Source organism: Nematostella vectensis, chromosome 12, assembly GCF_932526225.1.
Source record: "Nematostella vectensis chromosome 12, jaNemVect1.1, whole genome shotgun sequence".
NCBI lineage: Eukaryota > Metazoa > Cnidaria > Anthozoa > Actiniaria > Edwardsiidae > Nematostella > Nematostella vectensis.
The window spans coordinates 11,628,400-11,911,056 of NC_064045.1; the positions used below are offsets into that span (position 1 = coordinate 11,628,400).

Genomic DNA, 282,657 nt, shown 5'->3' on the forward strand with positions numbered 1-282,657 from the left:
TAGAAAGGATAGAATTGAGCATGGTGGTGGGGGTGTGAACCTATGTTGACTCCGGCTTGCCCTGAAAAGGGTTATTGCTTACGAAACCCCAGCTCCTCAGTTACTGGTAGCTAATGTACTATCTCTCCTTCCAAAAATGGACGAGCTGTGTTCTCTTACATTAAATGTAAAGCCTGAAATAATCTATATCACAGAAACTTGGCTTAATAATCATATCTTGTACTCATACACCGACTTCCTGGGGTTGTGTGTTTAGAAAGGATAGAATTGAGCATGGTGGTGGGGGTGTGAACCTATGTTGACTCCGGCTTGCCCTGAAAAGGGTTATTGCTTACGAAACCCCTGAGATTGAGTCCTTATAGATCTCAGTTAGGACATTTAGACTCCCAAGGAGCATCTCAGAGATCTTGATTGCAGTGGTGAACCACCCCCCACATGATAATAGCGAAATGAATCACTGTCTTGTGGATAATAATAAGAATAAAAAAAAATATTGGAACACTTCCTCAGAAATTATCCCGACGGTTAATCCTTGTGATTTTTGTATGGGCTAATCGAGGATTTCTCTCTAATTGAACCACCAACTAATGAATGCCAAGACCCTGTCTCAAGCGATCTGGTGAACTTGTATCCACTAGAAAAGCATTCCAAGCTCTAAGGGGCAGATCAAGAAGTCCCCTGGTCCAGCCTGTTATAGGCGATCTGTATATCTCCAGTCTGCAGGGGGGATATGTTCCTGAGAGGATCAAGGAGTTTATTGTGCACCCATTGCACAGCTGCAACCCCCCGAAGGTTGTGAACAAAAACTTTAGACCAATTACCCTCACCTCCCAGTTAGCCAAAGTCCTGGAAGGCTTTGCACTAGACTCCTTGGTAGTACAGGTAATTTACAAACTTGATCTAAAGCAGTGTTCTGTGAGTGGATAATCGACCACCCAGGCTTTTGGATACTTTATTCATAGTATTTTGGAATCGCTAGATAGAGGAGAGAACTTTGCTCGATTTTTCTTTGCAGACTTCTTAGAAGGTTTCGATTTAGTTGACCACACTGTGTTAATAAGAGAGCTAAACATCCTAGGTGTAGATAGCCATCTTATGCAATGGATATGGGCCTTTTTAACAGCTAGACCTCAAAGTTGATATTTGTGATACAGTATCTTCTAGAGTGTTTTCAAATGGAGGTATTTCTCAGAGCACAAGGCTGGCACCTTTGCTTTTTGCAATCTTAGTCAATCGACTTGTGGCTGGCCGGCCCTGCAGGGTAAAATACGCGGATGATACCAGACAGTGTATGAAATCATACTGCGTTGCTTTCCTAGTTACTTACAGTATGTCAGTGATGACATTGCCCACTTGCTTCGGAGAGGGGTATGCGGCTATCCCCCCTCCCCCCCCAAAAAAAATCATGGAGCTTGTAACCAACTTTTTGCAAAATCTGACGTCCCCTATTGGCAACCTTTATTGGTCACCGCTATTGAGACGGTTATGGGTGTTGATGTCAATCAGGACCTAAGCTGGAACACGTACATTGAATATATTTAGAGGGCCTACTAAGCATCTCTAATCCCTCAGACTCCTTAGAAAGGCAGGAGTCATACATGGAGATCTCTTCTGTATATACTGTGCCATTATTAGATCCATATTGAAGTATGCGTCGACTGTGTGGTCATGACCTGCCTAATACCTGTCAGAAACTGTAGAGCCTGTACAGAAGAGCCTTGCGCATTATCCTGGCGGACCTTAGCTATCGGTAAGCACTGCGTGCTGCAGATCTCAAGCTTCTGTCTGACCGCGAGTGGACGCATGCGTATGTCGCTCCTATCAGTTACCTTATAAAGAGCGACATTGTGCAGTATGGCTACAATTTAATGTAAGTATGCATAGATCACTGCTCAATTTACCAATGTACTAAATTACCATATTATTGTTAACTATTGTCATGTATGTAAATTGTAATATTAGTGTTCTGACTCTCGCTATAATATTTTACTGTATACTACAAGGACGAGAAAAAAAAACTTATTATTATTGTTGTCATTATTAGTTTTGGGTTTTGTTGGAGCCGACTCGTCAATGGCGATCTTCGGAATCCCATAATCATTCGTACCTGGCGGCTTTCACGACGAGCACATTGATAGATGGGATCTTATAACCCCCGAATAGATAAAATATTTGCACGCTTATTATAGTTTTGGGTTTTAAGATTGGGGAGTGTTAGTTTTGGGTTGTTAGTTACGGGTAGGGTGTTTGGGGGTATATAGTTTGGGGGCAGGACCCAAAGGAGGTGTATCCCAGGACTTACATTTACCCATAACTCATCATAGTCCGTAAGCAGGAGAGCAGTTGGGATAGAATACTACTATCATCATAACAATCTACAACAACCATTACTACTATCATCATAACAATCTACAACAACCATTATAACAATCATCATAACAATCTACAACCATTATTACGATCATCATAACCATCTCCAACAACCATTACTACTATAATTATAACTACTCAAACAACCATTACTTATCATAATTATCTATTATTCACAGCCATCACTACCATCATAACTACCTCCAACAACATTAACATCAACAATTCTCATCATCATCATCATCAGCAGCAGCAGCATCATCATCATCATCAACCAACATTATCACTTTCACATCGCCATCATCATCAACAACCAACACTATCACTTTCACATCGCCATCTTTATTATCAACCAACGCTATAACCTTCACATCATCATCGTCGTCGTCGTCGAAAGCTATCACTTTCACACCGTCATCATCATCTACGCACCGTGTTGAGAAGGAAGACGACAGCCACAGTCGGTCATGGTGGCATTGTTGATGCACTGCGTGTAACAAGCGTCCTTAGTGTACTTCCCATACCCCGGTAGGAATCTGTCTGAGCAGTTTGTTCTGTACGGCGCTGGTAGTCGCTCAAACTGACACAGCATGTATGGATTAAACGAAACGAAAAAGAAAATAAATATAAATTTTCGAAATGAAATACAAGATTCGCGGCGGGCTAAAAGAGGAGCTCCCAACGATGTCGTGTTCACCACAAAAAGAGGCAGCGCTGTTTCTAAAGTGCCTGGAACAGGACAAAACTCTGAGATGCAAGACCTTACCCAAAACTGGAATTCGACTCGAATAAGACTTCTTCAGGGTAAACTGAAGAAGGTAAATCGTTACAAGCTTATTTTCATCAGAATAGTGGCGCGAGACGCAAAAACATAACAACAATAATGACTTTATTCCAATAAATGCCAGTACAGGTATATTAGGATAAGTAGGTTGGCTTATATGACAAAAACGCGCATATTCTAGAATAGCGCGCGCCTATGGACAAAAATAATTTTAGGTTCCTACTACAAAAAAAAATCGTCATTATTAAGACCCCGCGGGTAGAGATAGACTTAAGCCGATAAGCCCACTGCCCTACCCTTTCCCTAAGCTAAGCCTCAGAGTTACAGTTATCTATAAGTTGTAACCTTACATTACTAATACCTAAATGATTGTCATCTCTAACTCTTTCACTAACCGGTACTCTAGGGTGCTTATTTAACCTACTTATGTGATTATTAAAACGCTTCCTAAAACTATTGATAGTAGAACCTACGTATTGCTTGCTACACATAGAGCAAGTAATGAGATAAACAACAAAATCTGAATTACAGTCCAAGTCAAAATTAATGACATATTTCTTACTGGCTGGCAGAGTCGAATTCCATTTTTTGGTGTATTGTATTCATTCTTCTGGTTCACGAACACGTCTATTTGGACTTTTTGTAATTATTCTTATCCTACCTTAATATAGGTTCAGATTTTCTTGACTAAACATGGATACATCAGGCGCGTCCCCTCCACCCCCCTTGGTGGCCAAAAAGTGTGTGATTTCTTATGAAAGAATCTTCAAATACTATGCTTTTTCCATAGGATATGAAAATATTGGGGCACAGCCACGCCCCTACTGGTCATTTCCATATAATTTTTGAAAATATGAGGGGAGGTGGGACATGCCCCCAGTGCCCCACCCCCTGCTACGGCCCTCCTAGTAGACCTCACCTTCTTAGGTGTAACTGCGACGAGTGCATGTGAACCCGGAAACACGTTGAATCCACGTGCCCGGTTGATGTATGTACCACGTGCTGAGAGAATCACGCGGAACCCCGTGGAGAAATCCCCAAAAGTGTGCTCCGAAATCTGAGCATCAAGGATTATACTCAACCCACCCTCTCCCCCCAAGAAATACACTTTACGCTGATTTGCTTTAGAGAAAGTATAGCACATCCCGCCCGGGGTGATGTGAGGAGACCAGTCATTGATATCGCAGTTTTCATTGACGGAGAATGCACAATATCCCATGAGCATTGGAGCGAAGTCATGACCATAACGAGTCATGAACTCCTCAGTGTCGAAAGGCCGATTAGACGAGTTTACCGCGGCGATGACACGCGACCTTATGACGTCATCACAGCCATCGACCACACTCGACCCAAACGTTTCATACGCGCACAGCAGCGCCTGTCCGCATGTAAGATTACCGCTGACTCCCCGTATTATCCCGCAGACGGACATGTTAAGGTTTCTTGTAAAGAATGCTTCATCTTCGTAACCGGTGTCTATTTTTGACTTGACGAAGTAGTTCAAGTTACATATGGTCACCACGGGAAAGTCGAGGCCGTCCTTAGGGAACTCGTGGGATACCTCGGTACGGATCGGCCTATCAATGTATGTACCGAAACTGATTATCACCATATATAGGTATGACGCGGCGCACGCCAGCAAGCAAAGTATCCATAGCGACCGGCGTCGGATGTCACACACTCCAACAGCGTAACGCAATCCATGTAGAGTCGTATTAGATGCAAACTCTCGCCAGGTTTCTTTCATAGCGCTGATCATGCAAAGTGTAACGCAACTTGTCACGAGTGGTTAAAGCGTGACGCAATGTCACAGTATTCAGTCACGAATAATCCACCAATGTGCCACCTGGCAGAAGAAAGATGTCACAAAATAGGAATGTCACACAACTTTCAGGAGGGCTCGCACATAGGATACTCTGTTGCATCTGTATAGACCGCTGACCTGCACAGTCAAAACAAAAATACAGTATATCGTACACTCGAGTATTTTAATCACTGGCATGTCTCGCCCAAAAAAGCTACTGACTGCTTTATCTGTTCTATCTATTCTATACAAAGTTTGTATAGAATCATTTTACTTAATGAAATAGGTGAAACCTTTCGATATATTCCTCGTAAATTGTAGCAGTGAAATATTTAAGTCAGGACAAAGTTGCCAAAGATGAAACATACCTAAAATGTACTTAAAGTATAAAATTAAAGGAGGTATGAGGAATGTACTGAATTATAAGTGCATTTGCATTCAGCTCTGGGCCGCCTTAGCGCATTTGCTAGAATAACTCGCTATTATATCTCCTGAATCTAATAATAAACTCACACTTGGCCAAAATAGTCTTATTACTTGACAATAAAATACCTGAAAAGTGTCATACCTGATGTGAGATGTATTTTACTGTTTTTTTTTTTCCATCAACGACGTATTTTCTGATAGCAACAACACAAAGCTGGTCGTAGAAACGGTCGTAATGTTTGTTGATAAGGTGATAAATAATAGAATAGTTCCGCTCGAAGGCTTAACGTAATGAAAGGATAATGCCGTTAGCCGTTTTGCTGGATAAAGCAGGCCAGATAATAAAGGAATCTGACAATATCACTACGGGAATAAAAAGAAAGGCAGATAAGACAAACTAGGATAACTAAAAACTTTTCAGGGGTTGAAAAGAAAACAAAAAATTAATAGTTAGTGTCGTAACACACTAGGGAATAATAATGCACCCTGTTGTTTTCATGAATAATCAGGGAATCGATTTAGCCCAGATGCATTAAATTTGTTTTCTTTGAAGTATAGCTCGCCAAACGAAACTGTCCGGCGCAAAGTCACCTAGGCGAGGGCTGTGGAAGGGGGAGGGGTGTTTTAAGTTCAGTAAATTCACACAAACTTTATACAGGACTGTTAACGGGGGAGGGGGCGGGGGGGGGGGGGGGGGAAGGCACCCAGCACCTTTGAGCTGTAATAGTTTTTGAACTAGTAGGGCTAGAGCATTGAAATTTGATGACTTCTCCTTAAATTTATCTGGGATCAGTTTGGTGTAAACAAAATTTTGATATGTGTACCCTGGTAACCATAGCAACCAAGTTTTGAGACATGGGTTTAATGAAAATTAGGCAAAACGCTTTAAGGTAATTCCCTTGAATCGCACTGCGCACCCCTTCTGGCGCGCGCTGTTTGTTCGAATTTTCCGGTATTAAGTGCGTGCGCGCGCCACAGTTGTACAAGAAAACACAGCAAAAGGCGCGCGTGTTTTACTTAAAATCGCTTTGACAGAAAAACGAAGTCGGTTACCCCCATTTTTTATTTGCTCAAATAGTTAAATATATACGGAAAAATGATATACTGAAAGAAGAAAAAAAGTTGGGTTGTAGAAGTTTTGTTATTTCTCTTAAAAGCCGTAAAATAGTGGCGAAAACAATATCTTTTAGTGCGATCTCTTAAAATGAGATTTGTTTTTAACATAGCTACTACAGGTTATTGTTTAGGAGATCGGATTTTGGCAACTCGACAAACAGAACTCAATTTTCTAAAGACTATAGGCACTCTTTTTGAAAACTAACAGCTGGGATTTTTCCTTGCGCGATCAGTTAAAACGCGTCAACTCTACGCCCCTCTGTTGTGAAAACGAGGTCGGTACCCCCATTTTTTATTACATTTTTTAACTTCAATATTGTTTATGCCAAGTTTAAAAAAATTCTGGGTTGTAGAACTATTTTAAGGGAATAAGAAGTTAGGATAAACTATTAATACGACGTGCTCAACGTAAATCCATGTCATATAAACTTTTTATGCTAAGTTTTGAAAAACAACAATAAAAATTTACATCTCTATTTTAGGGGGGAGGGGTGGTGTTTTTTGTCAATTTTTTACATTCTCGAAAAAGTGCTTGTAAAAATAGGAAAAAAACATTCATATCCAGCTGAAATCATTAATATAACTTGAAATATCGCTCTAAACTCGTAAAATTGAGCTTCTAGGGACAAAACACAACAGACAGATACATTTACAGCAAAACTAAATTTAGTTCATGAATTGGAGAATGAAGATATAACTTATAGATGTTTATTTGCGTGAATTCGTATGTCCTTAGAAATCCTTCACTGAAGCGGGTGGCAATATCATTTACGGCGTTTTATCTTTATTTTATATCACAGTTTGAGACCGGAGAGAAAAAACAAGATACTATACATTGATATTCATTCCTATATGTTTGCGAATACAGTAAATTCCCAAGGTAATAAACTGGAAAATACACAGACGCATTTAGTACTCAGAGAGATTCTAAACCCGACAAAGTTGTTTACATGCGATTTTCTTAATTAAACTTTTTAGAAATTAAAACACGAGTGAAAAATGAATTGTCCAACAATAATATCAAGAGGAAATTTTTTTATGGAAGGTGGATAATTTTTATAATTGCGACACAAAATCATTAAAAGTCATAAATTTAACCAGAGTACAGCTTTCCCCTTACATCTTAAGATTTGCGACGGATAAAATAGGTTATGGCTTTCGCCTGAAAGGTTCAACATCAAAACATTCACGAAAGAACAAAAATAGTGAAAATGGACATTTCATAGAAAAAAAATCTTAATCTTCACATTTAGTGTCACACCAAATATTAATGAATTGATTTGAAAATGGTGGTAGACCTATTATAATTAGCTTTTATTAACAGATACCTTGTTGATAAATCTCCTTTAAATTGACGCCTGGATATATCATTAGAAAAATATCACACAGAGGAAAAATATTCCAAAAAGGGCATTTTCTTCGGCGCCCACATATTTTTGCTGTATTTGCATTTTCTGTAATACTCGTGGATAATCAATAAAAATCGTTCTCTTTTATTGATCTTTGTTTCATAAAACATTCCAGTGAAACGAAATGCCTAGTAATCGCATTTGAAATCGTAATAAGTTTAGCGAAAAAAGATAGGCCATACTATAAACCTGTACTTTACGACACAGAAAAAAACAAAGGGAGCACTATTTTTATAGCTCAATCTTTACTTTAAGTGGCTACGCGTAGTGTAACAGCCATTGATAATTCCATAAAATTTCGCCCTTGATTGAGGGCGATTTTATTACTCAAAACACTTTAAATCAAAGCCTTTCACCCTAGAAACGTAAAGTAATATCCCGCAAATGACAAAAAAAAGGAAATAAATCCCAAAACTGAAAATAAAAATAAACAAAAAATTCCCGTTTTTTCTCATAGATATCCATGTCTCAAAACAGCATGACTTTTTCTGAATTATGATTATTCGATTAAAATCGGATTTTAGGAAACGAGAAAGAACAGTTTAGAGAGAAGCCGAAACGTATTTACTCCTTGAAACCCTACCTGTGGGAGCGTTTTGTTTTTTTTTCTTTCATTTTTTTCCTCAGGCCGATGAAACCACAGACTTAAGAAAAACGCTTGCCGCTCAGACTAGAGAAGTCCTGACAATATTTAAAAACGTGAAACGTAGTTCTAAATACATTCAAAAATCGATTACTATTAACGGCACAACTTACCTTCAAAAGTTCCAAACTAGTTGAAATTAGTCTAATTTAGTGGAATAATAAAAGACAAAATCGTGCGCTATCCAAAGATAAAAAATTGATTCACGTCAGACTGCACTGACTTTCAGACGTCTACCCTTACTAATCAAACATACAACAAATTCAATACTCATCAATTATTTATGTACGAGTCGAATCACTTTCCAGGAGAGAAATAGATCAATCTTCAGGGTCTTTATTATCTTATTGTCTTCGGTTGTCCACTTCCGACGCACCGACTGATAATGACTTTTTGACAATTTCTTTCTCCGCGTGAAAGAAAAGTGCCATTCACTAAAGTAATAGGTGAAACGTAATTGAACCAACTCAATTACGTGCTTTTATGATCATTTTTTAATCAATCTTGATTTTTTCAAATTTGATAAGATGAAGTCACGTTATTATCTCTTGCTGTTTATAAAAAAAAAACAACTCCGGCCTAAAAAGAAAAACAACTTCGCAAAAAGAGTTCCCAAAAATTTGGCTCGAGCCAGACAATTCTAAGATTGATTGGAGTAAATAAGGCCCAGTTTAAACGCCGTACTTTCCATGAGCCGTATCAAATGCAAATTACTGCAAATGAGCCAGGTGCATTGTTTTGTCTTCATTTGCATGTATTTGCATTGAATACGGCTCATGAAAAGTACGACGTTTGTTCAGGGCCAAAGATTAGAAATCGAATGATGTTTTTCTTTTTAGTGTTTTCTTTTTCTGTTGTAATTTTTATGCTTTTTTAACGTCTCAACATTTATTTTTCACCACAGTAAGCTATATCAAAATTAGCATCGACAAAAAATGGCAGGAGGCAACCATGTGAGTTCTAGTCTAATTTACTCGAATCAAAATGTTACACAACACATGTTGAAAAATGTTAGAAAAACACATTAAAAAACACATTGCTAACAGAGCTGGGATGTCATACATGAATTCCTCCAACTCTGCCAAAGAGTTGTACTTAGATAGTCATGACAGAAAAACCTGGAAAATGCGCAATTCAAGATAGAGAGAGAAGACACAATTTGTTACTATGAATATAGGTTCCTTGTATTACGGACTGATTTTCAAAACACAAATAACGTGAGGCCGAAGTGCGCATAACTAGATTTTGGCTTTTAACGATAATTTTTCCTTGATCATCATTGCTCTGTGTATCAGTTCAGAGACGAAAAGTTCAAATTTCAATGACACTTTACAAAAAGTCGCATCAATTTAAAAAAAAAGTCGCACTTGATATTTTGTTTGCTATAAGTTACTAAGTACTCAGAGAAATTCTCCGCTTTATTCGATGTGAAATGGGCTTATTTGAATCGTCACGTCATGTTTTTCCGTCATGTCACTTAGATAGGGATTCTTACCGAGTCACAAAGAATGATGCAACTAAGAACGACTTACTAAAAAGGATGATGACAGACGAAGGAGAAGGGCTGTCAAAAGAAATTAAGTTTAGAGATGCTCCCTAATACGATTTCTAAATACCTATAGTAAGTGGTTAAGCCATTCGACTGGTCAACATGTGAAAGGAAGCCTTTTATTACAATTAACAATGGATGAAATCAAAGAATGACTATACTATACATTACAATACATAGTCCGGAGAAAACACCCTTCGCACTACCCCTCCCCCCACTTTTCCCCCAAAGATTATAAGGAATAACCAGTAGAGGCGTGCCTCTGCCCCTCAATTTTCTCAACGTCTCGGGCGTGGCATCTTCAGTATTTCGAGGCCACCTACGGCCCTACCAGAGCAGACAAAGATCTCGTATTCTTCAAATTCCATGCAAGAATGCACGAATGAAACATAAAATACATGTACCTTATTATATCTCTCTAATTAAAGAAATATGATAATCAGTAGTGACTTGGTGATTTGTTGAAAATGCTGGCAGATATAAACTACCTTTGATCTATCTTTAACTCTTTAATAATTTTTAATGGCTGACAGACACTAGCACTTTACGGTCCTCTTCTAATATCGCCAGATGATAAGAGCTCAAATTGTGGAAAATGGAAACCTTCGACACTATCTTTTTTGTAGAAATATCAGATATTGGCTATATTTTTCAAACAGTATATGTAAGAATGTGGTTCTATAAATTAATCTTGACGGTTATTCACAACATGCTAGTAAACATTTATTAAAATCAAAGCTGACACCTTTCATACATTTTATAAGAGACGTCAACTTGTAGACAATCCTGCGGCAGTAGGCAAAATATTTATTTTTGTTTCGCCAAGTCTATTAATTTATTTAGATTTATTGTCATTGAGTCTACAATATTTTTTTTTTTCATTTTGAATGTCATTCTATTTTAATATTCCCTATTTGTTTCTTTTATGCAATATTCCATTTTCGTTTCTGTTATGTACAGAAAATAAACATATTTTCGACTATGTCTCTTTTCGTTACAAGTATTCGCACGACGTTTGCCAATGGGATTACGTGACTTATCTTGATTGAAAGGGCAACCAGAAGATAACCGGCCGTCAAACATATTTGGGCTGCTCACGTTTCCAAACGATAACAGTCCCCTGCAACACAAGTAGAGAATGGAATTAAATCATAGGTAGAAAAGGCCACCGGTTTAAGCGGGGAATATGTAACTAAAATAAAACAAACTAACAAAGCAAGCAAAAAAGCAAAAATTGAACAAACAAACAAGCAACAGGCGAACGAACGAATAATAGATTTTTGAAGGCAGTAAGATAGAAAGAGAGGGAAAGAATGAGATTGGAAAGGTCGACAGGTAGGAAAATAGAGAAAGTAATGATGAAGTAAAGAAACAAGCATAGATAGTAGCATTGGAGAAATCAAGCAAGCAAGAAAGAAAGCAGGTAAGAATAAAAGTAAGCGAGCAAGGAAGCAATTCAGAAAGCAAAAAAGCAATTTTTAAAGCTACCACGAAAGCAAGTTGGCAAGCAAGCTATGGGTTCATCAAGGAAGCAACAAGGAAAGCAAAGGAGAAAGAAAGCTACCAAGCAAAATATCAATGAAGAAAGCAAGCAGTTGTTTAAGTAATCAAGCAAACATGAAAGAAAGCAGGCAAGAAAAAAAAAAAAAACGACGGAAAATTGGTGGGTTCAGATTACCTCAGTATCACAAGAAGCCAACAAGCTCTCGTCATAATTCCAGCACACGTCGAGGACTGGTGCCGAGTGACCAAGAAGCTTATTAACGCAAGGCTTCTCTGAGCGCTCCACATCGAAAAAGTACACAGCCATGTCCTCACTTCCGGTCACTTAAAACAAGAAGACAATATATTACTTCCGGTCGCATGGAGCAAAGATCCACTTACGGTCTTTAAATGGAAAGATTAAAGAAAAGAGATCAGCCATTCTATGTTATTGTTTACAATTAAAAATACTACGGTGTATTTGCAAGAACACTACAAATCAACCATCAACGATTGGGAATTGAAGTCCGATACTTTATTAAAGACATTTATTTAAATGTTTCTTAGCTACTCGCTTGACAGATGGAAACGTATGCTTTGTGTGACCTGGTATCATACGGGAGTGTAAAATGGCGAATAACTCTAGTCCTACAATAGCAGCAGCAATAGCATGTGAATAATTTAGATAGAAGATAAATGCCCAACGCGAAGAAAAAAAATATTGTAAAAAAATTGATTTCGTAAACGCAGCACAATAACTTCAAACAAATCATGCACACGTTTTATTCGCTGTTGCTTAAGGAATGTCTATTAATCACTCCTTTGTTATTGTTTATCATTGAAAATACAAGGGTTTATTCGCAAGGAACCTTCAAAATAACAATCTGCGAATTAAGTCTGGTACGCTATTTACGATATTTGATTGAGAATATATTAACTTCTCGCTTGAATAAGCCGATGAAAATGCATGCCTTGAGTGACTGCATTCAGCGGGAGCATAAAATGGCGGCTGGATTGGCCTACTTTAATGAAGGACTAATGTCATTTAAAACAAAGCGTGTTTGACGTCACTTCCGGGCGACAAACTGTTGGCGTCAATACTCACCTACGCATGCTCCCTGCCTAAAACTCATCAGCGGACAGAAACAGCTCCTGATGTTATGCGTGCGATGGGCTATGGGAAACGACAGTTTAAGCTTCAATCCACCCATATCGTCGGTCACCCTGTGGCAAGATCGGAAGATAACATTAGTACACAGTCCCGTGCTTTACTAGGCGCCATTTTAGATGTATGATTTTTCAATGTCACTGTGTCGAATATAGCGCAGCTATAATGCATGCCTCGTTTGGTATGCACGTATATAGCTCAAAATTCCCCAACACTTTTTTAATAATTCACATTATTCTGTTATCCAGAGACACGTTGCTCAATATTTCCTCATAATTCAAATTGATGATGCTTGTTTATTTATAAAATTGCTCGCATTCACCATCAGCGATTGACCATTAGCGCTGCTCAACCAATCGATAAACTGCGTTTGTTCATAAAATTGCTAGCATTGCCCATTGCCGATTACCAATTGATAACGCGCGTTTTTGCATTTGCGTTAATTGTATTTTGATTGATGACGCACGTCCGTTGATCATTTGCGCACATTGCTCATTTTCAAGATAGGCAACTTGCAATCATAAGCACCCCTAGACCATCAAATCACCAACGAAAATGATAACAATAATGATTGTTTTCCCATAATTCTAAACAGTTCTAATTAGTGCTGTTTATAATTTGCGCGCATTGCCTATCGTTTCCTCACAATTCCAACTGATGACGCGCTGTTTATCATTTGCGCGTATCACTCATTGTTTTCTCACAATTGCAACTGACGAGGCGCGTTCGTTTATCATTTATGCGTATTGCTCATTGTTTTCTCACAGTTCCAATTGATGACACGCGTTCGTTTATCATTTGCGCGCATCACTCATTGTTTTCTCACAATTCCAATTGATGACGCGTGTTCGTTTATCATTTGCGCGCATCACTCATTGTTTCTCACAATTTATTTATGACACGCGTTCGTTTATCATTTGCGCGCATCACTCATTGTTTTCTCACAGTTCCAATTGATGACGCGTTTTCGTTTATCATTTGCGCGCATCTCTTATTGTTTTCTCACAGTTCCAATTGATGACACGCGTTCGTTTATCATTTGCGCGCATCACTCATTGTTTCCTCACAATTCCAATTGATGATGCGCGTTCGTTTATCATTTGTGTGCATCACTCATTATTTTCTCACAGTTCCAATTGATGACACGCGTTCGTTTATCATTTGCACGCATCACTCAATGTCTCCTCAAAATTCCAATTGATGACGCGTTTGTTTATAATTTGCGCGCATCGCTCATTGTTTTTTTTCATACTTCCAATTAATGACGCGCGTTCGTTTATCCTTTGAGCGCATTTCTAATTGTCTTAATTCTTAATCACGCGCGAATTCTCGCTATAAACGTGACTTGGCCGGAAAACTGAGAAATCTCGATTAAATCCCAGAATGCGCATGCGCAGTACCTGTAAAGCTGAAGGCAGTCCGCTGACACATTGACGAGCAGCATAGGGTCGCGGGCCTCACGACTGATCCAGCTACGGTAACCAAGTGACGTCACAGGGCAACCCTCCGACACAGCGATCCTATAAGGAGACGGAACTTTGGTAAGTTCAATCGAGGTGGGAAACGCAACAGAAATTAAATTGCCAGTGTGTGCCGCGCTTTATAATCACCGAAAAATATTAGAAAAAGCGAAAACACCAGGTTTATGTGGAAAAAATCCAATCAACTTTAAATTTTGCCAGTGTTTTTAAATGCGATCTTCGATCTCCAAGCATTCAAAATTATATTTTACACCCCTTATTCAATTCAATGCTGTGTTTCAATGGCCCTTAGGCCTAGTTTAGACACCGTTCTATTTATGTCCGGTCCCAAATACAAAAGCATGCAAATGAAGAAACTTGATTGTTCTATGTTCATTTGCATTTGGAACAGTATATGAAAAGAACGGCGTTTGTCCTAGGCCTTAGACATCACCGACGGCTGACCATCCTAGGGAACCCAGCGCTTGGCCGCGGTGCACTGGGTCACCGAGGATGATTATTAACACGTTCCTCAAAGCGGAATTGTCACCAGTTTACTTCCGGTGGGCCGACGGAAATCTCAACCGACAAGAGACAAAAGAATCTATTATAATCCGGGCTATTCCACAGGCTATCCGCTCTAAATTATCAGTCACATCTCCAAAGAAACTTCCTATAAACACACTGCTTTTACAGTTTTGAAATATTTTTCGCGTATTCCTTTAAAAATCTTCGGAGATTGTTACGTAATAGGCCGGAAGAAAATTGTTGACAATGCCGTATTTGTGTGCAGGCTAAAGCATATGAAGAAAACGTTGTCGTTTTGGGGGTCTGGTACCGAGGAATCTTAGTTTGTTTTTAGATACTTTCTCTATAGAGTAAAGATGGTCCAGTCACTGTTTTTCTCTTCTGATTACAAGTCATAAAGTTTACGAAGCCCCTGCGATACGACAACCTTAAAAATGACAAGAATCATGCAGCTTGTCCAAATAAGGAATATATTACTTTCCTTATATGGAAATGACCGCGTTTGGCAAAAACGACAATTTTTGGCTGAATTTTCTTGATATGGAACGCATTTCTGTGGGTTCTCAGCGGAAATAGTGAGCGAGCAAAAAGTATGACCACACAAATAATTGGGATGAAGGATGGTGGAGGCTTCTCTGCCCCTCTCCTCATTCTTCGCGTGGTCATACTCTTTGCTTGCTTTCTAATTCAGCTGAAATAGAAAGCGTTTTGTGGGGACAAAACGCTTGCTAGGGCAGGCTGCGCAGACCAACCAACGTTCCTAGAGGGTAAACGTGTTCACCTTTTTGACTTGTGAAGTCTTCCAGTGGCGATGTCGAAACAAAATGAATAGATTGATCCCTATAAATATAAGCATGATTGTTATTAAAAACCTTGATCAAACAATGAGTTCCATGAGATGACCCCATGACATCACTCGTCTAACCTCTACAAATGACATCTAAATAATAGCACTTGCCTTTTCATCTCCAACCCACAGCACCATCCCTGAAGAGTCAAACTCCATACTGCAGACCCCTGAGGCTACTTTACCGGTACCACCCTAGCCAAAAATATGTGGAATTAATTATTCAACCAATAGTCTCCACCAGGGGGCATGCCCCTGCAGTCCTACAAAACACTTTGATATTATAAATAGTTTAGACAATACAAATTTTCTAATTCCCCAGTTTACCATAGTTTGATCAGGCTTCTCTACCCTGGAAACAAGAGGCGAGATTTTTCGAGCGAAGCGAGAATTGCGACGAATGAAGTGAGGAGCTGACGCCGCCAGCCCATTTGAACCCCCGCCCCCTAGCATACTAAGAAAAGCGGATATTCAGCCTCTGGAAGCCCCAGGGTAAGGCTTTTCGGAACAAAAAAAAAAATCATCTTGTTTCCATTGTTGAATACTCTGCCCCCACCCCTGACATCATCCAATGCACAAAACCTACCTCAACTTCTTCTCTAGCTAGACACTGCAATATAACCTCACACCCACATTTCTCCCCCCCCCCCCCCCCCCCCCGCTCCCACACACAAATACATCATCCCTTTTGCAGAGCTTCATGGCATGCATGGTACAAAACGAACCTTCATCCCTTCAGGATGATATCTGATAAACACCCGTCCCTCCCTCCTTTGAAATGGATTCATCTGTCCAAAAATAATACCAAAACCTACCTTCACCCCTTTCCCAGTAGATGTGTTGAACACACTGATATGGCCTTTTTGGTTCCCTGTCTGATGGACAACAAAATATAACTGGTCAGAAAGGCAAATCTAGGTTTCTACAGGATACAAAAAAAAGAAAACAATGGGGATTTTTTTTGTACAGCTGCATCTGCATATAAAATGCCAAAAACGAAAAAGCGAAGCCAGCACCAATGAAAGTACCAGGTTTTTGTCTTTAAACATAGAAGTTTAAGCAAATATAAACAGCAACATTTTCATCGGGATATTCGTTGAAAATTAAACTGTTTATTTGCAAGTAAAATTCAAAGTAACTATCCACGATTGTAGTCTGATACTTTATCAAAAATACTTGATTCAGAAGTTACCAGTTACTTGCTTGAATAAGCCAAATGGAAATGGATTCTTTGTTTGACTCTGCATTGAGCGGGAGCATAACATTACAGTGTGATTGGTCTTCTTTAAAAACGGTTTTAAACTCAAATACCCTGGGTTTTTTCTCATTTCATACCATAAACATATTATTGTTGCTTGGCTGGAAGCGGCATGCCACCATTCCGCAGGAGTGGTTATCGTTGACTGTACTGAGGCAGGCGCCAGATGTTGGGTTCCACACACAAGCAGAGCCATCCAGTGAGGCGGAGAGGATGAAGTCATTGGTAACTGACCAATCAAAGTCTGGCAGACAAGTAATATATAGGTCAGACGTTTTTTGCTAGGGGTGGGCACAGAGTTATTTGCAGCCCCCTCAACTGCTAATGAAAGCAGCCCATTTCTTTTTAAGAATCACCAAATCTAAGACCTTTTGCACAGGATATACATCCATTGACTGGAAAAAGTTGGAAAATCCTGTGGCTGTTGTTTTCATCTTCTTGTTTAGGTATCTCACTTGGCAGTGGCGGATACACATTTAATTAAACTGCTTATTATTTACAATAATCTATAAACAAGGGCAAGGAAAACAAAACCTTTTATGTTTAGTCTTTAATATCTACAGTAATAATTAATGAGTCACATGATTATTTCAAAGTTAAGTTATTAGGAAAAAGCTGAATAACTATCTATAATTTAAAGTATTATATATGAAGAAATTAGTAACTTCCACATAATGGTTCCGTTTATTTCTTTTTTCTCATTGCCACTTATTCGAAGATGGCACTTATTTCATACTTTGCGCCTTGGGGGAGGCACTAAATCAAACACAAGCATAACAGTAAATAAATGTTGTCTACCCGAAACAGTGGCTGTGTGTCCCCGGAGTGTACAAATGACTGATGGTGGAGACGGCATCAAGCGACACACTGAGAGGGTACAGTCGGAAGAGCTGCAGGCCAGTCGATACTTGTCGTCATTTGCAAACTTGATAGCCGTCACTGGATTACAAATGGTGAAAAAGGAGCTCTTAAAATGAGAACTACGAAAAACAGAGGGTATAAAATCTAAGCGTCATTACAAAAAAAAAGTGACCACCTGCACTGAGATGCTGATCAAAAATGTGGTACATCCCAGCAAATGCGTAATTTTCTCCCAAAGTTGTGTTCCCAGCCATTTTCCTGCAAATAATAAAAATATGATGTATCAATGCAGGCCCATAGCCTTGGGGATTCAGGGGGTGGATTTTTTATTTTTGTCAATTTTTTACCCCAAAAGGGGGGTGGATATACTTCCAATCCACCCCCCTTTTTGAGTAAACAAATTGACAAAAATAAAAAATATGTCTGAGGGACGGGAGTTACTGTCCATGTGCCTTCGCCTGTTTGACTTTGCTGACGCGACAAATACAATTCAACATGAAGTATTGTTGGATCTATGTGACCTACCAAGAACCACTAGATCAGTTATAAGCCGTCTATCTGGCCATTACCCACCCCCTAATTTGAAATCCTGGATCCACCCCTGGGATTCAGGTGTTTTGAAAGAGCCATCCAACTAAACTTGAAGGTATCAAATAAAAAGACAGAAAAAAAAATGAGAACAAACCTATGAATGAGTGATACAGAAGAAATAATTAGTCTGTCCCTCCCAGTCACCTCAAAACCCTGGCAAATATAAAAATGCCTCTACATTTAGTACATGGACATTTCAAGTTGTCATTATGGTTTCCAACATAAGGCTGGTCTGCTTAGCAGTTGCGCAGTTGCGTGTTATGCAAAGGTGTGTGTAACACCAAGGGTGGTTGATAAGCACACAAATTTGAAGCCTTGAAAATTGCAAACTACTTAATTTCTGAGGAGAAAAAAATATTTTAATGTTTTTACCAGAACAAGTCAAACTAAACAAAAATGTCACCTCAGTTTTTGTTTTCTAATCTCAAAATAACCATCTAAAAACGTTTTATTCTTCATTAACCAAAAATGCATTATTTCCCGAATAAGCCAATGGAAACACATCTCCCACTTGGTATCTTGCCATGATGGCAAAATGGCGGTGAAAGAGACTCTGCCACCCACCTGCTTGCCTCAGCCTTTTTTGTAGGTACCACCCCTCTAGGGGGTGACTCTACTTTGTCAGGGGGAGGGAGAAACTTGAAGGAGCCACTACTGTGGTAACGACGGTGACTCGGCCTGTTAGGGGAGTGGCCATGGCTTGTATCGGTGGGGTCAATGTGCAGCGAGTCAAAACTTGTCTGGAAACCGAAAAGAGACTGATTACTTCTCTGTTTTAAACTATGTATAATACTTTTCCTGCTCCAAATTAACCAAAAATACTGGCAGCAATTTTATTTATGAAAAGGGGAAACATCAGTTACCATAAGCCTGAAACATTGCTGTTTATGATAAAAAAACTAAAAAACCTAAAAAACTTTTGATATTGGGCTTGGTCAAAGAAAATCAAATATACTAAGTATATGCTTTTTTACTACCAGGAGGTCATACCATTACAGGTTTTATACATTGGTCGGTGCAACCATTCACATTCAATTATGGATCTTCCTGAATTTGAAACTTCTTACCTCAAATGAGCTTACTCTACTGTATGTGCTAGGACTCCTGCTTCTGGCAAACATGATGGCGATTAGAAAAACAATAAACAAAACAAAAACAAATAAAAAAGTATATAGATAAACAGCCGTCATTGATGCAAATAATCAATCCAGCTAATTCTTGAAGTGGCTTTATGAATGTAGCTTTTTACACAATTCACACATGTATATTAGGGATAGGAATATGGTAACAAGAACAGCTACAGGTAGAAAACTATGGATTCAATTGATTCGGGAATTCAAAAGAAGCATGTGAAAATGTGTAGTATGATAGATTTCCAACCACGAAATTCAGAGTTCGAGCAAGGACAGGAGTAATGGGAATATAAACTTATCTTTCTATGTTCACTAATTGTAGAAATAAAGTTCTGGATTACTTTGTCTCTGTTTTTGAAAATAAACAGTAAAGTCTAGGTATTATTTTTGAAGCTAATTTGGAATTTATTGTGATTTCCTTGGTGATGCCATCCTAGCTGCCTCCACTGAAGCATTTTTAAGTCCCAATTAAGCAATTTATAGACTTAAACCATAACTAACACTGCTTCAAATTTTACCTTGAAAGCTGTGACGATTCAGATGGACTGTAGCGCTTTGATAACAGTTGCTTGCGAATGTACAAATACTGCCTTCGACAAGTAGGGTCAACTTTCTGAAACAGAAAAAAATATTTTATCATTATTGTATGTCCTTCCCTCTTTCTCTTTCAAGGTATTCTTCATAATACAACCTGTATTAAAGCTGCATTGTCACCAGTTTACCTCTGGTCGATTACAAAACAATCTCCCATGATTTTTAATGGAAAACGCAAAAAAATATTTCAAAATGTTGAAAGCAGTGTGTCTATTTGAAGTTCTTAAGGTTGTGATTGATAATTTAGAGCAGATAGCCTGTTAAATTTATCAGATTCTATAGATTCTTTTGCCTTTTAATGGTTTACTTTTCTGTAGGACCTCAGGAAGTAAACTGGTGGCAATTACCCAGAAATGAAAGATTTATGTATGTAGGACACTTTGAAGCTTGCAAACAGAACTAAGCACTTAAAGCTGTAATGCTATGTCATATATCAAACAGTAAACAGAAGGATCAAATTACTAAATCCATGTGGGGTTGTCAAGCTGTGTAATTAAAGATTTTGAGATCTCAAAATTCCCCAAATGCGGCTTTAAAAACCACACAACCGTGACAGCACTTTTGAAATTTGAATTTAGGAAAAAAGTACACAAAAAAGGGACTTTACTTAATACACCAAGCTCTCTCTGTAGGGCTCTAGCAGGGTTTGAAATATTGGGGGGATAGGTGGGGCACAGTACAGAGAATAACTAGAAAAGACCAATCATGTCACCATTTTAATACTTCCCCTCAATGCTGAGTTACATAAAGTACCCATTTTCATTGCTAATTCAAGCAAGTACCAATATATTTTAAATCAAATATCGCCAATATATTAATTCGTAGATTTTTATTAGAAGTTTCCTAGCGAATAAACTGTTGCCTTTTCAATTTTCAATAAAAAAGGGTGGTTGATTCACATTTTTAAAGAAAATATTTGCACAGCCACGCCCCTACTGGTTGTTTCTTTGTTACTTTCTAAAACATTTGGGGGGAAGGAATGTGCCCCCAGTGCCCCACCCCCTTTCCATCCACTGCCCTGCTAAGGACCGATTGATTGACAGATTGCAAATTTTGCAACAACTCCTGATCTTTGCCAAAAAAATATTCCATTAGGTATTTTAATGAATCATAGGTGGTATTAAATATTCAATAATTATAAATGTGTACTTCTTTTTTGGCATTTTCTCTTAGTAGCTGACTCCTTCTTCTGATATAGAGAGTTCCTGGAAACAAGTTAAAAGAAAAATAAAATAATAAAGTATTGAACGTCTAATGGGAAGTTAAGAGTTTATGTATGAAAAAAAGATGAATGGTCTAAAAAGCTGCCTGAAGATTTTAGATTTATGTACACAGGCCCATACCCAGGATTTTTCTTGGGGGAGTGCAAAATCTGAAAAAATGGACCAAATTTTTCAGGGGGGGGGGAGGATGGGGGGAGTGAGTTCTCTGATAAAAATCTGACCACCCCTAAAAAAATAAAAAAGAATAAAGTTTTTCTTATGCCTTTGCAGTATCTCCACAGGAAATTTATTGTCGGATTTGGCTACAAAAAAGTCTGACTTATAGATTAATGCGCCAAACCAGAGTGATCTAGCTTATGCTTTATAGTTTTGTCTACAAATAGCACGTCTATTGAGAACCGAAAGTGGACTTTTGGTCGTTGTGTGGGGTGCGTTCGCACCCCCTGCACCCCCCTGGGTATGGGCCTGCACCCCCCTGGGTACGGGCCTGGTAGAGTATTGTAGAGGACCCGAAATGATCCCAGGACCCGAAACGATCCCAGGACCTGAAATGATCCCCAAAAGTACCCAAACTGATCCTCAGACCCGAAACGATACCGAGGAGTCCCCAAAATCAACCCCAAGGTATTGCGGTAATGGACAAAGGGAAAGCAGAAGAAATACTTGCAATTCTTGAAGCAAGGGTTAACAGCGACTCGATTTCTAAACAACGTGACTTAAAAATATTAAATTCCAACACAATACTTCTATTTATTACATTGCCCGGCGTTAAACCCATAAACAGAGTCCAAAACAAATACACAACTTTAAATTGCTACTGAAAGGAATATAGCATAAACATAGCACAGCTTTGCTCAGATCAACCAAACTTTTAACCTTCCATCACACTCTTAACATTTTGCGGTTCCGACACATGACTCCGACACTATAAATCTCATTTCTGGTAAACATCACCCCTAAAAATTAATAATCATCTGACAACCAAACATGTATTTCACCACGAAATCCTTGTTCACACGAGCAAATATTTACCGACACATTTTAGGCAGCCGGTTTGGCCGAGAAGATGGAATGACAAAAGCACACTGAGTAATACACTCGAACAACCCTTCTACTACCGATGCAAAATATTAAGAGGATGTGAAAGCAATATTATGTGAGTTTTGAATTTTCTCATGTAGTCCTGTGTACACCCCGGCATGATCTCATGATATGATAGGTCTTTCATTCACCGAAAACAAACATGCCAAAAAATAACTTTAAAACATTTCACTTCCTATGTAAAGCAGCATGTCCCATCTGTAAAGACTTTCTTTTATGGCTTGTTATGTAAAAATGATTTATAAACGCTGGGCTCCTCAAATTAATATCACAGGAATTGTTAGTTGACCCCAATTTCTGACAGCTGACTCAACCACTGTATTTCCCCCGCAGTCGTATATAAAAATCTTAATACTATAGTTTTAGTTAATGTAAATTTCCTTTTAATAACACAAACAAAGCTAAATGTTTCATATGTTTTCAAAACTGAAAGCCAATCCTTACACATTCCTTTAGTTGTCCATTACTGTAATTCCTTGGGGTTTATTTCGGGACTCTTGGGGATCGTTTCGGGTCCCGGGATCAGTTGGGGTACTTTTGGGGATCGTTTCGGGTCCTGGGATCGTTTCGGGTCCTGGGATCATTTCGGGTCCTGTACCATTCGTTTCCAAGAAATTATCGCCAAAATTCCAAGGGGATAGAGTAAAAACTCACAAAGTTCTTAACTTACTAAATTGAGGGTTGTTCGGAGCACGATAAGCATTGTATCTCGCATCCAAAGCCAGTATTTGCTGTGAAATATTCATTGTTATGTTGTTATGCTTTTAGACCTTTCCTTTTCGCCGCCATCTTGAAAAGCGAAGACGCACACGGCACAGGAAGACCAAGTATCTCTATTTGTGAAACGACAGGAAGCCCAACAACACCGTGATCTTTCCTTGCTTGCTTTCGCAAAAAAAAATTGTTGCAGGTCGCACGCGCATTTTTTTGCGTGTGACACTCCCTTTGAAACTTGTTTTGCATTTCTCAAAGTCGCACGAAAAGTAGAACGGTCCTCTACTTTTTGCAATATATTGTTTCAAGCCGCAGGAAAAAACTTCACAAGATAAGAGAGGGACACTTTGGTATTACCATTACCCGCGCGCCATGTCGATTCCGAATCTGGCTATTTTTAGTAACCACCACCCCACCACTGCGCGTGAGGATTTGCTCCTTTTATTTTGTCCTACTCCCCCGCGGGTTGCGTGTTGTCGTTTTGACAACTAGATAGGAAAGAAGGAGATCATGTAAAATAACTCGGAAGCTCGGAGGAAAAAAACAAGGCTAACTTAAGTAAGCAAGATTGGAAAATATACTCACAGAAAGCTAAATCCCTGAATAGTTTGACTGTTTTTTTTTTTTTTTGGGCGGCGAAGTCAAGTGAAGAAGAAAGAAAAAAAAAACCGGCGAGCGATAAAATGGCTGTGATACCGCGTTTGATTCAAATCCCGACTCCAGCTTGTAGAATAACAACATAATAATTTAACATATAATAATAACAACATCAAAGAGGTACAGTAATATCTCCCTCTTTATTTTCTCACTATTACAAAAGCTCAGATACTTCAGCTTGCTGGCTTTTTAAAGAATTTAAAACATTCCCAGAAATAAGAGACAACATGGCCGCCACGCATGCGTAATAGTGCACAAACAATGTCAAAATGGCTGCCATTTATTATAAGGAAATGTGGGGAGACATCACAATTTATCAAATTTTCTCGTTTCAGAGATTTTGGGCTCACGATGCAGGACTCGAAAAAAAAAAAAACCCTTGCCATTCGAGTGATACACTTTCCGTTCAAACGATGCCAGAGAAAGCCCTATAATTGTTCCTTGGACATTGCACTTTTGTTCGCTTGAGAGTATACAATCCTCCATACATTCTCTGTAATTTAATTGAAATCGGGCATAAAAGTAGTCGTTTAAAAGATAGAATTGTTCGCTGCATCACAGGTGCAGGACTCGAAATTGGTAAATCGACTATCCTTCCATCAAATTGGCCAATAAAATAGGCAGTAGCGCCTCCCAATCTTGTTCCCGAAGAAATAACATTTGATTTCGTTATGCCTAGTTCAGGAACCATTATTGTTGTCTTTAAGATACAGACTGAAGCAAGGAAAAAGGTGCGCTCCGCAAGAATAACTTCTCTCCGTCTGTTCGTTCTCCATTTTGTTTTTAAACGGCCCCACGGCTTTCTGGGATAGACACAGGGGAACCATAAAGCCTATCTAGAATACATTTTTTTTTATTTGCGCATATGTTTTCCAACCTCAGCAAGACTGCCGCAATTCCATTATCATTGGACGTATCAAATCAGAGATGCCCCTTGCACGTTTAAATACCGCTTATACTACTTTTATTAGGAATTTTAGTCAACGTGATTAAAAACTTCTAGTGTACCACCAAAGGGAAGCCCCTGTGCTGGCCGGAATCTCGTTTTTATTTGTGATACCGCTGTTATTCCTCGCGGGCCTAGCAAAATGTGAGCCCAGAAAAACCGCTGGCTAATGTCCCTTATTTCTGGGAATGAATTCTTTATTTCGTCCAGTCATAAACACTGAAAATTGTCGAAGAAATAATTGGAACATAATAAATTGAATACCCTAAACACCTCCTACAAACCATCCCCGATCTTTTTGTGGTAATAAAAGAAACATATCTATAATATAAATGAATTTATTTTAATTTTTGCGCGCGAAAAAATGCCGGCGTGTTGCAAGTTTTTGACAATGCCTCAGTCACCTTGACCTAAACAATGCGCACAATTTATGCGCAGTGAGATTTGAAATCAAAATTTGCTGAACGAATACTTGCTCTTATTTTCTAGCTCGTCTTTTTTGTTTTCTTCCCGCTTTTTTGAGCCAAAAACCTATCAAACTGAATTTATTTTTTGACGAAGTACTCTGGTAAACAATAACAGCAGATCTTGTGTCAAAATTGTAAAGAAAAAAGATTGCAGAGTTTGATTTTAGAGTCGTTCGTTGGTTATGGAATCCATCAAAGTCCACTGAATCAAGAAACTGTAGAGAAACTGTTAAAATCTGATATTTATGAACTTATCTTCGCATGGTGATGAAGAATAGGGTTCACCCGGGAAAGCAAATGGCGCTTCATTGACTTCTCCAAGACCTGTACACTTGATATCTAGCTTGAATGGGAAGGAAAAGGGGATTAAAAAGGCAAAGAAGTAAGTCATACCAAGAGATCATAAGATAAGAGAGAGACACTTTGGTATTACCCGCGCGCTATGTCGATTTAGTAACCACCACCCCACCACTGCGCGTGAGCATTTTTACTCACCCAGCCCCCGCGCTTTGGCATTTTAAGTACATCTGTTGTTTGCCGATGTTTTGTGACTTGAAAAAAAAAACAAAAAAACCATCCTATTTGCACTATTAACATCGACAATTTTATTCTAGCATCATGGATACAGTCAGATGGGGTTTATTAAGGGGATAGTACTTCGAGAATTGCAAGATTCCAAAAACGTGTAAAAAAAAAAAAGACTTCAGAGCGGAAAACCTCGTGCTTCAAACACCGCTTCCGCTCTACTTGCTGCTCTTTGTGGTTTCTCAAACATTTATTATCTTCCTGGTGGTCAAACAAAATCTGTAAGTTAGATATGATATTGATTTTTGTGAATATTCCGGTTAGTTCAGAAGGAATCCAAGAAAAATATATTTCATAAAACCATCCTTGTAGCGAAGGAATGCATTTTTGTGATGATCAAAGCCAACAAGCTGAAGTATCTGAGCTTCTCTAATAGTGGGAAAATAAAGAGGGAGTCATTACTGTACTTCTTCGATGTTGTTTCTAGACATTTCTATAACTATTAAGTATATTATACAAGCTGGAGTGATTTGGAGGATTTGAATCAAACGCGGTATCACAGCCAATTTTTCGCTCGTCGCTATTTTCTTTCTCCTTGACTTAGTTATTTTTAAAGTTTATTTGCCAATCTTGCTTGTTAGACTTGTTTTTTCTTTTTTTTTTCCGAGTTATTGTTCATGATCTCTTTTCATTACTATCGAGTTGGCAAAACAACAACACGCAACCCAAAGGGGAGTATGGTCTCTTGGTAGGACAAAGTAAAAGGAGGAAATCCTCACGCGCAGTGGTAGGGTGGTGGTTACTAAAAATAGCCAGATTCGGAATCGACATGGCTCGCGGGTAATACCAAAGTGTCCCTCTCTTATCTTATGCTCTCTTGGCCATAGAAAACTCGAACTCGTAGTCTAATTAATATGTAAATTATTCAATCAATCAATGGTAAACCTTTACCTACTTTTCTTATGTCACGGGCGAGAGGCTTTTAAAATTTAATTTTACAACAGCAAATAGTCGGAGCAGCTAAGGATTATCAGATCGTTCACACTTTTCCCCCACTAACTCCCGCGTTTTATCAATGCATTCATCTTTGATTGCATTCTCGTTCCCAGAGCCTCCTCCGTTATCTCGTGTTTGTTTGTTTCAGCCAGCATGACTGAGTGGCTCGAGGAACGGAACGCTTTGAACGTTGACCTGTGACCGCTAATACAGCAGACACAGATACTCAGGTTTCCTAAGCCAAAGGAAGCTATACTTTTGAAGATGTTTAAGTACTGCTTTTCTCAATGTGATCCAGGAACACGCCCGTACCCAGGGGTAGGGAGGGGGGGGGGGGGGGGAGTGGCAAGGTTGCGTTCGCTACGCCCCTCTCCCACCTGCCCACACCTACGAGGGCAAAAAGTCCACTTTCTGAGCCTTGGTAAAAACTACCAAAACAGGCATAAGAATACTATGTCAGCAGGCGCGTACACAGGGGGATGCACCACGCCTCCTTAGCGGCCAAAAAGTGGGTCATTTTATATTAGGGAATCTTCAAGCACTATGTTTTTTTCCATATGATACCTTTGACTGCGCACCCCTCCCTCAGCCAATCCTGAGTACACTCTTTGTTTTTGTTTTTGCTGGGAGGCCACAAGGCCGACCAGCACACTAATCTTTCGATCCCGGGCTTTGAGTCAGCGGAGTGTCATTCTGCGCATTGCCGTATGCGCCGCAGTTTTATATGCAAGGACAAAAAGTGTCCATGGATGGCTCCTGTCCTGTAGATCAGACTTGTTTTCGTATAACTACCTAAAAGGACGTTTGGGATTCCTTTGGAATTTGTGCCGCTCAGTACTGGAAACGATAGAAGAATGTGCTTCGACTGGCTGGCTTGACGACGTCCATGTTGATTGCCCCGTTCGGACTGCTACATTTTCTCCTTTTCTAGGTAGTAATACCACTGTCAATGCACAATTACAAGAATGCTGTTCAAATTGACTGCTATGACTATACTCTCTATGGATATCTTGGAATTATTAGAAATGCACAGAGGCCTCTGCTAGCAGGGAACACAATAGCAAGAATGCTTTGCAAATTGACTGCTTTGACTATACTGTCTATGGATATTTTGGAATTATTAGAAATGCACAATAACAAAAATTCTGTGCAAATTGACTGCTATGACTATACTGTCTTTGGATATCCGTGAACCAGAAGAAGGAATACAATACACCAAAAGCTGGAATTCGACTTAGCCAAATTTTCGTCTTTTATAAGTCGAATTCCAGTTTTTGGTGTATTGGAATTATTAGAAATGTGCAATAACAAGAATAATGTTCAAAAACAGTGGTATCACTACATTATGAATATCTTGGAATTATTAGAATACTCCAAAAACTGGAAATCGACTCTGCCAAATTTTCGTCTTTAATAAGACTTCTTCAGGGCAGACTGAAGAAGGTGAATCGTTACAAGCTTATTTACATCAGAATAGTGGCGCGAGACGCAAAAACATTACAACTGACAAAAACGCGCATTTTCTAGAATAGCGCGCGCTATGGATAAAAAGAATTTACACATCTCTACGTGGGTTCCTACTACAAAAAAAAGTCATCACTATTAAGACCCCGCGGGTAGATAGACTTAAGCCGATAAGCCCACTGGCCTTCCCTTTCCCTAAGCTGAGCCTCAGAGTTACACTTATCTATAAGTTGTACCATAACATTATTAAGACCTAAATGATTGTCGCAATGAAAATGTTGATAGATAAGTTCATCCTTAACTTTTTCACTAACCGGTAAACTAGGGGGCTAAAAATGATTGACACTCAAAAATGATTTAAGAATGATTTAAAGTTGAAAAGGAAATCATAGACTCTTCTCCAGTTAAGCCTTATTTATGGCGTAGGTATATCGATGACATTTTCATGATCTGGACTGAAGGTGAGGACACTCTGAGAGAGTTTATGGCTCACATGAACTCTATACATAGAACTATAAAATTTACGTTTGAGTGGTCCACTAGTCAGGTAATTTTTTTGGATGTTTCACTTACTCTTAGGGATGGGTTAATATCTACAGATCTTTAAATAGTAAGCCTACTGATAAGCATCAATATCTTTTCATACGTCCTGTCATTCGTCTGCTGGTAAGAAAGGCATTCCTTTTGGGCAGGCACTACGTATCCGTAGGATATGTTCGGAAGACTCTTCTTTCGAAAAGAGGGTATTAGAGTTACAAGGTTATTTAGTTGATAGGGGTTATGACAGCAGGTTTGTGGGGAGGGAAGTTGACCGGGTTAGACGTATTCCTAGGGTCGACACATTGAAAGACAGGCGTAAAGGTAGGAATTATCGTGTACCTTTTGTAGTCACTTTTCATCCAGCTTTAGCTAATTTACCTGGTATTCTTCGTAATTTACAGCCAGTTCTAGAATCTTCTAGTAGATGTAGGGGTGCTATTGGTAGGGTACCTATGGTGGCTTATAGGAAACCTAGGAGTTTAAAGGATATGTTGGTGCACTCCTCTCTTAAAGAGGATGGTACTCAGGTTAGAGGTTGTGGTAAGTGTGGCGGTAAAAGGTGTAGGGTGTGTAACTTTCTTAAGACAGGGCGGGAGTTTCGCAGTACAGTTACTAATAAGAAATATGTCATTAATTTTGACTTACTGTAACTCAGATTTTGTTGTTTATCTAATTACTTGCTCTATGTGTAGCAAGCAATACGTAGGGTCTACTATCAATAGTTTTAGGAAGCGTTTTAATAATCATAAAAGTAGGTTAAATAAGCACCCTAGTTTACCGGTTAGTGAAAAAGTTAAGGATGAACTTATCTATCAACATTTTCATTGCGACAATCATTTAGGTCTTAATAATTGTTATGGTACAACTTATAGATAAGTGTAACTCTGAGGCTCAGCTTAGGGAAAGGAAAGGCCAGTGGGCTTATCGGCTTAAGTCTATCTACCCGCGGGGTCTTAATAGTGATGACTTTTTTTGTAGTAGGAACCCACGTAGAGATGTGTAAATTCTTTTTATCCATAGCGCGCGCTATTCTAGAAAATGCGCGTTTTTGTCAGTTGTAATGTTTTTGCGTCTCGCGCCACTATTCTGATGTAAATAAGCTTGTAACGATTCACCTTCTTCAGTCTGCCCTGAAGAAGTCTTATTAAAGACGAAAATTTGGCAGAGTCGATTTCCAGTTTTTGGAGTATTGTATTCATTGTTCTGGTACGAGATCGCGACAGTTTGGGCTTTTTGATTCTATTGGAATTATTAGAAATGCACAATAACAAGAATGCTGTGCAAATAAATTCGCCATTACTACACCATGGATATCTTGGAATTAGAAATGTAAGAAATCTAAAGAAAACTAAACCATGGAGGAGAAGACAAAGTGATAATCCCCTTAAAACCACCAAATAGGATTTTAGTTTGTACTACTACTTTTGCTAACGCGACCTCGAGTTTTCAAACGTAATTTGATATGTCACTCTCGCGAAGTCTAGACGAAAAGACATCAGATTGGCTCCTTTCGAAAGCGCAGTATTATCATTTTTGAAAGCCTTTTTTGCAGGTCAAACAGTTCGCCACCTATATTAAAAAAACTTTTTGGTTATGATTTATTTAAAGCTATAAGATTAAGAGTTTTAAGATAAAATAAAGTAGAAATATTTCCTATTACCAATTTTAATGCAAAAATACTTTATTTTTCGCGTTTATACTAGAAAAGTGGGAATAAATTATATATTCATAGAGGGACGTGCTGGTATTCTTGATCTGCTCGATCCTCATGTTGTTTTGCGCATGTGTGAGTCTCACATCACTTGCGCTGTTATGGCAGCTTTGGCTTGTGTCAATTTATGGTCAAACATGGCCGAGCCCATTAGTTGCCTTAAACGAAAAATATCAGGCGAAGAAACCGGTACCTTCGATCCCCAAAATGTTCAAAATGCGAACAATACCAACGACAAGAGCGTGACATTTGCTGACGTTCTTGGAAAACAGCTAGTGTCGGTGAAACATATCACACCAACTTCGAGCTACGAAGATGTAAACAAGGCGTTCATTCGCAGTAAAATTTGTAGTCGGAAAATTTATGAAGTTACAGACGAAAATAATTACATCATCCCTGGCAGATATCCTGGGGCAAATGGACTATCAAAAACGTATCTAAAGTGCTGCTTTCCACAACCAGCCTCAAGCCCAGATTTCCTGGAACGAATGCGAACGCAGATGGTTTGCTTGGAAAATGCATATATGGGCGATAGCTCGAACTTAGAGCTTATTGGTCTTATCAGAGTGCGAAATATTTCGTATGAAAAGGAAGTCTTCGCGCGATATTCTATCGACCACTGGATCCATTTTCAAGACTGCATGGCGGCTCATTTGCTGCAAACAAATAGAGGGGAATTTGACAAGTTCATTTTTAAGCTGGTCCTTCCAAAAGGCTTTTATGTCGGAGGTACGGTTGAATTTGCAGTTTGCTTTAAGAAGAATGGGCAAGAATACTGGGATAACAATAGAGGCAATAATTTTACTGTGAAGTGTTGCGAATGAAAGACGGCTTGTTTCTTTCTTTGAGTTTAGAGTTTTCATTGAAATGAGTTGGCTACCGTAGACAGGACAAGTTTAGTCATTTGTCTCCAAAGATGCAATGCATAGTCGAGTCTTCAAAACAACGCCAGCCATCACTAGACGGACAAAGCCAAGTGAAGAGTAGGAACAAATAACAATTTGTAGTGAGACCAAATGTCTAAGTTAATTCAAGCAGATATTTTGTTTTACATTAGACAAGTCGTTCTATTTAGATGCTATGAGTGGAAACGATTTATGCAGAAGATTTATTCATGTACATCTAAGTTTGAAAACCTGAAGAGAAAACGAACTATTAGAGTAGCAATAGTTGAAAAACTGTTATCAGATTATAAGATATACGACGCAGTTTGAATAAAACTATGAGGAACAAGTAAAACAATCGATGTTTTTTTAAAAGGTATTGTATAGCATATCATTGCAATCATTATTTGAAAAAGAACATTTATTGATACCGGTAATGGGAAGGAAAGAGTCGAAATCATTGGTGATCTAGCGGAAAAAAATAAATCCATCTAGATAGTACCCAACTGGCATTAACCTGTTTAACCAAAGGTTTCGCGACCAGACTAAAAAAACGTACTACTCAAAATTGCACTTGAAAAGTGACGCCCCCTTTTAGAAAGGGTGACTAATATCTAAGTTAAAAATAAATCCTTTAAAATATTCATCATGTCATTGAGCATGCATGTAGAATTAAAAAAAAATTTAACCACTATTCGTCAAATGGGCATATTTCCCATTTTCATAAATGGAACCTGTTTTACATCGTCTCTACTTTCCTTTGTAAAGATAAGGATTTTGCGCAGTAGTGATTTACTATATACTTTCTCTATTCAACACACATTTGTGATAATGCTAAAATAAGGTAACAGTATGCCATGTTTTTCACTTAAATTTCTGGTTGTTTGCGTAAATACTGAATATATATTTAAAAAAAAAGAGAAGTCGCTTTACTTCTTGCCCTGGGGCGATTTACCCTTAACAAGAATTATCTTGTTTTACAGAATAAATATGTCAAACTGTGGCCCTCGGGACGATTTAGCGTCCATGTTTTGAAGTTTTCTGATTTGTTCAAATCATATCTCTATCTGGATGTCTGTATAAATGCCATTGAGGACCAAACATTTGTTGTCTCACGAGTCGGTAACGAAAATCCTCTCGAAAAAATTTGACAAGTAAAATTCTAAAAATATTTAAACTATCCTTGGATAAATTTTCCAGAGAAGACGAGAAAGGCCGACTGGCCAAAAGATGTCATGCAGGAAAAAAAATGTGTTTCTTCCCGTCCGATAACAATTGATTAGTTCTGTGACAAGGTAAGGAGGTGGCGTTTTACTGTTTAGCCTGAGTGATAACTGTTAGAGATCGGTTAAATACATTGTGTTTGTTCGAGGATGAAAAAGGAGAATACTAGGCTCGGTTTCCAGCCGTGACTACGTCGCGCTCCGCTAATGGGAGAGGATCGCGTACGCACCGAAACCACTACGGCAGGAAACAGAGCCTAGGAGAATACTCAAGTCCTTGGCAGCTGGGACCCCTGTGTCAACTACCAGTATTTTTGGGATACCTGTGGAACATGAAAAAAGCCTCCCTTTCTTCCAAAATGGCGGACAAAATGATATACAAAAGATCCTCCAAACACAAAGACATTGAATCGGCTCAAAGAGACACAAGTAGAAAAAATCAAAAAGACCAACAACATAGCAGATACTTCAAATCAATACCAAATCTGGCTCAGCCGATTTTAGGAACAAAAAAAACTACCAGGCTTCAAAAAAGGGGAAATGGTGGAGTTGAGGTTCACATCGCATCAAAGTGTTTAAAACTGGACGTCACTCAACATACTGGAAGACTAGGGAGATTATTTTATGATATTCCTACTATAGACCTTGCAAAGGATTTGCTCGGCAAGCTTTTATACCGTGTGTTGACAGGGGGTGAAGTCGTGATCGGTCGTATTGTGGAGACAGAGGCCTATCTTGGTAGAACCGACAAGGCTTGTCATTCGTTTGGCGGTAAGCGAACGGCGAAAAACGAAGCGATGTTCATGGAACCAGGCACGGCTTATGTATACTTCATCTACGGGATGTATTATTGTCTGAATATCTCGGGTCGCGAGGAAGGCGCTTGTGTGCTGATCAGAGCTCTGGAACCAGTCAAGGGTTAGTATGAATATCTGAATTCATGATATACATAGTATCTTTAAAAAAAATAATGTTCAATATTACTTTACACTCTATAAATAATATCATTTGAATAAATGTTGTATAAATGAAGCTAGGATTACCCTCCTTGAAATATTGTATTCAGATGAGTTGCCAGGGTTTACTTAGGGGATGGGCAGACATAGGTCACATGTTTATAATTTGGCAATCCCTTATTTGGTCTGCTTAGCAGCTGCTCTCAGTGTCACGCAAGCCTTCCCTACAAGCAGCTGCTGTAAACCAAACCACATTCTTTTCCCCTCATCGACCAATCAGAATCCTGTTTCAGAATCATGAAACAGTTCGGACGCTATGCTTATTGCCTTAGCCTGAATAAGCAGAGCAGTGAGAATACCCAGAAAGTGTCGCATCTAAATTCAAGATTTTTTCATTGGACAAACAATACAATGCAATTGCTGTAGGCAAGAAAAGTAGACGGGGCTGATTGTCACATATTTTAGGATATAAAATTTCAATAAGCTCCCATCCCTTAGGGGGTGTTGAAGGATTTTTCCAATTTTGCCATTTCTTAGGGTATAAAATTAGACCAACTGCTATTCCTAAGAGGATGTTTAGAATTTTTTTCGATTCTGTTATCTCTTAGGGTATAAAGTGCGACCAATTGCTATTCTTAAGGGGATGTTTAACGGTTTTTCTCGATTGTGCCACACTTTAGGGTTAAAAATTCCTTCAACCACACCCAATTTGCTATCTCTTAGGGGTAAAGTTTCTGTTGACCACGCCCCAAGTGCCCTCCCTTAGGATTAAAATCGATTTTGCCGATGATCACCCCCTCTGTTTTTATCTGTCCCCCCCTGGGGATGAATGCCAACAAGAGCCATTTGATAGTGTGTGATATATGCACATTACTTGTAATAAACCTTTCCTTAGTCGCCTCCTTCTTCGTTTAGGTCTTAAGAAATTTTGCAAATCTAGTAAGGAGCTTGTAGCATTCAACATGGCAAATAAATTTGCGAAACTTCTTACATAAACTTTGAGCGCGGAAAGGTTCAATCGACAACTTCACCTCAAAATATATTGCTTGTTGCATCCTGTTATGTGATTACTTGTGTATGTCATAAACAGTTATCGCACTCTATGTTTCTTCAGGGTTTTCATCTCATGATTATTCCATTAATTAACGAATAGATTCAACACATACAAAGTTATTTCAAAGTTGTGCTCCAAATATGCTGTTTTCCTGCCAACTCTGACATATTGACCTCATATTGACGCTCATCTAATTCCGTCTTCTAATTGGTCTGTTATCTTTACAAAGGAAAGTAGAGACGATGTAAAACTATTCCTCATTAGACAAGCTATTCCTCATAGGCAGACTATTTCTCATTAGACAGGCTATTCCTCATTAGGCAGACTATTTCTCATTAGACAGGCTATTCCTCATTAGGGAGACTATTTCTCATTAGACAGGCTATTCCTCATTAGGCAGGCTATTCCTCATTAGACAGGCTACTTCAAGCAAGGCACAACGAGAATCACCTGTCCCATTTATGTATCCTTGAGTAACTGGATATGGATTAGTTTAGTTGGGGGTACTTTTCTTAGGGCGTATTGGGTCGTGTAGCAGCTCTCAGAAGGTTTCTCCTGATTGGATAGATGCACCACAGACAAAACAATTAAAAAGAAAAAGGTAGAATGGCAATTCAATAGAACAATGAGGTAATTCAGCCAGTTATGTTTAAGCCTTTTGAGCGGGCTGCTACATATCTGGACGTATTTGTGCTTAGAAATTACATAAATGCTAGGAACTGCACTAAGATGATTTTTTTTGCCTGGCCCTTGCTTTTCAAACAACAGGCTGCAAATATATTAACAATTATCTCTTTTATCTCAGGACTTGATACAATGAGAAAATTCCGAGGAGCTAAACACAAGGACAAGGGAGCAGGTCTAAAGAAAATCCAGCTATGTAATGGACCCTCTAAGCTCTGCCAAGCATTAGACATCAACAAGACAAACCTAAATAAAAAAGATCTGGTAACATCTAACCGATTTTGGATTGAGGAAGATGATAGTGGTGGAAGGTTTAAGGTGGTGACATCTCATAGAATAGGGATTGATTCGTATGGTGCCGAAGCCTCATCACAGCCTTTGAGATTTTATGTTTATGGATGTAGAAGTGTCAGTGTTAGAGATAAGAAGGCTGAGGCTGAATTAAATTAATAAATCTTTTGGTGAACTAGTCACTGGGAGCACATTTGAACGCCAGGATGACCTACATACAGTAATAAGCATTATTTAGGTAAGTAACAGTAGGCTTAATTTCCAGCTTGTTCATGTGAGCACGGGATTAGAACGGGGGCTCAAACGTCACCTGCACACCGAGCCTAAAATTGTCAGTGGAAATACAAAGGAGTGAGGAAAGAGCACCCTTTGCTCGCTCCCTTCCATTTCCACTGACGCTACGCAGAAATTCTTGCATCACAGACTTTTAAAACTATTAAACCTTTCACTCCTGGGTGCTTTTGAGCAAAATTGTAAGAAAAAAAGACTGAAAACAGAAACTCCCCCCCCCTATCTCATATCCAACACTACCAGTTAAATTAAGCTACCGCTGACTGAAGACGGTATGCCTTGAAGTTTTCAACAATGCACTGCAGTGTCTTTTTCAATCTAGGAACGGCATTGCTACAGCCTTTTGCTACAACAGAGTTTGCTTGTAATTTGCTTAAAAATTACAGCTTTTTCACATCTGGAGAGTGCCTTAGGACATCTTGAAGCCTATTTGGGCACAAATAATGCTGTTCTTATGGATATTTGCACGCTGAGGTTGATTCAATGGGATAATTCCTTGTTTGGGTTTCACCGAGTGAGAAAGGAATTTTCTAGTGAATGGCCTGCTCATACTGTCCAATGTGGTACATCTTTGCTATCCAACCTTATTCAAAAATTGTTTTCCGGCTTATTTTGGGTTCCTTGGACCTGGAAATGTTTTGTTTGGGGAAAAAACTGTTATTATTATGGTGGAGGAGTTTGCCCGCCTCTCTGTGAAGGTTTTTCCAAGACTCCCATGATGCAGTGCAGGCATGCAAAATAGGCTAACAATGGTGACTCGCTTCTAATGGAGGTTCTAGCATTGATTATTGTGACTGATTGCTGTAAAATGGGACCTGACGGAGCGCAATAACGGTATCTATTTGTGACTTGATCTGTGTTTGCTTGTCTCTATTTGTAATTCGGAATTTCGTGTCTTTTTTGTATGAAATGTTTGTCAATTCTATTACATTTCTTAAATGCGCTTTTGAAGGCCGTCTATGCCTTGGATAAATCCATGAGTAATCCGGGTCTGGTGATGTTTAGTTTGCATTTCTGACGTTTAAGAGTTGGGCCTATATTTTACGGGTGTCTGAGGACGTTATAGTAATGAAAGACTTAACCAAGGGGAAACCTTCACGGCCAAGGTAAGAACCTTGGGAACCAAGGGAAACCTTCACGGCCAAGGTAAGAACCAACTAAGTCAACACACAACAGAACAGGCAATTGAGCCTTGAACTCAGTCGACAGGTCGACACAATTTGTCAGTGTTGATTTGTCAGTGCTCTGTGCGGTGGTTATACGCCGTTAAACGCGTTTGTCGGATTTGTCAGTCGACAGGTCGACAAAATTTGTCAGTGCTGATTTGTCAGTCTTCTATGCGGTGCTTATAAGCCTTTAAACGCGTTTGTCGATTTGTCAGTCGACAGGTCGACAAAATTTGTCAGTGGCGATTTGTCAGTGCTCTGTGCGGCGGTTATATGCCTTTAAACGCGTTTGTCGATTTGTCAGTCGACAGGTCGACAAAATTTGTCAGTGTTGATTTGTCAGTGCCTGTGCGGTGGTTATGTGCCGTGAAACGCGTTTGTCGATTTGTCAGTCCACATGTCGACAAAATTTGTCAGTGGCAATTTGTCAGTCCTCTGTGCGATGGTTATGTGCCTTCAAACGCGTTTGTCGATTTGTCAATACCGACAAAGCTGACAAAACAAGACTCCATGTTTGTGCAATCTGGCGACAAACGGCGAGAGTAGTGATTTGTGTGGTGCTTTGAGAATTTGTCTGAGAACACCGATTTGGTGCTTTAGCTAGAGGTGATGAACGCCATCTTGGTGCTCTGTAACACCGAAAAAACTACCGGTTTAATACCCTTGTTTTGTTTCCCCAGGACTTGGACACACATTTCGTTGGATGTGTTGTAGTATGTTTAGCTAGGGAGGAGGAAGTGTCATGTACTGACCGGGATGCCTGTGTTGGTGAGTGGACCGCTGTAAGTGTTGTGGGCTCGGATGGCTCACGTGTTCCATAGCCGATCGGCCTTGCAAAGTTGTTTGTGAATTAAAAGGATAAAAATCAAGATTTTACAAATATCATCATCACCATCTCATTATCACAATCTTATCACTATCTCATTATCATAATACAATACACCAAAAACTGGTATTCGACCCTGCCAAATTTTCGTCTTTAATACGACTTCTTCATCACGACTATTTGGACCTTTTGTATTGATTCATTATCATAATTTTATACTCACCATCATCATCATATCATCTCAACATCATATTTACAATCTTATCATTGCATACTCCTAATAATCGACATCAACATGCAACTAGCAATCCCCTCCCATCGTTATCTCATTATCATCATCTCATACTCGTTATCATTATCATATAATCATTATCATCGTCGTCGTCGTCATCATACGCCATCATCATCATCATTATTACCATATGACCCCACACCTATACGTGCAGCAATCCCTTACCTGATCCGTCTAAAGACTCCTCCCACAGTTCTAGTTATATTCATCAATGTCAGCCCCACAGAAACTCTTGTGCCTTGAATACTGTCTGGACATTAAAGCACAACATTCAAAGTGACATAAAAAAAGCGATATATGCCACAAAAATATTAGTTTAGAAACTTAATTTACTTCCAAACTACGGAAAAATAAAGTCCAACGAATATGATGAAATTTAAAACTAATGAAAGACACTTAAATCTCCTAAAGATTTTAAGTTTTCGATAAAGGCAAAGAAAGTTACTTAAAGTCAACACTACATTTACGTTAATATCTAGTTGCTACTGACTATAAGAGTCCCACTTAAATGTAACTTAATTTTTTTATTTCGTCTAGATTAAATCTCTTGATAACTTTAAGTAATCAATAAAGAGCAAGAAAGTTGTTTAAAGTTACGAATGTCTTTAAGACAACTTACCTTAAAGTTATTTGTACATTTAAGAATCCTTAAATAAACACTTGAATCCAATTAAAGTTACTACTGACCTTTAAATGGAACTTATAGACAGTAGTACATTTCGGGTATGTCTTAACGATACCGTAGACCCAAATGGCTTCATTTCGGGTGAAATATTTTTATGCCATTCGATGACAACAGGCACACTCTAGATGTTAGCAAAAAAATACCACCAAAATCTTAAATACTCCGCCAGATATTCAAGAAAAACCGAATTCGAACGAGTGTAGCGTTATTCTCAAAGGCGTCAATAATTCCATAATCCTGTTTACTTAGCTCAAAGTTCCGCGATCAACATCCGGGGAACTTAGTTTTACGGCTTTTCCCTCTTACATCCCCTGCATACAAGCGCGTCGGTATCATTATCGACGTTTTATCCGAGATTTATCCGTATTTATATCAACTTTATAAGCGTTTACTCTAAATTTTGCATAGTTGTAAACTACGCCAAGATTAAGTAAGAATCCTTGGCTTCCTTCCAAGAAGGCTAAGCGAGGAAGAAAGCCCAAAACATTGAGTTGTCTCCGTTCGCGGTCTTTTTAAGTTTTCCGCGCTCATCTTTTCTTCGGTGCAAGCTCGCTTCGGTCTAGGCATCTTCCTTCGCTTGCACGACTAGCGCTATGACATTTGAGCGCCTAAGAGTTTTCCCGCTGCGTAGAGCGTGCAATGTGATTGGTTGCCATACGCGGCTCTATTTGCTCTTCGTCTGTCATTACTGTCACGCTGCCTCTAATGTTTACACAACTCCAATCCCCGATATCTCGCAATCAAATTTCACCCCATCTTACTTTAAATATGTGCATTAAAGGTACACTTCTAACCGCCCGATTCCTGCGCAACTTGGCAAGCGTCTAGTATAGATATTGTTCTGTCACACCGTGCCGCGGATAATCAATAGCTTTTTTTGCTACGGTCTTAATTAGCGCGCTGTAGCCAAAGAAGCAAACTTATTCCACGCCTAACTTTGACCCATGATTATTAATCAACGAAGCTGTGTGACGTCAAATGTAGACATGGTTTGCCAGTTCAGTACATGACGAAAGATATAAAGCAGATCCCGGGAGGTTACGCGCTTTTGGTGTGTATAAATAATTCGCATGTTTAAAAGTGGTAGATTTCGCACTTCGGACCAGGCAAAAGCACTCAAAATTAAGCGCGTATAAAAATGATTATTTCAGGAGGAAAGTACAATCACTAAGCTTTAAATTGATATATGGTTTGTTGGCATTTGCCTTAATCCGACGCGAGCGCGAGCGATTTTGCCGGGACGATCGGGGTAATTACCGCTTTGGGTCTACGGTATCCTTAAATGCACTTAAATTCTTTATTTTGTCCAGTCATAAACACTGAAAATTGTAGAAGAAATAATAGGAACATAATTAATTGAATACCCTAAACACCTCCTACAAACTATCCCCGGTCTTTTTGTGGTAATAAAAGAAACATATCTATAATATAAATGAATTTATTTTGAATTTTTGCGCGCGAAAAAATGCCGGCGTGTTGCAAGTTTTTGACAATGCCTCATTAACCTTGACCTAAACAATGCGCACAATTTATGCGCAGTGAGATTTGAAATCGAAATTTGCTGAACGAAGACTTGCTCTTACTTTCTAGCTCGTCTTTTTTTTGTTTTCGTCCCGCTTTTTTTGAGCCAAAAACCTATCAAAGTGAATTTATTCGTTTTACCAGTGCTCTGGTAAACAATAACAGCAGCTCTTGTGTCAAAATGTAAAGAAAAGAGATTGCAGAGTTTGATTTTAGGGTCGTTCGTTGGTTATGGAATCCATCAAAGTCCACTGAATCAAGAAACTGTAGAGAAACTGTTAAAATCCGATATTTATGAACTTATCTTCGCATGGTGGTGATAAAGAATAGGGTTCACCCGGGAAAGCAAATGACGCTTTATTGACTTCTCCAAGACCTGTGCAATTGATGTCTAGCTTGAATGGAAGAAAAGGGGATTAAAAAGGCAAAGAAATAATTCATACCAAGAGATCATAAGATAAGAGAGAGACACTTTGGTATTACCCGCGCGCCATGCCGATTCCGAATCTGGCTATTTTTAGTAACCACCACCCCACCACTGCGCGTTAGCATTTTTACTCACCCAGCCCCCGCGCTTTGGCAATTTAAGTACATCTTGTTGTTTGCCGATGTTTTGTGACTTGAAAAAAACAACAACATCCTATTTGCACTATTAACATCGACAATTTTATTCTAGCATCAAGGATACAGTCAGTTGCGGTTTATTAAGGGGATGTAGTACTTCGAGAATTGCAAGATTCCAAAAACGTGTAAAAAAAAAGACTTCAGGGATTTCATTCAAATTCAAGAGAGGAAAACCTCGTGCTTCAAACACCGCTTCCGCTCTACTTGCTGCTTTTTGTGGTTTCTCAAACATTTATTATCTTCCTGATGGTCAAACAAAATCTGTAGATTAGATATGATATTGATTTTTGTGAATATTCCGGTTAGTTGAGAAGGAATCCAAGAAAAAATATATTTCATAAAACCATCCTTGTAGCGAAGGAATGCATTTTTGTGATTATCAGAGCCAGCAACCTGAAGTATCTGAGCTTCTCTAATAGTGAGAAAATAAAGAGGGAGTTATTACTGTACTTCTTCGATGTTGTCTTAGACATTTCTATTATTAAACCCGCATTGTCACCAGTTCACTTCCGGGGTTCCGACGGAAACCTCACCCGTTAAAGACAAAAGAATCTATTAGAATCCGAGATATTTAACATGCCATCCGCTCTAAATTATCAAACACATCCTCGAAGCAACTTGCAATATACACACTGCTTTTAATATTTTGAAATATTTTTCGCGTTTTCCGTTAAAATCATTGGAGATTGTAACATAATCGTCCGGAAGTAAACTGGTGACAATGCGGCTAAGTATATTATGCAAGCTGGAGTGATTTGGAGGATTTGTATCAAACGCGGTATCACAGCCATTTTTTCGCTCGTCGATATTTTCTTTCTCCTTGACTTAACTTTATTTAAGTTTATTTGCCAATCTCGCTTGTTAGACTTGTTTTTTCTTTTTTTTTTCCGAGTTATTGTTCATGATCTCTTTTTATTACTATCGAGTTGGCAAAACAACAACACGCAACCCACGGGGGAGTAGGTCCAAGAGACCACTAATATATTATGGTCTCTTTGTAGGACAAAGTAAAAGGAGGAAATCCTCACGCGCAGTGGTGGGTTGGTGGTTACTAAAAATAGCCAGATTCGGAATCGACATGGCTCGCGGGTAATACTAAAGTGTCCCTCTCTTATCTTATGCTCTCTTGGTCATAGAAAACTCGAACTCGTAGTCTAATTAATATGTAAATTATTCAATCAATCAATGGTAAACCTTTACCTACTTTTCTTATGTCAAGAGATGATAGAGAGCGTCTTTCACATACCGGAGACGTTTTGGTTAGCACGCTAAAAGTTATTTACATCCCTCCTCCAACTATTGGCCAAAATCCCCGACATTACGTCACACTGTCGCTAAATTGATCTACTTTTGTACGCGTTTTTTTTAAAGCATGGTCTAATGTATTGTTTTAGAGGAAGGATATAAAATATCACTTAAGCGTTCATTTGTGTCAGATTTTAAGCAGATGTCTTGGCAGAGAAAATTGGCCGTCAAATGAAAAAGATTGGCTTGAAGACGGGCGAGAGGCTTTTAAAATTTAATTTTACAACTGCATATAGTCGGAGCAACCAAGGATTATCAGAGTCAGACTTTTCCCCCACTAACTCCCGCGTTTTATCCATGCATTCATCTTTGATTGCATTCTCGTTCCCAGAGCCTCCTCCGTTATCTCGTGTTTGTTTCAGTCAGCATGACTAAGTGGCTCGAGGAACGTAACGCTTTGAACGTTGACCTGTGACCGCTTATACAGCAGACACAGATACTCAGGTTTCCTAAGCCAAAGGAAGCTATACTTTTAAGATGTTTAAGTACGGCTTTTCTCAATGTCATCCTTGATGCTAGAATGTATCCTTGATGCTAGAATGAAATTGTCGGTGTTAATAGTGCAAATAGGATGTTTTTTTTTTTTATTATTTAAAGTCACAAAACAGCGGCAAACAACAAGATGTAAATGCCAAAGCGCGGGGGTTGGGTGAGTAAAAATGCTCACGCGCAGCACGTGTAGCATGTATAGGTACATCCAAACGAAAAGCAGCAGATTTCTTCATATAAAATGCAGAATTAAATTGAGTTTTCAAACGTAATTTGATGTGTCACTCTCGCGAAGTCTAGACGAAAAGACATCAGATTGGCTCCTTTCGAAAGCGCCGTGGCATTTTTGAAAGCCCTTTTTGCAGGTAAATAACCTGATAACAGTTCGCCACAAATATTAAAAAAAAACTTTATAGTTATGATTTATTTAAAGCTCTAAGATTAAGAGTTTATATATCAAATAAAGTATAAATATTTCCTATTACCAATTTTAATGCAAAAAGACTTTATTTTTCGCGTTTATACTAGAAAAGTGGGATTAAATTATATATTCATAGAGGGACGTGCTGGTATTCTTGATCTGCGTGATCCAAATGTTGTTTTGCGCATGCGTGAGTCTCACATCGCTTGCGCTGTTATGGCAGCTTTGGCTTGTGTCAATTTATGGTCAAACATGGCCGAGCCCATTAGTTGCCTTAAACGAAAAATATCAGGCGAAGAAACCGGTACCTTCGATTCCCAAAATGTTCAAAATGCGAACAATACCAACGACAAGAGCGTGACATTTGCTGACGTTCTCGGAAAACAGCTAGTGTCGGTGAAACATATCACACCAACTTCGAGCTACGAAGATGTAAACAAGGCGTTCATTCGCAGGAAAATAAATAGTCGGAAAATTTATGAAGTTAAAGACGAAAATAATAACATCATCCCTGGCAGATATCCTGGGGCAAATGGACTATCCAAGACGTATCTAAAGTGCTGCTTTCCACAACCAGCCTCAAGCCCAGATTTCCTGGAACGAATGCGAACGCAGATGGTTTGCTTGGAAAATGCATACATGGGCGGTAGCTCGAACTTAGAGCTTATTGGTCTTATCAGGGTGCGAAATATTTCGTATGAAAAGGAAGTCTTCGCGCGGTATTCTATCGACCACTGGATCCATTTTCAAGACTGCATGGCGGCTCATTTGCTGCAAACAAATGAAGGGAAATTTGACAAGTTCATTTTTAAGCTGGTCCTTCCGAAATGCTTTTATGTCGGAGGTACGGTTGAATTTGCAGTTTGCTTTAAGAAGAATAGGCAAGAATACTGGGATAACAACAGAGGCAACAATTTTACTGTGAAGTGTTGCGAATGAAAGACGGCTCGTTTCTTTGAGTTGAGAGTTTTCATTTAAATTAGTTGGCGACCGTAGACAGAAGTTTAGTCATTTGTTTCCAAAGAAATGCATAGTCGAGTCTTCATAACAACGCCAGCCATCACTAGACGGACAAAGCCAAGTGAAGTCTAGCAATAAATAACAATTTGTAGTGAGACCAACGTCTAAGTTAATTCAAGCAGATATTTTGTTTTACATTAGACAAGTCGTGCTATTAATGATGCTGTCTTAGATGCTATGAGTGGAAACGATTTATGCAGAAGATTTATTCATGTACATCGAAGTTTGAAAAACTGAAGAGAAAGAGAACTATTAGAATAATAATAGTTGGAAAACTGTTATCAGATTATAAGTTATACGACGCAGTTTGAATAAAACTATGAGAAACTTGTGAAACAATCGATGCTTTTATATGGCTCACAATATGAATAAGCTAATTTCGCAAAAAAACGTTTTCAAAGAGATAACCAGAGGTTTCGCGACCAGACTAAAAAAACGTACTACTCAAAATTGTAAACACTTGAAAAGTGACGCCCCCTTTTAGAAAGGGTAATTTGATATCTAGGCTAAAAAGAAATCCTTGACAAATTTGCATCATGTCATTGAGCAAGCATGGAGAATTAAAAAAGAAAAACTTTAACCACTATTCGTCAAATGGGCATATTTCCCATTTTTATTTCCCTGTTTTACATCGTCTCTACCTTCCTTTGTAAAGATAAGGATTTTGCGCAGTAGTGATTTACTATATACTGTCTATTCAACACACATTTGTGATTATGCTAAAATAAGGTAACAATTTGCCATGTTTTTCACTTAAATCTCTGGTTGTTTGCGTAATTACTGAATATATATTTAAAAGAAGAAGTCACATTACTCCTTGCCCTGGGGCGATTTACCCTTAACAAGAATTATCTTGTTTTACAGAATAGATATGTCAAACTGTGGCCCTCGGGACGATTTAGCATGCATGTTTTCAAGTTTTCTGACTTGTTGAAATCATATCTTCTGGATGTCTGTATAAATGCCATTGAGGACCAAACATTTGTTGTCTGACGAGTCAGTAACGAAAATCCTCTCGAAAAAAATTTGACAAGTAAAATTCTAAAAATACTATCCTTGGATAAATTTTCCAGAGAAGACGAGAAAGGCCGACTGGCCAAAAGATGTCATGCAGGAAAAAAAATGTGTTTCTTCCCGTCCGATAACAAATGATTAGTTCTGTGACAAGGTAAGGAGGTGCCGTTGACTGTTTAGCCTGAGTGATAACTCTTAGAGATCGGTTAAATACATTGTGTTTGTTCGAGGATGAAAAAGGAGAATACTAGGCTCGGTTTCCAGCCGTGACTACGTCGCGCTCCGCTAATGGGAGAGGATCGCGTACGCACCGAAACCACTACGGCAGGAAACAGAGCCTAGGAGAATACTCAAGTCCTTGGCAGCTGGGACCCCTGTGTCAACTATCAGTATTTTTGGGATACCTGTGGAAAATGAAAAAAAAGCCTCCCTTTCTTCCAAAATGGCGGACAAAATGATATACAAAAGATCCTCCAAACACAAAGACATTGAATCGGCTCAAAGAGACACCAGTAGAAAAAATCAAAAAGACCAACAACATAGCAGATACTTCAAATCAATGCCAAATCTGGCTCAGCCGATTTTAGGAGCAAAAAAAACTACCAGGCTTCAAAAAAGAGGTTCACATCGCATCAAAGTGTTTAAAACTGGACGTCACTCAACATACTGGAAGACTAGGGAGATTATTTTATGATATTTCTACTATAGACCTTGCAAAGGATTTGCTCGGCAAGCTTTTATACCGTGTGTTGACAGGGGGTAAAGTCGTGATCGGTCGTATCGTGGAGACAGAGGCCTATCTTGGTAGAACCGACAAGGCTTGTCATTCGTTTGGCGGTAAGCGAACGGCGAGAAACGAAGCGATGTTCATGGCACCAGGAACGGCTTACGTATACTTCATCTACGGGATGTATTATTGTCTGAATATCTCGAGTCGCGAGGAAGGCGCTTGTGTGCTGGTCAGAGCTCTGGAACCAGTCAAGGGTTAGTATGAATATCTGAATTCATGATATACATAGTATCTTTAAACAAATAATGTCAATAGTAATTTACACTCTATAAATATCTTTAAAAAAATAATGTTCAATAGTACTTTACACCCTATAAAAAATATTAGTTGAATAAATGTTGAATAAATGAAGCTAGTATTACCCTCCTTGAAATATTGTATTCAGATGAGTTGCCAGGGTTTACTTAGGGGATGGGCAGACATAGGTCACATGTTTATAATTTGGCAATCCCTTATTTGGTCTGCTTAGCAGCTGCTCTCAGTGTCACGCAAGCCTTCCCTACAAGCAGCTGCTGTAAACCAAACCACATTCTTTTCCCCTCATCGACCAATCAGAATCCTGTTTCAGAATCCTGAAACACTTCGGGCGCTATGCTTATTGCCTTAGCCTGAATAAGCAGAGCAGTGAGAACACCCAGAAAGTGTCGCATCTAAATTCAAGATTTTTTTCATTGGACAAACAATACAATCCAATTGCTGTAGGCAAGAAAAGTAGACAGGGCTGATCGTCACATCTTTTAGGATATAAAATTTCAACAAGCTCCCATCCCTTAGGGGGTGTTGAAGGATTTTTCCAATTTTGCCATTTCTTAGGGTATAAAATTAGACCAACTGCTATTCCTAAGGGGATGTTTAGAATTTTTTTCGATTCTGTTATCTCTTAGGGTATAAAGTGCGACCAATTGCTATTCTTAAGGGGATGTTTAACGGTTTTTCTCGATTGTGCCACACTTTAGGGTTAAAAATTCCTTCAACCACACCCAATTTGCTATCTCTTAGGGGTAAAGTTTCTGTTGACCACGCCCCAAGTGCCCTCCCTTAGGATTAAAATCGATTTTGCCGACGATCACCCCCTCTGTTTTTATCTGTCCCCCCCTGGGGATGAATGCCAACAAGAGCCATTTGATAGTGTGTGATATATGCACATTACTTGTAATAAACCTTTCCTTAGTCGCCTCCTCCTTCGTTTAGGTCTTAAGAAATTTTGCAAATCTAGTAAGGAGCTTGTAGCATTCAACATGGCAAATAAATTTGCGAAACTTCTTACATAAACTTTGAGCACGGAAAGGTTCAATCGACAACTTCACCTCAAAATATATTGCTTGTTGCGTCCTGTTATGTGATTACTTGTGTATGTCATAAACAGTTATCGCAATCTATGTTTCCTCAGGGTTTTCATCTCATGATTATTCCATTAATTAACGAATAGATTCAACACATACAAAGTTATTTCAAAGTTGTGCTCCAAATATGCTGTTTTCCTGCCAACTCTGACATATTGACCTCATATTGACGCTCATCTAATTCCGTCGTCTAATTGGTCTGTTATCTTTATAAAGGAAAGTAGAGACGATGTAAAACTATTCCTCATTAGACAAGCTATTCCTCATAGGCAGACTATTTCTCACTAGACAGGCTATTCCTCATTAGGCAGACTATTTCTCATTAGACAGGCTATTCCTCATTAGGGAGACTATTTCTCATTAGACAGGCTATTCCTCATTAGGCAGGCTATTCCTCATTAGACAGGCTACTTCAAGCAAGGCACAACGAGAATCACCTGTCCCATTTATGTATCCTTGAGTAACTGGATATGGATTAGTTTAGTTTGGGGGTACTTTTCTTAGGGCGTATTGGGTCGTGTAGCAGCTCTCAGAAGATTTCTCCTGATTGGATAGATGCACCACAGACAAAACAATTGAAAAGAAAAAGGTAGAATGGCAATTCAATAGAACAATGAGGTAATTCAGCCAGTTATGTTTAAGCCTTTTGAGCGGGCTGCTACATATCTGGACGTATTTGTGCTTAGAAATTGCATAAATGCTAGGAACTGCACTAAGATGATTTTCTTTGCCTGGCCCTTGCTTTTCAAACAACAGGCTGCAAATATATTATAAACAATTATCTCTTTTATCTCAGGACTTGATACAATGAGGAAATTCCGAGGAGCTAAACACAAGGACAAGGGAGCAGGTCTAAAGGAAATCCAGCTATGTAATGGACCCTCTAAGCTCTGCCAAGCATTAGACATCAACAAGACAAACCTAAATAAAAAAGATCTGGTAACATCTAACCGATTTTGGATTGAGGAAGATGATAGTGGTGGAAGGTTTAAGGTGGTGACATCTCATAGAATAGGGATTGATTCGTATGGTGCCGAAGCCTCATCACAGCCTATGAGATTTTATGTTTATGGATGTAGAAGTGTCAGTGTTAGAGATAAGAAGGCTGAGGCTGAATTAAATTAATAAATCTTTTGGTGAACTAGTCACTGGGAGCACATTTGAATGCCAGGATGACCTACATACAGTAATAAGCATTATTGAGGTAAGTAACAGTAGGCTTAATTTCCAGCTTGTTCATGTGAGCACGCGATCAGAACGGGGGCTCAAACATCACCTGCACACCGAGCCTAAAATTTTCAGTGGAAATACAAAGGAGTGAGGAAAGAGCACCCTTTGCTCGCTCCCTTCCATTTCCACAGACGCTACGCAGAAATTCTTGCATCACAGACTTAGGCCAGGACTAAGTTAGGGGGTAGAGAGCCGGTGATATAATACCTTGGATGGAAAACACAGTGGACATCTGAACAACATCATTGATTGGAAGGCAAAGAAGGTGCCCCAAGCAGTCGCCATGCAACTCATGTCATGGAACACAGGTTACATAGAAATTGTTGTTGTTTTTTAAGAGGGAAAAATACTATTAACCCTTTCACTCCTGGGTGCTTTTGAGCAAAATTGTAAGAAAAAAAGACTGAAAACAGAAACTCCCCCCCTATCTCATATTCAACACTACCAGTTAAATTAAGCTACCGCTGACACAAGATGGTATGCCTTGAAGTTTTCAACAATGCACTGCAGTGTCTTTTTCAATCTAGAGACGGCATTGCTTCAGCCTTTTGCTACAACAGTTTTGCTTGTAATTTGCTTAAAAATTACAGCTTTTTCACATCTGGAGAGTGCCTTAGGACATCTTGAAGCCTATTTCGGCACAAATAATGCTGTTCTTATGGATATTTGCACGCTGAGGTTGATTCAATGGGATAATTCCTTGTTTGGGTTTCACCGAGTGAGAAAAGAATTTTCTAGTGAATGGCCTGCTCATACTGTCCAATGTGGTACGTCTTTGCTATCCAACCTTATTCAAAAATTGTTTTTCGGCTTATTCTGTAAGCTAATTATGTAAGTTTTCACTCGATGACATTTTCTTGGCAAGCCTACATCTAAAGGTTTTGATGTTGCCTGTTACCTAACTCTCTTTTTGTGCCTCGTGGCACACGAGGCCTCCACCAAATGCTTCCAGTGTGTTCTGTTGGCAGCAACAGCTCTTGCCTCATCCCATGTCCTCCATCCCGCACTGTTCCTTTATCTCTCTACTGTTTTTCGCCAACTGGTCTTAGGGCTTTCTCTCTTCCATTTTTCTTCAGGTTTTCACGACACGTCGGTCTTTATCTTTCTGTTTGTCCTAGCGAACATGTCCCATCACGAACCACCTTCTCTCTTAATCTCTTCGCTGAACAATTTCGTCTCCGTCCTCTCGAGTAGCCGTCTCTTGGTAACGTGATCTTTTCATTTTACTTTGAGAATTCTCCTCAGACACAGGTTGTAAAATACGTCTATTTGTTGGCCATCTCCTACATTTATCTTCCATGTTTAACATCCGTAAAGTAGCACTCCTCGACTTCATCTCGTGTCCATCTATTGTAACTCCCGACTCCAACTATTGCTCCCACCAAAGTTTATCAGTTTGGTCTTGTCCTTCCTGATTTTCAATTGTGAAACACTAAACATCAAGGCAAGTACCTCACTTGCTGGCTACGGCCCTGCAACATCTGCAAAGTCTAGATCGTCGAGTTTAGATGTATAATTCCACCTGATTGCATGTCAATTTTTTTTTCTACAGTCCTTATAATAAATAGGGGGCTAAAAGATCACCGGACTGTTTGGGTGGCAAACTAGCGCCCTCTTAGTCTTTAAGCGGCAAAATAACAGCAAGGAAAAGCAAATTATTCAGCGTTAACGAAAAAATACCATTTTTTTTTTCAGAAAGGGTTTAGTTTCATTATTTTGTTTTTTCGTCGTCCTCTGGTGAGACGGGCGCAGTCATTTCTAATTTTTCGGTTGATTATTTTGTTTAGAATTTGCCAACCAGAAAGATTAGGTGATCTCTTAGCACAAGTCCCCTATTCTACTGCTATCAAACCCAAGCATATTGCATCTTGTTTTACACTAATAACTTATGCGCATGCGCGTGTTTTTGTCGACGTAAAGACTTAAAGTTTAAAGACTGGGACTGTCCTACCGCCCGTTATTCAAAAACACACAAATTCCTCTTGCAATGGTAGAATTTATATTTCATATAATAATCGTATCATAACATTACAAATGTCAGATCCTCTTATAATACAACATTTTAAAAGTATGAATGTAGTCTAAGTGATTTGTAAAATAAGAGTCTATTTTTTGTCAAAAATTTTTGAAATGCTATTTACAAATAATTATTATTTATCCATCCTCTTCAAATAACAGAAATAAGATAGATAAAACAAAGAAATGCTCAGGCTAGCAAACATAAATTTGTTTGAGTGTACAGAAGGGCAGATACACAGCATCATGCACAGTTCACTCATCAACAAGGTTAAATTCAAGAACTCCCTAAAGTACCCTTGTCAGCCACACCTTTGTTATTGTTTTTATTTAATATTGGAAGTCACATAATGTACTATAAAATCTCGAAATAACTATCTAAAAATAAAGTCTGAAACCTTGTTTACCAACTTCAATCGGAAATATCGCACTGGCTTCCCCAAATCCACCGATGGAAATGGATGCTTTTTCCACTTTGTACTTTGCTAGGATGACAAAATGGCGGCTGGCAGAGGCTGTTTAAGGGTACTGACCACCCTGAATGAACCTGCACTTCTAACCTTCGGCAAACTCTGTGATTTTCAAGTGACAAACGGCAGTTGAAAATTGTTGCAAGAGTCTGTTTTATATCGAAAATTGCAGAAGTTCGAGTTTAGGGTTTCATTTGTAAAAATTACTTAATTCATTTTAAAATTTACAAAACGTACCATTTAAATTATAAAACTTAAGGCATCTCATCACATATCTAGAATAGTTTTCGAGCCGGCACGAGTTTCTCCCTTTACTCGAATGACAAACTTCATGTTTATCTGAAAGTGAAAATACGAGTGTGTTAAAATGCGTGGCACAATATCAGGTGAATCATGAATATAAGCTAGCAAAGAAAAGCCAACACGTATACAATAACAGTCTGAATCGTATCATTCATTCATTACTCCGAAAACTGAGTAAATCATAAATAGAAATAGAGTATTTTTTTTAAATTTGATGCTGTAGTTAGTAGTCGCCAGTTTCCCTAACAAAATTTCAATCTGATTTAAATATTATCAAAACTTCCTGCTAGATGGGTAACATACCCAGGCCATCGTCAAGCCCATGCGGCAACATAAAAGCTGGCCACATAATGGACGTTAAAAATTAGTATAAAATTGAAAATACTGTACAGTTTACGATAAAAAGCACTGCAAATGTGTAAGTCACATTGTTTGCTTGTATGCTCCATTTACGTTTCCCTTTCTCAAACTTCTGTCGCTTACATCGATAACCAGTCACTTTTATAATACTTTTATTCACCAACTGGTCCTTACTGTCTGCTAATAGAGGTAATAAAAGCAAAAAAAATAATAATACATTTAAACTTGGATGAAAGGTAGCCACGGCTGCTTGATGGAGGGTGGTCAAAATGATTAAGCGACCCATCCCAGGAAATTGGAAAGTGTTTCCTTAATAGAAGGTAGCGGGTAAACAGGCGACCGCATAATAGAGGTCCCTTTATAGCTATGTGATACCATGTAAACTCACTTTGTATTTTCCCCAGACTCCCATTGCTGCTCCTAATGTTGTATCTTGTGGGAGAAGATGATGAACTGTAACAAGAAGTTAATACCTATAAGTCACACTTAACACAGATCACTAACATCCATCCTCATCATCATTATAATCATACTCATCATCATATCATCTCAATATTGTCATGTTCTGACCGGGATACCCGTGTTGGTAGGTGGACCGCTGTAAGTGTTGTGGGCTCGGATTGCTCACGTGTTCCAGAGCCGATCGGCCTTGTAAAGTTGTTGTTGAATTGAGATAAAATTCAAGATTTTACACGTGGCGACGAGGGAAAAAAAAAAAGACAAGTCAAGAAGGAGGCGCTAGTGGTAAATTGGGACCGCAAAAACTCAACGAAAGACCGAAAATCCGGTGAGTTTGTTCCACAAATGGCGACCGCAGCGTTGTATGGCAACCTCTTTGCTTTTGGTGAGACCGAACACAATTGGACGGAGTTTATAGAGACACACGAACGTTATCTTGCTGCGAACAAAACAAGAGTGAGCATTTTGTTCGCCAACGTAGGGCCAAAAGCGTACAACATAATCAAAAGTTTGTGTTTACCGGAGAAACCGGCGGACAAAACATTTGAGTTTATCACCAAGGCAGTGAAACATCACTTTAAACCGAAGTTTTCCGAAGCATGCGCGAGTCTTTTCTCGAGAATCAGGAGAAGTAATGAAAGTGTCATGATGTATGTTGCGGAACTCAGAAGATTATCAGTTCCATGTTATTTCGGAGAATTTCTAAACCGAGCCTTGAAGAATGGATTAATGGCCGGAATAAATTATGCAAAAATCCAACAGAAAAATTTATTCACACCAGATGAAAACCTAACATTTGATAAGGCTTTCCATATCGCAGAGGCATATGAATCTGCATGCCGCAATGTTAGAGAAATGCAGGGAGGTCCCACTAGACAGAGGGGTAACTATGAAAATAAACGGAGGCATGTTTCCATGTCCCATAAGACACCTACGTCAAGGGGGACAATTTTACAGATGTGGAAATTCCCATGACCCATGATCATGCTGTTTCAAAGATCAAATTTGCCACAATTGCGGGAAGAAAGGCCATGCGAAAAGAGCATGCAGGTCCGGAGCTAGCATTATCCATGTTGAAGAAGAAGTTTTCACTGAAGATGAAGATAGTGAGGGGGGCCCCGAGGAAATGTATCATATAAGAAATCCAGGAAATAAAGTTCCACCAATTAATATACACCTAGAAGTAGACGGGAGGCAAACTGGGTTTGAAAAGGGTCACCCTATACCTTGATTTTGGAAGAAACCGCCAAAACTCTGCCAAGTTTCCACAAAATGAAGTCATCTGAGTTAGACCTTACTTCGTTTACAGGACACAGATTGAAAGTCCTGGGAACTATTGAGACTGTTGTCAATTACCATGGTGGCAACTCATGAACCATTCCAGTTGTCGTTACAAATCACAAGGGAGTTAAACTTGCTGGGATGTAGTAGAGCAGCTTAGCGTGATAAGTGTTAACCATTTGAAGGAAACCCTGACCCTAGAGATTGTGCTTGAAATGCACCAAGATTCTTTTTAGAGATGAATTGGGGGAAATGAAAGGCGCGCACGCTAATATTGTTGTTGACCATAGTGCAAAACCACTTTTCTACAAACCGCGCCCACTCCCATTTGATATGAAGAGCAAGGTCATTGCAGAGATTGACCGACTCGTGGAACAGGATGTGATAGAGACAATCAGACTGGGCAGCGCCGGTGCTGAAACCTAACGGTGAGATTAGACTGTGGAGAATATAAGGTGACTGTTAACAAGGTTTCCAAGGTGGAGCAGTACCCAATGACCACCTTGGAGGAACTGACTACCCAGAGAGCAGGAGGGACTATGTATCATAAGCTTGATCTCTCTCATGCATATTCCCAGGTAGAGCTTGACCCAGATAGCAGGAAGTTTACAACCATCAACACTGTGAAGGGTATGTTCCAGTATAACGTCTGCCATATGGAATCGCCTCCAGCGGCCTTCCAACGTGCGATAGAAGGACTGTTGCATGGAATACCTCAGGTAGGTGTATATCTAGACGATATCCTCGTGTCAGGTAAAAGCACTGCTGAGTCGCTTGAGATTTAGAGAAAGTCCTAGGAAGGCCGAGACTTAAGAAAGAGAAGTGTGTGTTTATGCAAGACAAGGTTGTATACCTGGGGCATCAGATTGACAAGACGGGCATATCTCCAGTCAAGCACAAGGTTGAGGCACTAGTTAAGGCCAAAACACCGGAGAATGTCACGAAACTGAAGGCATACCTAGGCCTATTGAATTACTGCGGTAGATTCTTGAAGGGACTGTCCCGGGTCTTTCACCCTCTGCACAAGCTCCTAGAGTATGGGGTGAAGTGGCACTGGGGACCAGAACTGCAGGCACGTTTTGAACTAACTGAGAAGATGATTCTCTCAGCAGGACTTTTGGTACACTATGATACCCAAAGAGCACTAGCACTCCATTGTGATGCTACTCATTATGGCCTAGGCGCAGTACTATCCCATATCATGGAGGATGGCTCCGAAAGACCTGTGGGGTTTGCAAGCCGGACGCTAAGCGATGCTGAGAAGAACTACAGCCAACTAGACAAGGAGGGAGCCGCCGTAATCTTCGGGCTAAAGAAGTTCCACAAGTATGTGTTTGGTCGAGATTTTGATATAGTCACGGACCACAAGCTATTGTTGTCATTGCTCCAGGAGGCAAAGCAGACGCCGGTCATGGCATTGCACAGAATTCAGCGATGGTCCATATTGATAAAGCCATACCAGTACCACATGAATAACAGAGCAGGAAATCAGCATGCCAACGCGGACTGTATGTCCCGACTGCCATTACCTGTAAAAGCACGTACCGAACCAGAAGACAGGGTATCGAAGAGTTAGAAGACTGCTCTATCTTGGCTTCAGAGCAGATCAGCCATTGGACAAGAAAAGATCCTGTACTCGCCCATGTGCATGAGTACCTGTTACGCGGATGACCAACGGATGACAGATCCAGCCCTTATACCTTATCGTAAGAGGAGAGACGAGTTAAGCGTCCAAGCAGGTTGTATCTTATGGGGTGCGAGAGTAATAATTCCACCCAATGGTAAAGACCAAGTCGAGCGAGAACTCCACTCTGCACATCCAGGTATCAATCGGATAAAGGCCTTGGCCAGGAGTTACGTGTAGTGGCCTGGAATGGATGAAGAACTAGAAGAGTTAGTGAAGAGACGTGATGTTCGCCAGGACCGGAGAAGAAACCCGCCATCAGCTTCATTACATCCACGGGAATACCCAGATGGCCCCTGGAAGCGTATCCACCTAGACTACGGTGGGTTGGTGGAAGGTCATGTTACTGATTATAACTGATGCGTATTCCAAGTGGATTGAGACATGCCTGATGAAGTCAATAACATCTCAAGCAACCATCGACAAGCTGCGAGAATGCTTTGCACGGAACGGTATTCCAGATGTTGCCGGATCGGACAAGGGTCCTAACCTTATCTCTGATGGACTGTCAGCATTCTTCAGTAAGAACGGCATCCAGCACATACGACAGAGCAAAAAAAAATGGCAAGTTTTCCCAAAATAAGGTCTGGTTATCTTCGGTAAGCTTGAATTTTTGCATAGAGGTTCCTTATGTTATGTAAAACAACATATCAAAAAGTATTTTTTTTATGAATTCGTCTTCGAGATATGAGGCTTGAAGTGCAATTTTCAAATGTTCAAAGTATGAATTCTCCTCGGTTTTTAGGGAGAAATCGGGCTCTGATCAGAAATTAAGCCAACTTTGCTCGCAAATATCTAAATTTCATATCTTCTAAGTTTCTTTAAAATTTGGGATTAAGCTTTTGGTCAGAGAAACTCCTTGTATGCGGAATCTATTGGAAGATTTCATGCCATTTTTTCCCTCTGTCAGCACATACCGGTTGCAACAGTACACCTATCCAGCAATGGGCAGGAAGAGCGAACCGTGCAGACCGTAAAGGAAGGGATAAAGACAGCGCTTAGAAAGAATTTTACCAAGAAGCTGCAAAGGTTCCTTTTCCAATATCGTGTTACGCCTCACACGACAACCGGTCGTAGCCCAGCAGAATTGTTAAACGGCCGTAAGTTGAAGCCAAGGTTTGACTTGTTACACCCTGCTCTCCGACGTCGAGTCAGGAACAACCAGAGTAATATGAAGAGATATCACGATGGCAAGATACCCCTTAGGGCATTTACAACAGGAGACTTTGTAGGAGCCAACAACTTTGAAAATGGAGTCAGGTGGTTTAAAGGTAAAATCTCCGAGGTAACTGGCCCTCTTTCATATGCAGTTGAGCTCCTAGACGGTCGACTTGTACCCAGACACATTGACCATTTGCTGAAGCTAGAGGCAGACACAGACGTCAACGAGAAGGCTAGGGGGAAATTTAATGTCCCCTTAGATCCACTGGTGCTGGCCGGTGTGCGAGCCGGTTGCAGAGACTTTAACAACACCAGAGGATATCCAGTCAGCGGCTATGCCTACTATAGAGAGCCGCTATCTTACGAGAGCTCGACAAACCCCAAGTTATTTAAATAACTATGTTTGTAAATAAGGTTTAATATCCTTGTTGTGTTTCACCAGGACTTGGACACACATATCGTTGGATGTGTTGTAGTATGTTTAGCTAGGGAGGAAGTGTCATGTACTGACCGGGATGCCTGTGTTGGTGGGTGTAAGTGTTGTGGGCTCGGATGGCTCACGTGTTCCAGAGCCGATCGGCCTTGTAAAGTTGTTGTTGAATTAAAAGGATAAAAATCAAAATTTTACAAATATCATCATCACCATCTCATCATCACAATCTTATCACTATCTCATTATCATGATACAATACACCAATTTCTTTAGGTCTACCTTGAAAAAGTCTTATTAAAGACGAAAATTTGGCAGAGTCCAATACCAGTTTTTGGTGTATTATTTATTCTTCTGGTTCACGATCACGACTATTTGGACCTTTTGTATTGATTCATTATCATAATTCTATACTCATCATCATCATCATATCATCTCAACATCATAATTACTATCTTATCATTGCATACTCCTAATAATCGACATCAACATGTAACTAGCAATCCCCTCCCATCGTCTCTCATTATCATCATCTCATACTCGTTATCATTATCATATCATCGTCATCGTCATCGTCCTAGTCCTCGTCCTCGTCATCATCATCATCATCATCATCATCATCATCATCATCATCATCATCATAATCATTATAACCATATAACCCCACACCCATACGTGCAGCAATCCCTTACCTGATCCGTCTAAAGACTCCTCCCACAGTTCTAAGTTATCTACATCAATGTCAGCCCCACAGAAACTCTTGTGCCTTGAATATTGTCTAGACATTAAAGCACAACATTCAATGTGACGTATGTGTCCATCTCAAAAGTAAGTTATGCGTAACTGTCGAAAGTTGTTTTTTTACTGGAAGGGGGAAGAACTATGGATTAAGGTACTTATGACACAAATAAAACGTTAGCATACCTTAAAACATCCTTGATCTGGTAATCGCTTTCTACTTTACACGTCTGAAAAGCCAAAGAGTAATTGTAACATGTTTTCTATAAAAATTACCAGCATAGGAAAAATAGCCTCCCCCAAACCCTTCCCCTACACCTTCCCCCAATCCTCCCCCACCCCTTCCCAATCGCTGAAGATGGCTCAATGGTCCCAGCGTCACCAGCACTTCTTTTAGGTCTTCCTGTACATTCTCAGTCCCAAATGTAGATAGTCTATCGCCAGCTAGAAACAATCCAAACCTTTTATAACCCTGAGTCTTTCTGGTTTGAACATCACTAAGCAGCACTATGCTGTTAAAGTCTGTGAGTCCGACTTGCGTGACACTGTTGTTTTGTTTTTGTTTTGAATGTTTAGAACTCCTATCATTTTTAAAAATATAACTTACCCAGCATTGTTTGATATTGTAGAAATATAATCGAGTCGATTTTATTGTAGGATGGATTAAATTTCAGCATTATTCAAACGGATTTCATTCACATGCTTGGGATTTTCATAGCCTACCAAACCACGCATCACGCAAATCACGCTATGTCAACGTACCTTGAACGTTTTGTCCGGCCGATAAATCTTGACAACTTTAACGTCGTCAACTGCCGACGGGTGGCTCCCAGTCTATAAACATTAAAAAGAACTGATCTTTAAAATCATTTGTTTCGTTTTGCTCTATAAAGCCGACTTCTCGCTAGCGAAAGGGACGGGGAAGAAAACGGACAAGTAAAAATCTCACCACGCGCATATGTTATTCAGAAATAAAAAGTAAGTGGAGGAAGGTAGAAGGGAACCTATCCGTTCCTTCCTTCTTCTCCTCATCCCCTCCCTGATCCACAAACACGGGGTAAGAATATTACGTCTGCTGTCTCGACTTCCATTGATTACGAGGTACAGAGGAGGACGTCACACCATTTCATGGACAACAGTCAAGAAACTTGTCTTGCGTCTCGTTGCGTACTTTAATGTTCATGGTACGCTCCGACCATCTGTGCGTATATGTAAGCACTGAAGCACTGTCGCAATTTAGCACTGTTTTTGCCATCACTTCCTATGCGCACGTTTCGTTAACACGCTGTACGAAGTGTCTTTATTCTTCAAAATATTACAAAACTACATCATATATTGTTTGGCTAATGAAAAGCAATTCGATAGGAAACAACCTAGTCAATAAACTTTCGGCCCCAATCGATATAGTGTCGTACGAGATCGATTCATAATCGTGAGCTGTGACTCACCCACATCCTCATTGTGTTCTGGATCTGGTTCAAGGCAACAGCCGTTGGTATCGGGTGAATCTATAATAATATGACACAACATTACATTAAATGTTGTTGATCCGACGCACGCTTTTGAAGATTTAATGAGATGATAATACATCAAAAGAAAACAAAGTGGGTGCTGTTTGGAATGCATCAATGAGGATGGGACAGCGATCTTTGACCCAAGTGTCCTCATATATTAAAGTGCCATTGTCTGCCACACCTTTGTTATTGTTTTGATTTAATATTGGAAGTCACATAATGTACTATAAAATCTCGAAATAACTATCTAAAAATAAAGTTTAATACTTAATTTACCAAATTCAATAAAAAAAAATAATGCATTGGCTTCCCCCGATGGAATTGGATTCTTTTTCGCAGTTGGTACTCTGCTAGGATGACAAAATGGCGGCTGCCAGAGGTTGTTTAAGTATTTCTGTGAGCTGCCTTCAATGTTGGAAGATCACACCAACAGCTTGGCGTAGCAGGTAATGAATTTGCACAACGCATCGGCACCCTCTAAAGAAAAATGACTACCTTAACATCTTAGGCAGCAAACTCGATGTTCCGAGCATTTTGAGTGTTATTTTGGGATAATCGAAAACAGGGAAATATTGGCGTGGAAACTCCCGCTTAGTGAAAACCTTTAACTTGCCAAACAATGCTTCTTATACTTCATGATAATGTTGGCTTGTTTGCACGGAGCTTTTATATTATTATTGGGAAAATATTGGCGGAGATTAGCAGGGTCAGTCCCCAGTGGTCTTAGTGTGATGATAGGGCCTTACAGGCCCGTACCCAGGGGGGGAGGGGGGGGGGGGAAACGTGCTATTTGTAGACAAAACTCAAAAACATAAGCAAGATCACTCTTGTATTGAGCCAATTCGACAATAAACGTCCCGTAGAGACACTGCAGGCATAAAGGCATAAAAAAAATCCCTTTTTGTTCTTTCGGAGGTGGTTAGATTTTTATCAGAGAACTCCCTCCCTCCCCCCTCCTCCCCCCCAGGAACAATTAGGTCCACTTTTTCGGATTTCGCACCCCGCCAAGAAAAATCCTGGGTACGGGCCTGCCTTACATCATCATCTGTGGGCGACAGAGTCCACGTCTCGGGTCCTGCGACACACTGTGCTGGAAACGGTAAAAAAGAGCCTAAGTATAAACACAGAAGGGATGGAAGGTGTTTCATTGTGATGGCGGTGCATGAGGTCGATGGTGATGCTGGTGATAATGATGAAGGTGGTGATAATGGTTGTAAATGTGATGATGGGCGATGCTGCTACTGATGATGACGACGAAGATGATGATAATGATTATGGTGATGATCATGATTATGATAAAGGAGATGAAGATGTCGGTAAATGTGAACACGGGTGAAGATGCCGTTTGATGATGACGATAGTGATGTTGATGATTATCATTTTGATGATGTTGTTAATGACGACAAGATGGTAATGATAAAAATTACCTGGAAACCAGCCAAATTTCCCTTTCTGTATACCTGGCCACCTAAAAAAGTAAAAACTAGGTTACCATCAACAAAATTTGGTATTAAAAGCAAAAGTTGGACGCTTTTCACATTTCCCTCTTTTGGACACTTCAACTTGCCATTCTAGTGATAAATCAAAAAACCCATCAGGGTAAAGTCCCTACAAAAGAAAAAAAAGAAAAACAATTAATCAAAGAAAAAAAAGACTTGAAAAAACCCGTAATTGAAACTAGAAAGTTTATCTTAATTTGTTCCTTTTGTGAATGATTGACATAACCATGGTAACCTACCGGCTGCCAACTTCTCCAGGGTCCCTCCTCCGGTTTGAATCCCACGACGAGTACTTCCTCGCCTTGTCTGAGGTTTAGCTCTATAAACAGAATACATTAACTGTGCTTATCCCATAAGCTAAAAACTGTGATTCTTAAGTATTATGCGGTTGATTAGACAGAAAGTGTTGAACCACCTTTTATTATTCCGTTACTCCGGGATACACCTATTCCAAATTTGGTTGCACTCGGGAATCCATGTATCGTAACCCTGGGTATCTTACAAATGGCTGAATCCTGGTCTTGTAATGTTTACAGGCTCATTAAGTAAAAAAAAGCCTTGCAAACCTGAGTTTGTTTGTTTACGCTCATTTGTTTATTTAAATGATACCCATAAGCCACTGCGGGCTACATAAATTCTTCCAGTGCAACCTATAAATGGGCGACTCTGTCACTCTAACACTGGTTGCTTGGGGTAAGTGCTATTTGCATCAAAACAGCGGGAACAAACGTTTCAGAAAATAAATTAAGGCTTCCATAACCATCGAGGATAGTCAGGAATCACTAAAGAATCACGCACATCAAGTTACTATGTCGTTTATTAATGATTGAGGTAAACTTCTCACCTACATCCACCGTTTTGTTGTAGTCGATTTTAGCTTCGAGTGTGACAGCAGTAAACCGCTGGTTGGGCAGTGGTAATGCCTGAAAGGCGCGCACCAACTGTTCCTTTTCCTTGTCAATAGCTTTCTTAAGCTCTCGTTCCCAGGTCTCTTTTTCTCGTACGGATGCGGCCAGGAATTTGTAGACATGAAGCGGAGTGCCGAACAGAAACACTATGCAGGAAAAAAACGATTTCTCATAATGCGACAGTTTGGGCAAGCATGTTGAACATTCAGTGGCAGAGGCGGCCCCCAGGAATGGTTCTTAGGGGGAAAGACGGCTTTAATAGTCTCTTTAAAAGAGGCATAAGATGATAGAAGTCAAAAGGATATTTCGCCGAAAAAATATGGTATCTAAAATACCAAAGTCAGTTGCAAATTGATTTTTTTTTTACTAGTGTACTCACTGTCACGGGCTTTGCCTCTCAAGCAAAAGGTCCAGGAACCCAGTCTGTTAAAAGTGTCCGTTATAAAGAGGCAATACTACATAGCGGACCCTTTCGTGGTTAAAAAATGTCTGTTTTATAGAGGTCATAAGGTACTTTTATTGAGTGCATGAATCAGTACCAAATACTTGTCTATAAAATGTATCCGTTATAAAGAGGTTATACTACATAGCGGACTCTCTCGTGGTTCAAAAATGTCTGTTTTATAGAGGTCACACGGTATAAGGAATGAGTACCAAGTACTTCCTCGTCTCTAAAGGGTGGTATCCGTTATAAATAGGTTATACTACACGAGAAACTCTTTCGTGGCTCAAAATGTCTGTTTTATAGAGGTAACACGGCACAAGGAATGAGTACCAAATACTCGTCTCTAAAGGGTGGTGTCCGTTATAAAGAGGTTATACTACACGAGGGACCCTATCGTGACTCAAAATGTCTGTCTTATAGAGGTCACACGGTACAAGGAATGAGTACCAAATACGTACTCGTCCCTAGTGGTGTCCGTTATAAAGGGGTTATACTACACTAGGGACCCTATCGTGGTCCAAAAATGTCTGTTTTATAGAGGTCACACAGTACAAGGAATGAGTACCAAATACTTACTCGTCTCTAAAGGGTGGTGTCCGTTATAAAGAGGTTATACTACACGAGGTGCTCTTTCGTGGCTCAAAATGTCTGTTTTAAAGAGGTCACACGGTACAAGGAATGAGTACCAAATACGTACTCGTCCCTAAGGGTGTCCGTTATAAAGAGGTTATACTACACGAGGGACCCTATCGTGACTCAAAATGTCTGTTTTATAGAGGTCACACGGTACAAGGAATGAGTACCAAATACTTACTCGTCTCTAGTGGTGTCCGTTATAAAGGGGTTATACTACACGGGGGACCCTATCGTGGCTCAAAATGTCTGTTTTATAGAGGTCACACAGTACAAGGAATGAGTACCAAATACTTACTCGTCCCTAGTGGTGTCCGTTATAAAGGGGTTATACTACACGAGGGACCCTATCGTGGCTCAAAATGTCTGTTTTATAGAGGTCACACGGTACAAGGAATGAGTACCAAATACTTACTCGTCTCTAGTGGTGTCCGTTATAAAGGGGTTATACTACACGAGGGACCCTATCGTGGCTCAAAATGTCTGTTTTATAGAGGTCACACGGTACAAGGAATGAGTACAAAATACTTACTCGTCCCTAGTGGTGTCCGTTATAAAGGGGTTATACTACACGGGGGACCCTATCGTGGCTCAAAATGTCTGTTTTAAAGAGGTCACACGGTACAAGGAATGAGTACCAAATACGTACTCGTCTCTAGTGGTGTCCGTTATAAAGGGGTTATACTACACGGGGGACCCTATCGTGGCTCAAAATGTCTGTTTTAAAGAGGTCACACTTACTTGTTTCAGGAGGGTTGGTGTAGTACGCCAAGGGACTTGCCACCCATGACTGGTTGAGGGGGTGGTCGTTCTTGAGTTTAAAGGTGCGCTTGCCGGTTAATACGTTATCTGAAGCCTGTAGGATATATAGGGAATCCCGATAAAAAGGAAAACATACATACTTATGTCTTTGGGGTAGAATTTTCACCTCAAAATAGCTTCCAAAATAAGCTAAATCCACCCCCTTAAAAACAAGATTCGAAAATAATCCAACCACTTCAAAGAGGGAAGGGTGAACTTCATTCTAATCAAGGAATAAAGTGAATGAACGATTTTCCGATATTTTTCCCGAATTTCGTTTATTTTGCTGTTTTTCACGACTCAGATGTAGATAAAAAGCGCGTGCGCACTTTGTGCGGATCCCCATGTGACCATTCATGCGTATAGGGTGGACTACCCTGCTAGCAGAGCTTTTTCCAGTTTGTTTCTATCAGTTCACCATCCTCGGGGACCCAGGGCGTCGCGGATATCGCGCGCTCCCTGTGTGCCGGATCTCCGCGACGCCCTGGGTCCCCGAGGACGTCAGTTCACTAATCCGTGTCGCGACTCTGTTCTTTCGCGTTTTCGTTTGTTTGGAAAACGCGAAAGAACAGAGACGCGTCACGGCTAAGTGAACTGATAGAAACAAACAGGAAAAGCCTCTGTTAGCAGGGTAAAGGTGGACAGCCTCTGGTTCGAACTAAAACCAAACAACATATAAAATAATAAAAAGCATAAGAGCGATGTCTACCTCTAGCGATAAGGATACAAGTAACATGTTTATTATTTTTAAAATAGTACAAGAAGAAGTTACGGCTCAACCCAAAAGCAACCCCCCCCCCCCCCCGGCATAGGCTGAGTATATAATACGACAAGATAGAAATTACGTACCGCAGAGACGAGAAGAACGTTGTCGAACAGAAACAAATATCTGCAACGAAACATTTTTGTTGTTATTACGTAAGTTTTACACTTGATAAGAAAACATTAACAGAGCTTATCCCTCTTTGAAGCTGGAATGCTTAGTCACGAAGGCGCAGATACGTGGTCGAGCCGAAGGAATATGGAGGGGCCTCTGGCAGTCGCCATTAAACTCATGTTTGACACGGAACACAGCTTATATCATATTTAGCAGGGAAGAACGTGGAAAAATAAACTATCGGAGCAAAGCCGAGTGCTAACAGACTCAGCTCCCCCTTGGAAAAGCGGGAAGCAAATCAGGAACGCAGCGCGCAGCCGTTTTGGACTCGTCAAGCTTAAGCCGCAGTTACTGGAGCTCATGCGCCGCCTAGCGTGACGAGTCGACAACAGCTGCGAGGGAGACTAACCGCACTATACTGCGCCGCTCTGCCCACTGGTCACCTTTTTATTCCCGGCGATAGGGGGATGGGGGTCGGTTGCTGGGGTTATAAATGGTAATCCAATGAAATGTCTAATGCCCGCTGACCTTTCCACTGTCTCGTGCACCATGCCGCCCTCACTGCTTCCTGTGGCTTTACGAGTCACGCGCTCGACTGCTCCCTCGTATAGGAATACGCTACAATGATACATTATAAGCTATCAGTATGTCACGCGCCCGACTGCTCCCTCGTACAGGAATACGCTACAATGATACATCATATACTATCAGTATGTCACGCGTGTCACGCGATCGACTATATGTCACGCTATCAGTATGCCACGCGCTCGACTGCTCCCTATACGCTACAATGATACATCATAAATTATCAGTATGTCACGCGTGTCACGCGATCGACTATATGTCACGTGCTCGACTGCTCCCTCGTACAGGAATACACTACAATGATACATCAAAAGCTATCAGCATGTTACGTGTGTCACGCGCTCGAAACCTTGTATACAGCGTGTAAACTATGCGATACACGTGAAATACTGAGCCATGAAAAGCAATTGATCCTGATGAGGATTTGCGCTATACAAATATTAAACATTTCATTCCATTTAGTTGATGGGATGACAAAATGGTGGGTGTTAGTATGTGCATGACGTCACAAAGCTACCAAGATGGCATTACAGACGTCAAATCATTCATCACAGAAAAGTCACCAATCAGTTTTTGATCAAGTTCGACAATTAAGGCCTGGTTGTTTGGCCTCAATTTTTTTGCCCTTTAGTTTGCAGTTTAATGCCCGCCTATGACGTCTACAACAAAGGTTGCACTAAAAATGGCGAATGACATTTCTACGACAGAAAGCTTCTAATGGGTTCTAAATATTCGTACGAATAAAGATGACAATGATTTCAGATGATTGCAGAACCATACAGTGTTGACCTTAAATCTTTATCATCAAGTATTTGATTCTGCATTTGGTAAAGATATATTGAGATCCTTGGTTCATTTAGATCATGAGAACTTCCATTTGCCAATCGCCATTTGCTGTTTGAGCTGACAAAGTTTCTTGAAATAGATGTATACACATATCAAGCCTGCGTACCAAGCGGTGAAGGAAAAAGGTACTGGAGACAGACAGTTGAGGGAAACGACTTTAAACCGACTGGCAAATTACGAAAAAACAACACAGCACGCACCCCAGATGTTACAAGGACAAATGAACTTGGAAAAGAGAACAAAACAACGAAATAAAATAACGCAACGACGAAAAGACAATGGAGTAGAAAAAATTGGTTGGGGCGAAACCACAAAAAAAAAAATTACATTACAAATTACAAAAGCGCTGAAAAAAACTCAAAATTAATGTTCGGTCTTTTTAAAGATTCATTAGGATTTAGTCCATTATTCGTTTATTATAAATCAATAATTAATAAATCAATTAATTAATAAATTAATAGTAGGTAAAATCTGTTATTGGTTTTGTTATCGCATTTTTAGACGAATTGTTCACATTTAAACAACAGTTATCATTAGTAGCAACGGTTAGATTTAGCAGTAAAATGATTGCGTACATAGACATCGAGTTATTAGTCGGTACTAGTGAAACACCGACATGTTCGTCAGCTATACTTGGTACTTTTTTAAAAGACATTATTAAAAGAACAAAAAAAATCGAGTGCTATTTTCACCGAGTTGTAATCTCATACCTTGTGCTAAATGTATCCCCGGTGGATCCCGGGGATTCGGAGTCACTATCGCTATCACTGTTGTCTCGTTCTCTAACCCCAGGTATCGGGGATGCCGTAGCCGATCGGGGCAAGTGAGGCGACGTCTCAATTGAACTCGCTAGAGGAAGTGACATTCTATAAAGGTAGAATAGAATCATAGTCCACCCGGACATCAGGGATGTCACTATACCGGGTATACGGGATTTAATTTCCCGGGTATCGGGGATACGGTAGCCAATCGGGACAAGTGGGGCGACGTCTCAAATGAACTCGCTAGAGGAAGTGACATTCTATAAAGGTAGAATAGAAACAATGTCCACCTGGGCATCGGGGACATTAATATGCCGGGAATACGGGATGTGGTTATCCCGGGTATCGGCAAGTGGGGCGACTTCTAAACTGCTTTTTTTAACACGGTTTACAATAATGCCATTTCTGTGCAATAGATAAATTAGACGTATCCAAAAGACCGTGAACCGTGATTTATCATTCCTCATTCTTCGGTGACTTTCTTGTGTGACTCGTTTTTGGCCAAATCACAGTATGCTTTGACAATCTATTAGAAAACACGGTTATATAATCTTCGGGTGTATTTATATATTTATTTTTAATTTAAAAAGTGTTCAATGTAATTTTAACTTTAAAACCATTTTTTAATGATAAATTGAAAATTGATATTAAAAAGAAAATATCCTTGATTCACGAAAAAAGCAACACGTTAGCCAAGAACCATGCGAGTCTCGGTCAATCTCGTTCCTAGAGCCCACGTGCCTTTGTGCCAGAGGCACGTTGCCGTTTGCACAAATGTACTTGGGCTCTGGAAACGAGATTGAGTCGAGAATGAGTGGAAGCGCATGCGTATTACTGCTATCAAATCGCGCATGCACAGTGAATGAAAATGTGAATGAAAGAAATTCGGTCAAAGTGACATTTTTAGGTTATTGAGAATTTGCATTGACAACTTGATTTACATCATTTGGCAGTAAACAACGAAACCATGACAGGAGACATCAAGCAACGAAAAACAACATGGAAGCAGCGATAAACCAAAATGCCTGAAAAGTTGCCATCATGGACAAAATATACGTACAAAAATCAACATGGTTTGAGTTGCAACGCTGCCAAAAGCTGGCGTCCTTACGTTTTAGGCGTTACGACTCATATTCTGCATTTTTAAATACTTTTTTCCTAATCGAATATTCAAAGGTAAATAATATCCAAGCGACCTTACCGTTTAATTTTTCTGGACAGCGTGGCCATCTGCTGTCGTTCCTGTTTCCTGTATCAAACACAATTTATAAGTATTTATAAAATACAATCAGACATAATCAGAATCACAATCAGACTGAAATAATTATAACCAATTTCCAAACTCACTTTATTCTTGCGGTCCCTGTTGTTCTTACTGCAAAAAAAGAAGACATAATCAGAAAGAAGGGCAGAAAGCAAGACTGAAATCAGAGATTTTATGGGACAGTGTCATGACTATAGCTATCAAATTTTGTCTGAGAGAGGGAGGGAGGAAGTATTTTTTTTAGAAATTTCACGAAACATGGAGTTAAATAAGCGATTTTTACGAATCACGGAAATATGTTTCAAATAACCCCGCAACAAATGGGTAAACAGCTGCATTGTATTTGCGAGCTACAGCCATGGGAAGGGTAAAGAAAAAGGGGTAGGGAGGTAGGGGCAATCAAACAGATAGGGTTGCTTACCGTGTGTATTTGCAGCATGAATCAAGTTCTGGAAAAAAGAAGACAACGTTGTTTGTAAGACCTGGAACCCCTGCGACCTTGAAGTATACTGGGCTAAGGAGGCTAAAGATTCAAATGCATGCCGGGATGCGTGCTTCAAAGGCACCAGTTCGAGGTTAAGGATTCAAGTGCATGCTGGGGTGGGTGCTAAAGGACGCGAGGTCGAGGCTGGGTCCCCATTGCATGCTGGGATGCATGTTACAAGGTACGAGCTCGCGGCTGCACTCACCAGTTCATCATTGGGGAAACTTTTCATCACCTCGATAATTTTAGACTCGTTCTCGATTCTGCGAATATGTTCATTGAGCTCTGCTGCTGCCTGATGACAAAGAAAACCTTCAATCAGATTCAGTGGGGAGAGGAGTGAATTTAAATCTGAATTGACACTAGGACATCATACACAGTGTATCAGTTTATCATACGTATCTCAAACGACTTCTTACTTGACTGGAAGTGTTTCGACCATTTTTGGTTTTTGGTCAGTCATTTAGTGACCGAACATTGGATATCCCATAGCTGGGTAACATATTTTTTTCCTGACAGACTTTTTTAGCTGCCAGTTTGGCTCGCTCGATTATTTTTCCACTCGGGGACATCACAGAACTTATTAGCCTTAAAACGCTTGTTCGGGTTTTCTTTTCTTTTCTTTTTTCGCGTGTTCGTTTTTTTTTTTTTTTTTTTTTGAGAGATTTTGGCTCAAAATTTAATTTTTGGTCAGTCCGTTTTTAATTCTGTATTCACACTTACATCAAAACAAGCTAACAATGTCTTTTAAGAAACTTCAGAACACATTACTCGTTTAGAGGAACTAGGAGAGTGCTCTTGTTGTTCATCATTTGCTAAGACTAATCTAAGTTTAGATATCAATACGCAGACCCTTCATTTATCCAAGCTGAGCCTAGATTCAATTCTCAGAGTAAACACGTATAGCCCCGTACAATCAGAACCAGAACCAACATCATTACCACTGTTACGCTAGGTGTGCAAACAGCGCCAGCTTTGCTAGACCACTAGCTGGCTGGTTTGACCATAAATGCTGGCGCTGAGGCTTATTTTCGGTGCTAGTATGAAAGCAGAAAATTGAGTTAATTGGGTAGTAAAGCTTATGCCAATCAGAAAGTTTTTTTTTTTGCATCCTCATTGCTTTTTCACAAAACTGTCAAGGTGGCCACGGTAGCGTGCGTCGCACGGTGATACCGTCAAAGCGGCCACAGTAGCGCAACTCGACCGGTCAAATTGTCAAGGTGGCCACGGTAGCGTGCGTCGCACGGTGATACCGTCAAAGCGGCCACAGTAGCGCAACTCGACCGGTCAAATTGCCAAGGTGGCCACGGTAGCGTGCGTCGCACGGTGAAACCGTCAAAGCGGCCACAGTAGCGCAACTCGACCGGTCAAATTGTCAAGGTGGTCACGGTAGCCCGCGTCGCAGGGTAAAATTGTCAAGGTTGCCACGGTAGCGCCCGTCGTACTATAACTTACCTTTTGTGCTTTTGCCTGAGCTTCTTTGAGGTTCCCATAATCTGGATGGCTCTGCGGATTACAATAGAAGTGTGATGTGAGGTACCAAGGGGGACGCGTACGAACGAGAGACCACTCCAATGAGTCTATTGAGCAACCTTTCGTATAATGACTGTATAAGGCCTAGTGCACACTAGCGACATATCGACATAACGACATGGGCGCGCGCACTCTTATCTCCGACATAACGACATAGACATAACGACATAAGAGAAAAAAACGTGCTTTTTCTTTTATGTCATGATGTCCATGTCGTTATGTCGGGCTAAACATAGTGCGCGCGCCCATGTCGTTATGTTGTTATGTTGCTAGTGTGCACTAGGCATAAGCGAGATGTTGGCAAAAAGATCAACATTGGCAAAAACGGCTTAGATTATTACCTCATCTGTACGCTTGACAAGTTCCTTCAATAGAAGTTCGTATCGAGGTATTCTCTGAAAAAAAAATAATTAGTTAAAAAAGAAAAAATAATTATTGAGGAAGCTGGCCGCGAGAACGAGCATTTAAAATACTTCACTATAACAAGCGATACCACAACGAGAAACAAGCATCACCAGAAGTAAACAGAAACAATATATGTGAAACCTCATATCATTGCCAGCCTCGTTGCGATGCCCTGTACCTGAATTGGCATAAGAAGGAGCGAGTTCAAAGTTTGTCCGTTTATTGTCTGAAAAAATAATAAAACATAAAACAAATAACAAACAGAGAATACCTTAGTAGCACTATAACCTCTTTCAAGGAAATTAAGAATAGCAGGTAGGCACGTGGCCAGGGGAGGTTCGGGGGGTAAGAACGCTCCCCCCCCCCCCCCCACCCCAGTGAACTGGAAGGTCCGCTCTAATGGAAACATTGAGAGCTAGGACGCGCAAGGGTAAACGAGCCCCAACCCCCCCCCCCCTCCCCCTCAAAATCCTGGCTAAGGAATTCATACGGTTTTCACCGTAAAAATATCTTAATATTTAATATAAAGCTTGACTGGTTAATTTCAAAACATATCACGGGCTGATATTATTCTTTACAAGGCTCATTGTGCACCCGTTTAAAGCGTAGATCTTACCCGTGTTGATATTAATCGGAATTTCTCGTTGTTCTTCTCCAGCTTGGCTTTGACCTAGAAACACAAAATCCTATCAGTTTCTTGCAAAGATTCTCCTAAACAAGCTATAGCTGGAAAAAAAACATATACCTCGTTTCCTTTGTTTCTAGAGTTGAAGTAAGGCTCAAAAAGCTTGAGATAGGAAAACTGCAAAATAGAAATGATATATCTAAAAAAAATTCAACAAGAGCGGTTAAGGCCAGTACAAGTGCAAATGGGTTAGATTATCAAAATCTGAGTTGGGCTGTTCGGATTGCACCATTTGACTGGATTTAATAGAAAGAAAAATGGGGGATGGGCGTTAAAAGCCGGTATAGGAGCGAATGGATTAATCAGTTTACACCATGACGTCTCATGACTGACTTAGAGCTTTTGCATTATTCGCCCTCATAGCCGATAATGGAAACTCAATTTCGGTATATTCTACTGGACGAAAAAAGTGCTTAGTTAGAGAACATCGTCAATCTAAAAAATGATAGCAGTGAGAAGTCTAAAAGCCAATGGGTCTGGGTACATTGAGTGTCTCGGTATTGTGTGGGACCGTAAAATGTAGCAGAGGCAAACGCACCATTTCTAGGAGGACGTCACCGATAATTGTCGTGTTGACGTCCCATTTGGCCAGTCGCGACTGAAGCTTGCTAACCATCTCTTTACTGATGAACGCTAAAGACTTTAAATAAAGAACAAAGAAAAACTTGCTGGCATGTCAAGTACAATACAACCTACTTGTGAACGGCTAAATGTTACAGATTCTTCCCACAACTCTTTGCGACGCGCGCTAAAACCGTGGTCATGGGACGAACTTCGCCATCTTGTTAACAATTTTGCCCCGTGACCTCGGTTTCAAGCGCACTTCGCAAAGAGTTGTGGGTATACGTGGGGAAGGTTTATACAAAACATATTCGTTAACGTATAAAAACTAACTAATTTATTATTGATTTATAGCCGATTTCGATGTATCGCGAATCAAATCGACACAAATTTTGGGGGTTTTCTGTTCCGTCAGTAAAACCATTCTGGGCCAATCAGAGTCTCGTTTTGGGCACTTCCCTGGCTTCCTTCTGGACCAAAACCAGACGGTGTAGCGACAAAAAGCGCACTAAGTGCACTAGGCGAGAGATGGCAAGAATCTGATTGGCTTAGAATAATTTGACTGGCGGAACAGAAAATTCCAAAAGCCAAAAACAAATCGATGTTTTGAAAATGCGGCGTCGCGATACATCGAAATCGGCTATAAGGGATAAAAATTTCGTTCAATAACCCCAATATTTTCACGATGTCTTTTTATTTTCATCGAAATCGCAAAACAAAACAAGCGACGTACGGGGGTGGGGCAAGTAAAATGCTGTTGTTACTAAAATAGAATAGATGGGATTGACATCAAAGGATTAACACCAAAGTTTCCCAACCTTATTAGCCTTCTAGCCGGCTTTCATTCGTAGGTACTTGGAAATGTTTTGTTTTCGAATATTGGGAATTCTGTGGCGCGCGAGAGAGTGTGCTGGGGCGAGAGTGAGAAGAAATGACTTCCTTCGCACCCTCACCCCAGCGCACTTCGGCCACAGAATCCCCAGTATTCGAAAACAAAACATTTCCGAATAACCTTGAATAAGAGCCGGCTAGCAAGCTACGCCTTTATTTGTGCCCTTGTTTTTACCAAAGAGAATGACATTTCATCAACCTACCTCTACATTGGAAAATATTCTTTTAATGTCGTCATCTGATATAATATGGCTCTCCCTCAATGGACTAAGGTAATTCTACAACAAGGTAGTGTTACAAAGTTATAGTGCTGAAACGCCTACAAGGGAAAAAATCAACTAATGATATTTTACATCGGTAACCGCACCAGTTAACTTTCGGTCAATCAAGTAAAAGCAGTGTGTATATAGGAAGTTTCATTGAGGTCGTGACTGATAATTTGCTGCGGATAGCCTGTTAAATGGGGTGGATTCTAATAGATCCTTTTGACGGTTGTGGTTTTTGTTGTTCCGCTGGTAGTAAACTGGTACGATTGCTCTAATGGGAACACCACACATGATTACTGGCATGTGTTCGTTAAACCATTGTTGCAGACTTTAAAAATTCAAGGCACAAGTTTTGTGTTGCCCATTGATGGGTATTGCTTCCCATATTCAGTTGGTTGTCATTTTTTTTGTGTGTGTGTATTTGGGGGGAGGGGGTTAGGGCGAATTTGCCAACGTAGTTGCTATCCTAGGTTCATTTATAGGGGTAGAGATCTGTAATTACCCAAAGTACATACCGAAATCAGCATATTGAGGCCGCTAAAATATGACATCTCTGAAGTCAACAATTCCTGGAAAGAAATAAAGGTCATAAGAAAGGTTTTATATTACTTTTAGTGAACCCCTTCCTCCTATAGCGAGATATCCTATATAGCGAGATATCCTATATAGCGAGATATCCTATATAGCGAGATATCCTATATAGCGAGATATCCTTGTAAACCTCACCTCTGCTGCTCTGGTTCTTCTCTTCTCAGCTGTATCTGTGAACAATAGAGCATATAACGTTACAAAACCACAATACATTGATTTAACTGTAAGCAGCTTATCTTTTCTTGTTTCATACAAAGCGTTCAGTGGACAGTTGGAATTAATGCTTGGAAGAGATGACGACTTTAAGAGTAAAGCTTGGTTCTCACTAGGATGCAATGTACATGAAATTTTCCAATTCCAACTGGAACGCAAGGAGAAGAGCAAGCGCAAGCTAGATAACACAACTGCTTGATTACCTTGCTCTTGAGCATTTAGTGGGGAATCAGCCTTTGCAGGTGCACAGGTGGCCCAGTGTAATAGGATTTTAAATGTGAAGCACTTAGAAACTTTTTATACGGTATAAGCGCTACATAAATGCTACATTTTTTTATAACCACCCACCTTCTGAGCTGTCTTTGCTTTGTAACAATTGTAATCCCATAAACGACGATGCCCCTACTGTGCTATTCCTGTGCTCGTCATTCCTCTTAATCCCCTTCCCAAAATTCATGAATTCGGCCTTCTCAATAGACTCCTGACTGGTCGAAGCACACTGCTCGTCTAATTTACTATTCGGCGAATTATGGTCATAACTCTGTGATTCCTCGTTCCTTATTCCATTCTCATTTTCCAGCTCAATGCTGCTATTGTGGTTTAGGTCTGATTGGAAGCTAGTTGACCACCGATCCCTGTGTTTCGCTGGGAGCTCAGGCGGAAGACCTCCCTCTACAGGAGATAGTGGACATGGCTTGGCCACCTGGGGTTTATCATCAAGATCTATAAGTCGAGCTGTGCGCACTTGCTTTCCGGGGAGTGGTGGTGGAGTTTCGAATGAAAACGGAGATCTAAAAAACAAATATAAAGTACAATTCAAGTGGTAACGATGGGTAAATCCGAGACTTGCCGAGGCGCCGAGACCAACGTTTCAGAATCCAAGCCCGAGACTTTTGTCAAATTTCGTATTCCGAGCCCGAGCTTTTCAGGTCTCTCGATAAAACAAGCACGAGACTCAATGATGGAAATGAAGATAAAGATCAGCACGGCCACTCAAGAGAACCCTTTAATTTTTTTTAAAAAAATGAGGCTTGCGTTAAAAAAAGGCCAAGATTCAGAGACTTTTCGAATTAATTCTGTTTTTGATAGGGTCCCCTGTGGCTAGTAAGAGTTGTGACGTCACAGAAAACTGGTCCCAGACCCCAAGCTGCCTCACAGCTCATATCTCCAAGAACAGGGAGCCCATTTAGAATGCAGGCTGATTACTATTATTTCTCTGCTTCAAGAACCAAAAGTGTGGACAGTGTGGGCATGTATTTGTGCGAAAAATAAATCTTGTTATAAATCTTCATTAGAAATTTTTAATAGATGCTTCATACATGGGGATTAAACCCTCTGAATTTTTATCGAGCTTCGAAATGTAAATTTGATTAAAAAATGCGGGAATTTTAGCAAAAACACTAGTTTACTAGTTGTTTCGTGCATACCTATTGCATTCACCAGGCGATGCATCTATGGCTACAAAGTTACCAGGAAAGCAGCCAACCTTTTAAAAAAATAAATACAAAAATTTGATTTAGCTGCTTTAAGCCTAACAAAAGGAAAATCCCAGACAAAGCCTGGTAGTCTCATCACCAAACACCCATAACACAAAACATAACAAACACCCATAACACTTAACACACCACATAACATAACACCCCCAACCAACTACGGATACCTGGTAGACATGACATCCCTAACCCACTAGGGGTACCTAGTAGACATGTCACCCCTAACCCACTACGGATACCTGGTAGACATGACACCCCTAACCCACTAGGGGTACCTGGTAGACATGGCACATAACACCCCTAACCCACTACGGATACCTGGTAGACATGACATCCCTAACCCACTAGGGGTACCTGGTAGACATGACACCCCTAACCTACTACGGATACCTGGTAGACATGACACCCCTAACCCACTAGGGGTACCTGGTAGACATGGCACATAACACCCCTAACCCACTAGGGGTACCTGGTAGACATGACATATAGCATCCCTAGCCCACTAGGGGTACCTGGTAGACATGGCACATAACACCCCTAACCCACTAGGGGTACCTGGTAGACATGACACCCCCAACCAACTAGGGGTACCTGGTAGACATGACACCCCCAACCAACTAGGGGTACCTGGTAGACATGGCACATAACACCCCTAACCCACTAGGGGTACCTGGTAGACATGACACCCCCAACCAACTAGGGGTACCAGGTAGACATTACATCCCTAACCCACTAGGGGTACCTGGTAGACATGACATCCCTAACCCACTAGGGGTACCTAGTAGACATGACACCCCTAACCCACTAGGGGTACCTGGTAGACATGTCACCCCTAACCCACTAGGGGTACCTGTAGACATGGCACCCTAACCCACTAGGGGTACCTGTAGACATGTCACCCCTAACCCACTAGGGCTACCTGGTATACATGACACATAACACCCCTAACCCACTAGGGGTACCTGTAGACATGACACCCCAACCAACTAGGGGTACCTGGTAGACATGTCACCCCTAACCCACTAGGGGTACCTGGTAGACATGTCACCCCTAACCCACTAGGGCTACCTGGTATACATGACACATAACACCCCTAACCCACTAGGGGTATCTGGTAGACATGACACCCCTAACCAAATAGGGGTACCTGTAGACATGACACATAACACCCCTAACCCACTAGGGGTACCTGGTAGACATGACGCCCCTAACCCACTAGGGGTACCTGGTAGACATGACACTCCTAACCCACTAGGGGTACCTGGTAGACATGACACATGACACCCCTAACCCACTAGGGGTACCTGGTATACATGACACATGACAACCCTAACCCACTAGGGGTACCTGGTAGACATGACACATAGCACCCCTAGCCCACTAGGGTACCTGGTAGACATGACATATAGCACCCCTAGCCCACTAGGGTACCTGGTAGACATGACACATAGCACCCCTAGCCCACTAGGGTACCTGGTAGACATGACACATAGCACCCCTAGCCCACTAGGGTACCTGGTAGACATGACACATAGCACCCCTAGCCCACTAGGGTACCTGGTAGACATGACATATAGCATCCCTAACCCACTAAGGTTACCTGGTAGCCTCGGCATCTAACGCCCCTGAACCAGCCATCTTGATACTTTTTCACCACCAGAACAACGTCACCCTAAGATATAAGAGAACACTAGCATACCCATGCTGTCTCGCTGGTAGAGGAGGGGCAAGGGAGTACTACATACTACAGAACAACGTCACGTTAAGATATAAGAGAACACTAGCATACCCATGCTGTCTCGCTGGTAGAGGAGGGGCAAGGGAGCACTACATACTACAGAACAACGTCACCCTAAGATATAAGAGAACACTAGCATACCCATGCTGTCTCGCTGGTAGAGGAGGGGCAAGGGAGCACTACATACTACAGAACAACGTCACCCTAAGATATAAGAGAACACTAGCATACCCATGCTGTCTCGCTGGTAGAGGAGGGGCAAGGGAGCAGTACATACTACAGAACAACGTCACCCTAAGATATAAGAGAACACTAGCATACCCATGCTGTCTCGCTGGTAGAGGAGGGGCAAGGGAGCAGTACATACTACAATACAACGTCACGTTAAGATATAAGAGAACACTAGCATACCCATGCTGTCTCGCTGGTAGAGGAGGGGCAAGGGAGCAGTACATACTACAGAACAACGTCAAGTTAAGATATAAGAGAACACTAGCATACCCATGCTGTCTCGCTCGTAGAGGAGGGGCAAGGGAGCAGTACATACTACAGAACAACGTCACGTTAAGATATAAGAGAACACTAGCATACCCATGCTGTCTCGCTGGTAGAGGAGGGGCAAGGGAGCAGTACATACTACAGAACAACGTCACGTTAAGATATAAGAGAACACTAGCATACCCATGCTGTCTCGCTGGTAGAGGAGGGGCAAGGAAGCACTACATACTACAGAACAACGTCACCCTAAGATATAAGAGAACAGTAGCATACTCATGCTGTCTCGCTGGTAGAGGAGGGGCAAGGGAGCACTACATACTACAGAACAACGTCACGTTAAGATATAAGAGAACACTAGCATACCCATGCTGTCTCGCTGGTAGAGGAGGGGCAAGGGAGCAGTATATACTACAGAACAACGTCACGTTAAGATATAAGAGAACACTAGCATACCCATGCTGTCTCGCTGGTAGAGGAGGGGCAAGGGAGCACTACATACTACAGAACAACGTCACCCTAAGATATAAGAGAACACTAGCATACCCATGCTGTCTCGCTGGTAGAGGAGGGGCAAGGGAGCACTACATACTACAGAACAACGTCACGTTAAGATATAAGAGAACACTAGCATACCCATGCTGTCTCGCTGGTAGAGGAGGGGCAAGGGAGCAGTGCATACTACAGAACAACGTCACCCTAAGATATAAGAGAACACTAGCATACCCATGCTGTCTCGCTGGTAGAGGAGGGGCAAGGGAGCACTACATACTACAGAACAACGTCACCCTAAGATATAAGAGAACACTAGCATACCCATGCTGTCTCGCTCGTAGAGGAGGGGCAAGGGAACAGTACATACTACAGAACAATGTCACCCTAAGATATAAGAGAACACTAGCATACCCATGCTGTCTCGCTGGTAGAGGAGGGGCAAGGGAGCAGTACATACTACAATACAACGTCACGTTAAGATATAAGAGAACACTAGCATACCCATGCTGTCTCGCTGGTAGAGGAGGGGCAAGGGAGCAGTACATACTACAGAACAACGTCACGTTAAGATATAAGAGAACACTAGCATACCCATGCTGTCTCGCTGGTAGAGGAGGGGCAAGGGAGCAGTACATACTACAGAACAACGTCACGTTAAGATATAAGAGAACACTAGCATACCCATGCTGTCTCGCTGGTAGAGGAGGGGCAAGGGAGCAGTACATACTACAGAACAACGTCACCCTAAGATATAAGAGAACACTAGCATACCCATGCTGTCTCGCTGGTAGAGGAGGGGCAAGGGAGCAGTACATACTACAGAACAACGTCACCCTAAGATATAACAGAACACTAGCATACCCATGCTGTCTCGCTGGTAGAGGAGGGGCAAGGGAGCAGTACATACTACAGAACAACGTCACGTTAAGATATAAGAGAACACTAGCATACCCATGCTGTCTCGCTGGTAGAGGAGGGGCAAGGGAGCACTACATACTACAATACAACGTCACCCTAAGATATAACAGAACACTAGCATACCCATGCTGTCTCGCTGGTAGAGGAGGGGCAAGGGAGCAGTACATACTACAGAACAACGTCACGTTAAGATATAAGAGAACACTAGCATACCCATGCTGTCTCGCTCATAGAGGAGGGGCAAGGGAGCAGTACATACTACAGAACAATGTCATCCTAAGATATAAGAGAACACTAGCATACCCATGCTGTCTCGCTGGTAGAGGAGGGGCAAGGGAGCAGTACATACTACAGAACAACGTCACCCTAAGATATAAGAGAACACTAGCATACCCATGCTGTCTCGCTGGTAGAGGAGGGGCAAGGGAGCAGTACATACTACAGAACAACGTCACCCTAAGATATAACAGAACACTAGCATACCCACGCTGTATTGCTGGTAGAGGAGGGGCAAGGGAGCAGTACATACTACAGAACAACGTCACGTTAAGATATAAGAGAACACTAGCATACCCATGCTGTCTCGCTGGTAGAGGAGGGGCAAGGGAGCACTACATACTACAGAACAACGTCACGTTAAGATATAAGAGAACACTAGCATACCCATGCTGTCTCGCTGGTAGAGGAGGGGCAAGGGAGCACTACATACTACAGAACAACGTCACGTTAAGATATAAGAGAACACTAGCATACCCATGCTGTCTCGCTGGTAGAGGAGGGGCAAGGGAGCACTACATACTACAGAACAACGTCACCCTAAGATATAAGAGAACACTAGCATACCCATGCTGTCTCGCTGGTAGAGGAGGGGCAAGGGAGCACTACATACTACAGAACAACGTCACGTTAAGATATAAGAGAACACTAGCATACCCATGCTGTCTCGCTGGTATAGGAGGGGCAAGGGAGCACTACATACTACAGAACAACGTCACGTTAAGATATAAGAGAACACTAGCATACCCATGCTGTCTCGCTGGTAGAGGAGGGGCAAGGGAGCAGTACATACTACAGAACAACGTCACCCTAAGATATAAGAGAACACTAGCATACCCATGCTGTCTCGCTGGTAGAGGAGGGGCAAGGGAGCAGTACATACTACAGAACAACGTCACGTTAAGATATAAGAGAACACTAGCATACCCATGCTGTCTCGCTGGTAGAGGAGGGGCAAGGGAGCACTACATACTACAGAATAACGTCATGTTAAGATATAAGAGAACACTAGCATACCCATGCTGTCTCGCTGGTAGAGGAGGGGCAAGGGAGCACTACATACTACAATAGAACTGCAAACCATAATTTCACCTCCCAAAAATAAGTCCCTTCCCTAAATAGGCACATTGCCTTAGACGCAATGTGCATCTAAGGCAATGTGCCTAGCGTCTTCCCCAAATAGGTGCCCCCTTAAACATGTTGCACTCAATAGACTTTGTAACAAGGAGAACTTAAAGGTCCTGTAAACACCTCGTGGGTCATTTTTGCGATAAAATAGAAAATCTGGCGTAGAATACCAATATCAGGTCTCTTTGCCCGTTTCGGCCTAAAGTTGATGTTTTGGCCATTGCAATTTTACTTCCAGTTGAACATACGCCGGAAGTAAAATTGCAATCGCCCAAATGTCAACTTTTAGGCCGAAATGTGCAAAAAGACCTTGATATTTGTTATCTACACCAGAAATTCTATTAAATATCGACAAAATAGTTTGTTTGATACTAGGGGTTTAACGGTACATTAATGTTGAAACAGAGTAACAAAAAACTGACAGTTTATGCACATACAGTACCACAACATTTTATCATTGAAAGCTTGTTTTGTTATGATTATGGGAGGATTTAGCTCCTTGAAAAACAAAATAAGCCCTGGGTCACTTATTTGACCATTGTTTGTATGTATGTAAGCAAATTGTGTTTAACACTATAATATCTTAGCAAATGAATGGTAGTTTTGCTCTGATCATTATTTTTGGCTTTTATATTTGTCCATGCGTTCAACAAACAATAATCATTCTCTAGCTATTTTACAATAATGTTAATTGTAATTCAAAACGCAAGCTTCAAGCAGTGAATTCCTAGACATACCCTCAACACTTTGGCAGAATAGACTAACAATTAAATTAATACAGCATTATTATGGAATTTAATCCTTTGTTGTATCAGGGGTAATTCAATGAGTTTAAAAATCAACAAACTTTCTCACCTTTTTTTACAATCATAGGTAATAAATAAAATGTATAAATTGCCAATTTCCAATATTGGTGTAGAGCTAAATAGCTGAAGAAATCACACAATTTGCATATTAAGAAAATCTACACATACATCATCACTACACAGGAAGTGGCCCTTCACATGGTATCAGAGAAAAAGTTTCGTTTTCTGTTTTGTTTAGAATTATATAGGAGAAATGGCTCAACGATGAATGAACCTAGATTATATTGCTTAAAATCTGCCAGGTTTATAACAACATAGTAAGCCTGCTTTCTTATTAACTGGGTGAAGGTAATAAAGAGTAATATTTACCAAAAAGTAAGTCCTGATTTATCTATTATAAACAACTAAACTATTCAAATTTCTGATGACCTTAATCCAGAATCCAAAATGTGTATCACCATAACAAACAACCATTAAACTGGATTTCATTAGTTTAAAAATATCATTAGTCCAATTTTGGTAAGAATAATATCACATCATGTTTTTATTGCATGACCATGAGTGTGTTAAAAGTGTGAAATTTCATAGAGAGCAAATACAGAAGGCAGAACAAAAATCTAAGGTCTCTGTTTTATTCACAATGAATAATTCATCCAAAAAATAGTAAAGTCTCGTAAATACTTTACCTTTTGTAGATCTATTTCATCATCTCTTGTTGTCTGAAACTCATGGATTGCAATGTAGCGTTCAGGACTTCTCAAGCTGAAACACAAGTTCAATGGTCAAGAGATATCTAGTATTGCAAATTAATTAGTGAAACCAAGGTCTAAAGATATAAAATCAATGTCACAAAATAACAAAGTAAATATACCTATTAAATATCTTATAACCTTGGCTTGTATACTCTTGTGAAAGGTATAGTAGTTGTACTATTTCATTCTTACTGAATATTTTCAAGCTTTCAATAAATTTGACAGCAGGCTGCCACTTGTAATTTTGTCTGTGGGCTTTGTAACTATTATTTGGGTTCGCTGACAATTGCAGAAACATTAAGCATTTATTTTTAATGGCTTTAAGACAAATATAATTGACTGACATGGGAAAACAAAACAGGAGGATTCACAAATGATTTTAAAAAAACCTATTTATAGTGTAAACAAATTTCCTCATGTTGTACCATCAGTTCCATTGGGTAATAAACACAAATGACAATTTACATTTTATCAAACTGTAAATCATAATTTGAAGTATTTGAACATTACAAAAATTATTTTTTGAGACTTGTGATGCATCATATGTAATTGCACACAATTTGGAACAAATAAAATTAAATTGTCTACAATATTTTATACTGTATGGTTTTATTTGTAGCTGATAATGTTGACATGTCTTCCATTTTTTCAGTCATTACATAGGAAAATAATGCTCATGGGTTTCTCTATACTAAACAAAAATATTCAACTGGAGGACATTACTCAAGAAGAGTATATATATATATATATATATATATATATATATATATATATATATATATATATATATATATATATATATAGTATGGAAATAGGAAAAATTGAAGGCCACTCTTGAGAGAGGAAAAATGCAAAGAAATTAAGGTTATCATGCAGATAACCTGATGAGGGGGAGGGGCTGGGGGGCAGCCCCACCTCTTTTTGCACTAAAAAGAAAAAAAATAATTAAAAAAAGGAAGACTTTAAAGAAGTTTTTCCATATTTTTATCCATATTTTCCATATTTTTATTTAATTTGTCAGCCCCCCCTCCTCTCCACTTTTCAACATGCTCCATGGTACCTGGTTCTATAATATTCATATTTAACTGAATCATATTGGCTGTGAGGGGCAGTAGGCATATTTAGGAACAGAGCATTTGATATTTGACAGGGGTAGTGGCTGATCTCCAAATAACAAATTGACCAAGGCTCAGGACCTTAAAAAAAGCAGCAAGCAAAGACTGGCAGGAAAAATCCATGGGGGAAAAATTGGATGGTAAAACGTCAGGGGAAAAAGTATAAAAAAAGTATCAAATGGTCCACCCCTTACCAGGGAGGGAACCGCCGCCTCCCCCTCCCCCCCTCTCCCGCCCCCCCCCCCCCCATTGAGACGCCTTGACCAAATAAGCAAATGTCCCTGATAAAAAAAATTATAACAATCTAGGAGATATGCGAAAGAGGGCTAATGGGCATATACCTGTCAACTCTCCCAGTTTTCGCAGGAGAGTCTTTTTTAGCCTTCACCTTTTTATAGCCTTCATCTCCATATAATAAAATATAAACTTCCTATACATTTACTGTAAACTCCCAGGAAAACTCAACGATAATTTCTTATACAGTTCTTGTATTTGAAGTACAATCTCCCGGGTTTTTAGCTTTCAAGGTTGGCAAGTATGAATGAAGCTATGTTTGACAGATTAGGCAGAGGGAGAAGGGGGCGGAACACAAAAGAGAAGGGAAGTGTGCAGAGGGAGTTATCACCTAAATAGAAATAGTACATTGTATTGCATTGAGTATGATTTTCATTTGTTATTTTATTTAGGCAGTGAAGACAATCATAGATGGAAAGAGGGGAATTCATTATGGTTTGGATTTGTCTTAACAGTATTACAGTTACTTGAATTGCTTTAATAATTTTAGTCGTTCTATAGACGTTTTATCTAAAAAATAATCCTATAAATAGCAATGGTAATGAATGATTTCGAACTAGATACTTAATGGATATAATAAAAGCAAGGTGGATAAAAGGGAATCGCTTATGTTATTGGTTGAGTATTTGACTCACAATTACTCAAACAATAAACTAATATAAACATTTATAACGTGGTTTTAAGCTTACCCAGTTGGAGAAAGTACGAATTCGGAGTTCATCTCAAATCTACGGATATGTTGTAGGTCAAACAAGATAACTGGTGCAAGATTCCAGATCGTCTTATCTCCCCGATGCTTCAATTTTCCTCACAGACGCCATCAAATCTCGCACACTGAGAACAATCACGTCGCCACAACTGCGCTTTTTCCGTCTACAAACCACAAAATGAACGCACTAATTTTAAAATGTACAATGTCCCTTCCTTGCCGACTTAATTTGTGGTTGAATTTGCGGGATATGTGGACAGAATGGAGGAAATAATGTCGAGTATCATGACGAGCTAGAGCAAAACATACCGTGACACAACAAATTGAGGTTGAATAGCTCATAACAATTAGATCTTTAGAATCAATGCATACCGATACATACCGTTACGGAAAGGAAGTGACGAGGTTCTAGAAGCAGGCATATGTCGAGGAAATCGGTAAGTTCGATAATTGTTTAGGTACTCTTTTCGCAAAGAACAATCGAAATCCCTCTTGATGGTCGAAGTTTTGGAAATTTGAGATCGAAAAATTTTGCATTTTTGTGGGGGGGGGGAGAGGGGGTGAGCAGCTTTGTAAGTCACGAGACTTCAATTCATAGTTCATTGAAAATGATTTTTAACAATTCTATACCATAGCAGTAGACATGTGTGGTCAGGATATCCCAACGGTGGAAAAAAAAACAACTTTTCGGACATTTAAGATGCAAAATTATATTTTAAGAGGGGTGGGGAGGTCTTGCATTATGCCAAGAGACAAAATATAAACAATACTAGAAGCAAAATTTATCAATTTATCTTCTTTTAATTTACTTATGATTATAAATTCTATTTATATATTTCTATTGATGAATCTGAAAATATGCCAAATATAACGTTTATGATTTTGATGGTTCCCTAACCATAATGCTAATGCAATATTTTATAGTTGGATGAAATCAAATATTAAAGGAAATTGAAATGAATTGAGTTCAATTATGATTCTGTTTAACAACTACAATTTATCTTCTCTCCCAGCCTAGTCCCAGGCACTCTAACCGGGTTTCCTGTGCTCCAAGTGTGCTCCTGTGTGATGTCACAACTCTTACCATCCACAGTAAACTCAACCACAAGAAACCTGATAAGAACTCCAGGACTAGGCTGTTTCTCTCCCCCATCTACCTTTGGTGCTAAGACTTTTTTTTGTATTATCATAACAAATTAATAGTATGCAGGGACAAGCCCCCCCCCCCCCCCCCCCCAGTTGTCCCGAACTTTTGATCGCAACTTTCTGAACCATTGATTCTTAAATAATCCAGAGCTGGAAATCTTAAATGTTGAGCGCAAAGAGAGTCCAAGGTCTGGATTAATTTTTAAAGTGCTTGCTATTCGAAATATATTATTAAAAAGCTAAAAATGGTTGGCATGCTTGCCAAGGACCATTCAGTGGCCCTGAAAGCCTATCTTTAGCCTGTACCACTACCCCACATTCATAAAAAAAGTTGTCCTTTTGGGAACATCACAGGGGTAGACTGGAGGGTATAATTTTAGGCAGAAGGTTGGAATGGAAGCAGTCCCCTGTAAGCGTGGTGGGGTGGGGGTTTAGGGGTTTTAAACCCCCCTTGGGCTGCCTTTTTTATTGTCTTCATTGTATCTATTCATTCCAAAATCGTTACGAAGGTAAAATGCTGACGACAAACTTTGGTCAACCCCCCCCCCCCTTTGGCAAAAAGCTAGATCTGCCCCTGCTCCCCCAAATTTGCATCACAGAGCACATATAGATACTATGCACTTATCACTATAGCTGTCTCAGCTACCTATGACATTGTACATAATACTTCATGGATTCAATTCTAAGAATTTATTTCTGCTCAATTTATAATAGCAGAGGCCTCAGTGCATCAAATATGATCTCCGCCATCCTGTCATAGCCTTGAGGGGTTAAATGTAATCCGTCATCCCAGAATTTATTCAATTCCTCTTCACACAGTCGTTCCCTTGGAAACTCTTCAGCAAAATCACAGAGAACAACCCTGCCTGCGGATTCATCAGAATAGGCCTTCAACATTTCGTTGACATTTTTCCTTTTCTCTCTTACCCAAGTGACAGATAGTTCATAGCCCGTTTCCGGTAATGTCAAAGCCACTGTTTTCGTATTTTTATTGTGCTTTAGAAACAATTCGTGTAAATATTTTATCCTTCCAAATAGTGGTTTTCCCTCTTCGGGTTCTTTGACGCCTAGATCGTTTGTACCTGCGAGAATTATACCAATATCAAATGATTTTTTTCTAAGTTCCTTTCTCAGGTGAGTTTCCAAATCTGTTGTCGTTTTGCCACTCCAGCCGCTAGTGATGATCTCATAGTTTGAAGCGGGAAGACTTTGAAGTAAGCCTTGGAGTTTGATCGAGTAGGGATGGAAGCCGAAGCCCATACGATAGTATCCCTCGGTTAAACTATCCCCAAACGCTAGAATCTGCCGAGTTGGTGCAGCCATTTTGGACTCAACACGGTATATCCCGAACAAGAAGAGACGAGACTTTTGACTGTAAGAGGAAGCTCGACGTTTTTTTTGCTTTCGAGAATATAGGATACTACGAACTAGAGGATGTGATATGGCTCCGAGGAGAAAGGATGCTGAGACGGAAGAAAAAAATTCAGGAGTCTGGATTTCGACTTCCGCTTTTGCCACAGGGGTTCCAAGAAGGACCACTTTTCGGCCTATACTTTTCAAGTATAGGCCCAGAAGTGGTTTGGTAACAGTCCTTTACTTTGCCACCGCCAAATTTAATGACTGCAAAAGGGCTACAAAAGGAAACTAGGGGTACGGTATTGGCCCGTATAGCCAAGGGTCTAGAGACTTTCGGCATTGCTCGCGATTCCATTTTTTAGGGAATTTACGTAAGGGAGCGGTCATTAATTACTGGGGGCGGCAATTTTACAAAACCCTGGGCTCAATAAATTTTGCCTCCCCTCAAATCCTTGCCAAAAAATCGTGACCCTACCCCCCCCCCCTAGACCGGACGCTCAAAAATTTTCAACCCCCCCCCACCACCACCACCACCACCACCACACCTTGAACTTTTTATTTATTAATAATAATTATGTATCTTTAAAACCACAGAGACTTGATATACATACCGTGTGTAGCTGAATAAGTCGATGTGGTCCATCAATCCCGTAACCATGACAACGGTTACCGTGGTAACATAAAAAAATCTATATTTCGCTAAAATTAATAGCTGGACCAGGTGCAAAGGCTATTTCATATCTGTGTAATGTCAATAAACAAATATATGCCTTAAGATTTCTAAATTGTTTTGCCTAAATGTTCCCCTTTTTTACTTGAAAGATTCTAGCTAATTAAAATTCAAATATATGCAAGCAAACGCGTTTCCATGGCAACAACAATTTCAACTGTTGTAAGTTACCACGATCTATCACTATGCCAAGCTTTATTGGCATACCATGTATACTTGAGATATTAATAAAAGAAAATCATTTTGTTCCGCATATAAGCCTACGACTCCACTACGTCGTCGACGACGTTAACATTTGAGTCTAGGTTTTGCAACATTTTAGTAAGTAAGTATTCGTTTTTTCAACTGATTTGAACGGGCAGAATTGTCTGTCAACCATGAGAGGAATTCTCAAAATTTATTTATATTAAGACAAGATTGGTACCTGTACAATATGGAACTAGATATACATTACAATAGTAGGAAACATGTGAACTGAATAAAATTCGTTTGAACAATGACTCTCTTGCTCAGTATTATGTTAAAACCAGACTTAAATTCGACGCCCAAAAAATGTGACCCCCCTTGAATGACAGCCCAAAAAAATATGCCCCCCCCCCGAAAAAAAAACTAATTAAAAAAACAAATAAATAAATAAAAATATAAATCCCAAAAATTATATCAGACTCCTTGTGATGTTGATACAAATACTTTATTAATTTTTCAAGGCAGAAGTAAAGAAAGTACATCGCTTACCTGAAATCATATGCAAAAAGTAAATAATACAACCATGGACTCCAACAACAGTCCCCCAACTGATGGCATGTAAAGACATAACTTACTTTGCAACCTCCTTTGCTATTTTCTTTGGAGGGTTAAATATAAGAGAGAAAATTGCCTCCGTATTTTTAAGCGAATAGTCGACTCCGAAGGATGTGTAGCCTACCTGCAGGCTTTAGTGTATTGGTCAGAAAAATACTCGAAAACCCGAAACCGTAGCTCGTGGCCGCCATCTTGGATTCGAGTGACAAAAGATGACAGATGGGGGGGGGGGGAGGGTGTCTTCTCCCCACCCTATAAAAACAGCATCTAAAGCCGAAAACAGCATTAAGCCGAAAACAGCATCTAAAGCAGAAAACAGCATTTAAAGCCGAAAACAGCATCTAATGCCGAAAACAGCATCTAATGCCGAAAACAGCATCTAATGCCGAAAACAGCATCTAATGCCGAAAACAGCATCTAATGCCGAAAACAGCATTTAATGCCGAAAACAGCATCTAATGCCGAAAACAGAATCTAATGCCGAAAACAGCATCTAATGCCGAAAACAGCATCTAAAGCAGAAAACAGCATTAAGCCGAAAACAGCATCTAATGCCGAAAACAGAATCTAATGCCGAAAACAGCATCTAATGCCGAAAACAGCATCTAAAGCAGAAAACAGCATTAAGCCGAAAACAGCATCTAAAGCAGAAAACAGCATTTAAAGCCGAAAACAGCATCTAATGCCGAAAACAGCATCTAATGCCGAAAACAGCATTTAATGCCGAAAACAGCATCTAATGCCGAAAACAGCATCTAATGCCGAAAACAGCATCTAAAGCAGAAAACAGCATTAAGCCGAAAACAGCATCTAAAGCAGAAAACAGCATTAAGCCGAAAACAGCATCTAAAGCAGAAAACAGCATTAAGCCGAAAACAGCATCTAAAGCAGAAAACAGCATTAAGCCGAAAACAGCATCTAAAGCAGAAAACAGCATTTAAAGCCGAAAACAGCATCTAATGCCGAAAACAGCATCTAATGCCGAAAACAGCATCTAATGCCGAAAACAGCATCTAATGCCGAAAACAGCATCTAAAGCAGAAAACAGCATTAAGCCGAAAACAGCATCTAAAGCAGAAAACAGCATTTAAAGCCGAAAACAGCATCTAATGCCGAAAACAGCATCTAATGCCGAAAACAGCATCTAATGCCGAAAACAGCATCTAATGCCGAAAACAGCATCTAATGCCGAAAACAGCATTTAAAGCCGAAAACAGCATCTAATGCCGAAAACAGCATCTAATGCCGAAAACAGCATCTAAAGCCGAAAACAGCATCTAATGCCGAAAACAGCATCTAATGCAGAAAACAGAATCTAATGCCGAAAACAGCATCTAATGCCGAAAACAGCATCTAAAGCAGAAAACAGAATCTAATGCCGAAAACAGCATCTAAAGTCGAAAACAGCATCTAATGCCGAAAACAGCATCTAAAGACGAAAACAGCATCTAATGCCGAAAACAGCATCTAATGCCGAAAACAGCATCTAATGCCGAAAACAGCATTTAAAGTCGAAAACAGCATCTAAAGTCGAAAACAGCATCTAATGCCGAAAACAGCATCTAATGCCGAAAACAGCATCTAATGCCGAAAACAGCATCTAAAGCAGAAAACAGCATTTAAAGCCGAAAACAGCATCTAATGCCGAAAACAGCATCTAAAGCAGAAAACAGAATCTAATGCCGAAAACAGCATCTAATGCCGAAAACAGCATCTAATGCCGAAAACAGAATCTAATGCCGAAAACAGCATCTAATGCCGAAAACAGCATCTAAAGCAGAAAACAGCATTTAAAGCCGAAAACAGCATCTAATGCCGAAAACAGCATCTAAAGCAGAAAACAGAATCTAATGCCGAAAACAGCATCTAATGCCGAAAACAGCATCTAAAGCAGAAAACAGCATTAAGCCGAAAACAGCATCTAAAGCAGAAAACAGCATTTAAAGCCGAAAACAGCATCTAATGCCGAAAACAGCATCTAATGCCGAAAACAGCATCTAAAGTCGAAAACAGCATCTAATGCCGAAAACAGCATCTAATGCCGAAAACAGCATCTAAAGTCGAAAACAGCATCTAATGCCGAAAACAGCATCTAATGCCGAAAACAGCATCTAAAGCCGAAAACAGCATCTAAAGTCGAAAACAGCATCTAAAGTCGAAAACAGCATCTAATGCCGAAAACAGCATTTAAAGCCGAAAACAGCATCTAATGCCGAAAACAGCATCTAATGCCGAAAACAGCATCTAATGCCGAAAACAGAATCTAATGCCGAAAACAGCATCTAAAGCAGAAAACAGCATTTAAAGCCGAAAACAGCATCTAATGCCGAAAACAGCATCTAAAGCAGAAAACAGCATTTAAAGCCGAAAACAGCATCTAATGCCGAAAACAGCATCTAAAGACGAAAACAGCATCTAAAGACGAAAACAGCATCTAAAGTCGGAAACAGCATCTAAAGTCGAAAACAGCATCTAAAGCCGAAAACAGCATTTAATGCCGAAAACAGCATTTAAAGACGAAAACAGCATCTAAAGCAGAAAACAGCATTAAGCCGAAAACAGCATCTAAAGCAGAAAACAGCATTTAAAGCCGAAAACAGCATCTAATGCCGAAAACAGCATCTAATGCCGAAAACAGCATCTAATGCCGAAAACAGCATCTAATGCCGAAAACAGCATCTAAAGCAGAAAACAGCATTAAGCCGAAAACAGCATCTAAAGCAGAAAACAGCATTTAAAGCCGAAAACAGCATCTAATGCCGAAAACAGCATCTAATGCCGAAAACAGCATCTAATGCCGAAAACAGCATCTAATGCCGAAAACAGCATCTAATGCCGAAAACAGCATTTAAAGCCGAAAACAGCATCTAATGCCGAAAACAGCATCTAATGCCGAAAACAGCATCTAAAGCCGAAAACAGCATCTAATGCCGAAAACAGCATCTAATGCAGAAAACAGAATCTAATGCCGAAAACAGCATCTAATGCCGAAAACAGCATCTAAAGCAGAAAACAGAATCTAATGCCGAAAACAGCATCTAAAGTCGAAAACAGCATCTAATGCCGAAAACAGCATCTAAAGACGAAAACAGCATCTAATGCCGAAAACAGCATCTAATGCCGAAAACAGCATCTAATGCCGAAAACAGCATTTAAAGTCGAAAACAGCATCTAAAGTCGAAAACAGCATCTAATGCCGAAAACAGCATCTAATGCCGAAAACAGCATCTAATGCCGAAAACAGCATCTAAAGCAGAAAACAGCATTTAAAGCCGAAAACAGCATCTAATGCCGAAAACAGCATCTAAAGCAGAAAACAGAATCTAATGCCGAAAACAGCATCTAATGCCGAAAACAGCATCTAATGCCGAAAACAGAATCTAATGCCGAAAACAGCATCTAATGCCGAAAACAGCATCTAAAGCAGAAAACAGCATTTAAAGCCGAAAACAGCATCTAATGCCGAAAACAGCATCTAAAGCAGAAAACAGAATCTAATGCCGAAAACAGCATCTAATGCCGAAAACAGCATCTAAAGCAGAAAACAGCATTAAGCCGAAAACAGCATCTAAAGCAGAAAACAGCATTTAAAGCCGAAAACAGCATCTAATGCCGAAAACAGCATCTAATGCCGAAAACAGCATCTAAAGTCGAAAACAGCATCTAATGCCGAAAACAGCATCTAATGCCGAAAACAGCATCTAAAGTCGAAAACAGCATCTAATGCCGAAAACAGCATCTAATGCCGAAAACAGCATCTAAAGCCGAAAACAGCATCTAAAGTCGAAAACAGCATCTAAAGTCGAAAACAGCATCTAATGCCGAAAACAGCATTTAAAGCCGAAAACAGCATCTAATGCCGAAAACAGCATCTAATGCCGAAAACAGCATCTAATGCCGAAAACAGAATCTAATGCCGAAAACAGCATCTAAAGCAGAAAACAGCATTTAAAGCCGAAAACAGCATCTAATGCCGAAAACAGCATCTAAAGCAGAAAACAGCATTTAAAGCCGAAAACAGCATCTAATGCCGAAAACAGCATCTAAAGACGAAAACAGCATCTAAAGACGAAAACAGCATCTAAAGTCGGAAACAGCATCTAAAGTCGAAAACAGCATCTAAAGCCGAAAACAGCATTTAATGCCGAAAACAGCATTTAAAGACGAAAACAGCATCTAAAGTCGAAAACAGCATCTAAAGTCGAAAACAGCATCTAAAGTCGAAAACAGCATCTAAAGTCGAAAACAGCATTTAAAGCCGAAAACAGCATCTAATGCCGAAAACAGCATCTAAAGACGAAAACAGCATTTAAAGCCGAAAACAGCATCTAATGCCGAAAACAGCATCTAAAGCAGAAAACAGCATTTAAAGCCGAAAACAGCATCTAATGCCGAAAACAGCATCTAAAGACGAAAACAGCATCTAAAGACGAAAACAGCATCTAAAGTCGGAAACAGCATCTAAAGTCGAAAACAGCATCTAAAGCCGAAAACAGCATTTAATGCCGAAAACAGCATCTGAAGTCGTAAACAGCATCTAAAGCCGAAAACAGCATCTAATGCCGAAAACAGCATTTAAAGTCGAAAACAGCATCTAAAGTCGAAAACAGCATCTAATGCTGAAAACAGCATTTAAAGTCGGAAACAGCATCTAAAGTCGAAAACAGCATCTAATGCCGAAAACAGCATTTAAAGCCGAAAACAGCATCTAAAGCAGAAAACAGCATCTAAAGGCCTACAGGCAGGCTAAAGGATCTGCTAAGAGTTTCCGCAAAGCACAACATATCAAAGATGAGCTCTACCTCTACAGTGGGACATAATTTGATGTCCTTTCATGAACTTGTTTATGAGGTGATATTCCCTTCTCTGTTTCGAGATTGCTAATGCGCTATTTAGTGTGGAAACTGGGGTGATTTTGGTTCGGGATCTCAAGACTACTCTCTTATGCGATAGATATATAATATTTTAATATCCCACTCTTAGTCAGTCTAGTCTAATTGTTCACTTTACGAACAGGACACCTTCTCTCTTTAAGTAGATGCCAGGCGTGGTGTGGCCATACAGGGAGCGCGAACCTAAAAATAATAATAAAGAGATACGTTTAGGCCCTCGCAGGTAATTGTTTTCAATGATTGTTCAAATTGAAACCCATTTATAGCCCTTTCAAAGCGAGCGGTCGATCTGATCTGTGACGAACGAAGTAACCAATACTTCTAGTTTGTGAATTCTGAAATGTATATTAGATATTATTAATCGGGGAGGCGCGATGCACGTACAAATGAAGCCTCATTTAAGGGATTTTAGTAGAAAATCTAAAAAAATACTGCAGTTTCAAACCACTACATTTTACGTATATGAGGCCATTCCAACTCAATGTCTATAACAAGCGGATTGAATTGATACCTTTGATACCAGAGGCGTGTCTAGAGAAAAGCTCAGCCCCAGCCAGCCACCCCCCTTTCCCCCAGCCTCAGGCCCCGGATGAAAATCAGGCTACTCACTCACTACGTTAGACGGAAGCTAAGGGAGCTTCATATCCAAATAAACCCAATATATATGCCTGAATTGCATTTTTTTTGTGATGTGTTTATTTATTCTTTCAAAAATATTTGAATTTACCGTACCAGGAAATGTATATTTAGAAGAATACTATTTAGAGCCACATTCAGCATTGTCGCGACCATCGAAAACTAGAAAAATGAAAAATAAAGTGATTAGGTTGAGCGTCAGGGGATTTTATTCTTCTTAATTGGAGAGAGGAAACATAAAACTACGCCTGACGCCAGGCGCCCCTTTTCAAGCCGCTGTCAAAATACAACGGCTCTCAGGCCCGAAATATTTGAAAAGCTACAGTCTAGCTGAAAGTAATGGGAGCCTCTCCAACCCTTCCTCAATGTTGGAGAATACATGATCCGCTCACTGCTCTACTTGCTCATTTTTAAGCCGAAAAAAAAAGCGTTTAAGAAATATCAAGGGGGTTGGGTGGGGATAAGTGTCCTACTTTCTTTTGATGAAGATCGTGGCTAAATATAGAATTGATTTTACGAAATAAATCCAAGAAAAGTTCAATTGGTTGCAAATATGAAAAGCTATTATCAAAAGGGACATTATTCAAGAAAAAAAGTTTTTGGACCAGAAAATTATCGGGATCGACATCGTAAAACATGACTTTATGTTCTTGGTCATGACTTTATGTCCTTGCTCCCCTCTAGAGCCCTGAAGTCATGTCCAATTACCTCTAAAGTCTTATACTAAGTGATGATATTTAATATTTGACTCACCTTTATGGTTGAGGCCAGCGAGTAAATATCCAACGTCGATTCCTTTGCAATTCGACTCCCACACATTAGGAAGCGAGTGGGAAATGATTATTCGTGGGCATCTAAGATTGAAATAGATGTAGTCAAGTTTTATAGACGACGAGGAAAAATAATCAATCATGGCGTCGCCCCATGACAGGTAATCCGGAATCCGGAATCCATGAAAAAATGAGATATGGGATCCGGAATCCATGAAAAAATGAGATATGGAATCCGGAATCGATGAAAAAATGAGATATGGAATCCGGAATCCATGAAAAAATGAGATATGGAATCCGGAATCCATGCTGCTGGAATCCGGAATCCACGAGAAAAAACCCACATGGAATCCGGAATCCAGAACCCTATTGGAGAACCTGTCATGGGGCGAATGGCGAATGTTTTCGCCATGTCGTTGATAGGTTGTCGTCGTCGACATTTATTGTTCATTATTGTTGTTGCTGTCCGCTTCAAGGAAACTGTTCCGTCTCTCTGCATTTGTTATTTCTAAATTGTTGTAGCGTCTGTTATAGCCGTTGCTTTAAATGCTGATTTTGCTGTTGGTTTTGATGCTGCAGGTGTGAAGACTATCAATACGTTATTATTATTATGGTTTTAGATGTATTTTCTTGCTATTGTTGTTCATATGTATGTGTTTTAATTTGCGTTTCACATACTCAGCGTCAACACAACCAGTTCCCGTGCAGTAGCCCCACTGCAGGAGGAGTTAAAGTTTTGAGCTCCAGAAGGAATCTATGTTACAAAAAAAGAAAACATGCGGATAAAAATCGAGGGGTTGAATGGGCATACTTATAAAGGAAATGTGGGACAAAAACTTATCACCATAAAAATCCGTTACCCTGCGAATTTTCTATACCTAGAACGCCAAAGAAAGAAACTTAACACCCCAAAATATAGATTTGTACGTCTATTTACAAAAGTTATACAGGCAAAGACTTATGCCAAACAGACTGAAGATCTTCTATGTAATATCCGCAGTCTCTCATCTCTCCCCTTGAAAAACAGGAGCTAGACCAGGTATTTTCTGAGAATATGAATTAGCAACACCTTTGCTATTGTCTAGGTGTAAAATGATCTTCTTACAAGAAAATTTTAAGTGACTAGATAACTGAAGTCCGCCTCTCTATTTTTTTCATATTTGGTTGAGACCATGTATTTCACTCATTTGAGTTTGCCGATGGTAGGGTAAAGTTCGGAGTGTATGGTCCGGAGTTCTGAGGGTAACGTGGCGGCGTGATTGGCATTGGACCACTTACCTGATAGAAAACTGAAATATTATTGGTCGCCGGCCCGTTAACAACATCAACACGAAAGGTTCCTATAGAAGACAAGAGGACTCCACTAAGAAAATCATATCGAAAAAAAGAAAAGAAAAAACTCTTCTCGCTTGATCTACACCTTCACCGTCACTCGCCAATACTCGGATGTCTTCATCTGAAAGCTTCTTGGCCGGGAAGGGAGATTCAGGAAATGGCACACACTTCAAAACGTCTTGGCAATCTATCTCGAAGCTTTGTAAATGGGCGTGGCTTGATTTACTGATCGACACCACCAGACTCCATCCACCACCTGGAAAATGTGTAACAACATTTAAGAAGACCGTTTTCGGTATTCCACCTGATTTATTTGTCTGACTGTCCGTTAATCTAGTCCTTTCTGTCCGTCACAGTTCTCTCTTTCGTCTGTTGTTTCTCCTTCTAGCTGTTACCCTGCCCCTTCGTATCCGCTCGTCTGTCCTCGTCTGTCTTTCCGTCTTGTAGTTAACTTACCAAAGTTGTCCATGTCACAGTACATATTCCTCTCTTTTCCATTGACTATGACGTCATAATAACCGTACTTCAAAAGAGGGAAGGATTTCTTTAGTTGGTTGCACGAAGACGCTTTCCGTTCCTTCTAGCAATGAGTAACAAAAACAAGTTTTAATATATTATTATGGAGTCCTACACGGCTGCTGATTTTCAAATTTGCATAATATTTTTTTTATTATTCACTAGCTTACGACATTAAATTCGATAATAAAAATAAGAATTAAACCAATTTTTACACTTTTAATCCCTTTTGGTCGAATTTTTTGCATAAAATGATTAAACAAATAAACCCCAAAATAAATTGATGAGCACACACACAGATATTTAAGGCCCATACCATATATATGAACGCGCAATAAATGTTCTTCAATATCTTCTCTATTCAACCGAGCCTCTTATAGCCAAATTCGTTGTTGCGCTACCTGCCAGAATCCAAAATTCCTTTCTTCGTTTGGGAATAGCGCGTAGTCAATCAAACCAAACAATCAAAACAAGACAAACCGCCCCCAAAGTTTGTGTCTCACTACGCGCTATTTCCAAACGAAACACGAATTTTGGAATCGCCGAGGTCGCGCAACAACAAATTTGGATGTAATCCTTTCTTTTCACCTTTTTGAGAATGCCGTGGATTGAGTGTGGTAGCTTCACCAACTGCCATCCCATTCCACTATCATTATTCAACTCGCATTCCTTGTCAAACAAGCTGAAGTTGATAGTTATACACTTCGGATCAGTGATACAGAGTTTCAAACACTCCAGAAGATTGGAGACTTTTTTCGCGTCGTATTTGTGGTTCTTCAAATAAAAGCCAGATTTGGTCAACTGTTGCTGATCACATTTATCAGCCTTAGCGATCACTGACAAGTGAAAAAATACCAGGTTTACCAGAAGTTTGTGCATCCTTGTTTTTATAAACCTATCCTCATCCCTAAACAGACTGGAATAAAAGCTTGTTTTTGCGATGACTTCTCATATCATTCCAATAGAAAGACAGATAGCTACAATAATGGCAAGTTCTCGCGCCCATTCATTGTATAACAGGATCATATTGTGTATTTTAATTAAAATAGATCCCTTTGTTTTCACACTCACTGTGATTGTCTGTTGGAGATTACACCAATGAGCCAGATGTGTCAATAACAATCAATGTCCAAAATACTTTCGCATTGCACTGTTGGTGTTTACCAAATCTTGCAGTGGACACAGAGAGATTAGATTATAAAGGGAGATTAACTCTGGCAACTGAAATATCCGCGAAAGCTTTTGCAAACAGCATATGTTAACTTTCAAAAAAGGTCGTTCTCGGAGAATTCATGTTTCACCCGCAGTGATATCATATCATATCATTTGATATCATGGATATCAAACAAATAGACATTAAATAAAAACAAACATGATTTCTTGCCTCGCAAGTTGAACTGATTAATCCCGATATATTAGCTTCTGCTAACAACTTTCACAGAAAGTATTTTTCAAGCCGTTTACAATATATTACATGCCCTTCCCCCAACCCCCAGAAAAATAGATACCGGCAAAAACTTCAACCCAAACAAAATTCTAATAAAAAATGATTAAAAAAGAATCAAATCCCAAAAATTACAACAGACTCCCTGTGGTGCTGATACAAATATTTTATTAACTTTACAAGGCAGAAGTAAGTACATTGCTTGTGTGAAACACGCAAAAAGTAAATAATACAACCATGGACTCCAACAACAGTCTCCCTTCCATTTTTAAGTCGTGGATAGCGAAGCTATTCAGGACTTTTTGCGGTTAGCGGGGTTGTGTCACTAATCACAAATCGTCGACTCAAGCGTAACCCATAGCCAATCATAACTCTTCTAACATCACATTTCTTGGCCAATCAAAACGGAGTTTTAGGGAAAAGCCCGCGAATTATTTTCAGCGGTTTTCCAAACTATGTCAAAAACAAACATGGCGACCGAAGTTGAATTCTTTGAAGGTGGTGATGGTTAAGACTATGATTTAACGTCATTCCTGCCTTTTTGGCTATAATAAATCGAGCCACATTCGATAAATAACTATCTGAATGAAAGGTTTCGCTTCAAAGTCCGTTCGTTTAAACTCTATGCCCATCTGATTGATTGCATGTGGACTACCAGTCAACCCAGATACCAATTATGGAAAAGGGGCCCTTTAGCCCTCCTTGGGTGATTTTGCTTATAGACATTTAAAAAACTGATTCCTCCTCTTGGCAGACGACGTTTAGGCTAGAAATTTTATTCATGGAGACATTGAAAACAATGCTACTCGTAGCGAACTGCGGATAAATTCCGAAACTTACATTATAAAAGCAAGAATGTGTGGGAGCTAATTCAGTAAGCATGCATGCAAGAAAAAAGTCAAATATTAAAGAGAAAATTTGCCTTCCATCTGCTAAGAGTTTCCTGCAGTGCATAAAAAAATAAAACTCTACCTCTACAGTGGGACAGAACTTGTCCTTTCATGAACTTGTTTATAAGGTGTGATACTTCAATCCTTCTCTGTTTCGAGACTGCTAAAGCGCTATTTAGTGGGGAACCTGGGGTAATTTTGTTTCGGGGTCTCAAGACTCTCTTATATGATATGTATATAATAATTATAATATTTTAGTACCCCACTCTTAGCCAGTCTAGTCTAATTGTTCACTTTACGAACAGGACACCTTCCCTCTTTAAGTAGATGCCAGGCGTGGTGTAGCCATAAAGGGCACGCACATCTGAAAAAATAATAATAAAGAGATAAGTTAAGGCCCTCGCGGGTAATTTTTTTCAATGATTGTTCAAATTGAAACCCATTTATAGCCCTTTCAAAGCGAGCGGTCGATCTGATCTGTGACGAACGAAATAACCAATACTTCTAGTTTGTGAATTCTGAAATGAATATTAGATATTATTAATCGGGGAGGCGCGATGCACGTTCAAATGAAGCCTCATTTAAGGGGTTTTGGTAGAAAATCTAAAAAAAATACTGCAGTTTCAAACCACTACATTTTGAGTATATAAGGTCATTCCAACTCGATGTCTAGAGGATTGAATTGATACCTTTGATACCAGAGGCGTGACTAGAGAAAAGCTCAGCCCCAGCCAACCCCCCCCCCCCCTTTCCCCCAGCCTCAGGCCCCGGATAAAAATCAGGCTACTCACTCACTACGTTAGACGGAAGCTAAGGGAGTTTCATATACAAATAAACCCAATATATACGCCTGAATTGCATTTTCTTGTGATGTGTTTTGATTATTCTTTCAAAAATATTTCAATTAACCGTACCAGAATGTGTATATTTAGAAGAATACCAGTGAGAGCCACATTCAGCATTGTCGCGACCATCAAAAACTAGAAAAATGAAAAAAAATGATTAGGTTGAGCGTCAGGCGATTTTATTTTTCTTAATTGGAGAGAGGAAACATAAAACTACGCCTGACATATTATTAGAAGCGATGCCTGGCGCCCCTTTTCAAGCCGATGTCAAAATACATCGGCTCTCATCAAAATTGCCCCGTTTCAACTACTTAGCCTTGTAGCACAATAAAAAGAACAAATAAAAGTGTAAACAGAATTTATGTAAAGCAAAACTACAATTATGTTATCCATGTAAGATGAAACGCGGTGGAGATAACTTATTAAAATTGATTTGAATAATGATTACAGTGTAAGGCAAAAGGCAGACCGGTGCCAAAAGTGGGAGAGGGCTGTAAAAATGCTGGTAAAAAAATATCCGCTCGGAAAAGTGAAGGGGACTAATCCCCCAATTCATAGCTGAGGCAGAACTTGAAATATTTGGGGGGGGGGGGACAATGCAGAAATACAGATGGCTACAATAATGGCAAGTTCTCGCGCCCATTCCTTATACAACAGGGTCATATTGTGTATTAATAGATCCCTTTGTTCTCACACTCACTTTGATTGGCTGTTGGAGATTACACCAATGAGAAAGATATGTCAATAACAATCAATGTCCAAAATACTTTCACATTGCACTGTTGGTGTTTACGAACTCTTGCAGTGGACACAGAGAGATTAGATTATAAAGGGGGAGTAACTCTGGCAACTGAAATATCCGCGAAAGCTTTTGCAAACAGCATATGTTAACTTTCAAATAAGGTCGCTCTCGGAGAATTCATGTTTCACCCGCAGTGATATCATATCATATCATTTGATATCAAGGATATCAAACAAATAGACATTAAATAAAAACAAACATGATTTCTTGCCTCGCAAGTTGAACTGATTAATCCCGATATATTAGCTTCTGCTAAAAACTTTCACAGAAAGTATTTTTGAAGCCGTTTACAATATATTACATGCCCCCCCCCCCCCCCCCCCAACCCCCAGAAAAATAGATACCGGCAAAAACTTCAACCAAACAAAACTCTAATAAAAAAATGATAGAAAAAATCAAATCCTAAAAAATACACCAGACTCCCTGTGGTGCTGATACAAATACTTTATTAACTTTACAAGGCAGAAATAAGTACATTGCTTGTATGAAACACGCAAAAAGTAAATAATACAACCATGGACTCCAACAACAGTCTCCCTTCCATTTTTAAGTCGTGGATAGCGAAAGTATTCAGGACTTTTTGCGGTCGAGCTTGGTTGTGTCACTAATCACAAATCGTCGGCTCAAGCGTGACTCATAGCCAATCATAACTCTTCTAATATCACAACTCTTGGCCAATCAAAACGGCGTTTAAGGGAAAAAGTCCGCGAATTATTGTCAGCGGTTTTCTAAACCATGTCAAAAACAAACATGGCGGCCGTAGTCGAATTTTTTGATGACTGTGATTCAACGTCATTCCTGCCTTATTGGCAATAATAATTCGAGCCACATTCGATAAATAGCTATCTGAATGAAAGGTTTCGCTTCAAAGTTCGTTCGTTTAAACTCTATGCCCATTTGATTCATTCCCTAAGGACTACCAGTCGAATTTGTCCTTTCATAAACTTGTTTATAAGGTGTGATACTTCAATCCTTCTCTGTTTCGTGATTGCTAACAGGCTAATGCGCTATTTAGTGTGGAACCTGGGGTGATTTTGTTTCGGGATCTCAAGACTCTCTTATATGATATGTATAATAATTTTAGTACCCCACTCTTAGCTAGTCTAGTCTAATTGTGTTCCTTCACTTTACGAACAGGACAGCTTCTCTCTCATTGTAGATGCGCTCGGAAAAGTGAAGGGGACTTATTCCCAAATTCAGAGTGAAGCAGACCTCGAAATATATATTTTTTTTTTTTTGGGGGGGGGGGGGACAATGCAGAAACACAAAATATAGGGGCGCAAGCTAACCCCTACTGGCCATTTCCCTATAATGTTTGTTAATATTGGGGGAGGGGGCATGCCCCCAGTGCACCAGCTCCTAATGTACGCAGCTTTTGCTACAGCCACGTTAAACCAATGAACACTTCCCAGTGACTCCATATTCAGGTGGTTGTTTATCAATACACCTGAGAATTCTCAGGCCCGAAATATTTGAAAAGCTACAGTCTAGGCTGAAAGTAACGAGACCCTCTCCAACCCTTCCTCAATGTTGGAGAATACATGATCTGCTCACTGCTCTACTTGCTCATTTTTAAGCCAAAAAAAAAAAGCGTTTAAGAAATATCAGGGGGTGGGGTGGGGGTAAGTGTCCCACTTTCTTTTGATGAAGATCGTGGCTAAATATAGAATTGATTTTACGAAATAAATCCAAGAAAAGTTCAAATGGTTGCAAATATGAAAAGCTATTATCAAAAGGGAAATTATTCAAGAAAAAAAATAGTTTTTGGACCTGAAAATTATCGGGATCGATATCGTAAAACATGACTTTATGTTCTTGGTCATGACTTTATGTCCTTGCTCCCCTCTAGGGCTTCAGGGCCCTAGAGGGGACCAAGGACATAAAGTCCTGTCCGATCACCCCTAAAGTCTTATACTTAGTAATGAGATTTCATATTTGACTCACCTTTATGCTGGAGGCCAGCGAGTAAATATCCAACGTCGATTCCTCTGCAATTTGACTCCCACACATAAGGATGCGAGTGGGAAATGATTACTCGTGGGCATCTAAGATTGAAATAGATGTAGTCAAGTTTTATAGACGACGAGGAAAAATAATCAATCATGAAACAATCAATCATGGCGAATCTTTTCGCCATGTCGTTGATAGGTCGTTGTCGTCGTCGATATTTGTTGTTTATTATTGTTGTTGCTGTCCGTTTCAAGGAAACTGTTCCGTCTGCATTTGTTATTTCTAAATTGTTTTGGCGTTTGTTATAGCCGTTGTTTTAAATATTGATTTTGCTGTTGGTTTTGATGCTGCAGATGTGTAGACTATCAATACTTTATTATTATTATGGTTTTAGATGTATTTTCTTGCTATTGTTGTTCATATGTATGTGTTTTAATTTGCGTTTCACATACTCAGCGTCAACACAACCAGTTCCCGTGCATGTAGCCCCACTGCAGGCGGAGTTAAAGTTTTGAGCTCCATAAGGAATCTATGTTACAAAAAAAAAAAAACATGAGGATAAAAATCCAGGGGTTGAATGGGCATACTTATAGAGAAAATGTGGGACAAAAACTTATCACCATAAAAATCCTTTATCCTGTAAATTTCTATACCCAGAACGCCAAGAATAGAAACTTAACAACCCAAAATATATATTTGTACATCTATTTACAAAGGTTATACAGGCAAAGACTAATGCCAAACAGACTAAAGATCCTCTATGTAATATCCGCAGTCCCTCATCTCTCCCCTTGAAAAACAGGAGCTAGACCAAGTATTTTTTTAGAATATGAATTAGCAACACCTTTGCTATTGTCTAGGTGTAAAATGATCTTCTTACAATAAAACTTTAAGTGACTAGATAACTGAAGTCCGCCTCTCTATTTTTTTCAAATTTGGTTGAGACCATGTATTTCACTCATTTGAGTTTGCCGATGGTGGGGTCAGGTTCGGAGTGTATGGTCCGGAGTTCTGAGGGTAACGTGGCGGCGTGATTGGCATTGGACCACTTACCTGATAGAAAACTGAAATATTATTGGTCGCCGGCCCGTTAACAACATCAACACGAAAGGTTCCTATAGAAGACAAGAGGACTCTACTAAGAAAATCATATCGAAAAAAATAAAAGAAAAAAAATCTTCTCGCTTGATCTATACCTTCACCGTCACTCGCCAATGCTCGGATGTCCTCATCTGAAAGCTTCTTGGCCGGGAAGGGAGATTCAGGAAATGGCACACACTTCAAAACGTCTTGGCAATCTATCTCGAAGCTTTGTAAATGGGCGTGGCTTGATTTACTGATCGACACCACCAGACTCCATCCACCACCTGGAAAATGTGTAAAAACATTTAAGAAGACTGTTTTCGGTATTCCACCTGATTTATATGTCTGACTGTCTGTTAATCTAGTCCTGTCTGTCCGTCACAGTTTTTTCTTTCGTCTGTTGTTTCTCCTTCTAGCTGTTACCCTGCCTCTTCGTATCCGCTCGTCTGTCCTCGTCTGTCTTTCCGTCTTGTAGTTAACTTACCAAAGTTGTCCATGTCACAGTACACATTCCTCTCTTTTCCATTGACGATGACGTCATAATAACCGGACTTCAAAAGAGGGTAGGATTTCTTTAGTTGGTTGCACGAAGACGCTTTCTTTTCCTTCAAACAATGAGTAACAAAAACAAGTTTTAATATATTATTATGGAGTCCTACACGGCTGCTGATTTTCAAATTTGCATAATATTTTTTTTTATTATTCACTAGCTTACGACATTAAATTCGATATTAAAAATAAGAATTAAACAAATTTTTACACTTTTAATCCCTTTTTGTCGTATTTTTTTGCATAAAATGATTAAACAAACAAACCCCAAAATAAATCGTTGAGCACACACAGATATTTAAGGCCCATACCAAATATATGAACGCGCAATAAATGTTCTTCAATATCTCCTCTATTCAACCGAGGCTCTTATAGCCAAATTCGTTGTTGCGCTACCTGCCAGAATCCAAAATTCCTTTCTTCGTTTGGAAATTAAGCGCGTAGTCAATCAAACCAAACAATCAAAACAAGACAAACCGCCCCCAAAGTTTGTGTCTAACTACGCGCTATTTCCAAACGAAACACGAATTTTGGAATCGCCGAGGTCGCGCAACAGAAAATTTGGATGTAATCCTTTCTTTTCACCTTTTTGAGAATGCCGTGGATTGAGTGTGGTAGCTTCACCAACCCCCATCCCATTCCACTATCCTTATTCAACTCGCATTCCTTGTCAAACAAGATGAAGTTGATAGTTATACACTTCGGATCAGTGATACAGAGTTTCAAACACTCCAGAAGATTGGAGACTTTTTTCGCGTCGTATTTGTGGTTCTTCAAATAAAAGCCATATTTGGTCAACTGTTGCTGATCACATTTATCAGCCTTAGCGATCACTGACAAGTGAAAAAATACCAGGTTTACCAGAAGTTTGTGCATCTTCGTTTTTATAAACCTATCCTCATCCCTAAACAGACTGGAATAATAGTTTGTTTTTGCGATGACTTCTCATATCATTCCAATAGAAAGACAGATAGCTACAATAATGGCAAGTTTTCGCGCCCATTCATTGTACAACAGGGTCATATTGTGTATTTTAATTAAAATAGATCCCTTTGTTCTCACACTCACTGTGATTGGCTGTTGGAGATTACACCAACGAGCCAGATGTGTCAATAACAATCAATGTCCAAAATACTTTCGCATTGCACTGTTGGTGTTTACGAACTCTTGCAGTGGACACAGAGAGATTAGATTATAAAGGAGGATTAACTCTGGCAACTGAAAGATCCGTGAAAGCTTTTGCAAACAGCATATGTTAACTTTCATATAAGGTCGCTCTCGGAGAATTCATGTTTCACCCGCAGTGATATCATATCATATCATTTGATATCATGGATATCAAACAAATAGACATTAAATAAAAACAAACATGATTTCTTGCCTCGCAAGTTGAACTGATTAATCCCGACATATTAGCTTCTGCTAAAAACTTTCACAGAAAGTATTTTTCAAGCCGTTTACAATATATTACATGCCCTTCCCCCAACCCCCCGAAAAATAGATACCGGCAAAAACTTCAACCAAAACAAAATTCTAATAAAAAATGATTAAAAAAGAATCAAATCCCAAAAATTACAACAGACTCCCTGTGGTGCTGATACTAATATTTTATTAACTTTACAAGGCAGAAATATATACATTGCTTGTATGAAACACGCAAAAAGTAAATAATACAACCATGGACTCCAACATCAGTCTCCCTTCCATTTTCAAGTCGTGGATAGCGAAGCTATTCAGGACTTTTTGCGGTTAGCGGGTCACTAATAGTTGTGTCACTAATCACAAATCGTCGACTCAAGCGTAACCCATAGCCAATCATAACTCTTCTAACATCACATTTCTTGGCCAATCAAAACGGAGTTTTAGGGAAAAGCCCGCGAATTTTTTCAGCGGTTTTCCAAACTATGCGAACTGCGGATAAATTCCGAAACTTAAATTATAAGAGCAAGAATGTGTGGGAGCTAATTCAGTAAGCATGCATGCAAGAAAAAAGTCAAATATTAAAGAGAAAATTTGCCTTCCATCTGCTAAGAGTTTCCTGCAGTGCATAAAAAAATGAAACTCTACCTCTACAGTGGGACAGAACTTGTCCTTTCATGAACTTGTTTATAAGGTGTGATACTTCAATCCTTCTCTGTTTCGAGACTGCTAAAGCGCTATTTAGTGGGGAACCTGGGGTGATTTTGTTTCGGGGTCTCAAGACTCTCTTATATGATATGTATATAATAATTATAATATTTTAGTAACCCACTCTTAGCCAGTCTAGTCTAATTGTTCACTTTACGAACAGGACACCTTCTCTCTTTAAGTAGATGCCAGGCGTGGTGTAGCCATAAAGGGCACGCACATCTGAAAAAATAATAATAAAGAGATAAGTTAAGGCCCTCGCGGGTAATTTTTTTCAATGATTGTTCAAATTGAAACCCATTTATAGCCCTTTCAAAGCGAGCGGTCGATCTGATCTGTGACGAACGAAATAACCAATACTTCTAGTTTGTGAATTCTGAAATGAATATTAGATATTATTAATCGGGGAGGCGCGATGCACGTTCAAATGAAGCCTCATTTAAGGGGTTTTGGTAGAAAATCTAAAAAAAATACTGCAGTTTCAAACCACTACATTTTGAGTATAAAAGGTCATTCCAACTCGATGTCTAGAGGATTGAATTGATACCTTTGATACCAGAGGCGTGACTAGAGAAAAGCTCAGCCCCAGCCAACCCCCCCCCCCCCCCCCTTTCCCCCAGCCTCAGGCCCCGGATAAAAATCAGGCTACTCACTCACTACGTTAGACGGAAGCTAAGGGAGTTTCATATACAAATAAACCCAATATATACGCCTGAATTGCATTTTCTTGTGATGTGTTTTGATTATTCTTTCAAAAATATTTCAATTAACCGTACCAGAATGTGTATATTTAGAAGAATACCAGTGAGAGCCACATTCAGCATTGTCGCGACCATCAAAAACTAGAAAAATGAAAAAAAATGATTAGGTTGAGCGTCAGGCGATTTTATTTTTCTTAATTGGAGAGAGGAAACATAAAACTACGCCTGACATATTATTAGAAGCGATGCCTGGCGCCCCTTTTCAAGCCGATGTCAAAATACATCGGCTCTCATCAAAATTGCCCCGTTTCAACTACTTAGCCTTGTAGCACAATAAAAAGAACAAATAAAAGTGTAAACAGAATTTATGTAAAGCAAAACTACAATTATGTTATCCATGTAAGATGAAACGCGGTGGAGATAACTTATTAAAATTGATTTGAATAATGATTACAGTGTAAGGCAAAAGGCAGACCGGTGCCAAAAGTGGGAGAGGGCTGTAAAAATGCTGGTAAAAAAATATCCGCTCGGAAAAGTGAAGGGGACTAATCCCCCAATTCATAGCTGAGGCAGAACTTGAAATATTTGGGGGGGGGGGGACAATGCAGAAATACAGATGGCTACAATAATGGCAAGTTCTCGCGCCCATTCCTTATACAACAGGGTCATATTGTGTATTAATAGATCCCTTTGTTCTCACACTCACTTTGATTGGCTGTTGGAGATTACACCAATGAGAAAGATATGTCAATAACAATCAATGTCCAAAATACTTTCACATTGCACTGTTGGTGTTTACGAACTCTTGCAGTGGACACAGAGAGATTAGATTATAAAGGGGGAGTAACTCTGGCAACTGAAATATCCGCGAAAGCTTTTGCAAACAGCATATGTTAACTTTCAAATAAGGTCGCTCTCGGAGAATTCATGTTTCACCCGCAGTGATATCATATCATATCATTTGATATCAAGGATATCAAACAAATAGACATTAAATAAAAACAAACATGATTTCTTGCCTCGCAAGTTGAACTGATTAATCCCGATATATTAGCTTCTGCTAAAAACTTTCACAGAAAGTATTTTTGAAGCCGTTTACAATATATTACATGCCCCCCCCCCCCCCCCCCCAACCCCCAGAAAAATAGATACCGGCAAAAACTTCAACCAAACAAAACTCTAATAAAAAAATGATAGAAAAAATCAAATCCTAAAAAATACACCAGACTCCCTGTGGTGCTGATACAAATACTTTATTAACTTTACAAGGCAGAAATAAGTACATTGCTTGTATGAAACACGCAAAAAGTAAATAATACAACCATGGACTCCAACAACAGTCTCCCTTCCATTTTTAAGTCGTGGATAGCGAAAGTATTCAGGACTTTTTGCGGTCGAGCTTGGTTGTGTCACTAATCACAAATCGTCGGCTCAAGCGTGACCCATAGCCAATCATAACTCTTCTAATATCACAACTCTTGGCCAATCAAAACGGCGTTTAAGGGAAAAAGTCCGCGAATTATTGTCAGCGGTTTTCTAAACCATGTCAAAAACAAACATGGCGGCCGTAGTCGAATTTTTTGATGACTGTGATTCAACGTCATTCCTGCCTTATTGGCAATAATAATTCGAGCCACATTCGATAAATAGCTATCTGAATGAAAGGTTTCGCTTCAAAGTTCGTTCGTTTAAACTCTATGCCCATTTGATTCATTCCCTAAGGACTACCAGTCGAATTTGTCCTTTCATAAACTTGTTTATAAGGTGTGATACTTCAATCCTTCTCTGTTTCGTGATTGCTAACAGGCTAATGCGCTATTTAGTGTGGAACCTGGGGTGATTTTGTTTCGGGATCTCAAGACTCTCTTATATGATATGTATAATAATTTTAGTACCCCACTCTTAGCTAGTCTAGTCTAATTGTGTTCCTTCACTTTACGAACAGGACAGCTTCTCTCTCATTGTAGATGCGCTCGGAAAAGTGAAGGGGACTTATTCCCAAATTCAGAGTGAAGCAGACCTCGAAATATATATTTTTTTTTTTTTTGGGGGGGGGGGACAATGCAGAAACACAAAATATAGGGGCGCAAGCTAACCCCTACTGGCCATTTCCCTATAATGTTTGTTAATATTGGGGGAGGGGGCATGCCCCCAGTGCACCAGCTCCTAATGTACGCAGCTTTTGCTACAGCCACGTTAAACCAATGAACACTTCCCAGTGACTCCATATTCAGGTGGTTGTTTATCAATACACCTGAGAATTCTCAGGCCCGAAATATTTGAAAAGCTACAGTCTAGGCTGAAAGTAACGAGACCCTCTCCAACCCTTCCTCAATGTTGGAGAATACATGATCTGCTCACTGCTCTACTTGCTCATTTTTAAGCCAAAAAAAAAAAGCGTTTAAGAAATATCAGGGGGTGGGGTGGGGGTAAGTGTCCCACTTTCTTTTGATGAAGATCGTGGCTAAATATAGAATTGATTTTACGAAATAAATCCAAGAAAAGTTCAAATGGTTGCAAATATGAAAAGCTATTATCAAAAGGGAAATTATTCAAGAAAAAAAATAGTTTTTGGACCTGAAAATTATCGGGATCGATATCGTAAAACATGACTTTATGTTCTTGGTCATGACTTTATGTCCTTGCTCCCCTCTAGGGCTTCAGGGCCCTAGAGGGGACCAAGGACATAAAGTCCTGTCCGATCACCCCTAAAGTCTTATACTTAGTAATGAGATTTCATATTTGACTCACCTTTATGCTGGAGGCCAGCGAGTAAATATCCAACGTCGATTCCTCTGCAATTTGACTCCCACACATAAGGATGCGAGTGGGAAATGATTACTCGTGGGCATCTAAGATTGAAATAGATGTAGTCAAGTTTTATAGACGACGAGGAAAAATAATCAATCATGAAACAATCAATCATGGCGAATCTTTTCGCCATGTCGTTGATAGGTCGTTGTCGTCGTCGATATTTGTTGTTTATTATTGTTGTTGCTGTCCGTTTCAAGGAAACTGTTCCGTCTGCATTTGTTATTTCTAAATTGTTTTGGCGTTTGTTATAGCCGTTGTTTTAAATATTGATTTTGCTGTTGGTTTTGATGCTGCAGATGTGTAGACTATCAATACTTTATTATTATTATGGTTTTAGATGTATTTTCTTGCTATTGTTGTTCATATGTATGTGTTTTAATTTGCGTTTCACATACTCAGCGTCAACACAACCAGTTCCCGTGCATGTAGCCCCACTGCAGGCGGAGTTAAAGTTTTGAGCTCCATAAGGAATCTATGTTACAAAAAAAAAAACATGAGGATAAAAATCCAGGGGTTGAATGGGCATACTTATAGAGAAAATGTGGGACAAAAACTTATCACCATAAAAATCCTTTATCCTGTAAATTTCTATACCCAGAACGCCAAGAATAGAAACTTAACAACCCAAAATATATATTTGTACATCTATTTACAAAGGTTATACAGGCAAAGACTAATGCCAAACAGACTAAAGATCCTCTATGTAATATCCGCAGTCCCTCATCTCTCCCCTTGAAAAACAGGAGCTAGACCAAGTATTTTTTTAGAATATGAATTAGCAACACCTTTGCTATTGTCTAGGTGTAAAATGATCTTCTTACAATAAAACTTTAAGTGACTAGATAACTGAAGTCCGCCTCTCTATTTTTTTCAAATTTGGTTGAGACCATGTATTTCACTCATTTGAGTTTGCCGATGGTGGGGTCAGGTTCGGAGTGTATGGTCCGGAGTTCTGAGGGTAACGTGGCGGCGTGATTGGCATTGGACCACTTACCTGATAGAAAACTGAAATATTATTGGTCGCCGGCCCGTTAACAACATCAACACGAAAGGTTCCTATAGAAGACAAGAGGACTCTACTAAGAAAATCATATCGAAAAAAATAAAAGAAAAAAAATCTTCTCGCTTGATCTATACCTTCACCGTCACTCGCCAATGCTCGGATGTCCTCATCTGAAAGCTTCTTGGCCGGGAAGGGAGATTCAGGAAATGGCACACACTTCAAAACGTCTTGGCAATCTATCTCGAAGCTTTGTAAATGGGCGTGGCTTGATTTACTGATCGACACCACCAGACTCCATCCACCACCTGGAAAATGTGTAAAAACATTTAAGAAGACTGTTTTCGGTATTCCACCTGATTTATATGTCTGACTGTCTGTTAATCTAGTCCTGTCTGTCCGTCACAGTTTTTTCTTTCGTCTGTTGTTTCTCCTTCTAGCTGTTACCCTGCCTCTTCGTATCCGCTCGTCTGTCCTCGTCTGTCTTTCCGTCTTGTAGTTAACTTACCAAAGTTGTCCATGTCACAGTACACATTCCTCTCTTTTCCATTGACGATGACGTCATAATAACCGGACTTCAAAAGAGGGTAGGATTTCTTTAGTTGGTTGCACGAAGACGCTTTCTTTTCCTTCAAACAATGAGTAACAAAAACAAGTTTTAATATATTATTATGGAGTCCTACACGGCTGCTGATTTTCAAATTTGCATAATATTTTTTTTTATTATTCACTAGCTTACGACATTAAATTCGATATTAAAAATAAGAATTAAACAAATTTTTACACTTTTAATCCCTTTTTGTCGTATTTTTTTGCATAAAATGATTAAACAAACAAACCCCAAAATAAATCGTTGAGCACACACAGATATTTAAGGCCCATACCAAATATATGAACGCGCAATAAATGTTCTTCAATATCTCCTCTATTCAACCGAGGCTCTTATAGCCAAATTCGTTGTTGCGCTACCTGCCAGAATCCAAAATTCCTTTCTTCGTTTGGAAATTAAGCGCGTAGTCAATCAAACCAAACAATCAAAACAAGACAAACCGCCCCCAAAGTTTGTGTCTAACTACGCGCTATTTCCAAACGAAACACGAATTTTGGAATCGCCGAGGTCGCGCAACAGAAAATTTGGATGTAATCCTTTCTTTTCACCTTTTTGAGAATGCCGTGGATTGAGTGTGGTAGCTTCACCAACCCCCATCCCATTCCACTATCCTTATTCAACTCGCATTCCTTGTCAAACAAGATGAAGTTGATAGTTATACACTTCGGATCAGTGATACAGAGTTTCAAACACTCCAGAAGATTGGAGACTTTTTTCGCGTCGTATTTGTGGTTCTTCAAATAAAAGCCATATTTGGTCAACTGTTGCTGATCACATTTATCAGCCTTAGCGATCACTGACAAGTGAAAAAATACCAGGTTTACCAGAAGTTTGTGCATCTTCGTTTTTATAAACCTATCCTCATCCCTAAACAGACTGGAATAATAGTTTGTTTTTGCGATGACTTCTCATATCATTCCAATAGAAAGACAGATAGCTACAATAATGGCAAGTTTTCGCGCCCATTCATTGTACAACAGGGTCATATTGTGTATTTTAATTAAAATAGATCCCTTTGTTCTCACACTCACTGTGATTGGCTGTTGGAGATTACACCAACGAGCCAGATGTGTCAATAACAATCAATGTCCAAAATACTTTCGCATTGCACTGTTGGTGTTTACGAACTCTTGCAGTGGACACAGAGAGATTAGATTATAAAGGAGGATTAACTCTGGCAACTGAAAGATCCGTGAAAGCTTTTGCAAACAGCATATGTTAACTTTCATATAAGGTCGCTCTCGGAGAATTCATGTTTCACCCGCAGTGATATCATATCATATCATTTGATATCATGGATATCAAACAAATAGACATTAAATAAAAACAAACATGATTTCTTGCCTCGCAAGTTGAACTGATTAATCCCGACATATTAGCTTCTGCTAAAAACTTTCACAGAAAGTATTTTTCAAGCCGTTTACAATATATTACATGCCCTTCCCCCAACCCCCCGAAAAATAGATACCGGCAAAAACTTCAACCAAAACAAAATTCTAATAAAAAATGATTAAAAAAGAATCAAATCCCAAAAATTACAACAGACTCCCTGTGGTGCTGATACTAATATTTTATTAACTTTACAAGGCAGAAGTATATACATTGCTTGTATGAAACACGCAAAAAGTAAATAATACAACCATGGACTCCAACATCAGTCTCCCTTCCATTTTCAAGTCGTGGATAGCGAAGCTATTCAGGACTTTTTGCGGTTAGCGGGTCACTAATAGTTGTGTCACTAATCACAAATCGTCGACTCAAGCGTAACCCATAGCCAATCATAACTCTTCTAACATCACATTTCTTGGCCAATCAAAACGGAGTTTTAGGGAAAAGCCCGCGAATTTTTTCAGCGGTTTTCCAAACTATGCGAACTGCGGATAAATTCCGAAACTTAAATTATAAGAGCAAGAATGTGTGGGAGCTAATTCAGTAAGCATGCATGCAAGAAAAAAGTCAAATATTAAAGAGAAAATTTGCCTTCCATCTGCTAAGAGTTTCCTGCAGTGCATAAAAAAATGAAACTCTACCTCTACAGTGGGACAGAACTTGTCCTTTCATGAACTTGTTTATAAGGTGTGATACTTCAATCCTTCTCTGTTTCGAGACTGCTAAAGCGCTATTTAGTGGGGAACCTGGGGTGATTTTGTTTCGGGGTCTCAAGACTCTCTTATATGATATGTATATAATAATTATAATATTTTAGTAACCCACTCTTAGCCAGTCTAGTCTAATTGTTCACTTTACGAACAGGACACCTTCTCTCTTTAAGTAGATGCCAGGCGTGGTGTAGCCATAAAGGGCACGCACATCTGAAAAAATAATAATAAAGAGATAAGTTAAGGCCCTCGCGGGTAATTTTTTTCAATGATTGTTCAAATTGAAACCCATTTATAGCCCTTTCAAAGCGAGCGGTCGATCTGATCTGTGACGAACGAAATAACCAATACTTCTAGTTTGTGAATTCTGAAATGAATATTAGATATTATTAATCGGGGAGGCGCGATGCACGTTCAAATAAAGCCTCATTTAATGGGTTTTGGAAGAAAATCTAAAAAAAATACTGCAGTTTCAAACCACTACATTTTGAGTATATAAGGTCATTCCAACTCGATGTCTAGAGGATTGAATTGATACCTTTGATACCAGAGGCGTGACTAGAGAAAAGCTCAGCCCAAGCCAACCCCCCCCCCCCCTTCCCTTTCCCCCAGCCTCAGGCTCCGGATGAAAATCAGGCTACCCACTTACTACGTTAGACTGAAGCTAAGGGAGCTTCATACCCAAATAAACCCAATATATGCCTGAATTGCATTTTCTTGTGATGTGTTTTGATTATTCTTTCAAAAATATTTCAATTAACCGTACCAAAATGTGTATATTTAGAAGAATACCAGGGAGAGCCACATTCAGCATTGTCGTGACCATCAAAAACTAGAAAAATGAAAAATAAAATGATTAGGTTGAGCATCAGGCGATTTTATTTTTCTTAATTGGAGAGAGGAAACATAAAACTACGCCTGACACATTATTAGAAGCGATGCCTGGCGCCCCTTTTCAAGCCGATGTCAAAATACATCGGCTCTCATCAAAATTGCCCCGTTTCAACTACTTAGCCTTGTAGCACAATAAAAAGAACAAATAAAAGTGTAAACAGAATTTATGTAAAGCAAAACTACAATCATGTTATCCATGTAAGATGAAACGCGGTGGAGATAACTTATTAAAATTGATTTGAATAATGATTACAGTGTAAGGCAAAAGGCAGACCGGTGCCAAAAGTGGGAGAGGGCTGTAAAAATGCTGGTAAAAAAATATCCGCTCGGAAAAGTGAAGGGGACTAATTCCCCAATTCAAAGTGAAGCAGAACTTGAAATATTTGGGGGGGGGGGGACAATGCAGAAATACAGATGGCTACAATAATGGCAAGTTCTCGCGCCCATTCCTTATACAACAGGGTCATATTGTGTATTAATAGATCCCTTTGTTCTCACACTCACTTTGATTGGCTGTTGGAGATTACACCAATGAGAAAGATGTGTCAATAACAATCAATGTCCAAAATAATTTCGCATTGCACTTTTGGTGTTTACGAACTCTTGCAGTGGACACAGAGAGATGAGATTATAAAGGAGGATTAACTCTGGCAACTGAAATATCCGTGAAAGTTTTTGCAGCATATGCATATGTTTACTTTCAAATAAAATCGCTCTCGGAGAATTCATGTTTCACCCGCAGTGCCTCATGGGTATCAAACAAATAGACAAATAAAAACAAACACGATTTCTTGCCCCGCAAGTTGAACTGATTAATCCCGATATATTAGCTTCTGCTAAAAACTTTCACAGAAAGTATTTTTGAAGCCGTTTACAATATATTACATCCCCCCCCCCCAACCCCCAGAAAAATAGATACCGGCAAAAACTTCAACCAAACAAAACCCTAATAAAAAAATGATAGAAAATATCAAATCCTAAAAATACACCAGACTCCCTGTGGTGCTGATACAAATACTTTATTAACTTTACAAGGCAGAAATAAGTACATTGCTTGTATGAAACACGCAAAAAGTAAATAATACAACCATGGACTCCAACAACAGTCTCCCTTCCATTTTTAAGTCGTGGATAGCGAAAGTATTCAGGACTTTTTGCGGTCGAGCTTGGTTGTGTCAATAATCACAAATCGTCGACTCAAGCGTGACCCATAGCCAATCATAACTCTTCTAATATCACAACTCTTGGCCAATCAAAACGGCGTTTTAGGGAAAAAGCCCGCGAATTATTGTCAGCGGTTTTCTAAACCATGTCAAAAACAAACATGGCGGCCGTAGTCGAATTTTTTGATGACTGTGATTCAACGTCATTCCTGCCTTATTGGCAATAATAATTCGAGCCACATTCGATAAATAGCTATCTAAATGAAAGGTTTCGCTTCAAAGTTCGTTCGTTTAAACTCTATGCCCATTTGATTGATTTCCTAAGGACTACCAGTGGACCCAGATACCATTGATGGAAAAGGGGCCCTTTAGTCCTCCTTGGGTGATTTTGCTTATAGACATTTAAAAAACTGATTACTCCTCTTGGCAGACGACGTTTAGTCTTGAAATGTTAGTTCTGGAGACATTGGAAACAATGCTACTCGTAGCGAAGTGCGGATAAATTCTGAAACTTGAATTATAAAAGCAAGAATGTGTGGGAGGTAATTCAGAAAGCATGCATGCAAGAAATGAACAAAGAATTTGGTGCACAGCGTGATACACGTGAAAGTTGAACTGATAATACCAGAAGCAGTTATTCCAACATAAAAATAGTACCATTGTTTACAATTGTGCAAAACAAAATCCCCTTTGTATAAATAAAACCACATAAAGCCAAGAAACTTATTGGTTTGGTTCATACTCTACACAATGCGTTAAAAGGCACCAAAACCAAGTTTTTGTCCTAAATTATCATTTTATTATCCACGACTTGGCAAGGGCCTTGTCTTTTTATTCATTTCTTAATTGATGCGGCATGAAAAGACATACTTTGCAGCCTCCTTTGCTATTTTCTTTGGAAGGTCAAATATTAAAGAGAAAATTTGCCTTCCAAGGATCTGCTAAGAGTTTTCTGCAGTGCACAAGAAAATGAAACTCTTCCTCTACATTGGGAAAGAATTTGTCCTTTCATAAACTTGTTTATAAGGTGTGATACTTCAATCCTTCTCTGTTTCGTGATTGCTAATGCGCTATTTAGTGTGGAACCTGGGGTGATTTTGTTTCGGGATCTCAAGACTCTCTTATATGATATGTATAATAATTTTAGTACCCCACTCCTAGCTGTCTAGTCTAATTGTGTTCCTACACTTTACGAACAGGACAGCTTCTCTCTCATTATAGATGCGCTCGGAAAAGTGAAGGGGACTTATTCCCAAATTTAGAGTGAAGCTGACCTCGAAATATATATATATTTTTTTTTTGGGGGGGGGGGGGGGGGACAATGCAGAAACACAAAATATAGGGGCGCAAGCTAACCCCTACTGGCCATTTCCCTATAATGTTTGTGAATATTGGGGGAGGGGGGCATGCCCCCAGTGCACCAGCTCCTAATGTACGCAGCTTTTGCTACAGCCACGTTAAACTAATGAACATTTCCCAGTGACTCCATATTCAGGTGGTTGTTTATCAATACACCTGAGAATTCTCAGGCCCGAAATATTTGAAAAGCTACAGCTAGGTAGTAACGGGACCCTCTCCAACCCTTCCTCAATGTTGGAGAATACATGATCCGCTCACTGCTCTACTTGCTCATTTTTAAGCCAAAAAAAAAAGCGTTTAAGAAATATCAAGGGGGTTGGGTGGGGATAAGTGTCCCACTTTCTTTTGATGAAGATCGTGGCTAAATATAGAATTGATTTTACAAAATAAATCCAAGAAAAGTTCAATTGGTTGCAAATATGAAAAGCTATTATCAAAAGGGAAATTATTCAAGAAAAAAATAGTTTTTGGACCTGAAAATTATCGGGATCGATATCGTAAAACATGACTTTGTGTTCTTTGTCATGACTTTATGTCCTTGCTCCCCTCTAGGGCTTCAGGGCCCTAGAGGGGACCAAGGACATTAGGTCCAGTCCAATCACCCCTAAAGTCTTATACTTAGTAATGAGATTTCATATTTGACTCACCTTTATGCTTGAGGCCAGCGAGTAAATATCCAACGTCGATTCCTCTGCAATTTGACTCCCACACATAAGGATGCGAGTATGAAATGATTACTCGTGGGCATCTAGGATTGAAATAGATGTAGTCAAATTTTATAGACGACGAGGAAAAATAATCAATCATGAAACAATCTATCATAGCGAATGTTTTCGATATGTCGTTGATAGGTCGTTGTCGTCGTCGATATTTGTTGTTTATTATTGTTGTTGCTGTCCGTTTCAAGGAAACTGTTCCGTCTGCATTTGTTATTTCTAAATTGTTTTGGCGTTTGTTATAGCCGTTGTTTTAAATATTGATTTTGCTGTTGGTTTTGATGCTGCAGATGTGTAGACTATCAATACGTTATTATTATTATGGTTTTAGATGTATTTTCTTGCTATTGTTGTTCATATGTATGTGTTTTAATTTGCGTTTATACTCACACAACACAACCAGTTCCCGTGCATGTAGCCCCACTGCAGGAGGAGTTAAAGTTTTGAGCTCCAGAAGGAATCTATGTTACAAAAAAGAAAACATGAGGATAAAAATCCAGGGGTTGAATGGGCATACTTGTAAAGAAAATGTGGGACAAAAACTTATCACCATAAAAATCCTTTATCCTGTAAATTTCTATACCCAGAACGCCAAGAATAGAAACTTAACAACCCAAAATATATATTTGTACATCTATTTACAAAGGTTATACAGGCAAAGACTAATGCCAAACAGACTAAAGATCCTCTATGTAATACCCGCAGTCCCTCATCTCTCCCCTTGAAAAACAGGAGCTAGACCAAGTATTTTTTTAGAATATGAATTAGCAACACCTTTGCTATTGTCTAGGTGTAAAATGATCTTCTTACAATAAAACTTTAAGTGACTAGATAACTGAAGTCCGCCTCTCTATTTTTTTCAAATTTGGTTGAGACCATGTATTTCACTCATTTGAGTTTGCCGATGGTGGGGTCAAGTTCGGAGTGTATGGTCCGGAGTTCTGAGGGTAACGTGGCGGCGTGATTGGCATTGGACCACTTACCTGATAGAAAACTGAAATTTTATTGGTCGCCGGCCCGTTAACAACATCAACACGAAAGGTTCCTATAGAAGACAAGAGGACTCTACTAAGAAAATCATATCGAAAAAAATAGAAGAAAAAAAATCTTCTCGCTTGATCTATACCTTCACCGTCACTCGCCAATGCTCGGATGTCCTCATCTGAAAGCTTCTTGGCCGGGAAGGGAGATTCAGGAAATGGCACACACTTCAAAACGTCTTGGCAATCTATCTCGAAGCTTTGTAAATGGGCGTGGCTTGATTTACTGATCGACACCACCAGACTCCATCCACCACCTGGAGAATGTGTAACAACATTTAAGAAAAACGTTTTCGGTATTCCACCTGATTTATATGTCTGACTGTCTGTTAATCTAGTCCTGTCTGTCCGTCACAGTTTTTTCTTTCGTCTGTTGTTTCTCCTTCTAGCTGTTACCCTGCCTCTTCGTATCCGCTCGTCTGTCCTCGTCTGTCTTTCCGTCTTGTAGTTAACTTACTAAAGTTGTCCATGTCACAGTACACATTCCTCTCTTTTCCATTGACGATGACGTCATAATAACCGGACTTCAAAAGAGGGTAGGATTTCTTTAGTTGGTTGCACGAAGACCCTTTCCGTTCCTTCTAGCAATGAGTAACAAAAACAAGTTTTAATATATTATTATGGAGTCCTACACGGCTGCTGATTTTCAAATTTGCATAATATTTTTTTATTATTCACTAGCTTACGACATTAAATTCGATATTAAAAATCAGACTTAAACCAATTTTTGCACTTTTAATCCCTTTTTGTCGTATTTTTTGCATAAAATGATTAAACAAACAAACCCCAAAATAAATTGTTGAGCACACACACAGATATTTAAGGCCCATACTAAATATATGAACGCGCAATAAATGTTCTTCAATATCTCCTCTATTCAACCGAGGCTCTTATAGCCAAATTCGTTGTTGCGCTACCTGCCAGAATCCAAAATTCCTTCCTTCGTTTGGAAATTAAGCGCGTAGTCAATCAAACCAAACAATCAAAACAAGACAAACCGCCCCCAAAGTTTGTGTCTCACTACGCGCTATTTCCAAACGAAACACGAATTTTGGAATCGCCGAGGTCGCGCAACAGCAAATTTGGAAGTAATCCTTTCTTTTTACCTTTTTGAGAATGCCGTGGATTGAGTGTGGTAGCTTCACCAACCCCCATCCCATTCCACTATCATTATTCAACTCGCATTCCTTGTCAAACAAGATGAAGTTGATAGTTATACACTTCGGATCAGTGATACAGAGTTTCAAACACTCCAGAAGATTGGAGACTTTTTTCGCGTCGTATTTGTGGTTCTTCAAATAAAAGCCATATTTGGTCAACTGTTGTTGATCACATTTATCAGCCTTAGCGATCACTGACAAGTGGAAAAATACCAGGTTTACCAGAAGTTTGTGCATCTTCGTTTTTATAAACCTATCCTCATCCCTAAGCAGACTGGAATAATAGTTTGTTTTTGCGATGACTTCTCATATCATTCCAATAGAAAGACAGATGGCTACAATGATGGCAAGTTCTCGCGCCCATTCATTGTATAACAGGGTCATATTGTGTATTTTAATTAAAATAGATCCCTTTGTTCTCACACTCACTGTGATTGGCTGTTGGAGATTACACCAATGAGCCAGATATGTCAATAACAATCAATGTTCAAAATACTTTCGCATTGCACTGTTGGTGTTTACGAACTCTTGCAGTGGACACAGAGAGATTAGATTATAAAGGGGGATTAACTCTGGCAACTGAAATATCCGCGAAAGCTTTTGCAAACAGCATATGTTAACTTTCAAATAAGGTCGCTCTCGGAGAATTCATGTTTCACCCGCAGTGATATCATATCATATCATTTGATATCAAGGATATCAAACAAATAGACATTAAATAAAAACAAACATGATTTCTTGCCTCGCAAGTTGAACTGATTAATCCCGATATATTAGCTTCTGCTAAAAACTTTCACAGGAAGTATTTTTCAAGCCGTTTACAATATATTACATGCCCTTCCCCCAACCACCAGAAAAAAAGACACCGGCAAAAACTTTAACCCAAACAAAATTCTAATAAAAAATTATTGAAAAAGAATCAAATCCCAAAAATTACAACAGACTCCCTGTGGTGCTGATACAAATATTTTATTAACTTTACAAGGCAGAAATAAGTACATTGCTTGTATGAAACACGCAAAAAGTTAATAATACAACCATGGACTCAAACAACAGTCTCCCTTCCATTTTTAAGTCGTGGATTGCGAAGCTATTCAGGACTTTTTGCGGTTAGCGGGGTTGTGTCACTAATCACAAATCGTCGACTCAAGCGTAACCCATAGCCAATCATAACTCTTCTAACATCACATTTCTTGGCCAATCAAAACGGCGTTTTAGGGGAAAAGCCCGCGAATTATTTTCAGCGGTTTTCCAAACTATGTCAAAAACAAACATGGCGACCGAAGTTGAATTCTTTGAAGGTGGTGATGGTTAAGACTATGATTTAACGTAATTCCTGCCTTTTTGGCTATAATAAATCGAGCCATATTCGATAAATAGCTATCTGAGTGAAAGGTTTCGCTTCAAAGTCCGTTCGTTTAAACTCTATGCCCATCTGATTGATTGCATGGGGACTACCAGTGGACCCAGAAACCAATTATGGAAAAGGGGCCCTTTAGTCCTCCTTGGGTGATTTTGCTTATAGACATTTAAAAAACTGATTCCTCCTCTTGGCAGACGACGTTTAGGCTAGAAATTTTATTCATGGAGACATTGGAAACAATGCTACTCGTAGCAAAGTGCGGATAAATTCCGAAGCTTAAATTATAAGAGCAAGAATGTGTGGGAGCTAATTCAGTAAGCATGCATGCAAGAAAAAAGTCAAATATTAAAGAGAAAATTTGCCCTCCATCTGCTAAGAGTTTCCTGCAGTGCATAAAAAAATGAAACTCTACCTCTACAGTGGGACAGAACTTGTCCTTTCATGAACTTGTTTATAAGGTGTGATAGTTCAATCCTTCTCTGTTTCGAGACTGCTAATGCGCTATTGAGTGTGGAACCTGGGGTGATTTTGTTTCGGGGTCTCAAGACTCTCTTATATGATATGTATATAACAATTATACTATTTTAGTACCCCACTCTTAGCCAGTCTAGTCTAATTGTTCACTTTACGAACAGGACACCTTCTCTCTCCCTGTGGATGCCAGGCGTGGTGTAGCCATAAAGGGCTCGCACACCTAAAAAATAATAATAAAGAGATAAGTTAAGGCTCTAGCGGGTAATTGTTTTCAATGATTGTTCAAATTGAAACCCATTTATAGCCCTTTCAAAGCGAGCGGTCGATCTGATCTGTGACGAACGAAATAACACTTCTAGTTTGTGAATTCTGAAATGAATATTAGATATTATTAATCGGGGAGGCGCGATGCACGTTCAAATGAATCCTCATTTAAGGGGTTTTGGTAGAAAATCTAAAAAAATACTGCAGTTTCTGCATACTGCACATTTTGAGTATATAAGGTCATTCCAACTCGATGTCTAGAGGATTGAATTGATACCTTTGATACCAGAGGCGTGTCTAGAGAAAAGCTCAGCCCCAGCCAACCCCCCCTCCCCTTTCCCCCAGCCTCAGGCCCCGGATGAAAATCAGGCTACCCACTCACTACGTTAGACGGAAGCTAAGGGAGTTTCATATACAAATAAACCCAATATATACGCCTGAATTGCATTTTCTTGTGATGTGTTTTAATTATTCTTTCAAAAATATTTCAATTTACCGTACCATAATGTGTATATTTAGAAGAATACCAGGTAGAGCCACATTCAGCATTGTCGTGACCATCGAAAACTATAAAAATGAAAAATAAAATGATTAGGTTGAGCGTCAGGCGATTTTATTTTTCTTAATTGGAGAGAGAAAACATAAAACTACGCCTGACACATATATTAGACGCCTGGCGCCCCTTTTCAAGCCGCTGTCAAAATACATCGGCTCTCATTAAAATTGCCCCGTTTCAACTACTTAGCCTTGTAGCACAATAAAAAGAACAAATAAAAGTGTAAACAGAATTTATGTAAAGCAAAACTACAATCATGTTATCCATGTAAGATGAAACGCGGTGGAGATAACTTATTAAAATTGATTTGAATAATGATTACAGTGTAAGGCAAAAGGCAGACCGGTGCCAAAAGTGGGAGGGGGCTGTAAAAATGCTGGTAAAAAAATATCCGCTCGAAAAAGTGAAGGGGACTAATTCCCCAATTCAGAGTGAAGCAGACCTCGAAATATTTTGGGGGGGGCAATGCAGAAACATAAAATATGGGGGCGCAAGCTAGCCCCTACTGGCCATTTCCTTATAATGTTTGTTAATATTGGGGGAGGGGGACATGCCCCCAGTGCACCAGCTCCTAATGTACGCAGCTTCTGCTACAGCCACGTTAAACCAGTGAACATTTCCCAGTGATTCCATATTCAGGTGGTTGTTTATCAATACACCTGAGAATTCTCAGGCCCGAAATATTTGAAAAGCTACAGTCAGAAATATCACGGGGTGGGGTGGGGATAAGTGTCCCACTTTCTTTTGATAAAGATCGTGGCTAATCATAGAATTGTAATTTATTTTACGAAATAAATCCAAGAAAAGTGCAAATGGTTGCAAATATGAAAAGCTATTATCAAAAGGGAAAACATTCAAGGTTTTGACTTAAAATGAAAAAAATAGTTTTTGGACCTGAAAATTATCGGGATCGATATCGTAAAACATGACTTTATGTTCTTGGTCATGACTTTATGTCCTTGCTCCCCTCTAGGGCTTCAGGGCCCTAGAGGGGACCAAGGACATAAAGTCCTGTCCGATTATCTCTAAAGTCTTATACTTAGTAATGAGATTTCATATTTGACTCACCTTTATGCTGGAGGTTAACGATTAAATATCCAACGTCGATTCCCTTGCAATTCGACTCCCACACATAAGGATGCGAATGTGAAATGATTATTCGTGCGCATCTAAGATTGAAATAGAATGCAGTCAAGTTTTAAAGACGAGAAAAAATCATCAATCAATAAAATGTTTTCGCCATGTCGTTGATAAGTAATTTTCGTCGTCGACATTTGTTGTTTATTGTTGTTGCTGCCCGCTTCAAGGAAACTGTTCTCACTGCATTTGTTATTTCTAAATTGTTTTGGCGTTTGTTATAGACGTTGTTTTAAATGTTGATTTTGCTGTTGGTTTTGATGCTGCAGGCGTGTAGACTATCATAATACGTTATATATTATTATGGTTTTAGACGTATTTTCTTGCTATTGTTGTTCATATGTATGTGTTTTAATTTGCTTTTCACATACTCAGCCTCAACACAACCAGTTCCCCAGCATGTAGCCCCACTGCAGGAGGAGTTAAAGTTTTGAGCTCCAGATGGAATCTATGTTACAAAAAAGAAAACATGAGAATAAAATTCCAGGGGTTGACTGGGCATACTTATGAAGAAAATGTGGGACAAAAACTTATCACCATAAAAATCCGTTACCCTGCTAATTCTATACACAGAACGCCAAGAATAGAAACTTAACACCCCAAAATATAGATTTGTACATCTATTTACAAAGGTTATACAGGCAAAGACTTTCGCCAAACAAACTGAAGATCCTCTATGTAATATCTGCAGTCCCTCATCTCTCCCCTTGAAAAACAGGAGCTAGACCAGGTATTTTCTGAGAATTTAAATCAGCAACATCTTTGCTGTTGTCTAGGTGTAAACTTGTCTTCTTACAAGAAAACTTTAAGTGACTAGCTAATTGAAGTCCGCCTCTCTATTTTTTCAAATTTGGTTGAGACTCTGTATTTTACTCACTTGAGTTCGCCGAGTGTGGAGTAAAGTTCGGAGTGTATGGTCCGGGGTTCTGAGGGTAACGTGGCGGCTTGATTGGCATTCTTTTCAGAGTACTTACCTGATAGAAAACTGAAATATTATTGGTCGCGGGCCCGTCAACAACATCAACACGAAAGGTTCCTAAAGAAGACAAGCGAACAACACTTAGAAAATCAAATCGAAAAAAGTAAAAATGAATAAGGAAAGAACGCCTCATTCCGTTTGATTCATACCTTCACCGTCACCCGCCAATGCTCGGATGTCCTCATCTGAAAGCTTCTTGGCCGGGAAGGGAGATTCAGGAAATGGCACACACTTTAAAACGTCTTGGCAATCTATCTCGGAGCTTTGTAAATGGGCGTGGCTTGATTTACTGATCGACACCACCAGACTCCATCCACCACCTGGAAAATGTGTAACAACATTTAAGAAAAACGTTTTCGGTATTCCACCTGATTTATATGTCTGATTGTCTGTTAATCTATGTGTCTGTCTATCTGTCTGTCCGTCACAATTCTCTCTTTCGTCTGTTGTTTCTCCATCTAGCTGTTACCCTGCCTCTTCGTATCCGCTCGTCTGTCCTCGCCTGTCTTTCCGTCTTGTAGTTAACTTACCAAAGTTGTCCATGTCACAGTACACATTCCTCTCTTTTCCATTGACGATGACGTCATAATAACCGGACTTCAAAAGAGGGTAGGATTTCTTTAGTTGGTTGCACGAAGACGCTTTCTTTTCCTTCTAACAATGAGTAACAAAAACAAGTGAGTCTTACATGGCTCGTGAGATTTTCAAATTTCCATAATATTTCTTATTTTTCACTAGCTTATGACATGAAATATGATATAAAAACGGGAAGTATTTTTTGCATTAAATGATTAAACAAACAAAACGGGCCTGAAAAAATATTTTTGAGAATACACACACAAATGCTTAGGACCTATAGGAAATACATGAACGCGCAATAAATGTCCTTTCAATATCGCCTCTAATTAACTAAGGCTCATATTTCTTTTTTTTTTTCACCTTTTTGAGAATGCCGTGGATTGAGTGTGGTAGCTCCACCAACTCCCATTCCATTCCACTATCATCATTGAACTCGCATTCCTTGTCAAACAAGCTGAAGTTGATAGTTAGACACTTTGGATCAATGTTACATAGCCTCAAACACTCCAGAAGATTGGTGACTCTTTTCGCGTCGTATTTGTGGTTCCTCAAATAAAAGCCATATTTGGTCAACTGTTGTTGATCACATTTATCAGCCTTAGCAATCACTAACAATTGAAAAAATACCAGGTTTACGAGAACTTTAAGCATCTTCGTTTTCATAAACCTATCCTCATCCGTAAACAGGCTGGAATAAAAGCTTGTTTTTGCGATGACTTCTCATATCATTTCAATAGAAAGACAGATGGCTACAATAGGGGCAAGTTCTCGCGCCAATAATCAATTGTACAACAGGGTCATTTTGTGTATTAATAGATGCCTTTGTTCTCACACTCACTGTGATTGGCTGTTGGAGATTACACCAATGCGCCAGATGTTTCAATAACAATCAATGTTCAAAATACTTTCGCATTGCACTGTTGGTGTTTACGAACTCTTGCAGTGGACACAGAGAGATTAGATTATAAAGGGGGAGTAACTCTGGCAACTGAAATCTTCGCCAAAGCTTTTGCAAACAGTATGTGTTAACTTTCAAATAAGGTCGCTATCGGAGAAGGCATATCCACCAGCAGTGCCTCATAGGTATCAAATAAATGGACAAATAAAAACAAACACGATTTCCTGACCCACAAGCAATATCTTTGTAGATGCCTACAATAATGGCAAGTTCTCATTTGACTGTTTTTGCAATGACTTCTCATATCATTTCAATAGAAAGACAGATGGCTACAATAATGGCAAGTTCTCGCGCAAATAATCAATTGTACAACAGGGTCATTTTGTGTATTAATAGATCCCTTTGTTCTCACACTCACTGTGATTGGCTGTTGGAGATTACACCAATGCGCCAGATGTTTCAATAACAATCAATGTTCAAAATACTTTCGCATTGCACTGTTGGTGTTTACGAACTCTTGCAGTGGACACAGAGAGATTAGATTATAAAGGGGGAGTAACTCTTGCAACTGAAATCTTCGCCAAAACTTTTGCAAACAGTATGTGTTAACTTTCAAATAAGGTCGCTCTCGGAGAAGGCATATCCACCAGCAGTGCCTCATAGGTATCAAATAAATGGACATATAAAAACAAACACGATTTCCTGCCCCACAAGCAATATCTATGTAGATGGCTACAATAATGGCAAGATCTTTTGACTGCTTCATGAATGAGGGAATTCCCCATGGTACATAATTAGGGCCTATGTTTAAGCCTTATTTACATATTTTGTCTTCGGGTTAGTTGTGTGTTTTTGTTCCCTCCCCTCTACGTGTACAGACGAACAAAAATGAACACGTTTTTTTTTTTTTTTTGCAGATTTTATTCAATTTCTTCTTATTCATCATAGCCGCGTATAACAATTAAATTAAGAATAAAACATTTCAAAGCCAGGACATGTACAATTATGCATTTCGCTTTGTTTTGTTTTGAGTCTATCACTGACGCTTATGAACGCAATATTTGTATATTCTATTTTATTATGGAATTCAGTTATGCGGCGATAGAAAAGAGATATCCGATTAAACAAATATAACTATAAGCAGAATTCCATTAGTGTTTTTCAATAATGAATGCCGCGAAACCCAACCGGTTCGTGAGTGATTTGCCACCAAATTTCAAAGGCATGATATAACGTTATTTGTAGTGTCTTGGCCTTAATAAATTAAAAAAGTGGTGACATGACAGTAAGCTTACAGTAAGCGGGATGTCCCTTAGGAAACCTGGATTTCTGTATTCTGTTCCGAGTGACTTGCCCTCAATATTCACAATGTTTGTCTGCATTCTTTATCTGCCTTACGCAAACTCTGGCTTCAATGTCCATATTCCCCCTTTCTCCTCACCTCGCGAAAACACACAGATTCTCCTCAAAAGCGCACGAAAAACCGCCGAGTTATTTTTAGGAAGCTGGTCCTTGAACCGCGCCACTAGCTCGTCGGTGGAGGCCTGGAACGGGACACGGCCTCGGTGAGCGACAAAGTCACTCATTTCGGCAAGCAAAGCATCGTGTTCCGTGGATTGCATGTAACTAGGGCCAGTCTCCTCGTTCGGTAGGATGTTATTGCGGGCCCTCATTCTGGCCAGCAGATCAGCGGAGGAGGCAGGCTCATTTGTGTGGTCAGCGGTCTCGACGCCCATCATTGCGCCACTAAATAATGGCTGGTCAGCGGCGCGCTTTGTCGGCTAGTAAAAAAATAGTTTAACGTAAGCTTTCGGTTAAGAAAGGGATAGCAATACTGTTTTTTGTAAATACCTTAGACTCGTCGCTTTCCGCTGTTACGCTGCTTGTAGCCGCTGGACGCTTCTTACCGAATCGTAGTCTGTAAAATAAATTAAGGCTTCAAAGTCAACAATAAACAATTTCGTTTGTCAGCAATCTTTGTATTCTATTTTTATTCATGGCGCACTAACCCTCCGCAAACGCACTCTCGACGAGATCGCTCTGCCAGTGCGCTCATGAATAACAAAAGAATCCAAGATGGCCGACAAAAGAAATTGTTTATTGTCAAATTTCGAGATGTTCCACGAAGAGAACTTTGGAGAACTTTTGAGATGTTGTTTAGAATATCTTTTCTTATCATTTAACAAAAACATTGTTTGTGTTTATGTTCGGCTATAAATTTTCGTAGATTGCCTGGACTAGATTTCTATCGGCTGTTCCAAGCGAGAAAGCAAGATATCAAATCAAAACTGGATTACTCAAATAAAAAACTACCGTGAATGTGAATTTTACAATCAACGAATCAATGACTTCAAATGTTTCCAATCGCGACGAAAAACACAACGTTAAAGGGTCAGGCTAAACAAGACAACGCCGCGCATGCGCAATGTTTCGCATGATAATATTGAAAAAACCTGATCACGCCGCCATTTTAACGCTCCCGCACAATACCGAATCCAACATAGCATCCGTTTCCATTGGCTACTTCAAGTAGGAAACGGAGATTGTTATTTTCAAATATAGTTAATAAAGTTTCAGACTTCAACTGTAAATAGTTATTTTGAAGTTTTCGTGCAAATATTCCGTTGCATTTTCAAAACCCAACACTTACACGGGCGTGACCTTTAGGAGCGCTCGCAAATTTCGCTGGATCTTCGAGTATGACTCAAACAACGACAAAAAAAGGTTGAAAGACATTCTTGAAGCCAAATAGCCTGAGTAGCAGGCGATTTTAGCCGGCGCGATAGAAACATAGGAGGGCCTGATACTCAGGTTAGAAGCCAAATGAGATCATTACCGTGTCGCTCGACTGACCACAAGACAGAGGTCAGTCGGGCGTGACTTTACTAGCTACTTTACTGGCTTTGCGCAGTTTGCCCGTCTTTTTAAAGACTTTAAAACGAGCAGTTTTAGTTCAATATACCAAGTCGAAGATAAAAAGAGGGTCTTGTTTCACGGACAGGAGCAGTTATCTGACATATATTTGTTTTTAAAGCATATTGTTTTAACAAAATAAAAGCTTACTTTGGTCTCCGCGTGTCAGTAAATCCAGAAGACCCCGATGCGCCTGTCCACGTCGGAATACCGCTGGTCGCGCCAAGACATCGCTGACGTGATTTCTTCAAGGCCTGCACCGCCTGCTGGGCAACGCGATTAGCCTCGTTCTCGACCAATGTGTAGTCCGCATTTCCTGACTCCATGATGACGTCATGCTGTAAAGCACTATGGACCCCTGGGAAATCATGAGTGTTACAAATACGTTCTTTTCGGATATAAGTCTCACCTTCAGCCATGTCTCTGGCGGTCTGTCGGGATTCTTGTGGTAAGGCAATCGTGTGAAGTCATAAACTATTTAAAACCCGAGGCATCACAGGAAACCCGAAGAGAACACCAGGGACTAGACAGTCTAGACAGTTTTTCAAAAGTTTTCTCCATTGACTCGTATGTATCATTTTCCGTTATAAATCATAAGCTCGAAAATATTCAAAAGCATGAGTTATATCTAAGATAACTACCCAGATTTATTGATGGCCAATGATCTTTTAGATAAACTCAATATCCGTGGTTTGACCATCTTACATCAAACGGATAGAAACGGATTGAAAATAGTAGTTTTAGGTTTTGATACAGGCTGTTCGTTTACTCACCTTGAAATAGCAAAGAGTAAGCCAATTATATGTCTTCCCCATATAATCCACTCTGATCTGATAATCCACTTTGGTTCTGTTCTATTTACTACACTTGCATGAATTCAACATGATACACGTTGTTTTGTAACGAATTTTTTACCAAATTTTCTTAGTATAAGCGAGTGCCCCTAACGCCAGCCATAGCGGAAAAGCGCCCTCAGAGATTCAGTTTTACTTACCACCCCTCTTGAACAGCGCTTTGAGTATGACGTCATCGTGCCAGGAGTCAGGTTTCTCGGTCCCTGTGTCGCTCGCCCCAGACCCCGCACTATAACTCACGTGGTAGTCCAAGTTATCGATCACGTGGCCCTCGATTTCTGATACACAACAAAATCTAGGTCAGCGGCTTTCTTCATGACACTCTGAGTTTCTGACAGCTATCATTTAATCCGTTTTCTCACAAACGAAATTCATGGCCCATAATCGGCTCATTTGGTTGCATTTAGTTTCGCTTTTGCGCATTTCTTGACATTTCTAGTTTATGAAACGCTTTCGTGTAGAAATTGCGCGCATTGTTTCCTCACAATTCCAATTGATAACAGCCATTTTATTCTAAATTTTGTCTTTTCACAATTCTAATTATGATGTTCTTTCGACTTTGATTAGCAAGCACAGCTCCTTGTTTGCTCATATTTCCAATAAATCGTCTACATTTACGTGTTGCTTATTGTTTTTTTCCAAATTCGCTGAAAGCACGTATCTCAATAACTACTACTGAATTGCTTACTATGCCCGCATATACTTACTTTTTCGCTTTTTCTTCTTGCGAATCCGTATCTTTTTCTTGAGTTGCTTATCGGATAACGATACCAGCTTGCTCTTATGACTGCCAGGTCTAACGGGTTTATGACATGCGCCATCCTTAGCCTTCATACTCGAGCTGCCACTTGACGGGACACTTGACAAAGATGCCAGTAACTGGCTCTCGTCTTTTGAACTCGACGAACGCGCCTGAAAGGATGCGCTTGGAATCAGATCACCACGTTTGGGCATGTCTTCCATACCCAAAGATGTTTCCGTATGCAAGGGAAGTAACCGAGACACGTTTGAGTCTTTGGTTGATTGTTTATCAATACTTTGGTTAGAATCAATAGATCTCGCTTTGGAATCTGTCTTCTCCGTGACATTGGTCACACCAACCACTGTTGGGCTTTTTGTCCCAATTCCCTCCTCATTTGCTTTCGAACTTTCCAACACACTTCCAGCATCTGATTTCAGATTCATGTCATTCCCGGTAGCATCTTCGGGGTTGGCGTCGGGATTGGGAGGCGGTATGGCGGGTCCGGGATCCCTTTTCTGTCGTTGTATCTCTTGAATATCTCTCTCGTCAATAGTGAATCCGAAATCATCGCTCCTCGAGGAGCCGGTTGTGCACGTGGACTGTTTCTTTGCGTCACGTGGCGGGCACGTGATTGGTCTTTTTCCGGAACGCGATGAAACGTGAGATTTAACCACGGCGCGAGACTCTAAACGCGGGTCTGACTTTTTCTTGCGAGATCCAGAGACCTTGACCTGAATTACAAGAAAAACAATTCAATGATGGCGGTTTTGTTGGATTCCGGTGCAGTTTTGATCGCTTGTTTTACTCGTGGTTTCTTTTACTGGATAATTCTTTGATAATACAAGCGCTAGGTAAAAAAATCAGGGGGGGGGGGGAGAGGAGGGGCGACTCTAAGGGCTAGCTAGCAAAACCAACTACGAGTACCGAGCCGACACCACCACCAATATATACCCTATCGTCTTTTTCGGGTTTCCTGTGGTAAATAATATGACGTCACCAACCTGACAGTTGGTACCGGCAAAGATAGCTCCGGTCTCTGTGCCCTGTTTCTTGTAGCTGTCGTCTAGTGTAAAAAGCTCGTACAAGTCATTCGTCTTGAAGAATCTTCTCTGCTTGGGGTCTTCCAGCACGCGGTTGGTCAGAAACTGCTTGAAGATTTGTCTTTGGAAGAAAACGCACATTTAACAATGTTGTTTGAAAGACCGTCTTTTCTCGTACTTGCTTGACAATTCCTTATTAGGACATTGCATAACGTATTTAGGAGTCTGCTTCAATTCTTTTTTTTTTCGCTTGCATTGTAAGAAATTCAATGCAAACTTGCAGGAATTCGTATTTTAATGATTTTGCTGATCAATATCCAAAAAATAAAACCTGAACGCTAGCGTTTAACACTATTAACACTTGTTTTCCGCGTGCTTACCCCAAGCTCTTTAAGAACTTTTAGAAAAACAAAGAAACGACACTGGAACGTCATTGATTGGTAAGCAAGAATGCAAAGAAAAGAGTGTATAAGCGACTTCGTTCCAAGAGTGTTCTGTGTAGTTCAATATGGCGTCTAACTGACGGTAAGTTGCGGATGGAAGTCTGTTGATCTGGCTTGCGTGAAAAGAAAACGTGTTGTTTTATCGGTCCCAGATTCATTTATTCATTTATTTACTGTCCAGATCTACGGTTTACCTGTGGAACATTTTCATCTCGATAGTCCAAAATTAGTGATAATAAAAAGTCCCAGATTAGTGGTTTACCTGTGGTAAATCTTCTCCTCGATGGTCCCAGTGGTTAGAAGTCTATAAATGGTGACTTGCTTCCTCTGTCCAATCCTCCAGGAGCGCTCGCGGGCCTGTGTGTCCGTGCTTGGGTTCCAGTCTGGGTCATAGATGATGACGCGGTCAGCTCCCGTCAGGTTCACCCCAAGGCCTCCCACACGAGTCGTCAGCAGAAATACGAAGATCGACTCGTCCTGGGCGATGCATGAGAACGTTAGACAAGGCAAGAAATACAATCAAAAGAGTCTTGAGAAAGAACAAGGACGTGACAAGGCGCAGGCTGATCGGTCAGTAGGGGGGGAGGATGGCCGCAGCCCAGAACCCCCCCCCCCCCCCCCGCCTTCATGCCGCCTGTTTTGTTGCTAGTATAATAGAAATATTTATCAGTCAATCTTGTTTTAAAAACTGCCGTTTATCTTGCTCGCTCGGTCATTTCCTTATTATGCATTACATACCATATTTGGGTGTTCGCTTTAATCATTTTTTTCGCGTTTATATAACACCAGAGAACTTTGTAACTCGAGAATTTCTACGTAAACTTGCAGGAATTCGTGTTTACTACGACTTTGCTGGCAGCCATCTTGGAAATGGAGCTTAGTCCCTAACATTTAAGAATACCACAGGTCTCCCGCGCGCTCGCCACAGGCTCTTTTAGAACATTTAGAAAAAACGACAGCTATTGTTTGAAATGAAACTAAGAATGTTACTGAAGACTCAAGCCAAGGCGTGTGCAGCTTGAGAACATCCTTCACGGCCTAGTGAAAACGCGGCAATTAACTAAAGAATATTTCTGGACTTTTAATGGAGAGACTTCCCCCCCACCCTCCCCCCCCCCCCCGTCTGAAAGGTAAAGGAAGCCCTGCTCTCCCACCCCCCCCCCCCCCCCCCCCCCATCATCCTGGATCCGAAACACGTGCCTGGTTGAACTTGTTGACGAGAGGTTGTCGGGTGGCGACGCTCGTACTTCCGTCCATACGCCGGTAGTTGTAACCGCGAGACGATACGAACAACTCCAAAATGTTTAACATCTGAAAACGCGAATAAGAAAGCATTGGCCAAGAATGCTGTGTTCTCATAAACTTGGAATCACAAGTGGTTCAGTGTGTACGCACGTCCGCGTATGAGGCCTCTAATCTTTGCTGCTAAAACCGGGTTCGATTCCCAGTCGAGACATGGATAGCATCTTTCTGTTTCTCTACCCTGAATTCGACTTGTTGAACGTATGTGAGCTTACATATTACATTATATAACAGACTAATATTCACCGGCGATTGAGCACGAAACAAAAACAAACCATAATCAATACTAGTATTCTGACAGAGCCACACAGTTTAAGGAGTGTCACTCAGCCCCCCTTGATATGGTTTATGCATCTAAAAATACAACGACCTACTTGCCTGATCGATCCAATACTAAAATCCTATACTTTGTTGATATGTCCAAGCTATTTACTTGAATAGCCAATGCAAATGCTTTGTGTGACTCGGTATTTCTTGGGAGCGTAAAATGAAGGGGTGGCGTTGCTTTATTTGCAACGTCACCTCAACTTAGCAATATAGTAGTACCCCGATAAATCGAAGGAGTAAAACTAAGAAAAACGTATCAAATTAAGGACGGGACCGTGAAAAGAGTCAATGCCCCCTTAAGATTTATAGTCCCAGTCGACCTAAGTCATTATGTTCCGCTGTACCTGGCGAGTCTGAGAGAAGACCAACACTCTGTGCCCCTGTGTCTTCCACATCTTGAGCAGCGCCTCGACCACCACCATCTTCCCCGCCCGCCTCCAGTCCCCGTACCCATCGTCAGGCCCACGTGGTTTGACCACGCCCCTTTTCGCCTCCTCCTCGTCTTGTTTGGCCTTGATGAGGGAGCCGGCCTCGGACGTCAGGTCAGGGTGGTTGCAAATCTTGCGCAGCATGATAAGCCCTGGGAAAACCTAGCACAGAGAATGTTTGAGCGTCTTTAGTGCTTTTTGACTACGTGGTTACCCTGTGGTGACGCGCATCTCGTGCCAAGCGATAACGTGAGAGAAGAGACCAAGGAAAATAACTAAAAACATTTTTATATATTTGTTCAATCAAAAGAAAATTTTGGCCTGCGCGGTTGCCCTGTGGTGACGCACAGGAGTCCAGGTTGCGCGTAAAAAAAGAAAGTACTATTGTTCTTTTCACAACGGAATAGGGCTAGGTATATTTACGAACGGTTAGCCTTTGTGCACGATTAATTGGTCAGATTGAAGCCTCAACTGCTTTTCACGTCATTGGCAGAGTTATGCACCGACTTCAAATAAGGTTGCACTCGAGTCCATGTGTAGTAACCCACAGATTCATGGGTAACGTATTACTTGCTTACTCATTTGATACCCACTTCCGGGTTACGATACACAAATTCCCCGAGTGCGACCTTATTTGAAAAAGGTGTATACATACAGCGGAAGCAAAACTAAATATTTGGGCTGAGGCACTTTGCCAACAAACATTTCTTTAGGGGGTAAGGGGGGGGGGGGGCACTCCACTCAACAACTGTTTTGGGTACACCAAAACACGGGTCGAAAATGCTGTTTTTTTTTGTTAACTAGCATGTCGTTTTTTTTTTTTTTTTTTTGAGGGGGGGGGGGAGCGACAATGAGGTATACTGTATATACAAAATAACAACCTAAATTTATTTTGTCAAGATTCTTGTTATCTTTTGCAGTTGCCTACCTTGTATTTTCCAGCAAGAATTGACTGGACTTCCCTCGAATCCAGATACTGCTCGTACAGCTGGCGTTGCTCGTCAGACAAACGACAAAATAAGACCTGGAAAAAGAGGCCACTCGTCTCAATAGACAGCCTAGTAAAACAGTCAACTGCCTCAGGTAAATAGCCAAGACAAAACACGAGCGATAACTGGCCTAAAAAACAGGAATATAATGGATTTCCTGGAATATAATTTCGTCCAGTTCCCTTGATACCGAAACCATTCGAACATCTTTAAGGTTACGTGTAAACTTATTCGTACAGACTTTAGAGCGTTTGTGTAAAGAATTTTACCTGTTCATTTTTGTTTGGGAGTTCTAGATCCATTTTCACATCCTTTTTAAGTCTTCTCAGCAGGTATGGGTTAATGGTATCCCTCAACACACACGCACACTTGTATGCCGTCTGAACCTGAAACAGATAACACTTGTAACTTTCCACAGTCCACTCTTGGTTCCGGTAAATCCAGGTCCTGTGTTTCTGAAGCCTCGTACATTCCTTCCTTTGGGCTCTCATGTACATCAGTGAGATTCAATAACTTTTCTTTTCTCTTTGTTGCCACACTATGTAAATTATTGGTTACACAACCTGTTTTTTCCTATCTAAACCTATCCGAGGCACACCATCAGTGACAACTGTTTCTATAACAAAAGTCCTCCATACTTCATTTTATTCTAGTTCTTTAGTTTCCTTGAATAACATGTCTTGTATAACGCAATCAATAGATTGTTCTTGTTGTTTAGTGTCGAGCTTTGGGTAAACATATTTTGGTGATGTGCGGACGCAGCATAAGAATCAAGAAACCGAATCTTACCTTTTTCTCAAAACTCACAAATCAGTATTATTTGAAAAAAAATAAAAAATAAAAAGGTGATATCAAAACTGGCTGACCTAAACAGGTAAAAAGTTCTATATGTAACAAGGATGGTCACTGACACCTTCATTGCAATACTTCTTATCTCTTCGTTTTTCCCATGGCAAAGTTAAGAGAATTCGGTGCAGATAGCTTGCTTGCGGGGGTTTCCGCTTTTGTTTTGCTTTGTGCCGAGTCATGGCTACGAATCTCTACTCGTATAGTCGACTCGCTTTAAGGTGGTGTTACACGGGAAAATTTGCGGCAAAAACTTTCCGCGATACATTGTATGGTATCCATTCTGACATGTTGCCAAACAAGTGTTACACGAAATAACTTTCCAGATATTCGTCATTCTGTGTTGCATGTTTTTGAAGTGGGCTCAAAAACACACAACATATTGTCGAGTGAAATGATAGGCGGAAAGTTGTGTTGCGCGACATGTAACACGGTCAAAAACTTTCCACGATACAATGCGTCGCAAAAGGTTTTTGTTGCATATTATCCTGTGTAACACCACCTTTAGTATAACAGAGCATTATCTAGATTCTCACCACTTCGTCCTTTGAAAATTGAGCGTTCCAGTAGAGAGATTCTCTGGATCAATCACTGTTGGTATTTACCTGTACTTTGGATGCGTTGGCATAGCCTCCAGTTGTTATTGGTACAGAGAACTCGGTCAGGAATACAGGAAGAGTGCCAAGCTTCCCAGGGAACACAAAGTCAAAGAGTGACCAGAGCTCACGAAGATTATTCTGCATGGGTGACCCAGAGAGAATGATGCGATGGGGTGTGCGAATCTGGTGAGCAAGAGAACCGTTTACGTTAAAAAAAAAAAAAAAACAACTAGCGGAAGGCAAAGCCAGAAAAAACAGGAAATGCCAAAAGCCAGACATGAAATGTGCACCATATGATACATTTCAGCCGTTAGACTTTCCTCTTAGACGCTTTCGAGCAATTACTGTCAAAAGACTCGCTTCCACGCTTCTTGAGTTCCAAGAGTTCTTCTAAAAAAATCAGAGAGGAGAGCCTGACCTTGTGTCAATATTAACAGACCTGTTTGCAGGCGAGAGTTATCTCAGCATCCGGGTTTCTTATCTTGTGCCCTTCATCGAGAATGACGTAATCCCAGCGCTGTGCCAGCAAAGCATCCTGGTTACAGCGAACACCAGAATAAGAGGTGACGATTACGCCATGAGCCTTGCAGATCTTCCTGACCAAGGCGTCCTGGAGAAAGACAGAACCAGGGCCGCAGATAAATTTTCTTAATTTTTAGGAGAGGGAGGGGGGATTGGGAGAGACTGGAGTTAAAGTAACTGTAATGAACTGTTGAGGCCTTATTGTATTTCATTAGAAGTGTTAGAAGTAATCTGCATTGTAGAAACCCTGCTAACTCGAACACGGATACCTCAAACTACCGCAAACTTGAAATCCGGATGACTTGTACTCTCGACTAAAAATGGACTTTCGTTTTCAGAGTTTGAATAAATGTGAACTTTGAGCTTTCGCTGACGATTTCCATTACAAAAACGTCTTCTAGCTTCCGTCAATCAAAAAGCACCAAATGTATGTTGTTTGAATGACGGAAGCCAGAAAGCTGTTTAGGAAATTATTGATGAGAGTTCTTAGAATAGAGTTCTTAGAAAAAGCCTTTGGCACCTGGGCTAGCTGCCTGCAGGTGACGAAGAATCATTAACTACAATGCTTGTCAAGTTCATTTGCTACATACCCCTATCTTTGGGTCACGGCATTATTTAACCGAAGGGCTAACCCTTGAAATACCAGCTAATAATACCAGTAAAAAATACCATTTCAACCTTGTGTTGATTTATTTTCCTGATCCCCCACGACTACCCAGACCACCAAAGATATTCTACAGCTTGTCTGCAGTTTTTCTAGTCGTACCACCTAATTATTCAACAGCTTGTCTGTAGTTTTTCTAGTCATACCACCTAGTTATTCATCAGGGTATATGCAGTCTTTCTAGTCATTCAACAGCTTGTATGTAGATTTTCTAGTCATACCACCTAGTTATTCAACAGCTTGTCTGTAGTTTTTCTAGTCGTACCACCTAGTTTTTCAACAGCTTGTCTGCAGTTTTTCTAGTCATACCATATGGCAACATTCATTACTATTTACATACCCGACGTCCAGAAAACGAGCCAGTATCATGTAGCACAGCCACTCTGAATTCTGGCCACCACTTGTGGAATTCCTTGACCCACTGATGTAGCACTGTGACTGGGCAGACAATAAGAACTGGACCAAGACCTTGGTCACGTCTGTAAGTCAGAAAGATATCAGAGACTATAAGTCACAAAGATACTTCTATAAGAAGAAAGATATCAGAGACTATAAGCCACAAAGATATTTCTATAAGCAGGAAGATATCAGAGACTATAAGCAACAAAGATACTTCTATAAGCCGAAGATATCAGAGACTACCATAAGCCACAAAGATCTTTACTACAAGCATAAATACATCAGAGACTATTCTGTAAACAGAAAGACATCAGATACTATAAGTTAGAAAGACATAAGATACTATGGAGTATACTTATGGATTACCTTGACTTTCTGGCCGAAATCCCACTGTACTTAAGACCAGCCAGGAACACAACAGTCTGAATGGTCTTGCCGAGTCCCATCTCATCGCCGATGATGCCACCGGCTTGCTGGCAGTGCAGTTCCCAGAGCCATTTCACACCTGTCTGCTGGTACTTGTACAGCTTGTGCCAGATTTGACCAGGAACTTTGTAGTTATTGTCAAACTCCATGTCTGAAAATTCTTCCTCGTCTGAGCTCTCATTGTCATTCAGTCCTTGTTTTTTCAGTAATGACTGAATCCTGACATGCCTGGCGATTAGAATCACAGATAGAATCACAAACTGGTGTTTTCTTGAATATTGTAGATTCTCAATCAGTGCACTGCTAGTGACAGAAGTAGGTCCCAGAGGGATAAAATGAACATTTTTTTATAATTCAAATTTTAATAGCCTAGACAACTAGCAATTCAAGCAAAAAATACATGATTTTTTTCGTTAATTCTGCCATTCTTGACACACTTTGTCCGAAACTATAGTGTCTGCAAGCAAACGATAGATTCCTTTAAAGGTAGGTATATATGGCTATGCTATTACAAAATTGTATTTGCGTTTAAGTATACTGTTCTGCAAATAAATCCACCTTATTCTCTTGTGATAAGCACCATCATCACCATCATCTAATGCCCTGTGCTTAAAATTATCCGTTTTTTTCTTCACTTTCTTAGGCTTGACCTCGTCTTCTTCATCAACATATTTCACATTTGCATGTCTTTGGTTATTTTTAGTATCCTTTGCTGGCCTTTTTCTTGTATTGCTTTTCAGATTGGGTCTTTCCTTGTCATTCCAGCTGTCACGCAACTCCTCTTCCTCTGGGATGTAGTCATCACCACTGTCTTTATCTTGGCCCTCCATCTCTCCATCATCATTATAATCATCACCATTATCATCATCATCATCTTCTGGTGTCTTGACTGTGCTTTTCATCTCCTCAGAAGTTGTTGTTGTTAGACTTGTTGGATAATCCATTGTGGTGGTATGAACATTATCAGCTGTTGCAGAGTTGGCAGTATTATTTATTGATCCCTCAAATGGTGTCATTTTTCCAGTTTTAATTAACTGATCTCGCTGCTCTTCCAGTTTTTTCATGATCTTAATTCTCTCCTCCATTGCCATTATTTTTGCATCTTCTGTAATAAAGTAAAAATAACAACACTTAAGCCTCAATCAAATGGAGATGACATTTGATGACAGTTCCAACTCTCATAACTATTTGACTGTCCAATCTTACACACTCTCATCGACTCTCATATACTGACTGTAATCAACCATTAAAATGCTATACACAATTTAAATTGAAATCAATTAATTGAGATGTAGCAGCAATGGCTCTTAGTGATAATTTTTTTTTTTTTTTTTTTTTTTGGGGGGGGGGGGGCACCCATCTGAAGGTACAGAAGGAGGACCCAAATATGTAAATTTGTTGATTATATACCTAATACATTTAAACGTCTAAAATTTCAGTCCACAAAGAGTGTGTGTGTGTGTGTGTGTGTGGGGGGGGGGGGGGGTTTCCTTAGATCTGCTAATGCTGTAGGTTTTGGACCCACCAGTAGAGGTTTCCACTTCTTCTTCATCTTGGGCATCTTCAGCTCCAATGCCCAGTTTGTTGTTTAGGGCCTTCTGTCTGGCTTCAAGCTTCTGAAGCTGACGGTGCTGTGAATATAAATACAGTAAAAGATACAGTATTTACCGGCGTATAATCTGCACCTGCATATAATGCACATCCCAATTCAAAAAAAACAAATTGAAAACCTGCGTATAATATGCACCCCAATAGAAATAGCAAGGAAATGAGAAACAACCAAAAAGGAAACAGAAGTATCAAGATGCGATAAATGTTCTGATTCACAATTCATTTTATTTAAATTCATAAGTATGGTAAATGCTTTTCTTCATCTGAACTTGAAGGTGATAATCACTTTAAACCTCTTAGGCATCAGCAGCGCATCTTAGCACAACTGTGAAGCTGTTATTCTCATCGCTGAACATTTGTATTTTCACATGGAACATTGAAATGCGAGCTTATGTTCGTTCAAGGCTATTTTGGAGGAGGTGCAGAGAGACTAGGTCGAGTAAATTCCAACATAGCGGACAACAAGAAATCGCAAAAAAAGCATAAATAATTGCTGTTTTTCTGGCGAGTTTTTCGGCTTATTTTCTTACAAAGCACATGATGAGGAAATTAAAGATATTCTTCATTTGGAATACCTTTAACTACGTTATCTTTAGGCGATTTTGTGATGTTTCTCGCCTACAATGGGATTGCCATCTTTTCTTATTGATTTCCGCTTTTTATCATACTGAGAAAAATGGGTTTAGCACATTTATAGTTAACATCATCTTAGGCAATGACCATTTGATATTTGACAGTGGGAGTGGCTGATCCCCCCAAAAAGCAACCATCAAATAGGGTGATTTAGATCCAAGACGCCGGCAAGAGGACGCCTGCTCGCGCACGATCGGTCGTGTGTGCACACTGATTTTTGCCTGCATTGCATCCTGTTCAGGATGGCATTTCATGCACTTTCACATCCTCTTCAGGACGGGACGCCCGCAAAAATAGGGGTGCGTGTGCAATCGAACGTGCATGGGGTGGCATCCTCTTGCCAGTTTCGTGGATCTAAATCACCCTGATATCAAATGGTCCGTCCCTTGCCAACCCTCAATAGCTTGTAATTTTGTTCTTTTTGGTGACCTTGTTTTCTCTATGCTTCTTGACCGCTTCTAGTCTTCTACCGGCGTCATAGTTATGGGCATCAGTGGAACTCAGGCCTTTTACAAGCCTATCTATTTCTTCCAGATCTTTGTGTACAGATCTAGAGAAAAATGGACTGAGTCAGTACCTCACTAAATACACCAGCTATAAACAAAAAATGTTACTGTCTATAAATATTCGTTTATGCTTTGTTTTTTATTGATCAGGACCTAGTTATGTCATCATTAAAATCATTATACCTATTATGACTACCATTAGTGTGAACAATTGCCATCAGTATCATCGTCATCATTACTGTCACCATCATCATCACTTACACCATCATAATCAACATCATCATCACCATAGGGACTTCTTTTGTCCCTATCACCATACTAATCTCATCATCATCACCAACACCATCACTATATTCATCAGCATTATCATCATCATCATCTTCATCTTCATCCCTACTTTTGTCACAATAAACAGTATAGTGACCACCAAGTGTAACAACTGGTGAACAAAGCACGCCATGAATATGATCACCACCAGCCATCATCGCCATTACCAGGACCTATGCATCTTCAGTATATACCATATTCATCAGAGTGTACTTTTCTAACCCTAAAATCAAACATTATCAGGGTACATATGATATACACAGCAATGTCTAAACTTGGTTAGTACAGGATAAATCACCATCATAATTATCATCACAACAATGATTCTACCCACTCTATGTCATCGTTGACGGCCTTGAGGTCTTTTACCCATCCTTGAATCAAAGCCTCCGTCTCCTTAACAGCGATGGCCTCGTCGACTTGTTTCAAAATTCCTTCTTCAAACTCCTCTTGATCAAACACACCGATGCCAAGATCTCGAAGCACTGTGGATTGTTCCTCAAGGGGGACAGACCTTATTCGAGAGGAATCGATCGCGATGCCATACGTTGACGAAGAATGTCTCGTGTTTTGGCAATCTTTATCGTCGCTATTTTTTTCAGTTTCATCAAGATCGAGACAACTTCCAGATTTCCGGGACGGCGTGAACTCTTTACTCGTCATCCTAGCACATATGCTACGTCAACAGTCCAGGGTGTAGATTTAGAAAGAAATACCGGGTTAACAAATGTAAGTTACACAACCTAGATCTGTGGCGGTCCTGTTGCTGGTGGTTAGCCTTTGTTTATACCGTCATCTTTAAAATAAAGGCTTCCAATTTAAGAAATTGGACCCCTAGCCTGTAAGACGGCATTATCGAAGCCACTGAAGCCTATATTCGATTCACGTCTTTGAATGGATCAATTTTTGCTGGAGATGCTTTTTTGTTGTTTAGTCCGCCATTTTGTTTTTCCCACAATTCCTTTCAAGTAAGGTGGCAGCGAAGGCCTGGGGCTAAAAAAAAAAGGAATAAAATGATAGGAATGATGGAATCTAATTCAGTCTACGGAACAGATGCTCATTTGCATAAGCCACTGTCCGGCGTCCTCGATTCCATGCGACGCCATTTTCTGCCATTTGTCACGACAACAGACCATGTTTTGACGAAGGCGATGTTTTGCGAAGTTTTATTACATTTATAATATATATCTCGAAATGGCGTGGAAATCACTGGAAAGTTTGTATTGAAGTTTTATAAGAATTTCTTCAGGAATATGTCTGGGAGGTCTGATTTCCGTAGCACCCTTTGTTATAAACAATAAGTCCTTTAATAGCATAGACGCCAATAATTATGTTTGCTTCTAAAAACATTTTTGGTACAGCTTATCATAGACTCGTTTTATGAAAATCATGTACAATATCTGAATCTCCAACTAATAAACTATCGGTGTGTGAAAGATGGGCTCCAGATCCTAACGCTTTAAAAAACAGGTTAAATTCAAAAGTGTGTCATTTACTCTGTCTCGACTTTGTTCTAGCCGTAGAAGCGTGCGTAAATAGCAAAAGAATGAAATGAACAAGTGACCGTGCATTCCAGCATGGCAACTGCGTTAAAAATAAACTTCCCTCTTTTTTCTCCAAAATTTTGTTTATTTGGACTAAATAAAATTTTGTTATTATGCGTGAACATTACTCTTTAGGATGAGGCATAATTTAGAAAATGAAAACGAATAAAACGCTCAATATAATTTTATTCACGTCCTAGAGATTTTATGCTAATAAGTCGAGCATGATTTATTTAATAAGTCGAGCATGATTTATTTTATTGTAAATTTCCCATTCGCATTATCATGGGGGCAAGACACCGAGAGAGAGGGTAGAAAATCAGCAAAAGATACCTCTTAAGCCTTTTTGAAGCTAGAAACATAACTTTTGGTACTCCGTCTGAGGAAGGAAAATGCCATTTATATGATAGTGTAGGCTGTTTCATTTATGAAAGTTGTTTTACCAGCTTTTAAGCAAGACGATTCAATCGAATCAAAATGTAAACATATGACCAATGATTGATATTAACCAAAAAGGTTAGTGAAAAAAAAGTTAGAAAACCCTTTTTTAGCTATGGTTGCAAATCAGACAGCCTTTGTTACATCAACTGTATGGTAGCACAAAGGTAAATCCCCATGAGCCAACTAAGAGGTCATCAATGACAATTAATTTTATAATTTTAAATAGAAGCTTTAAACGACCAGAAAGGCGTAATGTGCCAGTGAAATTGTTGTGTGTTGTTGTGAACAATAATGCGATAAATTTTAGTGAAGGAAAAAACCAAATACGTCCGATCTTCAAGATTTCTTAGAAATGATCATGTTGATGTGAATGATTTACAAAGTTTTGCGATCAGCTTAGAAACTTTGAGTAAAACAGCACTGTTCTGTCGCATTTCTCCTTAGAAGCTCTCTTCCACCATATCTATATTTTTAGTGCGTTTCCTAAAAAAAAAGTTAAAAGGATTCGGCTAGAAAAAATGCTCACGCTAAATTTTGAAATGTTTCAAAGTTTATGCTCAGGTACAGGCTTGGGTTTATTATCATTGAGCTAGGTAGAAAGCTTGATAAGTTATCTCATCCCTGTGAAACGATGACTTAAAATGGCGTCGCATGGAATCGAGGACGCCGGACAGTGGCTTATGCAAATAAGCATCTGTTCCGTATACTGATTGTAAATAGCATATCGATCTTTCCTCTTCAAATCCTACAGACTCTATCGCTGTATTCACACAAGCTGGTAGTGAAAATAGTAAAAACTGCACAGGTTAAAAATGGGTGAACTCTTTGTAGGCAACAGTACGGTAGAAACTGAAAGATAAAAAACAAAAATCTCGATATGAAAGCAGCAATTTATTGTTAATGTTATGTTAAAATGGCGTCGCATGGAATCGAGGACGCCGGACAGTGGCTTATGCAAATGGGCATCTGTTCCGTATACTGATTGTAAATAGCATATCGATCTTTCCTCTTCAAATCCTACAGACTCTATCGCTGTATTCACACAAGCTGGTAGTGAAAATAGTAAAAACTGCACAGGTTAAAAATGGGTGAACTCTTTGTAGGCAACAGTACGGTAGAAACTGAAAGATAAAAAACAAAAATCTCGATATGAAAGCAGCAATTTATTGTTAATGTTATTGTTAATTTCGATAACATTTGGTGTTCAAACGGGCATAACAACCTATAACAATACACGTTCAGTGATCATACACTGCAAAATATTGAATTATTAGAGGTAACTTATTGATAATAAATTAATTATGGATTAATAATTGACTGATGCAACAGGAAATACATAATGCATAATGCATAATTCTGAAATGCACGAATTTAAGTAGATTGTCGATGGAAGTAAAGATTAAAAATACAGGAAATGATAAAATGTTATCAGTCGGCAAATATTTTTTTGTCGTTAATCACTAGATTTTTTCATGTTTTGTCGGTAGTCAGTTAATTTTTAAGCCGTTTGACGCAAGTCGGTTTACCCCATTTAGACCCTGTTATCACGGATATTATATGAACTGAGTTCAGCTACACCATATGATATAGAACTGGATGTAAATCCACCATGGGTATCATGAGCCGCTAGTCGGGCCCAGGGAAGGGAAGGACCAGTAGAAAAGCAATGGGGGGAGAGGGGTGGGCGGGGGGGGGGGGATATTGGCGCAAGGAAAAAATTTAGAAAAAAAATTGTGCAGATAAAATCCCCCTATCACTTTTCTACTGGTGCGTCTCTAAAAAGTGATTTTTTTTTACTGTCAAGTGATCTTGAATTAAAAGATAAACGATTTCTCTTTCTGTAAATATTACCATCATCATTAATGTCCATTCTATAATCGGCATACATCTAAAACTAGAGAAAACTATCACGCGGGTTTGGGTCTTTCCAGAGCACTTTATTTTGTATATATGTATCAAAATACAATTGCATCAGAGTGAGAGGGAAGAGAACAAGAGAATAACCGAATAACGAGTGTGTAGAGCCCTGTGCAAACTGCGCCAGCACCTGCCAATTCTTGCTCGACTGACCACAAGACAAAGGAAATGTCAGAAAATCCATTTCCTTTTTTGACATTTCCTTTGTCCTATAGTCAGTCAAGCGAAAATTCGCCAGCAATGCTGGCAGGTGCTGAATGCTGGCGAAGTTTGCACAGGGCTTTAAAGCACTCGTGCGAATGAAATACGATCCTCGTGTACCCTAAAATCCTCGTATTCCCATTAAACCGTATTTAAGTGCGTGTCCATGGGGGATTCCTACGGGTCGGGACAACACCATGCTCATTTGCAAAAATGTGAAATCACGTGGGGAGACTAATTTGACTAGTGGAATAGTTAAGAAAAGTGTTATAACTTTTGTGTGTATTTAGATTGGCTATTTTACGGAGCTCAGGAATAGCTTTGGAATGTAAGAAAACCATTCCTAGGTCAGTAAATATGTTGGACCCAACCTGTTTTTTTCTCAGGACACGCCCGATATGAATAATTAATATCACTTAATATGTTAATATTTTGAATTTTGATGTATTAGAAATTATGCAATGGTGAGAGTTGCAGAACTTCTGCATCAGGCGCGTACACAGGGGGGGGGGGGGCGCAGGGTGCGCGCTCACCTCTTGGCGGCCAAAAAGTGGGTCATTTCTTATTAGGAATGTTCAAACACTAGGCTTTTTCCATTTTACGTATGACCGCCCCCCCCCCCCCCCTCAGCCAATCCTAGGTACGCGCCTGTTCATTACTTTGCTACAAACTACTAGACTACTTAAGTGGGGCCAATTCAGCTCATCTTATGTGCTGATATGGAAAAGAGGGGGGCTGTTTTGTAAATTGGTGGTGCTAAAATGGCCCAGCAAAAAATCAGCCCCCATAAAAATAGCCCCTCTAAAAAAATCAATTTGGCCCTCTTTTAATCCAATTCAGCACAATTTCAAAACGACCTACTTTTAATTCAGCCCACTTAAAAATGACCCAGAGGGCGCATGTTTAGCCCCTGTCAGACTCAATTCAGCCCCTAATTAACAAGTCATCCCGAAGTTGAGGGGACATTTAATCACTAAATTCCCCGAGATGCCATGCTAAAAGTTTGTAATACCATGATCACCGAGGAAATAAACTCGAAACTACGAGTAATATTAGGTTGGATAAGCAAACACAGTTCAATGGATCAGGGCTTTGCATACGCATTGTTCTTTTTATCCCCCTTGAGACCACCACATTTTCAGAAAACAAAAGAATCCGAGGTGATCATGGTATTACACTTATAATACCATGATCACCTCGGATTCTTTTGTTCTCTGAGGGACGATTACTAGCGAAATTCCCTCGAAAACAATAGATGATCCTAAATTTCCCTCATGCATTAATGATGAAGGATTTCCCTCATGTATAAATGATGAGGGTAATTTCGTTTCTAAATTTCTCTTATGCATTAATGATGAGGGAAATTTAGAAAAAGACAGAACTAGATCCATGTGGGATGATTTTGATTTCTGTACGCATGCATGCTAATGACGTCAAAAAACTAAACTGTAGATATGTAGCGCAACTATGTAAATCAACTATGTTTGATTTGAGAACTGTTCGTGAAAATGTGGTGGTCTCTAGAGGGATAAAATATATAATATCATATGGCTATATATTTCCACGTGCAAATAAGATGAGTCTCTTGGACTATGCACTACAGCAGGCCGAAGGGCATGACGGGAGGCAAGTTGAAGTGGGCTGGCAGGCCGGAGAACATGCTGAAAACCAAACATAGTATCGATATTTATGCGAATTCGGTCTGCATCCTAGTAGCGAACTACATTATACATCCGTAGCTAAGCTAATCAGGAGCCATTAGGAGGGTACAAAACAGGTAGCCTATCACTATGGGCGTACAATACAGGTAACCCACCACTAGGAGCGTACAAAACAGGTAGCCACACACGTAGCCCATCACAAGAAGCGTACAACGCAGATAGCTCAAGGCCATGACTAGGAGCGTACAACCATCTTTAGGTGCATGCAACACAGGTAGCCCATCACTAGGGGCATACAACACAGGTAGCCCGTCACCAGTGAGTGTACAAAACAGGTAGCCACACACGTGGCCCATCACAAGAAGCGTACAACACAGTGAGCGTACAAAACAGGTAGCCACACACGTGGCCCATCACAAGAAGCGTACAACACAGTAAGCGTACAAAACAGGTAGCCACACACGTAGCCCATCACAAGAAGCGTACAACACAGATAGCTCAATCCCATGACTAGGAGCGTACAACCATCTTTAGGTGCATGCAACACAGGTAGCCCATCACTAGGGGCATACAACACAGGTAGCCCGTCACCAGTGAGCAAACAAAACAGGTAGCCCATCACGAGGGGCATACAACACAGGTAGCCCGTCACCAGTGAGTGTACAAAACAGGTAGCCACACACGTAGCCCATCACAACAAGCGTACAACGCAGATAGCTCAAACCCATGACTAGGAGCGTACAACCATCTTTAAGTGCATGCAACACAGGTAGCCCATCACTAGGGGCATACAACACAGGAAGTCCATCACCAGTGAGCGTACAAAACAGGTAGCCCATCACAAGGAGCGTAAAACACAGTAGCCCATCACTAGTGAGCGTTTTCATAGTTTAACGTAAATCTGGTGTACATAAATATTATCCTGACACAAAATAAACAGTCGTTAGACCGAGAGTAAATTACTAAAGTTGATCACAAAACGTCCTAAACCTATTTACCAGTTTGCTGTGACGGAGGCGGAGAAGGACTGGGCGCCACTGCAGGGTGGTAGTGGTAATGATAATGCACACTGCCTTCCTTCTCAGGCTTTGAGAATGTCGCTGAGACATAAACAAAATCTTCAGATTTGCAAGTATATGACCTTTAAAAATTCTGAAGTAGACATGTGTGGGGAAACTTTTATAGCCACACCAAATATGCAAATTCGATGTACATTTCAGTAGCGACTTACACTACTCGAATCCTAAATAAAAAGAATCAACACATTTTATAATAAAAGCAGCTACATTATACCGTCATAGTATAGGCGCTTAGGCGAAGCGCTTATTCGGGGGATGCGCTTTTTAATGCGGGAAGCGCTTACTCGTACAATTACGGTTACGTGAAAAACAACATCTAAGAGCTAAGGCATGACTCAAAAAAGCTCCCAGATGTAAAATCATATACTTGATTGAGTACCATAAAGAGTTTTGAACATAGGTACACGAAACAAAACCAGTGGGTGTGTCTTGGAAAATGACATAATTTGGGAACCATGGAAACGAGGTCACGTGACTAGATGGCGACCATCTTGGATTTTTCATAAATGGCTCCTGGAGCAAGCCAAAAATTCGTCAAATGCCACGAAATTTTGCGAGCTGATATATATAACCTGTTTTACTGTATATATGTATTACCCTTTTTCGAGGTCACCTCGACACTCAGATAGTCGTCACATTGCTCTTTTGGCACCACTGCAATCGTCTTGTCTCCGTTTAGAAGAATCCGTCTTTCTCCTTTCGGATCTTCTGTCTTAAATAACACCTGTGGGTGAAGCTCAGGGCGTTTGACGATCACTCTCAGCTTGAAGACTCCTTCTGATACCAAGTACTCTTTGTCGTTGACATCGGTTATAAGTTTGAAGGTGATTAACTTTGTGTTCTTAAATTCAATGGCGACACACATTTCTGAAAAAAAAAATGATGATACTGTCTGTGAGTGAAATTGATCCCGCTTCACTGAAGCTCAGTCCTACGCGCTTCCTCAAAGCACTGGTCACGGATTTAGCCAACCTGAGTTTTATCTAAGTTAAACAATAACCAAGGTTTCGGATAAAATTACAATCTATCCTGGGCTCGAATCCAGGTCAGGGTTGTTAGCTTTGTTCAGATTTTCAATTTTTACGTATTTGAACTTTTCCCGCTTCGCATCTACTGTAACAGTTTGGAACACAACTGATATTCTGCACACGCGGAAAGCGAATATAAACTTAGTCCAAATAAGCTTGCACTAAAAGAATCTGTGTATATCGTAAGCCGTAGTGCTTCATGGGTATCAAATGAATAATCATAGCCGCAAATAAAAACAAACCCAGGCTTAATTCAGTTCTCACACTCAGTGTTACTTTACCTCTATTTGTTTCTATTCACATAATAGGGTGGCAAAATCGCGCGCTCGGGCTTTTAGCGGCAAAATAACAACCACAATAACCAGCGCTTACAAAAAAAGGCAGAATTCTTTTCAGACCACAAAGCTCCAGTTAATCCAGCCAGTGGGCCACTGATACTATCCCATAGCCTGTGTTCAGACTAGGCATGCAAAGATTCGTCACAATGACGTCTCTAGCCTTTGTGTGTGTTTAGCCATTTGAATCATGCATAGTGATCAGCAGGGTTGGGCTACCTGTGGTGTTATGTGAGAACATACCTTTAGCTTCAGTCGCTGCTTGTTTTAACTGATGACCGGGGATTTTGGGTCCTGTTACGTCAAGTACATCATAACAATTGGCCATGTCATTTTGACCTACTGGTAATGGGAAAAAGTTGAACGAGCATCTGTCTTTAAACTTTTCAGACGTTTGAGCAAATGTGAGCTTGGTTTCAACCCACTTATTCGTTTTTTTAGGCGTCTCACAGAGGAACCACATGTCGTGATCTTTGGTCATCAGGAGAAAAGAAAAGTAGTTCGCCACAATCTTTTGTGCCTTTAAGGTTGCTTGGCGTTCTACAAGAGAAAGAAACGGAAGAAATATTTTAAGAATCTCTTAATTGGTGAACAAAATAAATGAAGAAATTTTGAAATAGCCAACTAAACACAAAGTAGCAAAGGCTGCCCAAATCATCCAATGAAAACTGGAATTTTCAAATACTTGTGATTTTGCAAGATGAAGAAGAACTGGCGGCTAAAAGATGAAGTTGAATAGAAGTATAAAATGAAATAACCGTCCTCAAATAAGAAATAGCAGGGCCTGTTGCTTAGGTTAAAATCTTATGTTAGGCTCTTATTCATGTATGTTCACAATGCAATTTGATAGTATTTGATAGTTTTTAGTTTGACTTGTGTCACTGTGGCAATTTGCACGATTTGCACTAAGAAATCACGTGACTTTTTTGTGGCAAACCCGCGCGCGCTCCGGCTTTTGGCGGCAAAATTACAACAACAAGAAAGTTTCTATGTCAAAAGGGGCTTATTTACATTGACATTTTTTTTTCTTCGCTCTCTGGTGGCCGGCGCCGTTTCTGTGTTTATTTTTGGCTTGAATTTGCCATTAAAAAGTCAAGTGATTACTTGGGGCAAGTAAAAATGTCACAACTTACTAAATCGATCGGTGCCATCATTCTTTTCCAAGTAGAACCTAAAATTCCTTTGTACTACGAAATATCCAGGGGTGCAAGATGATTCTAGCGACAAGATTTCCTTAGATGGCTTTAGAGCGTGCCCCTCGCGGATGATGAAATATTGGCAGCCACTATCTACGATCATTTGACTCCCCTTGGACTTAAGACAGTGATTGAGCGACGAGTCTGGTTGTTTCGCGGGTATATCCGTAGAATGGACCGTGTATTTGGCCCCGATAACAACTGAAATGCAATTTCAAAAAATAAATTTTAAATGATTTTGATCAACAAACCAGCCAAGTTAGTCAGTTGGTCGGTCGGTCGCTCAAAATCCTGTCAGTCTATTATTCAATAGGTCAAATTCACCCTTTCGGCGATGAAGTCACGTGCGTTTTGCGGGGTCAAAATCCAACAAATCGTAAACAACCCGCGAAAGTTCGGACAGGTGCGTATGCTTCGCACGAACAAAATGGTGACAGCATTGTCTTATGGCACCTGTAGAAATGAATCTAGATTCCTGCAGTTATGAGAATACGGAGATTCATTCAAGTGTGGCAAGGATTTGCAGCTCGTATTTTGTCGGCGAAAATAGCACCACCTTATACCTTCAGATGTCAGTCAATCAATCAAGGAAGGGTAATTTATTTATTTTTGGTTTACTTTAGTTCCCGACGGCTAACACTAGTGTCATTTTCATAGTTTGAACGGAATTTCAAGCGAAAGGCGTCTTTTAGCGTAGAGAGAATTTGCCCACAGAACAACAACGAAAACCGACTTCATCGCCAGTCGGATAAATCTGAACAAGAACATAGAGCCTTAATAGATTAGAGGTAATCAGTGGCTGAAGACCTCATTCAAGGCTCATTCAAGTGCAGCAAAGACATTTTTTTGTCCACTCGAAAAACACATCATCAAGCAGCAACTCGTTTTCGGCGGGAAAAAAGAAAATCGTCGCGATCTTCAACCACCGACGACCTGAAATCTAATAATGCCCAAGCCGCTGCATGTTTTTAACTAGTCTGGCAACGAGTTTTATCAGGGTTTTCGCTGCTGTTTTGTGAAGGTATATTTTCTCTGTCCTACGCTAAAAGACGCCTTTCGCTTTAAACTTCGTTTTTCAAACTATGAAAATAACACTATGTTTGCCTTCGGGGACTAATTAAACCAAAAATAAATAACTTAACCTTCCTTTACTGACATCTTCAGATATAGGATCAGGATCATCTGCTGTGGGGCCATTTTCGCCGACAAAATGCAAGCTGCAAATATAAATATCCTTGCCACACTTGAATGAATCTCCATGTTTGCTCCGCGTTAAATTTATTCTTTCTATCTTTTTGTTTTAATTTTTTCTCCTTACAAAATGAAAGAATAGTACAGGGCCCATTGCCATTTCTCTCCTATAACTGCGGGAATCTATTAGATTCATTTCTACAGGTGCTATGAGACAATGCTTTGTTGTCACCAATTTGTGCGTACGAAGCATACGCTTCGTCACTTGTCCGAGCTTTCGCGGGTTGTTTACGATTTCTTGGGCTTTTACCCCGCAAAACGCACGTGAATTTCCAGCGCCGAAAGGGTTAAGTGTCTGTCGATCAGTTAGCTAGGACTAGGTAAGTTAGCTGGGTCTATGTCAGTTAGCTGGGTCTAGGTAAGTTAGCTATGGGTCTAGGTCAGTTAGCCGGATCTAGGTCAGTTTGCCGGATCTAGGTAAGTTAGCTGGGTCTAGGTCAGTTAGCCGCGTCTAGGTCAGTTAGCTGGGTCTAGTCAGTCAGCTAAGTCTAGGTCAGCTAGCTAGGTCTAGGTCAGTTAGCTGGGTCTAGGTCAGTTAGCTGGGTCTAGGTAAGTTAGCTAGGTCTAGGTAAGTTAGTCAGGTCTAGGTAAGTTAACTAGGTCTAGGTCAGTTAACTAGGTCTACATAAGTTAACTAGGTCTAGGTCAGTTAGCTAGGTCTAGGTCAGTTAGCTAGGTCTAGGTCAGTTAGCTAGGTCTAGGTCAGTTAGCTAAGTCTAGGTCAGTTAGCTGGGTCTAGGTCAGTTAGCTGGGTCTAGGTAAGTTAGCTAGGTCTAGGTAAGTTAGCTAGGTCTAGGTAAGTTAACTTGGTCTAGGTCAGTTAACTAGGTCTACATAAGTTAACTAGGTCTAGGTCAGTTAGCTAGGTCTAGGTCAGTTAGCTAGGTCTAGGTCAGTTAGCTAGGTCTAGGTCAGTTAGCTAAGTCTAGGTCAGTTAGCTGGGTCTAGGTCAGCTAGCTAGGTCTAGGTCAGTTAGCTGGGTCTAGGTCAGTTAGCTGGGTCTAGGTCAGCTAGCTAGGTCTAGGTGAGTTAGCTGGGTCTAGGTAAGTCAGCTAGGTCTAGGTCAGTTAGCTGGGTCTAGGTAAGTCAGCTAGGTCTAGGTCAGTTAGCTGGGTCTAGGTAAGTCAGCTAGGTCTAGGTCAGTTAGCTAAGTCTAGGTCATTTAGCTAGCTCTAGGTAAGTTAATAGGTCAGTAAAACACCATGCAATCATTGCTAACATCGGCTAGCATTGATGGCAGGTATCGCTCGACTGTCCGCAAGACAAAGAAAATATTAGCGACTACTTCGAGCACTACCTAACATGGTGTAGAGACATCAGATATGGTGTACAGACAGCTACGGAGCAATGCGACTGTTCTCGCCAGCAATGGTGCTGTTTGCACGGACCTTAATTCATATATTTTAAGTAAAATTCATTCATAAGATTCATAATGGCAAAACCAATATGGTCTCCGTACTTTTTTTCGCCATGCCAAGATGATGCACAAATTTCCTGGCCATCTCATCAGGGTCTTCACCAGCTTTAGGTTGGTACACGAAATCTTTCACTTGGGAAACTGCCTCGTTTTCATTGCCCTCCATTCCTGCGTACAACATCCCTTCTTTGACAGTTCCATCCGGAAGAATGGCTTTGAAAATCGTCTTACCGCCGGAAGCGCCAGATTGAGAAGAACCACTGGACGATCCACTTGTGAAAATACCTCCACCGGAAGTTACCGTCGATGTACCAGTGCTTCCGGAGCTTCCTGTACTAGTGCTTGTTCCCCCTCCTCCTCCTCTTGCAGCTCCTGTAGATCCGTCAGTGGTACCGACCCCTCCCCCACCACCTGCTGAAGCCCCAGCACTACTTGCGCTCCCAGTTGTTGCACCAACCATGGCACCCGATGAAGATGCTGCCGTGCTGCCACCGGCTGCTGTCGTTAGCCCCCCGGTAGATGTTCCAGAAGAAGTTCCCCCGACGGTTTGGGGACCGCCTTAAAAATATTCAGGCAAAATTTAGACAAATGTAATTGAGCATATTAAGTGGCCATCTTGGAAAATGATTAATATGCAAATAAGGGGGCGGAGTGATCCCTTTTATAATGCAAGTTGGTTTTTTAAACTTGTCCTATCATATAAAGAAAGCGCATTAACATCACTCACGCACTCACCCACCCACCCACTCACTATCTCAACCTGCTCAATCGCTCACTCACTCACGCACGCACTCACTCACCAACTCACGCGCTCACGCAATCACTCACCCACCCACCCACCCACTCACTATCTCAACCACCCACCTGCTCAATCGCTCACTCACTCACGCACGCACTCGCTCGGTCACTCACTCATCCACTTACGCACGCACTCACGCGCTCATCAAGCACTCACTCACGCAATCACACACACACCCACTTACTCACTCAACCACTTACTCACTCAACCACCCACTCAACCCCCCACTCACGCACTCGCTCGCTCGCTCACTCGATCACTCACTCACTCACTCACTCACTCACTCACTCACTCACTCATTCACTAGCTCACTCATCCACTCACAATAACTCACTTACCCACTCCCTATAAATAAATAAATCAATTACTCACACACTCATCCACCCACCCACCCACTCACTATCTCAACCTGCTTAATCGCTCACTCACTCACGCACGCACTCACTCACCAACTCACGCGCTCACGCAATCACTCACCCACCCACCCACCCACTCACTATCTCAACCACCCACCTGCTCAATCGCTCACTCACTCAGGTGCTCACGCAATCACTCACTCACTTACCCACTCGCTCGGTCACTCACTCATCCACTTACGCACGCACTCACGCGCTCATCAAGCACTCACTCACGCAATCACACACACACCCACTTACTCACTCAACCACTTACTCACTCAACCACCCACTCAACCCCCCACTCACGCACTCGCTCGCTCGCTCACTCACTCACTCACTCACTCACTCACTCACTCACTAGCTCACTCACTAGCTCACTCATCCACTCACAATAACTCACTTACCCACTCCCTATAAATAAATAAATAAATAAATCAATTACTCACACACTCATCCACCCACCCATCCACTCAACCATTCACTCACTCTCTTTTTTCATTTATTAACACTTACTCTGCGATGCCACCGTTTGTGTAGATGTCACTCCATTCTTATTCAAATGAATATTGATCACGTGACCAGGTCCTGTGTACGCTTTTAGAGCAAGGCTGATAGCTTTATTCATTACTATCCTTGCTGCTTTCGCGGCTGCCTCGGCCCCAGCCTTCGCTCCTCCTTCTGCTCCTGCTGCTGCTCCGGCTGCGGCTCCAGCACGAGCCCCTGAATGAGAAGCTGCTGACTCCCCAGCATGAGCCCCCGCTCTCGCTCCTGCTCGGGCCGCTATCTTCATTAGGTGCAACTGTGATGTGTGGCTATATGCTTTCAGGGAATGAAGGTAGTAGAGATGAGTAAACAAAACTGGAATTAGGAGAAACAGACAGACTGGGAAAAAAGAGCAACCCAGGTTGAATTTTATGATTAACGCCTCCAGACAGAGGGACAGACGGACGTACGAACAGAAAAACTCTCAGCTCAAGGATGAATTTTTTTTTACATTTCAGACCCAGGGACAGAGAGAAGGAGGGGCAGGACGGATAGAAGGACAGATGGACAGAAGGACAGAGGGATAGAAGGACAGAGGGACAGAAGGACAGAGGGACAGAAGGACAGAGGGACAAAAAGACAGAGGGACACAAGGAAAGAGGGACAAAAGGACAGAGGAACAAAAAGACAGAGGGACAGAAGGACAGAGGGACAAAAAGACAGAGGGACAGAAGGACAGATGATGGACAAAAAGACACAGGGACAGAAGGACAGAGGGACAAAAGGACAGAGGGACAGAAGGACAGAGGGACAAAAGGACAGAGGGACAAAAATACAGTGGGACAAAACGACAGAGTGACAAAAGGACAGAGGGACAAAAGGACAGAGAGACAAAAGGACAGAGGGACAGAAGGACAGAGGGACAAAAGGACAGAGGGACAAAAAGACAGAAACAAAAGGACAGAGGGACAAAAAGACAGAGGTACAGAAGGACAAAAAGACAGAAGGACAAAAAGACAGAGGGACAAAAAGACAGAGGGACAGAAGGACAGAGGGACAAAAGGACAGAGGGAAAGAAGGACAGAGGGACAGTGGGACAAAAAGACAGAGGGTCTGCGGGAAAGACACACAAGCCAGATAGACATACCTGATGATGATGATGATAAGTATGTTGTCCATAAAAACTGGGAGGGGATGGGTGCGTAGAATTTGCCATCAGGGGTCTTTACAGCCACCACTAAATGGTCATCACTAAAGTATTCTTTCATTAATATCTCCATGTAGTAATACTTTCCTTCAGTAAGCTGTGCCGGCCAAGACCGTTGTTCCGAGTACCTTTTAGCATGTAGAAAAGTTAGTGGTTAGATACATAGAACAGTGGCAGTGAGGGGGGGGATAGGGGGGCTGTTGTGACGCCACCCCCTCCCCTCCTGTGATAGTAATGACATGCTATAACAAGAAAGTCGCTATGCTTTGTACTGCGGGAGGGTAAGTTATAAGTAATGGAGGTTTCAGGTTTCAAAGGATATCAATAAAACCAATAAAAGTTTGTCCTTTGAAACACGAGCAACACGAAAACCCTGCTGAGTTTCTTCTAACTTACTTACTTTTCAAATTCATTAGGATCTGAACGTCTTAAACCAGATATACTTGCAATCATACTTTTGTGTTCAGGCATCTCATCTGTGCTCAAGTACAATTCTCCCTGATTGTTAGCGGCTAAATGATAGAAATTTTGGTGTGTCAGTACGAAGTTGTTAGAGTATACAAACTGTTTTAAGTAAAGTTACCTCAAGAATCCATGTGCTGTAGCCTGCGGTGCTTTAGGATGAGGTAAGATCATAGTTTTTAATAGCGTAGGCAAGATTTGATCAGAAGGGGTGATGATGAGGGCGCAGTCATAGGTATCAAATTGAAAAATGAAATCACATTACGATCATACAATAAGAAATGATCAACTTATCGGCGGGGCGGTTGAGACAGCTCGGGGCATTAAATATAGGGTATTTCAGGGCGGTCTTTTGGGTAGTTATGGGTATTCGCAGGGGCTCATATGTAGGGGTAATCATCTGTATTATAAGTGTCACGGCGTTTCCCAGGATCAGGCTATTTTTAGAAGCTCGCGCACGAACGGGCCAATCAGCTACGTTGACGTTGTCCGGTGCGCGCGAGGGACGTGAGGTTGTACGCGCAAATTTCAGTGAGGAAGAATATTTTTTTATCCATCATTGTAATTTAGAATTCAAAGTCGTAGGTAGGGTTGGATTTATATTAAAGAAGAGAGCAACAAAAGTCAAAGTACCGAAGAGAGAACATAGCTTTTTGGTCTCTTTTTTGAGACTGCGCGTGCAGTTGAGCTCAGCCAAAACGTCAACACAAAGGTCGAATCTGATTGGCTCATACGCACGTCTAAAAATAGCCTGATCCTAGGAAACGCCGTGACACCGTGACACCTATATAGTACCAGAATGTGGGGAAGTTGATTGCCCCTACTTATGAGCCCCTGATATTCGGTAGTTATTTTATTCGGGCGCTCGGGCCAGTATATCGGTTATACGGGTGTTATACTTGGATTGTTTTCTCAAGGGGGCCTAACGGTTTACAGTTCACGCAGGCTCAGTTCATCAAGCAAATGATACACAAGTTGCCCCGGAATAACTGGAATATAGGAAACTTTTTCTTACCATGGCATACCGGAAAAACTGGGATCTTATTCCTTATTACGGAATTTCCGATTAAATGGTAAACAACCGATCCCCAAGCCTGATTTTGCAAAATCTATCGCAGCTATTCAAGAGATTCCCACACAGGTTATACCATTCGTTCGTCTTACTCAGATCAAAATCAGTTTATTGAGTGACTTACAGATATAGAATACGTGGGGCCCACTCTGTTGCGGTACAAAGTAGGTTCTGATCCGGGTCCCGAAATTTTCGCCCCAGTTTGCCGGTTGCGTAAAGGCAGATGCGTAACCGCGCCATGTAGGAAGGTTGGGGTAGCGTGGGTCCTTTAGTAGATTCTCAATTTCATATGAATCAACTCCTTCCCACTTCTCTATATAAACCCCGTGCTGGCGTGTTACTCCTGTGGCGTATAGAAAGACGAAATGAAAAAGTCCATTGTCACTATTAACGCAGTAATAGGTATGAAGATGAGAAATAAAATTCGCGCACCCATACGATATATCCAAGCTAGTCGCAGGCGTTATGATTGGTTTTCCTGTGGTAAGTTATCGAAATTGTCACGTCACAGGAACCCTCAACCCGAACGGTCTTTACGTCATGTAATACACCATAGTACTTCATGTAGGTTTAGGGTAAGGGAGTTTGTGCATGACGTACTAACCTCTAGTCCCAGATCCCACGTCTTCTCGCGGTCTTCTGCGAGCACACAGGAAACCCGACAAAAACACCTAGGACTTGCTATATCCTCATTAACCCCTTAACTTTTGTATAGAAAAACAACCCCCCGGAATTCCCAGATTTCCCCTGCGGGGACTGTGGTAAATAATGGCTGTCGTTTTTCTAATTGGTCTAAAAGAGCCTGGGGCGAGCGCGCGGGACACCTGTGATTCTCTAAAACGTTAGGGACTAGGCTCCATAAAATGCTGCCAGCGACAGTGCTGAAAAACGTGACTAGTTCTAGTACTGCGCGGTTAAACCAGCCTTTTTGTTTTGAAATTGGCGATGTTTTACAGGCAAACTGTAACATTTTGACAAATGCTAAGAAAACTAGACAAAACAAGGCTATAATTTTCTTTATGACTCCCTCATTATCAAACAAATCTGTCATCTTTTGTACAGTATAGTTTTAATGCTGTACAGTGAGTCGACAGAAGTCAGCCTTTCGTACCTTTACTCGAACGATTCAACACTGCAATTTTGTTTGTTTTCGCAAGAACACGTGCATGCGCATACGTTATTCAGCACTGTCGCTGCCAGGAAAATCGTAGTAAACACAAATTCCTGCAAGTCTACGTGGACATTCTCGAATTACAAAGTTCTAAGGTGATACAAAAGCGAAAAAATTATTGAAGCCGACTCCCAAATATGGTATGTGATGCCTAATAAGGAAATGACCGAGCGAGCTAGAAAAACTACGGTTTTTAAAACAAGATTAATTGATTTTTAAATGGAATCAAACAGAAAAAAAACTTACCAGGAGCGAACAGTTGGGGAATGCCTTCAACTGTTGCTATGGCGACGGTGGAAATGAAAATAGACACGAGGAGAATATCGTATTTGTTCCCTTGAAAAGCGGCCATATGTCTACGTAGCGTCATCTTTTAAAGATGTATACTTCTCCCATTAGAGACTCACAGCGGCTCTAAAAACCTGACCTGACAGAAAAATTAGAATAATCTTTCAACATGGAATTATTCTTTGATCTTTGATCAGACATTTAAAAGCAGTTTGTCTTCTTTGCATTCGTCTATGCACAGGCAGCTCCAGCTAACTAGATGTCTTCATTTAGTATATACATTTAAAAATAATTTTATTGCCTTAATTCTTTAAAAAAATGAAACTCTTACCGTGTCCCTAAGGGGTTGAGTCCCAGCGGAAATCGCTGAGATTTGACAGAAAGTTATTTGCGACAACAAAAAGAAACGGTAAGAGTGATTTTATTAAGAATTTAGGCAATAAAATATATTTTAAATGTACATACTAAATTAAGACAGTCATATGAGAAAAAGAAGCTAACAGAGTAAAAACCTTCGTGTAAGAACCTAGTGATTTAAGAACCTATAGGCAGAAATTTTGGATTATTCCATGAAAAATGAAACAAATTTGGGGCTTTGAAATGTAAATTTGCTAAACACTTTGCTCTCCCATAAAGATAAGATTACAGTTTTAACATACATATACAGTAGGGTATCTCTATAGAAAAATGGCTAAACACTTCGCTCTCCCATAAAGATTACTGTTTTAACATACATATAGAGTAGGGTATCTCTATAGCAAAATGGCTAAACACTTTGCTCTTCCATAAAGATAAGATTACTGTTTTAACATCTCTATAGCAAAATGGCTATATACCCAGTCACACTTAATTATGAATCCTACTCTTGATTAAGCAACAAAAAATAAGAACCTAATAAGAAACCTATTTTGCCTTAATTGTTAGTAACTCGTACCTCAAAATATAAGAACCCGTTTTGCCAGACTTGAGAAAATTTCTAACAAGCGGGTTTTTATCACAGAGGTCTATTACTTCGAAGGTCTAATCTTCGAATTTTAGTAAATCTGATGATTCGTGGAAAAATGAATTAAAAATGAGAAAAACTATCCGTGTAAAACTTAAACTCCTGCACTGCCCCTAACATCGAAGGGGAGGAGAAATCTTACAAAACGAAATACAAATAACTTTTAAGAATTACGAATAAACAAAACAGAAATAATAGGATTAATTTTAAATGGCGAACTTTACAATTGAGGTCACATGACACTTATTTTGATCAAGAGATTGTTCTATAGACATCAACAACAATTACAAATCAACAGGAATTTGATAGACTAATCTTCAGGGAAGATTATTTACAATGCAAGTCACTTGACACTACTCTTCATTAAGTGAACTTTTTGCACCATAAAATGTGGGCCAGCACTGACCTTCTAAAAAATCGTCTTCCCTTCCAATTCATTTGAAGTTTTTTTTCACATCTTTCTTCCATGAAAGTTTTTGTCTAAGTTGTATGTTACCTGCTGTAAAGGATTTCCACTCTGGTAATTTTTACCGTCGCTGCCCTTTGTGTCACTGACATTCTACCCGTTGGGATTTGATCATGCCAAGTAAATGTATTGTCTAAGGTGTAGATGGTGGAAGCATTGTTCTCTATTTGTTGGATTTCAGGGGGGTAACAATGGGGTCAACCAGTCTCACAAACTGGATATTACTCCAGGTTTTAGGCTTCTATGTTCATTTAAATTAGGTTATTTGCAGTTTGGAGTTATTTTGGCGGTTTCATGCGCCTTGCCTTGATTTATTTGATTTCTTTTTTTTTTTATTCTTCAAACCGCTTTTAAAAATACAAACATAGATAAAACGATATACAGTCTATCAACAAAATGAGAAAAACTCAACACACACGTACAAGTTAATCGATTTTGCAGATTACAGTCTAACAGAGAGTAACTGTACAGTCTTACAGAAACTGTTACAATATTATTATTGTGTAAAAGTTGATACGATACCTCGATTTTACGATATATTTTCTTTCTTCCGAGGCATATCGTTAAATCCAGGTTCCACTCACTGTATCAAGAGAGCAAAAATATATATGCTTTCCTGTTTCAATAGATATGAAGAGAGGTGGTCCAAAAGGACAATACTGCAACCTTAAAAAAGAAAATATTACACCCTTAAGAAAGAAATTATTACATCCTTTAAAAATACTCTGGATACCCATGGAACCTATGAGGAAATATGAACTTTATAGAGACCAATCACAATGGGGCAATTGTAGTGTAGTAACCAATCAGTTTGCATGAACTATAGGCTGACCAATCACAATGGGGGATTTCTAGCGTAACCAATTAGCTTTCACCCTGAAATCAGCTTGCCTGGAGATAGGGTGTAATGCTCGGTAAAGCACCACACTTCTTGTGGTGTCCGGTGCGCTCTCGACGGCCCTTAAAAATTCGGGGAAGACATTGATTTTCGTGTCCGGTCGTACTCATAACCGCAGCAGGTCTCCAAGGTGAGCAGCCTCTGGTTGATAGAACAATGTAGGTAAGGGAAGTCGGCAAAATAGATCCGTAACTTCGGGAAGAGGATTGGCTCTAAGGGTTGGGTCTGTCGGGCTAAGACTTGAAGCCAGTGGACCCGGCCCGGACTGGCCGAGGCCCACCCGGGTCGAAGCTGGACCCGGGAAGGGGCTGTTGGTGGATTGGCCCACCTATGGTCGCGAGGCCAATTCGGCAGGCAATGAACAACCAACTTAGAACTGGCAGTGACTAGGGGAATCCGACTGTTTAATTAAAACTGCAGGGCGACTTCGACTCGAACGAAGTTACAGGGGTAATAGACTGTGCTAGCGTCCCGTCTTGGCCCAACTGGTGCCAATGTGTGTATGCTAGTGTGCTTTTAAAGTCCACATTTATGTATACATACTCGCAAAGATAGTTTGGCTATCCGACGGAGTTTTAGACTAGCAAAGGTCGCATGCGTGATCCGCACAATTGGCATCACGCTAGCCTGGTCGCAGCTCTAGATCGCACATGGATCTAAGCTGTGGATTAAAGCACTTCGTTCCAGTCGAAGTCGCCCTGCAGTTTTTTTGCCGATGAAGTTTAACTGAGGCAAACCGGCTATGCCATGCTGACGAGTCCTAATAAGGACGAAACAGCTGTCCATGGTTGCCGAACTGCACGGGTAATAGACTGTGCTAGCGTCCCGTCTTGGCCCGACTGGTGCCAATGTGTGTATGCTAGTGTGCTTTTAAAGTCCACATTTCTGAAATAATACCACCGTCATTAATGTCCATTCTATAATCGGCATAAATCTAAAATTAGAGAATACTGTCACTCGGGTTTGGGTCTTTCCAGAGCACTTTATTTTGTATATATGTATCACAATACAATTGCTTTAGGATGAGAGGAAAGAGAACAACAGAATAACCGAATAACGAGTGTGTAAAGCCCTGTGCAAACTGCGCCAGCACCTGCCAATTCTTGCTCGACTGACCACAAGACAAAGGAAATGTCAGGAAGTCCATTTCCTTTTTTGACATTTCCTTTGTCCTATAGTCAGTCAAGCGAAAATTCGCCAGCAATGCTGGCAGGTGCTGGCGCAGTTTGCACAGGGCTTTAAAGCACTCGTGCGAATGAAATACGATCCTCGTGTACCCTCAAATCCTCGTATTCCCATTAAACTGTATTTAAGTGCGTGCCCAGGGGGAATTCCTAGGGGTACGGACCCGACCCTACTCATTTGCAGAAACGTGAAATCACGTGGGGAGACTAATTTGACTAGTGGAATAGTTAAGAAAATGATAGAGGGGGGGGACTGGGGACTTTCAGTGAAACGAGTGGGAGGCGCGAATCGCCCCTCCGGGCCTCCCAGCCCCGTTCCAGGCTGGGGACTTTCAGTGACACCGAAACGCGTTTCGCGTAGATTAATAATTGCTGGTTATTAATATACGTCGGGACCACTTCGCGTAGATGGATACTTAGCAGAATACAAGGCGTACCCAAACACTCGTTCCGCCGGCTGTAATACGGGCAATTAGAGACTGGGTGGCACAAGGCACACCCAAACACTCGTCCCGCCGGCTGTGATACGGGCAATTAGAGACTGGGTGGCACAAGGCATACCCAAACACTCGTCCCGCCGGTTGTGATACGGGCAGTTAGAGACTGGGTGGCACAAGGTATACCCAAACATGGACGCTTATATAGAGGAGATTCTCAATAGCATGCCTGACAAAGAGGCGCCCGCCGTACTGGCAGGGCTGGTCCAGAACATCCTGGACGAGGGCATCCCCGAGGATGCCAAGCGCAAGCTGCTTAAGCCGCTCATGCCGGCGAGCTCGCGGCCAGAGGAAGTCTGGCGCGAGTTCGACCCATTGCTGCTGGAACGGCGGCAAGGGGGCCCAGAGGGCTTAGGCCCCGATGAGTACTATTCTCTCTTCGTCGGCGGCGCCCATCTTCGGTTCCCAAGCGTGGATGCCACTCTTCGTAAGCGCCGGTGTTTACCAGGAGATACGAGATCTTTGTGGAGCAGGTGTCGTTGCTCTAAAGCCGGTTATGCGGGGGCCTGATATTAATGACGACGGCTCGCTGTGGTGGGTCTCGCACAAGCGAGAGTCTCTGAGGGCGAAAGCAGTGCTGCCGCTGGTGCTCGAGGTGGTAGACCCCGACCGGCGTTACGGACTCGTCACGGTCGTTGGTAAGGCCCCCGCAGAGCCATTGGCGCCAATCACGGAGGAGGAAGGGCGCTCGGAGCACAAGATTGGTGGGTCGTTAGTCAAAAGAGGGGACCAAATCGCAGTCGGCGCCCTGGAAGGCATCGATGCGGGTATTTATGCTCTTTACCTGAGCAAAATGGGGAGCCTGGGCCAATGTTTGAGCGAGAGGGGAGTGACGCCTTCGCTAACTGTGTTGTGAGCTATGTTAGCGACTTCTTGAGGAATCGCGGCACCTCGCGCTCCCTTGGTCTAACCAAGACACGAGGCAAGATCCTCGAGCGATATGACAAGAAGCTGGCCACTACGGGATGCACCAAAGAAGACCTCTTTAGGATGGAAAAGAAGCTCGAGATAAAGCTGGTAGCCGTGGACGCCCTGTTCAACGTTATGTGGGACTCGGGGAAGTACAAGAGGGGGTACACACAAATCCGCATCCCTTGCCACAATAACCACGCCTGGGCGGAGCTTCCGACTGAACCACCTGCGATCGCGAGCGTCCACGGCCTAGACTTCGAGGCTGAGAGGGAGCTTCGTTCGTTATGTCAGGAGAAGGCAGCGCTTTGCGCTACCAGTGCCGCCACAAAAACGCGCGAGGCAAAAATGCGAGAGGTGCTCATTCGCTTTATAAACAGGGCGATCCCCAGAAGCACGAGGATCTGGCTGTGTGGGCGTGTTATAGTCACGCACGAAGGCAAACTGTTGCGACCGGGACAGGACGGAGCGGCTATCGACAGGGCGTTTACAGATGTGATACAGGATATGATCCTCAATGGCTCCCTGATGATCACCCAGCCTACCAAGAGTACACCGACGCTACGCACTCGATGGGCGGTGCAATAGGGTATCGCATCAAGAAGTGGACCCAAAGAGAGAACATCAGGCCAATGCCTCTAAATACAGGGACGTCTGGCGAGCGGCGCAGGTTGAGTCCAAAGTGTGGAATAGCAAGGAAAACTTAGAGGCGCAGCCTCATGCGCACATCGACATGCGTGCGGCGTACCTAGGATGCGAGGACAGTCTCTCCGGCGGCGCCTCGGACGCCATTGATTTGGTACGGAATTACGGCTTCCCTACGAACGTGTATCGTATCGCGGATGTTGTGGGACGGCCATTGAGCGAGGTTCTTCAACTAACCGGGGTCATTCAGCTGACCGAGTGGGAGTTCTCTGAGGCCTGCCACCCCTACACTTCCGGGATGGTAGGGCAGCACTTGGAACCGAGGGCTGGATCACCACGCCAGAGCTCAAGGACCTGTTAGACTCGGGTGACCTCGTCATGGCCACGGCGAGGGAGGTGTTGTATAGCGTCGGAAAAAAGGACTCCATCAAGTTCCCCCACTCCATCGCGTGCCGCCCCGGCGGCGTAGACTCGCAGTACCCTGAGGGTCGAGATCTCGCTGTCCGTTTCGTAGGCAAGTGCGCTCGCCATGGCGACGAGTCCTCGATCGTAGTCCGCGACCGTGAAGAAGCTGCGTATCTGACAAACCTCCTTGCGGGCACTGCCCACTTACTTAACTTCGAGCATGCCGACGGGGCTCATCTGATCCAATACAAAGACGGTGTCCGACGCTCACAATGGTACCATATCAGGGCCTTCGTCTTGGCGTACACAAACATAGTGTTGCGACGCATGTTGAGGCAGATCCCTCGCGAAGACGTCCTCCGAGTGTGCACAGATGCCATATACGCAAAGGCGGTGCCCAGTGGTGTAAAGCTCGTGGTGCGAAATCTGAGGTATCGAGAGTGGCGCCACAAGAAGCCTGGGTACGAGTGGCGACCCGAAGCAGCTTGGGGTCCGAAGAAGTCGGGGAGCTTGGCTAGGGAGCCAAGCACTGCGCCGAGTCTGCCGTGCGATCTAGTGGCCGCAACCTCTGCAAAGATGTATCTAGCCGGCCAAGGAGGATCGGGGAAGACCGAGTGGGCGGTGAGCATGTTCCGCGGCCGCAACGTTGTGGTGCTCACCCCCGAGAACGACCTCGCCCACGACCATCGCAACAACCCGCGCCTCGCGGTGAAGGCTCAAACCTACCACCACTACCTCTGCATACCAGCGGAGAAGCCGATAGAGGAGTGGACACCTTCCGAGCTGGGGCACAAACTCGACCGTCTCGCAGAAGTAATCATCATTTACGAGTGCTGTAAGGTACAGACTAAACTGCTATGCGCCATCCTAGGGTATCTCGCCACGCGGCCGTGTCAGGAAGTGTGTTGTGGCGACTATGGGCAGGTCCCGCCCTGGGGAGATAAAGAGGGGCCTCACGATATGCTCAAGGAGTGGGCACAAGGGAACATCCGCTGGTTTGAGTCCGACTACCGCTGCCTGTGTGAAGACTGCGGAAAGCCGTACAGTACATGCGACTGCGGCTCTGCCGCGCCCTCCTCCAGGCTCCACGACATAAAGGGCCGGATTTGGTGTCAGCCAGACTCCCAACAGCTTGAGGTGTTTCAAGAGGAGTGGGATGGGGTGGCGTTCGACGCGGCGATCGAGCAGGCCCACCCAAGCGATATGTGGGTGTGCCCGACCAATAAGATGGGGGCTCTTGTTCAGCAGAGATTGGTAGAGCACCACAGGAAAAGCTACCCCCGATTGCCAGCAACCATCCGCTTTGACCCCGATCCTAGCGTCGCGCATCGTTATCGTAAGCAAGGGCGGCCGGTGCCCGTGCCAGGCAAAAGGGGTGAGAAGGTCGACGCGTACAAAGGCACGGTAGTCGAGATTTCTCTCGACGCGGTCCTTAACGGGCTTACCCTCGAGTGGAAATACGCGGGCTGGGGGACAGTCCACCGGGTGCAGGGCAAGACCATCCAGACTCCAAGACGTCTGTTTATCATAGACCACAGCTTAGAGGGCTGGATCACGAATGCTGTATACACCGGCATCTCCCGCGTGCGGCGCGCCGACCAGATAGTCCGCGTGATCCCCCCCCCCCGATAACACCCCCGGTGCCTTGGTTCCCACAGGACTGCAGGCTACGCCCAGTGAACAGCTCATTATAGCGCGAATCAAGCGATACGCTATAGACGACAGGCAAAGGGGTCGCACAAAGTACACGGGACCACACCACGTTCTGACGGTAGACCACGTACTCGGCATGATTGCTGACGCGGAAAAAAAGTGCACGGTCTGTGGCACTCAGCGTCTGCTTCAGGGGTACACCAAGAGTCATCCCCAATGCTTCAGCATCGACCGGCTGGACGACAGTCAGGGTCACGACAAGTGGAATGTCAGACTCACGTGCCTTAGCTGCAATAGAAGGCACAAGCGCTGATCACGCTAGCGTTACGCTAGCGTCACGCTACGCAACTGCGAACCCATGAAGCCGTGCTTAGAATACGCTGTGTAATACAACACTAGCTGTCCGGGCTTCATGACCCTCTTTAGTATTGGGTATGCCTAGCTTGTCCACCACGGGTCCGTCGCTCGCCGTCGGCCCTTGTCCTGAAGGTCTTCCTCGTTTACGGCGATGTACACCTACGTTCCTACCTCTAAGGGGACCTCTTAGGGGACCTCTAAGGGGGGCTTTTCGGCTTTGGGAGGCACGCGCCTCAGTTTTATGGCGTCTTTAGGCGCAAAGCCAGTCATGCGAGTCTTCGTTGCGTTTATGTCAGAGATGACGATTGGCAAAGCAGTAACCCACTCGCGGTTTGTCTCGCCGGATGCAAGCTCCTTCGAGTACTGCGCACGAAATAGGCGCTGTGCCAGCCAGCGATGGAAAGACTTGGCGAAAGCTTGGCTCCTGTGGTGCCCTGGTTCAGCCCGTCGGACCCCCACCCCGTGGTCTGTTATGAGCTTTGTGGTAGCACCCTTGAACTCCGTGCCGTCATCAACCATGAGGACTTTAGGCCATGTGAGAGGTCCCTCTGCATAGATGTCAGCGAGTTCGCGGGAGACGACGGCCGCGCTCTTAGTCCTCAGTGGGGGGGCGGCTTTATATCGTGAAGCAACGTCAACGACAGTCAGGGCATATTTGTACCCGCGGTCGGTTGGCAAGAATAGCAGGTCCGACTGGTGGATACGGTTTGGTATCTGCTCCGAGAAGTGGGCGTAGGTAGTCGGAGGATGGGGTGTCTGTGTGTAGCCCCCGACGGGCTTCGAGCTTACCCACTTACGCACTCGAGCTATGGAGGCTGAGCCCTTGGGAAGTTTGGCATGCAGAGCGGTCACTCCCTGGTAGCCACCTCTGGCGTAGTATATAGGACGAAGGAACGCATCGAGTATCGCGATACATTGCAACAGGTGTATCAGTCTCCAACAGGCGGTTGCCGTCTGCTCGGGCAGTGCCGAGGTGGTCTTTCTGAGGCCGGTCTGCAATCATCTTATACGTATACGTATACGCATATGTATACGCATGCGCATACGCGCATCATGGAAAAATGCCGCCTAGATGCAGCGCCGGAACGGCAGTTACATTACAGCAAGCAGCTAGCTGTGTAGCCGATGGCGAGAGCGCCGGCGCCAATGTACGCCAACTCGGCGTTTTTCTGCGTTTTGCTGGGGATGTAGTAGTCGGACAGCTCAGGAGCCCGCATCGACTCCAGGGATTGCTTTGGTCGGGTCTGATTGTAGAGTTTGAGCGCGTAGTCAGTGTCGGTGAGGTTTTGCTTTGCGAGGGCCCTTCTCTCGCGACTTTGAGCTTGCCGATCGAGGATTTTTTGTCGCCGCTGTTGGTAGCGTCCATAGTCTTGTTGGTATTTCTCTAGGGTCTTGTCGTGCCTCTCCTTCTCGGCGTAGGCAGGGCTCTCATCGTTCGACAGTAACTTTGCGAGGTAGTTGCCACCAACGAATGCGGTCGCGTTTAGGACGGCGCCGCCAATCAAAATCGCGATGGAGGTCATCGAGTAGTGTGTGTACGTTTCACGTGCGCACACTTCACGTGCTGTGTGTACGTGAACACGAGTCTAATACATGGCCTACACATGTAGTAGTGTGCCACAGTACACTACTACATGGGCAGGATCTTCTGGTCCTCAAGGTAACCCTTTTAAAGCGACAGCGCCTGCAACGGCGGCAGTCATTTTTGCGTAGTTTATGGCGTTCGCGGAGGGGTCTTTGGTAAAGTCTTCGCGCAAGACCTTGCGCCCAACCCAGCCGATACCGGCGACGAGGCCGGTTATGACTGCGGCGTCGGTGATGGTCTTTGTAATCTTGCTTTGCTGCGTCGTCGACATTGCGATGCACGGACGTGCGGATATGGGTGGGGCCCTTGTGTTTAAATGTCTGCTTACTCCATTGCCAACAGTCGAGATTTGCACTGTCCGGGAGCGCGAAGCGCTGTCGCCGGAACGGCAAGCGGGCGATCCTTGGTCTGCTGTGCGGCCGCCAGCGGCGGCCTTGCGGGCGGAGTCACGTCGTCGGTACCTTCGGTAGCAAGTGGATCGGTAGCTCGCTGGTTAACAGCTGGTGTACGAGTGAACGCGGCAGCTAGCTCCCGCCTACGTGTGTACAGGCCGATCAATGGCACTAGAAGACCAGCGACCCCGATAACCGAGCTAGCCGACCAAGCAGATTTGCTTTCCGGGACTGGTGTGTGTATGCCTACGGCGCGCGCGCGCAATCCCTCGCGTCCCTGCGGCTCGCACGGACGTTGCACGATTGCGGTGTTGCACGACACAAAGTGTCTCTTTCTTCGCCCTGTTAAGTCGGTTCCACTCTGCCAAGCGCCTTCCAGCTTTGACTCGCCCAGGGTGTTTAGGTCGGGTCACGGGTGGTTGGGGGCTCGTGATTCTCTCCGTACGTGCAGGTTCATGAGCAGCTTGTTTGTCAGGTTCCGCGAGATGTTTGGCACTAGTACTTTCTTGAGGTTCCTCCATTTGTGATGCAACTACTTGGTTGCTGAAGAAGTGGCAAGCTTTCAAATGAACGTCTACTCTGGGATGGCAGACTCGCCACTGTGCGTTTGCGGGCAAACCACTGGTGAGTGCGCGACTGTCGTCCGTCGTTCGAAGGTCGATCCACAGAGGAAACCTATCGCCATAGAACGACTCGGGGCCGATTGCCGGGGCGGCAGGCGCTCCGCTGTGCCCCCCCCCCCCCCGGGGAGGAGCGGGCAAACCGCCTTTTCGCCTCCCTCCAGAAATCCGTGGGGCGCAACCCCTGGCTGAAGACCTTGTTTGGCATGCCATCGATTGTAACGCGAACGCTCTTGATGTCGGGGTACACGAATTTCTCAGAGTCGCGAGCCCCTGCCGTGTATGGCTCCACAAATAGGAGCAACAGACCACTCATAGACCTTCGCGGCAGGTTGACGCTCTCGTTGATTATGCTGTCCGTCTCTTTGCTAATCACGAAGGTCTTGTGAAGGTTTACTTGCTCGTAGAAGAACGTTGTGCCGTTTTGGTAGGCGGCGGCTGCAGACCGGGCGAGGTTGTCGTCCCTCAGGCTTTCGTATTCCAGCTCTAGATTTTTGATGCCATAGGATAATTTGGTAGCATCGCTTCCGACTACTACCCGGTCAACCGTTGCGAGCGTGATCTCGAAGAGCAGCGCCTCGGAGAGCGCCCTTGGGTACAGTACGCCGTGGTCCGTCAGCAGAGAATGGTCTAGCGGGACGGTGTACTTCGCCCCGTGGGCGGCGCTTAAAGCGTTCTTCTTGGCGTTACTAGTCACTTTATTGCCAGCCTTGGAGCGAAGCTTGCGCATGTTTTCTGACTGTATGTCCTGCTCCAGGCGGTCCTCTCTCTCGACCTTGGACAGGTAAAGCTCCTTATACGTCTTGAAGACGTCGTAGCGGTTGGTGTCCTGGAGCGTTTCTCCTGCAAACGTGATTTTTAGGCGGCTCACGAGATTTCGGCCGACGTTGTTCACGACGGTATTATTTGCTTGGCCTGAGATGGAGAGATCGAAACTGACCATAAAGGAGCCAGGCACGAGCGTGACGTCTTCCGGTAGCTTTGGGACCGCCACATATAGCGTCTCGCCAGGGGAGGCCGTCGACGGGTTGAGAGTGACCCGGTGAACAGTCCTCTCGGCTTTTAACCCCAGAGGAGTTCTGGGTGTTCGTTGGGGGTCAAGTTTATCGCTGACTGACATCCCTATTACGTATATTATATATCGTATACGTATATGTACATAAAGTACGACGCCGCGTGGCTATGGTGCGGACTGTTAGACATGTCTAATATAGCATAGCACGAGTTATGCGCACGCATCATGGGTGATGTTGACGTTGACATTGACGATACCTTGCCGGGTGCGTCCGCCGATCGCGGAGCGGGGGACGACGAGACGACGCCCCTTATCCCGTTTGACCCCGACGATGGGATTCCAATGACGAGCATGTCATCAGTATGCATGCTGCGCATAGCATGGCTACGCAAAGCGCAACGCAAACGACCGCCGAAACCTCGTTCACCACAGAGGGTGCAGCGACAAGACTCGGTCTCCAGTCCCTCAGGGAGGTATACCCAGACCTTGACGAGAATCTGATACGGTTCCAGTCAGACCGGAGGGGAAAGACGCTAGTACAGCTTCGCGACCTCGTCAAAGGAGGTTGGACTAAACCAAAACAGCTGTTCAATGTGGACGGGGGCGTTCGACAGGACGTTGCAAAGCTGTAAGGCTTCAAGCTGGCGATGGGGTCCGTGGCAGAGATAGACGCGGTCATCCAGCAGAACACAGAACGAGTCCAAGAGCTGCAAGGGGTGGTAGCCACAGACAGGGAGACCATCGACGACCCTAACACGTCAGAGAGTCGCCGCCAAGAGGCCCGTGAGCGCAACGAGGAGAGGCAGTCCGAGATTGACGAACTAGAACGCGAAAACCGAGAGCTTGAGAACCAAAAGCCGCTAAGAGAGCGCAACAAAGCCATCTTCAAAAAGTACGGCTTTACCGTCACCGCTATCGGGTTGGCCGTAGCGACGACGATCGCGGCCATTGTGACGTCGCTCGGCAAGTTGCTCTCCTCCGTGGCCAGAGGGGTCGGTAACGGGCTTAAGGCTATCGGAAAAAAGCTAGGCGAGATTCTCCCTGGGCTAGTAGGCAGCATCGCGAACTTCGTGTTTAAGGCTGCAGGAGAAGCGGTGAAATTCCTTCGCGAAAAGGCGTGGCTGCTCATCCTAGCCGTAGCCGCGTTCTTGGTTCGTCGAATGCAAAGCAATCATCGGAACAAGTAATACGCCGCGGCCACCGCGAGTGCCGACAACCCCGCCTTGAGGGCGGTGTGGTCACCTTTTTCGCACGGTCCGGGTGCGCTTGCCGTTCCGGCGGCAGTCATGCTATGCGCAGCATGCATACATGGAGAGGGGGCAGGCGCCGCGCCCTCTGCGTGCACATTCGCAGGGGCGGAAGCCTTGCTTCGCACCTCGCGGTCGATCCCCGGATCAGTCACGTGTTGCTCCCTAGGATGCCCACCGGCCATGTTATGAGCACCGACTGGCTTCGTCTCGGTGTTGATCGTGTTTGCGCCGAGCGTCATGGTATCTGTGGCTTTCTGCAGCTTAATGTTTTAGCCCACGACGCTCTGAGTGTTTATCACCAGATCTCTCGGCATCAGCCACACTCCTGGTGCGACCGCAAGACTCAGTCTCACCTTGGCCTCCTGCATGGCTAACTGGTACCTTTGCACGCTTTAAGCGATGTCGTTTTCTATGATGGCGTCTTCAACAGCTTCGTGAACTCCGCCTGCGCCTCCATGGCCGGCCCACCGGCCCCTGCGATAGAGGAACGGACGTTTACCTGCGCGCCAAGCACTGTGTAGACAAACGCCTCGACCGAGCAATTGAGTCTTCCTAGCCCTGCTTTTGTCAGCCCCTCACCTTTGGGAGGCGCAAACCAGCTATATTGCACGCCCCCGTGGTCGTCGTTGCGTATGTAACCCACCTGCTTCCCACTATTGTACGTCCCACCGTCGTCGCTAAACAGATTGAGGTGGCTCGGGTACTCGTCCGCCGCCGTGTCGTAGCCACGGATCACGTGCACGTTGCGATACCCCTCCCCCGGTTAGAACACAAACACATCGCCTAGCCCGTGGCTCCGCCTGCCTTTCCATCGGAAGTCCGGCTTACGCGGCGGACCGAACTCTATACATAGACGCTCGAAAGCGGCCTTCTTGTAGGGGTTACATTTTTGCGTGAACGGGCTGTCGCCAGGCAGGGGGGCGCCGAGCTTGTAAAGTATCCTCCGGGTGGTAAAGTAGACGTAAAATCTTAGAAATCCCCTGATGACAGAGGGGAGCGTGGCGAAAGCGGGGTCGGTTAGGGACACCCCGCATCCAGAGGTTGCGCACCATACCGCAAAGGTGAGTTGCTGTGGCCAGTACCCATAGGAAGGCTCCGATAGCCACCGGCGAGACTCCTTGGCGGACTTGTGCGTGACTACTGTCTCTTCTAATATGTCTCGGACCCTAGCCGTGAATGATTTGTCCTCAGCCACGTGTATCTCTAGCTGCGTGAGTAGTGGGGTGATGTCTGAGGCCGTGCTCTCCACGGGGGTCGCGGGCAAGGCGTAAAGCAGCTTTTGCGCGAGGGTCAGAGACCTAGGGAAACCGGGTTTTGCGCGTTCGACTTGTTCGGCTATAGCGTGTTTGATATGTTCGGCTATAGAGGCTCCCGCCGCAGTTGCCGCCTTCTTCGTCTCTTCCACCTCCCTTCGGGGAATCGCCTCCTCGTTCAGCATCCGCCAGCCTTCCCAATCCATGCTCAGCCCTATTAAACACAAAGGCGGGCTATGTTCAACACAATGGTGGTCCTACACACTGTGCTCACCAAAGGCGAACAGACGCTTTTCTTCGAGCGGCCGATAAGGCGCCCACGCTTCGTGGCGCTCCGGCAGTGCTCGCTGTTTAACAGCTGGTATAACTTCGAGCGGGAGCATCAGATAACGACTATAGCCTCCCTCCCGCCCATCGCTACTCCGCCAGCCGGGCACCACACGGCCGAGTCCATCGTGGAAACGATCAACCGCGCTGAAAGCGAGATTCTGACCGCGAAGCTGGATCCCCTCACCGGGAAGATCGCGCTCATGTCCAATGGCGTTGCGTTCCTGAATGCCGAGCTTTGCGCACTATTTGGCCTAGAGGCTAAAGACGATCAGTTGGGGGAGCGGGGCCTCGCACTGCCCTTGGGGGGGGGGCCCTACTTAAGGTGGCTTTGCCGAAAATAGAGGCCCTCTACATCTGCTGCGATATCGTAGACCGCACGCAATGCCTCTCCTTAGGCGAGCCTTCAAACGTTCTCGCTTGCATAGAAACCCGCGGGATGCCGCACGAGAAAGTCTTCTATGGACCCGACATCCCCGTTTGTGCCGCAGCATCTTCCTCTGAGTTTGTCTCGAGTATCGAAATATGGATCAGGGATGACCGCGGTAGACGGGTGGACTTTAAGGGCAAGCCTGTTCGCCTCGTATTAGAGCTAACCTAGGTCCGACATAACAATCATGGCAAAAAGCGACGTTAGCAGCGGTGCCATATACCCCTCGCTTCCCAGCGTCTGCCCCCCGAAGGATACGCACATGACGCCTACCGCTCCGGCAAGCATCGGCGGCGACGTGCAAAGCTTCCGACTCCAGAAAATATGTGACACTCAAGCGACCCTAGACAACGAGCTAACGCATCATCGACAGGTGCGGAAGAAGTATAAGCGCGCCTTTGTCGTTACCCATGCTGTGTCTGTGGCATCCGGCATCGCTGCAGGGGCGCTTTCCAGCGCCGGGGTGGGGGTCTCTTTGAGTGGGATAGGGGTTCTGATCGGCGGTCCGCTGGCAGGGGTCGCTGGGCTGGTCGGTGTAGTGGGCGTGGGCGCGGTGGTAGTCTCTAGGGGTCTTACGAGCAAGGTGGCTAAACACGAAGAAACGATGGTTTTAGCGGAGAGTAAGAAAAACTCGATCAGCGGGCTGGTCTCTAAGGCTCTGCAAGACGGGCATATCTCAGACGAAGAGCTTCGGCTAATACTTCAGGAACAAGAGAGATACTACGCGCTCAAGGCCGATGTCAGAGCTCGACACGGCCTCGCACCGCGTGAGAAAAAAAGCAGGAAAGGGCCCTCCCTGGAGACACGCAAAAAGATGAAAAAGAGGCTGCGAGAAATTCGCGAGGAGTTCGGGAGCGAGGTGTTCGAGTAAAACTCAGGTTTAAACGCCACGCTAGCGGCTTTGAGTTTACGGCCGAAAAACGGTTATTCCGCGCTCCGTAGGTTGGCGGCCCAATCCACGTTCCTCGTTTTCACGGCCCTCAGGTCCTAGCACAAGGCGCTGGCGTCCCCGACATAGATTAATGATTGCTAACCATCGCTAATTACCAATCTACGCGGAGTGTGTTTTGCGTAGATTTACTTCTGCTAAGTATCCATCTACGCGAAGTAGCCCGACGTAGATTAATAACCAGCAATTATTAATCTACGCGAAACGCGTTTCGGTGTTACTGAAAGTCCCCAGCCTGGAATGGGGCTGGGGGGTCGGAGGGGGGATTCGCGCCTCCCAAGCCTAAGACGGGGCTGGGCGATTCGCGCCTCCCACTCGTTTCACTGAAAGTCCCCAGTCCCCCCCCCCCCCCCCCGATAGAGTTATGACTTTTGTGTGTATTTAGATTAGCTATTTTACAGAGCTCAGGAATAGCTTTGGAATGTAAGAAAACAATTCCTAGGTCTGTAAATATGTTGGACCCAACCTGTTTTTTTTTCTCAGGACACGCCCGTGATATCAATAATTAATATCACTTAAAATCTTAATATGTTAATATTTTGAATTTTGATGTATTGGAAATTCTGCACTAATGAGAGTTGCAGATCTTCTGCATCAGGCGCGTACACAGGGAGGGGGGGTGCGCAGGGTGCGCGCGCACCCCCTCTTGGCGGCCAAAAAGTGGGTCATTTCTTATTAAGGAACCTTCTAACGCTAGGATTTTTCCATATGTTACCTATGACCGCCCCCCACCCCTCAGCAAATCCTAGGTACGCGCCTGTGCATTACTTTGCTACAAACTGGCGGAAGCCAAAATATGCAATTAAGGTACTTGAAAAAATTGTAGTTTATATAAAAAATGCTAAATGATTACACGCCAAAATAGAACGCATTTCTCCTTTGTTGTTCTCATTCATTGTTTCTTTGCCTTATTTGTCATAATCCATGTTAGTGTAAAAGCTCTAATAACTCGATGAGGTTGGATGAGGGGGGACTTGACAGGGAGAGAGAAACCATTATTGACAATGTGTGTTTTGTTCATACCAACAATTATATTTGATGTCCTTTTTGCATTTTAACCAAACAAGAACCACTTGAACTGGAAAAGCATAACGCTGTATTTCTTAAGGTTGGCTCGCGAAGTAGGAGGTTTAATAGAACTTTGGTTATATAGTATTATATGGCTATATATTTCCACGTGCAAATAAGATGAGTCTCTTGGACTATGCACTACAGCAGGCCGAAGGGCATGACGGGAGGCAAGTTGAAGTGGGCTGGCAGGCCGGAGAACATGCTGAAAACCAAACATAGTATCGATATTTATGCGAATTCGGTCTGCATCCTAGTAGCGAACTACATTATACATCCGTAGCTAAGCTAATCAGGAGCCATTAGGAGGGTACAAAACAGGTAGCCTATCACTATGGGCGTACAATACAGGTAACCCACCACTAGGAACGTACAAAACAGGTAGCCACACACGTAGCCCATCACAAGAAGCGTACAACGCAGATAGCTCAAGGCCATGACTAGGAGCGTACAACCATCTTTAGGTGCATGCAACACAGGTAGCCCATCACAAGGGGCAAACAACACAGGTAGCCCGTCACCAGTGAGCAAACAAAACAGGTAGCCCATCACGAGGGGCATACAACACAGGTAGCCCATCACCAGTGAGCTTACAAAATAGGTAGCCACACACGTAGCCCATCACAAGAAGCGTACAACGCAGATAGCTCAAGCCCATGACTAGGAGCGTACAACCATCTTCAGGTCCATGCAACACAGGTAGCCCATCACTAGGGGCATACAACACAGGAAGTCCATCACCAGTGAGCGTACAAAACAGGTAGCCCATCACAAGGAGCGTACAACACAGTAGCCCATCACAAGAAGCGTACAACACAGATAACTCAAGCCCATTAGGAGCGTACAACCATCTTTAGGTGCATGCAACACAGGTAGCCCATCACTAGGGGCATACAACACAGGTAGCCTATCACCAGTGAGCGTACAAAACAGGTAGCCCATCACAAGGAGCGTACAACACAGTAGCCCATCACTATTGAGCGTTTTCATAGTTTAACGTAAATCTGGTGTACATAAATATTATCGTGACACAAAATAAACAGTCGTTAGACCGAGAGTAAATTACTAAAGTTGATCACAAAACGTCCTAAACCTATTTACCAGTTTGCTGTGACGGAGGCGGAGAAGGACTGGGCGCCACTGCAGGGTGGTAGTGGTAATGATAATGCACACTGCCTTCCTTCTCAGGCTTTGAGAATGTCGCTGAGACATAAACAAAATCTTCAGATTTGCAAGTATATGACCTTTAAAAATTCTGAAGTAGACATGTGTGGGGAAACTTTTATAGCCACACCAAATATGCAAATTCGATGTACATTTCAGTAGCGACTTACACTACTCGAATCCTAAATAAAAAGAATCAACACATTCTGTAATAAAAGCAGCTACATTATACCGTCATAGTATAGGCGCTTAGGCGATACGCTTATTCGGGGGATGCGCTTTTTAATGCGGGAAGCGCTTACTCGTACAATTACAGTTACATGAAAAACAACATCTAAGAGCTAAGGTATGACTCAAAAAAGCTCCCAGATTTAAAATCATATACTTGATTGAGTACCATAAAGAGTTTTGAACATAGGTACACGAAACTTAGCCAGTGGGTGTGTCTTGGAAAATGACATAATTTGGGAACTATGGAAACGAGGTCACGTGACTAGATGGCGGCCATCTTGGATTTTTCATAAATGGCTACTGGAGCAAGCCAAAAATTCGACAAATGCCAGGAAATTTTGCGAGGTGATAAATATAACCTGTTTTACTGTATATATGTATTACCCTTTTTCGAGGTCACCTCGACACTCAGATAGTCGTCACATTGCTCTTTTGGCACCACTGCAATCGTCTTGTCTCCGTTTAGAAGAATCCGTCTTTCTCCGTTCGGATCTTCCGCCTTAAATAACACCTGTGGATGAAGCTCAGGGCGTTTGACGATCACTCTCAGCTTGAAGACTCCTTCTGATACCAAGTACTCTTTGTCGTTGACATCGGTTATAAGTTTGAAGGTGATTAACTTTGTGTTCTTAAATTCAATGGCGACACACATTTCTGAATAAAAAAAAAGGATGATACTGTCTGTAAGTGAAATTGATCCTGCTTCGCTGAAGCTCAGTCCTACGCGCTTCCTCAAAGCAGTGGTCACGGATTTAGCCAACCTGAGTTTTGTCTAAGTTAAACAATAACCAAGGTTTCGGATAAAATTACAATCTATCCTTGGCTCGAATCCAGGTCAGGGTTGTTAGCTTTATTCAGATTTTCAATTTTTACGTATTTGAACTTTTCCCGCTTCGCATCTACTGTAACAGTTTAGAACACAACTAATATTCTGCACACGCGGAAAGCAAATATATAAACTTAGTCCAAATAAGCTTGCACTAAAAGAATCTGTGTATATCGTAACCCGTAGTGCTTCATGGGTATCAAATGAATAATGATAGCCGCAAATAAAAACAAACCCAGGCTTAATTCAGTTCTCACACTCAGTGTTACTTTACCTCTATTTGTTTCTATTCACATAATAGGGGACTTGTGCTAAGAGATCACGTGACTGCTTGGTGGCAAACTAGCGCGCGCTCGGGCTTTTAGCGGCAAAATAACAACCACAATAACCAGAGCTTACAAAAAAAGGCAGAATTCTTTTCAGACCACAAAGCTCCAGTTAATCCAGCCAGTGGGCCACTGATACTATCCCATAGCCTGTGTTCAGACTAGGCATGCAAAGATTCGTCACAATGACGTCTCTAGCCTTTGTGTGTGTTGAGCCATTTGAATCATGCATAGTGATCATCAGGGTTGGGCTACCTGTGGTGTTATGTGAGAACATACCTTTAGCTTCAGTCGCTGCTTGTTTTAACTGATGACCGGGGATTTTGGGTCCTGTTACGTCAAGTACATCATAACAATTGGCCATGTCATTTTGACCTACTGGTAATGGGAAAAAGTTGAACGAGCATCTGTCTTTAAACTTTTCAGACGTTTGAGCAAATGTGAGCTTGGTTTCAACCCACTTATTCGTTTTTTTAGGCGTCTCACAGAGGAACCATATGTCGTGATCTTTGGTCATCAGGAGAAAAGAAAAGTAGTTCGCCACAATCTTTTGTGCCTTTAAGGTTGCTTGGCGTTCTACAAGAGAAAGAAACGGAAGAAATATTTTAAGAATCTCTTAATTGGTGAACAAAATAAATGAAGAAATTTTGAAATAGCCAACTAAACACAAAGTAGCAAAGGCTGCCCAAATCATCCGATGAAAACTGGAATTTTCAAATACTTGTGATTTTGCAAGATGAAGAAGAACTGGCGGCTAAAAGATGAAGTCTTGTATAAAATGAAATAACCGTCCTCAAATAAGAATTAGCAGGGCCTGCTGCTTAGGTTCAAATCTTATGTTAGGCTCTTATTCATGTATGTTCACAATGCAATTTGATAGTATTTGATAGTTTTTAGTTTGACTTGTCGTGTCACTGTGGCGATTTGCACGATTTGCACTAAGAAATCACGTGACTTTTTTGTGGCAAACCCGCGCGCGCTCCGGCTTTTGGCGGCAAAATTACAACAACAAGAAAGTTTCTATGTCAAAAGGGGCTTATTACATTGACATTTTTTTTTCTTCGCTCTCTGGTGGCCGGCGCCGTTTCTGTGTTTATTTTGGCTTGAATTTGCCATTAAAAAGTCAAGTGATTACTTGGGGCAAGTAAAAATGTCTCAACTTACTAAATCGATCGGTGCCATCATTCTTTTCCAAGTAGAACCTAAAATTCCTTTGTACTACGAAATATCCAGGGGTGCAAATTGATTCTAGCGACAAGATTTTCTTAGATGGCTTTAGAGCGTGCCCCTTGCGGATGATGAAGTATTGGCAGCCACTATCTACGATCATTTGACTCCCCTTGGACTTAAGACAGTGATTGAGCGACGCGTCTGGTTGTTTCGCGGGTATATCCGTAGAATGGACCGTGTATTTGGCCCCGATAACAACTGAAATGCAATTTCAAAAAATAAATTTTAAATGATTTTGATCAACAAACCAGCCAAGTTAGTCAGTTGGTCGGTCGGTCGCTCAAAATCCTGTCAGTCTATTATTCAATAGGTCAAATTCACCCTTTCGGCGCTGAAGTCACGTGCGTTTTGCGGGGTCAAAGTCCAACAAATCGTAAACAACCCGCAAAAGTTCGGACAGGTGCGTATGCTTCGCACGAACAAAATGGTGACAGCATTGTCTTATGGCACCTGTAGAAATGAATCTAGATTCCTGCAGTTATGAGAATACGGAGATTCATTCAAGTGTGGCAAGGATTTGCAGCTCGTATTTTGTCGGCGAAAATAGCACCACCTTAAACCTGCAGATGTCAGTCAATCAATCAAGGAAGGGTAATTTATTTATTTTTGGTTTACTTTAGTTCCCGACGGCTAACACTAGTGTTATTTTCATAGTTTGAACAAACGGAATTTCAAGCGAAAGGCGTCTTTTAGCGTAAAGAGAATTTGCCCACAGAACAACAACGAAAACCGACTTCATCGCCAGTCGGATAAATCTGAACAAGAACATAGAGCCTAAATAGATTAGAGGTAATCAGTGGCTTTAAGACCTCATTCAAGGCTCATTCAAGTGCAGCAAAGACATTTTTTTGTCCACTCGAAAAACACATCATCCAGCAACTCGTTTTCTGCGGGAAAAAAGAAAATCGTCGCGATCTTCAACCACCGACGACCTGAAATCTAATAATGCCCAAGCCGCTGCATGTTTTTAACTCGTCTGGCAACGAGTTTCATCAGGGTTTTCGCTGCTGTTTTGTGAAGGTATATTTTCTCTGTCCTACGCTAAAAGACGCCTTTCGCTTTAAACTTCGTTTTTCAAACTATGAAAAATAACACTATGCTTGCCTTCGGGAACTAATTAAACCAAAAATAAATAACTTACCCTTCCTTTACTGACATCTTCAGATATAGGATCAGGATCATCTGCTGTGGTGCCATTTTCGCCGACAAAATGCAAGCTGCAAATATAAATATCCTTGCCACACTTGAATGAATCTCCATGTTTGCTCCGCGTTAAATTTTTTCTTTCTATCTTTTTGTTTTAATTTTTTCTCCTTACAAAATGAAAGAATAGTACAGGGCCCCCATTTCCATTTCTCTCCTATAACTGCGGGAATCTATTAGATTCATTTCTACAGGACGGTGCTATGAGACAATGCTTTGTTGTCACCAATTTGTGCGTACGAAGCATACGCTTCGTCACTTGTCCGAGCTTTCGCGGGTTGTTTACGATTTGTTGGGCTTTTACCCCGCAAAACGCACGTGAATTTCCAGCGCCGAAAGGGTTAAGTGTCTGTCGATCAGTTAGCTAGGTCTCGGTCAGTTAGCTAGGACTAGGTAAGTTAGCTGGGTCTATGTCAGTTAGCTGGGTCTAGGTAAGTTAGCTATGGGTCTAGGTCAGTTAGCTGGGTCTAGGTCAGTTAGCCGGATCTGCGTCAGTTTGCCGGATCTAGGTAAGTTAGTTGGGTCTAGGTCAGTTAGCTGGGTCTAGGTCAGTTAGCTGGGTCTAGGTAAGTTAGCTAGGTCTAGGTAAGTTAGCTAGGTCTAGGTAAGTTAACTAGGTCTAGGTCAGTTAACTAGGTCTAGATAAGTTAACTAGGTCTAGGTCAGTTAGCTAGGTCTAGGTCAGTTAGCTAGGTCTAGGTCAGTTAGCTAAGTCTAGGTCAGAGTTAGCTGGGTCTAGTCAGTTAGCTGGGTCTAGGTCAGTTAGCTAGGTCTAGGTAAGTTAACTAGGTCTAGGTCAGTTAGCTGGGTCTACGTCAGTTAGTTAGGTCTAGGTCAGTTAGCTAAGCCTAGGTCAATTAGCTGAGTCTAGGTCAGTTAGCTAGGTCTAGGTCAGTTAGCTGAGTCTGGGTCAATTAGCTAGGTCTAGGTCAGTTAGCTGGGTCTAGGTAAGTCAGCTAGGTCTAGGTCAGTTAGCTGGGTCTAGGTAAGTCAGCTAGGTCTAGGTCAGTTAGCTAAGTCTAGGTCATTTAGCTAGCTCTAGGTAAGTTAATAGGTCAGTAAACACCATGCAATCATTGCTAACATCGGCTAGCATTGATGGCAGGTATCGCTCGACTGTCCGCAAGACAAAGAAAATATTAGCGACTACTTCGAGCACTACCTAACATGGTGTAGAGACATCAGATATGGTGTACAGACAGCTACGGAGCAATGCGACTGTTCTCGCCAGGAATGGTGCTGTTTGCAAGGAATTTAAGTCATATGTTTTAAGTAAAATTCATTCATAAGATTCATAATGGCAAAACCAATATGGTTTCCGTACTTTTTTTCGCCATGCCAAGATGATGCACAAATTTCCTTGCCATCTCATCAGGGTCTTCACCAGCTTTAGGTTGGTACACGAAATCTTTCACTTGGGAAACTGCCTCGTTTTCATTGCCCTCCATTCCTGCGTACAACATCCCTTCTTTGACAGTTCCATCCGGAAGAATGGCTTTGAAAATCGTCTTACCGCCGGAAGCGCCAGATTGAGAAGAACCACTGGACGATCCACTTGTGAAAATACCTCCACCGGAAGTTACCGTCGATGTACCAGTGCTTCCGGAGCTTCCTGTACTAGTGCTTGTTCCCCCTCCTCCTCCTCCTGCAGCTCCTGTAGATCCGCCAGTGGTACCAACCCCTCCCCCACCACCTGCTGAAGCCCCAGCACTACTTGCGCTCCCAGTTGTTGCACCAACCATGGCACCCGATGAAGATGCTCCCGTGCTGCCACCGGCTGCTGTCGTTAGCCCCCCGGTAGATGTTCCAGAGGAAGTTCCCCCGACGGTTTGGGGACTGCCTTAAAAATATTCAGGCAAAATTTAGACAAATGTAATTGAGCATATTAAGTGGCCATCTTGGAAAATGATTAATATGCAAATAAGGGGGCGGAGTGATCCCTTTTATAATGCAAGTTGTTTTTTTAAACTTGTCCTATCATATCATCATTAACATCACTCACGCACTCACCCACCCACCCACTCACTATCTCAACCTGCTCAATCGCTCACTCACTCACGCACGCACTCACTCACCAACTCACGCGCTCACGCAATCACTCACCCACCCACCCACCCACTCACTATCTCAACCACCCACCTGCTCAATCGCTCACTCACTCAGGTGCTCACGCAATCACTCACTCACTTACCCACTCGCTCGGTCACTCACTCATCCACTTACGCACGCACTCACGCGCTCATCAAGCACTCACTCACGCAATCACACACACACCCACTTACTCACTCAACCACTTACTCACTCAACCACCCACTCAACCCCCCACTCACGCACTCGCTCGCTCGCTCACTCACTCACTCACTCACTCACTCACTCACTCACTCACTCACTCACTAGCTCACTCACTAGCTCACTCACTAGCTCACTCATCCACTCACAATAACTCACTTACCCACTCCCTATAAATAAATAAATCAATTACTCACACACTCATCCACCCACCCATCCACTCAACCATTCACTCACTCTCTTTTTTCATTTATTAACACTTACTCTGCGATGCCACCGTTTGTGTAGATGTCACTCCATTCTTATTCAAATGAATATTGATCACGTGACCAGGTCCTGTGTACGCTTTTAGAGCAAGGCTGATAGCTTTATTCATTACTATCCTTGCTGCTTTCGCGGCTGCCTCGGCCCCAGCCTTCGCTCCTCCTTCTGCTCCTGCTGCTGCTCCGGCTGCGGCTCCAGCACGAGCCCCTGAATGAGAAGCTGCTGACTCCCCAGCATGAGCCCCCGCTCTCGCTCCTGCTCGGGCCGCTATCTTCATTAGGTGCAACTGTGATGTGTGGCTATATGCTTTCAGGGAATGAAGGTAGTAGAGATGAGTAAACAAAACTGGAATTAGGAGAAACAGACAGACTGGGAAAAAAGAGCAACCCAGGTTGAATTTTATGATTAACGCCTCCAGACAGAGGGACAGACGGACGTACGAACAGAAAAACTCTCAGCTCAAGGATGAATTTTTTTTACATTTCAGACCCAGGGACAGAGAGAAGGAGGGGCAGGACGGATAGAAGGACAGATGGACAGAAGGACAGAGGGATAGAAGGACAGAGGGACAGAAGGACAGAGGGACAGAAGGACAGAGGGACAAAAGGACAGAAAGGCAGAAGAAGAGAGGGACAAAAAGACAGAGGGACAGAAGGACAGAGGGACAAAAGGACAAAGGGACAAAAGGACAGAGGACCAAAAAGACAGGGGGACAGAAGGACAGAGGGACAAAAGGACAGAGGGAAAAAAAGACAGTGGGACAAAAGGACAGAGGGACAAAAAGACAGAGGGACAAAAGGACAGATGATGGACGAAAAGACACAGGGACAAAAGGACAGAGGGACAAAAGGACAGAGGGACAGAAGGACAGAGGGACAAAAGTACAGAGGGACAAAAGGACAGTGGGACAAAAGGACAGAGGGACAAAAAGACAAAGGGACAGAGGGACAAAAAACAGAGGGACAAAAGGACAGAGGGACAGAAGGACAGAGGGACAAAAGGACAAAGGGACAAAAGGACAGAGCGACAAAAAGACAGGGGGACAGAAGGACAGAGGGACAAAAGGACAGAAAGGCAGAAGAAGAGAGGGACAAAAAGACAGAGGGACAGAAGGACAGAGGGACAAAAGGACAAAGGGACAAAAGGACAGAGGACCAAAAAGACAGGGGGACAGAAGGACAGAGGGACAAAAGGACAGAGGGAAAAAAAGACAGTGGGACAAAAGGACAGAGGGACAAAAAGACAGAGGGACAAAAGGACAGATGATGGACGAAAAGACACAGGGACAAAAGGACAGAGGGACAAAAGGACAGAGGGACAGAAGGACAGAGGGACAAAAGTACAGAGGGACAAAAGGACAGTGGGACAAAAGGACAGAGGGACAAAAAGACAAAGGGACAGAGGGACAAAAAACAGAGGGACAAAAGGACAGAGGGACAGAAGGACAGAGGGACAAAAGGACAAAGGGACAAAAGGACAGAGCGACAAAAAGACAGGGGGACAGAAGGACAGAGGGACAAAAGGACAGAGGGACAAAAAGACAGTGGGACAAAAGGACAGAGGGACAAAAAGACAGAGGGACAGAAGGACAGATGATGGACAAAAAGACACAGGGACAGAAGGACAGAGGGACAAAAGGACAGAGGGACAGAAGGACAGAGGGACAAAAGGACAGAGGGACAAAAATACAGTGGGACAAAACGACAGAGTGACAAAAGGACAGAGGGACAAAAGGACAGAGAGACAAAAGGACAGAGGGACAGAAGGACAGAGGGACAAAAGGACAGAGGGACAAAAAGACAGAAACAAAAGGACAGAGGGACAAAAAGACAGAGGTACAGAAGGACAAAAAGACAGAAGGACAAAAAGACAGAGGGACAAAAAGACAGAGGGACAGAAGGACAGAGGGACAAAAGGACAGAGGGAAAGAAGGACAGAGGGACAGTGGGACAAAAAGACAGAGGGTCTGCGGGAAAGACACACAAGCCAGATAGACATACCTGATGATGATGATGATAAGTATGTTGTCCATAAAAACTGGGAGGGGATGGGTGCGTAGAATTTGCCATCAGGGGTCTTTACAGCCACCACTAAATGGTCATCACTAAAGTATTCTTTCATTAATATCTCCATGTAGTAATACTTTCCTTCAGTAAGCTGTGCCGGCCAAGACCGTTGTTCCGAGTACCTTTTAGCATGTAGAAAAGTTAGTGGTTAGATACATAGAACAGTGGCAGTGAGGGGGGGGATAGGGGGGCTGTTGTGACGCCACCCCCTCCCCTCCTGTGATAGTAATGACATGCTATAACAAGAAAGTCGCTATGCTTTGTACTGCGGGAGGGTAAGTTATAAGTAATGGAGGTTTCAGGTTTCAAAGGATATCAATAAAACCAATAAAAGTTTGTCCTTTGAAACACGAGCAACACGAAAACCCTGCTGAGTTTCTTCTAACTTACTTACTTTTCAAATTCATTAGGATCTGAACGTCTTAAACCAGATATACTTGCAATCATACTTTTGTGTTCAGGCATCTCATCTGTGCTCAAGTACAATTCTCCCTGATTGTTAGCGGCTAAATGATAGAAATTTTGGTGTGTCAGTACGAAGTTGTTAGAGTATACAAACTGTTTTAAGTAAAGTTACCTCAAGAATCCATGTGCTGTAGCCTGCGGTGCTTTAGGATGAGGTAAGATCATAGTTTTTAATAGCGTAGGCAAGATTTGATCAGAAGGGGTGATGATGAGGGCGCAGTCATAGGTATCAAATTGAAAAATGAAATCACATTACGATCATACAATAAGAAATGATCAACTTATCGGCGGGGCGGTTGAGACAGCTCGGGGCATTAAATATAGGGTATTTCAGGGCGGTCTTTTGGGTAGTTATGGGTATTCGCAGGGGCTCATATGTAGGGGTAATCATCTGTATTATAAGTGTCACGGCGTTTCCCAGGATCAGGCTATTTTTAGAAGCTCGCGCACGAACGGGCCAATCAGCTACGTTGACGTTGTCCGGTGCGCGCGAGGGACGTGAGGTTGTACGCGCAAATTTCAGTGAGGAAGAATATTTTTTTATCCATCATTGTAATTTAGAATTCAAAGTCGTAGGTAGGGTTGGATTTATATTAAAGAAGAGAGCAACAAAAGTCAAAGTACCGAAGAGAGAACATAGCTTTTTGGTCTCTTTTTTGAGACTGCGCGTGCAGTTGAGCTCAGCCAAAACGTCAACACAAAGGTCGAATCTGATTGGCTCATACGCACGTCTAAAAATAGCCTGATCCTAGGAAACGCCGTGACACCGTGACACCTATATAGTACCAGAATGTGGGGAAGTTGATTGCCCCTACTTATGAGCCCCTGATATTCGGTAGTTATTTTATTCGGGCGCTCGGGCCAGTATATCGGTTATACGGGTGTTATACTTGGATTGTTTTCTCAAGGGGGCCTAACGGTTTACAGTTCACGCAGGCTCAGTTCATCAAGCAAATGATACACAAGTTGCCCCGGAATAACTGGAATATAGGAAACTTTTTCTTACCATGGCATACCGGAAAAACTGGGATCTTATTCCTTATTACGGAATTTCCGATTAAATGGTAAACAACCGATCCCCAAGCCTGATTTTGCAAAATCTATCGCAGCTATTCAAGAGATTCCCACACAGGTTATACCATTCGTTCGTCTTACTCAGATCAAAATCAGTTTATTGAGTGACTTACAGATATAGAATACGTGGGGCCCACTCTGTTGCGGTACAAAGTAGGTTCTGATCCGGGTCCCGAAATTTTCGCCCCAGTTTGCCGGTTGCGTAAAGGCAGATGCGTAACCGCGCCATGTAGGAAGGTTGGGGTAGCGTGGGTCCTTTAGTAGATTCTCAATTTCATATGAATCAACTCCTTCCCACTTCTCTATATAAACCCCGTGCTGGCGTGTTACTCCTGTGGCGTATAGAAAGACGAAATGAAAAAGTCCATTGTCACTAGTAACGCAGTAATAGGTATGAAGATGAGAAATAAAATTCGCGCACCCATACGATATATCCAAGCTAGTCGCAGGCGTTATGATTGGTTTTCCTGTGGTAAGTTATCGAAATTGTCACGTCACAGGAACCCTCAACCCGAACGGTCTTTACGTCATGTAATACACCATAGTACTTCATGTAGGTTTAGGGTAAGGGAGTTTGTGCATGACGTACTAACCTCTAGTCCCAGATCCCACGTCTTCTCGCGGTCTTCTGCGAGCACACAGGAAACCCGACAAAAACACCTAGGACTTGCTATATCCTCATTAACCCCTTAACTTTTGTATAGAAAAACAACCCCCCGGAATTCCCAGATTTCCCCTGCGGGGACTGTGGTAAATAATGGCTGTCGTTTTTCTAATTGGTCTAAAAGAGCCTGGGGCGAGCGCGCGGGACACCTGTGATTCTCTAAAACGTTAGGGACTAGGCTCCATAAAATGCTGCCAGCGACAGTGCTGAAAAACGTGACTAGTTCTAGTACTGCGCGGTTAAACCAGCCTTTTTGTTTTGAAATTGGCGATGTTTTACAGGCAAACTGTAACATTTTGACAAATGCTAAGAAAACTAGACAAAACAAGGCTATAATTTTCTTTATGACTCCCTCATTATCAAACAAATCTGTCTTTTTTTGTACAGTATGGTTTTAATGCTGTACAGTGAGTCGACAGAGGTCAGCCTTTCGTACCTTTACTCGAACGATTCAACACTGCAATTTTGTTTGTTTTCGCAAGAACACGTGCATGCGCATACGTTATTCAGCACTGTCGCTGCCAGGAAAATCGTAGTAAACACAAATTCCTGCAAGTCTACGTGGACATTCTCGAATTACAAAGTTCTAAGGCGATACAAAAGCGAAAAAATTATTGAAGCCGACTCCCAAATATGGTATGTGATGCCTAATAAGGAAATGACCGAGCGAGCTAGAAAAACTACGGTTTTTAAAACAAGATTAATTGATTTTAAAATGGAATCAAACAGAAAAAAAACTTACCAGGAGCGAATAGTTGGGGAATGCCTTCAACTGTTGCTATGGCGACGGTGGAAATGAAAATAGACACGAGGAGAATATCGTATTTGTTCCCTTGAAAAGCGGCCATATGTCTACGTAGCGTCATCTTTTAAAGATGTATACTTCTCCCATTAGAGACTCACAGCGGCTCTAAAAACCTGACCTGACAGAAAAATTAGAATAATCTTTCAACATGGAATTATTCTTTGATCTTTGATCAGACATTTAAAAGCAGTTTGTCTTCTTTGCATTCGTCTATGCACAAGCAGCTCCAGCTAACTAGATGTCTTCATTTAGTATATACATTTAAAAATAATTTTATTGCCTTAATTCTTTAAAAAAATGAAACTCTTACCGTGTCCCTAAGGGGTTGAGTCCCAGCGGAAATCGCTGAGATTTGACAGAAAGTTATTTGCGACAACAAAAAGAAACGGTAAGAGTGATTTTATTAAGAATTTAGGCAATAAAATATATTTTAAATGTACATACTAAATTAAGACAGTCATATGAGAAAAAGAAGCTAACAGAGTAAAAACCTTCGTGTAAGAACCTAGTGATTTAAGAACCTATAGGCAGAAATTTTGGATTATTCCATGAAAAATGAAACAAATTTGGGGCTTTGAAATGTAAATTTGCTAAACACTTTGCTCTCCCATAAAGATAAGATTACAGTTTTAACATACATATACAGTAGGGTATCTCTATAGAAAAATGGCTAAACACTTCGCTCTCCCATAAAGATTACTGTTTTAACATACATATAGAGTAGGGTATCTCTATAGCAAAATGGCTAAACACTTTGCTCTTCCATAAAGATAAGATTACTGTTTTAACATCTCTATAGCAAAATGGCTATATACCCAGTCACACTTAATTATGAATCCTACTCTTGATTAAGCAACAAAAAATAAGAACCTAATAAGAAACCTATTTTGCCTTAATTGTTAGTAACTCGTACCTCAAAATATAAGAACCCGTTTTGCCAGACTTGAGAAAATTTCTAACAAGCGGGTTTTTATCACAGAGGTCTATTACTTCGAAGGTCTAATCTTCGAATTTTAGTAAATCTGATGATTCGTGGAAAAATGAATTAAAAATGAGAAAAACTATCCGTGTAAAACTTAAACTCCTGCACTGCCCCTAACATCGAAGGGGAGGAGAAATCTTACAAAACGAAATACAAATAACTTTTAAGAATTACGAATAAACAAAACAGAAATAATAGGATTAATTTTAAATGGAGAACTTTACAATTGAGGTCACATGACACTTATTTTGATCAAGAGATTGTTCTATAGACATCAACAACAATTACAAATCAACAGGAATTTGATAGACTAATCTTCAGGGAAGATTATTTACAATGCAAGTCACTTGACACTACTCTTCATTAAGTGAACTTTTTGCACCATAAAATGTCGGCCAGCACTGACCTTCTAAAAAATCGTCTTCCCTTCCAATTCATTTTAAGCTTTTTTTCACTTCTTTCTTCCATGAAAGTTTTTGTCTAAGTTATATGTTACCTGCTGTAAAGGATTTCCACTCTGGTAATTTTTACCGTCGCTGCCCTTTGTGTCACTGACATTCTACCCGTTGGGATTTGATCATGCCAAGTAAATGTATTGTCTAAGGTGTAGATGGTGGAAGCATTGTTCTCTATTTGTTGGATTTCAGGGGGGTAACAATGGGGTCAACCAGTCTCACAAACTGGATCTTACTCCAGGTTTTAGGCTTCTATGTTCATTTAAATTAGGTTATTTGCAGTTTGGAGTTATTTTTGCGGTTTCATGCGCTCTGCCTTGATTTATTTGATTTCTTTTTTTTTTATTCTTCAAACCGCTTTTAAAAATACAAACATAGATAAAACGATATACAGTCTATCAACAAAATGAGAAAAACTCAACACACACGTACAAGTTAATCGATTTTGCAGATTACAGTCTAACAGAGAGTAACTGTACAGTCTTACAGAAACTGTTACAATATTATTATTCCGGTGCGCTCTCGACGGCCCTTAAAAATTCGGGGAAGACATTGATTTTCGTGTCCGGTCGTACTCATAACCGCAGCAGGTCTCCAAGGTGAGCAGCCTCTGGTTGATAGAACAATGTAGGTAAGGGAAGTCGGCAAAATAGATCCGTAACTTCGGGAAGAGGATTGGCTCTAAGGGTTGGGTCTGTCGGGCTAAGACTTGAAGCCAGTGGACCCGGCCCGGACTGGCCGAGGCCCACCCGGGTCGAAGCTGGACCCGGGAAGGGGCTGTTGGTGGATTGGCCCACCTATGGTCGCGAGGCCAATTCGGCAGGCAATGAACAACCAACTTAGAACTGGCAGTGACTTGGGGAATCCGACTGTTTAATTAAAACTGCAGGGCGACTTCGACTCGAACGAAGTTACAGGGGTAATAGACTGTGCTAGCGTCCCGTCTTGGCCCGACTGGTGCCAATGTGTGTATGCTAGTGTGCTTTTAAAGTCCACATTTATGTATACATACTCGCAAAGATAGTTTGGCTATCCGACGGAGTTTTAGACTAGCAAAGGTCGCATGCGTAATCCGCACAATTGGCATCACGCTAGCCTGGTCGCAGCTCTAGATCGCACATGGATCTAAGCTGTGGATTAAAGCACTTCGTTCCAGTCGAAGTCGCCCTGCAGTTTTTTTGCCGATGAAGTTTAACTAAGGCAAACCGGCTATGCCATGCTGACGAGTCCTAATAAGGACGAAACAGCTGTCCATGGTTGCCGAACTGCACGGGTAATAGACTGTGCTAGCGTCCCGTCTTGGCCCGACTGGTGCCAATGTGTGTATGCTAGTGTGCTTTTAAAGTCCACATTTCTGAAATAATACCACCGTCATTAATGTCCATTCTATAATCGGCATAAATCTAAAATTAGAGAATACTGTCACTCGGGTTTGGGTCTTTCCAGAGCACTTTATTTTGTATATATGTATCACAATACAATTGCTTTAGGATGAGAGGAAAGAGAACAACAGAATAACCGAATAACGAGTGTGTAAAGCCCTGTGCAAACTGCGCCAGCACCTGCCAATTCTTGCTCGACTGACCACAAGACAAAGGAAATGTCAGGAAGTCCATTTCCTTTTTTGACATTTCCTTTGTCCTATAGTCAGTCAAGCGAAAATTCGCCAGCAATGCTGGCAGGTGCTGGCGCAGTTTGCACAGGGCTTTAAAGCACTCGTGCGAATGAAATACGATCCTCGTGTACCCTAAAATCCTCGTATTCCCATTAAACTGTATTTAAGTGCGTGCCCAGGGGGAATTCCTAGGGGTCCGGACCCGACCCTACTCATTTGCAGAAACGTGAAATCACGTGGGGAGACTAATTTGACTAGTGGAATAGTTAAGAAAATGATAGAGGGGGGGACTGGGGACTTTCAGTGAAACGAGTGGGAGGCGCGAATCGCCCCTCCGGGCCTCCCAGCCCCGTTCCAGGCTGGGGACTTTCAGTGACACCGAAACGCGTTTCGCGTAGATTAATAATTGCTGGTTATTAATATACGTCGGGACCACTTCGCGTAGATGGATACTTAGCAGAATACAAGGCGTACCCAAACACTCGTTCCGCCGGCTGTAATACGGGCAATTAGAGACTGGGTGGCACAAGGCACACCCAAACACTCGTCCCGCCGGCTGTGATACGGGCAATTAGAGACTGGGTGGCACAAGGCATACCCAAACACTCGTCCCGCCGGTTGTGATACGGGCAGTTAGAGACTGGGTGGCACAAGGTATACCCAAACATGGACGCTTATATAGAGGAGATTCTCAATAGCATGCCTGACAAAGAGGCGCCCGCCGTACTGGCAGGGCTGGTCCAGAACATCCTGGACGAGGGCATCCCCGAGGATGCCAAGCGCAAGCTGCTTAAGCCGCTCATGCCGGCGAGCTCGCGGCCAGAGGAAGTCTGGCGCGAGTTCGACCCATTGCTGCTGGAACGGCGGCAAGGGGGCCCAGAGGGCTTGGGCCACGATTAGTACTATTCTCTCTTCGTCGGCGGCGCCCATCTTCGGTTCCCAAGCGTGGATGCCACTCTTCGTAAGCGCCGGTGTTTACCAGGAGATACGAGATCTTTGTGGAGCAGGTGTCGTTGCTCTAAAGCCGGTTATGCGGGGGCCTGATATTAATGACGACGGCTCGCTGTGGTGGGTCTCGCACAAGCGAGAGTCTCTGAGGGCGAAAGCAGTGCTGCCGCTGGTGCTCGAGGTGGTAGACCCCGACCGGCGTTACGGACTCTTCACGGTCGTTGGTAAGGCCCCCGCAGAGCCATTGGCGCCAATCACGGAGGAGGAAGGGCGCTCGGAGCACAAGATTGGTGGGTCGTTAGTCAAAAGAGGGGACCAAATCGCAGTCGGCGCCCTGGAAGGCATCGATGCGGGTATTTATGCTCTTTACCTGAGCAAAATGGGGAGCCTGGGCCAATGTTTGAGCGAGAGGGGAGTGACGCCTTCGCTAACTGTGTTGTGAGCTATGTTAGCGACTTCTTGAGGAATCGCGGCACCTCGCGCTCCCTTGGTCTAACCAAGACACGAGGCAAGATCCTCGAGCGATATGACAAGAAGCTGGCCACTACGGGATGCACCAAAGAAGACCTCTTTAGGATGGAAAAGAAGATCGAGATAAAGCTGGTAGCCGTGGACGCCCTGTTCAACGTTATGTGGGACTCGGGGAAGTACAAGAGGGGGTACACACAAATCCGCATCCCTTGCCACAATAACCACGCCTGGGCGGAGCTTCCGACTGAACCACCTGCGATCGCGAGCGTCCACGGCCTAGACTTCGAGGCTGAGAGGGAGCTTCGTTCGTTATGTCAGGAGAAGGCAGCGCTTTGAGCTACCAGTGCCGCCACAAAAACGCGCGAGGCAAAAGTGCGAGAGGTGCTCATTCGCTTTATAAACAGGGCGATCCCCAGAAGCACGAGGATCTGGCTGTGTGGGCGTGTTATAGTCACGCACGAAGGCAAACTGTTGCGACCGGGACAGGACGGAGCGGCTATCGACAGGGCGTTTACAGATGTGATACAGGATATGATCCTCAATGGCTCCCTGATGATCACCCAGCCTACCAAGAGTACACCGACGCTACGCACTCGATGGGCGGTGCAATAGGGTATCGCATCAAGAAGTGGACCCAAAGAGAGAACATCAGGCCAATGCCTCTAACTACAGGGACGTCTGGCGAGCGGCGCAGGTTGAGTCCAAAGTGTGGAATAGCAAGGAAAACTTAGAGGCGCAGCCTCATGAGCACATCGACATGCGTGCGGCGTACCTAGGATGCGAGGACAGTCTCTCCGGCGGCGCCTCGGACGCCATTGATTTGGTACGGAATTACGGCTTCCCTACGAACGTGTATCGTATCGCGGATGTTGTGGGACGGCCATTGAGCGAGGTTCTTCAACTAACCGGGGTCATTCAGCTGACCGAGTGGGAGTTCTCTGAGGCCTGCCACCCCTACACTTCCGGGATGGTAGGGCAGCACTTGGAACCGAGAGCTGGATCACCACGCCAGAGCTCAAGGACCTGTTAGACTCGGGTGACCTCGTCATGGCCACGGCGAGGGAGGTGTTGTATAGGGTCGGAAAAAAGGACTCCATCAAGTTCCCCCACTCCATCGCGTGCCGCCCCGGCGGCGTAGACTCGCAGTACCCTGAGGGTCGAGATCTCGCTGTCCGTTTCGTAGGCAAGTGCGCTCGCCATGGCGACGAGTCCTCGATCGTAGTCCGCGACCGTGAAGAAGCTGCGTATCTGACAAACCTCCTTGCGGGCACTGCCCACTTACTTAACTTCGAGCATGCCGACGGGGCTCATCTGATCCAATACAAAGACGGTGTCCGACGCTCACAATGGTACCATATCAGGGCCTTCGTCTTGGCGTACACAAACATAGTGTTGCGACGCATGTTGAGGCAGATCCCTCGCGAAGACGTCCTCCGAGTGTGCACAGATGCCATATACGCAAAGGCGGTGCCCAGTGGTGTAAAGCTCGTGGTGCGAAATCTGAGGTATCGAGAGTGGCGCCACAAGAAGCCTGGGTACGAGTGGCGACCCGAAGCAGCTTGGGGTCCGAAGAAGTCGGGGAGCTTGGCTAGGGAGCCAAGCACTGCGCCGAGTCTGCCGTGCGATCTAGTGGCCGCAACCTCTGCAAAGATGTATCTAGCCGGGAGGATGGATGGAGGATCGGGGAAGACCGAGTGGGCGGTGAGCATGTTCCGCGGCCGCAACGTTGTGGTGCTCACCCCCGAGAACGACCTCGCCCACGACCATCGCAACAACCCGCGCCTCGCGGTGAAGGCTCAAACCTACCACCACTACCTCTGCATACCAGCGGAGAAGCCGATAGAGGAGTGGAGACCTTCCGAGCTGGGGCACAAACTCGACCGTCTCGCAGAAGTAATCATAATTGACGAGTGCTGTAAGGTACAGACTAAACTGCTATGCGCCATCCTAGGGTATCTCGCCACGCGGCCGTGTCAGGAAGTGTGTTGTGGCGACTATGGGCAGGTCCCGCCCTGGGGAGATAAAGAGGGGCCTCACGATATGCTCAAGGAGTGGGCACAAGGGAACATTCGCTGGTTCGAGTCCGACTACCGCTGCCTGTCTGAAGACTGCGGAAAGCCGTACAGTACATGCGACTGCGGCTCTGCCGCGCCCTCCTCCAGGCTCCACGACATAAAGGGCCGGATTTGGTGTCAGCCAGACTCCCAACAGCTTGAGGTGTTTCAAGAGGAGTGGGATGGGGTGGCGTTCGACGCGGCGATCGAGCAGGCCCACCCAAGCGATATGTGGGTGTGCCCGACCAATAAGATGGGGGCTCTTGTTCAGCAGAGATTGGTAGAGCACCACAGGAAAAGCTACCCCCGATTGCCAGCAACCATCCGCTTTGACCCCGATCCTAGCGTCGCGCATCGTTATCGTAAGCAAGGGCGGCCGGTGCCCGTGCCAGGCAAAAGGGGTGAGAAGGTCGACGCGTACAAAGGCACGGTAGTCGAGATTTCTCTCGACGCGTTCCTTAACGGGCTTCCCCTCGAGTGGAAATACGCGGGCTGGGGGACAGTCCACCGGGTGCAGGGCAAGACCATCCAGACTCCAAGACGTCTGTTTATCATAGACCACAGCTTAGAGGGCTGGATCACGAATGCTGTATACACCGAGAGTCATCCCCAATGCTTCAGCATCGACCGGCTGGACGACAGTCAGGGTCACGACAAGTGGAATGTCAGACTCACGTGCCTTAGCTGCAATAGAAGGCACAAGCGCTGATCACGCTAGCGTTACGCTAGCGTCACGCTACGCAACTGCGAACGCATGAAGACGTGCTTAGAATACGCCGTGTAATACAACACTGGCTGTCCGGGCTTCATGACCCTCTTTAGTATTGGGTATGCCTAGCTTGTCCACCACGGGTCCGTCGCTCGCCGTCGGCCCTTGTCCTGAAGGTCTTCCTCGTTTACGGCGATGTACACCTACGTTCCTACCTCTAAGGGGACCTCTAAGGGGACCTCTAAGGGGGGCTTTTCGGCTTTGGGAGGCACGCGCCTCAGTTTTATGGCGTCTTTAGGCGCAAAGCCAGTCATGCGAGTCTTCGTTGCGTTTATGTCAGAGATGACGATTGGCAAAGCAGTAACCCACTCGCGGTTTGTCTCGCCGGATGCAAGCTCCTTCGAGTACTGCGCACGAAATAGGCGCTGTGCCAGCCAGCGATGGAAAGACTTGGCGAAAGCTTGGCTCCTGTGGTGCCCTGGTTCAGCCCGTCGGACCCCCACCCCGTGGTCTGTTATGAGCTTTGTGGTAGCACCCTTGAACTCCGTGCCGTCATCAACCATGAGGACTTTAGGCCATGTGAGAGGTCCCTCTGCATAGATGTCAGCGAGTTCGCGGGAGACGACGGCCGCGCTCTTAGTCCTCAGTGGGGGGGCGGCTTTATATCGTGAAGCAACGTCAACGACAGTCAGGGCATATTTGTACCCGCGGTCGGTTGGCAAGAATAGCAGGTCCGACTGGTGGATACGGTTTGGTATCTGCTCCGAGAAGTGGGCGTAGGTAGTCGGAGGAGGGGGTGTCTGTGTGTAGCCCCCGACGGGCTTCGAGCTTACCCACTTACGCACTCGAGCTATGGAGGCTGAGCCCTTGGGAAGTTTGGCATGCAGAGCGGTCACTCCCTGGTAGCCACCTCTGGCGTAGTATATAGGACGAAGGAACGCATCGAGTATCGCGATACATTGCAACAGGTGTATCAGTCTCCAACAGGCGGTTGCCGTCTGCTCGGGCAGTGCCGAGGTGGTCTTTCTGAGGCCGGTCTGCAATCATCTTATACGTATACGTATACGCATATGTATACGCATGCGCATACGCGCATCATGGAAAAATGCCGCCTAGATGCAGCGCCGGAACGGCAGTTACATTACAGCAAGCAGCTAGCTGTGTAGCCGATGGCGAGAGCGCCGGCGCCAATGTACGCCAACTCGGCGTTTTTCTGCGTTTTGCTGGGGATGTATTAGTCGGACAGCTCAGGAGCCCGCATCGACTCCAGGGATTGCTTTGGTCGGGTCTGATTGTAGAGTTTGAGCGCGTAGTCAGTGTCGGTGAGGTTTTGCTTTGCGAGGGCCCTTCTCTCGCGACTTTGAGCTTGCCAATCGAGGATTTTTTGTCGCCGCTGTTGGTAGCGTCCATAGTCTTGTTGGTATTTCTCTAGGGTCTTGTCGTGCCTCTCCTTCTCGGCGTAGGCAGGGCTCTCATCGTTCGACAGTAACTTTGCGAGGTAGTTGCCACCAACGAATGCGGTCGCGTTTAGGACGGCGCCGCCAATCAAAATCGCGATGGAGGTCATCGAGTAGTGTGTGTACGTTTCACGTGCGCACACTTCACGTGCTGTGTGTACGTGAACACGAGTCTAATACATGGCCTACACATGTAGTAGTGTGCCACAGTACACTACTACATGGGCAGGATCTTCTGGTCCTCAAGGTAACCCTTCAAAGCGACAGCACCTGCAACGGCGGCAGTCATTTTTGCGTAGTTCATGGCGTTCGCGGAGGGGTCTTTGGTAAAGTCTTCGCGCAAGACCTTGCGCCCAACCCAGCCGATACCGGCGACGAGGCCGGTTATGACTGCGGCGTCGGTGATGGTCTTTGTAATCTTGCTTTGCTGCGTCGTCGACATTGCGATGCACGGACGTGCGGATATGGGTGGGGCCCTTTTGTTTAAATGTCTGCTTACTCCATTGCCAACAGTCGAGATTTGCACTGTCCGGGAGCGCGAAGCGCTGTCGCCGGAACGGCAAGCGGGCGATCCTTGGTCTGCTGTGCGGCCGCCAGCGGCGGCCTTGCGGGCGGAGTCACGTCGTCGGTACCTTCGGTAGCAAGTGGATCGGTAGCTCGCTGGTTAACAGCTGGTGTACGAGTGAACGCGGCAGCTAGCTCCCGCCTACGTGTGTACAGGCCGATCAATGGCACTAGACGACCAGCGACCCCGATAACCGAGCTAGCCGACCAAGCAGATTTGCTTTCCGGGACTGGTGTGTGTATGCCTACGGCGCGCGCGCGCAATCCCTCGCGTCCCTGCGGCTCGCACGGACGTTGCACGATTGCGGTGTTGCACGACACAAAGTGTCTCTTTCTTCGCCCTGTTAAGTCGGTTCCACTCTGCCAAGCGCCTTCCAGCTTTGACTCGCCCAGGGTGTTTAGGTCGGGTCACGGGTGGTTGGGGGCTCGTGATTCTCTCCGCCAACGCCGAAGGCGTACGTGCAGGTTCATGAGCAGCTTGTTTGTCAGGTTCCGCGAGATGTTTGGCACTAGTACTTCCTTGAGGTTCCTCCATTTGTGATGCAACTACTTGGTTGCTGAAGAAGTGGCAAGCTTTCAAATGAACGTCTACTCTGGGATGGCAGACTCGCAACTGTGCGTTTACGGGCAAACCACTGGTGAGTGCGCGACTGTCGTCCGTCGTTCGAAGGTCGATCCACAGAGGAAACCTATCGCCATAGAACGACTCGGGGCCGATTGCCGGGGCGGCAGGCGCTCCGCTGTGCCCCCCCCCCCCCCCCCCCCCGGGGAGGAGCGGGCAAACCGCCTTTTCGCCTCCCTCCAGAAATCCGTGGGGCGCAACCCCTGGCTGAAGACCTTGTTTGGCATGCCATCGATTGTAACGCGAACGCTCTTGATGTCGGGGTACACGAACTTCTCAGAGTCGCGAGCCCCTGCCGTGTATGGCTCCACAAATAGGAGCAACAGACCACTCATAGACCTTCGCGGCAGGTTGACGCTCTCGTTGATTATGCTGTCCGTCTCTTTGCTAATCACGAAGGTCTTGTGAAGGTTTACTTGCTCGTAGAAGAACGTTGTGCCGTTTTGGTAGGCGGCGGCTGCAGACCGGGCGAGGTTGTCGTCCCTCAGGCTTTCGTATTCCAGCTCTAGATTTTTGATGCCATAGGATAATTTGGTAGCATCGCTTCCGACTACTACCCGGTCAACCGTTGCGAGCGTGATCTCGAAGAGCAGCGCCTCGGAGAGCGCCCTTGGGTACAGTACGCCGTGGTCCGTCAGCAGAGAATGGTCTAGCGGGACGGTGTACTTCGCCCCGTGGGCGGCGTTTAGAGCGTTCTTCTTGGCGTTACTAGTCACTTTATTGCCAGCCTTGGAGCGAAGCTTGCGCATGTTTTCTGACTGTATGTCCTGCTCCAGGCGGTCCTCTCTCTCGACCTTGGACAGGTAAAGCTCCTCATACGTCTTGAAGACGTCGTAGCGGTTGGTGTCCTGGAGCGTTTCTCCTGCAAACGTGATTTTTAGGCGGCTCACGAGATTTCGGCCGACGTTGTTCACGACGGTATTATTTGCTTGGCCTGAGATGGAGAGATCGAAACTGACCATAAAGGAGCCAGGCACGAGCGTGACGTCTTCCGGTAGCTTTGGGACCGCCACATATAGCGTCTCGCCAGGGGAGGCCGTCGACGGGTTGAGAGTGACCCGGTGAACAGTCCTCTCGGCTTTCAACCCCAGAGGAGTTCTGGGTGTTCGTTGGGGGTCAAGTTTATCGCTGACTGACATCACTATTACGTATATTATATATCGTATACGTATATGTACATAAAGTACGACGCCGCGTGGCTATGGTGCGGACTGTTAGACATGTCTAATATAGCATAGCACGAGTTATGCGCACGCATCATGGGTGATGTTGACGTTGACATTGACGATACCTTGCCGGGTGCGTCCGCCGATCGCGGAGCGGGGGACGACGAGACGACGCCCCTTATCCCGTTTGACCCCGACGATGGGGAGTCGATTCCAATGACGAGCATGTCATCAGTATGCATGCTGCGCATAGCATGGCTACGCAAAGCGCAACGCAAACGACCGCCGAAACCTCGTTCACCACAGAGGGTGCAGCGACAAGACTCGGTCTCCAGTCCCTCAGGGAGGTATACCCAGACCTTGACGAGAATCTGATACGGTTCCAGTCAGACCGGAGGGGAAAGACGCTAGTACAGCTTCGCGACCTCGTCAAAGGAGGTTGGACTAAACCAAAACAGCTGTTCAATGTGGACGGGGGCGTTCGACAGGACGTTGCAAAGCTGTAAGGCTTCAAGCTGGCGATGGGGTCCGTGGCAGAGATAGACGCGGTCATCCAGCAGAACACAGAACGAGTCCAAGAGCTGCAAGGGGTGGTAGCCACAGACAGGGAGACCATCGACGACCCTAACACGTCAGAGAGTCGCCGCCAAGAGGCCCGTGAGCGCAACGAGGAGAGGCAGTCCGAGATTGACGAACTAGAACGCGAAAACCGAGAGCTTGAGAACCAAAAGCCGCTAAGAGAGCGCATCAAAGCCATCTTCAAAAAGTACGGCTTTACCGTCACCGCTATCGGGTTGGCCGTAGCGACGACGATCGCGGCCATTGTGACGTCGCTCGGCAAGTTGCTCTCCTCCGTGGCCAGAGGGGTCGGTAACGGGCTTAAGGCTATCGGAAAAAAGCTAGGCGAGATTCTCCCTGGGCTAGTAGGCAGCATCGCGAACTTCGTGTTTAAGGCTGCAGGAGAAGCGGTGAAATTCCTTCGCGAAAAGGCGTGGCTGCTCATCCTAGCCGTAGCCGCGTTCTCGGTTCGTCGAATGCAAAGCAATCATCGGAACAAGTAATACGCCGCGGCCACCGCGAGTGCCGACAACCCCGCCTTGAGGGCGGTGTGGTCACCTTTTTCGCACGGTCCGGGTGCGCTTGCCGTTCCGGCGGCAGTCATGCTATGCGCAGCATGCATACATGGAGAGGGGGCAGGCGCCGCGCCCTCTGCGTGCACATTCGCAGGGGCGGAAGCCTTGCTTCGCACCTCGCGGTCGATCCCCGGATCAGTCACGTGTTGCTCCCTAGGATGCCCACCGGCCATGTTATGAGCACCGACTGGCTTCGTCTCGGTGTTGATCGTGTTTGCGCCGAGCGTCATGGTATCTGTGGCTTTCTGCAGCTTAATGTTTTAGCCCACGACGCTCTGAGTGTTTATCACCAGATCTCTCGGCATCAGCCACACTCCTGGTGCGACCGCAAGACTCAGTCTCACCTTGGCCTCCTGCATGGCTAACTGGTACCTTTGCACGCTTTAAGCGATGTCGTTTTCTATGATGGCGTCTTCAACAGCTTCGTGAACTCCGCCTGCGCCTCCATGGCCGGCCCACCGGCCCCTGCGATAGAGGAACGGACGTTTACCTGCGCGCCAAGCACTGTGTAGACGAACGCCTCGACCGAGCAATTGAGTCTTCCTAGCCCTGCTTGTGTCAGCCCCTCACCTTTGGGAGGCGCAAACCAGCTATATTGCACGCCCCCGTGGTCGTCGTTGCGTATGTAACCCACCTGCTTCCCACTATTGTACGTCCCACCGTCGTCGCTAAACAGATTGAGGTGGCTCGGGTACTCGTCCGCCGCCGTGTCGTAGCCACGGATCACGTGCACGTTGCGATACCCCTCCCCCGGTTAGAACACAAACACATCGCCTAGCCCGTGGCTCCGCCTGCCTTTCCATCGGAAGTCCGGCTTACGCGGCAGACCGAACTCTATACATAGACGCTCGAAAGCGGCCTTCTTGTAGGGGTTACATTTTTGCGTGAACGGGCTGTCGCCAGGCAGGGGGGCGCCGAGCTTGTAGAGTATCCTCCGGGTGGTAAAGTAGACGTAAAATCTTAGAAATCCCCTGATGACAGAGGGGAGCGTGGCGAAAGCGGGGTAGGTTAGGGACACCCCGCATCCAGAGGTTGCGCACCAGACCGCAAAGGTGAGTTGCTGTGGCCAGTACCCATGGTGCGTGACTACTGTCTCTTCTAATATGTCTCGGACCCTAGCCGTGAATGATTTGTCCTCAGCCACGTGTATCTCTAGCTGCGTGAGTAGTGGGGTGATGTCTGAGGCCGTGCTCTCCACGGGGGTCGCGGGCAAGGCGTAAAGCAGCTTTTGCGCGAGGGTCAGAGACCTAGGGAAACCGGGTTTTGCGCGTTCGACTTGTTCGGCTATAGCGTGTTTGATATGTTCGGCTATAGAGGCTCCCGCCGCAGTTGCCGCCTTCTTCGTCTCTTCCACCTCCCTTCGGGGAATCGCCTCCTCGTTCAGCATCCGCCAGCCTTCCCAATCCATGCTCAGCCCTATTAAACACAAAGGCGGGCTATGTTCAACACAATGGTGGTCCTACACACTGTGCTCACCAAAGGCGAACAGACGCTTTTCTTCGAGCGGCCGATAAGGCGCCCACGCTTCGTGGCGCTCCGGCAGTGCTCGCTGTTTAACAGCTGGTATAACTTCGAGCGGGAGCATCAGATAACGACTATAGCCTCCCTCCCGCCCATCGCTACTCCGCCAGCCGGGCACCACACGGCCGAGTCCATCGTGGAAACGATCAACCGCGCTGAAAGCGAGATTCTGACCGCGAAGCTGGATCCCCTCACCGGGAAGATCGCGCTCATGTCCAATGGCGTTGCGTTCCTGAATGCCGAGCTTTGCGCACTATTTGGCCTAGAGGCTAAAGACGATCAGTTGGGGGAGCGGGGCCTCGCACTGCCCTTGGGGGGGGGCCCTACTTAAGGTGGCTTTGCCGAAAATAGAGGCCCTCTACATCTGCTGCGATATCGTAGACCGCACGCAATGCCTCTCCTTAGGCGAGCCTTCAAACGTTCTCGCTTGCATAGAAACCCGCGGGATGCCGCACGAGAAAGTCTTCTATGGACCCGACATCCCCGTTTGTGCCGCAGCATCTTCCTCTGAGTTTGTCTCGAGTATCGAAATATGGATCAGGGATGACCGCGGTAGACGGGTGGACTTTAAGGGCAAGCCTGTTCGCCTCGTATTAGAGCTAACCTAGGTCCGACATAACAATCATGGCAAACAGCGAAGTTAGCAGCGGTGCCATACACTCCTCGCTTCCCAGCGTCTGCCCCCCGAAGGATACGCACATGACGCCTACCGCTCCGGCAAGCATCGGCGGCGACGTGCAAAGCTTCCGACTCCAGAAAATATGTGACACTCAAGCGACCCTAGACAACGAGCTAACGCATCATCGACAGGTGCGGAAGAAGTATAAGCGCGCCTTTGTCGTTACCCATGCTGTGTCTGTGGCATCCGGCATCGCTGCAGGGGCGCTTTCCAGCGCCGGGGTGGGGGTCTCTTTGAGTGGGATAGGGGTTCTGATCGGCGGTCCGCTGGCAGGGGTCGCTGGGCTGGTCGGTGTAGTGGGCGTGGGCGCGGTGGTAGTCTCTAGGGGTCTTACGAGCAAGGTGGCTAAACACGAAGAAACGATGGTTTTAGCGGAGAGTAAGAAAAACTCGATCAGCGGGCTGGTCTCTAAGGCTCTGCAAGACGGGCATATCTCAGACGAAGAGCTTCGGCTAATACTTCAGGAACAAGAGAGATACTACGCGCTCAAGGCCGATGTCAGAGCTCGACACGGCCTCGCACCGCGTGAGAAAAAAAGCAGGAAAGGGCCCTCCCTGGAGACACGCAAAAAGATGAAAAAGAGGCTGCGAGAAATTCGCGAGGAGTTCGGGAGCGAGGTGTTCGAGTAAAACTCAGGTTTAAACGCCACGCTAGCGGCTTTGAGTTTACGGCCGAAAAACGGTTATTCCGCGCTCCGTAGGTTGGCGACCCAATCCACGTTCCTCGTTTTCACGGCCCTCAGGTCCTAGCACAAGGCGCTGGCGTCCCCGACATAGATTAATGATTGCTAACCATCGCTAATTACCAATCTACGCGGAGTGTGTTTTGCGTAGATTTACTTCTGCTAAGTATCCATCTACGCGAAGTAGCCCGACGTAGATTAATAACCAGCAATTATTAATCTACGCGAAACGCGTTTCGGTGTTACTGAAAGTCCCCAGCCTGGAATGGGGCTGGGGGGTCGGAGGGGGGATTCGCGCCTCCCAAGCCTAAGACGGGGCTGGGCGATTCGCGCCTCCCACTCGTTTCACTGAAAGTCCCCAGTCCCCCCCCGATAGAGTTATGACTTTTGTGTGTATTTAGATTAGCTATTTTACAGAGCTCAGGAATAGCTTTGGAATGTAAGAAAACAATTCCTAGGTCTGTAAATATGTTGGACCCAACCTGGTTTTTTTTCTCAGGACACGCCCGTGTCCTGAGATAATTAATATCACTTAAAATCTTAATATGTTAATATTTTGAATTTTGATGTATTGGAAATTCTGCACTAATGAGAGTTGCAGATCTTCTGCATCAGGCGCGTACACAGGGGTGGGGGGGTGCGCAGGGTGCGCGCGCACCCCCTCTTGGCGGCCAAAAAGTGGGTCATTTCTTATTAAGGAACCTTCTAACGCTAGGATTTTTCCATATGTTACCTATGACCGCCCCCCTCCCCTCAGCAAATCCTAGGTACGCGCCTGTGCATTACTTTGCTACAAACTGGCGGAAGCCAAAATATGCAATTAAGGTACTTGAAAAAATTGTAGTTTATATAAAAAATGCTAAATGATTACACGCCAAAATAGAACGCATTTCTCCTTTGTTGTTCTCATTCATTGTTTCTTTGCCTTATTTGTCATAATCCATGTTAGTGTAAAAGCTCTAATAACTCGATGAGGTTGGATGAGGGGGGACTTGACAGGGAGAGAGAAACCATTATTGACAATATGTGTTTTGTTCATACCAACAATTATATTTGATGTCCTTTTTGCATTTTAACCAAACAAGAACCACTTGAACTGGAAAAGCATAACGCTGTATTTCTTAAGGTTGGCTCGCGAAGTAGGAGGTTTAATAGACCTTTGGTTATATAGTATTATATGGCTATATATTTCCACGTGCAAATAAGATGAGTCTCTTGGACTATGCACTACAGCAGGCCGAAGGGCATGACGGGAGGCAAGTTGAAGTGGGCTGGCAGGCCGGAGAACATGCTGAAAACCAAACATAGTATCGATATTTATGCGAATTCGGTCTGCATCCTAGTAGCGAACTACATTATACATCCGTAGCTAAGCTAATCAGGAGCCATTAGGAGGGTACAAAACAGGTAGCCTATCACTATGGGCGTACAATACAGGTAACCCACCACTAGGAACGTACAAAACAGGTAGCCACACACGTAGCCCATCACAAGAAGCGTACAACGCAGATAGCTCAAGGCCATGACTAGGAGCGTACAACCATCTTTAGGTGCATGCAACACAGGTAGCCCATCACAAGGGGCATACAACACAGGTAGCCCGTCACCAGTGAGCAAACAAAACAGGTAGCCCATCACGAGGGGCATACAACACAGGTAGCCCATCACCAGTGAGCTTACAAAATAGGTAGCCACACACGTAGCCCATCACAAGAAGCGTACAACGCAGATAGCTCAAGCCCATGACTAGGAGCGTACAACCATCTTTAGGTCCATGCAACACAGGTAGCCCATCACTAGGGGCATACAACACAGGAAGTCCATCACCAGTGAGCGTACAAAACAGGTAGCCCATCACAAGGAGCGTACAACACAGTAGCCCATCACAAGAAGCGTACAACACAGATAACTCAAGCCCATTAGGAGCGTACAACCATCTTTAGGTGCATGCAACACAGGTAGCCCATCACTAGGGGCATACAACACAGGTAGCCTATCACCAGTGAGCGTACAAAACAGGTAGCCCATCACAAGGAGCGTACAACACAGTAGCCCATCACTATTGAGCGTTTTCATAGTTTAACGTAAATCTAGTGTACATAAATATTATCGTGACACAAAATAAACAGTCGTTAGACCGAGAGTAAATTACTAAAGTTGATCACAAAACGTCCTAAACCTATTTACCAGTCTGCTGTGACGGAGGCGGAGAAGGACTGGGCGCCACTGCAGGGTGGTAGTGGTAATGATAATGCACACTGCCTTCCTTCTCAGGCTTTGAGAATGTCGCTGAGACATAAACAAAATATTCAGATTTGCAAGTATATGACCTTTAAAAATTCTGAAGTAGACATGTGTGGGGAAACTTTTATAGCCACACCAAATATGCAAATTCGATGTACATTTCAGTAGCGACTTACACTACTCGAATCCTAAATAAAAAGAATCAACACATTCTGTAATAAAAGCAGCTACATTATACCGTCATAGTATAGGCGCTTAGGCGATACGCTTATTCGGGGGATGCGATTTTTAATGCGGGAAGCGCTTACTCGTACAATTACAGTTACATGAAAAACAACATCTAAGAGCTAAGGTATGACTCAAAAAAGCTCCCAGATTTAAAATCATATACTTGATTGAGTACCATAAAGAGTTTTGAACATAGGTACACGAAACTAAGCCAGTGGGTGTGTCTTGGAAAATGACATAATTTGGGAACTATGGAAACGAGGTCACGTGACTAGATGGCGGCCATCTTGGATTTTTCATAAATGGCTACTGGAGCAAGCCAAAAATTCGACAAATGCCACGAAATTTTGCGAGGTGATAAATATAACCTGTTTTACTGTATATATGTATTACCCTTTTTCGAGGTCACCTCGACACTCAGATAGTCGTCACATTGCTCTTTTGGCACCACTGCAATCGTCTTGTCTCCGTTTAGAAGAATCCGTCTTTCTCCGTTCGGATCTTCCGCCTTAAATAACACCTGTGGATGAAGCTCAGGGCGTTTGACGATCACTCTCAGCTTGAAGACTCCTTCTGATACCAAGTACTCTTTGTCGTTGACATCGGTTATAAGTTTGAAGGTGATTAACTTTGTGTTCTTAAATTCAATGGCGACACACATTTCTGAATAAAAAAAAATGATGATACTGTCTGTGAGTGAAAGTGATCCTGCTTCGCTGAAGCTCAGTCCTACGCGCTTCCTCAAAGCAGTGGTCACGGATTTAGCCAACCTGAGTTTTGTCTAAGTTAAACAATAACCAAGGTTTCGGATAAAATTACAATCTATCCTGGGCTCGAATCCAGGTCAGGGTTGTTAGCTTTATTCAGATTTTCAATTTTTACGTATTTGAACTTTTCCCGCTTCGCATCTACTGTAACAGTTTAGAACACAACTAATATTCTGCACACGCGGAAAGCAAATATATAAACTTAGTCCAAATAAGCTTGCACTAAAAGAATCTGTGTATATCGTAACCCGTAGTGCTTCATGGGTATCAAATGAATAATTATAGCCGCAAATAAAAACAAACCCAGGCTTAATTCAGTTCTCACACTCAGTGTTACTTTACCTCTATTTGTTTCTATTCACATAATAGGGGACTTGTGCTAAGAGATCACGTGACTGCTTGGTGGCAAACTAGCGCGCGCTCGGGCTTTTAGCGGCAAAATAACAACCACAATAACCAGAGCTTACAAAAAAAGGCAGAATTCTTTTCAGACCACAAAGCTCCAGTTAATCCAGCCAGTGGGCCACTGATACTATCCCATAGCCTGTGTTCAGACTAGGCATGCAAAGATTCGTCACAATGACGTCTCTAGCCTTTGTGTGTGTTGAGCCATTTGAATCATGCATAGTGATCAGCAGGGTTGGGCTACCTGTGGTGTTATGTGAGAACATACCTTTAGCTTCAGTCGCTGCTTGTTTTAACTGATGACCGGGGATTTTGGGTCCTGTTACGTCAAGTACATCATAACAATTGGCCATGTCATTTTGACCTACTGGTAATGGGAAAAAGTTGAACGAGCATCTGTCTTTAAACTTTTCAGACGTTTGAGCAAATGTGAGCTTGGTTTCAACCCACTTATTCGTTTTTTTAGGCGTCTCACAGAGGAACCACATGTCGTGATCTTTGGTCATCAGGAGAAAAGAAAAGTAGTTCGCCACAATCTTTTGTGCCTTTAAGGTTGCTTGGCGTTCTACAAGAGAAAGAAACGGAAGAAATATTTTAAGAATCTCTCAATTGGTGAACAAAATAAATGAAGAAATTTTGAAATAGCCAACTAAACACAAAGTAGCAAAGGCTGCCCAAATCATCCGATGAAAACTGGAATTTTCAAATACTTGTGATTTTGCAAGATGAAGAAGAACTGGCGGCTAAAAGATGAAGTCTTGTATAAAATGAAATAACCGTCCTCAAATAAGAATTAGCAGGGCCTGCTGCTTAGGTTCAAATCTTATGTTAGGCTCTTATTCATGTATGTTCACAATGCAATTTGATAGTATTTGATAGTTTTTAGTTTGACTTGTCGTGTCACTGTGGCGATTTGCACGATTTGCACTAAGAAATCACGTGACTTTTTTGTGGCAAACCCGCGCGCGCTCCGGCTTTTGGCGGCAAAATTACAACAACAGGAAAGTTTCTATGTCAAAAGGGGCTTATTACATTGACATTTTTTTTTTCTTCGCTCTTTGGTGGCCGCCGCCATTTCTGTGTTTATTTTGGCTTGAATTTGCCATTAAAAAGTCAAGTGATTACTTGGGGCAAGTAAAAATGTCTCAACTTACTAAATCGATCGGTGCCATCATTCTTTTCCAAGTAGAACCTAAAATTCCTTTGTACTACGAAATATCCAGGGGTGCAAATTGATTCTAGCGACAAGATTTTCTTAGATGGCTTTAGAGCGTGCCCCTTGCGGATGATGAAGTATTGGCAGCCACTATCTACGATCATTTGACTCCCCTTGGACTTAAGACAGTGATTGAGCGACGCGTCTGGTTGTTTCGCGGGTATATCCGTAGAATGGACCGTGTATTTGGCCCCGATAACAACTGAAATGCAATTTCAAAAAATAAATTTTAAATGATTTTGATCAACAAACCAGCCAAGTTAGTCAGTTGGTCGGTCGGTCGCTCAAAATCCTGTCAGTCTATTATTCAATAGGTCAAATTCACCCTTTCGGCGCTGAAGTCACGTGCGTTTTGCGGGGTCAAAGTCCAACAAATCGTAAACAACCCGCAAAAGTTCGGACAGGTGCGTATGCTTCGCACGAACAAAATGGTGACAGCATTGTCTTATGGCACCTGTAGAAATGAATCTAGATTCCTGCAGTTATGAGAATACGGAGATTCATTCAAGTGTGGCAAGGATTTGCAGCTCGTATTTTGTCGGCGAAAATAGCACCACCTTAAACCTGCAGATGTCAGTCAATCAATCAAGGAAGGGTAATTTATTTATTTTTGGTTTACTTTAGTTCCCGACGGCTAACACTAGTGTTATTTTCATAGTTTGAACAAACGGAATTTCAAGCGAAAGGCGTCTTTTAGCGTAGAGAGAATTTGCCCACAGAACAACAACGAAAACCGACTTCATCGCCAGTCGGATAAATCTGAACAAGAACATAGAGCCTAAATAGATTAGAGGTAATCAGTGGCTTTAAGAACTCATTCAAGGCTCATTCAAGTGCAGCAAAGACATTTTTTTGTCCACTCGAAAAACACATCATCCAGCAGCAACTCGTTTTCTGCGGGAAAAAAGAAAATCGTCGCGATCTTTAACCACCGACGACCTGAAATCTAATAATGCCCAAGCCGCTGCATGTTTTTAACTCGTCTGGCAACGAGTTTCATCAGGGTTTTCGCTGCTGTTTTGTGAAGGTATATTTTCTCTGTCCTACGCTAAAAGACGCCTTTCGCTTTAAACTTCGTTTTTCAAACTATGAAAAATAACACTATGTTTGCCTTCGGGGACTAATTAAACCAAAAATAAATAACTTACCCTTCCTTTACTGACATCTTCAGATATAGGATCAGGATCATCTGCTGTGGTGCCATTTTCGCCGACAAAATGCAAGCTGCAAATATAAATATCCTTGCCACACTTGAATGAATCTCCATGTTTGCTCCGCGTTAAATTTATTCTTTCTTCTTCTACTATTCTTATGAAAGAATAGTACAGGGCCCCCATTGCCATTTCTCTCCTATAACTGCGGGAATCTATTAGATTCATTTCTACAGGACGGTGCTATGAGACAAGGCTTTGTTGTCACCAATTTGTGCGTACGAAGCATACGCTTCGTCACTTGTCCGAGCTTTCGCGGGTTGTTTACGATTTGTTGGGCTTTTACCCCGCAAAACGCACGTGAATTTCCAGCGCCGAAAGGGTTAAGTGTCTGTCGATCAGTTAGCTAGGTCTCGGTCAGTTAGCTAGGACTAGGTAAGTTAGCTGGGTCTATGTCAGTTAGCTGGGTCTAGGTAAGTTAGCTATGGGTCTAGGTCAGTTAGCTGGGTCTAGGTCAGTTAGCCGGATCTAGGTCAGTTTGCCGGATCTAGGTAAGTTAGTTGGGTCTAGGTCAGTTAGCTGGGTCTAGGTAAGTTAGCTGGGTCTAGGTCAGTTAGCCGCGTCTAGGTCAGTTAGCTGGGTCTAGTCAGTTAGCTAAGTCTAGGTCAGCTAGCTAGGTCTAGGTCAGTTAGCTGGGTCTAGGTCAGTTAGCTGGGTCTAGGTAAGTTAGCTAGGTCTAGGTAAGTTAGCTAGGTCTAGGTAAGTTAACTAGGTCTAGGTCAGTTAACTAGGTCTAGATAAGTTAACTAGGTCTAGGTCAGTTAGCTAGGTCTAGGTCAGTTAGCTAGGTCTAGGTCAGTTAGCTAAGTCTAGGTCAGAGTTAGCTGGGTCTAGTCAGTTAGCTGGGTCTAGGTCAGTTAGCTAGGTCTAGGTCAGTTAGCTAGGTCTAGGTAAGTTAACTAGGTCTAGGTCAGTTAGCTGGGTCTACGTCAGTTAGCTAGGTCTAGGTCAGTTAGCTTAGCCTAGGTCAATTAGCTGAGTCTAGGTCAGTTAGCTAGGTCTAGGTCAGTTAGCTAAGTCTGGGTCAATTAGCTAGGTCTAGGTCAGTTAGCTGGGTCTAGGTAAGTCAGCTAGGTCTAGGTCAGTTAGCTGGGTCTAGGTAAGTCAGCTAGGTCTAGGTCAGTTAGCTAAGTCTAGGTCATTTAGCTAGCTCTAGGTAAGTTAATAGGTCAGTAAAACACCATGCAATCATTGCTAACATCGGCTAGCATTGATGGCAGGTATCGCTCGACTGTCCGCAAGACAAAGAAAATATTAGCGACTACTTCGAGCACTACCTAACATGGTGTAGAGACATCAGATATGGTGTACAGACAGCTACGGAGCAATGCGACTGTTCTCGCCAGGAATGGTGCTGTTTGCAAGGAATTTAAGTCATATGTTTTAAGTAAAATTCATTCATAGGATTCATAATGGCAAAACCAATATGGTTTCCGTACTTTTTTTCGCCATGCCAAGATGATGCACAAATTTCCTTGCCATCTCATCAGGGTCTTCACCAGCTTTAGGTTGGTACACGAAATCTTTCACTTGGGAAACTGCCTCGTTTTCATTGCCCTCCATTCCTGCGTACAACATCCCTTCTTTGACAGTTCCATCCGGAAGAATGGCTTTGAAAATCGTCTTACCGCCGGAAGCGCCAGATTGAGAAGAACCACTGGACGATCCACTTGTGGAAATACCTCCACCGGAAGTTACCATCGATGTACCAGTGCTTCCGGAGCTTCCTGTACTAGTGCTTGTTCCCCCTCCTCCTCCTCCTGCAGCTCCTGTAGATCCGCCAGTGGTACCGACCCCTCCCCCACCACCTGCTGAAGCCCCAGCACTACTTGCGCTCCCAGTTGTTGCACCAACCATGGCACCCGATGAAGATGCTCCCGTGCTGCCACCGGCTGCTGTCGTTAGCCCCCCGGTAGATGTCCCAGAAGAAGTTCCCCCGACGGTTTGGGGACCGCCTTAAAAATATTCAGGCAAAATTTAGACAAATGTAATTGAGCATATTTAGTGGCCATCTTGGAAAATGATTAATATGCAAATAAGGGGGCAGAGTGATCCCTTTTATAATGCAAGTTGCTTTTTTAAACTTGTCCTATCATATAAAGAAAGCGTTTTAACTCACTTACCCACGCACTCAAGCTGCGCCACGCAGCTTAAAGCTATGTATATATTTGCACATAATATATTTATTTGTATATAGGTCAGGTTAATTTCTTTTTAGTTCATATATTTATGATCTATCGTTACTTATTTAGCTTAGGATAGTTTCTTCGCAGATGAAGAGCCACATAGTGTATACACTGTGAATAAACCATTATTATTATATTATATTATTACTCGATCACTCATCCACTCACTCACCCACTCACTCGCACGCTCACGCAATCACTCACGCACGCACTCACGCAATTACTCACTCACTTACCCACTCACGCACTCACTCACTCAATCACCAACCCACTCAACCCCCCACTCGCTCGCTCGCTCACTCACTCACTCTCTCACTCACTCACTCACTCACTCACTCACTCACTCACTCACTCACTCACTCACTCACTCGCTAACTCATTCACTCACAATATCTCACTCACCCACTCCCTATAAATAAATAAATCAATTACTCATCCACTTACCCACCCACTCACACATTCACTCACTCACTTTTTTTCATTTATTAACACTTACTATGCGATGCCACCGTTTGTGTAGATGTAACTCCATTCTTATTCAAATGAATATTGATCACGTGACCAGGTCCTGTGTACGCTTTTAGAGCAAGGCTGATAGCTTTATTCATTACTATCCTTGCTGCTTTCGCGGCTGCCTCGGCTCCAGCCTTCGCTCCTCCTTCTGCTCCTGCTGCTGCTCCGGCTGCGGCTCCAGCACGAGCCCCTGAATGAGAAGCTGCTGACTCTCCAGCATAAGCCCCCGCTCTCGCTCCTGCTCGGGCCGCTATCTTCATTAGGTGCAACTGTGATGTGTGGTTATATGCTTTCAGGGAATGAAGGTAGTAGAGATGAGTATCAAAAACTGGAATTAGGAGAAACAGACAGACTGGGAAAAAAGAGCAACCCAGGTTGAATTTTATGATTAACGCCTCCAGACAGAGGGACAGACGGACGGACGAACAGAAACATTCTCAGCTCAAGGATGATTTTTTTTACATCTCAGACCCAGGGACAGGGAGAAAGAGGGGCAGGACGGACAGAAGGACAGATGGACAGAAGGACAGAGGGACAAAAAGACAGAGGGACAAAAGGACAGAGGAACAAAATGACAGAGGGACAAAAGGATAGAGGGACAAAAGGACAGAGGAACAAAAAGACAGAGGGACAAAAGGACAGAGGGACAAAAAGACAGAGGGACAAAAAGACAGAGGGACAAAAGGACAGAGGGACAAAAAGACAGAGGGACAGAAGGACAGAGGGACAAAAAGACAGAGGGACAAAAGGACAGAGGGAAAAAAAGACAGAGGGACAAAAGGACAGAGGGACAAAAGGACAGAGGGACAAAAAGACAGAGGGACAGAAGGACAGAGGGACAAAAAGACAGAGGGACAATAGGACAGAGGCACGAAAGGACAAAAAGACAGAGGGACAGAGGGACAAAAGGACAGAGGGACAAAAAGACAGAGGGACAGAAGGACAGAGGGACAAAAGGACAGAGGGACAATAGGACAGAGGGACAAAAGGACAGAAAGACAAAAAGACAGAGGTACAAAAGGTCAGAGGGACAAAAAAACTGAAGGAGAAAAGGTCAGAGGGACAAAAATACAGAGGGACAATAGGACAGAGGCACGAAAGGACAAAAAGGCAGAGGGACAGAGGGACAAAAGGACAGAGGGACAAAAAGACAGATGGACAGAAGGACAGAAGGACAGAGGGAAAAAAGTAAAGAGGGACAAAAAGACAGAGGGACAGAAGGACAGAGGGACAAAAAGACAGAGGGACAAAAGGACAGAGGGACAAAAGGACAGAGGGACAATAGGACAGAGGCACGAAAGGACAAAAAGGCAGAGGGACAGAGGGACAAAAGGACAGAGGGACAAAAAGACAGAGGGACAGAAGGACAGAAGGACAGAGGGAAAAAAGTAAAGAGGGACAAAAAGACAGAGGGACAGAAGGACAAAAAGACAGAGGGACAAAAGGACAGAGGGACAAAAGGACAGAGGGACAGAAGGACAGAGCGACAGAAGGACAGAGGGACAAAAGGACAGAGGGACAAAAAGACAGAGGGACAGAAGGACAGAGTGACAAAAAGACAAAGGGACAGAAGGACAGAGGGACAAAAAGACAGAGGGACAGAAGGACAGAGGGACAAAAAGACAGAGGGACAAAAGGACAGAGGGACAAAAGGACAGAGGGACAGAAGGACAGAGCGACAGAAGGACAGAGGGACAAAAGGACAGAGGAACAAAAAGACAGAGGGACAATAGGACATAGGGACAAAGGGACAAAAAGACAGAGGGACAGAAGGACAGAGGGACAGAAGGACAGAGGGACAAAAAGACAGAGGGACAAAAGGACAGAGGGACAAAAAGACAGAGGGACAGAAGGACAGAGGGACAAAAGGACAGAAAGACAGAGGGACAAAAAAACAGAGGGACAAAAGAACTGAAGGAGAAAAGGTCAGAGGGACAAAAAGACAGAGGGACAATAGGACAGAGGCACGAAAGGACAGAGGGACAAAAGGACAGAGAGACAAGAGGACAGAGGGACAGAAGGAGAGAGGGACAAAAAGACAGAGGGACAATAGGACAGAGGCACGAAAGGACAGAGGGACAAAAGGACAGAGGGACAAGAGGATAGAGGGACAGAAGGAGAGAGGGACAAAAAGACAGAGGGACAAAAGGACAGAGGGACAAAAAAAACAGAGGGACAAAAGGACAGAGGGACAAGAGGACAGAGGGACAGAAGGACAGAGGGACAAAAGGACAGTAGGGACAAAAGGACAGAGGGACAAAAAAAACAGAGGGACAAAAGGGCCGAGGGACAAAAGGACAGAGGGACAAAAAGACAGAGGGACAAAAAGACAGAGGGACAAAAGGACAGAGGGACAAAAAGACAGAGGTACAGAAGGACAGAGGACAAAAGGACCGAGGGACAAAAGGACAGAGGTACAGAAGGACAGAGGGACAAAAGGACCGAGGGACAAAAGGACAGAGGGACAGAAGGACAGAGGGACAAAAGGACCGAGGGACAAAAGGACAGAGGGACAGAAGGACAAAGGGACAAAAAGACAGAGGGACAAAAGGACAGAGGGACAGAAGGAGATAGGGACAGAAGGACAGAGGGACAAAAGGACACAGGGACAAAAAGACAGAGGGTCAAAACGACAGAGGGACAAAAAGACAGACAAAGGGACAGAGGGACAAAAGGGCAGAGGGACAAAAGGACAGAGGTTCAAAAGGACAGAGTGACAAAAAGACAGAGGGTCAAAAGGACAGAGGGTCAAAAGGACAGTGGGATAAAAAGACAGAGGGTCTGCGGAACAGACACACAAGCCAGATAGACATACCTGATGATGATGATGATGAGTATGTTGTCCATAAAAACTGGGAGGGGATGGGTGCGTAGAATTTGCCATCAGGGGTCTTTACAGCGACCACTAAGGAGTCATCATTATAGTATTCTTTCATTAATGTCTCCATGTAGTAGTACTTTCCTTTAGTAAGCTGTGCCGTCCAAGACCGTTGTTCCACGTACCTTTTAGCATATAGAAAAGTTAGTGATTAGATGCGTAGATCATTGGCGGACCTAGTGGGGGGAAGGCTCCTCCTGTGATTGTAATGAAATGCTATAACAAGAAAGTCACCATGCTTTGTACTGCGGGAGGGTAGGTTATAACTAATGGAGGATTCAGGTTTCAAAGGATATCAATAGAACCATTTTTTTGGCAAATAAAAGTTTGTCCTTCGTAACATGAGCAACACGAAAACCCTGCTGAGTTTCTTCTAACTTACTTACTTTTCAAATTCATTAGGCTCTGTAAATCTTATACCAGATACACTTGCAATCATACTTTTGTGTTCAGGCATCTCATCTATGCTCAGGTACAATTCTCCCTGATTGTTAGCGGCTAAATGATAGAAATTTTGGTGTGTCAGTACGAAGTTGTTAGAGTATACAAACTGTTTTAAGTAAGGTTACTTCAAGAACTGCAGTGCTTTAGGAGTGCTTTAGGAGTAACGTAAAAAGTGCTGAATCCTGGTCTTTGAAACTATGTTTACAGGCTCATAAACAAGATTTACAAACCTGTATTAAACTTTTACTTATTTCGTGTCTTTTAATAAACATGGAGCAATGACGGTTACGATACAACCTCATTTCAAATAGCTGTAAGCTGATCCAGCTGAAGGATGAGGTAAGATCATAGTTTTCAATAGCGTAGGCAAGATTTGATTTAAAGGGGTGATGATGAGGGCGCAGTAATAGGTATCAAATTGAAAAATGAAATCACATGACGATAATTCAATGACCAACTTATTGGCGGGGTGGTTGAGGGGGGGGGAGGGGACCTGGATGCATATAAATGAAATAATACGAGGAGAATGAAGCATCAAAATCATCATGGACATCATTGAGACAACTCGGGGCATTAAATATAGGGTATTTCAGGGCGGTCTTTTGGGTAGTTATGGGTATTCGCAGGGGCTCATAAGTAGGGGTAATCATCTGTATCATATGTGTCACGGCGTTTCCCAGGATCAGGCTATTTTTAAAAGCTCGCGCACGAACGGGCCAATCAGCTACGTTGACGTTGTCCGGTGCGCGCGAGGGACGTGAGGTTGTACGCGCAAATTTCAGTTAGGAAGAATATTTTTTCTATCCATCATCCTACGGTTTTGTTTGTTTACCAAAAAATTGTAAGCTAGAATTCAAAGTCTATTATTATTTCCTATGTATTTATTTACCATAATTATTATTGTTGTCATATACATATGTTCTTATTACAATTGGTAGGAGGACTAAACAAACAATAACAGGCTTTAACAAGTAGTCCACCTTTCTAAAATAATCATATATGTTTTCATTAAAGGTATCAAATTAGCTACATGTACAAGCGTATAATTTCATGACATAAGTTTAAGTTATCTTGTATCACAGCACATATGCCAATCAAGCAGAAAAGAACAAAAAACATATAATATATTTACAACAGGTTGATTATTTGGAGAAAAATCTAAAGCTTGTTACCCTCTAAAATGTAATTTTTGTATTGCTTTTTAAATAGCCTAAAGGAATTACAACATTTTAATGAATCAGGAATAGTATTCCAAATTGTGGATACTTTATTCCTAGTGGATATTTTGCCATAATTTGATCTACTGAGGGGTTGCCGCAATTTCCGCGCCCCCTTGTATTATGGGGATGAATAGTATGTACATATGCATAGAAGTTATCAAATTACTTTGGTAGATTTTTAGTTGTAAGCTTGTACGTGAAGCAGCCAATAAGAAAGTCATTTATTTCGTATATGTTTAAAAGATTTAATGATTTGAAAAGTGGTTTTGATGGAGCGAGGTAATCTGAAGTCGTAGGTAGGGTTGGATTTATATTAAAGAAGAGAGCAACAAAAAGTCAATGTATCGAAGAGAGAACATAGCTTCTTGTCTGAGACTGCGCGTGCAGTTGAGCTCAGCCAAAACGTTAACACAAAGGTCGAATCTGATTGGCTCATCCGCACGTCTAAAAATAGCCTGATCCAAGGAAACGCCGTGGCACCTATATAGTACCAGAATGTGGGGAAATTGATTGCCCCTACTTATGAGCCCCTGATATTCGGTAGTTATTTTATTCGGGCGCTCGGGCCAGTATTTCGGTTATTCGGGTGTTATACTTGGATTGTTTTCTCAAGGGGGCCTAACGGTTTACAGTTCACGGCAGGCTTAACTGACCCGGACAAGAACCGAGGGTTGTTTACCATTTAACAGGAAGTTTTGGTACTTCTGGTTATTTTGTAAATGGTACAGATTACTCCCACTGGGAAATTTCCGGATAATGTGGGATTGCTTGAGAGGTAGTCCACTTTTACCGGGTATACCAGAAATCCAGGAAAATCGCGTATTATTTTCAGTTTTATTTCCATAGAATATTTGACCGAGGCCCCTATCGGCCCAAAAGTAGAATTTCTGGGTACAGAAGCAAATGATACACAAGTTGCCCCGGAATAACTGGAATATAGGAAACTTTTTCTTACCATGGCATACCGGAAAAAACTGGGATCTTATTCCTTATTACGGAATTTCCGATTAAATGGTAAACAACCGATCCCCAAGCCTGATTTTGCAAAATCTATCGCAGCTATTCAAGAGATTCCCACACAGGTTATACCATTCGTTCGTCTTACTCAGATCAAAATCAGTTTATTGAGTGACTTACAGATATAGAATACGTGGGGCCCACTCTGTTGCGGTACAAAGTAGGTTCTGATCCGGGTCCCGAAATTTTCGCCCCAGTTTGCCGGTTGCGTAAAGGCAGATGCGTAACCGCGCCATGTAGGAAGGTTGGGGTAGCGTGGGTCCTTTAGTAGATTCTCAATTTCATATGTATCAACTCCTTCCCACTTCTCTATATAAACCCCGTGCTGGCGTGTTACTCCTGTGGCGTATAGAAAGACGCAATGAAAAAGTCCATTGTCACTAGTAACGCAGTAATAGGTATGAAGATGAGAAATAAAATTCGCGCACCCATACGATATATCCAAGCTAGTCGCAGGCGTTATTATTGGTTTTCCTGTGGTAAGGTATCGAAATTGTCACGTGATAGGAACCCTCAACCCGAACGGTCTTTACGTCATTTAATACACCATAGTACTTCATGTAGGGTTAGGGTGAGGGAGTTTGTGCATGACGTACTAACCCCTAGTCCCAGATCCCACGTCTTCTCGCTGTCATCTGCGAGCACACAGGAAACCCGACAAAAACACCTAGGACTTGCTATATCCTCATTAACTTCTTAACCCCTTGTATAGAAAAACACCCTCGGAATTCCCAGATTTCCACTGCGGGGACTGGGATAAATGATGGCTGTAGTTTTTCTAAATGGTCTAAAAGAGCCTGGGGCGAGCGCACGGGACACCTGTGATTTTCTAAAACGTTAGGGACTTGGCTTGACAGTATGGTTTTAATGCTGTACAGTAAGTCAAAACAACGACAGAAGTCAGCCTTTCGTACCTTTACTCGAACGATTAAAAACTGCAATTTTGTTTGTTTTCGCAAGAACACGCGCATGCGCATACGTTATTCAGCACTGTCGCTGCCATGTAAATCGTAGTAAACACAAATTCCTGCAAGTCTACGTGGAAATTCTCGAATTACAAATTTCTGAGGCGATACAAAAGCGAAAAAATTATTGAAGCGGACTCCCAAATATGGTATGTGATGTCTAATAAGGAAATGACCGAGCGAGCTAGAAAAACTACGGTTTTCAAAACAAGATTAATTGATTTTTAAATGGAATCAAACAGAAAAAAACTTACCAGGAGCGAACAGTTGGGGAATGCCTTCAACTGTTGCTATGGCGACGGTGGAAATGAAAATAGACACGAGGAGAATATCGTATTTGTTGCCTTGAAAAGCGGCCATATGTCTACGTAGCGTCATCTTTTAAAGATGTATACTTCTCCCATTAGAGACTCACAGCGGCTCTAAAAACCTGACCTGATAGAAAAATTAGAATAATCTTTCAACATGGAATTATTCTTTGATCTTTGATCAGACATTTTACAAATTTGGGGCTTTGAAATATAAATTTGCTAAACACTTTGCTCTCCGATAAAGATAAGATTACAGTTTTAACATACATATACAGTAGGGTATCTCTATAGAAAAATGGCTATATACTCGGTCACACTTAATTATGAATCCTACCCTTGATTAAGCAACAAAAAGTAAGAATCTAATAAGAAACCTATTTTGCCTTAATTGTTAGTAACTCGTACCTCAAAATATAAAAACCCGTTTTGCCAGACTTGAGAAAATTTTTAACAAGCGGGATTTTATCACAGAGGTCTATTACAGCGGCGAACGATCTTCACATTTTAGTAAATCTGATGATTCGAGAAAAATGAATTAAAAATGAGAAAAACTATCCGTGTAAAACTAAAACTCCTGCACTGTCCCTTAAATCGAAGGGGAGGAGGGGGGACTGGGTAGTTTCATAGAACGCGAAACGCCCCTCCGGGCCTCCCAGCCTCATTTTAGGCTTGGAAGGTGCGCTGGGCCCCTCCGACCCCCCCAGCCACATTCCAGGCTTGGGGCTTTCATAGACACCGAAACGCGTTTCGCGTAGATTGATAAATGCTAATTATCAACCTACGTCGGGACCACTTTGCGTAGATTAATAATTAGCAATTATCGATCTACGTCGGGACCACTTCGCGTAGATAAATAATTAGCAATGGTTAGCAATCATTAATCCGCTGTCTATCGACAGCAGCGGGACTGGGGCCTTTCATAGAAACGAGTGGGAACCTTGCAATTAGACCCCCGTCTGTCCTGTAGTATATATATATACACATGTGCGTATACGTATACGTATATACACATGTGCATAGCATTGGGTTGGGCCGCCACCCTACGGAGCGCGGAATGACAGTTTTTCGGCCGTAAATTCAAAGCCGCTGGCGCGGCGTTTAAACCTGAGCTTTACTCGAACACCTCGCTCCCGAACTCCTCGCGAATTTCTCCCAGTCTCTTTTTCATCTTTTCGCGTGTTTCCAGGGAGGGCCCTTTCCAGCTTTTTTTCTCACGCGATGCGAGGCCGTGCCAAGCTCTGATAGCGGCCTTGAGCGCGAAGTATCTCTCTTGTTCCCGAAGTATTAGCCATAACTCTTCGTCGGAGATATGCCCGTCTTGCAGAGTCTTAGAGACCAGCTCGCTGATCGAGTTTTTCTTACTCTCCGCTAAAACCATCGTGTCTTCGTGTTTAGCCACCTTGCTCGTAAGACCCCTAGAGACTATCCCTGCGCCTGCGCCCACGACACCGACCAGCCCAGCGACCCCTGCCAGCGGACCGCCGATCAGAACCCCTATCCCACTCAAAGAGACCCCTAACCCAGCGCTGGAAAGCGCCCCTGCAGCGATACCGGATGCCACAGACACAGCATGGGTAACGGCAAAGGCGCGCTTATACTTCTTCCGCACCTGTCCATGATGCGTTATCTCGTTGTCTAGAACCGCCGGAGTGTCACATATTTTCTGGAGTCGGAAGCTTGACAAACTCAGAGGAAGATGCTGTGGCACAAACGGGGATGTCGGGTCCATAGACGACTTTCTCGTGCGGCCTCCCGCGGGTTTCTAGGCAAGCGAGAACGTTTGAAGGCTCGCCTAAGGAGAGGCATTGCGTGCGGTCTACGATATCGCAGCAGATGTAGAGGGCCTCTATTTTCGGCAAAGCCACCTTAAGTGGGGGCCCCCACAAGGGCAGTGCGAGGCCCCGCTCCCCCAACTAATTGTCTTTAGCCTCTAGGCCAAATAGTGCGCAAAGTTCGGCATTTAGGAACGCAACGCCATTGGACATGAGCGCGATCTTCCCAGTGAGGGGATCCAGCTTCGCGGTCAGAACCTCGCTTTCAGCGCGGTTGATCGTTTCCACGATGGGTTTGGCCGTGTGGTGCCCGGCTGGCAGGGTAGCGATGGGCGGGAGGGCGGATATAGTCGTTATCTGATGCTCCCGCTCGAGATTATACCAGCTGTCAAACAGCGAGCACTGCCGGAGCGCCGCGAAGCATGGGCGCCTTATCGGCCGCTCGAAGTAGAGTGTCTGTTCGCCTTTGGTGAGCACAGTATGTAGGACCACCATTGTGTTGAACACAGCCCGCCTTCGTGTTTAATAGGACTGAGCATGGATTGGGAAGGCTGGCGGATGCTGAACGAGGTGGCGGCCCCCCGAATGGGGGGCGGAAGAGACGAAGAAGGCGGCAACTGCGGCATGAGCCTCTATAGCCGAACATATCGAACACGCTATAGCCGAACAAGTCAAACGCGCAAAACCCGGTTTCCCTAGGTCTCTGACCCTCGTGCAAAAGCTGCTCTACGCCGTGCCCGCGACCCCCGTGGAGAGCACGGCCTCAGACATCACCCCACTACTCACACAGCTAGAGATACACGTGGCTGAGGACAAATCATTCACGACTAGGGTCCGAGACATATTGAAAGAGACAGTAGTCACGCACAAGTCCGCCAAGGAGTCTCGCCGGTGGCTATCGGAGCCTTCCTATGGGTACTGGCCACAGCAATTCAACTTTGCGGTCTGGTGCGCAACCGCCGGATGCGGGGTGTCCCTAACCGACCCCGCTTTTGCCACTTTCCCCTCTGTCATCAGGGGATTTCTAAGGTTTCACGTCTACTTTACCACGCAGAGGATACTCTACGAGCTCGGCGCCCCCCTGCCTGGCGACAGCCCGTTCACGCAAAAAGGTAACCCCTACAAGAAGGCCGCTTTCGAGCGTCTATGTATAGAGTTCGGTTTGCCGCGTAAGCCGGACTTCCGATGGAAAGGCAGGCGGAACCACGGGCTAGGCGATGTGTTTGTGTTCTACCCCTGGGGAGGGGTATCGCAACGTGAACGTGATCCGTGGCTACGACACGGCGGCGGACGAGTACCCGAGCCACCTCAATCTGTTTAGCGACGAAGGTGGGACGTACAATAGTGGGAAGCAGGTGGGTTTCATACGCAACGACGACCACGGGGGCGTGCAATATAGCTGGTTTGCGCCTCCCAAAGGTGAGGGGCTGACACAAGCAGGGCTAGGAAGACTCGATCGCTCGGTCGAGGCGTTCGTCTACACAGTGCTTGGCGCGCAGGTAAACGTCCGTTCCTCTATCGCGGGGGCCGATGGGCCGGTCATGGAGGAGCAGGCGGAGTTCACGAAGCTGCTTGAAGACGCGATCATAGAAAACGACATCGCTCAAAGCGTGCAAAGGAGGCCGTGCAGGAGGCCAAGGTGAGATTGAGTCTTACGGTCGCACCAGGAGTGTGGCTGATGCCGAGCGATCTGGTGATAAACATGCAAAGCGTCGTGGGCTACAATAATAAACTACAGAAAGCCACAGACTCCATGACGCTCGGCGCAAACGCGATCAACACCGAGACAAAGCCAGTCGGTGCTCATAAGATAGCCGGTGGGCATCCTATGGTGCAACACGTGACTGATCCGAGGGTCGACCGTGTGCCGTTCCGGCGGCGAAGCAAGGCTTTAGCACCTGCGAAAGCGCACGTAGAGGGCGCGGCGCCTGCCCCCTCTCCACGTATGCATGCTGCGCATAGCATGACTGCCGCCGGAACGGCAGGCGCACCCGGACCGGGCGAAAAAAATGACCACACCGCCCTCAAGGCGGGGTTGTCGGCACTCGCGGTGGCCGCGGCGTATTACTTGTTCCGATGATTGCTTTGCATACGACGAACCAAGAACGCGGCTACGGCTAGAATGAGAAGCCACGCATTTTCGCCAAGGAATTCCACCGCTTCTCCTGCAGCCTTAAACACGAAGTTTGCGATGCTGCCTACTAGCCCAGGGAGAAGCTCGCCTAACTTTTTCTCGATAGCCTTAAGCCCGTTACCGACCCCTCTGGCCACGGAGGAGAGCGACTTGCCGAGCGACGTCACAATGGCCGCGATCGTCGTCGCTACGGCCAACCCGATAGCGGTTACGGTAAAGCCGTACTTTTTGAAGATGGCTTTGATGCGCCCTCTGAGCGGCTTTCGGTTCTCGAGTTCTCGGTTTTCGCGTTCTAGTTCGTCGATCTCGGATAGCCTTTCCTCGTTGCGCTCACGGGCCTCTTGGCGGCGACTCTCTGGCGTGTTAGGGTCGTCGATGGTCTCCCTGTCTGTGGCTACCACCCCTTGCAGCTCTTGGACTCGTTCTGTGTTCTACTGAATGACTGCGTCTATCTCTGCCACGGACCCCATCGCCAGCTTGAAGCCTTTCAGCTTTGCAACGTCCTGTTGAACGCCCCCGTTCTCATTGAACAGCTGCCTTGGTTTAGTCCAACCTCCTTTGTCGAGGTTGCAAACCCGTATTAGCTTCTTTCCCCTCCGGTCTGACTGGAACCGTATCAGATTCTCGTTAAGGTCTGGGTTTTTCTCCCTGAGGGACTGGGGACCGAGTCTTGCCGCTGCACCCTCTGTGGTGAACGAGGTTTCAGCGGTCGTCTGCGTCCGGGTCCCCCGCGATGACGTGCTCGTCATTGGGATCGACTTCCCATCGTCGGTGTCAAACGGGATAAGGGGCGTCGTCTCGTCGTCCCCCGCTCCGCGATTGGCGGACGCACCCGGCAAGGTATCGTCAACGTCAACATCACCCATGATGCGTGCGCTTCGTACTTTATGTATATATATAATATATATAATATACGTAATAGGAATGTCAATCAGCGATAAACTTGACCCCCGACGAACACCCAGACTCCTCTGGGGTTGAAAGCCGAGAGAACTGTTCACCGGGTCACTCTCGGCTTCCCCCCGGCGAGACGCTATATGTGGCGGTCCCAAAGCTATCGGGAGGCGTCACGCTTGTGCCTGGCTCCTTGAGGGTCGGTTTCGGTCTCTCCATCTCAGGCCAAGCGAATAATACCGTCGTGAACAACGTCGGTCGAAATCTCGTTAGCCGCCTGAAAATCACGTTTGCAGGAGAAATGCTCCAGGACACCAGCCACTACGATGTCTTCAAGACGTATGGGGAGCTTTACCTGTGCAGGGTCAAGAGAGAGGAGCGCCTGGAGCAGGGCATACAGTCAGAAAACATGCGCAAGCTTCGCTCCAAGGCTGGCGATAAAGCGACTAGTAACGCCATAGAAAACGCTCTAAACGCCGCCCACGGGGCGAAGTACACCATCCCGCTAGACCATTCTCTGCTGACGGACCACGGCGTACTGTACCCAAGGGCGCTCTCCGAGGCGCTGCTCTTCGAGATCACGCTCGCAACAGTTGACCAGGTAGTAGTCGGAAGCGATGCTACCAAATTATCCTACGGCATCAAAAACCTAGAGCTGGAATACGAAAGCCTGAGGGACGACAACCTCGCCCGGTCTGCAGCCGCCGCCTACCAAAACGGCACAACGTTCTTCTACGAGCAAGTGAACCTCCACAAGACCTTCGTGATTAGCAAAGGGACGGACAGCATAATCAACGAGAGTGTCAACCTGCCGCGAAGGTCTATGAGTGGTCTGTTGCTCCTCTTTGTGGAGCCATACACCGCAGGGGTTTGCGACTCTGAGAAGTTCGTGTACCCCGACATCAAGAGCGTCCGCGTTACAATCGACGGTATGCCAAACAAGGTCTTCAGCCAGGGACTACGCCCCACGGATTTCTGGAGGGAGGCGAAAAGTTGTGCATCTCGAGATAAAACGCACGGCAAGCGGCCAGTGTACCGTAAACTGTCACGTGTTTGTGGTGGCCGACGCCCAAATGAACCTTATGAACGGACAGCTAGAGTCCATACAATACTGAGCACAGACATCAAAACGCGTTTCTGCGCGAAGCGCTGCGCAGGAACGGCAAGCGGTATGGACCCGAAAAAACATCCCATTTAACGCTCTCATCGTGGGCCCGACGTCATGCGGGAAGACACGATTCATACTGGACCGGCTGCGCGGCCCTTTCCGGGGCAAGTTTGACTACATCGTACTCGTGTGCCCTACCTTTGTCTACAACAAAACATACGACGGCTTTGGCGAGGGCGACAATCGTCTGTTTGTCGTCACACCTGAGGCGGGTCAGATCGACATACTGCTGAGGTTTGCATCCGCCGTCTTCGAAGGCACTATTACGCTAATCATACTCGACGACTGTGCGGCCTCGAAAGACGAAAAGTGGCGCTCTGACCAGCTCGTCAACTTGACGTTCAGCGCGCGCCACGTGGGTATTAGCGTGTGGGTGATCACGCAGCAGCTCACCAGCATCACGAAGCCGTTCCGTGAGAACATAGCGGCCTTGGTGGTCTCTATACGCCGAGCAAGGCGGACATGAAAGCTATCCTGCATGACTACGGCGCGGAGCTCTCAGAAGAGAAGATGAAAGAGTACATGAAGGCCCTCAAGACATAAAAGTTCTCGAAGTTAGAGTTTTGCTTGCGTCACCCTTATATCATCGCCCTAGTTGAAGGGTAAGCGCAGTAAACCACCGCCCACGTATACGTATATATATATACGCATCGATCACACCGCCCTCAAGGCACCTGAATACGTATACGTATATATACACACGTGTTGCACCTTAGCCACGGCAGGGGTGCATGATGAGCGACGAATACTTTGAGAGTCTTCTTGAGGGGGGCGCCGCCGGCCTCCCGGCCGTCGAGTCGCTGGGCTGCTCGACGCAGTCAACCGGGACGGCTACCAGATGTGAGCAAACTGAGATAGCAGACGCGAAGGAGAAACTCGCGATTCTCATAGCCTCGGGGAAGTCGAGAGAAATGGTAGGCAAGGCCCTGACTCACGACGACGTCAAACGCATGAGCGCCGAGGAGGTGAGAAAATACGAGAAGCGATACGAGACCGCTCTAGCCAACCGGACTACAGACGCCCTGGCAGATAGCTTTCTTAAGCTTACGACCAAGCTAGTAGGCATGGCGCTGCCGAAAGACAGTGTGGTCGATCCCCACAATGACCTAGTGTCCGACTACATCATCAACAACGAGCTCCGCACATTGTGCGGAAGCCTGTCTCTACGCTGCGGTCGTTTGATGGCTTTAGCCGTCGGGGCGTTACACGTAGCACGCCATGTGAACACCGCCGGAACGGCAAGCGCTGACACGCGGTGCCAACACGAGGTAGCAGTCGCGGACCCACCAGTGGTTTGCCAGCAAACGCACACTGGCGAGTCTGCCATCCCAGAGTAGACGTTCATTTGAAAGCTTGCCACTTCTTCAGCAACCAAGTAGTTGCACCACAAATGGAGGGACCTCAAGGAAGTACTAGTGCCCAGCATCTCGCGGAACCTGTGAAACAAGCTGCGGATCAAACTGCTCATGAACCTGCACGTACGCCTTCGGCGTTAGTCACGAGCCCCGAACCACCCGCGACCCGAACTAAACACCCTGGACGAGTCGAAGCTGGAAGGCGCTTGGCAAAGTGGAACCGACTTAACAGTGCGAAGAAAAAAGCTGTGCAACACGTTGGGTCGCCGGTCGCTGGCGAGTCGCAGGGACACGAAGATGTCTTCGGCACGCCTTCGACACACACACCAGTCCCGGAAAGCAGCTCTGCTTGGTCGGCTAGCTCGGTTATCGGGGTCGCTGGTCTTCTAGTGTCATTGATCGGCCTCTACACACGTAGGCGGGAGCTAGCTGCCGCGTCCACTCGTACACCAGCTGTTAATCAGCGAGCTACCGAAGGTACCGACGACGTGACTCCGCCGGCAAGGTCGCCACTGGCGGCCGCACAGCAGATCAAGGATCGACCACTTGCCGTTCCGGCGACAGCGCTTCGCGCTCCCGGACAGTGCAAATCTCGCAATGAAGTAAGCAGACATTTTTAAAAACACAAGGGCCCCACCCATATCCGCACGTCCGTGCATCATACGCGTGTACGCATACATATGTCGACGACGCAGCAAAGCAAGATTACAAAGACCATCACCGACGCCGCAGTCATAACCGGCCTCGTCGCCGCGCGAAGACTTCATCAAAGACCCCTCCGCGAACGCCATGAACTACGCAAAAATGACTGCCGCCGTTGCAGGTGCTGTCGCTTTGAAGGGTTACGTTGAGGACCAGAAGATCCTGCCCATGTAGTAGTGTACTGTGGCACACTACTACATGTGCAGGCCATGTATTAGACTCGTGTTCATGTATGTTCACGTACACACAGCACGTGAAACGTACACACTACTCGATGGCCTCCATCGCGATCTTGGTTGGTGGCGCCGTCCTAAACGCAACTGCATTCGTTGGTGGCAACTACCTCGCAAAGTTCCTGTCGAACGATGAGAGTCCTGCCTTAGCTGAGGAGGAGAGGCACTAGACTATGGAGACAATGGACGCTTCCAACAGCGGCGACAAAAAAATCCTCGATTGGCAAGCTCAAAGTCGCGAGAGAGGGGCCCTCGCAAAGCAAAACTTCAACGACACTGACTACGCGCTCAAACTCTACAACCAGACCCGACCAAAACAATCCCTGGAGTCGATGCGGGCTTCTGAGCTGTCCGACTACTACATCCCCAGCAAAACGCAGAAAAACGCCGAGTTGGCGTACATTGGCGCCGGCGCTCTAGCCATCGGCTACACAGCTAGCCGCTTGCTGTGATGCAGCTGCCGTTCCGGCGCTGCATCTAGGCGGCCTTTTTCCATACTGCGCGTATACGTATACGTATACGTATAAGATGATTGCAGACCAGTTGTGGAGTGCTATGCACGAGGTAGCAGCCGCTACTAAGCGAGTGACACCGAAGGTGCCGTCGATGTGTGGTTTATGTAGCTTTGGTGACATTGCTAACCGAAGCCTCGAGTTGTGGCGCGCAGACAGGGAGTGCGTTAAGAGGTTCGCCAATGTCGTTCTCCGGGGGCCTACCGACCTCAGAAAGACCGCCTCGGCACTACCCGAGCAGACGGCAACCGCCTGTTGGAGACTGATGACCTGTTGCAGTACATTGCCGACACGTAATGGCGGCAAAGCGCATATCCGACGAAGAACTCGATGCGTTCCTTCGTCCTATATACTACGCCAGAGGTGGCTTCCAGGGAGTTACCGCTCTGAATGCCAAAATTCCTAAGGGCTCAGCCTCCATAGATCGAGTGCGCAAGTGGGTAAGCTCGCAGCCCGTCGGGGGCTACACAAAGACACCCCCTCCTCCGACTACCTACGCCCACTTCTCGGAGCAGATACCAAACCGTATCCACCAGTCGGACCTGCTATTCTTGCCAACCGACCGCGGGTACAAGTATGCCCTGACTGTCGTTGACGTGGCTTCACGATATAAAGCCGCCCGCCCACTGAGGACTAAGAGCGCGGCCGTCGTCTCCCGCGAACTCGCTGACATCTATGCAAAGGGGCCTCTCACATGGCCTAAAGTCCTCATGGTTGATGACGGCACGGAGTTCAAGGGTGCTAACACAAAGCTCATAACAGACCACGGGGTGGGGGTCCGACGGGCTGAACCAGGGCACCACAGGAGCCAAGCTTTCGCCAAGTCTTTCCATCGCTAGCTGGCACAGCGCCTATTTCGTGCGCAGTACTCGAAGGAGCTTGCATCAGGCGAAACAAACCGCAAGTGGGTTACCGCTTTGCCAATCGTCATCTCGGACATAAACGCAACGAAGACTCGCATGACTGGCTTTGCGCCTAAAGACGCCATAAAGCTGAGGCGCGTGCCTCTCAAAGCCGAAAAGCCCCGCTAGAGGTCCCCTGAAAGGTCGGAACGGAGGTGTACATCGCCGTAAACGAGGAAGACCTCCAGGACAAGGGCCGAGGGCGAGCGACGGACCCGTGGTGAACAAGCAAGGCATACCCAATACTAAAGAGGGTTATGGAGCCCGGACAGCCAGTGTTGTATTACACGGCGTATTCTAAGCACGGCTTCACGCGTTCGCAGTTGCGTAGCGCCACGCTAGCGTGATCAGCGCTTGTGCCTTCTATTGCAGCTAAGGCACGTGAGTCTGACATTCCACTTGTAGTGACCCTGATTGTCGTCCAGCCGGTCGATACTGAAGCATTGGGCATGGCTCTTGGTGTACCCCTGAAGCAGAAGCTGAGCGCCACAGACCGTGCACTTCTTTTCCGCTTCAGCAATCATGCCGAGTACGTGGTCTACCGTCAGAACGTGGTGCGATCCCGTGTACTTTGTGCGACCCTTTTGCCTGTCGTCTATAGCGTATCGCTTGATTCGCGCTATAATAAGCTCTTCACTGGGCGTAGCCTGCAGTCCTGTAGGAACCAAGGCACCGGGGGTGTTATCGGGTGGGGGGAATCACGCGGACTATCTGGTCGGCGTGACGCACGCGGAAGATGCCGGTGTATACAGCATTCGCGAACCAGCCCTCTAAGTTGTGGTCTATGATAAACAGACGTCTTGGAGTCTGGATAGTCTTGCCCTGCACCCGGTGGACGGTTCCCCAGCCCGCGTATTTCCACTCGAGGGGAAGCCCGTTAAGGACCGCGTCGAGAGGAACCTCGACTACTGTGCCTTTGTACGCGTCGACCTTCTCACCCCTTTTGCCTGGCACGGGCACTGGCCGCCCTTGCTTGCGATAACGATGCGAGACGCTAGGATCGCAGTTTTCACACAGGCAGCGGTAGTCGGACTCGAACCAGCGGATGTTTCCTTGTGCCCACTCCTTGAGCATATCGTGAGGCCCCTCTTTATCTCCCCAGGGCGGGACCTGCCTATAGTCGCCACAACACACTACCTGACACGGCCGCGTGGCGAGATACCCTAGGATGGCGCGTAGCACTTTAGTCTGTACCTTACAGCACTCGTCAATGATGATTACTTCTGCGAGACGGTCGAGTTTGTGCCCCAGCTCGGAAGGTATCAACTCCTCTATCGGCTTCTCGGCTGGTATGCAGAGGTAGTGGTGGTAGGTTTGAGCCTTCACCGCGAGGCGCGGGTTGTTGCGATGGTCGTGGGCGAGGTCGTTCTCGGGGGTGAGCACCACAACGTTGCGGCCGCGGAACATGCTCACCGCCAACTCGGTCTTCCCCGATCCTCCTTGGCCGGCTAGATACATCTTTGCAGAGGTTGCGGCCACTGGATCGCACGGCAGACTCGGCGCAGTGCTTGGCTCCTTTGCCAAGCTCTCCGACTTCTTCGGACCCCAAGCCGCTTCGGGTCGCCACTCGTACCCAGGCTTCTTGTGGCGCCACTCTCCACACCTCGGATTTCGCTCCACTAGCTGTACACCACTGGGCACCGCCTTTGCGTATATGGCATCTGTGCACACTCGGAGGACGTCTTCGTGAGGGATCCGCCTCAACATGCGTTGCAACGCTATGTTTGTGTACGCCAAGACGAAGGCCCTGATATGGTACCATTGTGAGCGTCGGACACCGTCTTTGTATTGGATCAGATGAGCCCCGTCGGCATGCTCGAAGTTAAGTAAGTGGTCGGTGCCCCCAAGGATGTTTGTCAGATACGCAGCTTCTTCACGGTCGCGGACTACGATCGAGGACTCGTCGCCATGGCGAGCGCACTTGCCTACGAAATGGACAGCGAGATCTCGACCCTCAGGGTACTGCGAGTCTTCGCCGCCGGGGCGGCACGCGACGGAGTGGGGGAACTTGATGAAGTCCTTTTTTCCGACGCTATACAACACCTTCCTCGCCGTGGCCATGACGAGGTCACCCGAGTCTAACAGGTCCTTGAGCTCTGGCGTGGTGATCCAGCCCTCGTTTTGTTCCAAGTGCTGCCCTACCCTCTTGGAAGTGTAGGGGTGGCAGGCCTCAGAGAACTCCCACTCGGTCAGCTGAATGGCCCCGGTTAGTTGAAAAACCTCGCTCAATGGCCGTCCCACAACATCCGCGATACGATACACGTTCGTAGGGAAGCCATATTTCCGTACCAAATCAATGGCGTCCGAGGCACCGCCGGAGAGACTGTCCTCGCATCCTAGGTACGCCGCACGCATGTCGATGTGCGCCAGACGTCCCTGTACTTAAGAAGCGTTGGCCTGATGTTCTCTCTAGGCCGTGGACGCTCGTGATCGCGGGTGGTTCGGTCGGGAGCTCCGCCCAGGCGTGGTTATTGTGGCAAGGGATAGTGACCCTCGCCTTAGTCTTGTACTTCCCCGAGTCCCACAGAACGTTACCCAGGGCGTCCACGGCTACTAGCTTTACCTCGAGCTTCTTTTCCATCTCAAAGAGGTCTTCTTTGGTGCATCCCGTAGTGGCCAGCTTCTTGTCATATCGCTCGAGGATCTTGCCTCGTGTCTTGGTTAGACCAAGGGAGCGCGAGGTGCCGCGATTCCTCAAGAAGTCGGCAACATAACTCACAACACGTAGACGAGGTACTCTCGTAATTTCTCCCAAATACCCGCATCGATGCCTTCCAGGGCGCCGACTGCGATTTGATCCCCTCTTTTGACTAATGACCCACCGATCTTGTGCTCCGAGCGCCCCTTCCTCCTCTGTGATTGGCGCCAATGGCTCTGCGGGGGTCTTACCAACGACCGTAAAGAGTCTGTAACGTCGGTTGGGGTCTACCATCTCAAGCACCGGTGGCAACACTGCGTTTGCCCGCAGAGACTTTTGCTTGTGCGAGACCCATCACACCGAGCCATCGTCATTAATACAAGGCCCCCGCATAACCGGATTTAGAGTAATGACACCTGCTCCACCAAGATCTCGTATCTTCTTGTAAACACCGGCGCTTATGTCTCGGCCCCGAAGAGTGGCATCCACGCTTGGGAACCGAAGATGGGCGCCGCCGACGAAGAGAGAATAGTACTTCTCGGGGTCTAAACTCTCTGGGCCCTTTTGCCGCCGTCCCGGCAGCAAAGGGTCGAACTCGCGCCAGACTTCCTCTGTCCACGCTTTCGCCGGTACGAGCGGCTTAAGCAGCTTGTGTTTGACATCGTCGGGGATGTCCTCGTCCAGGATGTTCTGGACCAGCCCTGCTAGAACGGCAGGCGCCTTTTTGTCAGGCATGCTATTTAGAACCTCCTCTATGTAGCAGTCCATGTGTTTGGGTATGCCTTGTGCCACCCAGTCTCTAATTGCCCGTATCACAGCCGGCGGGACGAGTGTTTGGGTATGCCTTGTGCCACACAGTCTCTAATTGCTCGTATGGCGGGCTGCGACGTCAGACAGGACGAGTGTTTGGGTATGCCTTGTGCCACTCAGTCTCTAATTGCCCGTATCATAGCCCTGCGGTATTAGACAGGACGGGTATTTGGGTATGCCTTGTGCCACCCAGTCTGTAATTGCCCGTATCGCAGCCGGAGGGACGAGTGTTTGGGTATGCCTTGTGCCACCCAGTCTCCAATTGCCCGTATCACTGCCCTGCGGTATCAGACAGGACGGGTATTTGGGTATGCCTTGTGCCACCCAGTCTCTAATTGCCCGTATCGTAGCCGGCGGGACGAGTGTTTGGGTATGCCTTGTGCCACCCAGTCTCTAACTGCCCGTATCGCGGGCTGCGATATCAGACAGGACGAGTGCGAACCATTCCCGAGCGCGCCTCTCGGTGCCGCGCATCCTCTGCCCTACACGATTCGCTCCGCAGGGGCGGCATAACCACGTCTCCGACTGCGTCCCTATGCCGCAGATCCTGTACGGCACGGGGAGGGGGCTGCCTTTACGGGGCCTTTGGAGGTACACCTTGCAGTAGGTGTCCATGCACCTCTGGCCACACGTGTTTGCATGGCCGACCTTTAGCCACCCGAAGTAATCTTTTCCGCACTTCATCCTTCGAATGCTATGCACATGTGTATATACGTATACGTATACGTATACGCACATGTGTATATATATATACTACAGGACAGACGGGGGTCTAATTGCAAGGTTCCCACCCGTTTCTATGAAAGGCCCCAGTCCCGCTGCTGTCGATAGACAGAGGATTTATGATTGCTAACCATTTCTAATTATTTATCTACGCTAAGTGGTCCCGACGTAGATCGATAATTAGCAATTATCAATCTACGCGAAACGCGTTTCGGTGTCTACGAAAGCCCCAAGCCTGGAATGGGGCTGGGGGGTTCGGAGGGGCCCAGCGCACCTGCCAAGCCTAAAATGCGGCTGGGAGGCCCGGAGGGGCGATTCGCGTTCTATGAAACTACCCAGTCCCCCCCCCCCCCCCCCCCCCCCCCCGAGGAGAAATATTACAAAACGAAATAAAAATAACTTTTAAGAATTATGAATAAACTTAATAGAAATAATATGATTCTTTTTAAATGGAAAACTTTACAATTGATCAGATGACACTTATTTTGATCAAGAGATTGTTCTATAGACATCAACAACATTTCCAAATCAACAGGAATTTGAAAGACTAATCTACAGGGGAGATTATTTACAATGCAAGTCACTTGACACTACTCTTCATTAAGTGAACTTTTTGCACCATAAAATGTGGGCAAGCACTGACCTTCTAAAAAATCGTCTTCCCTTCCAATTCATTTGAAGTTTTTTTTCCACTTCTTTCTTGTATGAAATGTTTACCAGTTTTTGTCTAAGTTGTAGGTTACCTGCTGTAAAGGTAATTTTTACCATCGCTGCCCTTTGTGTCACTGACGTTCTACCCGTTGGAATTTGATCATGCCAATTAAATGTATTGTCTAAGGTGTAGATGGTGGAAGCATTGTTCTCTATTTGTTGGATTTTAGGGGGGTAACAATTGGGTGAACCAGTCTCACAAACTGGATCTTACTCCAGGTTTTAGGCTTCTATGTTCTTTTACATTTGGTTATTTGCAGTTTAGAGTTATTTTGGCGGTTTCATGCGCTCTTCCTTGATTAATTTGATTTCTTTTTTTTTTCTTCAAACGGCTTTAAAAATACATAGATAAAACGATATACTGTCTATCAACAAAGTCGATTTTGCAGATTACAGTCTAACAGAGAGTAACTGTACAGTCTTACAGAGTACTGTTACAATATTATTATTGTGTAAAAGTTGATACGATACCTCGATTTTACGATATATTTTCTTTCTTCCTAGGCATATCGTTAAATCCAGGTTCCACTCACTGTGTCAAGAGAACAAAAACGTATATGCTTTCCTGTTGCAATAGATATGACGAGAGGTGGTTCAAAAGGACAATACTACAACCTTAAAAAGAAAATATTACATCCTTCAGAAAGAAATTATTACATCCTTCAAAAATACTTTGGATACCCATGGAACCTATGAGGAAATATGAACTTTAGAGAGACCAATCACAATGGGGCATTTGTAGCGTAGTAACCAATCAGTTTGCATGAACTATAGGGCGACCAATCACAATGGGGAAATTGTAGCAAAACCAATCAGTTTGCATTATAGGGTGACCAATCACAATCGGGGAAATTGTAGCGTAACCAATCAGTTTGCATGAGCTATAGGGTGACCAATAAAGTTTCAGAAGTCAGAGGATGACCAACAAACTGACCAATCAAAATGGTGGATCTAAGGGTGACCAATCGAAATGTAGGAATGAATCATAACGTGCAGCAAGTATACGGCCCCTAATAAAAGAATAATCTACAGATAGATTTACAAGCAATCACACAAGAAGTCATGTTTTTTTAATGTTTTGTTTTATTACGAATGTAAACTAAAATACCTCTACAAACAGGCGTCTTTTTCCAGTGGCCATTACCGGCCTACAATGTCCAAGTGAAGCACTTGATATAATAATAAAACACTATACACGACTCAGTTTTTTTACACGAAATCTCTCAATAATAATAACAGCACGACAAAATGTCGGGGCGCGCGAATTTTCCCGCGCTTTTTTAAAATATTTGCTGTCCACGTTTTCCCGCCATTCTGGTGAAATGCGTATAAAATCAATTTTCAAACGTTGAAAAGTCGGAAGCTTGGGAAGCAATTTTTCAGTGTTGTTGTGGATTACAAGGGATGTTTTTCTCACATTTTGTCGTGTGTTTCTCTGTCATAAATACTCAGACGTCTACAGACGAGACGTTCATTTTAGATTGCAGAAGTGATCTGGCAAAGAATGAAGTACAAAAGTATTTCTTCACTTCTCCATTTTTTGCGAGATCAAAAGACTTGCAAAGATGCTCCATTAAAGAACTTTTAAAACCCTTTTACAGAGTAAAGCTTGGATTTTCCATGTGGCGGAAAGCGTGCGACTTTTTTTAACAGTTTGATTTTTTTTAATGGATAAGTTTTCTTACAATAAACATGGTCAATCATAAAAACTTCGAAAATTTGATTTACAACGTGTAAAAGGGCACTATAAGTTCAGGACTAAAAACGTTAATTTTATAGTTCGTTCATCCAACGGAGATGAGAATCGACGAGAGTTCTCTCGTCTCTCATGTCTGTTTGACCGTGCACTCTCATTCACTTTATGAGCATGTTCAAAGTCGACAATGAGAGTTGACAAGAGTTGTCAGCAGTTTTTACGAAAATTTAACGTGTAATAACAGTGACGAATCCGGAAGTGAAATAATTGACTGCACTGAATCTTGGATAAAAAGGTAAACAATCTCAGATACCGTTTGATTGTAACGCTGTGAAAGCTAGTAAGATTGGAACTCTCATCAACTCTCATCTCCGTTTGATCAGGGCGACATTTATCATATCTAACCATACTCAACAATACCTCTATGACATAGATTGTATGATACTGGATCTCACTTATCATTCTATAATACAACTAGGTTGAAGATTCCCTAAAGAAACTACTACAATTGTTTTTTTTTCGGGTGGAAACAACGTTCAGCGTTTTTGTTGTTAGTCCTTTTACCCAGCCTTAATAATTTCTATTATTTTTTTTTACTTTATAAAATTACTAAACTACAACTTTACCCCCACTTTACATAATATTATTAGCCATAAATATATCTGTTAACCAAAATTCCTAAAAAAACACGGACTGATTCATATTTATATAAAGGTCGTGATATGTTTTAACAATCTTGTGAGTTATCTTTATAAATAAACTCATTTTGTGTGTTTCCAAACTCCAAGAATACTAATACTGAAATAGCAACTGACGCTTAACTTTCGGTTTGAAAAACAAAACGTGAAAAATAAAAGCGAGATTTCTTTCGCGATTTGCCATCACTGGATACACGGGCTTCAGGATAAATAGAGCAGAGGTTGCTCCGATGACGACTTTCCTTCCGCCCCGACAAAATAAAAAAACTTCAAATTTGGTTAGGCCTAGTTTAAACGCCGCCTACAAATGGAGATAAAACAATGCATGTATTCGCATTTGGAACGGTACATGAAGAAAACGGCGTCGAACCTAGGCCTTTGATGCCATTCAACTCTTTTTGAGATGGGACGAATTTTACTTCAAAATGTGTGATCAACGCGTCCTTTGGCTCATTCAATCTTACAGCCCGGCAAGAAAATAAGATAAAAGAAACGAATGAATTTTGCATTTTGTTTTACTCTGCAGTCAAACAGTCAGCATTTTTCCTGCGGATTAAGAAATCTCGGATTTGACTATTGGGAAATTCGCATCGGTTGATACAGTTATACAGGCAATGCCTGGTAAATAATTGCACCACAATTCCTTGAGATCATTGGAAAACGAAAGCACTTTGGTTTGAGCCGCTTTTTTACGCGGATTTAACAATCTCGCACAAAACTGTTAGCATAACTACTTCTACCCAGGCTTAAGACTAGTCTGAAGTAGATGAATTGTTGTTACCAAGCAAAATGACGAAGGCGGGGTAAAAAGTACTAGTGTGTGTATTTTAGGTATTTTTAGGACAAAAATGTTAATCTTCTTGTTGTTATTGTCACTTTCAGTGATGTTAATTGAATGTTTGATAAATACATATGAAATAACATTTACAGCAAACAGATTTAAATTTATCTATAAAAAATACTCATAACTATTAAAATAACATAAATTGGAATAAAACAGTTTTAATGGCGCGTTTAAACGCCAAAACAAAGGCATCTTTGCTTAATCACCACAAAAATAGCTAATAACAGCGGGTCACTATTTCCGTAATCAATTGAATTTCTTTAATCGCAGATAAGGCGGTGAAAACCCGATAACCAAGAATTCAAGATAAGACTTGAAATGTGGACAAGACTGTTGGTAAAATTCATGTTAAATGTATAATATACGATCTTTTCGAGCGAGGAGTTCTAAAATCTCGGAAAAAATGAAAAGGAACGCTTATTTCTGTTTTTTTTTTGTCTAGCAGATTTCATCGGTGATTTTTTAATTTCAATTTTGTTGTCATTGACCCTGCTTGAAGAGCTTCAGATTTTTGGCGTTTTTGTTTTCAGTCGCATTTGCTAATCAGTGCACTTAAAGAATTTTAATCTACTAAAACGACATCACAAACAGTCGACACCCTAAAATGTTCTCCAAAGTGATTGGATTATGAGATTTTCGATGATAATCCTGTCGCAAAATACTGGTCGGTGGTGAAATTCTCCTTACTCTACAACTGTTAAGTGAAACGATAAAAACTTTGTTTTTCCAGGCGGCTTACTTTGTACGCATTTGCCGTTTTGCCGACGTAACATTCTCGTAAATTGTGGGCCGTCTTAAAAAGCAGACTGTAGTCTACAACGAAGACATTGTTATGTAACGTTTTCGGCGATAACTTCTATATAATACAATCCCCTAAAACATAGTTCTATTAATTATTGTTTAAATGTGGATTTTACCATATATTAATTTTGATCCTTCGAAAATAACATCATTAATCCTTCAATCATAAATCGGCCGAGGGGTACGCGCGAGGCCTGGGTAGGCGCCTGCGCACACATATCCTAGTTTTCCGCATGTACCATCATTTCCCCCCCACTATTTTTTCTATATAATATACACTTACACTGTATACAACATATATTAATCAGCGAAATAGCAAACTTGTTATACCAATAACTTAACCCGTCTACGACTCTCGTTCCTTCTACGCTGATTCTCTTGGTAGTTGTCACAACTACAAGATTCGACGCGTGTATTTGAGGCGTTGCTCTGCTCTCTTTGTTTCCCATTCAAGTGGCGTTGATCGATCAACGGCCAATTTTAAAAAAGCTCTCCCTTGACAGGCAACCCGTTCCAGATAAGTCAATGTTGTGGAGTATTTTGATATTTATCTGATAGATGATCACGTCTCAAAGGTTAGAACGCTCCATTTAGATTTTCACTTTAAGGATATACCAGTTTTAGTTTGTCGTTAGAATTCAATAGCAATCTGAATTGGTCTTCATTTAAAATGGATCAATCGCTTTCTCAGGGCTTCAAAGATTTTTCTCGTTGTGTAAAGTAGTTGCATCATCATTCAGTGTTTAAAATCAAGAACTCAGAAATGCCAACATTGCGCTCAAGAAAACAATAGCAACTTAAGATCATTGAGAAGTTCCCTGTATAAACAGGATTTCCTAGATGCTATCAAGAATTAAGGGCATTTTTAGTTTTTCATTTGCGTGATTCTCAATTATCTCGTTTTTCATCAAGTAAGGATATGCACTAGATATGTACCGAGATTCACTAAGCAACTTACGTGGATTATTTCACGTAACTGCGATCTGTGCATGTTTGTTTCGTAACTACAAGAAACTCAAAGAGCGCATTGCACTCGAAATCCGACAGATCTATCAATATGATCTCCCAAGCGCTGAATTAAAATCGCTCAACTCTGTCAAACCCCTGTTTGCCGCTCTCGAAAGAATCCTTTGTCGGTACAACACTCCTTGACGGTAACAGTGACAAAGTTGGCCGTAACGTCCGTGATTACGATTTGATCAATAAGGGGTTTGTGCCAGAAGCGAAAATCCCGCGTCTCGGGTGGTAAAATCGTTGTTGCTGACTCGCCCGCGCTGGGAATTCGCGCGGATTCGAAGACACCGGTTGTGGTGCCGTTTTTTTGAGCGGGTTCGGGACTCTTGGTAACTTTGAAACTTGGGATGCTTTTGATTTCGGAGACCCGTGTAGTTTCCGCCGTGCTTGAGCTAAGCCGAGGAATTTTATACCGCTTGTCACCGTTTGAAAGTTCTCTGTTAGGTTTTAACTCACTGTCTTTTTTGTCCAGGACATTTGTCTCAGTTGAGGTGCGCCCACCAGTAACCGACACTTTTCGATGATGATCTTTCTCTTCCTTATGGTGTCGGAACTGAAAGTCCTTGTAGACCAATGCGGAATCAGTGGGTATTTTTGCAGTTTCGTGTTTATTTGCTATATCCACTCCTGATTGACTTCCCGTCCCTCTAAGCCCCGTCTCCCTCCCCCCAGGGCTTTTAACAGGAACAAACTGGAAGTCGCTTGCGCGCTTTGGCGAATTGATTTTTAGAAAATTATCTGAAGGCGATGATCCAGAAAGGTTAAATAACTGTTTCGGCGGGTCCGGTGAAGGTGTTTTTAAAATCTCTCTTATGTTATGCGGAGTCGGTTTGCTTTTCTCTGGTTTTGGCTGCTGTGTTTGCGTTTCTGCACAAGATACCGGTGTACTTAAAGTGGCTATATGGCTCTGTTTCACGGCTGAGTGAACGGTTGGGTTTGAATGTGTAAATTCTTGGTCTGGGACCGTTGGCTCTGGTGATATGGAGGAATAGGAGCTTGCACTCGATGTAATATTTCCATCAGTGATTGTCAAGTCAGAATTATAGCTGGAATCGCTGCTCTCGCTTTCCCGCATCGGTCGGCCGGACCTGCGCGCTCCCTCGAACCCCCATTCCAGACCCGGATCCGAGCGAATATTATAGCTGGTTCCCTAGAAATCAAAACCAGCTGATCAAAACACCACAATCTCACGTCACTTCTCCAAATTATTTATAAATGACAAAATACTTAATCTCCCTACAGAATTTTGATAAAGGGATGTTTAATAAACCCAATAGCATTATTCATATCAGGTCAGTTCACCACCGTGATATAACAACTTCACTTACCGAATCTGACTTCGTTTTCTTCGCAGTCTCGCTTATTCCACGTTGCCATCGCGGTTTCTTACCTCGCCTTCTACGACTAGAAATACAACATAGAGCTGCATTAAAAACATTACGAATGACAAAGCGAGATAGGGTTGAAATTCAAAAGAGTTTCTACATAGAAAAACATCAGATTATGACGACATCTCGAAATTGATTACCTGTTTTCAAACGCGAGTAACAGTCTACCATCCAATATATTTTCCGCCGGTTCCCATGTGTTATATCTAATAAAAATAAAGACAGTTTAAAATGGAACTCTGAGGAATTATTCTTCATAAATTTCAGTAAGAATTTATACTCACTTCGCCGACCATCCGCGCCATTTGACTAAATATTCAATTTGTCCCTGAAATCATATGTGAAGTTTTAGTGCGAAGCCCGTAAACAGTTCGCGAATTAGCTTATGTATTTGTACCTTTCGGGTTCTTTTCTTGAGAATACACTCCGCAGCAAAGATTCCTTCTGCTGGAGGAATTGGCTCGTTTTCTTTCGCTTCTGCCGCTACTTCTGTGCTTGTAACGTCCATGACTGTATGAGAAATTCAATATTGCTTGACCTGAGGGGATTTCGTATTTTCATTCAGTCAGCCATCCTATAATACTAACCAAAACAAAAGGTTATGACGTCACTGCTTGTGGGCGCTCTTGAAATCCGTCACCCGAAAGAGTAAGAGTGGGCTTCTTATGACCAAAACTCTGTTTGTAGGGGCTTTGCTGTCTAAATTATTCTGATTTTTTTTAAAGAATACGTCTTTATTAACTGTGTTATATATAAATGTGTACTATAATTTTTATAGCTTACATAACGTAGAATACCACCACTATTTTTCTTTTTGTGTTTTCTCGAAGTTTCCATTAGCAATCTGCATTATTTTCCCGTTGCGTACCATTATTGTAACCTCGAAGAAACTGTACAAATGATCTTAGATTTTTTGAAAAATATTCATAATTTGGAAAATTGCTATAAAATAGACAAAAATTTACACAACGTTTCTTTTCTTTTCAAAGTGAATTTTGGTACTGTGTTGCCACACACGTGTTGGGGGTATGGTATGTTAAATACACTTCTATCTTTTACAATTATTTTTCCCATGCCATGGTTAAATACGTCAGCATTACGTATTTTTTAAAGACATTTAACGAGAGGAATAAATAGAATAGAATAAAGAATAAAGTGTTTTGATTAACAGTTCGCGTATCACGTAATAAGTAAAATCACTTTACTTTAGTGATTCGACAACTATCTTTGTACGGGAAGAGGAACTAACCGCGGGATATTTAGAACATTTTTGAAATTGAAATAGCAAAATGCATTTTTTCATAATTGACCTCATAGAATTCTGTTTAAAAAAAACAACAAATATTTTTAAGCAGAAAAAGTTAACTTTATCTTTTGTAAATATCAATTAACTCGACTAATTTACTGCGTCATGACTCATGTTAGCTGATTTTGCTTAGCTTGCATTTTACCAAGATGTGATATCCACGTGTTAAGGCTTGTCATGCCTCTATTTATATCCATATAAAGGCAAATCTGCTAATGTAATGTTGAAGTTTTTTTGGCTTATCTTGCATTTCTTTACGTGCTTGTATAACCTAGTCTTAACGTTAATATATGCTTTAGCAAACGCTAATTCATTCAAGGTTTGCATTTTATTTCTTTATCTTTTTTCAATTATGTATGTGATCTTAATGTGCTTAGAACAGTCATGGCTATAGTACTCAAGCGAAAATGGGAAATCTATTACATATCATGTAATTTTGCAGTTTATTAAACTCCTTACCTTGTAGTCGTAAGGTGTCTTTTTATATACAGTTGGTGCCTATTTGGCGAATCACCATAACGCCTCGCTTATGTAAGAGAAAAATCGTGAATAATTGCCTCCAATGAATAAACACCTCGTTTAACAAGTTTAAGAGGAAAATAATTAATAAGGCATCCATCGAATAAGCGCCTGGCCTAAACCTAAACGTGTTGCAAAATATACTTTAATTTGATAACTAGTCTGGGTGTTGTTTATTAGAAAGGAAATAACGAAAACTGTCAGTATAACCTGCAAAGATATCTTATCATTGAAAGCTTGTTCTGTTATGGTTTTGAGGAAATTTTCACTCCTTTTAAGTTGTAAAACAGCACTTTTTTTATCTAGAGAAAAAACGCGATCTTGAAAAAAGGATGACCGCCTCCCCCCCCCCCCCCCCCCCCCCTCCCGTATGACTTCTAAGAAGAACCCCAAAAACAATATCAGAAGCTTGTGTTGTTGTGATCGCTTTTGAAATGTTTATAACTCATGGATGAAAGATAAATATTAACAAGGCTTTTCACTTTTTGTTCTTCATAGGATACTTCAATTAAACAACTACAATTTAATAGTTTTGAAATCTCAAGGATTGCTCAAACCTAACATTTTGGTATTTTTGAAAAACAAGCAATTTCGTAAACTTGGGGTTGGGTGATGCGAAAATATTATTCGCATAATAAACGTAAGAATAAAGATTGTATCTTCTGGTAATACTTTATCTATTAAACTTAAAACATTTTTCCAATGGCCTGAATAGTGTTTTGAATTTAGAGAATCTATTTAAGCGCGATTATATTTTGTAAAGCGTATCATTAGAATTATTTTTAACTTAGTGTTTTTATCTGTATTATATGAAAATAATAACATTTTTTTGTTAAATTTTACTCAATGTAAATTGCGCAATGCAATATTTTTTAAATAAGCTATCTATGTATCACACTTGTGGTAGTTTCAGAAATTGTAAACAGCTCTTGGATATCTAAACCACAATTGTTGTACTTTATAGATAAGAACAATAAGTTTGGGGATCCGCTTTAGGCAGTGCCTAAATATATCTAGTATGGTTTGTCTGTCGCATACAGATGAAAAACACAAAGCCTTAAGCACCGTGCAAAGCGCCAGTATTTGCTTACAAGACGCGGGTCCATCTTAGCCGGCACTGTTGTATACACCATGCTAGGAGGTGCGGTTAAGTAGTTTGCCAACATTTCCTTTGTTTTTGACTCTATTATTATTATCGACATCTTTAGCGTCATCATCATCATCACCATCATCATCGCCATTGTCATCATCATCGTCATTATTATGATGACTATCACTATCACTATCACTATCACTATCACTATCACTATCACTATCACTATCACTATCACTATACCTATTATTATTATTATTATCATTATCATTATCATTATCATTATCATTATCATTATCATTATCATTATCATTATCATTATCATTATCATTATCATTATCATTATCATTATCATTATCATTATTATCATTATCATTATCATTATCATTATCATTATTATTATTATTATTATTATTATTATTATTATTATTATTATTATTATTATTGTTGTTGTTGTTGTTGTTATTATTGTTATTGTTGTGGTTATTATTATAATTTTATTTGCCTGTATTCTGTATTCTAATAGGGGACTTGCGCTAAGAGATCACGTGACCTTTCTGGGTGGCAGATTAGAAACAAAGTAATCAAACAAAAAAAATCAGAAATTACTACGCCCGTCACACGAGAGCACGACGAAACAATAAAATCTTTAAACGAGACTAAACTCTTTCTGACAGAAAAAATTTCTGGCATTTTGGTAAGTGCTAAATAAGTTGCTTTTTGTTGCTGTTATTTTCCCGCTAAAAGCCTGAGCGCGCGCTAGTTTGCCACCCAAACAGTCACGTGATCTCTTAGCGCAAGTCCCGTATTACAGGACGGGAGCGTCCCTGGCGCCCGTTTCTTGAAACACTCGAGAATTCTCGGGCCCGCAAACTTTATTTTGCATTTTTGCTAAAAATTTCGCATGTTTTCCTTTTTGAAAACCGCTTTCATGTTTTAGAACAGTTTGAACTTCCTCTTGGTTCGTATTCGAAATGATTATGCTCAAAGAGGGCTATTTTCGAAGTTTTGCTGAAGACAAAAAGTTAACCGAAATGTTGCGGATGAGTGAGAGGTCCCATGTGAATTTCGGGCCCGAGAAGTTTGAGAAAATCTATAAAGAGGATCATCCTTCACAATAATCTTTGTGGTAAAATACGATGTTTGACGATATTTCAACACATTTAGATACCATAAATTTTATAGGAATTAGCCAGCTTTTCAAATTTTAAGAATAAAACGTCTCGGGCCCGAGAATTATCGGGTGTTTCGAGAAACGAGCCAGCCTTGTGGCCTACCTAATCGGATGCGGACAATGCGGATCTAAAAGCTTGCCACACAATGATAAATTACTGCCGTTTAGACCATAAAGTAGGCCTGACGTACAATGCTGGACAAAACTAGTTGTCGCGTCCCTAAAAAAGGCGGATTTTTCGATATCTATCGTTAGTCGACTAGCTTTTTCCCAAGACAATTTACATTGAAACCCGGCCCCTTCCCCTCTTTCAATGTTGGATGTAACCGTACTCAAATGCTGAGAAAGACAGCCCGAATTGAACAACATTGTACTGGGGGGGGAGGGGGAGAAGCGCACAGGAGTGGGTAACATTGAACCCCCTATGCAGTGAAAAATCAAAAAAGGCGACAACAGTTTTGTCCAGCATTGTAGTTTCTATCGCAATAATAGCTGCGTTAGAGTCCTCCGGTCTGAACCTCGAATTGCATGTGGTGTTAAATGCTATTAAAAAAGATTAGAAAGTTGAATTTTACCTTAAGCACAAAAGCAAATGTCTCCAAGCGAAATCCAAAGTGCAAGAACAATCGCTCAATGAATACAATATTTTTTTTTATATTAACGTCTAATTTCCAGATGAGGCTGAGCCGTTCTTATTTTTGAAAAATTATAAGATTGGAAATGTTTTTAAATATGTTTTTAGAACTCAGATTTTAGAAAAAGTAATACCCAATAATGTATTGGAGAGATAATTACACAAATAATCAATTAAAAGAAACAAATCTCAGGGTTCTTATAAAAAAGTGTACCGTGAGTAGAGCAAGTAAAGGCGTAACAACACTTTAGTAATAGACGGTCTTTGAACTTCCATTTCAGCCCCTGAAAAATTGCCTGCTGGCGCCTTTAATTTAGGATTGAAAACCTATTTACGCTCAGGGAATCTTACAGAAGATAAGATTCTTGCAGTTACGTCACTACGTACCAGGTATTGATTTGCTCGCCCACGGTATCTTCGGTATTAACACACGCCAAAACTAATTTTAATCACTCAATCATCTAACACCCACCCACACTTCAGGAAAATCATTATGGTAGCATCCTTTTGAATAGTTATTTCGATTTATATTGAGTGGGCTGGTTTGCGTGGTACGGGCTGATATGTAAATACGTCAGTGGGAAAATCCTATTGACAAAAAAAAATAACACAAATTTCCGCCAGTGCATCCTGTTTGAAGATCCTTTTTTCATCAGGGAACTAAAATAGTGAACATTTGATATCTGACAAGAGTCGGTGTCGTCTCACAAAAATTCGAGCAAGCTAGTTAATCTCTCTTCACAAAAAAATCGAACGAACAAACAATAGCTAAATGGCAAAGCGAAATTCCAGAGAGAAAAATATATGTAGCAAACTGATCGCGAAATAAATATCGAGCAGGAAAACACTTCTAGCTTACCCATCAGATATCAAATGGTGAAAATCGGTGTGTGAAAATCGGTGCGAAGTATAGGCACGAGCGGAAAAAGGAAGCAAAGAGGGAAGGGACAGTGCGGCTTTCTTCCTTCGCAGTGATTTCACACGAGCGGTTTGGCTTGTCTCCGTTTTCTTTCCCGTTTTCGCTTCCTTCGTCTATCACAAGCCGGCTTAAAGAAGGCTAATCACGCCGCCATCTTAAGCTTCCGCTAAATACCGAGTCACTTAAAGAATCCATCTCTTCGGCTCGTGTTTGGCCGATTTTCACTTGTGCTGCGCTTGTGTTTGATCGACTGTAACTTGTGTTGCGCTTGTATGTTTGATCGATTCTAGCTTGCTTTTAAAAATTATTACGAGTAATTAACCACACATTTTATCAACATAATTTAATATTCCTTGAGCTCAAGACCATTGTATGATGTTTTGCAAATTTTCGCTGTATAAACGCTTTCGTTGTTCACGCTGTGTCAATGATGTTTAATACCTTCGAGATACGACATATAGACATAGATTTCTTGTAAAACCTAGACGCTACTTTGCCAAAAGCCAAAGTTTTGCAAAACTAGACCATATCCTTGATTATTGGTTTCCTGTTTCTCAGGACATTCTCACCCGACAAATAGGCTAAGTTTTGCAAAACTAGACGCTATCCAATTTATCTGGTTTCCTATTTCTCTCGACATTCTCATACGACAAATGGGCAAAGTTTTGCAAAACTATATGCTATCATCCCTGTGTTCTGTTTTCCTGTTTCTCTCCACATTCTCACACGACAAATAGGCAATGTTTTGCAAAGCTAGACGCTATCCTTGTTTTCTGGTTTCCTGTTTCTTTCCACAATCTCACGTGACAAACTTTTGCAAAACTAGACGCTATCCTTGTTTTCTGGTTTCCTGTTTCTCTTCACATTCTCACGCGACAAATAGGTAAAGTTTTTCAAAACTAGACGCTATTCTTGTTTTCTGGTTTCCTGTTTCTTGCGACATTCTCACACGACATATAGACAGAGTTCTGCGACCCCTCCCCCCCTTCGTCCCGCTCCCTATGCAACATCTTCTGCGCTATGTACTTTTCGTGTTTCATGCGGATTTCCAGCGAGTACGGTACATCCGGGACCAGCCAGTTTATCAGGAAGACCGTAAAGATGACTAGGTACTGGAAGATAATCACGAAAGCGAGGCGGGCCGCCAGGACGTAATAGAACTGTCGGCTGTACATGTATGGGCTCGTGGACTCGAAATACTCTTTGTACCTGAACGGGACAAACGAGTGTTCGTCTTACCAAGCAAAATTTAAAGGTGTTCATGGGTTTCCTGTGGTTGTACTGTCTTTCGATTCCTCCTCGTGGTAACCTGGGGCCGGTTCCTAGAAAGCAGGTTAGCGCCAACCCAGGGATAAATACGGCTATCTCGACATTTGAATGGATAAAAAAGGGCATTCATCCCTGGGTTAGCGTTAACCTTTCTAGGAACTTGGCCATGAACTGCCTTCGCAGGCTAGCGTGACTACGGTTTGTCGTATGGATGTGGATGTAACGACTTTGATTGCGTGACTCACCTGCAGTACGTGTTGCCAGAGGAATGTAAGGCCTTCGATTGCGTGACTTACCTGTAGTACTTGTTGTCATATGAATGTAACGCCTTTGATTGCGTGACTCAACTGCAGTACGTGTTGCCATAGGAATGTAAGGCCTTCGATTGCGTGACTTACCTGTAGAACTTGTTGTCATATGGATGCAACGCCTTTGATTGCGTGACTCAACTGCAGTACGTGTTGCCATAGGAATGTAAGGCCTTCGATTGCGTGACTTACCTGTAGTACGTGTTGTCATATGGATGCAACGCCTTTGATTGCGTGATTCAACTGCAGTACGTGTTGTCATATGGATGTAACGCCTTTGATTGCGTGACTCAACTGCAGTACGTGTTGTCATATGGATGTAATGGAGTGTGTACGTAGCTGCTTTGTCTCCTATTATCTTTGTTCTACAAAGGAGTTCTTTTGTCTCTATTCTTCTCGTTCTTTGTGTCAAGGTGCAGATATTGTTCATTTGCCCAATCAAATTGCAGTTTTTAAGAGCTGCGTACTGACCCATGTAATGTCTTTGATTGCGTGACTCACCTGCAGTACGTGTTGTCATATGGATGTAACGCCTTTGATTGCGTGAATCAACTGCATCACGTGTTGTAATATAGATGTAGATTGCGTGACTCAACTGCAGTACGTGTTGTCATATGGATGTAACGCCTTTGATTGCGTGACTCAACTGCAGTACGTGTCGTTATATGGGTGTAACACATTTGATTGCGTGACTCACCTGAACCGTACTGTTGTTACATGGATGTAACGCCCGTGATTGCGTAACTCACCTGCAGTACGTGTGGTCATATAGATGTAACGTCTTTGATTTCGTGACTCATCTGCAGTACGTGTTGAACATGAATGAAACGCCTTTGATTGCGTGATTTATAGATGAAACGCCTTTTATTGCGTGACTCACCTGAAATAAGTTTTGTCATACGCATTTAACGTCTTTGATTGCGTGATTACCTGCAGTACATACGTGTTGTTATATGGACGTAACGCCTTTGATTGCGTGATTTATGGATGTAACGCCTTTTATTGCGTGACTCACCTGCAATAAGTGTTGTCATACGCATGTAACGTCTTTGATTGCGTGACTCACCTGCAATAAGTGTTGTCATACGCATGTAACGTCTTTGATTGCGTGACTCACCAGCAATAAGTGTTGTCATACGCATTTAACGTCTTTGATTGCGTGACTCACCTGCAGTACGTGTTGTTACATGAATGAAACGCCTTTGATTGCGTGACTCAACTGCACCGTACTGTTGTTATATGGATGTAACGGCCGCGATTTCGTGACTTACCTGCAGTACGTGTTGTTATATGGTAAATTCTGGAATGGATCCTGCGGTAAGGACTGCCTCTCAAAATCACGCACGTTGAAGGACGACAAACTGTTGTTGACGTATCCATTCAGTGACCCGTCTGGGCTGTACGCTACGGTATACACCAGCCTAGAAGGAAATTTAATGTCACGTGACAGATATAAGAAACTGTTTCACGTGACCCGTCTGGGCAGTACGCTACGGTATACAACCAGCCTAAAAGGAAATGTCACGTGACACAGATAGGGAACTGTCTTGTATCACGTGATGCCAGAACTGCGTATAGAAAAATTACATGACACATGTCAGGGAAGGAATTGTCACTGAGGAGGTGGCAATCCTCGTCGCTGTGATAATGCAAGCACAAATTGATAGGTGCTTGTATTTTTCATAACAAATACAGCTATTAGCATATTGGGAGAGTACCTTAGGACATCATTAAGTCTATTGGGGCACAATTGAGTGCCGTGCTTATGGATAATTGCAAGCAAAGGTGGATTTATTGGGATTTTATTTTGTTTGGCTTTGTCCCGGATGATAAAACAATTTTTAAAATAGTGTTTACACTGCTATACTGGGTCTGTATGACCTGGAATTGATTTGTTTCGCTTTGGGATGAGAAGACAAACTGACTGTTGGGAGAGGCGTGCTGACTGGCCCTCCCGGGCGAATTTTTCCATGTTTCTCCAAGAATGCTTTGCAATGTTTTATGTCATGGCAGCAAGATGGTTTCAAAGCCTTCACGGAGTGAAAACATTGTGTTTTGAGGCCATGGACTTACTTGGATGATCAAAATAAAAGCATTTTGAAATTTGTCAAAGAACCTGAGCTATTATTTGGCTGAAAATTACTTAGTAGTTGCTATCACCTTATATAGATGCAAATCTTCAAGACCACTTATCCCTTAGACTGATACCTGATTCATGATAGACTGATTCATCTCGTTGTGAACATTTTGCATTTATGCATTTTTTTGGTTGTGGGTACTTCCCAAAGCCGATACAGGCCGGTTGAGTTGGTAATGGGATAAAATCAAAACGTATAAGCCTGAAAACAAAATAATAACATTATCCTATAACTTACCGTGGGATAAACTCAGACGTGAAAGCAATGACGAATGAGTTGACAAGAATTGCGAATCTGCTTAACGTCTGTAATATACCCAGCCAGGAACCGATATTACGAGCCCGCTCTGCTACGGGCCTGCGGGTAGTCACCACAAAGTTGATGGCGTCGATTCGAAGTTCCAGGATGTTGTTGAGTAATGCAAACAATGGGGCCAGCGGAAACGCGGCTACAAACATGGTTACGAAGCCAAACTGGAGAACTGCAATAGGTTAGACGATGAATAAAAAGCTATTGGCAAAAGCATATAACTTATCTCCCCCCCTCGGGGAGCTTAAACCCATGGATCCCCCCCCCCTAATATGTTTAATATATTGCCCCCCTCCTCCATCGGAATGGTGCGACCCTTCGAGAAATGCTTAATCCGTCATTGGTTACTTTCTTTTACGATGATTACAGTTTAAGGGAGGGAGGTTGTCTATAAGTAGAGATGTCCGCTTAGTAGAGTGTCAGTAAAAAGAGGCTAAACGCTCGCCGCACTTAGACAGGTTTAGACACATAACACGGTGCGGCGTTCAAGAGATCAAATGGCCATGCCTACGTTGAGATCTAGTTCAACTGCCTTTTCAACCGAGCAGCGATCTGTGTTTTTCCCCTCCCATTCCAGTTAGTTATATTGTTTCTTGTATAGTATTCTACTGAGTAACAGTGTGACGGGAGCCCAGGGTGGGGCGGTGACATGGTTGCCATGGTTACCGAGACCAGTAATACGGTTGCCATAATTACCGAGATCAGTAATATTGGGCACCCGCTCGTCAAGTCATTAAGTGTTGGTGAGTTTAACCGGGGGATGACTGTATAAAGGACTTCTTATTGATATAAGCATAAGTTAGACAGAAATGCGGACAGACGAACAGACAGAAAGACCGGACAGACAGGCATGCAGGGACTAACAACTTCTGCTGTGACGTACCCATATCGTGGTACTCATAGAACATCCTAAAGTCTGGTTCCGGGTTAAGGAGGTAGTCCAACTCCCAGCGATCCAGTTCCCCTGTTTCCAGAAGATTTCGTTGAGATCTGCGATTCCACCACCGCCATAAACATCTAAGGCAAAATGAAAGCATTAAAGAATTGAAAGAATAAAAAGGTTTGATATATAGACATATTGGTGATAATTAACATGGTAATGAAGATGATAGCGATTAATGGTAAAGCTTATGATGAATGAGGTAGCTTTACGTAGATGTGTTTTACTAGTGATGATTACAATGATTATGATGACGATTCTAATCTAACCGCGATCAAGATGATTAAAAACAAATTAATGTTTATGGTGGTGGCAGTGGAAAGATAGTGGCATTATTAATTCCGGTGATGCTGATGACGATGACGACGACGATGCTGATGACGACGACGTTGATAAGGATAACAATGAGGATGATGATGAGAGGATGGTGGTAAAGATCATGATGATTTCTATGACGAGCAGAAGAATAGATAGTTACTGTATGGCGAGTTTTAATCATTTATGATAAAAATTATGCAGTGCCTTATGAACATCAAATAAATAAAAACAAGAGAGAAAGTAAAACATATTCAGGTTTAAAATACCTTTAATATACCAGAATTCAGCCATTTATACCTTATCGACGAAAACCTGCAGGTCACGTCAACGAAACACTGGGGGTCACGTCAACGAAATACTGCGGGTCACGTCCACAAGAAACAGTGGGTCACGTCAACGAAACACTGTGGGTCACGTCAACGAAACACTGTGGGTCACTTCAACGAAACACTGTGGGTCACGTCAACGAAACACTGTGGGTCACGTCAACGAAACACTGTGGGTCACGTCAAGGAAACACTGCGGGTCACTTCAACGAAACACTGTGGGTCACGTCAACGAAACACTGTAGGTCATGCCAACGAAACACTGTGGGTCACGTCAACGAAACACTGTAGGTCATGTCAACGAAACACTGCGGGTCACTTCAACGAAACACTGTGGGTCACGTCAACGAAACACTGCGGGTCACGTCAACTAAAAACGATGTGGGTCACGTCAACGTAATACTGCGGGTCGCGTCAACGAAACACTTCGGATTACGACACAAGGGTTCTCGAGTGCAACCTTATTTGAAATAGGTGTAAGTACTTACGGTAATACAATCTTTATGATGAGTGAAATGGCCTGCTTCCCTCCAAGAATAATAGCCAGCTGAATGCACAACTCGATCAGACATCCCGAAGGGTCACACCCCTCAAGCCGGCCTCCCCCTATCCGAGTGTACCTTCCGGGCACGCCAACGATCATGGCACTCTTAAAGAACGCGATATAAAACAACGACGAGTACATATTGACGGACTGAAACAAAAACATCTTGAAGGTCAGTGCGTCCGTGTACTGCGTCCTAGTGCGCGGGTTTTCCCAGTTGGTGAGAAAGACCGCGATATAGTTGTACACATAGCTTAGAATGGTTATTGCGACCAAGTTGATAGTGGACGCAGTTATTGAGGTAATGACTCGCGCGCCTCGGCGGACATCCTCGCGAGGGTACGAGTGTAACGCGGCAGACATTGCAGCTCTGTAGACGATGACCCCTACGACTGCAGCAATAACAAGCAGGATCATCAGGAGAACGACCACAAATGCACACGTCTGTTTGATCAATTGCTTCGCGTAGGGGACAAAAGGCTCCAAGATACCAGTGATTGGATTGGGTCGGCGCTCTTTCACCGCTTCCACAAATTGTGGTCTCGCAGGCTCCAATTCCTCGTCGAAGTCAAGCATGTCCCACTCGAAGGCGAGGCTGGTCTGCTGGCGTTTCCAGACCTCCAAGAAGAGCGAGGACCACAAGGCCATGAAGGCAGCGAAGAAGACTGTCCCCTCGTGGTCGAATAAGTGTGTGATCTTGGAGTATCTGCAGCTCGTGTGAAGCGACCAGTAACTGCAGTCGACGTCGCAGAGAGGACACATGTAAAATAGTTTCTCGTTTGCCTTATCGCAGATTTCTTTCGCAGGAACAAAGCTTTCGATACTCGCTAGACCGCCTATAAAACAAAACAAGCCAACCAAAGCAGCAATAACGAGCATCAGGTTGTAAGTCCCTAACCACGCAAAGTAGAACCCGACGCGCGTTCCAAAGTAACTCTTGATTTCATTCAGCGGCTGGAAGCGATACCATTGGCGGAACGACGCCCACGAGTACTGTAAATACTCCCGATGATTTGCCGAAGAGTCGGTAGGGTACGAGGTCGATAATCCTTCGTGAAGCGGATACGCAGCCCCGTAGACTCCTCGATGAAGCAAACGGTCGATTCCAAAATCGTCTGGCTCCGATGAAAACCGGCACAATCTTAGAATCCGAGCAACGATTCGACTCCGATCAAGATCCGAAAAGAACTTATCCTTGTCGGATATGAGAAATGAGTCTTTTTTGTCGCGAGAGAATAATCCGTGTACGAAGCGCTTCTCCTTTGTGATGCCACACGAAGGTGGGTCGAAAATCTTCGACCAATTAGAAATGAGTTCCGGGATTTTATCGAATCCCTGTGCCGCTGGAGGTGGGCTCGCCTCACGTAGTGGAAAACGAAGCAGCATCTTCTCTGCAAACCTCGTCAGGACGTCCCAAGGCGCGTGGATGAGAACAAAGACTTTGTTGACCTCCTAGGAATAAAAAGAGATAAATAACTCTAGAAAATAAAATAAGCTAAGAATGTTAGACCCGATTGATACGTCGATCATGTCATGCCAAACTTAATTATTTAGATTTGGGCAAACAGTTCAACATCTGGATCAAATAAGTTCTGCACGCCACGATATACCACAGGTAGCCCAAGCTCTGTCAATGAGTAATTGGAACCGAAAGCCTCATTGACCGTAAATAGAGACAACATATGGACTTTTTACTTTATGCTAGTATTCTTCCATAAAAATGTTATAAATTTAATCCAATTAATTTGTAATAATTAATTTGGGGCCGCTTTAGCGGAAGAATACTTGCATAAAGTAACAACTTCAATGAGCAGGTCGGTTCAAATTACTAATTGATAGAGCCTGGGCTACCTGTGGATATAATCGGCACGGCGCTTAACGACATCCTCGGGAACCCAGGGCGTCGAGGTCAGTGGGAGGCGCGAGAACGAGGCGGCGGAGGGGACGGGATCGTTCGTCCTCGTTCTCTGGCGTCGTTGGGTTCCCGAGGATGGGAAACGGATACGTCAGTTTTTTCTGGGCCGGCTTCTAAGAAAGCAGATTAACGCTAACCCAGGGATGAATGTCCCTTTTATCCAATCGTATGTCGAGTTACCCGTATTTTTGCTTGGTTAGCGCTAACCTGCTTTCCAGGAATCGGCCCATGGCAAAAGCATTGTGCCGAATGTGTGTGTTTTTTGGTCTACACAAATAGACAGTCTGGCCGCCTATAAAGTCGGGCGCTTCCTTTGTTCTGTCGTGAGAATCGCGCCGGAAGGAATTCTTGTAGGAAGTGTAGAGCAGCCGGTAAAACACTGAATCTCCAAGCATGGCTATTTGGCTTCATCACACAGCTTCAGAGATGGCGGTCTCAAAGTGAACCATGCGATCGTTAGACCCGATTCGGCACAGCACTCCAGCACGGCTAAACTTTTGATATGAATTTTCGAATACCATATTTATTTTGATGTTGTGCAGCAGTGAAACTCCACATAAACTTAGCTTTGACTACTCGCAACGGTTAAGCGCGATTCATTTAGTGCGACGTCTGAGTTATACAATTATATTTGGCACGGCAGGAGCGGGACGTAAAATCAGGCCTTGAACGTGAAGGCATAATCGCACTTGGGCCGCATTCTCGGGTAAAAAGCACTGCCCGATATCAAACTCGAAACTGGAATGTAGTCCAATAGCAAAAAAATAACAGTAACTCAGGCAGTCTTTAAATTCATTCTCAGGCTCATTAAGAAATGTTTCATTTCGGTGAAATGCTACAGTTAATTTACCCTGGGTATCAATGGTCGCTCAAATCGTTGTCGCCGCGAAGCTCGGAGCCTCTGGTACCCAGGGTACAGATAATTTAAATATTTTCCAGTTTAAACCCGCAAAGTTAATTATTCTTCTGACAGCTGTCATAAGAAACCCTGACATTCGGCTAAGCTTTATTCCCCCCTTCACTATTTGGTTCGTTTTAACGAACCGAAGTTTTGTCGAATCAATGTGAGATTTCGGGGTAGTAACACATGGTCTCGTGTTATTTTGCTCGACAGAGGAGATCCGAGAGGTTTTCCCAAATTCTGGAGCCTTAGAAAATTTTGAAGAGCTGACGTCCATGTCAAAACATAAACAAATTAAATTATTTACAAATCACAACAAAAATATGCTCACCTCGTTCAAATCAGAATCAGTGTGCTGAAGCAGTAAGCCTTCTTTTATCAAGTGTTCTTCAAAATTCCGTCGCATTTCCGCCTTTTCTTCTTCATCTCTTATTTCTTCCTCGTCTTTTCCTTTAGTTTCCTCGTAAACCATCACAAAGTCCACTATTTTTCCTTCGCTTATGAGGTTACTATCTCCTGGTCTCGGTGGATTTGAGTTGCCATTTCTCGCGATATTTTCTCCTTTTTCGAGTAACTCTATTTCGTCCGCCATGTTTGTTGTTTTAGTGTCGAGGACTCTGGAATCTTCGATATTCTTCGGGACAACTGTTACCGCTCGTACAAAACTTCTATTGCGCTTTACTTTCTTGGCAAAATCTTCACAGCTTCCCTCACATGCATCACTTAGAGGCACAATCACCGCTGGATTCTCCTGAGAAAAGAAAACACCGTTTTGCATTTTTTTTCTCGTAGAATTGCTTTCACATGGATAGTAAATTTGATTTCGCTTGGCGACACATTTTCCAAACTATAGCGTTAATGTTTGCCACGGTGGTAATGCAACAACCTGTTGTTTGTTATAATTCCCGGGATGTTAGATAAATATTTAATGATACTGGCTTTGTTTTTTTTTTTTTTTCATTTCCTGCTAAAGCCCCCCCCCCCCCCCCCTAAAACTTGAATACCAAAAGGTAGTTAGGAAGGCTTTGCTTTTTGCGCGAGACACATTAAAAAAAATAAGGTCATCGCTACAATCTTTACAGGTAATAAGATTTTCTTTTTATAATTAATAAATTATAATTTTCTCTTAGCTAGTCCTTTTCTTTTTATGTTGGAAAAAACTTATTGACTTTTGAGTACAAGGAAATAAAAGATGAATAAAAAACATCTAGACTATCGACGGAATTTGGTGTGCTGATGTGATCATCATATATCTATTCCAGTACTAAGTCCTAAAATCTATAAAAGAGGATTAGCAAAAACGGTATCACAAGCAAATATCAAAATAGCAACATTGAAAAATCAAAAACGTAGAATTTAGTGTGGTAAAATAATTAAAACATCTGATAATATCATCAGTTAGATTGTGCTAAAGATATGTTATTTACCAGTCATATTTGTGGACCCCTCACGATTTCTTGGTATGTGACCAATTATCAGATAACGGTTGAACCTCTATATAACGGACACCCTCGGAACCGTGAAAAGTGTCCGTTAAATAAAGGTTTCCAATTAATGGAGGTCGACTTTTTTAAACAAATTTGAGAGTGAACACTTTTTTTACTGACTTTCACTACCTTAAGAGCGCATAAAAAGGGTCTCCGTATACTCTTTGCGCAATTTTTCGTATTGCTCGAGACGCGATGGCAATGTACAAAACTACAAAGCATTTTGCGCATATAAACTGAAACAAACAAAGGTGATGTACACGAAGTACACAAATAGAAGAAGTCAGTAGGTAGTGTAATAAGGCTTGCTTTCGTTAGTGCAAGAAACAGGAGGAATGATGTTGATCTGGGCCGGGTTAACGCTAACCCAGGGACGAATGCCCTTTTTATCCAATCAAATGTCAGGATGGCTGTATTTATCCTTGGTGTTAGCGCTAACCTGTTTTTTTTTTTTAGAAGCTGGCCCCAGGACTTTACCTTTACTTCTAACAAGGTATACACGTGATAAAAAGGGCGAGCTCGCAGGATATTGGGAATCCGCCAGGTCCTTAGGCACTCTTTGTACCATATATGGTAACAATTCTGTATTTCTTGTAACATTTAAAAGTGCGTTGTTCCTTCATACATAGATAGGCACGAATTTTTTAAACACCGTGTAGCTCTACTTATAGTAAAAGAAGCGGTTGATTTTATTAACGAGTACAGACCACGTGTGAAGTGTGCAGTGGTTGGTCAATACTTGAAAATGTAAACAATTTAAAGGAAAGCCTTGAATTGAATTAAATGATACAAAGCGAATGTTCTTTGCCATGAAACTAAGGGAACAGGTGGGAAAGATAAGTAGGTCAGGAAGGCTTTGGAGAAAAAAAAATTTCAATTTTTAATCAAAATTCCTAAACGTAAGTCAAGTAGCATGGTTACGGTGTTCGCTGACTTGCATTAGCATAGGTAATCAGATTGCCAACCCAGCAGAGCTAAGGACCTCCTACTAGAGTGTGTATTGTCCTACGTGGAACGTTAATGCTACTACTAATAGTCAATGTTTCTACGTGGAACGTTAAAATGCTACTAGTAATAGTCAATGTTTCTACGTGGAACGTTAAAATGCTACTAGTAATAGTCAATGTTTCCTTATTAAAAGAAGTTTACAGACAGAAGACTCCTGTAAGTTTACCAACTTAATGGATAGTCGAAGACAGATATCCATAGCTGTCAACTTGGACAGATATCTTGTAAAATCGGGTGAAATTCAGTGAATATGAGAGCCAATGCGGTTAAATACAGAGAATGTATGAACATTCTAACAAAAATTAGGCTTGTGCTGAGGTCCAAAATCTTGTGACACCCACCTAATGTGGGTGAGTTGATAACTATGGGCTGTCCACGTGGAACGTTGATAATAACAAAAGTCAATGTTTTTTTTATTAAAAGAAAAGTGTACAGACAGAAGACTCCTGTAAGTTTACCCAACTTAATGAAAAGTTGAAGACAGATCATCTTAACCAATTTCCGAAACATGGTGCGATCCAATCAAAGTCGTTTTTTACTAATCCTTAAAACACTAAGTGAATCAATAAAAAACAAAAAATGAAATTAAGAATGTTTTTCCTCGGATAAAGGTGAGTTAATATCTAGACATATATAGCTTACTACAATTAGTAAAATTTATTCCAATTTATTCCAATATAACCGGTCTTTATAGCAGTAAAGACTGCGATCCCTATTACCCTAGTTTATAGAATGTCATTTGCGCCAGCAATAAAGAAGAGACAGCTCCTCGTGCCCTTTATCTTGGTCAAATTATTGTAGATGTTCGCCATATTATGTAGCTTCTGCTAATGTGAGTGTCATCTCCTTTGTGCCTACAATCGAGTCAGATTCATTGACAATTTTATTGTTCTCGATGTGTCTTCAATAACGATTTTGTAAAATTCTGTAAATTGTATAGCATCGCAATAACTTTGATTGGCATAACACAGCTTGTTTGCTTACTTAGATTCATTATTCTGTAAAATAAAGTTTCTAGGCAATGTATATCCTTAGTGGTTTATGTCGTTATGGATTTCCATGGCAAGATATAATAAAAAAAAGTCTCGTAATATGTAACAACGGTGTCCGCTGAATAAAGTTAAAGAATACAGAGAGATCGTTGAAGACAGAACTGTGAAAATGTTTCCGCTCCCAGTTAACAGAAGTGTTCGCTAAATGGAGGTATCATTTACTGAGTTTAAGTGGCAAAAAAATCAGGACTTTAGATGGTGTTCGCTTATTAGGAGGTTGTCTGCTTAATAGCTGTTAATAGTGGTTCCACTGTATTTCTAATAGTTTGGAGAATCGGAATGCCAAGAAGTCCCAGTGGGGCAGAAGATCACACCCCTACAGCAGGTCAAGGAGACGTTCTATGAATAAATTATTCTGGTACTAAAAAAGATCCAGCAGATAATAGAGTCAATGGTTAAATTTATAATTATATCCAAGGTGACATTTAGTACGGATTCCATTTGAGTAAATTAGGAATCATGCCCTATTTTTCAATTATCAAGGTTTCAAGAAGTTAAAAGCAAAGCAGACATATGTTTATTTTTATTTTCTTTGTTTTTCAGGTTTTGGCTTCTGATACTTTGGTTGAGATGAGGGGCAAATTATTGATTTTGTTCGGCAGGTTGGAGGGGGTTGCTATATAACAAGAATTTCAGAATGGTTGAAGGAGGTGGTGTATTATGTGGCTGTTGTTTTGTTATAGATAACTACAGTAGAACTCACCTAAATCTCTCCATAAAAAGTCTGATATGTACTGTATGTCCGACATCCCAGGTGCAAAATTTTGTGGGAAATTTGTCCAAGTGCCATTCCTTAGGGTGCAGGCCCGTGGCCTGGGGGGTTTGGGGGGTTTGGGAGAACCCCCCCCCCCCCCCTCCACTCGACTGGAAGGTGTGCTCTAATTAAGGAAAATTGACCACCACTACAGGGTAGGACTAGCTACCTAAGAGAAAATTTTCCACTTTATGGCTAAACGAAGCCTCCGCTCAAAACCCTGCCTACGGGCCTGGGTTATCTCAAATTTGTCGTGAACCAGAAATAAATTGATTCAGCAAAAAAACCTACAAAGTGAAAAAAAATCCTAAAATTAATCTTGTGATTTCTAGATGTTATTTTTACCTTTATATCATTACTTTTTGTTTACTAAAGAGGGTATATGTTTTTCTCTACATGACATACTTAATGGTTTCAATAAACATACTTTACAAAAAAAATATTTAGTTACTATTACTCAAAATAGTTTCCGTACTTTGACAAACAACATGTGATAATAACATGAATTTATACTCTTTCAGGCTTTAAAGATATTAACAATGATAAGGAAAATACCCGAGCCATTAACACGCAAATTCTAAAACTTGCAATGTCCTTTATACAAAAAAAAAATCATTAAGCTGAAACAAAATATAAATGGAAACATTAACAAAGATACAAATTATGCTGATATATTGGGTGACTTTTTCCGAAATAATTATAAATAGGAATGGCTACAAAAATATAGCCCGACACTAGAGAACATACTGTATAAATCTATTCAGGCACTTTTCTTCCGTAAATAGTTATATCTTATGTGAAGTCGTAAGCTGATATTTGCATTGTTGTAATGAACACGACAGAGCAACCATCGAATTCGAATTTGACACATGCAAATTTCATGACAGCGAAACCAAAAAAGAAAAATATGCTGACATACCTGAGTATGCTTAAAAAGTGAAACCTCGGAAGTGTTTTACACTCACGGCCCCAGAGAAGACACCACAAGATAACCACGCCGAGATGGATGGATTTCGCTGACAGTGACAAGCAAACTCCGAAACCAGAATAAATTTAGTTCACCACAGGGACACCATCATTGGAAAACTGTGAAAAAAAAACTAGATGGAGTACTACCATCTTGATCTTTGAAAATTGCTCTTTGCAAGATTTCCAGGATATCTTTTTTCAATTTAAACAAGTACTGCTTGTAAATGCTTTTTTAAAAGCTGAAATACAACATTTTACGGGATGCCTGTGCTTTTTGTTGCTATTACGAACAGCCAGTCAGCGGGTACACAACGAGACTCAGACTCAAGATGGCTGCCTTGTTGAACATGAGTAAAGCAGCTTCAAAAGTTCTTTTGATTGGAAAAAACTCGCACTTGTTAACAAAGACGCAATATTTTTTTAGATATGAAAGTGTTATACATCAGAGGATGGGATATTCTAGTTTAAACCATGCGAGATTTGACAATTTGTACACACAACATGAGCCTATCCCTACAACTTCTCTACTACAACCACACAATGAAACTTCTACTTTCAATTCGCGTTTTAGCACGTGGAGAGGAAATAAGAAAAATCTATTTGCCAATTCTTCCAGCATTGATCCAGATGACCCAAAGAATGGTGCTTATGTCATTGAAGAAGGCAATGATGATGATGATTTTGATGATGATGATGTAGATAATGATGGCACAAAAGATTTTTTTAGAGAAAAAGACAAGCTTAAAAAGTTTACTAGTAAAAATATGTATAGTGAGAAAAGACCCAATCACAAAGCACAAAAGACTGTTGAGGGTAAAGTCAGATCGTCACGATATGTGTTCAAAGATCTACATGATGGGGAGGAGGATTTCCGATGGGTAAGGAGGCAGGGCCAAGTGGTGAGGTCAAGACGAAAAGGAGAGTGGTATGCTAATCAAATGTCAAGATTAGCCAATCAGAATCAGGTATGTTGGTGATGATGATGGGGGTGATTATTGATGGCAATGTCATACCTGCCAACCCCCAGACTTTAAAAACCGAGTTTTTAGGGGGAGGGGAATGGGAACAGGATATATTCAATCGAAATATGGCGAAAACTTTGATCGTAATTTTCGAGATGTTCCCACACAAGAACTTTGGAGAACTTGCGGTAGTTCTGTGGTCTACAAGAAATGCCTGCAAAAGGCTCATTGATTATTTAGATCAAAAAAGCTGAAAAGGTCATAAACTTGGATACAAACTATTGCAGAACTTTGTGGGTAAAAAATCTAACTTCTACTTCAAAAACAAATCAACTGATTAAAAGTTTGTCATAAACCGAGAGATTTAAGGTAAGACCGGGCCGAAAGATTTGATAAAAAACCGGGAGTCTCCCGGTAAAACCGGGGGAGTTGGCAGGTATGCAATGTTAACATGGCTTTATGATGTTTATCATGGAAATGATGATGATGGTGAAGTTGATGATGCTGGAGGTGATGATGGTGTTGGTGGTGATAATGATGATGATAGAGGCGATGATGGTGATGATGATGAAGATGATGATAGAGGTAATGATGATGATGAAGATGATTGGGGTGGTGGTGGTGATAAGGCTAATGATACTGGTGATGGTGATGATTGTGATGGTGATGATGATGATGGCGATGATGATGGTGTTGATGATGATGATGATGATGATGATGATGATGGTGATGATGACTGTGTATCCTTACAGATTGAGAAAGCAGAAGAAATGCTACTTTCAATGAAACAGGAGGGGATCACCCAAAAGGCTGAAGTGATAAACATTCTGATAAGTGCTTATGCAAAGAAAGGAAATGCAAGAAAAGCGTTTCATCTTTATAATAACGTAAGTTCAATTTTTAAATAAAACACTAATCAATTTTATCTAATACCTTACATTTACTGTAACCAGAGCACTGCTTTGGATTTTTTAAGTTATCAAAATAACTTTTTGGAGCTGTAACTACAGTCTCCCTCCCTGTCTGTTAACATTCTGTTTACCCAATGTCAAGGGCAAATAACCAGAAGAACATCAAGAGTGTCTATTTAAGAACCTACCGTAAAATTATGCCTTACATTCTTTTTATCAGCATCGTAGTTGTCAATTATATCACCATCATTCTGATCTATTACCACTTCTGTCATTACCATCACCATTCCTATTATCATTCCAACAACATCATCATCATTTTATTTTCCACTTCGAAATCATCATTATTTCCCTCTTTATTGTCTGAGAATTCCGTTGTGATTTCTCTCCCATTAGATCAAGAAAATGGGTCTGAAGGCTACCACACACACCTACACCAGTCTATTCAACTGCTGTGCCTTGTCTAACAATACCAAACTTACCAGAGCAAGCCTGGACAAGCTATGGGAGGAATTTCATCTCCGAGTCAACACAGAAGACATAAAACCCCATACCATCACCTACAACGCAGCTATCAAAGCATTTGCTCACTGCAGTACCCCTTTGAAAGCTTTTGAAGTCTATGAAGACATGCAAACCCATGGAGTGCAAGTTGATGGTTACACATCGGCAGCCCTGCTGGCAGCCTGTGCGGCAATGGGTAGGGGGGGACCAGCCAAGGCCATGTTAGTGCTGGAGGAGATGAAGGAGCAAGGAGTGAAATTGGATATTTATGTGTTCAATTTAGTTCTCAAAGTTATAAGGGATGCGAAATTTGATCACTTGAAGAAAAATCCTGAGAAGGCATCTATCACATTTGAAAAACAGCATAAGGATAGTATTCTTAATGGTTCTTTTGGTGGAGATATTCAGAATAATACTGGGACTTTAGGAGATGATCACAGAGGTTTGGCAAGGTTAGATGTTAAACAAAACACCAAGGCTGAACAATGCTTTAAGGATTTGATTCCTGCTGTTCAAGAAGTTCCTAAAAATTCTGTGTTTCAAACAAAGGGTAAGACATCTCCCTTGGGGGTCAACCTCTTTGCTGGAGTTGAGAGTTTTGTTCAGTTGATGGCTGTCAATGAAGTGAAGCCAGACATTCGGACATTCCATTTGATGCTTCAACTAGCAAACGATGGTGTAGAACAGGAGAATAACCTTCTGCAGGTGATGGAGAGGTGTGGAATTAGCCCTGATATGGCAATGCTGAACACTCTTGTGAGGAGAAGGGCTCGAAAAGGCGATGTCACTACCGCTAAGGTACAAATCATTAAATACAGAGCAGCATCTTTTATTGTTACCTCATTTGTACAGTAGCTATGATGGTGGTAATAATGACAATGACAGGTGGTGATTATGATAATGGTGGTGTTGATGAAAATGGTGGTGATTGTGATGATGATAGTCATGGTAGCAATGATAATGGTGATGATGATAATGGTGGTGATAGTGGTAGTTGTAATGATAATGGTTAGCAATAATGTTGGTTGTGATTATACTAATGGCAGTATCTGTGATTATGGTGGTTGTGGCAGTGATAATGTACATGGTGATTGGTCCATAGCAATTCTGTGACATGCAGTGTTTTTGTTTATGTTGATTCTAGGTGACAATGCTAATTATAAAGATAATTATGATAATGATGACTCATGATGATGATGACGGTATAGTTATAATAGCTATGTTAAACAACAAGAATTTCTAATCATGTGTTATAGGAATATATAGAAAACTTCAGCATCCGGTATAGCCTATCTGCTGATGAGAGAACCTATGTGATTTTGGCAAGTGGGTGTAGAACCACTAAAGATGGACTCTGGCTTCTTCAAGAAATGAAGGTTTGATGATGGTCAAGAGTGTTTCCAAGCCATTACTTTGTCATCTCCACAAAATACCAAAAGGAAGCATCCATTCCCATTCACTGATTTGAGGAAATCTGTAATTGTGATATTTTGATTGTTTGTTGTTCATTAATTTGCGAGAACTCACTAAAAAATTCACTAAAAAAACCAAAATCTTTGAGGTTAGATTGTATATAGTGGTGATGATTATGAGTCCTGGTTTATACTGTGCTGGCTTTTATACCATCACAAAAAAAAGACCTTGTTCAGTGTGTGTGTATGTCAGTTGAGTAAATCTGCAGATAAGAGGGTGTTTCAAAACAGTTTTGTTTTATTTATCACAAAAAATTATGATATTCAATGGGCGTGAGACTGCAGTACCGTTAACAGTAAGTTTAAGGTTTGCCCGGGGGGTTACTCCCTATATCCATCGGACGGGTATCATTGTTGTATCTTTTAGGGTGTAAATTTGGAGCCTTGGGTATCTTTTAGGGGTGAAAATAAAAATGCCCAGATTTTTTTTTCTTTTCAAGGTATCTTTAAGGGTGCTACTATAGCCATCACTCATCTAACTTGTAGCTCCTGAAAGAGCATTAAAACGTGTCAGTCAGTGTTTTTAGGTCACTAACCAGTGAAAAAAATCACACAACCCACGGGACGATAATTGATCGCGAGCTTAACAATGATCTTTTTGTTTTGTTTCTATTACGAATTATTTACGTATGTTTGAGGTATCTTTCAGGGAGTAAACTTATGCCTTACCATGCCTATCTTTTAGGGTTGTTTTCAAAAAAATCCCGTTGATGATCCCCGTCCGTTTGATCATTGTCCCCCCCCCCCCCCCCCCCGCATGTATCACGAGAAGCAGGGCTGCATGTCAGTGAGTGTTTATTGATCTATTGACGGAGCTACATGAATGTCAAAAGATGGTTCCAAATGTAAATGTCATTCCGGCACTTATTTTATAGGATAGAGGACTTCAGTCTAGCCAAGCTGTGTACATGAAGTTGTTATTTTGTGCATCAAGAAGTCACAACTACCCACACATGATAACTTTGCTTAAGGTATCAGTGATGATAACAGTGATTAAAGAGGTCCTTCAGATACCCAAGCAATGAAAGAGGACTAATACAGTAAACACCTAATGTGTATATAAAACCTAAAAATTCCAGGAAACTTGAAAACATGTCTGTTTATCTATTAGGGCTATCGACGCTTTTGAGAGTCACTCTCATGTATAGAAACATAGGTTAAATGTCTTCTCATCTGAGATTCTGTTTTTGATGGTTGGGGGCTCCTTGCAGTTAGCCATATTTGGGGGAGGCATCTATCTGGGGTCCTACCATTTCTCATATACAGGCTCTAAGAAAGGCATTACAGTGGTGGATTTTTCAAAGGGTAGTTTAATTAATGATAATTTCGCAAAAGTCTTTCTACCTCAATTGTCTGTTGTTATGAAGCATTGGGTTGTTATATAGACCGTTTTCAAAGTTATAAGTTAAAATGTGGACGAAGCGTAATTTTAATCCAAAACACCGCAAAAGAAGCACTCTGGCAGCATTTTTTATAGCTTTGTCTGTAAACTCCACTTTGTACGCCATTTTGGATCAGCTGTGGCCCGCCAGTCTGTGGCATTTTGGATGCGCATTCAACATCGCGAAAACGGTACTATCAAACCTCCCACAGGGCTCCTTACAGTCAGTGCTGAGTTGTAAAGTTGATTCAAAGCTTTTTACTCACAGGTAATCAAAAAAGAGGGCATACAGCCACTGGATGGAATCCTGTCATTAATGGATAAGATTTGTTATCACACACAGAAGGGAGAATCAAAAAGGGTAAGTCTCAGTTGAATCAAAGATAACAATCCTTTTTTTTTTTCATGTCAAAAGCCAAAACCACAGGCAAACAAGGATAAGGGTCAGTCCTTTGTAATCCTTCGGTTGTGTTCTTGACTGTTTCCTCAATAAAGCTAGTTATATTACTATATTAGCCTCGTGTGTTGTATTTAAGGGGAATTGTGATGCAGAAAGGCGTTTAGGGAGTTTTCTTTCCAAGGGACTAAGCCCCTTTCTGTGCCACAATTCCCATTAAATACAACACACGAGGCTTATATGTGACAACTCACGCGAAAAACCCACAAAACAGATGCGAAGTTTCTGCGAAACGGGCGCAAGCGTCCGCAAGATAAGTGCTCACATTCCGTGACATAGTCGCGAGCTTACCGCAAAAAAGGCACCACCTTTTGCAAAACGGGTGCTGGTTTTCCATCGTTAAGTTGCGAGCAAATAACGTAACAATCAGAAAAAAGGGCTGAATATTTAGATTTCCAAAGTTGTGAAACAAAGTTGTGAGACATCTACTAAGCTCTATAGGATCATGAGGGACTGATTCTATCCTGGTTTGCCTGTGCCAAAAAACAGGGCCATACAAAGCTGTGATTATGCTAAGTATGATCATGAGAAATAAGCCTGAACCATCTTGTACAATCAAGCTCCTAATTATACATGTAACTAGGATGCACTGGTTATCACTGGGAAAGAGACATTGCTTTGACTTTGAGACTTGGCTTGCACCAGTTTCATTGATAAAATGAAATGTAACAATATCCAGCTACTTTGTAGTATAGTAAAAAAAAAGAGATTGTGAACCATGGATATGTCCTTCAAACAGGAAGCACAGAGGCCGGTGCCAAATACTAAATGTTATGAACAATTTGTCACTTGTAAATGTCTCTTTGATTGACTGCCACTCTAACCCTGTTCTTATACTGCAAGAAGTGGATAATAAACGATTCATAAAGTTAAGGTTTTTTAAGATACAGTTCTGTGCCCAGGGGGGGGGGGACTCCAATAAAAACAGGCGGGGGTGATCATGGGCAAATTTTAAACCCTAAGGGAGGGCACTTTTGGCTTGGTCACTGAAACTTTTACCCCAGAGAAATAGCAAATTGGGTGTTGTCAAAGGGATATTTAACCCTTAGAGATGGCAGAATCGGGAAAAAATTATTAATTACCCCCTAAGGGATAGCAATTGGTCGAGTTTAATCCCCTAAGAGATGGCAAATTCGAAAAAATCCTTCCACTCCCCCTAAGGGATGGTAGTTGGTCGAAATTTTAACAGTCAACTTTCCATGAGTACTCCCCATGTCTCTGCATATAGCTATTCCATATAATTTTAGAATAAAACTTGGGTGGGGGTGGGGGGGGGGGTAGCATGGACCCCCAGCCTCTAGTGTACTTTTATGCTGTACACTCAACTTGAGCAGTGTCAATGCCAAAAGCCTACAGTGGAAGCACGGGTGGCCTAGTGTGTTAGCGCGTCGGCCTCTCACCGCTGTGGCCAAGGTTCGAATCCTGGCTCAAACTGGGGATTTTTCCGGGTTCCTGCCTTGAATTGAATTTGTTACAAGTGAGTTGAAGTTATTCTCCCGTGTTTCCAGTCTTCTCGGATAAGGACACTAAACCGGAGGTCCCGTCTCTTCAAGCTGCACTACACTAACCTGAACCGAAGGGACGTAAAAGAACCACTGGGGACGCAATAAACCCTCTGGCAGTGACCACCCCCAGTGACAGTGCTTACTAACCGAGGGCCATATGTTAGAAAACTGTATATTCTGTTAAATATGCTACCCTCGATAAACAAAGATTACATACATAAATGCAGTAACAAAGACACACTCTCAAGATGTTTTACATTCTACTAACCAGGATAAGTGATTAGTATTAATGATAAATTTTGTCAAGTCTGTAAAAATTAAAATTTTATGGCATTTTTAATTCAAATCTTTTTAACTTATGCTTTGTCCTCAGGATGTTGAGACGAATAAAAAGCTGAAAAGGAAAGCAAAATTCTTACAGACACAGCGAGCAAGCCTCCTTGAGCACTACTCTCACTGGAGACAAGGACTGATACCCAACAATGATGTGGATCTAGATGACACAGAAGAGAAAAATTATGATCATTTGTAAGCAAACCCAAGGCCTGGCTACTTTTAATCAATCAGGGTCCAGTTCCTGAAAGGCAGAATAGGTTATTCATTGGATAAATGTTGTCCTTGACTAATCAAATGACTAGAATAGCCAAGTGATCCCTGCAATAAACCTATTCTGCCTTTCAGGAACTGAGCCCTTGATTAAAAGGACCCGAATTAATATTCCCCAGTGAGTTATGCAACTATTCCTAATCAAATGACAGTGTAAGTGAAATAAAATACATCTTATACTCTATATTTTATTTATTTAAAAAAATAAAATTCATATATAACTATACATAGTCAAGCATTAATTCATGGTGGAATGATAGTGCAGTTAAAAGCACAATGTTAAACATGCAATTATAAAATTGTCATTGCCACCAGTTCATTAATACACATACAGATGCAGGATTTGCTGAGGGGGGTGGAGGGGGTAAGGGGGGCAGTCATAGGTATTCTATGAAAAAAAGGGTGATATTTCATAATCCCTTAAATGAGCCACTTTTTGGTGGCCAGGGAAGTTTGGCACGCACCCTGAGCACCCCTTGGTATGCACATGACCTAGTACAGATAAGGTTAAATTATCTATATGTATGTATGACAATACTCTGGTGCCAAAAAGATAAGTTACTCATGTCAGACTGACTTTTAAGGTACATATTGGACAAGGATTTTTTTTCTAAAGTAGTTTAAGGAGCCTTGGCACGGTTATGTTTTTTTGTGTTTTAGTGTTGCTTCTGAAAGTTTGAAAACAGCCAAAATCATGCATAATAATTAAAACATTGATTGGTTTTAACATCTCACATCGACCAGACAATAAACTGTACATTGACCCTAATGTTGAACAGTGAAAACCCAACAGATTCTCTGCATATAATCAGTTTTACATAGATTGATCTTTTCACTACATGTTAATGAGGTAAACAGCAAGGTTTTACGCTGTTACACATCTTTCATATTTTTATCTATTTTTTTCACTACAAGAGTGCAAGTGCCCCTTAAAAACTACTTACAAGTCATATGCCCTCATAATGTAGTTGGACGGAACTAGCTTGATGGAGTACCCCTGGGGTTTGTACTTGGACCCCACCCACCAATCGCTGTTGGCCTTCTCATAAATATAAATCAAGTCTCCTCGACTAAATTCGAGTTCATCTTCATCATCCGCTTTTACGTCCCATTTTGCTTGATAGATACTAGCATAGTCGATTACTTGAGCAGGCTCCTCCACAAGGGTCGAGACTGGGGCCTTTGTGACAGCAGGGGGGGTTGATGGAGGCGTTGGGAGTGGTGCTTTCTTTTCTCCAGGGGGTGGTGGTGATGGTTTAGACTCCTCAGAAGGGGTGGGTAAGGTTGGTTTGGCACCAAGTGGTGGTGGTCGAGTGGAGAGCGGTGGGGAAGGCTTTGCTCCTGGTTTGCTTGGTCGTGGAGGGACAGGCTCCTCTGGAGGGGGAGGAAGTGGCGTGGTTCGTATATGGGGTGCATTACTTGGCTTATCAGGGCGGGATGGTGGTGTGTCAGCCACTTCATATTCTGAATCTAAAACAAGCAATTTTATCGTAACACTAAGATAGCAAAAAAAAGATGCCAAAGAGGAAAGAAATGTGAACATAAGGGGAAAGGGAGGAACAAGAAAAAAGGCAGCTGATGTGTAGGCAAGGCATGTTGGAAGGTATGCTTTATATATTATAACTAAAAAGATATTTTGTTCTTCAATGCCTTTTTGGACCAAGAGGGGGAGGGTTGTGCATGTCCCTGGACCCAGCCTTGGCTACGCACTGAAAGTAATAGATTAATGAAAAAGGGTGAAAAAATGATTAGCTGGTAGGTAGGGGTAATGATGCTGACCTTGAATAGGGACAGTCTGTGAAGGTGGCACCTTAGCTGCATCCACCAAGTCATACATATCCTCATCAAGCCTGTCACCTCCTGCATCAAACACAGGGGCTGGAGCAGCTGGCTTTGGTGGTCTTTCAGGAGTAGGAAGCGTCCTTGAGGGAGCAATGGGTTGCTGTGGAGGTTTCAGTACTGGCTCTAGGGGGGAAACAGTCTCTTCTTCTGCAGTGTCATAGAACTCGTCCCCTAGTGCCGCCTCGGATTGACTTGCAGGAGCAACAGGAGGTGTTGGCTCCTGTACAAGATCATATGTCTCTCCCTGTATGGGTTCAGATTTGGGTGGGCGTGGTGGCTGTATGGGAGGTGCCTCCTCAGATTCGACAGGAGCCTCGTAGCACTCGTCAGATAGTGGGACTTGAGGAGGTTTTGTGGACATGTTAGTGTCTGGGACCTGTGAGAGGAATGAAAAAATACAGAACAGTATGGACACACCAAAGCTTGAGGGTTTGCATAAATCTGTTGCATATTTAATAAATAGCTATATAATAATATATTTCACAGTGATGGTATTGGGTGACATCACAAGATATGACATAAGTACACCTGAGGACCAAAGTTTCCAATTCTCATTTGTTGCCCCTAAAAAAATGCCTTTTCCAGCTAGTACCTTATAGCCTTCTAGCTTGCCCGCCGCCCGTGAAGAATGCCTTTTTCAGCCAATACCACCACCCCCCGTACCTCATAGTCTTCTAGCTTGCCCCCACCCCCCGTACCTCATAGTCTTGTAGCTTGCCCCCACCCCCCGTACCTCTTAGTCTTCTAGCTTGCCCTCACCACCCGTACCTCATAGTCTTCTAGCTTGCCCCCACTCTCGTACCTAATAGTCTTCTAGCTTGCCCCCACCCCAGTACCTAATAGTCTTCTAGCTTGCCCCCACCCCAGTACCTAATAGTCTTCTAGCTTGCCCCCACCCCCGTATCTAATAGTCTTCAAGCTTGCCCCCACCCCCGTACCTCATAGTCTTCCAGCTTGCCCCCACCCCCCGTACCTCATAGTCTTCTAGCTTGCCCTCACTCCTGTACCTAATAGTCTCCTAGCTTGCCCTTATCCCCGTACCTAATAGTCTTCTAGCTTGCCCCTACCCCAGTACCTAATAGTCTTCTAGCTTGCCCCCACTCCCGTACCTAATAGTCTTCTAGCTTGCCCCCACCCCAGTACCTAATAGTCTTCTAGCTTGCCCCCACTCCCCATACCTAATAGTCTTCTAGCTTGCCCCCACCCCAGTACCTAATAGTCTTCTAGCTTGCCCCCACCCCAGTACCTAATAGTCTTCTAGCTCGCCCCCACTCCCGTACCAAATAGTCTTCTAGCTTGCCCCCACCCCAGTACCTAATAGTCTTCTAGCTTGCCCCCACCCCAGTACCTAATAGTCTTCTAGCTTGCCCCCACCCCAGTACCTAATAGTCTTCTAGCTTGCCCCCACTCCCCATACCTAATAGTCTTCTAGCTTGCCCCCACCCCAGTACCTAATAGTCTTCTAGCTTGCCCCCACCCCAGTACCTAATAGTCTTCTAGCTCGCCCCCACTCCCGTACCAAATAGTCTTCTAGCTTGCCCCCACCCCAGTACCTAATAGTCTTCTAGCTTGCCCCCACCCCAGTACCTAATAGTCTTCTAGCTTGCCCCCACCCCAGTACCTAATAGTCTTCTAGCTTGCCCCCACTCCCATACCAAATAGTCTTCTAGCTTGCCCCCACCCCAGTACCTAATAGTCTTCTAGCTTGCCCCCACCCCAGTACCTAATAGTCTTCTAGCTTGCCCCCACTCCCATACCAAATAGTCTTCTAGCTTGCCCCCACCCCAGTACCTAATAGTCTTCTAGCTTGCCCCCACTCCCGTACCAAATAGTATTCTAGCTTGCCCCCACCCCAGTACCTAATAGTCTTCTAGCTTGCCCCCACCCCAGTACCTCATTGTCTTCTAGCTTGCCCCCACCCCAGTACCTAATAGTCTTCTAGCTTGCCCTCACTCCCATACCTAATAGTCTTCTAGCTTGCCCCCACTCCCCGTACCTAATAGTCTTCTAGCTTGCCCCCACCCCAGTACCTAATAGTCTTCTAGCTTGCCCCCACCCCAGTACCTCATTGTCTTCTAGCTTGCCCCCACCCCTGTATCTAATAGTCTTCTAGCTTGCCCCCACCCCCAGACCTTATAGTCTTCTAGCTTGTCCCCAGTCCCCGTACCTAATAGTCTTCTAGCTTCCCCCCACCCCAGTACCTCATTGTCTTCTAGCTTGCCCCCAACCCCCGTACCTAATAGTCTTCTAGCTTGCCCCCACTCCCCGTACCTAATAGTCTTCTAGCTTGCCCCCACTCCCCGTACCTAATAGTCTTCTAGCTTGCCCCCACCCCAGTACCTAATAGTCTTCTAGCTTGCCCCCACTCCCGTACCTAATAGTCTTCTAGCTTGCCCCCACCCCAGTACCTAATAGTCTCCTAGCTTGCCCTTACCCCCGTACCTAATAGTCTTCTAGCTTGCCCCCAGTCCCCGTACCTAATAGTCTTCTAGCTTGCCCCCACCCCCGTACCTAATAGTCTTCTAGCTTGCCCCCACCCCCGCACCTAATAGTCTTCTAGCATGCCCCCTATCCCCCTGTACCTCATAGTCTTCTAGCTTGCCCCCTTTGGAACTGTAAAAAATACATTTTTCAGCCAGTACCTCCTGTTTGACTCACTATTGGTTTGGGCATCATGGATGAAAAAAAACTGTTCCCAATATTGTTTTTACAATGTGATTGCTTTTTCAGTAAAAAAAAAACACAAACACACAATGACCAGTAGGGGTGTAGCTGTGCCCCCACAACTTTACTGATGGTTCTGCACTGTGCGCCCCCTCCCCGCTTGCCCCCTCCCCTCCCATGTACCTCATAGTCTTCAAGCTTGCCCCACCTCCCCTTTACCTTGTAGTCTTCTAGCTTGCCCCACCTCCCCTTTACCTTGTTGTCTTCTAGCTTGCCCCACCTCCCCTTTACCTCGTAGTCTTCTAGCTTGCCCCACCTCCCCTTTACCTTGTAGTCTTCTAGCTTGCCCCACCTCCCCTTTACCTTGTAGTCTTCTAGCTTGCCCCACCTCCCCTTTACCTTGTAGTCTTCTAGCTTGCCCCACCTCCCCTTTACCTTGTAGTCTTCTAGCTTGCCCCACCTCCCCTTTACCTCGTAGTCTTCTAGCTTGCCCCACCTCCCCTTTACCTTGTAGTCTTCTAGCTTGCCCCACCTCCCCTTTACCTTGTAGTCTTCTAGCTTGCCCCACCTCCCCTTTACCTTGTAGTCTTCTAGCTTGCCCCACCTCCCCTTTACCTTGTAGTCTTCTAGCTTGCCCCACCTCCCCTTTACCTCGTAGTCTTCTAGCTTGCCCCACCTCCCCTTTACCTCGTAGTCTTCTAGCTTGTCTTCCTGAAGTTTTGTACCAGCAGCTACATCATCATACATTTCGCCGTCAAAGCTCTCCTCATTGTCGGAGGACTTTGTAGCACCCTCTGCAAGGTCATCATATGTCAAGCTATCCTCATCTCCCTCATGCTCTTTCTTGCGGATATCAGAGAGAATTTCACTCTGTCGCTTGGACAGCATTGCACCGGCACATTTTTTGATCCCCTGCATCCACATTTCTGCATCCTCTTGTGACTCAGCTAAGAACTGGAATAAATTATGGGGTCAACTTTTTTGACAAGGGGTGTCCTGGATGTGGTTCTGTTTTAAGCTACTCCTTGGCAATGATAACATCCACACTCTTGATAAATGTTTAAAGCAAAAAGTGCTTTTCATCATTTTTCTTATAGTGACCATATGTACCTTGCCCACCTTCTGGTGTGATCAGCAATCAGCGGTCTCTCTCAAGCCAGCTTCCCCCCGCTTTTTTAACAAAATTTGATCCACCCCTTTTGACAAAGGTATTTTTTAATAAAATATTTTTTGGCTTGAAGAATATTCAAAACTGCCTTTAATGGTGGGTCATTGTAATGTGTTAAACACTGACCACTTACTGTGTAGATTCTATCGTTCTCTCGCACCAGGCTGAACTCTTTTTTGCTCCTGTTTGCTGGTACAGGTGTATAGCCTGGCAGGATAATGGTGCCCTTTTGCTTCTCAGCATGGTTATCTTTGAAGTAGTACATGGCATAGTCTCGCAGAACACAGTAACGCTTCTGCCACTTGCTACCAATGTAGATACCCTTTTTACGGTGCTTGCAAAGGTACCCTGTGATTTAGATATATTAGGATCAGCAAAGATATAGCCATGGTCAAATAAAGCCAGTTGTGATAGGATTAATGCAAAATTAGCTCTATTACCGGCTTAATTAGATAACCCTGGGCATGGGCTACAATTTGCATAAAACAAATTTGTAAACAGGGGTCCTCAAATCTGCCAACATTTAGTTCTTATCTGACTTCATAGATCTGGCACAAGTTTGGCATCCATAATTCCAATTGATTGACTCTGCAAACTTACATATACAACCCCCTCCCACGGAGGGTACAAAATGCAGGTCGGGTGATTTTACCGTTTTTACGAATATCTTGCCATCATCATCATCATCATCAACCAAAAATAAGTTGAACTAACTCCAAAATGTGCTGACTATACAGTATCTCTTGAATAAATGGTTCATATTCTAGTATAGAGCTTTTTTAAGGACAGCAGGGGCAGATCTACACATTTTCGAAGGGGAGGGAGGGAGGTGGGGGTGCACCGGTATGTTAGACATGTAGAAGAGGAAAATTCGTGTATTTAAGTTTTTATACAATTTTAATGGAGATATTTATACCATTATACATTACTTGACCCACGTTTGGTTGATGTGCAGCAAACTGCTGGCAAATATTCGTATTATTCCCACGGCCACATGAACTGTGACGTCATCACCTTGACCTTTTTTTTAACTTGTCCATCTACGTTACACATTATTTGACCCAAGTTTGGTTGATGTGCAGCAAATCACTGGCAAGATATTCGTATTATTCATGGTCATGTAATTGCTTAGTAAGAAACGAGAATCTGAGTATTCAATATTTTAACGCGTCAAGTGAGCTGTAGAAATTGAATGAAATAGAGAAAGCAAATAAAAACAGTAAAAAAAAAATCACCCGACCTGCATTTTGTACTCAAACTGCATCCGACCTGCAACCTGCATTTTGTACCCTCCGCCCGCTCCCCCCAACAGGGGATTTCAGCTGACATCTCATTGCACTTTTTATAAGTATAAAACATCAACCAAGACTCAAACTCACCCTGTAAGAAAACATTTGGGACATCAGACACTTTTAGTGGCTTGGCCAGGTTCTCTAGGTCGTGGGTGAAAGCCTTGGCATGGTGGTTGGTAGCCTCTATCTTAATGGGTGGGGTTTCCTCTCCGTCAACACCTTCATATATCTCATCAGATGCTGGCTCGGAAGCTGGAAGCAATGTTTTCCAATTTGATTTTAATTACAACACATGCGTTTAGAAGGAAAATAATAGTATGAATCACAATTTCTCAATGTTACATATGGCAAGGGGCCAAAAAATTCTTAAATCAAGATTTTGCATTATATACAGTTGCTGATGTACACATATACATTATTGTTATAGAATATGGAGATTATTTGCTTTCAAGGTTCTAGGTAAAAGACAGTATATAAAACAAAGACATCAAACAATTATACTATTACAGGCATGTAGGCAGGGGTGAAAGGGTGGTCTCTATAACCTCACATACCTGTTTTGCCAGCAGGGGCCTCTTGTGGTACATCCGTCTCATTGGTCTCCTCTTTCTCTTTTTCTGGTTCGTCATATGTCTCATCTTCAACCAATGCCACCTCGTAGTTGTCATTATCTAGCCTATTGTCGGCAGCCATTACTTCATAATTTTCCTTAACTTCACTGTCATCTGTTTCATGAGGAACGCCTTCCACGCTCATAGTGTAATAAGATGGGGATGTTGCTGTAAAAGAATGTGTATGTGTTTAAGGGAGAATGGTTGTTTCAGATGTTGCAGGGCCATAGGCTAGCATGGGGGGCCCATAGGCTGGCAGGGGGGGGGGGGCATAGGCTGGCAGGGGGCGGTGCCATAGGCTGGCATGGGGGGCCATGGGCTGGCAGGGGGCGGGGCCATAGGCTGGCATGGGGGGCATAGGCTGGCAGGGGGCGGGGCCATAGGCTGGCAGGGGGCGGGGCCATAGGCTGCCATGAAGGGGGGGTGCACCTCCTATGCTGGGGATACAACCCCACACCACCCACCTATTTTGTTTTTTTAGACATGTTTTATAAATAAAGTCCAAAAGAGTTCTTGGCAATTCAAGCCAAGATGAGTGCAACTGTTGAGGTTATTATTGCCGCTTCCAGTAGAAGAGTGTTTCAGTTATCAAGGAGGTTGAGTTGATCAGAGTCAACATTGTCAGGATCCTATAGTACCTATAGTAGGAGTTTTTATGGCCATATGGTATCAGATCATAAAAGTTCAAGTTATTTGAATTCACATTATCTGGGTCCTACTTGTATCTAAATGTTCTACGGCCATCATCATAAAAGTTTGAGCTCTCTGAGTTAATTTTATCAGGGTTCTACTGCAGTACTTTTCGGGGTTCTACTGACATATCACCAAAAAGTTTGAGCTATCTGAGTTCATTTTATCAGGATCCTACTATTATACCTTTTGGGGTTCTACGGACATATCACCATAAAGTTTGAGCTATCTGAGTTCATTTTATCAGGATCCTACTACTTGTACCTTTTGGGGCTCTACGACATATCATCATAAAGTTTGAGCTATCTAAGTTCATTTTATCAGGATCCTACTATTGTACCTTTAGGGGTTCTACAGACATATCACCATAAAGTTTGAGCTATCTGAGTTCATTTTATCAGGATCCTACTACTTGTACCTTTTGGGGCTCTACGACATATCATCATAAAGTTTGAGCTATCTGAGTTAGTTTTATCAGGGTCCTACTGTTGTAGTACTTTTTGGGGTTCTAAGGACATATCATCATAAAGTTTGAGCTATCTGAGTTGATTTTATCAGGGTCCTACTGCTTTTTGGGGTTCTACGGACATATCATCATAAAGTTTGAGCTATCTGAGTTAATTTTATCAGGGTCCTACTGCTTTTTGGGGTTCTACGGACATATCATCATAAAGTTTGAGCTATCTGAGTTAATTTTATCAGGGTCCTACTGCTTTTTGGGGTTCTACGGACATATCATCATAAAGTTTGAGCTATCTGAGTTAATTTTATCAGGGTCCTACTGCTTTTTGGGGTTCTACGGACATATCATCATAAAGTTTGAGCTATCTGAGTTAATTTTATCAGGGTCCTACTGCTTTTTGGGGTTCTACGGACATATCATCATAAAGTTTGAGCTATCTGAGTTAATTTTATCAGGGTCTTGCTGTAATACCTGGGGGTTCAACGGCCATGGTATCATCATAGAAGTCTTCTTCCTCTGCTAGTAGTGGAGGCTGAGTCACAGTCTTGGGGGGTCTTGGGGGAAGAGGTGCTGCATTATTTTGCTTCTCTTGAAGAGATTTGAGTCTGGAGCATAGTTGATTTCGCTCATTCTCTGCTTGGGGGGAAAGGGTCTCCCTTGATAGAGAGCCACTAAGATATAGATAGACATCTATAACGACAGTCAAAAAGTTAATTACAGAAAGAAAAACACTGAGTTTTAAGTTTGCAGACCTGTTCACATTTGTATGAAAATGTTATTATGTATTTAGTTTCATTTTTTTTGTTATCCCACTACCATAGCCAATATCCAAATCAATCAAGCAAGCAATCACCTGACAGCATAGGTATAGAGTCTTGGGATTGCCAGCATGAAAATATCAGAAACAATGCATATTCTGAAAACAAACAGTGAGAATTATTTTTTTTTTATCTTTTTGTAAGGCCTAGCTAGGTATATGTTTATGGAAGGTTGGCAAGACCTTAGGAGGTACTGATGTACATGTGTGACAACGACCCTAGATAGACACCAATTACCCATTGGGACTAGAAATTCAGGACCTAGAAAAAAAGGACTTGCGTCAAAACATTTCACAGAGCTGTAGCCTGTGTAGCTGGCTCTGTTTCCTTTAAAAAGCGGCCCAGGAATCGGGGCATCAATCTGTTGTGTTCTGAGAGAGAAGCCACCATGAAGCAAGGTGCTGTGCATAAAAGCGAGGTGTAACGCTTCACACAAAATGTCGCATTTCATGCAAAATCCCTTTGTTGCCAGTTGAGGACAATGATTTGTCAATCATCGACTGTATACACACTATACAATATACTTATCTAAATTTATATTTGATATTGATAGTCCTGGAAATTCACACTTCACTTTTAACTTATCAATTAAATAAGTTGTTTTGAATAAATTCTGTACTCCATCATATTCCCTCTTCTACTCTTCAAAAAAATAAATAAAATAAATAATAACGAAAATGGTGCTTTAAAAAAAGGGTTTACATTTTGCAAAATAGGTGGACTATTAAGCAGAGAATCAACCAAGGAATTACTTATAAGGGCTCCGCTTTCTTTTGCTCAGACGAAGAGCTAACGCTCGAAACGTCAGCGCAACTACTTTTCAACCTTGATCTAAGCTTATACCTTGTCTACACCACGCCTACGCGGACCATCTAGTTTTTCTACAGCTTGCCTGTAGTTTTTTCTAGTTATACCAAGGTATCATAGAACTCACACTAGGTAAGTGGTTATGATTCCACCAAAATTAAACCGAAGCAATCAACCGGAAGTTGAGGAAAGTGTTCCTGTAGCGTGGTTATTCTTATCAAAATCTTAACAAAATTTTCCTTAGTTTGACCCACCATATATCGCTGCCTGCAGCTCGCCATGTGAAGCAGCCATAACGCCAAAAAGCTGATTTTTGCAAATTAGTTCGGATGTTTTCGCTACATTCCAACAATCAACCCTTTTAGACTGTCTGAGCTCCCAAGGGATTTTGGGTAGTATTAAGTTCCTCGTTACCAATCTCAAACGGTGGAAAAGATACAGGCGTTAAGCCAGCTGAGTTTCTATCTGTATAAACTTAATGGCGAATGGCAAATGTAGTTTTAAGACAAATCACGGTCTTTAGGTTACCATGGGTACCAGAGGCTCTGGTACCCAGGGTACCTGTAGGTATATAACTACCTTTAAGAGTAAAGAGTATTAAGGTAATTCCCTTGAAATAGTTCTACAACCCATAACTTGGCATAAACAATATTGAAGCTAAGGGCTTTCAAAAAATGTAATAAAAAAATAGGGGTACTGACCCCGTTTTCACAACAGAGGGGCGTAGAATTGACGCGTTTTCATTGATCGCGCAAGGAAAAATCCCAACTCTTAGTTTTCAAAAAGAGTGCCTAGAGTCTTTAGAAAACTAAGTTGTGTTTGTCGAGCTGCCAAAATCCGATCTCCTAAACAATAACCCGTAGTAGCTAATGTTCAAAACAAATCACATTTTAAGAGATCGCACAAAAAGACATTGTTTTCGCCACTATTCATACGGTAAAAAGCGCCATTTTGAAGTATTTTTACAGTTTAAGAGAAATAACAAAACTTCTACAACCCAACTTTTTTCTTCTTTTAGTATATCATTTTTCCGTATATATTTAACTATTTGAGCAAATAAAAAATGGGGGTAACCGACTTCGTTTTTCTGTCAAAGCGATTTTAAGTAAAAAACGCGCGCCTTTTGCTGTGTTTTCTTGTACAACTGTCTCGCGAGCGCGCACTTAATACCGGAAAATTCGAACAAACAGCGCGCGCCACTATGCGCAGATGGGGTGCGCAGTGCAATTCAAGGGAATTACCTTTAACCAATGGCACGGGTTATTCACATTTTCCAGCTTTCAGTGAAATATGATAAGTCACTGTGCCCCTCGCAATCTATCCCTTTTAGAAATGACTCGAATCTGTGAATAAAACAGCTCTCTGTAACAACTCTGTAACTGCGAGGAAGCTAAGAGGCCTCTGCTAGCAGGGAAAGTCAATACTAATGCGCGCCAAAGAAGAGTAAACTTATTCAAACCTCTGGCGTGCGTGTGACACTAACAGCGGCTGCTAAGCAGAATAGGCATAAGGCGGTTATCAATAAAACAACTAAAATTTACAAGCCTTTTAAAAGTAAGAAGTCATAAAAGAGTCAGTCTTTCCTTTATCGTGTATTGTCAAATTCCTAGAAATCAAGTTTCTTCAAGAGACCATCATGGTTTTTTGGTTTCTTTGGAGTATATAATGAAATAATCGTTCAAATGACAAACGTAAAGCCAATGGTTTCGGCGCGAAAATCTTTCACTTGATTTATTGATTTGTAATTTCTCTATCAACTCTAATTCGCGCAAAGAAGAAGAGATTTAGATTCCCTCCTTTTCAACATGTATAAAAGGCTTTCAAGATAAGTAAAAACATAATATAAAATAATACAAAGTTTAGCGCATGTTTTTGTCGCTTTACAGATCAAAATATTTACATGGTCAAAATATTTACATGTTCCAAGTAAGAGTCGAAAAAGTTTAGTTCAAGCTGTGTGTGAGTGTAAGGGAGACCATAAAGATAGTTTCACAAACGATTTTTAGCGGGAAACGCGGTCTGGAGCGCATCACTCCAGAGGTGTTATCGAAAATCGGTAGAAATGACGAGAAATTATATTCCCTAAAACACAATCCTACCTCTCATGCATGAAATGATAGGTAAATAATGTTATGAGTCTAGAATTTGACTAATAATAAGTTTTTTTGGCAAAATTATTCTGATTTTCCTTAGACATTATGCAAACATGATCGTCAAACTATCTTGAATTTTGCTTTATAACTTTTCAAAATAATAAGAGAAAAGAGAGAAAATTCATCTGGTGTGAGCATAAGATATTGCTTGTGCAATCTGTAACAGTAACATCTTAATATTTTGAAAAAGGAAGAACTTCTGAGACGATAAACAAAGCAAAGAAACACAATCTTCGGTCGCCATCTTGTTCGAGCTGGTGTTTATACTGGGTCCGCGGAGGTCCGCGCATACTGAATATCTTTTGCCTGCTTCTAAAAAACCGGCCGCCAAGAAAGCGGCGAAGAAACCCGCCGCTAAGAAGGCTGCGCCAAACCCTGCGAAAAAACCGGCCGTCAAGAAAGTAGCGAAGAAACCCACCGCAAAGAAGACCGCCAAAAAGCCAGCCAAGAAATAGAGCGGTCTAAAATCGCTTTATTACACACACAAACCAAACGGCTCTTTTAGGAGCCATCCACATTTATAAAAGCAAGGCCCCACTCAATCTGTATCTCATGCTCTCAATAAATCACAGTATCGATTGAATACGATTACCGCGCTCTCAACAAAATACTATAAATATTATATCACTTATTTTGATAGGGGCCCCTCGTCTGGTCAACTCTATCTGTTTGTAACAGCTTCGAAGAATTCATCTCTTAATAACGAAGCGTAATAGAGAAAAGAACCATTAAAAACAAGAGTTCATAAATCATGGAGTCATAAATCAGGACCTGAATTCAGCCCCTTTCAAACGAAAATTACAATTGTTTATACGGAAATAAAGAAGCTTATCTTTTGTAATCCTGGCCTATGAACATTTAAACCCAGCACTTTTCTATCGGTGATTCGTGCTCACTATTCGCAAAACTGCACGAAATCATTTACTTTCCGCGATAAGAATGAATGCGTAATTTCGTTTTGAAAAAAAGCGGAAAACAACGATTATCATTGATACAAGGATTTGCATACTTTGTAATTTCGTTAAACTAAAGAAGCATGGATTAGTGACTTTATTGCATGTGGTGGCTCCTAAAAGAGCCGTTTTGTTGTTTTCTTGAGAGGAACTGTTTACGCTCTCTCGCCACGGATGCGGCGGGCAAGCTGGATGTCCTTGGGCATGATGGTGACTCGCTTGGCGTGGATGGCGCACAAGTTGGTGTCCTCAAACAGACCGACGAGGTAAGCCTCGCTAGCCTCCTGAAGAGCCATCACGGCAGAGCTCTGGAAGCGAAGGTCAGTCTTGAAGTCTTGAGCGATCTCACGGACCAGGCGCTGGAATGGCAGCTTGCGGATCAGAAGCTCGGTCGACTTCTGGTAGCGACGGATTTCTCGAAGTGCGACGGTACCGGGCCTGTAACGATGAGGCTTCTTCACTCCACCGGTGGCAGGAGCACTCTTACGCGCTGCCTTGGTGGCAAGTTGTTTACGGGGAGCCTTTCCTCCGGTAGATTTGCGGGCAGTTTGCTTGGTACGAGCCATTATCTCTTTGAAACGAGTTCTCTCGAAATGCAATAAAATACAAATGATCGTCGGCTTCGAGGTTTATACTAGCCGCTCTAGAATCTGATTGGTTAGATCTCTCTTCATCTGATTGGTTCCTTTTGTCTACACAAATGGCGCCAAGATTTTCTGTGCTTCTTACTGCAGTGTTCTCCCGAAATGTCTTGGCAGATATGCATAATGACTCAAAATAGCTACATCTGTCCAACAGACATAATGTGTTTGTACCTTCCGCCGAAGTAAAATCATCGATCAAGTATAAAGTAGAAGAGATATTGGTTGTTTACTGTAAGTTGAAACCGCGTGTTGAACAGCGATGGGATCGAAATTGCTATTCATTTGAATTGTAAATTAAGGACGCATACTTGACCTTTCAGGTTACACTTACGCAATATGAGAGGGAACGCCATGTTTCCTTGTAGGGCCGCATAATGTCTATATAAAGCATTGCACCCATCAACAAAGCATTCTACGCATATTACATCGAGTTCAACATGTCTGGTCGCGGCAAAGGAGGAAAAGGTCTAGGGAAGGGAGGCGCGAAGCGTCATCGCAAGATCCTTCGTGATAACATCCAGGGCATCACCAAGCCCGCCATTCGCCGTCTCGCCCGCCGTGGTGGAGTCAAGCGAATTTCTGGCCTCATCTACGAGGAGACCCGTGGCGTTCTCAAAGTCTTCCTTGAGAACGTTATCCGTGACGCGGTCACCTACACCGAGCACGCCAAGCGTAAGACTGTCACAGCCATGGACGTAGTCTACGCTCTGAAGCGACAAGGCCGAACCCTGTACGGATTCGGCGGCTAGATTATCTAGTCAACACAAACCAACGGCTCTTTTAGGAGCCACCACATGCAATGAAAGTCGTGATCAAGCCCATCAATAAAATTATGCCACAGAACTCGTTTTCACTCACACAAACTTTTAACATAAAGCGTACATTATGCATTTAAGGGTAGATTTTGGGCGTAATCTTACCTTGGTTCTTAAACAACATTTATATTTCCCCATATTATATCATAAAAGCAAACAGTTTTTAAAAAAAGTTGTAGAGACTACTTTGCTTTGAAGTCGTTGTGATTTTTTCTTTACACCGCAATCTCAAAACCAAGGACGTTCCCTGTTTCCATCCCGAAAGACTCGCTTCCGAGGATTGTAATAACGAAACTTTTTTATTAGACCTATTTTTTCTTCATTCGC

The 282,657-nt window shown here is 42.7% G+C and overlaps 22 protein-coding genes and 1 long non-coding RNA gene across 54 annotated transcripts in view; 6 read left to right on the forward strand and 17 right to left on the reverse strand.

Annotated features, from left to right (window-relative positions):
- Window positions 1–6,049, reverse strand: part of LOC5520559 (acid-sensing ion channel 2) — an 11,517-nt gene extending 5,468 nt beyond the window's left edge. The window contains exons 1-2 of the mRNA XM_032365694.2: window positions 4,074–6,049; window positions 2,803–2,950 (exon numbers count right to left, since the gene is read on the reverse strand). Of these exons, the coding sequence (XP_032221585.2) occupies window positions 2,803–2,950; window positions 4,074–4,913 (988 nt within the window). The 5' untranslated portion in view covers window positions 4,914–6,049. The remainder of the gene's footprint in view (window positions 1–2,802; window positions 2,951–4,073) is intronic.
- A 4,157-nt stretch (window positions 6,050–10,206) lies between these two features.
- LOC5520557 (WD repeat-containing protein 13) lies at window positions 10,207–23,181 on the reverse strand. Of its 6 annotated transcripts, none has more exons than XM_032365662.2 (15): window positions 23,018–23,181; window positions 21,173–21,228; window positions 19,948–20,042; window positions 19,364–19,400; window positions 18,861–19,036; window positions 17,881–17,963; window positions 17,643–17,783; window positions 16,922–17,088; window positions 16,402–16,461; window positions 15,698–15,781; window positions 15,521–15,579; window positions 14,152–14,271; window positions 12,689–12,807; window positions 11,780–11,928; window positions 10,207–11,221 (listed from the first exon to the last, which is right to left on the reverse strand). In XM_032365662.2, the coding sequence occupies exons 1-15, from the start codon at window positions 23,091–23,093 to the stop codon at window positions 11,177–11,179; spliced, it is 1,467 nt and encodes a 488-aa protein (XP_032221553.2). In that variant the 5' UTR covers window positions 23,094–23,181; the 3' UTR covers window positions 10,207–11,176. The 6 variants fall into 6 exon arrangements, with proteins under 6 accessions (XP_032221553.2, XP_032221552.2, XP_032221551.2 ...); XM_032365661.2 differs by having other exon boundaries at window positions 19,364–19,403; XM_032365660.2 differs by having other exon boundaries at window positions 19,364–19,406.
- Window positions 23,182–30,429: 7,248 nt separating this feature from the next.
- LOC125557099 (protein phosphatase 1 regulatory subunit 3C-like) lies at window positions 30,430–31,606 on the forward strand. The gene has a single exon (XM_048719351.1). The coding sequence runs from the start codon at window positions 30,439–30,441 to the stop codon at window positions 31,189–31,191; it is 753 nt and encodes a 250-aa protein (XP_048575308.1). The 5' UTR covers window positions 30,430–30,438; the 3' UTR covers window positions 31,192–31,606.
- Window positions 31,607–32,605: 999 nt separating this feature from the next.
- Window positions 32,606–35,637, forward strand: LOC5520665 (probable DNA-3-methyladenine glycosylase). Its single transcript, XM_048719359.1, has 2 exons — window positions 32,606–33,392; window positions 35,290–35,637. The coding sequence occupies exons 1-2, from the start codon at window positions 32,807–32,809 to the stop codon at window positions 35,616–35,618; spliced, it is 915 nt and encodes a 304-aa protein (XP_048575316.1). The 5' UTR covers window positions 32,606–32,806; the 3' UTR covers window positions 35,619–35,637.
- A 7,694-nt stretch (window positions 35,638–43,331) lies between these two features.
- On the forward strand, window positions 43,332–48,390 carry LOC5520555 (DNA-3-methyladenine glycosylase). Its single transcript, XM_048720250.1, has 3 exons — window positions 43,332–43,760; window positions 45,701–46,097; window positions 48,043–48,390. Exons 1-3 carry the CDS (start codon window positions 43,332–43,334, stop codon window positions 48,369–48,371), a joined length of 1,155 nt encoding a protein of 384 aa, XP_048576207.1. The 3' UTR covers window positions 48,372–48,390.
- A 2,062-nt stretch (window positions 48,391–50,452) lies between these two features.
- On the reverse strand, window positions 50,453–83,897 carry LOC5520664 (intersectin-2). 7 transcript variants are annotated; one of them, XM_048719357.1, is made up of 34 exons: window positions 83,742–83,897; window positions 83,340–83,523; window positions 81,176–81,251; window positions 76,234–76,305; window positions 74,568–74,626; window positions 73,489–73,931; window positions 73,063–73,097; window positions 72,852–72,905; window positions 72,274–72,348; window positions 71,157–71,258; window positions 70,679–70,735; window positions 70,550–70,603; window positions 70,112–70,159; window positions 69,870–69,923; window positions 69,451–69,501; window positions 68,201–68,290; window positions 67,933–67,960; window positions 67,595–67,622; window positions 67,449–67,496; window positions 66,197–66,352; window positions 64,584–64,673; window positions 64,028–64,067; window positions 63,119–63,233; window positions 61,236–61,445; window positions 60,631–60,710; window positions 60,460–60,500; window positions 60,320–60,360; window positions 59,930–59,982; window positions 58,827–58,886; window positions 58,141–58,212; window positions 57,565–57,608; window positions 57,333–57,418; window positions 52,014–52,078; window positions 50,453–51,301 (listed from the first exon to the last, which is right to left on the reverse strand). In XM_048719357.1, the coding sequence occupies exons 2-34, from the start codon at window positions 83,369–83,371 to the stop codon at window positions 51,230–51,232; spliced, it is 2,631 nt and encodes an 876-aa protein (XP_048575314.1). In that variant the 5' UTR covers window positions 83,372–83,523; window positions 83,742–83,897; the 3' UTR covers window positions 50,453–51,229. The 7 variants fall into 7 exon arrangements, with proteins under 7 accessions (XP_048575314.1, XP_048575315.1, XP_048575310.1 ...); XM_048719358.1 differs by lacking the exon at window positions 76,234–76,305; XM_048719353.1 differs by lacking the exons at window positions 83,340–83,523; window positions 83,742–83,897 and adding an exon at window positions 81,361–81,554 and having other exon boundaries at window positions 67,595–67,610.
- A 232-nt stretch (window positions 83,898–84,129) lies between these two features.
- Window positions 84,130–86,022, reverse strand: LOC5520663. Its single transcript, XM_032365713.2, has one exon. It carries the CDS (start codon window positions 85,826–85,828, stop codon window positions 85,211–85,213), a length of 618 nt encoding a protein of 205 aa, XP_032221604.1. The 5' UTR covers window positions 85,829–86,022; the 3' UTR covers window positions 84,130–85,210.
- Window positions 86,023–93,017: 6,995 nt separating this feature from the next.
- LOC5520660 lies at window positions 93,018–96,546 on the reverse strand. Its single transcript, XM_048719366.1, has 7 exons — window positions 96,130–96,546; window positions 95,482–95,605; window positions 95,111–95,281; window positions 94,969–95,030; window positions 94,369–94,444; window positions 93,674–93,774; window positions 93,018–93,082 (listed from the first exon to the last, which is right to left on the reverse strand). The coding sequence occupies exons 1-6, from the start codon at window positions 96,418–96,420 to the stop codon at window positions 93,761–93,763; spliced, it is 738 nt and encodes a 245-aa protein (XP_048575323.1). The 5' UTR covers window positions 96,421–96,546; the 3' UTR covers window positions 93,018–93,082; window positions 93,674–93,760.
- Window positions 96,547–97,133: 587 nt separating this feature from the next.
- Window positions 97,134–104,088, reverse strand: LOC116603905. Its single transcript, XM_048719362.1, has 8 exons — window positions 103,690–104,088; window positions 103,040–103,160; window positions 102,669–102,839; window positions 102,526–102,587; window positions 101,925–102,001; window positions 101,467–101,567; window positions 98,790–98,855; window positions 97,134–98,239 (listed from the first exon to the last, which is right to left on the reverse strand). Exons 1-8 carry the CDS (start codon window positions 103,978–103,980, stop codon window positions 98,166–98,168), a joined length of 963 nt encoding a protein of 320 aa, XP_048575319.1. The 5' UTR covers window positions 103,981–104,088; the 3' UTR covers window positions 97,134–98,165.
- Window positions 104,089–104,995: 907 nt separating this feature from the next.
- Window positions 104,996–111,303, reverse strand: LOC116618430. The gene is made up of 8 exons (XM_048719363.1): window positions 110,905–111,303; window positions 110,255–110,375; window positions 109,884–110,054; window positions 109,741–109,802; window positions 109,142–109,218; window positions 108,684–108,784; window positions 106,008–106,073; window positions 104,996–105,453 (listed from the first exon to the last, which is right to left on the reverse strand). Exons 1-8 carry the CDS (start codon window positions 111,193–111,195, stop codon window positions 105,380–105,382), a joined length of 963 nt encoding a protein of 320 aa, XP_048575320.1. The 5' UTR covers window positions 111,196–111,303; the 3' UTR covers window positions 104,996–105,379.
- Window positions 111,304–111,908: 605 nt separating this feature from the next.
- On the reverse strand, window positions 111,909–119,120 carry LOC5496659. 2 transcript variants are annotated; one of them, XM_048719364.1, is made up of 8 exons: window positions 118,734–119,120; window positions 118,085–118,208; window positions 117,714–117,884; window positions 117,571–117,632; window positions 116,978–117,048; window positions 116,519–116,619; window positions 113,222–113,287; window positions 111,909–112,668 (listed from the first exon to the last, which is right to left on the reverse strand). In XM_048719364.1, the coding sequence occupies exons 1-8, from the start codon at window positions 119,022–119,024 to the stop codon at window positions 112,595–112,597; spliced, it is 960 nt and encodes a 319-aa protein (XP_048575321.1). In that variant the 5' UTR covers window positions 119,025–119,120; the 3' UTR covers window positions 111,909–112,594. The 2 variants fall into 2 exon arrangements, with proteins under 2 accessions (XP_048575321.1, XP_048575322.1); XM_048719365.1 differs by lacking the exon at window positions 113,222–113,287.
- A 620-nt stretch (window positions 119,121–119,740) lies between these two features.
- LOC5497961 lies at window positions 119,741–124,917 on the reverse strand. Of its 2 annotated transcripts, none has more exons than XM_048719361.1 (8): window positions 124,500–124,917; window positions 124,091–124,211; window positions 123,710–123,880; window positions 123,556–123,617; window positions 122,953–123,029; window positions 122,513–122,613; window positions 121,390–121,455; window positions 119,741–120,844 (listed from the first exon to the last, which is right to left on the reverse strand). In XM_048719361.1, the coding sequence occupies exons 1-8, from the start codon at window positions 124,800–124,802 to the stop codon at window positions 120,771–120,773; spliced, it is 975 nt and encodes a 324-aa protein (XP_048575318.1). In that variant the 5' UTR covers window positions 124,803–124,917; the 3' UTR covers window positions 119,741–120,770. The 2 variants fall into 2 exon arrangements, with proteins under 2 accessions (XP_048575318.1, XP_048575317.1); XM_048719360.1 differs by having other exon boundaries at window positions 124,091–124,214; window positions 124,500–124,910.
- A 1,017-nt stretch (window positions 124,918–125,934) lies between these two features.
- LOC116603932 (DNA excision repair protein ERCC-6) lies at window positions 125,935–141,573 on the reverse strand. The gene is made up of 19 exons (XM_032365595.2): window positions 140,943–141,573; window positions 140,205–140,325; window positions 139,057–139,162; window positions 138,090–138,636; window positions 137,472–137,759; window positions 137,047–137,185; window positions 135,960–136,130; window positions 135,527–135,703; window positions 134,345–134,461; window positions 134,015–134,110; window positions 133,003–133,248; window positions 132,230–132,340; window positions 131,292–131,506; window positions 130,548–130,707; window positions 129,512–130,277; window positions 128,945–129,082; window positions 128,101–128,308; window positions 126,889–126,955; window positions 125,935–126,818 (listed from the first exon to the last, which is right to left on the reverse strand). Exons 1-19 carry the CDS (start codon window positions 141,269–141,271, stop codon window positions 126,432–126,434), a joined length of 4,389 nt encoding a protein of 1,462 aa, XP_032221486.2. The 5' UTR covers window positions 141,272–141,573; the 3' UTR covers window positions 125,935–126,431.
- Window positions 141,574–144,509: 2,936 nt separating this feature from the next.
- Window positions 144,510–160,700, reverse strand: LOC116605277. Of its 6 annotated transcripts, none has more exons than XM_048719591.1 (12): window positions 160,550–160,700; window positions 158,517–158,697; window positions 157,224–157,442; window positions 155,966–156,077; window positions 155,506–155,693; window positions 154,389–154,694; window positions 152,721–153,236; window positions 149,948–150,211; window positions 149,058–149,354; window positions 148,049–148,318; window positions 147,371–147,472; window positions 144,510–146,372 (listed from the first exon to the last, which is right to left on the reverse strand). In XM_048719591.1, the coding sequence occupies exons 2-12, from the start codon at window positions 158,638–158,640 to the stop codon at window positions 146,302–146,304; spliced, it is 2,469 nt and encodes an 822-aa protein (XP_048575548.1). In that variant the 5' UTR covers window positions 158,641–158,697; window positions 160,550–160,700; the 3' UTR covers window positions 144,510–146,301. The 6 variants fall into 6 exon arrangements, with proteins under 6 accessions (XP_048575548.1, XP_048575550.1, XP_048575549.1 ...); XM_048719593.1 differs by lacking the exon at window positions 160,550–160,700 and adding an exon at window positions 160,058–160,196; XM_048719592.1 differs by lacking the exon at window positions 160,550–160,700 and adding an exon at window positions 159,968–160,068.
- LOC116603955 lies at window positions 144,510–189,698 on the reverse strand. 5 transcript variants are annotated; one of them, XM_048719605.1, is made up of 13 exons: window positions 189,460–189,609; window positions 188,009–188,189; window positions 186,716–186,934; window positions 185,458–185,569; window positions 184,998–185,185; window positions 182,998–183,303; window positions 181,769–182,284; window positions 179,176–179,439; window positions 178,291–178,587; window positions 177,244–177,513; window positions 176,566–176,667; window positions 175,568–175,669; window positions 144,510–146,270 (listed from the first exon to the last, which is right to left on the reverse strand). In XM_048719605.1, the coding sequence occupies exons 2-12, from the start codon at window positions 188,130–188,132 to the stop codon at window positions 175,599–175,601; spliced, it is 2,469 nt and encodes an 822-aa protein (XP_048575562.1). In that variant the 5' UTR covers window positions 188,133–188,189; window positions 189,460–189,609; the 3' UTR covers window positions 144,510–146,270; window positions 175,568–175,598. The 5 variants fall into 5 exon arrangements, with proteins under 5 accessions (XP_048575562.1, XP_048575563.1, XP_048575561.1 ...); XM_048719606.1 differs by lacking the exon at window positions 144,510–146,270 and having other exon boundaries at window positions 175,261–175,669; window positions 189,550–189,698; XM_048719604.1 differs by lacking the exon at window positions 144,510–146,270 and having other exon boundaries at window positions 175,261–175,669.
- Window positions 150,746–151,259, forward strand: LOC116603918. The gene is made up of 2 exons (XR_004290818.2): window positions 150,746–151,031; window positions 151,175–151,259. It is a non-coding gene; the product is annotated as an uncharacterized LOC116603918 (long non-coding RNA).
- Window positions 189,699–204,029: 14,331 nt separating the features above from the next.
- Window positions 204,030–233,977, reverse strand: LOC116603915. 7 transcript variants are annotated; one of them, XM_048719599.1, is made up of 13 exons: window positions 233,760–233,977; window positions 219,140–219,247; window positions 218,678–218,858; window positions 217,579–217,797; window positions 215,164–215,275; window positions 214,715–214,902; window positions 211,883–212,188; window positions 210,640–211,155; window positions 207,928–208,191; window positions 207,042–207,338; window positions 205,995–206,264; window positions 205,317–205,418; window positions 204,030–204,420 (listed from the first exon to the last, which is right to left on the reverse strand). In XM_048719599.1, the coding sequence occupies exons 3-13, from the start codon at window positions 218,799–218,801 to the stop codon at window positions 204,350–204,352; spliced, it is 2,469 nt and encodes an 822-aa protein (XP_048575556.1). In that variant the 5' UTR covers window positions 218,802–218,858; window positions 219,140–219,247; window positions 233,760–233,977; the 3' UTR covers window positions 204,030–204,349. The 7 variants fall into 7 exon arrangements, with proteins under 7 accessions (XP_048575556.1, XP_048575557.1, XP_048575555.1 ...); XM_048719600.1 differs by lacking the exon at window positions 233,760–233,977 and adding an exon at window positions 233,221–233,689; XM_048719598.1 differs by lacking the exon at window positions 219,140–219,247 and having other exon boundaries at window positions 233,760–233,976.
- Window positions 233,978–234,663: 686 nt separating this feature from the next.
- LOC5520657 (polycomb group protein Pc) lies at window positions 234,664–240,309 on the reverse strand. Its single transcript, XM_001640321.3, has 5 exons — window positions 240,127–240,309; window positions 240,014–240,057; window positions 239,870–239,935; window positions 239,670–239,745; window positions 234,664–239,491 (listed from the first exon to the last, which is right to left on the reverse strand). The coding sequence occupies exons 1-5, from the start codon at window positions 240,235–240,237 to the stop codon at window positions 238,424–238,426; spliced, it is 1,365 nt and encodes a 454-aa protein (XP_001640371.2). The 5' UTR covers window positions 240,238–240,309; the 3' UTR covers window positions 234,664–238,423.
- A 5,393-nt stretch (window positions 240,310–245,702) lies between these two features.
- LOC5520547 (anoctamin-4) lies at window positions 245,703–259,681 on the reverse strand. 3 transcript variants are annotated; one of them, XM_048720388.1, is made up of 7 exons: window positions 259,563–259,681; window positions 254,674–255,093; window positions 251,471–252,978; window positions 250,282–250,415; window positions 249,327–249,570; window positions 248,223–248,372; window positions 245,703–246,583 (listed from the first exon to the last, which is right to left on the reverse strand). In XM_048720388.1, the coding sequence occupies exons 2-7, from the start codon at window positions 254,932–254,934 to the stop codon at window positions 246,274–246,276; spliced, it is 2,607 nt and encodes an 868-aa protein (XP_048576345.1). In that variant the 5' UTR covers window positions 254,935–255,093; window positions 259,563–259,681; the 3' UTR covers window positions 245,703–246,273. The 3 variants fall into 3 exon arrangements, with proteins under 3 accessions (XP_048576345.1, XP_048576346.1, XP_032221425.2); XM_048720389.1 differs by lacking the exon at window positions 259,563–259,681 and adding an exon at window positions 258,593–258,674; XM_032365534.2 differs by lacking the exon at window positions 259,563–259,681 and adding an exon at window positions 256,307–256,571.
- Window positions 259,682–259,825: 144 nt separating this feature from the next.
- Window positions 259,826–267,636, forward strand: LOC5520656 (pentatricopeptide repeat-containing protein 1, mitochondrial). Its single transcript, XM_001640431.3, has 7 exons — window positions 259,826–260,577; window positions 261,327–261,461; window positions 261,882–262,787; window positions 263,246–263,365; window positions 264,337–264,432; window positions 265,111–265,203; window positions 267,178–267,636. Exons 1-7 carry the CDS (start codon window positions 259,942–259,944, stop codon window positions 267,334–267,336), a joined length of 2,145 nt encoding a protein of 714 aa, XP_001640481.2. The 5' UTR covers window positions 259,826–259,941; the 3' UTR covers window positions 267,337–267,636.
- On the reverse strand, window positions 266,963–278,166 carry LOC5520655 (ras-associated and pleckstrin homology domains-containing protein 1). Of its 2 annotated transcripts, XM_048720390.1 has the most exons (10): window positions 278,020–278,134; window positions 276,994–277,056; window positions 276,612–276,830; window positions 274,931–275,155; window positions 274,464–274,628; window positions 273,218–273,432; window positions 272,604–272,870; window positions 269,190–269,628; window positions 268,355–268,880; window positions 266,963–267,297 (listed from the first exon to the last, which is right to left on the reverse strand). In XM_048720390.1, exons 1-10 carry the CDS (start codon window positions 278,057–278,059, stop codon window positions 267,258–267,260), a joined length of 2,199 nt encoding a protein of 732 aa, XP_048576347.1. In that variant the 5' UTR covers window positions 278,060–278,134; the 3' UTR covers window positions 266,963–267,257. The 2 variants fall into 2 exon arrangements, with proteins under 2 accessions (XP_048576347.1, XP_032221427.2); XM_032365536.2 differs by lacking the exon at window positions 276,994–277,056 and having other exon boundaries at window positions 278,020–278,166.
- Window positions 278,167–281,878: 3,712 nt separating this feature from the next.
- LOC5520545 (histone H4) lies at window positions 281,879–282,358 on the forward strand. Its single transcript, XM_001640430.3, has one exon. It carries the CDS (start codon window positions 281,953–281,955, stop codon window positions 282,262–282,264), a length of 312 nt encoding a protein of 103 aa, XP_001640480.1. The 5' UTR covers window positions 281,879–281,952; the 3' UTR covers window positions 282,265–282,358.
- Window positions 282,359–282,651: 293 nt separating this feature from the next.
- LOC5520654 (histone H2A) overlaps window positions 282,652–282,657 on the reverse strand; it is a 730-nt gene continuing 724 nt past the window's right edge. The window contains exon 1 of the mRNA XM_001640317.3: window positions 282,652–282,657. This exon is cut by the window's right edge and continues 724 nt beyond it. The gene's annotated coding sequence lies outside the window, so the exon portion shown is untranslated.

Coding starts and splice junctions, on each gene's coding strand:
- LOC5520557 (XM_032365660.2), bottom strand. CDS start 23,093: ATGAATATTTCACAGCAAATACTGGCTTTGGATGCGAGATACAATGCT. Junction 21,229..23,017: donor TCCGAACAACCCTCAATTTA/GTAAGTTAAGAA, acceptor ACTTGTTTCCAG/GAACTCTCTATATCAGAAGA. Junction 19,037..19,363: donor GTAGAGTAAGCTCATTTGAG/GTAAGAAGTTTC, acceptor TTCGGTTTCCAG/ACAAGTTTTGACTCGCTGCA.
- LOC125557099 (XM_048719351.1), top strand. CDS start 30,439: ATGTGTGAGTCTCACATCACTTGCGCTGTTATGGCAGCTTTGGCTTGT.
- LOC5520665 (XM_048719359.1), top strand. CDS start 32,807: ATGAAAAAAGCCTCCCTTTCTTCCAAAATGGCGGACAAAATGATATAC. Junction 33,393..35,289: donor AGCTCTGGAACCAGTCAAGG/GTTAGTATGAAT, acceptor CTTTTATCTCAG/GACTTGATACAATGAGAAAA.
- LOC5520555 (XM_048720250.1), top strand. CDS start 43,332: ATGGCCGAGCCCATTAGTTGCCTTAAACGAAAAATATCAGGCGAAGAA. Junction 43,761..45,700: donor AGCTTATTGGTCTTATCAGG/GTGCGAAATATT, acceptor AGCCGATTTTAG/GAGCAAAAAAAACTACCAGG. Junction 46,098..48,042: donor AGCTCTGGAACCAGTCAAGG/GTTAGTATGAAT, acceptor CTTTTATCTCAG/GACTTGATACAATGAGGAAA.
- LOC5520664 (XM_048719352.1), bottom strand. CDS start 81,539: ATGTTTCTGCAATTGTCAGCGAACCCAAATAATAGTTACAAAGCCCAC. Junction 52,079..57,332: donor GGAGTCTTTAGACGGATCAG/GTAAGGGATTGC, acceptor TTCTTGTTACAG/TTCATCATCTTCTCCCACAA. Junction 51,302..52,013: donor GAGTCTGGGGAAAATACAAA/GTGAGTTTACAT, acceptor TTTCACTTTCAG/ATAAACATGAAGTTTGTCAT.
- LOC5520663 (XM_032365713.2), bottom strand. CDS start 85,828: ATGGCTGCACCAACTCGGCAGATTCTAGCGTTTGGGGATAGTTTAACC.
- LOC5520660 (XM_048719366.1), bottom strand. CDS start 96,420: ATGCACAAACTTCTGGTAAACCTGGTATTTTTTCACTTGTCAGTGATC. Junction 95,606..96,129: donor TCCACGGCATTCTCAAAAAG/GTGAAAAGAAAG, acceptor ACTCATTGCTAG/AAGGAACGGAAAGCGTCTTC. Junction 94,445..94,968: donor ATATTTCAGTTTTCTATCAG/GTAAGTGGTCCA, acceptor TTTGTAACATAG/ATTCCTTCTGGAGCTCAAAA.
- LOC116603905 (XM_048719362.1), bottom strand. CDS start 103,980: ATGCACAAACTTCTGGTAAACCTGGTATTTTTTCACTTGTCAGTGATC. Junction 101,568..101,924: donor ACTGGTTGTGTTGACGCTGA/GTATGTGAAACG, acceptor TTTCAATCTTAG/ATGCCCACGAGTAATCATTT. Junction 98,856..101,466: donor CGCTGGCCTCCAGCATAAAG/GTGAGTCAAATA, acceptor TCATTTTTCTAG/TTTTTGATGGTCGCGACAAT.
- LOC116618430 (XM_048719363.1), bottom strand. CDS start 111,195: ATGCACAAACTTCTGGTAAACCTGGTATTTTTTCACTTGTCAGTGATC. Junction 108,785..109,141: donor ACTGGTTGTGTTGACGCTGA/GTATGTGAAACG, acceptor TTTCAATCTTAG/ATGCCCACGAGTAATCATTT. Junction 105,454..106,007: donor TTCTAAATATACACATTCTG/GTACGGTTAATT, acceptor TTATTTTTTCAG/ATGTGCGTGCCCTTTATGGC.
- LOC5496659 (XM_048719364.1), bottom strand. CDS start 119,024: ATGCACAAACTTCTGGTAAACCTGGTATTTTTCCACTTGTCAGTGATC. Junction 117,049..117,570: donor AAATTTCAGTTTTCTATCAG/GTAAGTGGTCCA, acceptor TTTGTAACATAG/ATTCCTTCTGGAGCTCAAAA. Junction 113,288..116,518: donor CGCTGGCCTCAAGCATAAAG/GTGAGTCAAATA, acceptor TCATTTTTCTAG/TTTTTGATGGTCACGACAAT.
- LOC5497961 (XM_048719360.1), bottom strand. CDS start 124,802: ATGAAAACGAAGATGCTTAAAGTTCTCGTAAACCTGGTATTTTTTCAA. Junction 123,881..124,090: donor CTGTGACATGGACAACTTTG/GTAAGTTAACTA, acceptor CACATTTTCCAG/GTGGTGGATGGAGTCTGGTG. Junction 122,614..122,952: donor ACTGGTTGTGTTGAGGCTGA/GTATGTGAAAAG, acceptor TTTCAATCTTAG/ATGCGCACGAATAATCATTT.
- LOC116603932 (XM_032365595.2), bottom strand. CDS start 141,271: ATGACGAGTAAAGAGTTCACGCCGTCCCGGAAATCTGGAAGTTGTCTC. Junction 137,186..137,471: donor ATTTCGGCCAGAAAGTCAAG/GTAATCCATAAG, acceptor TCTGACTTACAG/ACGTGACCAAGGTCTTGGTC. Junction 134,111..134,344: donor TCCCAAACAAAAATGAACAG/GTAAAATTCTTT, acceptor CTCTTTTTCCAG/GTCTTATTTTGTCGTTTGTC.
- LOC116605277 (XM_048719591.1), bottom strand. CDS start 158,640: ATGACGCTACGTAGACATATGGCCGCTTTTCAAGGGAACAAATACGAT. Junction 157,443..158,516: donor TCCCCAACTGTTCGCTCCTG/GTAAGTTTTTTT, acceptor TATACGCCACAG/GAGTAACACGCCAGCACGGG. Junction 156,078..157,223: donor GCCCCACGTATTCTATATCT/GTAAGTCACTCA, acceptor TCTATCATTTAG/CCGCTAACAATCAGGGAGAA.
- LOC116603955 (XM_048719605.1), bottom strand. CDS start 188,132: ATGACGCTACGTAGACATATGGCCGCTTTTCAAGGGAACAAATACGAT. Junction 182,285..182,997: donor ACAAACGGTGGCATCGCAGA/GTAAGTGTTAAT, acceptor AATATTTTTAAG/GCAGTCCCCAAACCGTCGGG. Junction 177,514..178,290: donor AGCAGCGACTGAAGCTAAAG/GTATGTTCTCAC, acceptor TTTTTTATTCAG/AAATGTGTGTCGCCATTGAA.
- LOC116603915 (XM_048719599.1), bottom strand. CDS start 218,801: ATGACGCTACGTAGACATATGGCCGCTTTTCAAGGCAACAAATACGAT. Junction 212,189..214,714: donor CTCATCATCATCATCATCAG/GTATGTCTATCT, acceptor ATTCCCTGAAAG/CATATAACCACACATCACAG. Junction 205,419..205,994: donor CGAGGTGACCTCGAAAAAGG/GTAATACATATA, acceptor TTTATGTCTCAG/CGACATTCTCAAAGCCTGAG.
- LOC5520657 (XM_001640321.3), bottom strand. CDS start 240,237: ATGGACGTTACAAGCACAGAAGTAGCGGCAGAAGCGAAAGAAAACGAG. Junction 240,058..240,126: donor TCAAGAAAAGAACCCGAAAG/GTACAAATACAT, acceptor ATATGATTTCAG/GGACAAATTGAATATTTAGT. Junction 239,746..239,869: donor TTACTCGCGTTTGAAAACAG/GTAATCAATTTC, acceptor TTGTATTTCTAG/TCGTAGAAGGCGAGGTAAGA.
- LOC5520547 (XM_032365534.2), bottom strand. CDS start 256,429: ATGTTACAAGAAATACAGAATTGTTACCATATATGGTACAAAGAGTGC. Junction 255,094..256,306: donor ATACCTTGTTAGAAGTAAAG/GTAAAGTCCTGG, acceptor TTCTTTTCTCAG/GAGAATCCAGCGGTGATTGT. Junction 248,373..249,326: donor ACGTCTGAGTTTATCCCACG/GTAAGTTATAGG, acceptor ATTTCCTTCTAG/GCTGGTGTATACCGTAGCGT.
- LOC5520656 (XM_001640431.3), top strand. CDS start 259,942: ATGGCTGCCTTGTTGAACATGAGTAAAGCAGCTTCAAAAGTTCTTTTG. Junction 260,578..261,326: donor GATTAGCCAATCAGAATCAG/GTATGTTGGTGA, acceptor GTATCCTTACAG/ATTGAGAAAGCAGAAGAAAT. Junction 262,788..263,245: donor GCGATGTCACTACCGCTAAG/GTACAAATCATT, acceptor CATGTGTTATAG/GAATATATAGAAAACTTCAG.
- LOC5520655 (XM_048720390.1), bottom strand. CDS start 278,059: ATGGCTGCTTCACATGGCGAGCTGCAGGCAGCGATATATG. Junction 272,871..273,217: donor AGAACGATAGAATCTACACA/GTAAGTGGTCAG, acceptor AATTTATTCCAG/TTCTTAGCTGAGTCACAAGA. Junction 267,298..268,354: donor ATTATGAGGGCATATGACTT/GTAAGTAGTTTT, acceptor TGTGTCATCTAG/ATCCACATCATTGTTGGGTA.
- LOC5520545 (XM_001640430.3), top strand. CDS start 281,953: ATGTCTGGTCGCGGCAAAGGAGGAAAAGGTCTAGGGAAGGGAGGCGCG.